This window comes from Oryx dammah, unplaced genomic scaffold (assembly GCF_014754425.2).
Source record: "Oryx dammah isolate SB20612 unplaced genomic scaffold, SCBI_Odam_1.1 HiC_scaffold_10, whole genome shotgun sequence".
NCBI classification, from domain to species: domain Eukaryota; kingdom Metazoa; phylum Chordata; class Mammalia; order Artiodactyla; family Bovidae; genus Oryx; species Oryx dammah.
Genome location: NW_024070194.1, coordinates 70,260,022 through 70,532,932, shown reverse-complemented (window position 1 = coordinate 70,532,932; position 272,911 = coordinate 70,260,022). Strand labels below are relative to the sequence as shown.

At 43.8% G+C, this 272,911-nt stretch overlaps 5 protein-coding genes, 2 long non-coding RNA genes and 1 other non-coding gene across 13 annotated transcripts; 5 read left to right on the top strand and 3 right to left on the bottom strand.

The window, feature by feature from the left end:
- Positions 1-13,119: 13,119 nt before the first annotated feature.
- Positions 13,120-44,716, top strand: ITIH2 (inter-alpha-trypsin inhibitor heavy chain 2). Its single transcript, XM_040248243.1, has 21 exons — positions 13,120-13,323; positions 15,633-15,707; positions 17,569-17,601; positions 19,720-19,889; positions 21,642-21,746; positions 22,606-22,768; positions 24,138-24,245; positions 24,886-25,014; positions 25,320-25,436; positions 28,038-28,206; positions 29,182-29,307; positions 29,971-30,152; positions 31,138-31,323; positions 31,682-31,821; positions 34,193-34,362; positions 34,828-34,965; positions 39,854-39,967; positions 40,624-40,822; positions 41,815-41,987; positions 43,453-43,564; positions 44,508-44,716. The coding sequence occupies exons 1-21, from the start codon at positions 13,240-13,242 to the stop codon at positions 44,653-44,655; spliced, it is 2,841 nt and encodes a 946-aa protein (XP_040104177.1). The 5' UTR covers positions 13,120-13,239; the 3' UTR covers positions 44,656-44,716.
- On the bottom strand, positions 35,879-37,935 carry LOC120869137. The gene is made up of 3 exons (XR_005722444.1): positions 37,895-37,935; positions 37,498-37,660; positions 35,879-35,967 (listed from the first exon to the last, which is right to left on the bottom strand). It is a non-coding gene; the product is annotated as an uncharacterized LOC120869137 (long non-coding RNA).
- Positions 44,717-50,809: 6,093 nt separating the features above from the next.
- KIN (Kin17 DNA and RNA binding protein) lies at positions 50,810-74,689 on the bottom strand. The gene is made up of 13 exons (XM_040248242.1): positions 74,500-74,689; positions 70,335-70,429; positions 68,540-68,583; positions 68,332-68,454; positions 65,284-65,465; positions 63,879-63,927; positions 62,911-62,968; positions 59,601-59,730; positions 57,662-57,712; positions 56,514-56,582; positions 55,654-55,753; positions 54,082-54,182; positions 50,810-51,252 (listed from the first exon to the last, which is right to left on the bottom strand). The coding sequence occupies exons 1-13, from the start codon at positions 74,611-74,613 to the stop codon at positions 51,190-51,192; spliced, it is 1,179 nt and encodes a 392-aa protein (XP_040104176.1). The 5' UTR covers positions 74,614-74,689; the 3' UTR covers positions 50,810-51,189.
- A 55-nt stretch (positions 74,690-74,744) lies between these two features.
- On the top strand, positions 74,745-88,145 carry ATP5F1C (ATP synthase F1 subunit gamma). 3 transcript variants are annotated; one of them, XM_040248238.1, is made up of 10 exons: positions 74,745-74,937; positions 79,565-79,599; positions 80,106-80,237; positions 82,283-82,487; positions 83,069-83,212; positions 83,334-83,398; positions 84,386-84,541; positions 84,942-85,038; positions 87,330-87,366; positions 88,003-88,145. In XM_040248238.1, exons 1-9 carry the CDS (start codon positions 74,882-74,884, stop codon positions 87,334-87,336), a joined length of 897 nt encoding a protein of 298 aa, XP_040104172.1. In that variant the 5' UTR covers positions 74,745-74,881; the 3' UTR covers positions 87,337-87,366; positions 88,003-88,145. The 3 variants fall into 3 exon arrangements, with proteins under 3 accessions (XP_040104172.1, XP_040104173.1, XP_040104175.1); XM_040248239.1 differs by lacking the exon at positions 87,330-87,366 and having other exon boundaries at positions 74,752-74,937; XM_040248241.1 differs by lacking the exons at positions 87,330-87,366; positions 88,003-88,145 and having other exon boundaries at positions 74,752-74,937; positions 84,942-85,044.
- A 5,544-nt stretch (positions 88,146-93,689) lies between these two features.
- LOC120869134 lies at positions 93,690-94,778 on the bottom strand. Its single transcript, XR_005722443.1, has 2 exons — positions 94,738-94,778; positions 93,690-93,909 (listed from the first exon to the last, which is right to left on the bottom strand). It is a non-coding gene; the product is annotated as an uncharacterized LOC120869134 (long non-coding RNA).
- A 95-nt stretch (positions 94,779-94,873) lies between these two features.
- On the top strand, positions 94,874-213,961 carry TAF3 (TATA-box binding protein associated factor 3). 2 transcript variants are annotated; one of them, XM_040248236.1, is made up of 7 exons: positions 94,874-95,256; positions 99,955-100,197; positions 179,310-181,132; positions 188,666-188,748; positions 207,799-208,054; positions 211,029-211,135; positions 212,052-213,961. In XM_040248236.1, exons 1-7 carry the CDS (start codon positions 95,091-95,093, stop codon positions 212,164-212,166), a joined length of 2,793 nt encoding a protein of 930 aa, XP_040104170.1. In that variant the 5' UTR covers positions 94,874-95,090; the 3' UTR covers positions 212,167-213,961. The 2 variants fall into 2 exon arrangements, with proteins under 2 accessions (XP_040104170.1, XP_040104171.1); XM_040248237.1 differs by lacking the exons at positions 94,874-95,256; positions 99,955-100,197 and adding an exon at positions 169,142-169,434.
- On the top strand, positions 210,669-210,740 carry TRNAG-UCC. The gene has a single exon. It is a non-coding gene; the product is annotated as a tRNA-Gly (tRNA).
- Positions 213,962-240,500: 26,539 nt separating the features above from the next.
- GATA3 (GATA binding protein 3) lies at positions 240,501-270,328 on the top strand. 3 transcript variants are annotated; one of them, XM_040248234.1, is made up of 6 exons: positions 240,501-240,725; positions 250,503-251,128; positions 253,429-253,965; positions 258,952-259,097; positions 263,381-263,506; positions 268,177-270,328. In XM_040248234.1, the coding sequence occupies exons 2-6, from the start codon at positions 250,888-250,890 to the stop codon at positions 268,459-268,461; spliced, it is 1,335 nt and encodes a 444-aa protein (XP_040104168.1). In that variant the 5' UTR covers positions 240,501-240,725; positions 250,503-250,887; the 3' UTR covers positions 268,462-270,328. The 3 variants fall into 3 exon arrangements, with proteins under 3 accessions (XP_040104168.1, XP_040104169.1, XP_040104167.1); XM_040248235.1 differs by lacking the exon at positions 240,501-240,725 and adding an exon at positions 245,525-250,079 and having other exon boundaries at positions 258,955-259,097; XM_040248233.1 differs by lacking the exon at positions 240,501-240,725 and adding an exon at positions 245,525-250,079.
- The last annotated feature ends 2,583 nt before the right edge of the window (positions 270,329-272,911 follow it).

Here is a 272,911-nt window from a genome sequence, read left to right as displayed (position 1 = left end):
AGATGACACCACCCTTATGGCAGAAAGTGAAGAACTCTTGATGAAAGTGAAAAAGTTGGCTTAAAGCTCAACATTCAGAAAACTAAGATCTTGGCATCCGGTCCCATCACTTCATGGCAAATAGATGCGTAAACAGTGGAAACAGTGAGAGACTTTATTTTGGGAGGCTCGAAAATCACTGCAGATGGTGACTGCAGCCATGAAATTAAAAGACACTTGCTCCTTGGAAGTAAAGCTATGACCAACCTAGACAGCATATTAAAAAGCAGAGATTATTATTTTGCCAACAAAGGTCTGTCTAGTCGAAGTTATGGTTTTTCCAGTAGTCATGTATGGATATGAGAGTTGGACTATAAAGAAAGCTGAATGCTGAAGAATTGATGCTTTTGAACTGTGGTGTTGAAGAAGACTCTTGAGAGTCCCTTGAACTGCAAGGAGATCCATCCAGTCAATCCTAAAGGAAATCAGTCCTGAATATATTCGTTGGAAGGACTGATGCTGAAGCTGAAACTCCCAGCATCAGGGTCTTTTCTTATAAGTCAGCACTTCACATCAGGTGGCCAAAGTATTGGAGCTTCAGCTTCAGCATCAGTCCTTCTGATGAATATTCAGGATCGATTTCCTTTAGGGTTGACTGGTTTGATCTCCTTGCAGTCCAAGGGAATCTCAAGAGTCTTCTCCAAGGATGGGTGTATCAGCTCAAAATAGGTGAGCACCTTGCGCCATCTAGTGGAGTTACACAAAAAAACATATCCAGTGATTTGTTCACTCGCTTAGCCGCGTCTGACTCCTTAGGACCCCATGGACTGCAGCATTGCAGCCTTCCCTGTCCTCCACTATCTCCTGGAGTTTGATCAAATTCATGTCCATTGAGTCGGTGATGCTCTCTAACCATCTAATCCTCTGCTGCTCCCTTCTCCTTTTGCCTTCAATCGTTCCAGCAGCAGGGGCTTTTCCAGTGATTTACTGACCTGGAATTGCAGACCCACACCATCTAAAAGCCACTTTGGATAGACTTCAGTCAGTTCAGTTCAGTCACTCAGTCGTGTCCGACTCTTTGTGACCCCATGAATCGCAGCACGCCAGGCCTCCCTCTCCATCACCAACTCCCGGAGTTCACTCAGATTCACGTCCATCGAGTCCATGATGCCATCCAGCCATCTCATCCTCTGTCGTCCCCTTCTCCTCCTGCCCCCAATCCCTCCCAGCATCAAAGTCTTTTCCAATGAGTCAACTCTTCGCATGAGGTGGCCAAAGTACTGGAGCTTCAGCTTTAGCATCATTCCTTCCAAAGAAATCCCAGGGCTGATCTTCGGAATGGACTGGTTGGATCTCCTTGCAGTCCAAGGGACTCTCAAGAGTCTTCTCCAACACCACAGTTCAAACTCATCAATTCTTCAGCGCTCAGCCTTCTTCACAGTCCAACTCTCACATCCATACATGACCGCAGGAAAAACCATAGCCTTGACTAGACGGACCTTAGTCGGCAAAGTAGTCTCTGCTTTTGAATATGCTATCTAGGTTGATCATAGCTTTCCTTCCAAGGAGTAAGCGTCTTTTAATTTCATGGCTGCAGTCACCATCTGCAGTGATTTTGGAGCCCCCCAAAATAAAGTCTGCCACTGTTTCCACTGTTTCCCCATCTATTTCCCATGAAGTGATGGGACCAGATGCCATGATCTTCGTTTTCTGAATGTTGAGCTTTAAGCCAACTTTTTCACTCTCCTCTTTCACTTTCATCAAGAGGCTTTTTAGTTCCTCTTCACTTTCTGCCATAAGGGTGGTGTCATCTGCATAGACAGGAGTTACAGTAAAGGCAGAAACTTTGAATAAAACCAGAATCTTTCCCCCTCTAAGCAATGGCTCTAAAGTCATTCTTCCAGACTCTCCCAGCCGGTGCCCCCCTTTCTTGATTTTGCACAGCAGCTTTGTATTGAAAATACCATACCCCCACCACGTGTCCAGGAAGAGATCACCCTGCTTATCATAGGATCTCAGAGATTTCCTTCCTTCATTATGTGATGCAGCGGATGCTGGCAAAGTCAGCAGTGCTGCTGGGTGCCTAAGGGCAGCTGCAGGGCATGATGGAAAATGCAGACTCCTGATGCCTGCTCACCTCTTGTCAGCTGTGCACCTTTGCTGTTGACGTAAATGCCGTTTAAATGTGCTGTTCCACGCACGCATGGTACAAGGGCCTCCGCAAATTTCTGCAAATTCTATGTCTTATTCTATGGTAGCATCTACTTTTCATCTTGCTGAACTCCCAGTCTCGGTTCTACGTTTCCTCTGCTGTTTTTTTGGTACCAAAACGCAGCTTCCTCCTAATTCCTGGCATAGAAAGTGAAAGTGAAAGTATCAGTCACTCAGTGGTGCCCAGATCCCTGTGACCCTATGGACTGGGGTCCGCTAGGCTCCTCTGTCCGGGGAATTTTCCAGGCAAGAATACTGGAGTGGGTAGCCATTCCCTTCTCCAGGGGATCTCCCCAACCCAGGGACTGAACCCAGATCTCCTGCACTGCAGGCAGATTCTTCACCATCTGCGCCCTGAGAAAGACTGCCTTTCCCAGCCCCACTGAAATGAAGCCTGGCTGTGTTGCCTTCCTCTGGCCAGTGAACTGTGGACGGAAATGACATATTTCATTTCCAGACATGAACATCTAAATAATGTAGTCTCCCTCACTTTTCCAGTATCTCCACCACAGCCTCCCAGCAGGGCTGGTCTTGTTCATTTTCCTGCCACAGAGATTGGCGGCCTGCCCAGCTCCATGCAGCTTACATATTCTTTGCCTGGCTTCTGAATTTTCCCTCTGTTCTGCTTTGGTATCTGCATAGAACTATAACCCCATAATGAACCTCCTCTTTGGCCAGGGGGCTTCAAACTTGGATGCTGTCATACCCATTCCATTTTCCCATTTTTGTGCAGCTCTTTTCCTAAATTACATATAGCATTATGCTCTCATATGACCCAGTTTTCAAATCTCTAACAATCCTGACTACCGTCTAGTGGTTTATCTCTAATTTCTTAGAGTCCCTCACACTATTTCGTTCAGAATTGAAGGCAGTTTTCCAGGTAGAGTCTACACTGGAGAATGCCCTGACCCTTTACTGCAATTTACTTTTGCCTATCAAGATGTCTTTGAATTCTCAACCTGTCTTCCAAATATTAGTCCCCCTTTCCAACAACTTGTCTGAAATTTTTTCCAGCATTTCATTCAAGTCTACTTCAAGTATATATTTGTTTGTTTCATTTTTTCAATCAGCATTATTACTGAGGTATAGCATATATACAGGAGAAGGAAATGGCAACCCACTCCAGTGTTCTTGCCTGGGAACTCTCATGGATGAAGGAGCCTGTTGGGCTACAGTCCATGGGGTTGCAAAGAGTCGAAAATGACAGAGAAACTAAAGAACAACAATGTGTATACAATACAATTCACCAATTTTAAGTGTGTAGTTGGATAAATTTTGACAAATATATAGAGTTGTATAATCATGCCATGGTCATGATATAGTCATGATATTTCTATTATGTCGTAAAGTTAGCACCCCCTTTGCTGCTAATCCCCTTCTACGTCAAGTTTCTTTTATTTGAACAGGCTCCATAAGTTTTACAATTCTTTTTCTCACCACAAAATCTATTCCTTCATGTTAACATGAATCTACTCATCAGAGCTTTTCTTCTTGGGTTTGTTCAAACAACAGATGAAGGCTTGGAAAGTTCATTCATTTTCATTTTCCACCTTGTCCATGTTAGAATCCATTTGTGCTTATAAGAATTCTGGGTCTCCAGTGTAGAAACACTGGGATAAAAAGAACTGAAGTTAGTTTGATCAAGCATTGTATTATCAGCGATCCTTTAGGTAGGGCAGGAAATGGCCTTTTGCCTTCCCCAAAGTCACAAATCAAGGGGGAGAGTTAGGCTGTGATACATGATTGTGTTAATGGATTGTGTATGTGTTACCAGCCCCTGGCTCTGGTGACAGGTGAGATGGCCCTTCAGTGCCTGGCCAGGCTCGGGCCCTCGCCTCTGGTTTGGCCGTCAGCCAACGCCAGCACTGCCCTGAAGGTGGCTTGGTCTCTCCTGCTTCCTGACCCTTGAGAAGGTCTTTCAGTTCAGTTCAGTTCAGTCGCTCAGTCGTGTCCGACTCTTTGCGACCCCATGAATTGCAGCACGCCAGGCCTCCCTGTCCATCACCATCTCCCGGAGTTCACTCAGACTCACGTCCATCAAGTCGGTGATGCCATCCAGCCATCTCATCCTCGGTTGTACCCTTCTCCTCCTGCCCCCAGTCCCTCCCAGCATCAGAGTCTTTTCCAGTGAGTCAGCTCTTCGCACGAGGTGGCCAGAGTCCTGGTCTCTACAGCACTCATAACTTCCCGTGGTCTTCAGATCCCCTTTCTGCCTCCTGTGCACCCACCTTCTAGGACTTCAGACCTCAGGCTGGCCTGCTTTGCCTTCTCCCCTGAATGCCATTCACCCCCTGAATCCCATTCTGATTCATCACCCCGTGTGCCTCCCACCCTATTCCTGTCCTGCAGAATCTAGGGAGCCTTAGTCATCAAACCGTTTCCACACAAATAGAACCTTGTCAGACTGCTCCCTTTTCTAGTTATTAAACCCTCTTTTGAATTGTTTCTTTCTAGTTATTAAACTCTCTTTTGAATTGTTTCATTCACTCAGGCTTTTTTTTTTTAATTTTAATTTTTTCAAAATAAAATTAACCTAAGGGGCTTCCCTGGTGGTCCAGTGGTTGAGACTGCATCTTCCAATCCTGGGGCTGCAGGTTCGATCCCTGGCCAGGGAACTAAGATCCCACATACCTCAAAAAACCAAAACATAAAACAGAAAGAGTATTGTAACAAATTCAGTAAAGACATTGAAAATCATCCACTCTGAAAAAAACTTTAATAAAATAAATAACTAAAAATAAAATCAACCTCAAGCTCCGAAACCTATAAAGCATAATAACATCTAAATGTCTTTTTTGGAAATGGAGGGAACCCAGTGGGAATCATTTACAAGCTGTTTCTCTGAAACTTCTTTTGGTTCCCTCGGCCCTTAGTGTGGGCCAAGACATGGTTAATTTAAATTAGTGCAGTGCAGCCTTATTACCACCACATTCCTCCCGGCTTTATTTCGCTCTTAATCCATTGCTCATGCTCCTCCTTCTGGCTGATGGTCCCATTCTAAGGAAAAGCCAAAGTAAATAAACGCCTAGTTGACATTACCCAGCTTTCCCTGGCTGCAGGCCTAGTATTCTTTGCTTTTTCCCATGTGCTCCAGACATAGTTTTATTTTTATTTCATTTTATTTTTTAAACAAAGACTAATTTTTAGGGGGGTGGGGAGTGCAGCCTGTGGGATCTTAGTTCAGTAACCAAGGATTGAACCCAAGCCTCCTGCACTGGAAGCACAGAGTCTTAACCAGTGAACCACTAGCAAAGTCCCTCAGACATAGTTTTAAAGGTGCATTTTGGTGTTGGGATCTCTTGATTTATTCCTACTGTATAGCACAGGGAACTCTACTCAGTACTCTGTAATAACTTTATGGGAAAAGAATCTGAAAAAGAATCAGATAACTGAATCATTCTGCTGTGTACCTCCAACTAACACAACATCATTGTGTGAGAGTTGGACCATAAAGAAGGTTGAGCACCAAAGAACTGATGCTTTCGAACTGTGGTGTTGGAGAAGACTCGAGAAATCCTTGGCCTGCAAGGAGATCAAACCAGTCCGTCCTAAAGGAAATCAACTCTGAATGTTCATTGGAAGGACTTATGCTGAAGCTAAAGCTCCAATACTTTGGCCACCTGATGCCAAACTGGCTCATTGCAAAAGACCCTGATGCTGAGAAAGAAAGAAGGCAGGAGGAGAATGGGACGACGGAGGATGAGATGGTTGGATGGCATCACTGACTCAATGGACGTGAGTTTGAGCAAACTCCAGGAGATGGTGAAGGACAGGGAAACCTGGTGTGCTGCAGTCTATGGGGTTGCAAAGAGTTGGACATGACTGAGCAACTGAACAACACAACATTGTAAATCAACTATACTCCAATATAAAATTGAAAAAAAAATTTGAAGTATGATGCGTCACACACTCTAACTTTGTATTTTTGGCTCATGCAAGCTCTATCCAATTTCTAACATTTTTCTTCTGAAATTTATGTTCTGTCCCCAAATTACAGTAACCCACACTCATGCTTGTTGTTGTTCAGTCGCTCAGTCGTGTATGACTCTTTGTGACCCCAGGGACTGCAGCAATCTTGATTCCAGCTTGTGCTTCATTCAGCCTGGCATTTCACATGATGTATTCTTCATATAAGTTAAATAAGCAGGATGACAGTATACAGCCTTGACATAGTCCTTTCTCAATTTAGAACCTGTCTGTTATTCCAAGTCCAGTTCTAACTGTTGCTTCTTGACCTGGATACAGGTTTCTCAGGAGGCAGGTAAGGAGGTCTGGTATTCCCATCTCTAAGAATTTTTCACAGTTGTTGTGATACACACAATCAAAGGCTTTAGCATAGTCAATAAAGAAGCAATAGATGTTCTTCTGGAATTCTCTTGCTTTTTTTATGATCCAGTGGATATTGGCAATTTGATGTCTGGTTCCTCTGCCTTTTCTAAATCCAGGTTGAACATCCGAAAGTTCTCAGTTCACGTACTGTTGAAGCCTTGCTTGGAGAATTTTGAGCATTATTTTGCTAGTGTGTGAGATGAGTGCAATTGTGTGGTAGTTTGAACATTCTTTGGCATTGCCTTTCCTTTGGGATTGGAATGGAAACTGACCTTTTCCAGTCCTGTGACCACTGCTGAGTTTTCCAAATTTGCTGGCATATTGAGTGCGGCACTTTCCAAGCATCATCTTTTAGGATCTGAAAAAGCTCAACTGGAATTCCATCACCTCCACTAGCTTTGTTATGCTTAGTGATGCTTCTTAAGGCTGACCTGACTTCGCACTCCAGGATGTCTGGCTCTAGGTGAGTGTTCACGCCATAGTGGTTATCTGGGCCATTAAGATCTTTTTTGTATAGTTCTTCTGTGTATTCTTGCCACCTCTTCTTAATATCTTCTGCTTCTGTCCTTTATTGTGCCCATCTTTGCATAAAATGTTCCCTTGGTATCTCTAATTTTCTTGAAGAGATCTCTAGGCTTTCCCATTCTATTGTTTTCCTCTATTCTTTGCATTATTCACTTAGAAAGGCTTTCTTATCTCTCCTTGCTGTTCTTTGAACTCTGCATTCAGATGGGTGTATCTTTTGAGAAGAAAAAAGCCATGACAGAATGATAGAGTAGCATCTTGAGAAGTTAAAAAAAAAAATCCTTGAAGAACCTAATGCAAAATATCTTAACCTGATTATGATAAAGAAGGCATCTAAGTTCAAATACGTGTAGAAAGCAGGCCTGGTCCATATCACACCCCATCTGAACAAGCAGGTAAGGGTCAGATACAGCTATTTGTAAGTTATATCACCTTTTGACTTTAGACTTTTAAAAGTATTCTCTTTCACAACAGTAGAACTAAAACTGGATTTTGTAATTGTGTGATAATTATCACGACACCGTTATCTAAGCCGCCAAAACTTACACTCAGAGCCACAAACCCAAGTGTATTGATATTCCTGAGAATTCTCACTGGGCAATAAATGAGTTATTCTTTTATTTAAACATTATGAAATGTACTGAAATTTTTTTCTCTTAGATTTCCTACCGATTCGCACATCTATGGAAGTGAATATTCCTGCAGCATTTGTGGTAGTGATTTCCATGATATAAATCCAGACTGTGTAAATACCAATGGAAGGTGCCAATGGATACCTTCCATTCACCAGTGACAGCCACCCAGGCCCAAGACTAGTAGAAGGAGCCCAGGTGCAGAACCCCATGACCTACATACACACCTGCCCTGGTAGGGAACCTGGCACTTCTGGATGGCAAGAGAGATCAAACGTGGTGGGGTTTTTTTTTCATGACCTTGGAATTTGGAGACAGGTCATCAGCATAAAAAGAGAAGCCTGGCTCAGGCTGCTCTTAGCTTGACTTGTCCTAATGTCATTCCAAATACCAGATTATAGTCATCAAGAGGAACTGATCAATGGAAAGGGCCAGAATTTTGGAACTCAAACTTATGTTTGCAAAACATGCAGTAAGGTCTGAATAGTCATTATCTCAGTGGAGGATGCAAAGCTGTGATGGCACTTTTCCGTGAGGGCCGGGTTGAGGCACCCACTTGGCTGGGAGCTCCCCCAGCCCCAGCCTGCACACAAGGGAGGGAAGGAGTGGTTTTCTCACTTCCAGCGTCCAGAAGATACATCTTCCCAGAAAGTATAGCACCATGCAATTTCTAAGGCCGAAGGGAAAACCTGGGCAGAAAAACACAGGCAACTCTCAGTAACATGCTCTGTGATTGTATTTTACGTTCCAGGCGGGTTTTCTTTTGCTGTTTAGAACAGTAGCAATAGTGACGCAAGCACAGGACAGCCACTCGCTCTGTGCCAGCACCTAACCTCGTTCTCTTGGTGTACTCTTCCTCCCTGCTGCACTATGACATGATGGTATAGCCCCATTTTCCCGGTGAAGAAACTGATTTACAGAGAGAGGAAATCTCCTGCTATAGTCACTAATCTAGTAAGAGATAGACTCTAGATTTTGAAGATGGTGTCATGTCCCATTGGGGCTTCCCATGTGGCTCAGCTTAAGAAGCTAATGGAGGAGACTTGGGTTTGAGACCTGAGTCGGGAAAAATCCCCTCGAGGAGGAAATGGCAACCCACTCCAGTATTCCTGCCTGGGAAATCTCATGGACAGAGGAGCCTGGTGGGCTTCAGTCCTTGGTGTCACCAAGAGTCGGACATGACTGAGCACATCATGTTCCATTATTGGAAACTAAATAGCTTGATGCAAAAATATTTTGAAAGGGACAACGTATGAAAGGAAAGAGTTATTACTTTTGGGGCAGATCACCTTCCAAGAGTGGTTCAAGTCAGTGTTGATACTTCAGGGTCAGTTATGTTCAAAGGCACTGTGGTGACTGTTGTACACAGTGCCAGGCATAGAGTAGGCTATCTATAAAGACTGGGATTTTTAGTTTAGTTTATTGAAATATAGTTGATTTACAGCATTGGGTTAGTTTCTGCTGTATAGCAAGGTGATTCAGTTATACATATACATATATATATTCTTTTTCCTATTCTTTTCCATTATGACTTATCACAGGATATTGAATATAGCTCCCTGTGCTCTACATAGGACCTTGATGTTTATCCATTCCATAGGCAAGAGTTTGCATCTGCTGATCCCAAGCTCCCAACCCATCCCTCCCCCTCCTTTTCCCCTTGGTAACCACAGGTCTGTTTTCTGCGTCTCTGAGTCAGTTTCTGTTTCGTAGACAAGTTCATTTGCGTCACAGTTTAGATTCCACATATAAGTGATATCGTATGGTATTTGTCTTTCTCCGTAAAGAGCAGTGGATGAAGGTGTGTGTCGTCTCTGCGCTTGAGGACATGTAGCAGGGCATGGAGCTGTGTGCTGCAGATATGCCCCCAATGACACGAGTTATGAATGTCAGCCAGAGGAATCCGCAGCATGTTGGTGACAGAAGTCGCAGTGAAGATGACCTTTGAAAGGGGATGTGATGCTGATAGATGGACATTGGAGGAGAAGGTGGGAATTGCAGGCAAGGGAGCTATGTCGGGGAAGCCCTTGGATGAACGGTTTGGAGCTGAGCAAATCGTCTGGCTTTGTTGGGTGTAGGGCTTCCCTGGTAGCTCAGCTGGTAAAGAATCCACCTGCAATGCAGGAGACCCCAGTTCAATTCCTGGGTCAGGAATATCTGCTGGAGAAGGGATGGGCTACCCTCTGCAGTGTTCCTGGGCTTCCCTTATGGCTCAGCTGGTAAAGAATCTGCCTGCACTGCTGGAGATCTGGGTTCAGTCCCTGGGTTGGGAAAATCCCCTGGAGAAGGGAACAGCTACCCACTCCAGTATTCTGGCCCAGAGAATTCCATGGACTATATATATATATATATTCCATGGACTATATATATATATAGTCCATGGGGTCGAAAAGAGTTGAACACGACTGAGTGACTTTCACTTTGTGGTGTGTAGGTCACCTGGAGATCAGGCTGAAGGTAGTGGGTTGACCACTGTGAAATCACTCTTGGCTGGATCTTCTATAGGAAGAGAGTGGAGACTCTGGAGCAGGGAGTAACTGCTTCAGAGCGGCACCTGGGTGCTGCGTTCAGCCATGGTGTGAGGGTGATGGATTCAGAAACTGTAGCCAAGACATCCTCTAGAAAACACTGCTAGCATTCCAGAAAATTAATGAATGTAATGACAGTGGGAATGGAGAGGAAGTGGAATCCAGACCAACTGGTATGTTCCCAGAAATGCTTACCACATTCACTCTTAGCTGAGACCAAGCATTTGAGGGGGTGGGGGAGCGGGGTGTGTGTGTAAATTCACTACCGAAGTCATGCAGTACACGTTTAACGAAACCAAATCAGTACTATCCGGGGTCCGGCCCCACATCATCTTCACTCATCGCAAACGCTGCTCTGTCTTCAACTAATAGATTTATCTGCCTAGCTTAGACCTCTATTTTACTTAAACAAAATTAGGCGGTGTGTAAAACAAGTGATTTTCTTTGTTCTGCCAAGGTTACCTGTATTCCTTGCTGAAAATATTTTTAACTGATTTGGAATCAGTTTTCTTTGCTCTTTAAATTGTTTTTTAAATGTTTAATTGTGAAATATTACAGAGGAAAATTTAAAACATACTTGTTTAATGGAAGCAAGCCAAGTGTTCATGGCAGGATGAATGGATAAAGAAAATGTGATATATACATAAGTAGATGATTATATTCAGCCTTTTTTTATGTGGACCATTTTTTTAATGTCTTTATTGAATTTGTTACAATATTGCTTCTGTTTGATGTTTTGTCTTTTTTTTGGATCTTAGGCCCCTGACCAGGGATCGAACCCACTTTGGAAGGCAAAGTCTTAACCACTTAGACTGCCAGGGACGTCTGATAAATAAAGAAGGAAATCTTGACGTAAATGACAACATGAATACATCTTGAGGACGTTATGCTAAGTTAAATAAGCCAGTCACAAAAGGACAAATATTGGATGATTCCACTTACACGAGGTATGTAAGGTAATCGTACTCATAGAAAAAAACAAGTCGAATGGTGGTTGCCAGGAGCTGGGGGAAGGCGGAATGGAGAATTATTGTTTACTGGGGACAGGGTTTTAGTTTTGCTAGATGAACAGTTTCTAGAGAGAGGCACTTCACAACGATGTGCACAGTTACTAATCTTAGATTTAATTCTCCTCTTTCATTATTAGTTGCTATAATGTCTGTCTTAACCCGATACCATCTTTGTAACCCCTATTTTAAAGTATTTAGAAAAAATAAGATAGATTTTAATGCAATCTCAACTTTCAGTCTGCATTTGTCCCTTGGAGATAAAATGTAAATCTTAGAGACAGCATACAGTTGAACATTTAAAAAAAAATCAGTAACCCTTCATAATCTCACAGATAAATTTAATCCATTTGCATTTATAGTACATTTGAAGCAACACTCCCAGTTATCTTGGGCACGTGCTTGGATTTCACAAATTTGTAGTTTTTTCAAGGTCATCTTACGTTATTTGAATGTCAATTTATCTTCTTTGGCATGGTTATTTTCTCTTTCCACTTGCCTTGTTTTTGAAATAAACTTTAAGCCATGTCCCTTTAAAGTAAACCAGAAGACAATCTCAGAAAAGTGATCTGTTTGTCCTGGGTTCACTGCAATCCACATGGTGAGTGTCGGGTCCATGGAAAGCAGCCGAGTCTGGTCGGAACCGATCTAGTAGAAACAGCCCTATACATCGCAGGTCACACGGGTCATCACAGACTTCCTGTTTTCATGGGGTGCAAGTTCCCTTGCGTTAGTGAACTTTTAGAGAAATTATTTCAGCAGCAGCTCTCTGACCAGGTGCTGGATCAAACAACTTTGGACAGAAAGGCGGTAGTTCCATCCTGGTAAAGGAAACTGCCAGAAAAGACATGGGAGCTGGGCAGACTGACGTCCACAGCCTGGCTGTGTGAAAGCAGATGTCTGGAGTAGAGGCTCAAGAAAAAGTTTCATCAAATAGACTGGTCACCCAGCTTGGGGACCACAGGTAAACTTTAGTCTAAATTCACACCCGGAACCCCGATCCCAGGGAGGGAACCCAGGGTGCCTCTCCTGGCACCTACTGAACCTTGATTCTCAACCTTGAATCAAGTCGCTACTTGCTGACCATGAGATGAGGAATCAATTACCGAATCTTCTTTTCCTCCATTGTGAATGAAGATAAACGTAGTACGCACCTGATATGGCTCTTTCATAGCTGAAAAGTAAAGGGCTAAAGTTAATGCAAGTAAAAGAGACCGATACCACAGAGAACTTCATGAATCCTAGTCATCAATGTCACTAGGATTCCTGACCGTGAGCAGGAAGGGATTCCAGGCTGGGCTGTCCCTGGTTCTGGGACTAGGGGGAGCTGACTTTCCACCGACCTGAGTGAGGCTGACCGGAAGCAGTGGGAACAGACTCTGTTCTCTTCATCAAAGATGTTCCCGAAGCTTCCTCGCTGCAGGGCGTGGCTCCCACACTGCTTCTCACCCAGTTCTTTCAAGAAATAGATTCTCGGTAATCAAAGGGAGAGGGGAAAAAGCACTGCTCATGAATGCTTTGCTCAGAAACTCTAGGGTTTCTTCTTCTCCTTTCCCTAAATTCCTCCTGCTTTCACTTACACCAAAGGATTTTGTTTCCAGAAACTTTTTAACTTTAGGTTTTTCCTATCTGACTCAGTTGCTCGGGAAAGTTCCTCACCTGGTCTTTCAAAGAGGATGACACTGACCTTTAGATCTCTTTGATTTTAAGATGAACAGAAATCAGCAGAAAGGGAAAAAAAAATACCACACATTCATCTGACCCTGACATACTCTCACAGCCCAGGGACTGCCTCTGGCTTAGCTGTTTGAATAACCTCTGGGCATCTGATCCACCCCCAGAGCTTAAGTTTGAACTCCAGAACAAATATTTGTCCTGTTTGGAGCAAAGTTTGAGAGCTCTCTTCTCTTTTCTTCTTTTTAAAGCCCAACTGTACTGCTCTGCTTTCCCTGTCTGATCGTGGTTCAGGGGACACTGGGCTCCTCCCCGGAGCCCCCGCCTGAGAGCTGGGCAGAGGCACCCTGAGCGATGAAGGGGCTCACGTGCTTTTTCCTCTGCTTCTTCCTTTCTGAATCGAGAGGCTTTGAAATCCCCACCAATGGACTTTCAGAAGTAAGTACTTCCAGAAGACTCCTTGCTGTAGGCCCCCTGTGTTAGTTTGGTAAATAGAGTGTCGCTCAGTCGTGTCTGACTCTTTGCGACCCCATGGACCGTGGCCCATCAGCCTCCTGTGTCCATGGGATTCTCCAGGCAAGAATCCTGGAGTGGGTAGCCATTCCCTTCTCCAGGGGATTTTCCAGACCCAGGGATTGAACCTGGGTCTCCTGCATTGCAGGTGAATTCTTTACCATCTGAGCCACCAGGGAAGCCTGTTACCTGTTGCTGTTCAAGGACTGTATCCTGCGAGGGTTAGAAATTTATGATAAAGTTCATCTGAGTAGAAGTGTTCGCTGTTGAAATTACTCAAATGTGTATTTACCCTTTAAAGCATTAATGGGCTTTTCATGAGAATTGAGTTCATGGGCTGGCCCCATAGTGTAGCATTTATGGAGTACAGCTGCCCCTCCCTATCTCAGAAACTGGGGATATTAATTGATCCGATTCAAAGGATGGTTATAAGGTTTAAGTGACATTTGTAAACTACCCAGCACAGTGCGAACCTGAGCAAGAACTTGATAATTATTAGCTCTCATAACTATTATTATAAAATACCATTGTTATTCTTTTATGTAAGAGTATAAGAAGTCATTTTCAAAGCACTCTGGTTGAGGGACTTCCCCGACTCACTGGAAAAGACCCTGATTCTGGGAAAGACTGAAGGCAAAAGGAGAGAGGGGCAGCAGAGGATGAGATGGTTGGATGTCACGACTGACGCAATGGACATAAATCTGAGCAAACGCTAGGAGATAGTAAAAGACAGGGAAGCCTGGTGTGCTGCAGTCCATGCAGTTGCAAAGAGTCGGACATGACTTAGTGACTGAACAACAACAAACAGCTGATGACCCAGTGGCTAAGATTCCAAGCGCCCAATGCATGGGCCCTGGGTTCAATCCCTGGTCAGGGAACTAGATCTTGCATGCTGCAACTAAGACCCAAAACAGCCAACTGTTGTTTGTCATACCTAAGTGAGCAGTGATTTCCAAGTTAAGGGCATTTAATGTTCCTGTTAAAGGGGAAGATGGATGACACAGCAGAGTATAGGAATTATTTCCAAAGAGGTTAAGGTTTTCCCTTCAGACCCTTGATCATCCTCAGCATGATGAAAGTCTTGGACTGAAAGGCATAGAAGAGCTATTCTGATACTAGAAAAGCCACATATATTCTGGGAATATCCTGGAAGATGCAGTGGCTTGTGATACTTACAGGGTGGATTATGTACACAAATGCCAAAGAACAAGATGGTATATGTGCAAGAAAAAAAAAATCACTGTCTGCCTAGAAATTATCATATTTTCCAACACTTTAGAAACCACCAGAGTGTGTTGGAAGCCTCACTGATGGAGCCAGGAGTTGGAGGCAAGATTTCCAAAGGTGCTTGTCCTTTTTCAGTCACTTACTGGTATTCCTTTCATATCGACATTTCTAACATCTTATTAGACACTTCTGGCTACGCAACTCTTCTCCCAGGTACCTCCCTGTCATCTTCAGGCAAAGCAAAAAATGAATTCCTGTATCCACCAAGTTTGGAGATATTAACTCCTAGTTACTCACCTCCGAGATATAACCAGCAAACAAACAGATTAAAGAAATCATTGTACCAGACAGAGAAAACAACTTTTGGTTACCAGAAGGAAAAGGGGAGAGGGATAAATTAGGGGTTGGGGATTAACAGATACACAATATGTATAAAATACACAACAAGGACCTACTGTATAGCATAAGAACTATATTCAATACTTGTAATATTCAACCTATAATTGGAGAAGGCAATGGCACCCCACTCCAGTACTCTTGCCTAGAAGATCCCATGGATGGAGGAGCCTGGTAGGGTGCAGTCCATGGGGTCACGAAGAGTCGGACACGACTGAGCGACTTCTTTCACTTTTCATTTTCATGCATTGGAGAAGGAAATTTTAACCCACTCCAGTGTTCTTGCCTGGAGAATCCCAGGGATGGGGGAGCCTGGTGGGCTGCCGTCTATGGGGTTGCACAGAGTCGGACATAACTGAACCAACTTAGCAGCAGCAGCAACCTATAATGGAAAAGAATCTGAAAAAGAGTAGATATATGTGTGGATATATAACTGCATCACTGTTACACACCAGAAACATTGCAAATCAGCTATTAATTAAAAAAAAAAGACATTAAAAAATGAGATTGCACAGAAATATAGAAAACAAGACAAAATAATATATTAAATACTTTTTGCCTGTCACCAGCTGCCTTTTTTTCACTGATGGAAATAAATATCCTGATTTAAGTTTGCAGACTATGGAGACCAAGTGGAGTCGGCTCCAGGCAAATTCCAGTTTGTGCCAGAGAATCGGAGGTATCAGGTACAGTAAACCTCAGTTCCGAAAGGGAAAATAAGTGCAAGAGATTATGAATGAAAAAATAAGAAAAGGACTGAGATGCTTTTTGCTACATTTTCTCAAGAGCTTGTTTTTCTTAGCAGCAAAGAGTCCAGTAGTATTATACTCGGGAGAAACACAGTTCAGCTGAAATGAAGGGAAACCTCTGCACGACTATCCATCTCTGAACGCAGTGGTCATGTTGTTCGCTTAAACCATACGTGGCTACGTGTTTTCTTCAAAGCTTAAGATTAGGGGATGGTTTTACTGTCATATATGGAAGAATTTCCTCCTAGGAGGACATTTTTTGTGGCTTCCTCATGGGGCCACACATGCTCCCCCACTGGTCACGGTCATGACTGTCTTGGGGAGCCACTCAGAGAGCACAGGGAACCTAGCCACTCTGCAGGCCGTCTCCAGTTGTTAAGACTGCACCTTCCAATGCAGGGGGCGTGGGCTCAATCCCTGGTCCAGGAGCTAAGACCCCACATGGCTTGTGGCCAAAAAACCAAAACATAATACAGAAGAACATTATAACAAATTCAATAAAGACTTTAAAAGTGGTCCACATCAAAAAGATTTAAGAGAAAAACAAAGAAACCCCATAGGTAAATCCTCATGTCAGGGTCTTCATCTAAAAGACAAAACTTAAAGAGCTGTTGAGAATTGCATTCAAAGATCTGAAAAAGACCATGGACACAGAAAACAAACTCATAGTTACCAAAGAGAAAAGGGGGAGAGGGATAAGTTAGGAGGTTGGGATTGACAGATACACACTACTGTATATAAAATAGATGGCCAGGAATTCCCTGGCTGTCTGCTGGTTAGGACTCTGTTCTTCCACTGCAGAGGGCACAGGTTCAATCCCTTGTTGGGGAACTAAGATCCTGGAAGTGATGCAGCATGGCCAAAAAAGAAAATAGATAACCAGCAAAGACTTATATAGCACAGAGAAATATACTCAGTGTTTTGTAATAACCTAGAAGGGAAAATAATCTGACAAAAAATAGATACGTAGAAATAACTGAATCACTTTGCTGTACATCTGAAACTAACACAACACTGTAAATCAACCTTGCTTCAATTAAAAAAAAAAAAGTCTAAAAGAAGGCAACCGTTGGCCTTACTATGTCATATAACACTCCTGAAAATTTCAGCTCACCCCAAAGCAGGCAAGCTAAGCTCTACTAACCCACATCTGAATTATTACTTTAAAATCCATCTGACATTAAACGCTCACCCATCACTCTAAAGCCAGCCCGCTTTCCATGCCACAGGACAGTCATTCATGTGGATAAATCTGTAGCATGGCAGTTAGAATACAGGATTTTCCATCTGCCAATTACCATGTTTAAGTCAGGGGCTGCGCCAAGGAGAAGATGCATGCATTTCAGCTCCCGTGTTGCTGAGTCTAATGGAAGAGACAGACATGCTTTCCCACTGTCTGGGTTTGAAGGAAGGAATTTTGCTGCTATGAAAACACTCAGACAAACAAATGTTTTTATTTGAATTAATGAGGTGGTTTTTACAGGATAAAGGTGATCTGTGCTACCCAGCATGAGCTCAGTTGAATATTTTCATTTAAAAACATTGGTTTTAACATTGTATCAGAGAATGATGGGCATGCCACCAAAAGACAGCCGAGAGACTGAGACACTTACGGTAGCACCCCAGGGGGAAACCAGCATTTAAGAATATTTGATAGTTCTGTCTCGGTTCCTGTGAATGAATCAGAGTTCAGTATGGAAGGAGAAAATATTTCTTGACTGAGAGAAAACAGTTTTTGCCCTCAAGGTAGTAAGCAACACACTTCTGAAGAATGATTTTATCCAACTTCCTTTCACAGAGAAGTATTTCTGGAGAATCTGGAGAAAGGATGGTAAGTGTACTTTGATTTTGTTAAAAATTGATGTCTGAATGACTTTTCTGTTACCTATTATCGAGAAATCAATACGGCTGCCTTTTTTTCTTCTGCACCAAGAGCGTTTACCTGACTTTCGAAATACCTGTTTGCCCAATTCTGTTTGGAAGTGTGTCTAAAATTCAGCATGAGAGGGTGGAGTGTGTAAGCAACCAGGAGAGATGTCCCCAGGAGCTGAACATGTTCCTTCTCTTTACTTTAGCAAGTTTTGCCAACAGCACAGGTGTTTTGTTTTTTTGTTTGTTTGTTTGTTTGTTTGGAATATAAACTGTATATTGATTCCAATATAATGGCTTTGATTTAAAATAGGACACCTAACAGCTTTAGTGAGTGTGGAAAAGGCACTCTTAAACACAAAATGGCCTGATTCCCTGAGCCATTTGGTGTATCATAAGTCCCCTACATACAAACAAGTCTCATTCCAAGAGTGAGTTTGTACGTCCAAAAGTTAACCTAAGTACACAACCGACACAATCAGCTATATGTGGCTGTACTGTCGTAGGTTTAGAATACCTTTCATACAAATAATACATAAAAAAAAAACTGACACAAAAAAATAAAGACCATTTTTAATCGGACAGTACAGTACCTTGAGAAGTACAGTAGTCCAGTGCAACTGCTGGCATACAGGGACCGGCATGGAGTGAACAGAACAGAGGAGTTACTGATGGAGGAGGGAGAGGGGGTGGCAGACGGTAGGGCTTAAGGGTCGTCAGCAGTAAGAGACAGAGGGCAAGCTGCAGTTTCACTCATGTCTGATGTTGATGGCGCACACTCCAGTTCCTTGCTGGAACCAGATGCTCATTTGCATCTTTGAAAATTTGCAGCTGCACCTCGATGGTCCATATGTATGTAGGGGCTTACTGTGGCTCCTCCTGTGGCAGGAAGACATCAAAAGGAAAGTTGTTTCCTTGGCTTCATGGTCTGAACGGACAGCAGCTGTGAGAAGCTCTGGGTTAAGGGGGAGGAAGGACAAACAGCTTAGCCTGGGTTTTATCTTTGCTTGAGGTGAGCTGGATGTTAACAAGTTGAAAGATTTAATCTTGCATGACGAAGCTTGGGGAAAATGACACCTAGTATTGAAATAAGTAAAACGCTTTGAAAAACAAAGCAGAAACCAGTGGGTTCCATCACTGCCACAATCCTGGCAATTTAGAGGCACCTCCTAAAAGATGCATGTTTTCAGTGCTTTATCTTTGAGCATATGGATACTGGAACTGCCTTAAATCAACAGAGAAGGGTTGGGAACCAGGTCCAGAGTGCTGGACCAGTCACCGCATCAAAATGCTCCCTGCAAGATGTTCTGTTCTTCACTTATACCCATCAGTATTCTCATGTGTGCGTGCTAAGTTGCTTCAGTTGTGTCCAACTCTTTGTGACCCTATGGACTGTAGCCCATCAGGCTCCTCTGTTCACAGGATTCTCCAGGCAAGAATACTGGAGTGCGTAGCCATTCTCTTCTCCAGGACATTTTCCCGACCCAGATTGAAACTGAGTCTCCCACATTGCAGGCAGGTTCTTTACCATCTGAGCCACCAGGGAAGCCTAGCTCTCCTGTTCAAACTATATCTCATAGTTTGTTTTGATTTGGGAAACAACAGGAGGACTGGGAAAAGGTGAAATTGCAATAGATGAGGTTCAAGAAGGTAAGTAGCAGTGTGGGGCTTTGGGGACCACCTGTGTGTTCCACCCCACTGTACCCCAGGAAGTGCCTGGGTCCCCTTTCTACACTGCACACCCGCATCCTTTCCTGCCCTCTGGCCCTGTATTCAGAGTTATTTCCTGCACTTTCATAATCCAATCTTGCTTCCCCACAACCATTTCCTCCTCATAGTCTAACTTTCAGAATTAGTGTTAATAGACTCACAGCGCTGGAGAGGCATCTTAAGATTTCTTAAAACAAGAGTGACCTAGCTTCTGCCTGCAGGATATCCCAAGAATTTAGGAGAATGCTTAGTAAAAGCTGAGTTATATACTTAATGATGCCTTAGAATTTTTTGCATTGTTATCATCAAATATGCACTGAAGTTCTGTCACTTTTCTCCAAGTACAGTTGTCTTTTCTTGCTGATTTCAGGAAGATGTTGATCAAGTGACTCTTTATAGTTATAAAGTCCAGTCTACTATTACTTCTCGAGTGGCCAACACTGTTATCCAGACCAAAGTGGTGAACCACTCTCCACAGCCTCAAAATGTTGTGTTTGACGTGCAGATTCCCAAAGGAGCCTTCATCTCCAACTTCTCCATGTGAGTAACTCCCAGTCAGAACCAGAAACTGGATATGCTCTGCTCACAGGACCAAACCCCTCTCAGAGTGGACCTTTAGTGCCTCAACTCTTCATGGCTCTATACCCAGCATCTTTGTTGTTGTTGTTGAATTGCTAAGTTTTATCTGACTCTCTGCTACCCTCTGGACTGTAGCCCACCAGGCTTCTTTGTCCATGGGATTTCCCAGGCAAGAATACTGGAGCAGGTCTGCCATCTCCTCCTCCAGGGGATCTTCCTGAACTAAGGACTGAACTCTAGTCTCCTGCATTGGCAGGTGAATTCTTTACCACGTAAATCACCAGGGAAGCCCAGAGTGGACCCTGGTGGTCAGCAATTCCAGGAGTTCTCGCTTTCAGAGTTGTGGACCCACTGGACATTGAGTCATCTTGGGGTGGGACCCAATAATTTGCTTCTGTTCAGAGTAACAGAATTTGCAAAGGATTTGTTTTTCTTTTCTAATGAGTGAAAACATCCTTAAGCCTGTCTCTATGGCAGTAATCTCCCACTTCCTTAGGGAGAGGCCATATGTTCTATTTTGCTTCAAAAACTCTAATCAGACTGTTCTGACTAATCATTGTTCGGACAGATTAGGTGACAGCAAGTGAAGAGGAATGTAGGTAGAGACAGAGATGACAAGAGAGGACACAGTTCCCCCGGGGAGATGTTAGAAACAGAAACACAAACTTGGCAGGAATCGAGCAGCACTTTTCTGTCTTTCTTTGCTCTTTTCCACCCTTGAAGGGTGGAAGGATCTTGAAGGATCCTTAATACATGGAAGAATGATCCTATAAATCACATGTCAGCCAGATAGCTAGTTTACCAATCACAGCCCTAGGCACGTTTGTCATTCCAAAGGGATGCACAGGAGAACAACCCTTAATCCAAAGGTGAACCTGGAAAATGAAGACACATTTTTTGAAATTTTGCCCTGGAATATAGTTGACTTACAATGTTGTGTTAGTTTCAGGTGTACAGCAAAGTGATCCAGTTATACAACTATATATGTCCATCCTTTTGCAGATCCTTCCCCATATAGGTTATTACAGAATATTGAGTAAAGTTCCCTGTGCTATACAGTAGGTCACTGTTACTTATTTTATACATAGTGGTATGTGCGTGTTAATCCCAAACTCCTAATTTATCACTTCCAGTTCACATTTCCCCTTTGGTAACCATATGTTTGTTTTCAAAGTTTGTTTCTGTTTTGTAAATAAGTTTATTTGTATCAATCTGGGGGGGGGATTCCACATATAAGTAATATTATGTGATGTTTGTGTTTCTCTGACTAACTTCACTTAGTTTGATGATTTCTGAGTCCATCCATATTGCTGCAAATGGCATTATTTCATTCTTTTTTATGGCTGAGGACTATTCCAGTGTGTATATGTACCACATCTTTATCCAGTCCTCTGTTGGTGGACGCTTAGGTTGCTTCCATGTCTTGGCTGTTGTAAATAGTGCTGCTTTGAACACTGGGGAAGAAGCATCTTAAACACAAGTAACGATATGGGAGAGAAAGCTTCTAGTACAGGAGCCTACCTCATCTATCTTAAATCACACTACCAGATAAAGAAACTCCTTTTATGAAACCTGCAAATGTCTCTCTACTTGAAGTTTCCTTCCAGGTGCAAAATGATAAACAATTCATTAAGTCCACCCAGTTGGGTTGTTGGCTTGTTTGTTCATTGTGCTTCTATTCAGACCAACTGTGGGCCTTCTGTCATTTTTTAGGACTGTGGATGGCACAACTTTTACTAGTTCTATTAAGGAGAAAACCGTGGGCCGAGCCCTCTACGCACAGGCGAGAGCGAAAGGCAAGACGGCAGGACTGGTGAGGTAAGGGCAGGGTCCCCATCCGTTGCTGCCTGTGCTCAAGCCCATTCCCTGCACGGCAAGCCAGCCCCCAGGCAGGCAGAGAAGCTCGTCATCTGCTAGGTCGCTTCTTTGTGGTACTTCCCTGATCCCACACGATCCGATTACCCACAATCTCACCTTGCTTGTTTACCATTTAAATTTTTTTAAAAATGGCTGTTTCTCCTCAAATCACCCTCATTTGACAACTCTGCTGTTTTCTCTTTAAAACCATAAACACTTCAAGATGAGTGATCACATTGGACGTGGTGCGTACGGGAGTAAATAAGGCATTAGTGCTGGAAATACATATTCAATTTGAAATAATAGATGTCTTCTTTATGAAGGCTTTTAAAAATGTAAAGAATCCCTAGAATGAGTCTCACCAGCAGTAGGGGAAAGGTGTGCTGTCCTTCGGATCATCTAAACTGAGATTGAGTTCTGACCCTACAACTGACGCGCGTGTGATCGCAAGAGGGTTACTTACCGTTTATGAACCTCATTTGTCATCACTTGCTAAATGAAGGTCTTGGTGTCCATCTTTTAGAGCAGCTATAATAGCAGTGATATGTGTCAAGCTCCTGGCAGGTAATAGGGGATCAATAACCAGTAGCTCTTTGCAGCTGACACTCAGATCTATAAGAAGCTCTGCAAGAAAAAGATCAGGTAGGAGAGGGGAGGGGAATTCCAGGCTAGTGGAAGGAATCAATCTAGAAGCTGCCGTTATCTCTACTGGACGTTTGTTCTCCTAAGCAATGAGCAGGTGGCTAGCCCAGGGCAGCCTGGATGCCCTCTGTGTAGGTTCTACATGTGATGACTTATGTGGGCGGGCTCGCATCTTTAGGAGCAGAGCTCTGGATATGGAGGACTTCAAAACCGAAGTGAGCATCGCCCCTGGAGCAAAGGTGCAGTTTGAACTTCATTACCAGGAAGTGAAGTGGAGGAAGCTGGGGTCCTACGAGCACAGACTCCACCTGAAGCCAGGACGACTGGCCAAGCACCTGGAGGTGAGCCCTTCCTCCTCGAGCTGGGTCCCCATCGGTGCCTTCTGTTCATCTTCCCTTCGTGGTGTTCCATGCCACTTCAGGACAGGGTGGTCTATGGAAATTGACTCTGGGTTTGGGGTAAGGAAGTGCCGCTTCCTAACACATCTCAAGGCTAGCTCATCTCCTTATTTGCTGTGTCAATTTCCTGTGGCCGCTGTAGCAAATGATTGCACACAGGGGGCTTATGACAACAGAGATGTCTTCTTACACAGTTCTGGGGGTGTGGACTGAAGTCAAGGTATTGGCAGGGCTCTTGGGGAGGGTCTGTTCCTTGCTTCTGTGGTCTGGAAGCAGCTGGCACTCCTTGACTTATGGCCTTGTGGCCCATCATTCTGACCTATGTCTCCCTGATTATATCACCTCCTCCTCTGAATGTCTCAAATCTCCCTCTGCTCTTGTGAGAATATTTGTCATTGGATTTCGGGCCCACTGGGTAGTTCAGGATGATCACATCTCAAGATCCTTTATCCGTAAAGATCCTTTTTCCAAATCAGGTAGCAGTTTCAGCTTCCAAAGATTTAATGTAGACATGCCTTTGGTGGGGGGGTGGGGGTGGGGGTGGGGGGACCATTCAACCCTCTACACTGACCTTCCAACTAATGCTGATCCTCTATTTTCTCGTCTGTGAAGAGTACCATCTTAGATTCCTTGGTTCTGAGTGCGATGAACTTATGGAAATAGGTGGCTAATAATAGGAGGTCAGCGAATGTTGAGTTTGTTGTCTTTGCTCCAGGTTCCCCACGTTGCACCTCAACTCTCGTCACCTAGAGAGCAGTGCCTGTGCAGGGCAACTTGAACTCGCTTCTGCTGTAGTCTTCACCTCTTGCCTTGAGAACTGAGTTGCTCTTTTCTTGGCTCTAAGCTTGTAAACATCATGTGAACATTTGTGTAAGAGGCAGAAGAGGGCTGGCTGGAAGAAACCCAGGGAAGAACACAATTCACCTGGTCTCTGTTTGACACAGATGAGGGTGAAGCAGACAGATTGTAAACTGTCCGTAGACGAAGAAGATTCAAAGGGATGAATGGATCATGTAAAATTTTCTTATAAATAAGAATGGGATGGAGTAGAAGAATTAAATTCCAGAGAAATGAAGCAATAGAAAGGGAGCACTGAGTTACCCAGAGGGTCTTTCAGCCTCCCTGGTGAGATGCATCATATCACACAGGATTTAAAGAACTTGCAGAAGGGATGGTGGAGCCATGCTTGGTCATCTTTGGGAGATCCTGGAGAGGAAAAGAGAAGCAGAGGACTTAGAACTGATAATCGTACTTCTTGCTCAAAAAGTCTTGAAAGATGTTTTAATGCTTTAAGTAACTTTCCCACTTCTAGGTAGATGTGTGGATTATTGAACCTCAAGGACTAAGATCTCTTCATGTTCTGGACACATTTGATGGGCATTTTGATGGCGTTCCCGTTATATCTAAAGGACACCAGAAGGTACCACAGGCAGTGATGTGACAGAGTCTGAGTGGCCACTGGTTCGCGGGTTTTCCTCTCCCTCTCTGCTCTAGGGGATGAAGAGTTGTCAGGTGCTGAGCTCAGGGAACTTAGGGACTGTGATCCTTGAGCAAAGTCTCAGGCCTCCCACAGGACATACAGAATGAAACCAACTGTTTCATTGCATTGTGACCAGTGTCTGTCCATTTTGAAGCCCATTCCCCCAAGTCACCCACTGGACTGGTAAAAGCTAAAAGACAGTCTTCACATAATATGTAGAGAATTTTCCTTAATTGTTGCAAGAGATACTCAGCTTAATTCTCTGTGCCTTAATGGCCAATAGTAACCACCTTTGGAGGGGGTCAAATCCTCTAAGAACTTTTTGCCAACTCTTTCTAGAGCTGGTGGCCATTTCTTCCATGGAGTGGGGGTAAGGGGGAGGGAGGAATTTTTCGAATCTCTTATAAAGGACTGAAGCCTGGCCAACAGCACTGAAGGCTGCTAGATGCGCCTCTGATAGGACCACTGATGCTGCTTGGGTGCAGAGTGGCCCTGGACCTTCCCCTGTGTGCATGAGAAGGTGTTCCCCCCGGACAGGGAGAGGGAAGAGGCCGGGGTCTGACACCATTGCTCTTTCCAGGCACACATTGCCTTCAAGCCCACGGTGGCACAACAGAGAAAATGCCTCAACTGCTCAGAGACGACGGTGGACGGCGAGCTGGTGGTGATGTATGATGTGAACAGAGAGGAGAAGGTTGGGGAACTTCAGGTGGGTACAAACAATTCTCAGAGGCCAGCACTGCCTGAGCCGAAGATCTGATTCTTGTTGAATAAACCCCCAGGGAAATGCCCTGGGAGGATAACTGCGGAGAGGCTGGGCCCTTTCAGAAAAGGATGGAGCAGGTGCAGGAAGAAGGGAGAGATGGACGTAGCCAAGCCTCTGTTCTCTTCTTTACGACCATCATGCCTCCTGCCCACCGTGGTCTCCTCTCCCCTCTCAGTCCCCAGACCCTCATCCTCCTCCATGCCAAACACTGGTAATGGTTTGGATCACAAATATGTCCTGTTTTTCAGGTATTTAATGGATATTTTGTCCACTTCTTTGCTCCTGAGAACATGGACCCAATTCCCAAAAACATCCTGTTTGTCATCGACGTTAGTGGCTCAATGTGGGGAATTAAAATGAAACAGGTGAGTAGCCCTGGGTTGCAGTGGCACCCAGGACTCCATGCCTTCTCTGATCCCCTTGTGATGGTGCAGCTGTTTGAGACCCCTTCCCCCTAGAGCTAGTCTTAGTTCAGGCTGCTCACAAAGGAACAGAGGCTGGGTGACTTCTGAACAGGAGAAATTTATCTCAAAACTCACCTTTTAGAAAAATTTTGCCCGCATATAACCTCTTCTCACTCTGCTCAGGCTTCTGCTTCACATTCCTTTTGTTCTCCTGCGTGACATTTTAGACTAATATCTTGCCATTGTGCATGAATAAGTTTGAAAACGTTTAATGCACAGTTTTTCTAATTATGTTGTAATTTCTTGAGGGTGATCATTCCATCTCATGTCTTCCCAGTTGTGAGTTCCGCATAGGCTCCTTCAGCGTTAATGGTGTAGGTGCAGTTGTGAACAAGGACATTCCTAGTCCACCCATTCAACTAGTGTGAAGCAACCAGTGAATCTCTGTTCATTCAACAATCACTTATGACCACCTTAGTGTTCACTGCTGTTCTAGGATCCAAAAGACGGAAAAGACTTGGCCCTGCCCACCTCTATCACCAGGTTCTCAGCAGTGCACTTGTGACAGTTGGGGCTGATGAACCCGTGTCGTGGGGACCACACTGTACGCTGTAGGATGTTTAGCAACATCGATTCACTAGATGCCGTGGAACTCACCCTCCTGGTCATGACAGTCAAAGATGTCCACAGAGGGCTTCCCTGGTGGCCCAGTGGCTAAGAATGGCTAAGAATCGGCCTTGCAGTGCAGGAGACATGGGTTCGATCCCTGATCTGGGAAGATCCCACGTGCCGCGAGGCAACTAAGCCTGCGAACTGCAACTAGAGAAAGCCTGCGCACATCAACGTAGGCACAGCATGGCCAAAAATAAATAAATAGAATTCAAAGTAAAAAAAAAGGAATGAGAAGGTGGTCTTCTCCCCGTCCACACTTACAAAAGTGTCTTCAGACATTGTCAAATGTCCCTTGGGGAGAAAATTATCCTCATTTGAGAACCACTGCCCTAATACAACAGTTTATTTCTTCCTTCCTTCCCTCATTTAACAAGTATTTATTAAGCACCTGTCTTGTGTCAGGCACTTAGTTCATCACTGAAGTGTGAGATAACTGTTATACACCCAGTGGACATGAAACATCAAGCAGGCTATTGGCTCTCCAAGTCTGTGTTCAGAAGTGAGGTACTGAGTGAGATATGCACTTAGGAGCCACCAGTGTGTAGAAGGTACTCATAACAATGAGACCAGGTGAGAACACCAAGGAGGAAGTCTAGATAAGAGAGGAAAACAGAGAGTGAACCTTACACTATCCCAGTAACTAGAACACTTTGGGGAGAAGAGGAGGAATCAGCCAAGAAGACCACGCCAGCAACTCTCCTTGTGGCCCAGGGGCTAAGACTCCATGCTCCCAGGGCAGGTGGCTGCGCTTTGATCCCTGGTCAGGGAACTATATCCTGCACGCTGCAACTAAAGATCCCACATGCTGCAACGAAGACCTAAGGTCTCACGTGCTGCAACTAATACTCAGTGCAGTACATTTAAAAAGAAAAGAAAAAGCAGCCAATGAAAGGAGGAGAAAATCAAGAGCGGCCGAGGCTCTGGAAGAAGATGAGGAAGTTGTATGAGGACAGTGATGTGACCGGTTGGTCCAAATGCTGCTCAGATTGGGTCTGATGAGATGAGAAGAGTCCACTGGATTTAGCAACAGCCTTGAGGAGCATAGTTTCAGTGGAGGGATGATGGTGAAAACCTGAATGGAGCAGGCTTCGGAGAGAACAGGAAAAGAAGATTTGGGGACAGTGTGCTTATAATTCTTTTGAGGAATTTTATTGCAAAGGGAAACTGAGAAATGGGGGAAACGGGTACGTTCAAGGTTTCTAAAGGCATGAGAAATGACAGCGTTATTATATGTATGGAGATGTTCCAATGGAGTGAAATGTATGATGCAGGAGAGGCAGAGGACAGACGCCAGTAGCCGAGAGAGCGCCCAACCTAGGTCACCAGCGGATGGATTTGCATTAGGCAGAAATGTTTCTCCTAGTTCTGCATTACCAGGCATCAGGGGAAAGTGTATGGGCACAAATCCTGGCAGGGGGGAGGTTTATGGTGGCAGGGATTGTAGAAATCTTCTTCTGATGACTTCCATTTCTCAGTGAAGTAGGATTCCAGGTCATCAGCTGAGACAGGAAGAGGGAGGTGGTGGTGGTTTGAAGATGAGAAGCAGGAATTAATGCATGAGAAGGCTGAGTAGAGGGACTTGAGAAATAAATTTGATTTTCAGGCACCACAAATGGGACATCTGAGGCTCAGGATTCTCAGTGTAAAGTCAGGCTGGTGATACTGGTCATGCATGACAAAACAAGACAGTAAAACTTTCAGTATCAAAATGCAGAATTCGGACGGAATTGGAGAGTGTTAGATCTGTGTTGACAGAGGTGGGTTTATGAGGTTTGTGGGAGAACTATAGCTCGAGACAGTGCTTAAAATGATGAATGATTGAGCTTCCTCATTTCTTCTTAGGTTTAGAGAGTATGTAGTAAGACCCTTCTCCATTCTCTCTCGAAACAGACGGTGGAAGCAATGAAGACCATTTTGGATGACCTGAGAACTGAAGATCATTTCTCCGTGGTTGATTTCAACCACAATGTTCGAACCTGGAGAAATGATTTAGTCTCAGCTACTAAAACACAGGTTGTAGATGCCAAGAATTACATTGAGAAAGTCCAGCCTAGTGGAGGTGAGTGGGTTTAGCCTAAAGCCCAGTGAGAAACTCCCACAGGATTCAGCAGAGTCCTGAGAAATATGAGAATCACTTGAGAAATATGATTCCTTACCCCAGTGGTCTTTGCTTTAATAATACATTTATTATTAAACAGTGCATACTAAGTTCGTGGTGAAAGCATAATGCATACCCCATCCCACACACATTTTTAACCATTCTGTCCTCAGAAAACGGTGTCAATAAGTGACACTAGCTTTCTTATGACTCACACAGTAAGAGAAAGACAAATACCGTGTGATATCACTAAAATATGACATAAATGAACTTATCTATGAAACGGACTCAGACACAGAGAGGAGACTTGTGATTGCCAAGGGGAAGCAGGCGGGGGGTGGGGGGTGGTGGGGGCAGGGATGGATTGAGAGTTTGGCATTAACAGATGCAAACTGTTATCTACAGAATGGATAAACAACAAGGCCTGTTGTATAGCACAGGGGACTATATTCAGTATCCTGTGATAAGCCGTAATGGAAAAGAACACAAAAAAGAATGTATATTATATATATATATAACTGAATTACTTTGCTCTACAGCAGAAATTAACACAACATTGTATGTCAACTAAACTTCAATTTGAAAAAGGGGAAAAAACACATAAAATAACACACAACTGTCTGCAGAACAGTATCCAAGTATATCAGCAAGGCTGAATAGGCAACTTCAAGTTGGTGGTTAACAAAATGACTAGTGCTTTGAAAGGGTTACTTCATCTCTAAGGGAACTATTCACTATTAATACAAAGTGAATATTTTACCCCACGGGGGGATCTGGACCAGCCTGGGTAAAATTTAGAAAACAGTCGAATGATTTGGATACTGAATGAACTACACGTGAGTCATCATCAGACAGAGGAACCTGGGCTCAAGACGTGGTTGTTTCTATGGAAAATCAGAGTATATAACAGAACGGCATGTTCTCTGGCTTTCCCAGGCACAAATATCAACGAAGCCCTGCTGCGAGCCATCTTTATTTTGAATGAAGCCAATAACTTGGGAATGTTGGACCCCAACTCTGTCTCACTGATCATCTTGGTGTCTGATGGGGATCCAACAGTAGGTAAGCACTCCTTCCATTTTTAGTGATACATAGTTTTCCTGTTGTTTCTTGGGAATGTGATTGGCTTAAAATGGGAATTTGAATGGCATTTGCCTGAGTGTCTAAACCAGCTTGGACTTCCCAAGTGGCACAGTGGTATAGAATCCGCCTGTCAATTCAGGAGATGCAAGAGACACAAGTTCAATCCCTGGGTAGGGAAGATCCCCTGGACCAGGAAATGGCAAACCCACTCTGCTATTCTTGCCTGGGAAATCCCATGGGCAGAGGAGGCTGGCGGGCTACAGTCCGGGGGCTTGCAAGGAGTCGGATGCAACTTAGCAACTGAGCATACAGACAGCACTAAACCAGTTTAAGCCCATGCTTCCTAAAAGAAGAGTTTGTTTGACCCTGAAACACTCACTGCACTTAAAACAGCCTCTAGATGTTTGGGAGGGGGATGCTGAAAGCCTCAGCTTCACCTCCACAATTTGGGAGCTTGCATTTGAATTTGAGTCTATGCTATGAGGATTGCTGATACATACTAGTGCAGTGTCTTAACTCCCCAATGTTGAAGCATAAGTGCATTTTTAACTGGGACGAATTTTGCCAAACCACCTTTCGGATGTTCCCAAAACTTTGTGCCATTGCCTCCTCATTCCTTTCCTTCCTGGACATCAACTTTAGGTGAACTGAAATTGTCAAAAATCCAGAAGAATGTGAAGCAGAACATACGAGACAACATCTCCTTGTTCAGTTTGGGGATAGGATTTGATGTGGACTATGACTTTTTGAAGAGACTCTCCAATGACAACCGTGGGATTGCACAAAGGATTTACGGAAACCAGGACACTTCCGTCCAACTCAAGGTGACTTTGTTTTCTGTGCCTTTTTTGGTCATTGTTCACTCGAAATCATTCAGCTAGCAGTATCTGATGCCTAAAAGAAGATGGCTGAATTCAAGTAAAAATTGTCATTGTTTCAGCTATGTTAGTGTTCAGTCCCTTTCTCATGCACCCCTCCCCCACTTGTATATCTGCAGTAACCGTGAGATGAGAGGCAGTAGTTGATGGGTACAAACGTCCCTAGTCCCTGAACAGGTCTTGGGAAGCACCATCAAAGTTTCTTGAATCTCTCCAGTCCCACTACTTGTCATGGGAACTATTCTTCCTTGAAAGTACATCGACATTGGGACTTCCCTGGTAGTCCAGGGCTTAAGACTCTGTGCTTTCAATGAAAGGGGTGCAAGTTCAGCCCCTAGTTGGGGAAATAACCTACATGCCAAGAAAATTTTTTTAAAAAAAGGAAAAGTATATTGGCATTTTGAAAATCAACTTTTTTAATGCAACACAAAGCAGACTATAGCCTCTTTGTTTCCTTAAATATAAAGGATATGTATGCATCATTTATTTGACTAAATGGACCAAGAAAAGATTAAGGAGAAGAAGAATGTATTTTACCCTACCCTCTGTTGGTACCAAGTACCATGTATCAATAGGAGCTACTGTATATAAACCTGGGGACAGGTAAGAGACAGGTTCTAATTTAGGGATATCCACCCAGATGACTTATTATGAGAGTCCATGAGCTTTTCATGCTTGTCCTAACAGAAAGAAAAAGTGCTAGGCTCTTGAACTTGAGCTCTTGAACTCTTGTAATCTTCTTCACAAGCCCTGGTTGTCTCTATTTCAGTTCATGTAATAACTATGAGAATTTTCCATAGCTTTCCACAGAGATCTTTAAAGAATACTAAGCACTTGAAGAATCTCAGAGAAAAATGCTTCGGATTTGTAATGTGGTGTGAAAGTAATGATTTCTCTGTTTCTTTCTTTTTCTTTTTTTAATGAATTGCAGAAATTCTACAACCAGGTCTCAACTCCCTTGCTCCGGAATGTTCAGTTTAACTATCCCCAAACGTCAGTCACAGACGTCACTCAGAACAGTTTCCATAACTATTTTGGAGGCTCAGAGATCGTGGTGGCTGGAAAAGTGGACCCTGAGAAATTGGGGCAGTTACAGAGCATTATCACTGCAACTTCGGTACTTTTGCTTTAATTCGAAAAATATTAATTGTCTCCTGGGTACATCTTGTATATTAACAGGCTGATAGCAGAATTCCGAGAATCACATAGGTAGAATAAAAGCAAAAAGTAAAAGGGAAGTTCCTGAGAACACCTGTGCCATCTTCCCAACTATGGTGTAAATCCTTACGTTTTTCTTCTGAAACCGAAGCCCAGACCCCAGAGGTTGGCACTTACTTCCTCTTGTGTGTTCTTTTGGATTATTTTGCATCCCCCTGCAAGTTGCCTGCTACCCTGACTCACTCACAGTAGGTCCTTTAAAAAATGTGAACTGCTTAACTACAGTTCCACTCCCCTGGTGTCCTTCCATCATCCAGGCCAACGCAGAGTTAGTCTTGGAAACCCTGGCCGAGGTGGATGGCTTGGAGGATTTTCTATCCAAGGACAAGCATGCAGACCCTGATTTCACCAAGAAATTGTGGGCCTATTTGACCATCAACCAACTTCTAGCTGAACGGTAAGAAGACCACATGCCACAGGGACTTGCAAAAGGTTTGCTGAGGTTACTTGATGTCACAGACAGAAAGAGTTTGGAACCAAGAAAGGCAGCAAATTATTTCAGGGTTTGGAGTATTCATTTCCACTGGTTTCAAGCACTTTTGGGGCTTCCCAGATGGCACTAGTGGTAAAGAACTCATGTGCAAATGCAGGAGACATAAGAGATGTGGGTTCGATCTCTGGGTTGGCAGCCCACTCCAGTATTTTTGCCTGGAGAATCCCATGGACAGAGGAGCCTGGCAGGCTACAGTCCACAGGGTCACAAAGAGTCGGACACGACTAAAGTAACTTGGCATGCATGCGGGCGAGCACTTGTAACTAAAGCTGGGTTCACTCTTTTCTTCTTGATGGATAACAAGCATACAGTAGAGCGTGTGATGTGCGTGCATTTTAAATGTACAGTTTAATGAATTTTAACTACGTCACCCATGTCATCAGTACTGGATCCAGCTCCAGAGCACTTCTTTCATCTCTGAAGTCGCCTTCATTCTTCTTCACGCTCAACACCTACCTCTCGCCTTGAGTAGAAATCACTCTTCTGGCATGTCACTATTAGTTGTCTATGACAAAATTTCTTATAATGATACAAACTGTATTCTTTTGTTTCTGGCTTCTTGCACTGCATATGATGTCTGTGAGGTTCATCCATCTCACTGCAGTGGGTATCATGAATTCATCTGCATTCACTCCTGAAAATAGTTAATGTCCAAAGAGAAATTTAAGGTTATGCAATTCTGATATCACCTAAGGACTTCCTATAGATACTGTTTCATCTCTGTCTTCTCAGCTGACTGGTGTTTAAATGCCCAATACAAAAACTATGTTTCTAGAGCAATATATGATTCTTTGACCACCATCAGGATTATGGGGTGGAGGTGGGGCCAGTCTTTGGAGAGGAACGTGACTGCTCCTTAGTCCCTGGGAAGGGGGAGCAGACTGGTCTGAATGGAGTTGGGAAAAAATGAAATACAGTCGTATAACCATACTCAGAAAATCCGTGATGTCAGTAAGATTACAAAACAGACAAAAGATTGTAAGCTGTGGCTTTAGAGTGAATGAGCAATGTCTCCTCCCCTTTACAAAGGCAACTGGGTAATTTAAAGATATATAGCAAATTGGTGCTGAAGTTAAATATTGATTTTTTTAAAGAACAATCCTTTAAACAAATCAGTGGTTGTCAGCATGTGGGGAACAGGAAGGTTGCATGGGGGTTGGGAGGGTTAGGACAGTGAAACTACTCTGCTCGACACTGTAGTGATGGATACCTGTTGTTATACATTTGTCCAAATCCACAGAATGTACAGCACAAGCATGAACCCTAATGTCAACAGTGGACTTTGGGCGATGATGACGTGTAGATGTATCCATCTGACACATGTACCACTTCTAATGGGAGATGCTGAGAAGGGGGAGGCTGTCAGGTGGGGGAGGGGCAGGGAGTGAATATAAAATCTCTACGTTCTGCTCAGTTTCACTGTGAGTATAAAACTGCTCTGAAAAAGTCTGTTTGGATGTGTGGTTACCAAGGGGGGTTCGGGGGGTGGGGACGGAGGAGGAGTTTGGGAGGTGGGGGCTAGCAGATATAACCTGTCCCATATAGAATGGATAAACAACAAGGTCCTACTGTATGGTGCAGAGAACTATATTCAAGATCCTATAATAAACCATCATGGAAAAGAATATTAAAAAAATAAATGTATACATATATATGTATATTTTTATGTATAACTGAATCACTTTGCTGTACAGCAGAAACACAACATTGTAAAGCAATTATACACCAGTTAAAAACTACATTAAAAAAGAATAAAAATAAAGAATTTCCAGGAAACTAAAAAAACAAAAAACAATGACTGTCATAAGGACAAGTCTTGTTAATTAAAAAAAAACATATATTTTTGTTGTAATTGCTAATTTAATGAGGAACACTCATAAAAATAAATTTGAGATCCATCAAACAAAAGAAATAACAATGTAAATCAACTGTACTTCAGTAAAAAATATAATAATCATCATAATCTGTTTAAAAAATTCCAAGAGGCAGGCTCAAAAGGAAAGGGAGATATATATATATATTAATATCATTATGACTCATTCTTATTGCTGTATGTAGTAACAAACACAGCATAGTAAAGCAATTTTTCACCAATTAAAAAATAAAAGAAGAAATAAAAAATAAAATTCCTTTAGGCTACATAACTAGGTAAAATACTAAGCTTCATGAAACCAGCTTCTGTTTTCCCTTGTGGCCTCCAGAGTCCCGGTTGACCCCAGAAGTGGCAGAGTTCGGTCTTGTGATGCTGTCCAATGTCTCTGTTTCCTGAACACAGGAGCCTGGCTCCTACAGCTGCCCAGAAAAGGAAAATTACAAAGACGATCCTGCAGATGTCTCTGGATCACCATATAGTGACCCCCCTCACGGCGATGGTGATTGAGAATGAGGCCGGGGACGAACGCATGCTGGCAGACTCCCCTCCGCAGGACCATTCCTGCTGTTCAGGTGAGTCTCCCTACCTGGAGAAGAAGTATTCCGGCCGGTTTTCTTATCCTGCAGCAAGGTCCTCCATCCCCTCCTCTCTCCATGGCTAGCCCGTCTCCTCTTCCCAGTCCTGTGTCCCCAGCTGACCTTCCTGCCAGTTGACTTCGGTGACAGTTTATCGCTGCCATCATCGAATATGTTTGCTCACTTGTCTTCCAAAGGAATTCTGAAAATCTGTGTACTCCCCTCACACATTGTTTAAATCAACATTAAAAAATTCTCACCTTCTTTAAATAGTTACAACAAATTTCATTCATGATGACACATGGAGCTGAAAGAGAGAGAACTCAGGAATAAAAATAATTCTAGAAAAACCTAGCTGAGAACCACTGGCGTTGGTCTGCATAAACCCGATTCTTAAAATTATAAGCAGCTTCTACGGAAAAGTAAACCCAGCAACTAATGGATACAGTGTTCTCCACGCAGGCGCCCTGTATCATGGCAGCAAAGTGAGCCCAAGTTCAGTCCCATCTTGGGTCAACCCTTCGCCAACGCCAGTGCCCCCATTGCCTGCTGTCGGTGCTCAGGTGCTTGAGTCAACCCCTCCTCCACATGTGATGAGAGGTAAGAGGATGAACCCTCTGGGATGGAAGAGACGCACCTCTCATGTGGGGAGGACTGACGGGTATCTGTGGGAAGGACATTCTCTTTGGAGATTGTCCTCAACACTCACGTGAACGTGCATTACTTAACAGTCTGCGCTTCACTTCCTTTATTGTGAAAACAGGCATCATGATTCTATTCATGACTGGGCTGTTGGTGAAATGTGAAACCATCTTTAAAGAGCTAGCATGTAATAGCCACTCAATAAGCAGGTGTTATTATCAAAGACGAGAAGCTATCCATCTTAGGATCAAAAATACTTGAATGTTATTTCCTGTAGAACTGCACTGTTGTTACTGTTTAGTGGCTAAATCATGTCCCACTGTTTGCAACCCCATGGAGTATAGCCCGCCAGGCCCCTCTGTCTATGGGATTTCCCAGGCAGGAATGCTGGACTGGGCTGCTTTTTCCTTCTCCAGGGGATCTTCTTGCCCGTGAGATGAAAGCTGCACCTCCTGCCTCTCCTCCACTGGTAGGCACATTCTTTACCACTGAGCCACCTGTTCCGTTCTGTTCAGTTGCTCAGTCATGTCCGACTCTTTCTGACCCCATGGACCACAGCACGCCAGGCCTCCCTGTCCATCACCAACTCCCAGAGTTTACCCAAACTCATGTCCATCGAGTTGGTGATGCCATCCAACCATCTCATCCTCTGTCGTCCCCTTCTCCTCCTGCCTTCAATCTTTCCCAGCATCAGAGTCTTTTCAAATGAGTCAGCTCTTCGCATCAGGTGGCCAAAGTATTGGAGTTTCAGCTTCAACATTCACATCCTTCCAGTGAATATTCAGGACTGATCTCCTTTAGGATTGACTGGTTGGATCTTCTTGCAATCCAAGGGACTCGCAAGAGTCTTCTCCAACACCACAGTTCAAAAGCATCAATTCTTCGGTGCTCAGCTTTCTTTATAGTCCAACTCTCACATCCATACATGACTACTAGAAGCCACCTGAGGAGCCTGTAAAACTGCATTATCATCACATTATTTGTAGGACAGTTTGTTAATTTGCTTGCTCGATTTTAAGTGTATTTGAAAATCCTAGTTTTGCTCAGTGTTTAAAAATCTAGAGCTAGGGACCTTGCTTCTGTGTTTTAATGATGCCCTCTTGTGCCCAGCTCCTACACAAAATAAATTAACCAAGTATTTACTGACGACAGAGCAAGGGCTTGATAGTGTGAGGAGTGCAGAGCAGGCCAAGACTCTGTCTGTGCTCTGCTTGAGTTGACCCTGCACGTCTTGCTCCCACACACACTTGAAGGAGCACATCAGGATGGCTGGGAGAATCAGTTTGTAATCAGACAGTGTGCCTTTAAGTCATAGCTGTGCCACTTACTAACTCTGTGATGTGACCTTGGGCAAGTCACTTGTCCTCTGCAGGACCACAGTGAGACTTAGTGACTATGTGCAGAGAGCTTTGTGACTATCTGGAAAACAGTGGCCTTTCGCTGGATGGTACCCTGCTCTTTCGATTTTATTCTGGAGAACACAAACAATGCTACTGCTGCTGCTGCTGTTGCTGCTGCTGCTAAGTCGCTTCAGTCGTGTCCGACTCTGTGCCACCCCACAGATGGCAGCCCACCAGGCTCCCCCGTCCCTGGGATTCTCCAGGCAAGAGTACTGAAGTGGGTTGCCATTGCCTTCTCCGAACACAACCGCTGCAGCTCCTAATTCAGACCTTCCTCTTCAATCCCTTCAGTTCTGAGGCTCAAAGCCTGACAGTATGAAATTACTTCTCTCCACTCGGTCACCAGACACTGTGGCTTCTACCAGATGTCTCTTGAATTTCTCCCCCCATCCCTCCCCAAACCAATTCACCATGTTAGTTTCTGCATTTAACATTTCTTGCTCGAATGACTGCTGTCTTAGCTAGTAAATGATCTTCCTGTGTGTACTTTCTGATACTTAATTCATAGTGAGACCAGTAATTGTAATATTGGGTCGGCCAAAAAGTTCGTTTGGGTTTTCCTGTAATATCGTACAAAAAACCTGAATGAATGTTTTGGCCAACCCACTGAAATGGGGTCAAATCATATTACATTTATTCTCCAAAACCTTTAAAAGCTCCCCAACAGAATAAAGGTCTGTTCTGTAGCATGGCGGTTCATGGTCTCTATGACCTACATTCTTGGTCTTATCAAAAACCCATTCTCCAGGTAACTTGAGTTACTATCCAAACAAATCATCAACTTCTCTCCCTTCATACCTTTCCCCATTCTGTCCACTCAAGGATAAAATCTCTCTCTCTCTTGTGTCTTTTACCTACCAGTCTTCCCCTACCTTCAAGACTTAGCTCAAAAGCCAACTCTTTCAATTGTTTTCTCTTTTTGGCCACACCATGGCCAAAAAGAGGATCTTAGTACCAAATGCAGGATCCTGCCAAATGCAGGATCTTAGTACCCTCTGCCCCCTGCCACCAACCAGGGATCAAACCCACGCCCCCTGCAGTGGAAGCGCAGACTCTCAACCACTCACCCACCAGGGAAGTCTCCGCCCACCCTTTCATAAGGTCCTTCTCCACTTGCCTGAGTGGAATTGCTCATCCTTTCATCTTCATTCCCAGAGTGTTGAGTGTTGTGCTTGGGTCATTTTTCTATCATTTACTTTAGTCCATCTCATATGAGTGCTTGGTTGTGCCTTCATGAAAGGAAAACTGATATTCTGTTAAAGGAAAGATATTAATGACATTTGTGAAAGCATGGTAAGGAAGATTTTATTCAAGGGGATGTAGGTACCACTACATTGGGGTATTGCAGTGGGGTACGGAGATTTGACTCAACTCTGAACACACTGCGGGAAACTGGGCATTTATAGACAAAAACAGGCTAGGGTCAGAGGATGGAAGATTAATAAGAGGAAGCATCAGTGGGAAAGGGGAGGTCTGGTTAAACTGACCTAACAGGGCTTCCCTGATAGCTCAGTTGGTAAAGAATCCGCCTGCAATGCGGAAGATGCCGGTTCAATTTCCTGGGTCGGAAAGATCCTTTGGAGAAGGGATAGGCTACCCACTCCAGTATTCTTGGGCTTCCCTTGTGGCTCAGCTGGTAAAGAATCTGCCTGCAATACGGGAGACCTGGGTTCGATCCCTGGGTTGGGAAGATACCCTGGAGAAGGGAAAGGCTACCCACTCCAGTATTCTGGCCTAGAGAATTCCATGGACTGTATAGTCCATGGGGTTGCAAAGAGTCGGACATGACTGAGCAACTTTCACTTCACTTCAACAGAATTCTTGCTGAAGGTAGGCTGAGTGATCAGACCTCACCTAGTTGGGGGACAGAGGAGGGGAGGAACCTGATTAAGATACAAAGGTGATCAGATTTGGAAGGTGGAGGATTCTAGCTAAACCTCCTTAGTAGGATTTCTGCTAAAATTGGACAATGCAGAAATGAACACAGAGGTCCAGAATTTGAGGTTGAACTTGAAGAGTTCAGGGAAACCTGAGTTTATTCAAAGAGAGAATCTTTGTCACGCCATTAAATTGTCCCTCTCTTGAAGGTAGGGACCATGACTTTCATAGCTACACCAAACATTGCCTAATTCAAAGCTTTGCACATAATTTGTTTTTTTCTCACTAAATATTTGTTGAGTGGTTAAACAAACAAACAAAAAAGATCAGCCAAAATAATGGTGTCTGGTAACAAAGGATTACTTTCTTGGGAATAGCTTGATCCTTGATTGCTCTTGGAATTGATCGACACTAATCTGTATGCCAACAGGTAATATGTCTTTTTTATTTTATGCACCGTGTGTTGCTGCCACTGCTGCTAAGTCGCTTCAGTCGTGTCCGACTCTGTGCGACCCCGTAGATGGCAGCCCACCAGGCTCCCCTGTCCCTGGCATTCTCCAGGCAAGCACACTGGAGTGGGTTGCCATTTCCTTCTCCAATGCATGAAAGTGAAAAGTGAAAGGGAAGTCGCTCAGTCGTGTCCTACTCTTAGCGACCCCATGGACTGCAGCCCACCAGGCTCCTCCATCCATGGGATTTTCCAGGCAAGAGTATTGGAGTGGGGTGCCATTGCCTTCTCCGTATGCACTGTGTATAACCATTTAAAAACACAGGCACTTTAGCTATATAAACATTCACTCTATACACACATATGTTGCTCTTCAGTTGCTAAGTCATGTCCAACTCTTTGTGGCCCCACGGACTATAGCCTGCCAGGCTCCTCTGTCTTTCACTATCTCCTGGAGCTTGCTCAAATTCATGTCTGTTGAGTCGGTGATGCTATCTAACCATCTCATCCTCTGCCGCCTCCTTCTCCTATGTATATATATGTAGTATATATATAATGTATATATAGTGTATATGTGTGTGCTTGTGTTTCTTCTTCCTTATGTCTTTCTTTTTTAAAATATTTTATTATTTATTTGGCTGTATAGGGTCTCAGGTGCAGCATGTGTATGTGTGTGTGCTTGTGTTTCTTCTTCCTTATGCCATTTTATTTATTATTTATTTGGCTGTACAGGGTCTCAGTCGCAGCATGTGGAATCTAGTTTCCTGACCAAGGATACAAACTGGGTCCCCTGCATTGGGAGGGCAGAGTCTTAGTCACTGGATCACCAGGAAAAGTCCCCCTTATGTCTTTCTTATTCATTTTTCTCTCTAGTCAAAAGCATATGGCGTGGCTACAGAATGAGTATCCACTCTGTACATAACCTAAAACTTGATGGCAGCTCCACGAGGAGGGGACAGTGCTTGGACCCTGGGTCCCTGGTGCCTGGAAGAGTACCTGGCATATAATAGGAGCCCAATACACATTTGTTCTTGTGAGATGTTCAGCAATAAAATACTGTCCAAAATAATCTTCTTTTCTATGATTTTGCTTAGTTTCATTTTCTTTGTATATTTTCCAGTTGAAAATGACCCACACTTCATCATCTACCTGCCAAAAAGCCAAAAGAATATTTGTTTCAATATTGACTCAGAACCTGGAAAAATCCTCAACCTTGTTTCTGATCCAGAATTAGGTAAGATGAAAATATACCAAAAAAAAAAAAAAAAAGAAAATATACCATATTTGAATTCGACTACTAGGTCACAGTCATTCTTCCCTATTGTTTTTATCTGGATTTCTTTCCTTCCCACCTTAATAAAAGTGTTTTATATATTATATATACGACTTCCTAGGTGGTGCAGTGGTAAAGAACCCCCCTGCCAATGCAGGAGACTTGGGTTCGATCCCTGGGTCAGGGAGATCCCCTGGAGGAGGAAATGGCAACCCACTCCAGTATTCTTGCCTGGAAAATTCCACGGACAGAGGATCCTGGAGTTCTATAATCCATAGGGATGCAGAGAGTTGGACATGACTGAGAACAGCACAGCATATTTTTCAAGCTCTGATAGTAAAAAGTTATAAATATATTATTTTTTGAACTATTATAGATACAATACTCTGAGTATAAACTAGCAGAACTTGTTGTGATATAATTCATTTAAACCATAAAAAATTATAAAATGAAAATTACAAAGGAAAAAATGGTGTGTAAATCCTGAAGCAAAATAAAACAATAATTTCCCATGTTGTCACGTTTTATAAGTTTGAGTTATCGTGCCCACATGTGCCAAAAACAAAACCAAAAAAATAGCACATGGGACAGAAAAAAACTTGTTTCTTTTCCTGCAGGGATTTTGGTCAATGGACAACTCATTGGTGCCAAGAAGCCCAAGAATAAAAAACTCAGCACCTATTTTGGGAAACTGGGATTTTATTTCCAACGTCAAGATGTGAAGGTAGAAATCAGCACGGAGACCATCTCCCTGAGCGGGGGCTCCCGAACATCTGTCTTATCCTGGTCTGACACGGTCCACATGCTTAATCAGAGGCAAGTACTGTTACATCCGGACTCAGATGTGACCTCGACCCACGATCCCATCAACAAACCCAGACGTCCGTGACACAGAGAACTCAAAACCATCATTTTAAATGTGAGGAAGTCGAGGTTCAGAAAAAATTGTGTTCCTTCCTGCCCCTGCTCCTGGCAGTAGAGTCTGTGAGTTTTGGTCACGGTGTGTCTCAGTGCTAGCGTAGCACCTGGTGCACAGTAAGGACTCAATAAGGATGTGTCGGACAAGTGAATGAAGCCGTCAGCTGAAAGCCAGTCAGCCGTGTCAGAGCATGCTCAGAAATACTGGGACGTTGTCTTAGAGTAATATCTTCCCATGAGTATCTGTTCATTGTTGATACAGAAACGTATACACTGACAGAATTCCAGTGCTAGGAGATACATCAACATTCTGTGATGAAAACGTTTTAAGGCTCTTAGAAAACTGTGGTGGGGTTGAGGGGGGTTGTACTGACAGAATGAAGTCATGTTAGGGGTGGGAGAGGAATGATTTGCTAAATGAGTCAGTTCTAGGGACCTCACACTCCCAACGCAGGGGGCGTGAGTTCGACCCCTGGTCTGGGAACTAGAGGCTACACACTGCAACTGAGAGATTCCACACATTGCAATGGAGATCTCAGATCCTGCAATCTGTAACTAAGACCCAGTGCAGCCAAATAAATATTAAATTAGTGTTTTTTTTTTAAAAAAAAAAACAATAAAAAATAAAGCAAGTCAGTTCTAGAAACAATCATTCCTTTTTTAAAATTTTTGAGTGAAGTGAAAGTCGCTTAGTTGTGTCTGACTCTTTGTGACCGCACGGACTGTAGCCCGCCAGGGTCCTCTGTCCCTGGAATTTCCCAGGCAAGAATACTGGAGTGGGTGGCCATTTCCTCCTCCAGGGGATCGTCCCGACCCAGGATGGAACCAGGGATTGGAGGATAATTGTTTTACAATGTTGTGTCATTAATTCCTTTCTGCCTTCCCACTAGGGTGCTTGTCTCTGTGAAAAAAGAGAAAACTGTAACTATCACCCTGGATAAAGAGATGTTCTTCTCTGTTTTACTTCATCGCGTTTGGAAGAAGCACCCGGTCAATGTCGACTTTTTGGGGATCTACATCCCCCCCACAAACAAGTTTTCTCCTAACGTGCATGGGCTGATAGGTAAAGTGTCCTTGGACTGTCTGGCTGGTGTGGGACCGACCATCCTAGGTCTTAAGCAACTTTGCCTCAAGGTTAGGACGTTTGGGTAGAATGTGGAAAAGTGACAGGTGTGGAGTGGAGGCTTCAGGAGGACCCACACTCTGCACCTGGGTCTTAATTTATGAAGGTGCCTGAGCGACACAGAAAGAGTTCAGTGTCATTGAGAGAGTGTAATGTTTGTCACTATTCACAGTTTCCATAGAAACACGAAGTACATCTTGCCATGCAGGCCCATGGGGAGAAAGCCAGATTTGGGTCAGGAACCAGAAGCCGAAACAAGGTCTGGGCTAGGACCTTTACTCTGTGGCAGAGACAAGACAGAGCAGGTAGTGTGGGGTTGGTTGGCTTGGTAATTGCAGCAGGTGTTAAGCTACAGGATGTCTTTCCTTGCATGGTACCTTGCCCAGGAATGATTCCTCTGGGTCTCACAGGCCAGAGAGAAGAGGTCTGGCTTGGTTCATGTGAAGATTCCAGCTGGGCTCCTGGCTGAGTCCTTTGTTATCTTTCATAGCTGGCTTTCCCAGGGAGGGTAGATGGAGTGTTTAAGGTATCAAACATCATAAGATACAGAGTATAAAACACACGATTCCTCTAACAAAGCAGTGTAGGGCGACTTAGTCATGCTATAGCCAGGACTGTTTGCTGCTCCAGACAAGGTTTTACCAGGGCTGGGCTTTCATCACCAACTGGGCAGATAAAGAGAACAGATGAACACACTTTAAATTTTATGCTGAAGATTTTTTTCTCACTAAAGAGAAGTGAACTGGCTTAGGAAGTCTGTGATAATGAACAGGGCGTCCAGGTAAACCTTCCCTACTTTGTAAAGAACTACGGAAATTTAAGCGTATAGTAGCACCGCTACTATGGTCACCTGATGCGAGCTGACTCATTGGAAAAGACCCTGATGCCGGGAAGGACTGAAGGCAAGAGGAGAAGGAGAGCATCAGAGGAGGACTGAAGGCAAGGGGAGAAGGAGAGCATCAGAGGAGATGGTTGGATGGCATCACCGGCTCCATGGACATGAGCAAACTCCAGGAGATAGTGAGGGACAGGGAGGCCTGGCGTGCTGCAGTCCACGGGGTCGCAGAGTCAGACATGACTGAGCAACTGAACAACAAATAGCATCGCAAACCAACTTTGTTTTTTCAGTTTGAGCAGTGCTCTCAGGTGCTGACCTTCAGGGCATTCGCATTTACTTAGGGTATGGGTGATCAGCCTCATTGTCTAATGACAGCAAGGTGAGCAGCATGGGTCTGCCCTCAGGAAGGACCCACCCCTTTCTATCTGAATCTTTTTCCTCTCAACACATCTTTCTATCCCAGAAAGTCTGAGAGGGACCCAAATTCAGCTCGGATCACGTGACCAGCTTGCCCTTTTGTCGCCCCTTGAGTTGCATGTAAATAAACATCTAGACCTTGTCTCATAGGCCAGTTCATGAATGAGCCAAAGATCCATGTCTTCAACGAGCGACCAGGAAAGGACCCTGAGAAGCCAGAAGCAAGCATGGAGGTGAAGGGACAAAAGCTGGTTGTCACCAGGTAGGTCTCAGATGAGTAAGACAGAATCAGAAGGGGCTTCTGTGAGGATTGGACTCACAGGGCAAAATAGAAGAGGTAAACACATTAGCTGTGTTTATTTGAAGTTCAAATTTAACTGGCATCCTGTTTTTATTTATCCCCCTTTTTTTTGGCCACGCCCCATGGCAGGTGGGGTCTTAGTTCCCTCACCAGGGATGGAAACGGCACCCGCTGCATGAGGGCGCGAGGGAAGTCCGACATCCTGGGTTCTTAGTTGCTAAATCTGGCAGCTTCTTCCTTGCTTTGAGCTACTCTGGAGACTATACCAGCCATAACTGATCTTGAGAACACAGCCACCAGCCAGTTCTCACTGCTTCCTTGCCCTTTGGGTGCCCCATGACCAGAAAGAAGACTGGCCCTGAATCCTTGGGCCTCCCCTCTGCAGAGGTAGAAGTGAAAAACAAGGGAAAAAAGTGAATTTGCACTCCTTACCTTCCTGGGACTATACTGGTCGATCTCTATACAGGTTATTTGAATTTCTAAGGACACACTGCTTATTCTCTTTCTAAACCAAGTCCCAGACTCTTATTCTGTACGACTTGGGGAACGGGGATGGGACGGGTGTTAGCAGATGCAGTGCTGCGTGGGTACTCAGGTGTGTCCGACTCTTTGCGACCTCATAGACGTAGCCAGCCAGGCTCCTCTGTCCATGGAATTTTCCAGGCATGGATATTGGAGTGGTTGCCATTTCCTTGGGATCTTCCTGACCCAGGGATGGAACTTGATTGAGTCTCCAGTATCTCCTGCACTGGCAGGTGGGTTCTTTACCACCAAGCCAACTGGGAAGCCCAGAGATGGTGTAGAAGGGGGCAGAAAACAGAGAGGGAGAGCGTGTCTCTTTTCTGGACGTGCAGGCTGGCCCGACCCTGGTCTGTTTCCTAACCATGCTCACGCTCTCTTGTAGGGGCCTGCAAAAGGATTACCGGACAGACAGAGTGTTTGGAACGGATGTTCCCTGTTGGTTTGTGCACAACAGCGGGAAAGGCTTCATCGACGGGGATTACAAGGATTACTTTGTGCCTCAACTCTATAGCTTCCTCAGACGGCCTTAAAAAGTTTATAGCTGGGGAAATTCTCGGTAAAAAAATAAAGTTTTTTTTTTTTTTCCTGCCACCTTTGTAGTCATTCTTGAGTTTGAATAATCAAAACCTAACCAGACACCAAGGTGGTTGATAAAACCTATTAACACAGCTGAAGAAAATAAATAACTTTGCCAAGAAGTTTTAGGATGTTGTTGTTTGCAGATGCGAAGTTGTGTTAATTGAGGCACAGAGGAAAGCTGCTTTGGTGAGTCAAGCCACCATCTGGACAGAGTCCTGGGTTCAGCATTTACTGGGAGGACGTCACGATGGTTGAGTGTCCTCGGCTTTACAACTGAATATATTTTTAGGTGGTCAGTTACACAGGAAGTTCAATTATGAGGTTATCTGGGGAACTTTGAACAAGAAGTCACTCACCTTAATTGTTTTGTAGTTATAAATATAAATAAATAAATAAATAAATAAATATATATATATAAAAATCTGTCACCCAACCTTGCTAAGATATCTATGATGGTCCATCATGCTTAATCAAAATTCCCTCCTTAGTACTGGCCTCAGAGACCCTTTTTAGTCCAGGAAGACTGTATTAGTCAGGGTTCTGCTGAGAAAGAGAACTGGTGGGATGGCTATATCATATATACATATATATACACACTATACACACACATACATATACAGTTGGCCCTTGAACAACGTGGGGCTTGGGGCTGCCAAAATAAAAAACCTACAAACTTTTATCTCTGTCTCAAAAACAAAGGAATTGACATCCGATGACTCACCCAAGGGCAGGAGATGGAAACAGTCTGGAATGAACCAGGACTCAAACACTAATTCTTTTGATTCCATGTAGTGTGATCTCTAATCTGACACAAACTTCTCCCCACACTTAGTTCATTTAAAGATCTGTAAATTGAAAATGTAAGTACTATATTTGGATTTTAAAAAATCCATGCAGTTCATACCCGTGTTGCTCAAGGCTCAACTTGAAGAGCTCTGTTATTAGGAATTGGCTCATGTGATTATGGAGGCTGGTCCAAGTCTGATCTATTGTCATTCTGTACTTTCCTTTGCTTATAATCTTCCTTTAAATCTATTCTGAAAATGGGTATGTGTTCAAAGGCCAAGTGATAAAATTGCACTTCAGAAAAAAATTTAAATCTACATTTTTATGAAGCTTTCTCTGCATAATTTGACAAAAACCAGTTTTCATTTTAGAAAGCAGACAAAGCTACCTTTTTGGAGCTACTCAACCAGTATTTGAGAAAGCAGGTGATAATCTTTGGACATAATTGCAAAATATGAAATGTACGTGATTATTTCTGTAACCTAAAGATAACCTCAGTGCTGAAGAGGTAAACAGCATTGCCTTTTAGTTTCATTCATCTATAAAAACTGGTCACCTATGCCATCTATGATTAAAAAAAAAAAATCTACATCTTTTCCATTCCATTTCAAAAATATGAATCTTAAAATGCTAATATTCAACACAAATTTCAAAGTGGGTTCTTATCATGGCTACTTTGTAAAGAATTTTTGCTCTAAAACCACTACTTTAGCTATATAAGATTACTTCTAGCCCTAGTATTTTACATGTGCTCAGTAGTTTTACAAATAATTATGAAAATCTTGGGGTGTAAATTTACATGCAGTGTATTTAGCAACACAGTCCTAGCAAAAGAAACTAGATTTAAAATTGAACCCATGTTATTAAAAACTTAAAAGTTATCAAAACTTCTATTAATAGCTGGTATTTTAAAATTAATTGCCTATAATCTTATTAATACTATTCATGTGACCCTCTTGAGACTAGAAAAATGCCTTCTCTATATAATTAACTTTGAATTATAATAATCAGTTTTGAATTTCAAATGAAGAAACCAAATAAAGGAGAATCGTTGGAAAGAAAGGAACTATGCCACTACCTCTTGACTGGTCTCTGAAAGTATACTGTGCTCTCAGCGATGAAGAAAAACAACTTGGTAATTCTCTATGTTTGTTTATTCACTGAAGCACCTTGGAACCCATTGGTAACTGGTCAATATTTAATTTTGTATGTGGCTTGGTGGCAAAGAATCTTCCTGCCAATACAGGTGATCCAGAAGATACAGGTTTGATCCCTAGGTCAGGAAGATTCCCTGGAGGAGAGCATGGCAGGCCGCTCCAGAAATCTTGCCTGGGAAATCCCATGGACAGAGGAGCCTGACGGGCTACAGCCTATGGGGTCACAAAAGAGTCGGACACAACTTAGCAACTAAACCACCACCACAACAGAGCTAGGGTATGACAGGGCTCTGTGTGTGCATGCTAAGTTGCTTGTCATGTCCACCTCTTTGTGACCTCATGAAATGCAGCCCACCAGGCTCCTCTGTCCATGAGATTCTCCAGGCAAGAATACTGGAGTGGGTTGCCATGCCCTCCTCCAGGGGATCTTCCCGACCCAGGGATTGAACCCATGTCTCTTACATCTCCTGCAGTGGTAGGCAGGTTCTTTACCACTAGTGCCACCTGAGAAGCCCAATACAGGGATAGTATTTGTCAGATATATTCATCTTTCAGACAAAGGTAGCCTGTCTTCAATGCTCTTCCTACATATCAACCTAGTTACCATTAAACCAATTAGATACCTATGTCTTATTGTCAGAACTGAAACCCTTTGAGAAAAAGTGGACACTGGGTTCATATCATACCTGTCACAAATTTGTGTTGTTCAATTACTGAAAATTAAACAAGGTTTCTTAGAGTTGGAATATTGATAATCCAAAGAAACAACTTTTTAAAAGGGGGGAGGGGAATTAAAGTGTCTCAGTGTATAGTAAAAATGAACAATGAATCAAAAGTTATTGTAGTACCTAAGGGTATGAAGTCTTATGCAAATCCTTCTATTTCCTTTAAAGGATCACTTAATACTATAAGAGGCATCTTCTCTTCAGCCTTATCCCAACTGAAAGACATATAAATGACCCCAAAGACCCCCGTAAGAGCGAAGTAGAAGTTCACCTGGCTGCCTAGATACATAAAAATGCCTATATGCTGTAATAGTATTTCTTTATTCTTTCCTTAACACTTTTTCAGGGAATTCCATGGTGGTCCAGTGATTTAGACTTGGCTCCTGGGGCCTGGGTTTGATTCCTGGTCAGGGAAACAAAAGAACACCACAAACAAACAAACATTTTTTCACACTGGCAAAGTCTACATGGGTGACTGTTTCTGAAATAACCACTGTAAGAGGAAGGAAAATCAGGGATGCTTCCTTTAGTGGCATGATTCAATTACTCAGTTAACATTTCGGGGGCACTTCAGTCTACCTAATGGTGACCTCACAATGAAAGCTGCTCCATATTTGAATCCTGGGACCCCATTTTACCAGAGTAGGAACCGAGGTGTATGCTGGCAGGGGTTATAGGTTTCTCACTGAGGGACAGCAAAGTCAGGGTGGGTTTTTAAGCAGCTATTCCAGATTAGCTCATTCCTATCAGCCAATCATTTCATTTGAGTATCAACTCATTGAACGTGGTCAGTTCCTACGCTACACCCACCTTGGGCCTATACCTGCTTCTCACCCTTTTATCTCCAGCACTTATGGCAATGGTTTACTTCTAGAGGCACTTAGTAAATGTTCGTTGAATAAATTTACTCAAAGATATCAGCAAAAACTGATAGGCAGTTAGAAGCACATAAGGGGAGGAAACTTCCTTAGCAGTTAGGACTCAGCTCTTCCAATGCAGGGGGCCCGGGTTCCATCTCTGGTTGGGGAACTAAGATCCCACAAGCCACGGGACACAGCCAAAAAAGCAAAGTAAATAAGTAATAAAATAAAAGAAGTACGTAAGGGGAAAATGAGCAAATAGAGCAATGGGACTCAATGGCATTCCTAATGAAGAAACCTCAAGGAATTAGGTTTCCTAAGATACGTAAGATTGTGAAAAAGAATAGCTTTCCAAAAACTGAGAGAAAGTACTTTCAAAAGACATATCTGGTATAAGACTATCACCCAAAATATACAAAGAACTCTTGAAATTCAACAGTAGGGAAGTGAATGACCCAATTTAAAAGTGGCAGAAGACTTGACTAGACAACACACCAAAGGAGACATACAGATGGCAAATAAAACACACAGAAAGATGCTCAACATCCTATGTCATTAGAGACTGCAAATTAAAACAATGACATACTACTACACACCTATTACAATGGCCAAAATCAAGACAATACCAAATGAGGGTAAGGCTGTGGAGCAAAAGGAACTCTCATTCATTGCCTGTAGGAATGCAGACTGGAATAGAGGCTTTGGAAGTCACTCTTACCATTCAATCCAGTAACCACGCTCCTTGGTATTTACCCAAATGAGCTGAAACCTTGTGTTTACACAAAAATCTACACGTGGAAGTTTACAGCATCTTTATTCATAGTTGACAAAACTTGGAAGCAACCTAGATGTCCTTCAGACTAAGTAAATGAATGGCTAAGTAAACTGTGGTGCATCCAGATAATGTGATATTATTCAGCACTAAAAAGAAATGAGCCGTCATGTAGTGAGAAGATGCGTAGAGGAAACTTAAACACATGTTACCAAGTAAAAGAAGCCAGCCTGCAAAGGCTTACACACTGTATGAGCCCAACCATGGCATGAACTATGCAGACAGTGCAAAGATCAGTGACTGACGGAGGGAAGGGAGGGAGGGAAGCGAGGAGGTGGATTTGTAGACAATGAAACCATTTCGTACGATCCAATAATGGTGGATACATGTCATCACAAACTTGTCCAAGCCGACAGAATGTACAACACCAAGAGGGAACCCTAATGGAAACCACGGACTTTCAGTGTTGATGACTGGTCAGGGGAGGTTCATCAATTCTGCTGCGAACCTGAAACTGCTCTAAAAAATAAAGTCTGTTTTTTAAAAAAGGATAATAGCTTACAATGTTTTAAAAAGAGAAGTCAGGGAATTCCCTGGTGGTCCAGTGGTCAGGACTCTGTACTTCCACTGCAGGGGGGCTGGGGATCAATTTCTGGTCGGGGAACTAAGATTTTGCAAGCTGTCTGGTGCAGCCAAAAAAAAAAAAAAAAGAAAGAAAAAAGGTCAATATAAGACTTGGGGCTGGTACTCGGGGATGACCCAGAGAGATGTTGTGGGGAGGGGGGTGGGAGGGGGGTTCAGGTTTGGGAACGCATGTACACCCGTGGTGGATTCATGTCAATGTATGGCAAAACCAATACAGAATTGTAAAGTAAAATAAAAAAAAAAAAAAAAGACTTGATTTTAGGTGTCTGCAGTTACTCTTCTTGGTATAACCATATTGGCCTCTAAAACCTTATAGGGAAAACAATTCTATAGTATAGAATCATATTTTTATGCTTGATTTTTAAAAAATTAAATGTAATCTCAATAACACTACTTTATTTTGCGATAATTTCAGGAAGATGTTGGAGAAAAGAATGTGAGAGGTAGGGATGAAACTTTTTTTGTGAAGAAAACTACTGAGCTGATTCCAAACTTACAGATTTGGTGGAGGCCTGTGGAAAGCATCAGGTTTTATTCCTGCACCATAATCAGGGAGAGCCATGCCTTATGGAAATGGCTCTTCAAACGTTAGACACAGTATAACGTGACTGAGCTACAGTGTGACACAGGGGCTCAAACCCCAGAACTGGAAAAGGCATGGCCACAAAAAGTCTCGGGCATGCATGCGCACTGCAGCGCTTATTCATCACAGCCACAAAGCAGAAGCAATCCAGTTCCAGCAACTCATGAACAGTTTTTTAAAACTGTGTTATATATCCATACAAAAGATTACCGTTGAACGAAAATGAGGTAGTAACCTATGCTACAACATGGACAACCCTTGAAAACACTACGCTTGGTTTAAGAAGCTGGTCAGAAAAGACCATATACCGTATGATTCCACTTCCATGAAATGTCCACAGCAGGCAAATTCACAGATATGGGAAAGCAGATTACTAGTTGCCAATAGTCTGGAGTGACTATAGATCCAGGGTTACTTTTGGGGAGATGAAAATTCTCGAATTAGACAATGGTGATTTTCAAACAACTTTGTAAATATTCTAAAAAGCACTGAAAGTCCACTTTAAATGGGTGAAATTGTATGGTATGTGAATTACATCTCAATAAAGCTATTCTATTTATAGTTTGACTCTTAAAAATGTAATTATATTACATCCAACTTTACTACTTTACTGATGAAAATATAAATTTAGAGTATACGAAGGATTTGCTCTACAATAGTTCTATATTGTCCTATATACAACACTTTACAATAATATTCTTTTAATGTAGATTCAAAAATCTAGGAAGTATTACAAAGGCAACAAAAACAACAAGGACAAAATTACATAATTTTGATACTTCATGAGACATAATTAGATTTTTCTATAAGTTAGACTAAACCACTACAGTAATATTTAAATAAATCCATTTGTTTTATACAAAAGAAACACCCTACCACAGTAGAGTCTTGTAATGTCTTGGTGAACACCAATTTGATGCTTTAAGATTTTAATGTGATGCTAACAAATTTTCAAACTCAGGCAAGTTTAGAAATGTCTTCGTATTGAATTCCTTCAACTCTGCGTCCTTTTAAAGGGCCCTACAAATTAAAATAATTGAAGAAGTGGTTAAAAACACACATGCACTTACAAGACAAGAAAAGGACATATGCTTCTGGATGCCAACGTGCCCTCTTCACATCCGTAAGACACCATTAAGGTGGCTAACGTTCTTCATGACTCTGAATTTTAAAAAAATACCCTATAGCGTCCTCGTCAGGAACTGATCATGTTTTCTTCATGCTGGGTGGGATGCGTTACCACTAGATGCTGTGCCGGAGACCTGCTGGCTGGTCAGTACCTCCTATCCCCCTCCCGCTCCCCTGGTCAGGCGTGGTGTGAGACGGCGCTCCGGCCCATGGAACGGACAGGGGTGGCATGGGGCTTAGCCAGGCCATGCACCCTCCACACGCAGCCCATGGACAGGGGTGACATGGAGCTCACCCAGGCCACGCACCTTCCACACGCAGCCTCCACACACAGCCCAAGGACAGGGGTGGCACGGGGCTCGCCCAGGCCACACACTCTCCACAGGCAGCCTTCCACACGCACCCTCCACACGCAGCCCATGGGACAGGAGTGGCACAGGGCTTGCCCAGGCCACGCAACCCCCACGACAAGGGTGGCACAGGGCTCGCCCAGGCCACGCACCCCCCACGACAGGGGTGGCATGGGGCTCGCCCAGGCCATGCACCCTCCACATGCACCCTCTACATGCAGCCCACGGGACAGGAGTGGCTCGGGGCTCGCCCAGGCCACGCACCCCCCATGACAGGGGTGGCACGGGGCTCGCCGAGGCCCAGGCCATGCACCTTCCACACACAGCCCGTCACGCTGCCCATGATAACGATGACACGGTGCAGCAGTGCGAGGATCTGAACTCCATCTCAGATCTTTCCTTTGAAGACAGGTCAGGTCTCACTCTTGTGAGCAGAACTGTCAGTGGACCAACTCTAAATGAATCAGCAATTTTACTTAAATGTCAGATTCCTGTAAATGAATTACTTTATTGATCTCGCCTGCCTTAAACTCTTTATGAAAGAAGGAAGAACACTGAAAAATTATTGATTTCTGTGGCTTTCCTCCATTAATCATGACTATACATTCCTCACTAATTACACTCTGGCAGATTAAGTTTATATTAGATATGAGGGGGAAAAAACTGGGATACAAAACTATACATATTATACACAATTTTATAAAATACAAAGATGGGGGAAAAAACAGACTAAAATATTAATGGAGATTACTATTTGCCTGAAGGCTTATGGGCAATTTTTAAAAAGTATTTATATTAAATTGTAATTTTCAGCTTTTATACAAGAGTATTGCTCCAGACTGAATGTTTGTGTCCTGCCCAAAACTGATTCAATACATTAAAATGTGATGGTATTAGGAGGTGATGAGGTCACAAGGACAGAGCCCTTGAGGATGGGATTAGTGCCCCTAAAAAGGGACCCTAGAGAGCTCCCTGCCCCTTCTAGCACGTGAGAGAACACAAACCAGGACACAGACCCTCAGCAGACACCCAGCTCTGTCTGCACCTTGGTGTTAAACTTCTGGCCTCCAGAATGTAAGCAATAAATTTGTTGTTTCTAAAGTCACCCTGGTCTATGGTATTTTGTTATAGGAGCATGAACACATAAAGACAAGCATGTATGGTATTTCTTTTGTAATCAGAAGATAAACTGCTTCAGCAATGTCAGTTATTAAAGCAAACAGGCTTATACAGGGACTTCCCTGGTGGCCCAGTGGTTAAGAAACCCTCTTCCAAGGCGGTGGCTGTGGGTTCGATCCCTGGTTTGGGAGCTAAGACCTCACGTGAAGTGAAATTCATTCATTTCTGACTCTTTGAGACCCCATGGACTAGTCCATGGAATTCTCCAGGCCAGAATACTGGAATGGCTAGCCTTTCCCTTCTCCAGGGGATCTTCTCAACTCAGGGATCAAACTCAGGTCTCTGACACTGCAGGCGGATTCTTTACCAGCTGAGCCACAAGGGAAGCCCAAGAATACTGGAGTGAATACTGGAGTGAATACTGGAGTGAATACTGGAGTGAATACTGGAGTGGGTAGTGTTGGTTGCTCAGTTATGTCTGACTCTTTGCAATCCCATGAACTGTAGCCCAACAGGCTCTTCTGTCCCTGCGATTCTCCAGGAAAGAATACTGGAGTGGACTGCCATTCCCTTCTAAAGAGGATCTTCCCGACCCAGGGATCGAACCCAGGTCTCCTGCATTTAGGGCAGCTTCTTCACCATTTGAGCTGGAGTGGGCTGCCTATCCCTTCTCTAGGGGGTCTTCCCGACCCAGGGGTTGACCTGGGGCCTCCTGCACTGCCACCAGGACCTCCCTGGTGGCTCAGACGGTGAAGCGTCTGCCTGCAATGTGGGAGACCTGGGTTCAGTCCCTGGGTCGGGAAGATCTCCTGCAGAAGGAAATGGCACGCCACTCCAGTATTCTTGCCTGGAGAATCCCAGGGACGAAGGAGCCTGGTAGGCTACTGTCCATGGGGTTGCAAAGAGTCGGACATGACTGAGCGACTTCACTTTCACTCCTGCATTGCAGGTGGATTCTTTACCAACTGAGCTATCGGGGAAGCCCAGATCCCACATGCCTTGTAGCCAAAAAACCCAAAACGTAAAACAGAAGCAACAGTGCAACAAATTAAGTAAACATTTAAAAACATGTTCCACTTCAAAAAAACTCTTAAAAATAAGGGGCAGGGCAGCAGGGGTGGAACCTTACAGATTTCCAAATAGGAGAGAATACAAACAGAACACCCAAAATCATAAAACACCAAATCAATGACAGAAACCATGGCACATTTTAAAAGCATTTTGAAATCTGTCTTTCTGTAAACATACTTACAGTTTCAATGACTATAGTAGCAGAAAAAGTCTTCTCATTGATGGATTCTAGGGTGCCTTCATTTCCTCTGTAGCCTCCATTTAAAACAAGGATTCTTTTTCCTGCAACAGAAAAAGAGTTAACACTTAATACAAAGAAAATGCCACTTTCTTCTACTTTCTTACAGCCAAATATAACTGCACTGCATCAACACAATGCAAGTTCTTAATCATTTATTATCTGTATGATTCTATAGTACAGTTTGTAGATACTTTGATCACCATCACATTATAAGACTCCTCATTTTCCCCACTTATTTGTTAAGGGATGTTTTAATTTAAGACCAAAGAGCATAAGGTTCTTGGAGGGAATGCCCAGAGCCCATAAGTAACCAGAAAAAATTCAGCTTACTTTGTTTCTTTTTAAAATCACAAGATGGTTGTTAGTTTCATAAAAATGTAAACATATGCCTACTGAACCATTCTATCTCTAAGAATTTTCTCAGAAAAGAAATCTTATATTTATATAAAGATCTGTACATGAATGTTCATATAACAGTTTTATTTATAATGGCAAAGAACTTTAAACAACCCCAGTGTCCATCAGTAGGTGACTGGATAGAGGCTGGCATGTCCACATAATGAAATACTCAGCAGTAAAAAGGAACAGAGTACAGATGCACACAACATTATTCTGGATTCATTATTCCAGAATAATGTGGATGAATCTGGAATAATGGATGAATGTGCTTAGTGAGAGAAGCCAGACAGAAACACAGGACACATGATAAGATTTTATTTACATAAAATTCTAGGAAAATAGGAGCTAATCTATATGATGGAATGCAGACTAGAGGCTGCCTGGGGGAGAGGGGAGACAGAGCAGGGAGCAAAGGGTTAGAAAGGAAATGGGGAAACTTTGCGGGGGGGTGGTGGTAGCGATGGTTTTCATGGGAATAGGTATGTGATGTAACTTATCAAATTATATACCTTATACACGGATGCAGTTTATGTCAGTTACACCTCACTAAAGCTTTTGAAAAAAAAAGTCCACAATTCCTAATCCATAAAATGAATTTTGTTTTAGGGAGAAAGAATAACAGGATCTGATCTGATAAACCCAAGTTTGAGAGACTAACATTATCACTGTGCCAGCAATGAAAATACCATGAAGGGTTTTGGGTCAGAGGCAGACAACCTAACCACAGTGGCATTTACACTAGAAATGTGTAAGATGGTTAAGGAACAGAAAAAGCAAAATACTAACTTTTACTATACTATCTCAAATGGCTAAACAAAGGCATTAATAATCATCCTAACACAATTGATTTTATCCAGATATGTCTATGATTTGCTTTTCGGGGAAAAAAAAAAATAGATTCTAGGAAGGGAAAATTTATTCATGCCACAAAACAGCTTCCTCAAAGGACTGGTAAGCATCCACATCACCAAGTCAAACAGGAGCTGGTTATAATAGGCAATTACATTTTTCTAAAGAGGAAACTCATATCTGGAACTATTGAGTAATGTCCAGTAGGAATGGAATCACTTATTTCCATGGTATATGTATTAAAGGGTCTGCAGAGTGATTTACCTGGTGCTGGAATGACTGTCTCTAAATGAGTCTGGTCAAGTTTCAGCTTGTCTCCAGAGTCAATCATCTTTACGACAGCTGTATATTTGTCAATTACTTCCTGTCATGTAAAACCAACACTTTTATAACAGAAAAGAGATGCCAATATGAAGTCCAGGGACAGAAATAAATAAATGAAAACAAATGAAATTCTAATCAAAGAGTAAGAGCAACTTGTTTTAAGAGTAACTCCTTCTATTAATATCAATGGAGTTTATTTTCTAGAAGCCATATTTGATCAGGCTATGATCCTTAAACAGTTCAATTCAAAGTTTAGTTGAGGTTTTCACTTGGAAGGAAAAGGCTGGCCATCTTAGAATGAGTCTTTAACACATATAGCGAGAGGAACAATTCTGCCTTGTTTAAATACATCAGGAAGGCAATTTATGTAGGCACAAGGGCTGGCTGCTAGCATGAAACTATACTTAGGAAAATCAGAAGAAAGGAAAAGAGTTGAGAGCTGATTTTTAAATTTTAAAATTCTAGGGCAATCAAGATAAGCCTCTCAGGTTTAACACAAGAAAGTCCTTCTTAGAACTCTGAGGCATCATTTCATTGCCTGTCAACAACAATGGGAATGCATAAGGTGTACTCGCTGAAGTTTTTTAAGACATGGCCATGGGCATCTACACTATTTGCTCCAGTAAGAAAGCAAACCACAGTTTATACTATGGGTGGAAACATTGTGCAGTCAGCCATCAAAAACCTTAGACACACTGCTTCTGCTGCTAGGACTTGGTTTTTGAGGAGTATCAAGATGGCTTTACTCAGCCCCCCAGCAGCTCCTTTCCCAAATTTCATCCCTAACTTCACAGTCCTACCTTTACGATCCCCTTCTTCTTATGATACTTCTCTCCAAGTTTTTTGGTTATAATTTTCACTATGATTTCCTATGAGGAAAAAAAAAAAAAGATGGAAGGAACAATATAAATTACCTTTCCTCTTTTGATCCTACATTTTCAACCATTTTCACCAAAAAATCATAGCAAAATGTTAAGTGAAAGTAAAAGTGAAGTCACTCAGTCGAGTCCAACTCTTTGCGACCCCGTGGACTGTAGCCCACCAGGCTCCTCCGTCCACGGGATTCTCTAGGCAAGAATCCTGGAGTGGGTTGCCATTTCCTTCTCCAGGGGATCTTCCCAACCCAGGGATCGAACCCAGGTCTCCCGCACTGCACGCAGACGCTTTAACCTCTGAGCCACCAGGGAAGTTAAGACCCTTTGGAGTTGGAAGCTTTCCCAGCACAATGGCAAGACATTTTCTTAGTAATCTTTCATTTCTTCTTTCTCTTTTTAACTCAACACAATTGGTTACCAAGAGAAAAAATGCATATCTCATGGCTGATTTCCACAGGGAAGGTTCCCTGAAATCTAGCACTTCTACCTACCAATCTCAATTAGTCTAGGTCTTTCAGATAGCAAAAACGGAAAATAATTCTAGGCTTAAATTCAAGGGGTCCTTACAAAAATTTGGCATTAAATTCAAGGCACATTACTGGTTAAAGAACAGGAAGCCACCATCCAACAAAGGTACAACCAGGACTTTACAGAGCAGATGCACAGACGAGTCATTGAAGTTATAAATGTATCTCCAGAAGTGACAGATATTTAAGAAATTTAGCCATTTATATCAAAGACCATTTAAATAATTCATGTAAAAGGAGCCCTGAACACACACACACGCACACAAAAAAAATAAATCATTCACGTAAGAGCACTAGGCTCAGTGGTAAAGAATCCACCTGCAATTCAGGAGACACAGGAGATGTGGGTTTGATCCCTGGGTCAGGAAGATCCCCTGGAGGAGGGCATGGTAGCCCACTCCAGTATCCTTGCCTAGAGAATCCCACAGGGAGAGGAGCCTGGCAGGCTACCATCCATGGGGTCGCAAAGAGTTGGACACAACTGTATCAACTTAGCACACACGCAAGCACACACTTAGAGGTTAGAAGGCCCAGTGGGAAACGTACAGGCTGCAGCCAGTAATCTGTCCGCGCAGTTCTCTTCTTCTCCTCTTCAATCTGAAGGATGCATGAGACATTCAAACAATTACCTCTTTAAAATATTCAGTTTATTTCTAATAACATTCTGTTTAGCAAAAGAACTCCATAAAACACACTTCACAGAAGATTGATATAATGTGCAAACTCTGATAAACATTTTCGGCAATTTATTTTTGATTGAAAAAAGCAACTCTAAGAAAATAAGGAACAGGCAAATCAACTGACCAAGAAGATAAACAGCCTCTATCAAGTCAAACTTCGAGGCTGCCTGCCAACATCACACAGTCCCACCCCTCCTTCCTCCCCCAGACCGTCATGAGACAGAAAACAGGTGATGTGTTCAGGGGTAAAAATGTAACTCTTATGGACCAATCTAGCACAGTGTGCTTGGGTATACAGTTTGATGGCAAAAAGGAGCTTCCCTGTTTGACAAGGATGATAAAGCTGTCAAATGAAGGAGAAGGAAAACACATCCAGGAGAGATGTAAACAAAAGGGTGACCAAAAGGAAACATGCTGACCATGAGCAGAACTGCATCTCACACCTTTTTCTTTCTCAACTGCTTAGTTAACCCTAAGTACCAACTGTCAAAGGGAATGAACAATGCCATTGTTTGGTTGATCTGAAATTTCATTTTAATTCTGCTGACTTCCCAATGTGAACAAAGAATACTCTATAAACTTGGCATGTTATATTCTAAGCAGGTAGATCCAGCTTTCTGTTTCACTTAATTAAATTCAAAATGGGCTCTAAGACTTCTGCGGGGCTGCCTCTTTTCTCTCTAACGTCAGATGCCACCACTCCCGTGCTCACTGGGCTCCAGCCACGTGGATCTTCCCTTCAGAGGCTGAAGTAGCGATCTTCCCTGCCTCAGCTAGGGAACAAACTATTTCCCCACTCCCTGCCTTCACGCCTCCTCAGGGCTTCACCTTTTGTGATTCCTCGTCCACTGGTTCACTTTGTCTGGAATATCTCTTTTGCTAGAGCAAAAGTTCCATGACACGCAGGGTCCATGTTTTTCTCCCTACTCCACACACGTAGGACCTTGCATGATGCCCAGCACATAAGAGCAACTCTGCATGGGTTGAATGCTAGAATGAACACATCTCACAGTGTACACGCAATATGTTATACTTTAGGCTGTTCTGACTGCCCTGCATTTTCTGTTTTTCCAATAATAGGGAAGACCAGTTTCTTCCTATCCCTTTGCAAATGAAGGAAAAAGGTTGAGGAGCCCAGGGGAAATGATGTTAGGAGGGAAAATAATCAGTCTCTTGTACCCATTTATTCTTTCTCTTCATAAGTAACTTGAAAATTTCATAAATTTATTGATCAGGGAAAGTGGTGGGGTGAAAGGGAGAAATGTGTATTTAAGGATATATTAAGAACCTTCTGCAGAATGACTCCAGAATTTCAGGTAAATTTAAAGCAGAAATATAGCTCTAAGTCAGATAATCACAGGTTTTCAATGATGTCACATAAATTTGGCTATCTGGTTTAATCAAATTAAAAATATGTCTAAATGTTCTCTTCCCAGCTAGGAGGTGTTAAGTGGAAGTTAAGAGGCCACAGAAGAGATCCCTGGAGGATGCCAATTTTCTGAGCCACCAAAGGTGAGCAGAGCTTTTATTTCTGGCATCAATCACCACGATGGTCCTTCTAAATGAAATCTACTGACCACAATTTCAGGAAGAGTTCTGCAGACAGCAGTTGAGGCAACTATCTAGGGAGGTTCCAGCTCCACTCAGATGGAACTGCATCTGGGCTCTTCACCCCTAATCTGGCCTGAGCACATTTTCCTCCCTTTGTATTAATCTCATAATTGGTGAAACTGTTTAACTCTCCTCGGTTGGAATCACATCGTTCACCGAATAGCTAGAGTGGACAAGCAGTTCATAAAGCTCACCTCCATGATTTCATCGAGGGCAGACTTCTTCTTCTTCTTCTCCTTTGACAGAGCCGAGCTCTGGGAGGACTCCTTCCGCTTCACTGAAGCCGCGGTCCCAATCGTTTTCAGGGCACTTGGTCCCAAAGAACTGAGGGGAAGAGGAATGTGCTGATAAAAACTGTGCAAACGTGCAGGCTTTATAATGGGTGAAAGGAACAACACAGATCCTTCTACTACAGATTAGTCAAAACAATGACGGGCATGTCCCTCACATATAGGACTGGGAGCACAGAGCCCTTCCAGTCCCCACCCCAAGTCAGCGCCACTCTACCTGTGTGACCCAGCCATGGACAACAGCATCAGCCTCAGGGCTGGGGCCACGAGGGTTTCTTTCCACTTCTGCTAGGACCCTCAGCAATTTTCCCTACGCCCCAGTTCCCCAGCTATAAACGGGGATTGTAATGTGGCCCAACTCTAGTTGGACCGCAAGGATCAACCAGGTGAGAGGTTTGTAAAACAGCCAGCGAAGTCCAGCACAGTGCTGTGGGTTCCACTTCCTTAAAACAAAGATTTCAACATTCAGTATGATTTTTCTTTATTACTCCTGATTGCCTGAGGTCTTCACAGCACACATTCTCAACTTTTGAGTGCTACTATACAACCGTCACCACTGGCCCCAGAATACCATCCCCGATTTACTATGTATACTTGTCATTCTGAACAATTTGCTATTGATTGAGCCATGCCTGTCCAAGCCTCTGTAATTCTGCACGTCTCTTTGTACCTAAAATAGTCTCTCCATTTATTTCCATTTGTCAAAATTTTTTAAGATCCATTCTTCATGAGACTTCATGGATAATGTCCTTTTTTGAACTGCCAGAGCACTTTGGGGCAGGCACCCCACTCCACCTCATATAAAACCCTTTGTATATATGACTCCTCTCTCACAGGAGGGGAGAGACTACATATATCCATATATATATATATTCCCCCCTGCCCCGTAAAGTAGCAGTAACTATCTTGTGACTCAAATACATGTTCCATTAATATTTGCTGACTCACTGAACTCTACCAGTCTAATTAATTATTTTGTCATATTTACAAAATATGAAACTGAGTTGTACTAAAGCAGTTACTTTTTCTTAAAACTAAGCTGAATAGGGATTTCCCTGGTGGTCCAGTGGCTAAGACTCTGAGCTCCCAGTGCAGGGGCCCGGGTTCAATTCCTGGTCAGGGAACTAGATCCCACATGCCACAGTGAAGATCGAAGATCCTGTGTGCCGTAACCCAGGGAAGCCAAATAAATAAAGAAATAAAATAAAAAAAAAAAACAACAAAAAACTAAGCTGAATAATAAACAAACCGAGTTAAAAAATGGGCAATAAGTGATTCTCCAAAGATTATAAATGGCCAAAAGCACATGAAAAGATCCTTACCATCACTAACCATTAGGGAAATGCAAATCAAAACCAAAATGAAACACATTCATTAGTCTGCTACTATTAAAAAAAACATAGAAAATAACAAGTATTCGCAAGGATGTGGAGAAACTTGAGCCCTTTGTGCAAATGCTGGTGAGAATGTAAAATGGTACAGCTCTTGTGGAAAACCTTTTAAAAATTAAACCCAGAATGACCATATAATCCAGCAAATCCACTTCTGGATAAACACCCAAAGGAACTGAAAGCAGGAATGTGAACAGATATTTGTACACTGATGTTCAGAAGAGCATTAACCACAAGCACCAAAAGACGAAAACAACTTAAACGCTCACGATGGATGACTGGATAAACAAAATGTGGTCTGCATGTACAAGGGGACATTCCCATCGAGACTACAGAAGAAAGAAATGCTGATCCAAGCCAAGACATGGATATACCTTGAAGATGTTGTGCTAAGTGAAAGAAGCCAGACACAAACGGACAGATATCTACTCAGATTCACAAAGACAGATAAGCAGAACAAAGGTAACCAGGGACTGAGGGGAGGGGCAGTGGGGAGTTATTTTTTAGAGTGAGTCATGGAGATGGATGGTGGTGATGGTTGTACCACAGTGTGAATCTACTTAATGCCACTGAATTATATACCATTGTGATTAACCAACCAACCAACCAACCAAACAACAACAAAAAACCCTCTTCCCAAACAAAAAATTGAGTTAGGTTAAATAAGCATTGGGCTTCCCTGGTGATTTAGCTGGGAAAGAATCTGCCTGCTATGAGGGAAACCTGAGTTTGATCCCTGGGTTGGGAAGATCTCCTGGAGAAGGAAATGGCAACCCACTGCAGTATTCTTATCTGGAGAATCCCCATGGACAGAGGAGCCTGGGGGCTACAGTCAATGGGGTTGCAAAGAATCAGACACGATTGAGTGACTAAGCACAGCACAGAAATAAGCATCATGTAGAATATGAAGGAAAAGAGCAAACACGACTCAGCTCAAAAGATAAATTCCACCAGATACCCGTGTCCTCCTGAATACCTATCCGTGTTTAAAGCTCCATGACTAAAACTGAGTGCACAGCACACGACAAGCAGCACGTGCGTATCTGATGGAAGAATACGAGACCCTCGAGAAAAGAGAACACGAAGGGCAGACACAAATACCCGGCCACGGGCCATCCCAGGGCTTGACACACTGCAGCCTGAGGGCCAGACCTAGTCTACTGCCTGCCTTCATAAATGAGATGGAACTGGAACACAGCCGGGCTCATTCGCTTACGTATTGTCTGTGGCTGCTTCCTCAGTCCAACAGCACAGTTAAGTGAAGTGGTGACCAGCACATGGCCAACAAAGTCTAAAACACTCACTATGTGGCCCTTTACAGAAAAGGCTGGTCAGCACCAGCTCAGTACCACACCCTTTAGAAGGGAAGGCAATTGCTACTGAAAGTCTACTAACGTATTTATACTGTAGCAGGTGCTAAGGAGACAGCTGGAGAAGTTAAGTCTCTATTCTCAGAAAATCATAATAGAGCAGGTAAAACAAAAAGTGTATACCCCAGATAACACAGTGGGCTATGATAGAAAAATAAATACTGCCATAGCATAGAAAGAACCATTGAGTGAAGGAGTCAGGGTGTAGTAAATGTTTACCATGTGAAGCATTTTAATAAAAAATGAGCTTTCCTCAAAAAACAGAATCTGCTCATCACAGACAGATAAGAAAAAAACAGTTTCTAAGAAAAAAATGAATCAACCATTAAACAAAACAAAAAGAGATGAAAATGACAACTAGACAAAATAACTCACAATCCTGCACCTTTTAAGACAGTCATCAACGTTCCACCCAAACTCTTAAGTTCTAAGATACCTGTCCACGTGGCTCACCTTGATTTGGAAGATGCTGCTCCTGAACTACAGGCTCCTTTATTCAGATTAAACGTAACTGGAAGAAAAGAACTGGTATTTGATATATATTTGGGGAAAATTCTAGCAAAACATCAGGTAAGCCACAAAGAAGCCACATAGAAATTCATGGACATTTTGAATAAATGAGAGCTGGAATGCTGCTACCCAGAGATCATAAACTCCTGTAAAATATACTGAAATGGTGCTTACAGAGCAGGGAGAGACCTTCACTGGATAGAGCATGTGGCCTTGACCCTTCCCCACTCCGCCTCCCCTCTCCCTTTGGTAACAGGAATCCCGTTTTGTTTGGGTGTCTGTAGGCCTCACACATGGCTTGGAGGATGCTATGGTCTGAAGGGGTGTGTCCCCTCCCAAATCCAAACACCCAAGGGGATGGGACTAGGAGGTGGGACCTGTGGGAGGGGTAAGTATGGTTCTTTGGTCTAAACCAATAAAAATCATTCCATTTCCTTTCCCAGTGACTGTTTATGAGGGGGACATGAGATACAGTCTGACCAATGACATTCAAAAGGAAGTCTGCTGTGAGGAAGAAGGTCTTCTAGGAAAAGCTTACTTGCTCATAGGGGACTCCAGAAGAGAAACAGGCTCTCTGTTTTCCTCTGGACAGGCTGGGTCTGCATATGATGGCTGGAGTGCTGGCAGCCACCTCGTGTCCAGCTGCTGACAGTGTGACATCCGGAACCACCCTATCTCTGGGAGTCGGAGTCTTGGTATGGCAAAGTATTTCCTTACCGTTTAGGCTAATTTTACTCAGTCTGGTTATTTGTTGCTGAAGGCATTCCATCTAATTCACTGTTATCACCTTTTCATTTTACTAATGAGAATAAAGCAGTCCAGGTAGCTAATATGTTCTGTTCCCAAACATGTTGCTAGTTTTGGGCAGGGCCAATATAAAAGCATCCATTTTCAAACATGAAGAAAAGTACCTTTTTCTTCGTCATTTTCTCTGCTTAATTCCGTAAAAACAGGGACTTCCTTAAAAAAAAAAAAAGTTTGAAGGTTTGGTTCACAGTGCATTTACTAACAATATTCAAGAGCTCTAAATTATAACTCATTATCTAAAACAGTTAAGGTATTAAATAAGAGATTACATGTATCTTCCAATAAGACATCCTATGGGGGGGTGTGGAAGGAGTTGGAAACAAGCCACATGGTTCTCAACAGGAGAATGGATAAACACTGTTATATTCATAAAGTGAAAGGTTATACATCAATCAAAAAGAGAAAGAAGCACTAGTGGGAAAGGACATGGTGAACGACACACAGAGAACGTTATGTTGAGCTAAGGAAGCCAGACACAAAGAGAACATACCATCAATAAAAATAAATGAATGCATGAATACATAAATAAAAAAGACAGCATACTGGATGATTCCATTCTTACAGAGTTCAGAGACAGGTTAAACTAACCAATAATTAATAATAGTGTGTTGGTCAGTGCTTCCTTCTCTGGGGATAAGGGGTACTGGTTAGGAATGGGCATGAGGGAACCTTCTAGGATACTGGAAATGTTTAATATGTTCATCTGGGTGGTAGCCACATGGACTATCTACTTATCTATAGTTCGATCAACCCATCCATTCCTCTAAAGACACATACATACGTCAAAGTTGATGGAAGTGTCGCCGCAAGATTCGCGCATGCCATGCACTTTATGCATGCTACGTCACAAGCAGCTTTTAACACTATTCAACGGCTAGCAGTTCCACATACACACTAGGCTGTATTTTCCTGCTCTCACACACGTCTAGTATACAAGCTCCTCGAAGGCAGGGATCTTCATCTTCTCTCCACTACTGGATCCCCAGTGCCTATAAGAACGCCTGGCACACAGAGGTGACCAATAACTATCTGCTGAAATAAGTGCCTTGATCTAGTTATTCTATCGGCTGAAACAATTTTATCATGCCTCCCTCCCCGTTCCCCTGGGTTTGGCCCAGTGACTCCTCAGGACTCCTCAGCCTGGGGGCTGTATCTGCCTTTAAATATTCTTGCGCCACCCCAGGCTGGAGAAGGCGCTGGCCCTCTGTGTTCCCACACCCTGTGGTCTTCCCCAGCACTGCATTAGCTACAGCTAGTTGAACTGACCTGTTCACGTCTTCACCTTTAGGTACTGACTCTATTTTAGGGATGAGGAAAAAGGTTTAGAAGATTACACAGTTACATAAGCATGTGAAGTCAGGAAGTGACCCAGCTTTGTCTCCACTCCACAACCTGGGCTTTTATACCACGCCACGAGCTTTCTCCTACAAAATGCGGTTCAAGGCGTAAACAAATAAGTGATTGTGCTTCTTCAGACCTTTGTCTGTTGCATCTCTGGATGATGCCCACCTGCTCTTTTCCTTCCAGACCTCTTCTCACTTGTTCTTGAATAAATTTGGCGGTTTTTTCTTCATCATCGAGGTCCTGCTTCTTCTTTTTCTCTAGTTCCAGCTGCCGGCGGATTGTTTCAGGGTCTCTATCTATATACTGAATATACCAGCCTTTTGGTGTCTCATCCACTTTGCACAAACCTTTAAGAAAGTAACCGATACTATTAATTTTGTACACAAAGCTGAAAGCAAATATAAATGTGATCTCTCTGAAGTAATTACTCATTCATTCAAGTACACTCATTCAAACAAGTTCAAATACACAAATTCACACAGCTACTGACATTTAGATTTTAATTGGAATACTTTCTCTCTAATGTTTTTGACTAGGTTGCGATAACACATATAAACAAGGGAAATATTAAAAAACGGATTATCCTGCTTAGTAATTATTCAACTGTCTAAGCATTTAACATCCACTGAGTACATGATTATACAGTGGAAGTGAGAAATAGATTTAAGGGACTAGATCTGATAGATAGAGTGCCTGATGAACTATGGACGGAGGTTCATGACATTGTACAGGAGACAGGGATCAAGACCATCCCCATGGAAAAGAAATGCAAAAAAGCAAAATGGCTGTCTGGGGAGGCCTTACAAATAGCTATCAAAAAAAAAGAAGCGAAAAGCAAAGGAGAAAAGGGAAGATATAAGCATCTGAATGCAGAGTTCCAAAGAATAGCAGGAAGAGATAAGAAAGCCTTCTTCAGCAATCAATGCAAAGAAATAGAGGAAAACAACAGAATGGGAAAGACTAGAGATCTCTTCAAGAAAATTAGAGATACCAAGGGAACATTTCACGCAAAGATGGGCTCGATAAAGGACAGAAATGGTATGGACCTAACAGAAGCAGAAGATATTAAGAAGAGGTGGCAAGAATACACAGAAGAACTGTACAAAAAAGATCTTCATGACCCAGATAATCACAATGGTGTGATCACTCACCTAGAGCCAGAAATCCTGGAAAGTGAAGTCAAGTGGGCCTTAGAAAGCATCACTACGAACAAAGCTAGTGGAGGTGACGGAATTCCAGTTGAGCTATTTCAAATCCTGAAAGATGATGCTGTGAAAGTGCTGCACTCAATATGCCAGCAAATCTGGAAAACTCAGCAGTGGCCACAGGACTGGAAAAAGTCCGTTTTCATTCCAATCCCAAAGAAAGGCAATGCCAAAGAATGCTCAAACTACCGCACAATTGCACTCGTCTCACATGCTAGTAAAGTAAAGCTCAAAATTCTCCAAGCCAGGCTTCAACAATATGTGAACTGTGAACTTCCAGATGTTCAAGCTGGTTTTAGAAAAGGCAGAGGAACCAGAGATCAAATTGCCAACATCCGCTGGATCATGGAAAAAGCAAGAGAGTTCCAGAAAAACATCTATTTCTGCTTTCTTGACTATGCCAAAGCCTTTGACTGTGTGGATCACAATAAACTGTGGAAAATTCTGAAATGGGAATACCAGACCACCTGATCTGCCTCTTGAGAAACCTATATGCAGGTCAGGAAGCAACAGTTAGAACTGGACATGGAACAACAGACTGGTTCCATATAGGAAAAGGAGTATGTCAAGGCTGTGTATACTCTCACCCTGCTTATTTAACTTATATGCAGAGTACATTATGAGAAATGCTGGGCCGGAAGAAGCACAAGCTGGAATCAAGATTGCTGAGAGAAATATCAATAACCTCAGATATGCAGATGACACCACCCTTATGGCAGAAAGTGAAGAGGAACTAAAAAGCCTCTTGATGAAAGTGAAAGAGGAGAGTGAAAAAGTTGGCTTAAAGCTCAACATTCAGAAAACGAAGATCATGGCATCTGGTCCCATCACTCCATGGGAAATAGATGGGGAAACAGTGGAAACAGTGGCAGACTTTATTTTGGGGGGGTCCAAAATTACTGCAGATGGTGACTGCAGCCATGAAATTAAAAGACACTTACTCCTTGGAAGGAAAGTTATGACCCACCTAGATAGCATATTCAAAAGCAGAGACATTACTTTGCCGACTAAGGTCCATCTAGTCAAGGCTATGGTTTTTCTAGCAGTCATGTATGGATGTGAGAGTTGGACTGTGAAGAAAGCTGAGTGCCGAAGAACTGATGCTTTTGAACTGTGGTGTTGGAGAAGACTCTTCAGAGTCCCTTGGACTGCAAGGAGATCCAACCAGTCCATTCTAAAGGAGATCAGCCCTGGGGGTTCTTTGGAAGGAATGATGCTAAAGCTGAAACTCCAGTACTTTGGCCACCTCATGTGAAGAGTTGACTCATTGGAAAAACTCTGATGATGAGAGGGATTGGGGGCAAGAGCAGAAGGGGACGACAGAGGATTAGATGGCTAGATGGGATCACTGACTCGATGCACGTAAGTTTGAGTGAACTCCGGGAGTTGGTGATGGACAGGGAGGCCTGGCGTGCTGTGATTCTTGGGGTCGCAACAAGTCGGATACGACTGAGTGACTGAACTGAACTGAACTGAGTACATGATATTCCTGCTGACTTCACTAGCAGAAAACTTCCCCCAAAAATGGAATAAAGAAACACACTGAATAAGTAATACAACAATAAAAAAAATTTCTTCATCTTTTTATTCCCTGAACTTTTTATCCCATTTGAAATGGGAAAAGAGGCAGCAAATTTAAAAATTGCATTAACAAGAGTTTGTGAAAGTGAAATGAATGTGGGGGAAAAAAACTGGGACAGGTACCTCTTAGTTGATATTTAACCTAACAATTCGATGCTTCAGTGATAAACCTTGGCATCATCAAGAGAATGGCTGCAGACGCCCTTACACACCCGCAGTACGCAAAAGCAACCCTGCAGGAGGGACTCCTCTCCACCAGTTTCTAACTGTCCTACTCAACCTCTTTTCCATAAATTTACACAGAAAGTGGACAGAGGAGTCTGGCGGGCTACCATCCACAGGGTCACAAGAGTCAGACACAACTGAGCGACTGGCACGTAGAATACAGGACCATCTTCTTGCCGCCCACATCACGTCTTGTTCTCACCTTCTCTGCCCAGCCACTTGGTGAAGTCTGTCAGTGTCTCCCACTGTGTGGCATTCATGTGGATGTGCTCCCGGTGGCTGATGTACTCATTGTAAACAATGTTGTTGTGAACCCTCTTGGTGCCTGAGAACAAAATGCAACAAATGCAGACCCTGAGCAGATTATAAGATTACAAAGTCACTGTGTGCACAAGACTTAAGGTGCTTACCAAAGCGTCTCCTGAGAAGTTCTAGGAAGTCATTTCGGAATTCCCTAATAAAGCAAGAAGGGAAAGCATTAAGGTAATTTCTACAAATATACAGCATCATCTTCCTGAAATTTAAGCCATCATACAGTTTGCAGGAGCAAATGATATATGAAATATCTACGTGAACATCTGTTGTGAACTTTTAAACATTGAAAAATGGAAGAATCCTGAAAGATTATAACCTTCAACAATTAAAGTTAAAAGTTGGTTTGGAGTTGACACTTTGTCTTGGTAAAGTAGGCACAAGGTGACCATGGGTCTCTGGAGAGGGTTCTTCATGAAGTTTCACGCTTCATGAAGTCTCAGTAAATGTGGTGTAATAACCCCATTCTATCAATAACAAAACTGCCTTTTCCATGTGAAGCTGGCACTTAATGTGTCCCTCTGAGCTAAGCACAATGTTAAGTGCCAGATAAACATAGGTGAGTAAGATATAAATCCTCACCAAGGTCACAACCTAGCAGAACCATCATAACCATAACAGAAGCTGAACTGTTGCTTGGCTAAGCTAACCTGAAAAAGAGATGTAATAAGATATCACGTGAAGCCTTGAGGGAGATGCCAGGAGGCAGAGGCAATCTTTAATCTGGGTGTTGAAGTACAAATAGAATTTTTACAGATGAAAAGGAAAAGAAGGCTGCTCCCAACCCCAACCAGCACAGAAGCATGAAAGCATCATTTGGTATTTGAGAAATGACAGGTAGACAACAATTATTTCAAATTAAATATTCAGTACATATTCTTTTCAAAAATAAACAAATAAGCCTGTTATATCAAGGAAAACAACTGACAATATTTGTTGTCAATATAAAATCTGAGCTTCCAAGGAAAAATGGAAATTTGGTAAACTAGTATCCACCACTATGATTTGACACACTTCCTAATACTTTAAGGTGTTTCTGAAGCACTGACTGGCATTAATGAGTATGATGTTATGACACTGTATAGTAAAACGTATCACTGTTCAGAATACCTCTGTACTGAAATAATAATAATAATAATTAACAGATAATATTAATCAAGTACTGGGCACTCTTCTAAATACTTACAAAATATTAACTCATTTAATCTTCACCTATGTGAGATTTGGACCATAAAGAAAGCTGAACATCGAAGAATTAATGCTTTTGAAAAAGACCCTGATGCTGGAAAGACTGAAGGCAGGTGGAGAAGGGGACGACAGAGGATGAGATGGTTGGATGGCATCACCGACTCGATGGACATGAGTTTGAGCAAGCTCCGGGAGTTGGTGAAGGACAGGGAAGCCTGGCGTGCTGCAAGCCGTGGGGTCGCAAAGAGTCGGACACAACTGAGTGACTGATCTGAACTGACTCTTCACATAAACCCTATGAAGGAAAGACAATACTTGAGAAGATACAATATCTATAGATAAACTCTGGAAGTTCAGTCAGTCACTCAGCTCCTGAGTGGAGAGCCCAGGTTTGAAGGACTTAAAAGTCAGGCAGTCTGATTCCAGAGCTGTGCTCTCAGCCACAGCTGTTTTAGCATGAAAGACAGTTTTTCATTATGTTTGATGTAGAAGGAAGGAAAGACTGAATCATGAGAAGTACTTTTTTAACAATTCCACACAATGATAAGTTGTCAAAAGAAGACAAAAATCGAGCACAAAGTTAATACAGCTATCACATTAATTTGTAAGGAATAAACAGAGCCTCCAATATATAAAATATTAAGCATCTCTTAAATGTCCAACTGAATAAAGCTTATGAGAGAAAGATGGTGTTGAGTTACTTACTCTGAAAAATAATCCATAAACTGCTGAGGATTTTCTGAAGCCAGCAACAGCTGTCTCTGATGAGATTCAGACATACAATGACACTTAAAGCCATTCTATAAAAATGCAAAGGCAGTAGTTAAATTCTGATTTAGGTCATTAAAAGTATTTAATTAAATTAATAATAAATAACAATAATTTAATAAATAGAAAACAATTTAATAAGTAACATTAATAACACATATTAATACATTAATAAGCAATTAAACAATAAATAACTGCTCTTTGATGATAAATTATAAAAAATAATCAAGTCACTGACTGTAGCATCTTTTTTTTTTTTTAAAGAAAAAACTTTATAAAACTGAGTTTTGCAACCTTGCTAATCAAAGAAGAACCCCTGAAGATTAAAGAGACAGAAAAATGGCGCTTTAGAAAACAGACATTAGCAAGAAACATTACAGGGCACAGTAACAAAGAGTGATTTCATGTTTTGACTCTTAACAAATTGCTATTGGGCACCTACTTCATACAAAGTATTAAGCAAGCATTTCGAGATAGAATGAAGTAAAATGGGTCATTAGTGAATTTCCACTAGGGAAACTATTATATTTTCACTCACTTTCCTATACTTTACTCCTATACTTTAGCTCATTACCCAAAAGACACTACTTCGTATTATACATAATCTTTATCATACTAAATCTGTATATTCTTCAGATGATTAAAAAAAAAAAATACAAGTTTTGGCTTCGTATCTACGCTGCTTAGCATCTGAACCTAACTCTTCACTAGTAAGAGACATGAGAAAGTGCCTCTCCTCTGTCTCCCCATCTCGGGAATGGCGCCGTCCTGGCCCTGCACCCAGTCCAGGATGCAGGACGCTGCACCTCAGAGGCCTCCACCTCCACAGCACTCTGTCTGCTCAGCCCTCCTTATGACTCACCCGGTCCCTCTGCTGAACCCCCTTCCCACTGTCCTGAGTCCAACCTCAATCTTGCTTAGAGCAGCTTCCTAATCTTTAGTCATCCAGACGCCTACACAATTTTTGCCAGGACCCAGTTTATAGAAACTACAAGGGTTAGAGAACGAGGACAAAAGACAACCACAAGCAAAAGTAATAGTTAAAAGGGAATCCTCCAGGATCACTACTGGCCTAGTCTCTTCAAGTCAATGTCAAGAAAAACAAATAGGGGGAAGGAAAGGTGTTCCATCTCAAATTTAAAACTGAGAGAGAATGAAAAGTCCTAGTACACGACAGCACTGAGACTTTTAGGGCAGCGAAACTATTCTGCCACTAGTATGACACTATAATGGTGGATATTAGTCACTATACATTTGTCCAAACCCACAGCATGCTCCACACCAAGAGTGAGCTCTAATACAAACTATGCGCTTCGGTGCTAATAATGCACGAATCGCCTCACTGATTGTCACAAAAGCACTATCCTGTTGCACCACGCTGACGGTCTGGAAGGCTGTACATACTGAGGCAGGGTGGGTAAGACAGATAGATCTCTGTCACCTTTCAAAAAATGGACTTCTTTTTTGCTGTGAACCTGAAACTGCTCTAAAAATTAGTCTTTTTAAAAAAAGTTCTAATAACTAAATCCAATGTACTGGTTTTGACTGGATCTTGGTTTAAAAAAATAACTGTTTTTTTTTTTTTGCTTTTATTTTTATTTTACTGAGGTATAGTTGATTTACAATGTGTTAATTGCTACTGTGTAGCAAAGTGATTCAATTATACATACACTTACATTCTTTTCCATTATGGTTTATCACAGGATACTGAATACAGTTCCTTATGCCCCCCCAAAAAAGTTTTATACAGCATTCATGGGAATAATTGAGAAAATGTGACTATGCAATATATACCAGGTGATACAAAGAAATTATTTACTTGACTGCACTGAGTCTTAGAGTTGCAGCATATGGGATATATTTTTCCATGTGGCTTATGGACTCTCTAATCACAGGCATGTGGACTCCAGGGCTTGGGGGCTCAGTGATTGTGGTACATGGGTTTAGCTGCTCTGTGGCACATGGGATGTTAGTCCCCCAACTAGGGACTGAACCTGTGTCCCCTGCACTGAAAAGAGGATTCCCTACCGCTGGGCTACCAAAGAAGTCTCTAAGAAATGTTTATTAATTTGGTTATATGTCATGACATACATTGTGACTACGTAGAAAAATATCCTAAGATTTTAGAGTAGCATATTTAAACATTTTTGGAGTTTAAATGGATGAAGCACAAACTGGAATCAAGACTGTGGGGAGAAATATCAATAACCTCAGATATGCAGATGACACCACCCTTATGCAGATGACATCACCCTTCGCACAAAGCGAAGAACTAAAGAGCCCTTTGATGAAAGTGAAAGAGAGTGAAAAAGCTGACTTAAAAACTCAACATTCAAAAAACGAAGATCATGGCATCTGGGCCCTTCACTTCATGGCAAATAGATGGGCAAACAGTGGAAACAGTGGCTGACTTTATTTTGGGGGGCTCCAAAATCACTGCAGATGGTGACTGCAGCCATGAAATTAAAAGATGCTACTCCTTGGAAGGAAAGTTATGACCAACCTAGACAGCATATTAAAAAGCAGAGACATTACTTTGCCAACAAAGGTCTGTCTAGTCAAAGCTATTCTTTTTCCAGTAGTCGTGTATGGATGTGAGAGTTGGACTATAAAGAAAGCCAAAGAATTGATGCTTTTGAACTGTGGAGTTGGAGAAGAGTCTTGAGAGTCCCTTGGACTGCAAGGAGATCCAACCAGTCCATCCTAAAGGAAATCAGTCCTGAATATTCATTGGAAGGACTGATGCTGAAGTTGAAACGCCAATACTTTGGCCACCTGATGGGAAGATCTGACTCATTGGAAAAGACCCTGATGCTGGGAGGGATTGGGGGCAGGAGGAGAAGGGGACGACAGAGGATGAGATGGTTGGATGGCATCACCGACTCAATGGACATGAGTTTGAGTATATTTTGGGAGTTGGCGATGGACAGGGAGGCCTGGCGTGCTGCAGTCCATGGGGCCGTGAAGAGTTGGACTAAGGGACTGAACTGAACTGATTTAAACATTTAGAAGTTAAATATCCTGATGTTTGTAATTTACTTTAAAATATTTCAGGGAAAAGGACACAGCAAAATACTTCAAATGTTAAATCTGTGTAAAGGGTATATGGATTTCCCTGTACTAGTTTTCTGTGTGAGAATTTTACCGTGAGTAGTAGTAAAGAGAACCAAAGAGAAATGAAAGAGAAATGACATCAGTGTCATTCAACGTGAGTCCCATCTAAAGTATCTCATCCCTCACTTGCAGAAACACTGGATTACATTATTCCAAGTGTCCACTGTTCTTCCTTTACTACCCAATTCAACATCCAGAGAAAAATAGGATCCCGTCACTAGCCTGCTGTCAATTTTTCCAGGTGTTTTTATCATCCACCTAAATAATGGGAAAAAAGTGCTCCACAGCACAGTCTACAAAGCTTCTCAATATCTGCCCCTCAGCCACTTTGCACATAATTTACTCATTTAAAACTCAAACAGTCTCACAAGAATGGACAATTACTAGTCTCACTTTTCAGATAAGTAAACAGGTGGAGAGAAAGCAAGTAACTTGTAAGGGAACACAGCTCCGCCTCCTGTTCTGACTCCAGAGTCCATATCTCACCCGCAGAACACATCCCAGACCTGGCACGTCGCAGGCGCTAGACAAAGCTTTGTTAAGTGATTAGCTTGCAAGGGCTTGGTTCTGGTCTGTACCCTGATTATGTCTAAGAGCCAAGCCAAGTCTGAGACGGGTGTTATTCAGGGCGTCCAGCGCCGCACGGCTCATCCCGCATTTCGTGACAGCCTGACTGACGTCGCTTCTCAAGGGGTCTGCAAAACCTTTTCATTCTTTATTCCTTTTGGGGTTATAACCTTTTCATTCTTTATTCCTTTGGGGGTGATCAGACTGGGGAGGAAGGAAGTGTCCAAAGCCGGCTTCTCCGCCAGGACGGGGGGTTGAAGGGAAGGACAGCCCTACTGAGTGGAGTCTCGGGCTTGCCCTGCGCAGCCCCCACGCCTTGGGGCGGGAGACCCAGGCGGTCGCCGCGGCGTCTGGCACCTCAGCCTGCATCCCCAGTGGGGTCCCGTCGGAGAGGCGCGGGGCTGGCCCCGCGCCCGCTTACCTCGTCCCGGCACTGCTTCTGGCACATCTGGCAATACCAGCGCAGCTTCTGAAGCCCCTTGGACTTGATCCTGTTGGCGATAGCCTTCGGGGTGAGAAAATCTGACTTCCCCATCGCGACCACCACAACAACCTTCCAGGGCCAGCGCCTAGACGACCGGAAGCGGAACAGGGCAAGCGGGAGTGGGCGGGACAAATAACACCGGCCAGTCGGAAGGAGGCGGGGCCTCGGGAAGCTGGCCGCCAGACGCTCGCGAGGTTTCCTTCAGTCCGGCGGGAAGAAGCGAGACTCAAGGAGGCGGGGTGGGCGGGGCGCATAACGCAGTTTCCGCGCACGCGCAGTGAGGCCTGTCTGACCGACCTTCAGCGGGGCCGGCGCCACCATGTTCTCTCGGGCGGGCGTCGCTGGCCTCTCGGCCTGGACCGTGCAGCCACAATGGTAATGGCAGGTGGCAGCGGGGACGAAAGGAATGGGAGGGCTCGGGTAGGGGAAGCGAGTGGGGAGGCGAGTGGGACGGAACCGGGGTCTCAGGGCTGGCCAGGTCCCGGTCCCGCGGAGGCCCGGGCAGCCCGGCTGCAAGAGGCGCTCGGAACAGAGAAGGGCGCGCGAGGGCAGCGGAGATGGCGAAGTCGCGCGACGGGCCGGGGCGGGGTGAGGGCCGAGAGGAGTGGTCGTCAGGGACCTCGGTAGTGGACCTTGGACCCAGTCAATTGTAGAGCGGCCTTGGATCTTCTTAGCGACTAGTAAGACGCTTCGGAAGCCTCTGCTGCTCGCCAGGCGACCGGCCTCGGGGAGGCCTTTGGAGGGCGGGGGCTGGGAAGGGCCCCAGGGAAGGTCCAGCGGAAGGTTAAGGTGTGCTTTTGTCCTTGACGCCGTTTGAAACCCTGCGGTGCAGAGGGCAGTGACTCCCAGCCCGTGTTGAGCACCGATTCTGCAGCAGGCGCCGTGCTGGGCCCTGGTGAATGAAATAAGTGCCCTCGTGGGCTGCAAAAGGGACCTTAAAAATATTCAGGCGAGGAAGGGAAAGATACTTTAACTATCTCGAAACCGTTGTGCTGAAACAGTAGCCCTGCAAGGTTATGACATCATCATAAGGTCCCAAGGAGGAGGAGATAGACGGACTTAGCGTCGCCTGTTCATTGCTATGCAAGTTTTAAGGATTTTAATAAACATTGGTTTCTCCTCCATCCCCAGAAAAAGACATGTTAGAAGGCCTGGCAATAGGCAGATAAAATGTTGATTTGTGGTGGTTCTCTGTAATAGGATGAAATGTTTTGAAGCTAGGCAGTCTGAAAGGATTGCAGATAGGGTGCTAAGGGGATTGTTAGCTGTCGACTGTGTTTTAGCAATTACTTGGTTTTACAGTATAGGAGAATTCTAAGAAGCCACAGCACTAGATGTATGTATCCTAATTTATGAGAAGGGACTCTAATGCGTTAATTAAAATAGGTATGTTTTCATTAAGCAAATAACTGATAAAAGATTTTCAGGGTCATGAAGTAATTAAATTTGATGTGAAAAACCTACACACAGATGTTAGTGGGTTTGCCGTGGAAGTCAAATTTTCTTTCCCCTAATGTTGAAGAGTATTCATGGGGATTAAGGAGTCAGCTTAGTTGGAGTCTCACTCATAGGTTGCCCCATTTCTTCATCACTTGGGACACATTTGTTGGGTGCTTGCCCAGCACCGAGTTGACACTGGGCAAAGTGCTAAGATGTGAAAAACAGACAGACGTGGTCCTGATGAAGTTTGTAAGACAGTGTGTCTGACATGCAGCAGTGGTCTGCAAATGTCAACTCTCCTTCCTTCCTTCCCATCTTGCTGTGCATGAATGTAACCTGTAAATATTTTTAGAATTTTAAGTCAGCCAAATTGATCTTTTAAAAATGGACAGTTTCTGAAATGAGTACAAAATATTTTACCTTTAACTGTACAAAATCACTTTTTAAAAACCTGTAAGATCATTTGAGGATCCTTTAGTAAAGGATCATTTGAGTGTGCTCTCTGTCTGAGATGGAGAAGGAAATGGCAACCCATTCCAGTACTCTTGCCTGGAAAATCCCATGGATGGAGGAGCGTGGTAGATCCGTGGGGTCGCAAACAGTCAGTTGTGATTGAGCGACTTCACTTTCACTTTCTGTCTGAGATACCTACTGTGGGGGGCAGGGAGCTTAAACTGGAACTCCAGTCAGCAAATACATGTGGAAGTCCTGACCTTCATCAAATTGATAGGTTGTGAATATTCATCAGACATCAGTGTTCCACCTTGGAGAGCAGACTCTGTCCTCTTCCTTTTTTTGGATGGACATATTCCATCACTCTGGGTGCCTGGTGTCTGTTTGCTCCTGCCATTTCCTAGTCACTGTAATCGCCTTTTGAATTCAGCAAGTATAGCCATCTTAATGTTTCGTACTCCACAGAATTAATCTGAAAAGGAAGGACACCTTTGCCTTCATAGAACCAGGAAGAGGCATGTCCTTGGTTCTGTTTTGGTTAATGTGCAGTTTGTCATTGTTCCAGAGACGTTAGCATACTAATATTAACTGAATGGTAAGTTAAAATTATTTTAATTGTTAGGGTGTCAGTAAAATAACAACTACATTTTTGAAAATTAAACCTTTTTTTAAAAGCTCATTTAAGAAAATGGAAATAAGAAATTTGGTTGAGGAGGGAGTTTCTGATTTTTCTGTGTCAGAGGGAAGATATGTTTCTATTTCTCAATGTTCCGCCTTCTCTAAGATGGAGGAACTATTTTATATTAGGAAACCAGTGGCCATAAGTGGAGATGTAGATGTTGAAAAGGAAGGGAGAAGGTGTTTCAGGGGAGAGAAGGCAGGCCTTCATCTGAAACTGATAGCAGATACTTCCTTTTAAATGTAAAAAGCATGAGGCAGCAGTGTGTAGTATGCCAGATGGCGTGGTGCCAAGCTGCCCGGGTTGGGATCTTGACTCCCCTCAGGTCTGAGTCCTGACTGCCTTGCTGTGTGGCCTTGTGCAGGCGCCTCAGTGTCTACCATTCCCTCATCTGTTAGATGGGGCTCATGTAGTGCCCCATTGGTTGGATTGGTGTGAGGATTAAATGAGTATTTGTAAAGAAGTGAGGGTAGGGGGAGAACTGCTTGTGAGGACCCAGATGTATCCGCTGAAAAATGAAAATGAATTTGTACATGCATGTTTTATCTATATAAACTAATGTGAGAAGGTAGAAGCCTAATGATGATGGATCATGGATGCTAGTAAAGTTCTGGAAGTCTTTTGGTGGAGGTTGGACTTTCACCCTGGCGTTCAGTATTCAAATTGCAGATACTTCATAATTTTCTTTTCCTGAGGAATTGGTGGATGCCGCTTCTTCCTTAATTTTTATGTTAGTCAGCATTATACGCTCCTTAAAATTCTTCCAAGCTGTCTGCAGTGAATCTCGCAGACCCCATCCTGGACTGGCTCCTTCGGTTTTTCTCACACTGCCATGTGATCATAGGAGATCATGGCAGTCCACTGTCTGTGCAATTTGCCCTCCATGGTACTGGATAAGTGTCCGGTTTCTTGGATAATCTCCCGACAATTTCTCAGGACATGAGACAATTTTCTGGGACACACAGCTGATTCAGAACTTCCTTTATCTTCTCATTTGCAAAAACTATAGTCAGTAGAGCAAGCTCTTCCTAAAGAGAGTTCAGATCAGCTCTTTTTATTTTGTTTTTCTTTTTTTTTTTTTTGGCATCAACCATCATGTCTGTTGATAGTTACAAATCTGTCTCTAATCTCAAAATACCTCATATTTTCCACAGACCCGGAGCACATTTCCAACTGGTCCCATAGTATTTTGTACAATATTGCATTCAAAACTCATTATCACAAGTGAGAATCCCCCCTGCCTAGCTTTTCTGTCTTGGTTAAATGACAACACTGTCCACTCAGGTATTAAGTTAGAAACCTTTGGGTCCACTTGCTCTCAGATCTAGGCTCCCATTGCTTTGCCAGCCTCTCGGTCCAGGTTCTTGCCTTCTCTTGTTTGGAAACTGCAAGCAGCTGCCCCTGTGGTCTCTGTGTCATCAAGATTCAGTATCATTCTGTGCTTTTCCTTGCCATCTGAGGAACTTTACTGAACAATTAAAGTTTCATCATTTCCCCACTACCTATAAAATAATATTTAAACTTACCAATGCAAGCCGTGTCTCCAGCCTCAAAACTGCATACAGTTCCCTGGAATGCCCCAAGGCCCTCCTTTATGCACAGTGTATAGACCCTCAGTCCCTTGGTGCTTTCCAGGCCAACAGGTGCTTGATGGATTGAAGAGTTGAAAGATGGTGTATGTTCGATAACATGTTGTCTTCACCAGTAAGGGGAAGAGCCTCTCATATTTATCTTTAACTGTTACTCTTTTTGACTTTTATGTGTTAGCGCTTTAAAGACTAGAAAAATATTTAATGTAAAATTTATGTAAATCTTGTTTGCATGAATCTTGTTTATGAGATAATAGTATGCTTCTTGTGGTCAGAGACCAAGTCCTGGAGCAGAGTATCTGCTCCATAAAAGCTCACTGGATTGAGTTGGAACAGTTAAGAATTGGTTTTTAAATTCTGCTTTGACACATGTGGTCATGTTAGAATGTATGATTGACCCTAAAGTGTTATGTTATTTATTGGTGAAATGAGGAAGTCAGGAACTTGCTTGGGAACTGAGCAGTCGTTTTTAGAAGTGGCTGACCTTGAGTTTTAAGAATAACTGGATAGCCTGACAAGGGGAAGGACTTGTCTGTCGTGGAAACAATATAGGCTAAGACATGGAGTGGGAAATAGAGCCTGTGTGAATGCCATGTGGCCTCAGTGGAAGCTTTATGTTAGGGCAACTAGAATGAGACCTTTGAAACAGGGCTTGATATCTGTATTGGGGGGTTATGCTGCTGCTAAGTCGCTTCAGTCGTATATCCATATATATTCAGACTCTTATATTTGATAGATTGTTTCTTTATGGGCCACTCTTTAAGTCCATATATTAACTTTGGAAGTTTCTGGAGCTTTTTCCCAAAAAACTAAAAAAAAATTTTGCCATCTTTATTTTCAGGATCCAAGTTCGAAATATGGCAACTTTGAAAGATAGTAAGTACTTTTATCTCAATATGTGAATTAAGAAAAACTAAATTTTGCCAAATAATACTTTTGAAAGTGTGCTGCTTTAGCCCATTTACGTACTTGGTTAAAACGGACAATGAATCTATGTCATGTGTCTGTGGCGTTGAAAAAACCGGTGTGAGGGAACACATGGTTGTTGTGCTTCTGTTGTCTGTAGAATGATGATAATTAGAAAAAACTACTCTGTGTGTTGTGTAAAATGTTATGGGACTTGTTTTTTGGTTGAAAGCCATTTTCAATACCATTTAATGCTTTCAATGCATAATTTACTGTTACATTGCTGTTTTTGCTTGCTGTCCAGATAACGCAAGGTCTGACTTACTGGTACTCTACTATTAACTCTAATATTAAGGCTAGTTTGCCAGATGGTCTAACTGCTAGTTATTCTACCTTGCAGTTTAGGAAAATATTTCCATAAATTCACAAATGAAATCATAATTCCTTTATCTTAACACAGCCCTTCTGTTTTTCAGTTACCAGGCGACTAAAATCAATCAAAAACATCCAGAAAATTACCAAGTCTATGAAAATGGTAGCAGCAGCGAAATACGCCCGAGCTGAGAGGGAGCTGAAACCGGCCCGAGTGTATGGAGTGGGGTCCTTGGGTAAGAGGGGTGTGCAGTCAGATTACAAAGACTTTTTAAGCTAGAGATCATGGCCCTGAGCTCCTACAAGCACTCATGATCATGGCAGCCCTGTGCGGGCGGGCACTGTTGGAGCCCCAGCTTTGCAGAGGAGAAAACCCAAGTCCAGTACAGTCATGACTTTACCTGCATGGCTTGGCCTCCAAGCCTGTCTCTATTCATCACTGTATGTGTTCACCTCCCTTTTAAAGTACTCTGAAAGATTGTTCCTAGATTATTAAATATGCCATCAAAAGAACGTGGGGTTTAGTGCCTCAGACTCAGATGCTTGATTTTATCCTGTTACAATATGATGTGATCTTTTAGGCTGCAGGTTGGGGTGGGGGAACCCTGCAGTGGAATTTGACTGAACAGTCATGGGTATGACTGAGTATATGGACAGAGTGTTGAAAGATCAGCTGTAAAGGAGGAAAAAAGATATATCTGTATTATCTGTGTTAATCTGTTAGATAGAAATTACTTTCTGCAGGAGTTTTCTTGTGTTCATATTTCTTGAGCATGCATTCATACTGCTAACGAAAGTTTTGTATGAGAAAATGATAGCGTTCCATGCTTCAGTTGAAATGACTCCTTGCTTTGAAAATGCCATATTGGGACCTCCCTGGCAGTTCAGTGGTTAAGACTTCACCTTCTGTGCAAGGGGTGCATGTTCAGTCCCTGGTCAGAGAGCTTAGATCCCAATGCCTCATGGCCAAGAAACCAAAACATCGGACAGAAACAATATTGTAACAAAATCAATAACGACTTTTTTAAGAATAAAAATACTGTGTTTAGTTTCACTTAGCAGTATAGCAGAGACTTGTTCCGTTAGGTTTTAGCCATTTTTAACAACACCAGCTGTTTGCTCTTATGAGTCCTGTTCTCTGCCGGGCTTAATGAAGAAATTGACTTGAATATCTGATTAGAATATTTGTGGTATAATATTAAAAATTCAAGTCAAGGCTGCCAGTCAACTTCTGAGTCCTTCAAACTGAAAAAATACTAACTGCTGGATATTAAATGGCTAATCTTTAAAATATTTAAGAACTTTAAATAGGAATTTTATTTTTTATGCTGTACAATATAAAAGATAAAAAGAGACTTAAAAGGAATATTCTCTTCACTTCCCTGAACTTTAGAGTTGAGTATGTACCTTTCTCTGCCTTTTATGGAGGGTTCTCAGGTATTGAAATTTGAGAGTCCTACTCTAACTGAAGAAGGGTAATAGGAATTTCTTTGAAGTGGGGGCATGTGGCAGCCATGAGGATGCAGTTTGCAACTAGAGAGATAGCTGCTGAAACCATCCTGTGTTTGCACCCGATACATGCTTCCCATGAGCTCTTCCTAACAGGTGGGGTGCTCAGGCTGCATGTTCTGTGGAGACCTGGGGCTCCCTGGCAGCCTTGCTGACCTTGCCCTCAACTGCTCTGCAGGCCAGGAAGCTGCCTCCTCACCTTTCTTCCCACTGGTCAGACAGGCATCGCGGTGTGATGGCTCTTCTGATCTCCTTCCCATGTCTTCTCTCAGGCATTTTCCCAGTAAAATTCATGTGTATTGAACCCTATTTGAATCCCTCTTGGCTTCTGCTTCTTCGAAGATCAGGCCAACAAAGTGAGGCTGTTAAAAGTAACACCCAAAATAAAATGGCATCCATTATTTTAATGTCAATAATTTTCATAAAAGCTCGCTGTGCCGATTATATGAACAGTTCAGTAAATATTTACTCTTTGCTTTCTTGGTTGTACTCTGAAGATTTTAATTATTTAAAAATTTGGTAAGTCTAGATAAGTTGTCGCTTCTCTAAGTCTGGCCTCTTTACAAGCTGTTTGTTGTACTAGTGAATTCTTTTAGTCAGTACTTAAGATAACTTGGTGTTTAGAGACCTCTTAACAGAGATTTAGACCTTTATGGTTTTCAGCCTCTTTGTAAATAAGTGCAAAGATACTTGATAAGTAAAGGCATCATTTTGTGAATTAGGGGTTATTGCTGTATTTAGTGTAATTAACACCTTTTTTTTTTTTTTTAAGCTCTGTATGAAAAGGCTGATATTAAGACTCCTGAAGACAAGAAGAAGCACCTCATCATCGGTGTGTCCTCAGACCGAGGGCTCTGTGGTGCTATTCACTCCTCGGTTGCTAAACAGATGAAAAGCGAGGCAGCCAACCTTGCAGCAGCCGGGAAAGAGGTTAAGATTATTGGAGTTGGTGATAAAATCAGGAGTATACTTCACAGGTAATATAAATATATATTGTTTATGTAGAAGGCTACAGGCGTGAGTAAAGGGCAGTTTCTTTGATAGTTTATTTACGCAAGGTGTCTTTTTGGTTGCCATTTTATACACATGGAGAAGCTTTGTTTTGTTTCAAGTTTTGTTCCAGGATATCTTAGAATGTGTAGATTTTCCCTTGTTTTTTACTTGTCATTTGCTTCTCCTTCTTCCAAACCATAAATGGAATATAGTAGGAGTGTCAGAAGCTCAGGGCTTTTTTTTTTTTTAATGAGGACTCTGAGGAGTTGTCGTGGCCTGGAAATGCCAGAAGTGAATAACAGTTAATTAGAATTGTCAGGAGAGGGCTAAAGGCAGAGAGATAAGGCGAGAAAGGCTGATTGTGAGTCCTCAGCTTTGGGCAGGCGCTGAAGGACAGGTGATCATAATAAGGTAGGGGGCACCTTAATTCAGTGAACACTGCTGAAAAAACACTCAAAAATATCTCCACTCAAAAAACACTTGATTCATAGAGTATTTTTGTCTTGTTCCCTGTGCAGAAGTATTTTGCTCAGCTGTTAAATGTGATCTCTTCGTTTTCTCACAGGACTCATTCTGACCAGTTTCTGGTGACATTCAAAGAAGTGGGGAGGAGACCCCCTACCTTTGGGGATGCATCAGTCATTGCCCTTGAGCTGTTAAATTCTGGATATGAATTTGATGAAGGGTCTATCATCTTTAACCGATTCAGGCAAGAAAAATGTTGAAATCCAGGCTTTTTTATGTTCAGATTTTTTTCAGTTGAGTAAATGTCTCCTTAATAGTGTGAAATTATAAGCTTGGAATTTACATTAGTTTTATGCCATTTCTAGGTCTGTCATCTCCTACAAGACAGAAGAAAAGCCCATCTTTTCCCTTGACACCATTTCAAGTGCTGGTAAGTATATTTTGTATGACAAGTATTTTTCCTGTGAAACGAGAGATTTGCAGATTGAGGAAAACAGTATTTGTCAGGGTGGCTTTTTTTCAGCAGTAACAAAAATGTTGAGCTGTTTCTATCACCATCTATTAGCAGCTTCCATGAAACCATAAAACATTCATTGTATAAATAAATATCCATTGGGGGCCAACATTATATATATGAAAGTCATCATTGCTCAGTGAAGCATTCTAGAAATAATACTCAGGAACCAATTTCATTTTCCTCTCCTATATATTATATTTCTTCTATTCTAAGAGGTACACTTTATAATGTCTCTAAAATTGAGGTGCTTCTACCAGTCAGTAGCACATCATTTTTAATTGGCTGGGTTACTTTATTTCTTCATGGTTTATAAAATAGGAGTTACATGATCCTCTGCATCTTAAGTCAATGGAATGCAGCCCTGTCTCACTTTACCCTAATGAAGACTTTGAATGCGCTGCTAAATTTCTGCTGCCTAATTGCTGAAATGCACAGCAGACTCTAGCTCTTCTACTCATATTCTCAGAAAAACTTTCCCTCTCTCATTGTCCTGACACTGTCAGATTTCTCCAATAACCACATGGTTGAGTTGGGATTTTTATATCACCCTATACAAGTCTCATTTCTCTCATTAATTTTTCTATTGAAAAACATGGTCCCAGACTGTCTGCTGGCTTAGTCCAGGGCACTCTCCAGAGGCTTTATACCCGTGAAATGTAGGGCTGTTACTTTCAATGTCAGCCTCTTGGGTTTTATGAAGTTAAGCATTTCAAGTAGAATACCAAGTGCTTTGTTTACACATCATGTTTTACTGAAAATCTGCTATAATCTATAGTGTGAAAATAGATGAAGCTTTTAGAACTGTGTCTTTTAACCAGTCTCACATTGACTTCTCTGTGATTATAAAGGATTTTTGCACCAGGAAGCTTCTTGATTAAATCAGTCTTTGCATTTCAACAGAGAGCATGAGTATCTACGATGACATTGATGCTGATGTGCTGCGGAATTACCAGGAATACAGCCTGGCCAACATCATCTACTACTCCCTGAAGGAGTCCACCACTAGTGAGCAGAGCGCCAGGATGACAGCCATGGACAACGCCAGCAAGAATGCTTGTAAGCGCCCGGCAGGCTGAGTGCATTCCTTTGCTGAGGCTGCGTGGAGGCCCTCGCTCATGTCAAAGGGTGTTAGCAGTTCTGGAAGAGGAGCAGGAGACCTGGGGTCTGGTCCTGGGCTCTGCCACTGGTCCTGTGAGGATAGAAAAATTATATTCTTCTCCTTAAAGGAAGTAACGTCTTACTTGGTAGGAAGTAAGTGTGCCAGTACTTTAATTCTTGGAAGATACAAAAATATATATATCTCCATAACGTTTTTCAAGAGGCCAGTTCTAGTACCTCAAAGGAGACAGAATCTTATTTTTGAATTAAACAACTTAGATCTCATGAATGAGTTAGAGAGCAAGGTATTCTTTTCTGGTTTTAGATATTGTTGTCTAATCTTCTGTTTTGTTTGTAGCCGAAATGATTGACAAATTGACTCTGACATTCAATCGCACCCGCCAAGCTGTCATCACCAAGGAGCTGATAGAAATCATCTCTGGTGCTGCGGCTCTGTAAGTAACTGAGCGTTGGCTTCAGCATTCTCGTCTCACAGTGCCTGCTCATTTATCCTTGGCACGTTTATGTCCCCTCCTCCCCTCCCATTTTTTGGTCTGTTACAGAAAAAAAATGATCCATTGCTTATTAATCTTGTTTCCTTGATCTTAGAATATAAAGATTTGATGAAAATGAGATCTCTGGAGTATTTTTGATTGTTTTCAGCTAAAACATTCAGGCTTAGTTTATCAATTACTTATTGGTTTTCAGTTTGTTTTTTTATAAATCTGTAAATTATTGAATGGTGGTAGGGTCAGGAAGTTTTTAAGTTTTCTGTATCAGTACTGTCCTTTGATAGTTCTTAAAATACTGCTTTTCTCAAGAAAATGTCTAGGTTGTTTAGCTAGATATGTTAATGTTTGTAACCAGGGTTACAGTAATGGGAAATCTATAAAAAATGATTACATTGAACACCCATTACATGCCTCATATAGTGCTAAAGGGTGGGATCCTTTGTCCCAAGGCGTTTACATTCTAATAGGATAAGAAAACCTAGACAATTTGTGCCAAGAGATAAAATGTGTATTAAGTTATCTTTGACTCATTCTCTCACCTCCTGCTAGTTGGTCACCAAGTTCTCTAAATCTTACCTTCTCCTAAATATCCCTTGACTTTTTCCCCTTTATGCCCTCTGAACGCATCTTTGTCATTTCTCTCCCAAATTAGAAAATATACTTTTTAAGTGGCACATGCTTTTTCCTGAAATGTCATTCTTTTTTTCCCCTGCACCCTGAATCCTCCACCTGACTGACTGACTGTCCTTCATAACGGAGCTGGGGGACTCCTTTGCCCCAGTAAACCCTCCTTTGTGGTGTGAGTGGGGCTATTTGCCGCATTTCCCTCCATCACAGCACTTACACCATGTTATTAGGAACTGCCCTTAGGTTTGTCTGTGTCCTGTGGCTTGGGAGGGGCCTTGTCTCGTTCACTTGTAGCTTCATCACCTGGCATGCACTTCCTTAGTAAATATTTGTGGAGTGAATGAATGATGAGCCATGAGTGTATTGAGAACTGGAATTTTAGAAGAGACAGAAATAACACTTTGCTGAATATATGAATACGTGGGTCCAGGTTTAAGACTCGGGGAAAGGTTCATTGCTAAGGTGACATAGAGGTTGGTCCTTTTTGTCTCTGGAGGATGGAAATGGGCAGGATTCTAGAGACACACACAAACTGGTTGAGACCCTTCTGTCAGTGTTGGTTGGCTCCATCAGCTCTGCTGTCCTAAACAGCCTGCCTTCTCTTATTTTGCTTTCAAGCCTGCGTATAAGCCGTCTGTCCTCCTGGTCACTACTGCTCTGTAAGCATCAGCGTCCAGGCAGTGATGAGTGGTCTTGCCACTTAGCAGCTTGACAGACACGGTTAAGATGCTTTCCCTGCAACACAGTTGTTTTCTACGACAGGCGAGCTGGGATGGGGCTAAGCAGGTGTATTATTCCTGTTCTTGCTGTACATCTGCTGCTTCTACGGTGGCGAGTGTGCTGAGGCCTGGGGGAAAGAACTGCACTTTGAAGGTCTGGGGGCTGTGAGACGCAGAGAGCCAGGGGAAAGAGCAGTGGATGTTCAGAATAAATGGAGGCTACCGGCTCTGCGGAGTGGAGGACCCAGCTCTTGATTAGGAATGTGGGGACTTGACTGAAAGTAGCAAATGCAGAGAAATGAGAAGGACATTGGGACACAAAGAATGAGAATTTTAATAACAGTTAAAATAACTGGAAATTGACTATTCAGTTTTCACTTTTTAGAAAGGCAGGCTAAATCCTTTATTAAAGGTTAGCTGTGCAGACCTTAATAATCCTCATGATGGATTATTTATATGAAATGAACTTGCATGCTCTGTAACCTATCAGCTCTTCTGCTTAAAGACTAGTATTTAATACAAACACATTTGGCTATTTGGTAATAAAAGGCATGAGTAAACCATATTTGAGGTGCCAAGTGTTAGTTGCTAGCTTAAATTAAAAAAAAATTATATACTATTTATAGCAAAGTTGTGGTTTAAAGTATGCTTTCATAGTCCTGCCTACTTGCATGAACATGGTTTTATTACTTTAGCCAGATTCAGGTCTGTTTCGTAACAATTAGTGACTCTGTTTTAAGGAACTCTTGGTAAGTATTTATGTGATACAAGGTAGTGAATGAGGAGATGGGCTTTCCTAGTTGGAAATTGTACATGATTAACCCGCATGGATTGCTTCCTGACCTGCTTGTTTTCTGTTTGTGTTTTTCTTCTAATATAATAACCCAGGGAGTAATGAAAATCAAGTTTCATCCTCAGACAAGAGGTAAAGTGGTAATATTTCACACCCTCCCCCCCATCCCATTAGAAAAGAAACCCAGTCAGAGAGAATTGAAACTAATTCAGCAACAGGGAAACTGATTTCTTGGGAAATGAGACTGGCTGGCCATTAGGGCAGCAGTCAGATCGTGGGATCACATGGCTGATGCTAGGGGTCTTTTTTTTTCCTTCTTAAAATATATTAAATAAACTACAAGGATAAAGAATCAGCATTCCTTTGCAGTACTAAAAACAGGCTGATGAAGAACAGTGGTTCTCAGACTTCCTGGTCTCAGAACCCCTTGATTTCTGACTCCACAGAAGACAGATCAGTCCTCTCCATTTCTCTATTCATTCTGTTCTGACATTGCACGTCATGTAGGTTCTGGAAAACTCCACCATGTACTCTTGAGAATAAGAATAAAACAGGCAAGCAGCATTGTTATAGAAATTACTTTTGCCCTCACAGACCCCATGGAAAGGTCCCTAGACCAAAACTTGAGAACCACCAGTGTAGAGTAACAGTTTATTATGTAGAGGCAGTTCAAGTCCCACTTTAGATACATATTATCTCTTGATATGTTTAATTTCAAAAAAAAAAAAATTGTTTGATTTTTATTTGTTGTATACTTTTATTTTTCAGGTAAAGAAGAATTCAGCAAGCTGATTTTGTTTTTAGCTTACTGCTGTCCTTGTCAGAAGAATTTGTTGGTCCATTGTTCAGATTACTAAAGACAGCAAGATATTTGTAAATTATCTTACAATAAATGACTCAACATAAAATCACTGCTTTTATTATTATTATTATAGAACAACCATTTTCAAAATGAGATCTTACAACACTTCAAAATATTAACATAGTTGTATTAAAATTTCTTAGTAAAAAGCTAGTTGAAGAGGCTCTTGGAATTTTTGATTTCCTAACAGACATGGAAAGCCTGGCTTCTGAGGGGTCACAGAGTGGAAGGAAGAGGTGCCAGCCACACCCCCAACCCAGGCCTCCCTGCCTATCACCCTCAGAGGACCACCAGCGCAAGGCAACAGTGCCATGTCTGAGTCATTCACTATTTCTTGTATAGAGAGTGGAGAATTCCAGGGACATACTGACTCTAAATAAATGTTTAAATCTTTTCCAAGGACTGAGAAACATTTCAGTAGGATATTCACTTCACATTCACATTTAGATAGCCATTAACTTTGGGCACCTGAGCTATTCTACAGAACGAGCTGGCCCTGCCAAAATGTTGGGATTTTTTTTCCTCTTTAAGAGGATTTAGGGCTACAGTCCATGGGGTTGCAGAGTCAGACACGACTGAGCGACTAACACTAACTTTTTTAGGGTTTTTTTTAATTGCAAAAGTAATACAGGAATTACAAGAGACTACATAACTATAAAAAATATACATAAAGCCCATCGACAACACTTTATATTACTCTTTTAAAACCATTAAGAAGGTTAGAAGGGGAAGATAAACTGAACAGAATCTCAGTGTCATTTTCTAGCTTCCCTGAAATGATTTGAGCCATTTTGATTTCTGAGTTTTTGTGACACTTGTTTTCCTCTGAAAACTTAGGTCTCTACCTGTGTTGCTCTGAAATGTTGCCATGATTGTTAATAAGCATCTTTGGGCAAGTCTCTGCACATTTGGATGAGTACTTGTGTGTACTTAATTGGAAGTGGGATGATCAGTGACTCAGACTGTGTATTGGGTTGCCAAAAAAGTTCATTTGGGTTTTTCCATAAGCTTTTCCATGTTGAGCAGGGAGCATAAACTTTGGGGCAAATTGGGTTAGAATCCTAGTTCAGCCCTTACCAGCTGTGTGACCTTGGGTGAGTTAATCTTTCAGTTTTACCATCTGTAAAATAATTAAAATAGGACTTACCGTATAGGGTTATGAGGACTACATGAATCAATATTTGCAAAATACTTAGAATCTGACATGGGATGAGTGCTGCGACTTTAAACGTTACCTGATACACTTAAGTGATCATCATGTTTACTGATCTGTGTGTTAGCACTCAAATTCTGAAGATATGATAATTATACTCCTCTATAGGAGCTTACAGGTCTGGTGCAAAGACATAATGAAAAAAAAAAAAGTAAGGCTTTTGGGTATAGTGAAAGTGTTTGTCGCTCAGTCATGTCCAACTCTCTGCGACCCCATGGACTATAGCCCGCCAGGCTCCTCTGTCCATGGAATTCTCCAGGCAAGAATACTGGAGTGGGTTGCCATTCCCTTCTCCAGGGGATCTTCCTGACCCAGGGATCGAACCCAGGTCTCCTTCATTGCAGGCAGATTCTTTACCATCTGAGGCACCAGGTAACAAAATCCCCCAACGAGGAGGACTTGTCTGGTGATCCAGAAGTTAAGACCTACATGGTTCCACTGCAGGGGATCAGGGTTCCATCACTGGTTGGGAACTAAGATCCCATATGTCCCGTGGCAAAAAAAAAAAAAAATATATATATATATATATATATATGTAATTTTTTAAAGTCTTGACAATCAGGCTTTATTAACAATTATCAAAATACTGAGGGAAGACATTTGCAATACAAATAAAATTTGAATATAGTTGTATTTTTTTAAACATCCATAAATCAGACAAAACCCACTTTTAAAAAAATGAGTTGAAAAAGCTCAGTTTACAATAACTTTAGATGAATGTCCAGGGAATTATGGTGAGAATTCTGAAAGATTATATGACAAAACTTTAGAAGAGGAGAATAGTGGTTGTCAGAGATTAGAGATGGGAGCAATAGGAAGGCTGGGATGGGTAACAAAGGGCAGTGAGGAAGATCCTTGTATTAGACAAATAAAAGACTGGGACATCCTATTAAGATAACTGTCCTGGACTTTGCAAAAAAGTAAATGTTATGAAAGACCAAACAAAAAACCAACAAGCAAAAGAAACAACTGGTGGGATTGGCCTTACCAAGAGGAAAACGAATTTCCTGGTGGTCCAGTGGTTAGGACTCCAGGGGCTTTCACTGCCTTGGAACTGGGTTTGATCCCTGGTTGGGACTAACCTGTAAGGCGCTTGGCATGACCGAAAAAAAAAAAAAAAAGTGCAATGAATGAGTCTTGAATAGGTCAGAGATTAAAAAAAAAAAAAAAGGCTATAAAAGACTTGGGAACAATGGTAAAATTTAAGTATACTACTTCACATTGGGTCAGGTTACTGTATCTTGTGTGTGTTTTATGTGATAGTTTGGATGGTGGGGTGATGGAAGTTGAGATACACTTCAAGGATCCTCCCTTCAGCTGGACTGAAGAAAGTATTTTTCCGAGAGTTCTGGCAGCACACAGCCCTCAGCTGTCAAAGCTCATTGGAACTGCCTCAGCTGGAGACCACCTTGCCCACGGTCATGGCCCCACTCCTGGGCAGCCCACACCCATGGCCTGATCACCATGGGAGTAAAGCCATGCCCCCTTGCCTGAGCTCCGGACAGTTTTAAAGCTCTCTGTGGGGTTTGCTGAGGTCTTTCCTGAGGATGGGCTGCAGCTCAGCATCTCCCTCCCCAGCTGGACTCTTTCCCTTCATCCAGGCAGTGATCTCAAGAGCATCCCTACGCTAGTCTCCATCTCAGACCCTGCTTCTGAGATCTGTCTCCGGACACACTTCGGGAGTGGGGGCGGGTCTGACTTGGGACTGTGCTCACAGGAAGGGTTTGAGGGAGCGGATGCTAGGATAGGACTTGGGAGCTGGCTCAGCCCCTCAGCCACCTCAAAGACTGCCTTGGGAGTGGTAGATGGAACACAAAGAGGCCCAGGCACAAGGTGGATCCCGAAAGTGCAGATTGGTACAACCCCCACGCTGGTTCCCTGGCTTCTGGGTAAGAACTATGGCAGTGGGAAGGCAGAGGACAAATTTTTCAGACTGGTTAAACTGATGTAACAGGGCTTCCCTGATAGCTCAGTTGGTAAAGAATCTGCCTGCATTGCAGGAGACTCCAGTTTGATTCCTGGGTTGAGAAGATCTGCTGGAGAAGGGATAGGCTACCCACTCCAGTATTCTTGGGCTTCCCTTGTGGTTCAGCTGGTAAAAGAATCAGGCTGCAATGTGGGAGACCTGGGTTTGATCCCTGGGTTGGGAAGATCCCCTGGAGAAAGGAAAGGCTACCCACTCCAGTATTCTGGCTTGGAGAATTCATGGACTATACAGTCCATGGGGTTGCTAAGAGTCAGACATGACTGAACTTTCACTTCCTTTGGGGGTCAGGGGAGGCAGAAGTCAGTGGTACACTTAAAGACTTAAAGGAGTTGGTGTGTGTGCACACTCAGTCCTAGTAGCTCAGTTGTGTCCAACTCTGCCATTGCTTGGACAGTAGCCTGCCAGGATCCTCTGTCCATGGCATTTCCTAGGCAAGAATACAGAAATGGGTTGCCATTTCCTTCTCCAGGAAGGAAATTCAATCCCAACCCAGGGATTGAATCTGTGTGTCCTTTATTGGCAGGTGGGTTCTTTATCACTGAGTCACCCGGGAAGCCCAGGGGTTGGGGGAGGGGCAAAATAGGGGAAAGGGATTCAGGGGGACAAACTGCCAAGTATGAAATAAAACACAAAGATGTAATACAAAGCACAGAGAATGCAGCCAATATTTTTCAATAACTGATGCCCAATGTGGTGGTGTTATAAGGTGGGGATTTTGGGAAGGTCAGGAGAGTGTAGCCCTCATTAATGAGATTAATGCTGTAATAAAAGAGATCCAACAGAGCTCCCCGGCTCCTCCCACCTTGTGAGGATACAGCTGAGAATTCTGTGCCCCAGGAGAGGGCTCTCACCCGACAATGCTGCACCCTGATCTCAGATTTCCAGCCTCCAGAACTGTGAGAAATAATGTTGATAAAATGACCCAGTCTGAGTTATGGCAGCCAGAAGGGACTAATACAGTACAGGCTATCTTAATGCACTGCCCACTCCCCTGAAGGACTGAAGGCTTCCATGTTCCCTGGAATTGTCTCATATCATATGCTCTCCTCAGGTAACGATTTGCCAAAATGGGAATATAAAGGTCCAGCCCCTTTGTTCCAACTCAGGACAGAGGTGAAGGGTCGGTCCCAAGTTAGAGCTCCCTATGGGATTGCCTGAGGTCCCTCTGAAAAGTACATTGGAAACCCCTTTCCCTGTACAGATGTAGACTCTAGGAGCACTCAGGAAATGGGCAGGTCAATCTCCACCTCAGAACTGGAGAACTGAATCCATGATACACGGTTACGGAGGGGAATGTCCTTCTCTGAGGAGATACATGCTGGAGTATTTCTGGATTAAATGTCAAGATGTTTGCAATTTATTTTCAAACTATTTTGAAAAAAAAAAAGAGTCCTGTATGTATGGATGTGTATAGTAAATGTGGCAAAATATTTACAATTGGTGTATCTAGGTGATGTGTGTACCTGTGTTTGTACTTCTGTTTCAATGTTTCTGTAGGTTTGAAAATCTCCAAAATAAAAGATTAAGGGGTTGAAACACACAGAGAGGCGATATAAGAGATGTAAAAGGAATTTCCAGAAGTATTAACAGAACAGAAGAGAGTAGGGTGTCATGAGATCCAATAGTTTCAAAATTAAGATAGTGCCAACATTATCAAATTGCTACAAAATGGTCAAGCAAGAATAGGACTGACGTGTCCCAGAGATTTAGCATCCAGAAGGTCCTTGATAATCTTGGGGACAGGACTGTCAGTGGAGAAAAACAAAGGCACACTGCCGCCTACTAAATTGCTCATTGTCTGCAGGTTGTCATTTAGCTGCAGCATATTTTCCATCCTGTTGGTTTACTGGGACTTAAAGTTCTGGAATGGTCCCTAAAAGGAGAAGGTAGAGTCATGGAGCAACACACAATTTACTGAAGAGGCACATTAACTCAAATACTAAATGTACTGTGATAGGTTCAAGAACAGAGGAACATAGCATAGAGGAGGGGAGGGGAGGAAGGAACACTCCAGAAGCTTTTAGAAGAAAAAAGCAAAAACGGGTAAAGTCTGAGTAGGTGAGTCAATACAGCCTGGCTTCCTATAGGCTGAATCTAGCTTAAATGTGGGATTAGTTTGGCTTGCAAATGTATTCCCAGGACTTCCCTGGTGGCATGTACAGTGAATAAGAATTTGCCTGCCAATGCAGGGGACAGGGGTTTGATCCCTGGTTCAGGAACATTCCAGGTACCAAAAAGCAATTGAGCCCATGAGCACAACTACTGAGCCCACTCTCTGGAGCCTTAAAGTCACAACTACAGAAGCCTAGAGCCTGTGCTCTGCAACAAGAGAAGCCACCTCAACGAGAAGCCCACACACCACAATCAAGACCCAGCTTAGCCAAATAAATAAATAGAATAAAAAAATTTTTAATGTATCTCAATAGTTAAAAATATTGATCGAGCTACTGATCACAAAACCTCAATTTCCTGCAGCTCCTTAAGATCTGGTAGCCCTTACCTGGAGCGGGGAATCTAGGGCAGGCAACAGTTCTTCATACACCCAGCTGGATTTAAGGACTTTGACCTCCGTAGGCAACTGAGTCCTCTCTTCCTTTTGACAGATCCTAGACACTGGTGAGAAGGCAATGGCACCCCACTCCAATACTCTTGCCTGGAAAATGCCATGGACGGAGGAGCCTGGTGGGCTGCAGTCCATGGGGTCGCTAAGAGTAGGACACGACTGAGCGACTTCCCTTTCACTTTTCACTTTCATGCATTGGAGAAGGAAATGGCAACCCACTCCAGTGTGCTTGCCTGGAGGATCCCAGGGATGGGGGGAGCCTGGTGGGCTGCCATCTATGAGGTCGCACAGAGTCGGACACGACTGAAGCGACTTAGCAGCAGCAGCAGACGCTGGTGAAGGGAACACTGGCAAACTGTCGCCCACCAGCATGCCACCCGTTTTTGTAAATAAAATTTTATTGGAACCAGGGCTGCGATCTGAAAGAGGTGCCCCGAGACAGGAAAGGGGCAGGGTAGTAGCTCCGATTTTTAAATAACTGTGTAAAAATACTAGTAATTTTCATTGTTTTCTGCTGTCCCCTTAAATTGTGGTGGTCAGCGCCACACAGGCTACACCTTACACCCTACCCTACTGTGAAGGGTTTCGAATGACATGATTAACAGCTTGGACCTGATTTAATCTATACAATCGTAAACAGATCTTTTTTTTTTTTTTTTTTTCTTTAGCAGAGGCGTGATTAGATTCGCGACTGGAAGTTTCCACGCCCCTAAATCCCACCCTTGCACTCAGAGCCTCTCGGGTCCTCACTTCTCTCTAACACCCACATCCTGGCTCCTTCTTCGGGCCCTGAACCACCGACGGTGCCCTCCCCGGTCCCCTCCGAGAGAGTACCCCAGGAGGCCCCAGGCACCTGCCTCCTCAGGCGCACCCCTCACCTGCGCCCCGCGCCGCCGTTTCCTGCATCCTTCTAGGCCCGAGAGTCAACACCGGGACCATCGCTCTGCTACAACGGGGCGGAGCTTCCGCATCGGCCCGCTCCGCACTCGGCTAGTGCTGCCTCGCCCCGGCGACCATCCAGCGGGAGGCGGAGCAAGCCCAAAATGGCGGCTCTCAGGCTGGCGCGCTCCGTGCTGCTGAGGCTTTGAGGTGGTCGCCGGGGGTCGGGGGCGGGGGGGACGATTTCCCCGCCGCGGAGGCCCTGGAGGATGAATCGGGGCCCCTGCTAAGGCTAGGCGGCGGAGGTGGAGAGAAGTGGCGGCACGGACTGCGGTGGAGTCCACGGAGCGGGATGTGCGAGAGTTACTCCAGGTCGTTGTTGAGGGTCTCGGTGGCGCAGATCTGCCAGGCGCTGGGCTGGGACTCAGTGCAACTGAGCGCCTGCCACCTTCTCACGGACGTGCTGCAACGCTACCTGCAGCAGCTGGGACGGGGCTGCCACCGGTACTCGGAGCTGTGTGAGTACCGGGCTGGGGACGGGAGGCTATCTGGCCGGTCACGAGTGACACCTCCGCGCTCCCCTGTGCTCTCCCGGCGTCCGGGAGGTGTTGGTCCTTCGCCCTCACCCCGTGATCGGGTGTCTTCTCGTCCCCTGACGTTCCTCCGCTCCCACTGCCCCTGGAAACTCGAGTCATCCCTCTGCTGCCTCTTCGCCAGCCTCTAACTTATCCCGCGTGCAGCAGGAGCCGGGTCCCCGCTCCCAGCTCCACACCCTCTGCCCTCCTGTCTGATCTGAACATCGGCCTTAATCATCGTCTCCTTTGGCAGCGTGCAGAACCCCCTCCAGAACGCCTTACAGCCTCTGTTAGTTTGGTCCTTTCCCTCCCCTTGCCCGCAAACTACTACAACTAGTTGTCACAGGCGCTCCGTCTACCGGCCGTTTCTTACAAGCCTGGCCGTTCTTCAGCTCCTGACAACACAGACTCGTTGACAGCTCTGCTCCGTTAGGGACACTGCCTCTTCTTTCTGTTTCTGTTCGTTTCACGGGCAGCATCTCTACCAACTTGGTCAGTTTCACTTATGTTCACTTTCAGTTACGTCTCAATTGATTTCCTCCTCGTTTGTATTTTTATGTCAGTGGTTATCAGAGTGTGGTAGAGAGATCATAGGCAGTTTACAAGGTTCCCCAGGTAGTCTGGGCTACAGCAGATGGTTTTTAAGTGAATATCTGGTAGTACCTGTTCTTTAGTGGCTAAGTCGTGTCTGACTCTTTTGTGACTCCGTGGGCTGGATCCCGCCAAACTCCCCTGTCCATGGGGTTTCCCAGGCAAGAAGACTGAAGTGGTTTGCCTTTTCCTTCTCCAGGGGGTCTTCCCCGGCCCAGTGACCAAACTGGCAGTCTCCTGCCTTAGCTGGTGGATTCTTTACCACGGGGCCACCAGGGAATCCCCAGGAGTATCTATAGCTGGTGGCATTTACAAAGTTGGAATCTTTAATAGGTGCAACACATCATCTCATTGATGAGAAGTTTGTGTGTGGAGAGGGAACTGACTGACCCTCATTGAAGTTTCAGGGCATTCTTTTTCAGGTGGTAAGCTGGAGAACTGGGTGAAGCGTTTCATGGGACATTTTGTTTTGTTAAGGTGGTTACTCCACTGAAAAATTGACACCCGTGGATACACTTTACTTCTTAGGTCCCAATTTCCATTACAACTTCCATCGTGCTATCAGAATAACCTGTCAGTCATGCCATAACACAAACCTGTCTGTGTCATTCTTAAAAATATTCCACTTAGTTACAGGCTGGGAATCCGAGCTCTCTAGCAGCACGCGCTTGCCTTTGTGAGCTCACATTTTCTTACCTTCTGCTCTCCTGTCGTCCTCAGGCTGCAGCCATGCTACTTGGTTTTCCTGAAACACTTTAAGCCCACCATTCCTGCCTTCGTGCTGTTTTATAGCATGTCCTTCACCCACTGTCCACGGATAGCATGACTTCTGTTTTGAGATTCACTTATCATTTTGCTTTAGGAAACTCATCATATCTCTCCTCATAATTCTGTGCATATTTCTGCCATGTTAACTGAACATCTTGTTTGTTTTTTAAATATATTTATTTGGCTGTGCTGAGTCTTGGTGGCGGCATGCGGGATCTTGGGTCTTCATTGAGGCTTTTGGGACCTAGTTCCCTAATCAAGGATGGAACCTGAGCCCCCTGCATTAGGAGCTCGGAGTCTTAGTCACTGAACACCAGGGAAGTCCCTGAATACCTTATTTTGTAATCATCTGTGTATATCTCTCACCCTCTCCTCTTCCCTCCCCAGGAGACAAATTTGTTATATTGGTATTCAGTAACCTAGTACAGTGGCATAATAGAATAAGCAGCCAGGAGATACTTGTTGAATAACTGAACTGATAAGCCACTACCATAATAATTATTTAGTCCTTTGACTTTTTGAGTTTTAAAAATGTGTAGTTTTGGACCGCTTGATTTCACAGCTGTGTCAAATCTGAATTTGAAGCTGCCGAGTGGCTCTCACTCACTGTTGTCTTGCACGTGCACCACCAGCACACTGCTCTCTGCTTTTGCTTCATTTTCCTCCCTCCTCCCTTCCTGGCCCTTGTGTGAGTTTACTGTTACGGTATGCATGGTCCCGGTGATATTTTTTGCTCCCAATTTCCCTAAATGAGGATGGCTGTTCTGTACCTTTAGGTCAAAATATCCCCAGAACACATAGTTACCTTTCCTGACTCACAGAACCAGATGGGTGCTGGCACTGCAAGCAGCCAGGTTCTAGAGTCATGGGGCGAGCCTTGTTTTGCCTGCATGTGAACCTCGTGGATAATTGCCCAGTCTCTAATGATTATCTTACTTTCAGTGAGAATAGGATGATCCGGTTCATTACTCCTCATTGTGATCTGGTGACTTTTCAAAAATGCTACTTCCTGGTATACTTAACTGGTTACAGACTTCTTTAGGTTCTTTTTTCTCCACTATTCTTATTTCAGACTGGAATTAAGTCCCCACTATGCAGTCTTGTCTTCTGTTTCTTTATTTCCTTTGTCTTTCTAACACAACGTTTATTGAGCACCACTTATATATTTGCTACCTGATGGAGACGTAGGATTACTTAGGCAAAAATCCCTGTCCATAAGGTGTGTACAAGGGTGTCGAAATGTCAGTAAAAACAGAATGATGGTATTTGTTCCTTTTTAAAAAGATGCTCTTTCAGTAAAGCAGGTATCGGAAGTTACTATTAATTCAACAAATATTACATTTAAAAATTTCCCAAAGGTAACGATTTACCAAAGCACTCAGGAGCAGAAGTTTCCGTATGCACTCTATTATACATTAAACAACGTGTGTATACACTGAAAGTAGTGCACGGTATCGATAGTGACTGCAGAAGTAATACAGAGACGGAGAGACGCATGCGCACTCTGGGTTCCAGGGCCGGCTTCACAGGGAAGACGAGATTTGAGTTGAAGCGTGGCGCACAGTGGTGCGAGGTGGGGAGGCCGCCAGGTAGAAGAAAAGCATAACCTGAGATAACAAAGTGGGATTCAGTGAGGCGGCCAACGTGGAATACGTAACCAGTTCATTTGGAAGGTGCTAGAGAGAAGTGCTGGAGAAGGCAACGGCACCCCACTCCAGTACTCTTGCCTGGAAAATCCCATGGACGGAGGAGCCTGGTAGGCTGCAGTCCATGGGGTCGCTAAGAGTCGGACACGACTGAAGCGACTTAGCAGCAGCAGCAACAGCAGAGAGAAGTGTTAAATGGAGAAAAATCAGGTGAGGGAGGGACTTCACAGATAGAGGCAGGAGACACTGCACACTTTTGTGCAGGGGGGAGGGTGCTGAAAGTGATACTTGAAGACAGTTGCGCTGTCGGTGAAATGCACTAGAGATGCACTGGGGAGGGCTTGAAATTGTGATGAGACGGAGATGGTGGGAACGGAGCGAAAGGAGAAGTGCTGAGAGCCAGGGCCAGCAAGGATGGAAAGGACTGGAAGGTCTAGGGCTGAAACTGCTCAAATGTGGAGGAATTCAAGAGGATCACATTTTTTTAGAGTGAGAAAAGAATAATGCTTTTAATAAGGATCAAAGAGTTGAAAATGCCTGCCTGTCATTAAGGGGAAGAACAGGTATTCATTTTATGTATTCTGTCTCTTTTATACATCATAGAAGTAACCTGTACTTGTACGGAAATTCAGACTACAACATTCCTGAAGTTAGATGCGAGTCTCATGGTTCAGTTCTCCCCTTCCCTGTCTGCTGTGATCAGCCCTGTAACCTGTTAGAGTTGAATGTGTATCTTTCCAGAAGTTTTCTGAATAGGTGTTAGCAAGCAGGTCTAGTTTTTGCAAACTGTGTATTATTCTTTTCCATTTTACATCATGATTTAATTTCAGGCAAACTGAATTTGATATGATTATAGGAGATTACAGTAAAAAAAAAAAGAAAAAGAAAGAAGACTATTTTACGGAAATCTGGAACTGGAATTTTCATAGAAGTTTTAAAAGATGCAGAGACCTTAAGTTCTATTAAGGGCAGGCAGAGAAGGAACCTCCTTTTCTAAAGAGAATCTCACTATATCTAATGCTTTATTGGTTTATCTCTACCCATTTTATATAGTATCTTCTAAATACCTTTAAAGTCTATATTTAAATTGCCTGTATGATCTAAGTCCTGTCAACACATTTTCTTAGATTTAAAAAAATTTGATTTAGTGGTAAAATCATTCAGCAGATGTTTATGGAGTGCCAGGTGTATGCCAACCACTATTGTACTTTCCAGCATTGTATCACTAACAGAAAATGGAATGGACATTTACCTAGCTCAGCATTCTACATATTTGATAAAAAATAATAACAAACATTTACTTTGTGTCAGCCAATGTCCCAGGTGCCCTTGACCATCCTTGAGTTACTTTTGACATTAGTTCTGTACTGGCTGGTTGTTAGCGTGAATTGTCTGTGGTGTTCTGGCTGGTCATCAGGTTGTATTTAAAATGACTTTCAGAGTCAGCTTTCTAATATTTAAACAATATGATGTTCTGTTGAAACTTTATTCAACTCTTTCCAATAACTGAGTCCTAAGTATATAGTATATTTGTTTCTGAGCTGCATATTTACCTAATACTTTTTATCTTAATGCCTTAAAAGATATTCATGGAATTTTCTTAGAATAATTTGCTCTGCTTTTGACTCTGTTTCAGATGGCCGGACAGACCCAATTTTGGATGATGTTGGTGAAGCTTTCCAACTCATGGGGGTTAGTCTTCACGAACTGGAAGACTATATCCACAATATTGAACCCGTCACTTTCCCACATCAGATCCCTTCATTTCCTGTCAGCAAGAACAACGTTCTTCAGTTTCCTCAACCCGGAAGTAAAGATGCGGAGGAAAGAAAAGAGTACATCCCCGATTACATGCCACCCATTGTGTCTTCTCAAGAAGGTTTGTGGCGGTTTTTGTTTCTTGCTCATGTATTTGTAACTATTTTAATGGATTTTTAATCTGCTTAGATTTTCTAACTGAATTATATAAAATGTTATGCTAACATATAAATTCTGGAAATGCAACAGAAATATTTTAATATTACTCACAAATTGTTCTAACCTTTAAGGCAACAAAGTTGCAGTGGGCCTCAGCATGCAGAGCCCTGGAATCATCAAGGCATTAATTTCCTTTGTAAATTTTAAGTAGGGGAGAACCGAAGGTGACCTCAGAGAGAAGCCTGTCAGGAGACATAGTAAATGAAAATGGGATGTTCAGTAAATGAGAAAAGCTTTGAAGCATAAAATTGGGGTGGTTCTCCTCATTTACTGTAGACGTGAGTTAGATGATACTGGAAACAGTGGGTGAACATTCACTAATATTATGTAGATTTATCTGTATCTTTATGATAAGTAGAAATATTTATGTTTGGTCATACAGAATTTTTATTGCAAACTAATACCCACTCAGGCTTAGTCAATCCTTGAAGAGTTCCTTTTTTCCTGCATGATTTTACACGGTGATCTTCTAGGATCACTAAGATTCTAAAGAGATACATATGTAATTTGTGGTCTGTAATGCAGGTACAAAACATTTTTTCTTGTTAAAAAATGGGAAAGTTGCAATTTCTTTTCTAAAATTCTAAAACCATAGATGTGCTTCAGGGTAACGCAAATGATGGCAGAAATAGCTGTAGCGCTTTGTTTGTTCATGTGCAGTCCAGTGGCTTTACGCGCATCGACACTGTCGTGCTACCAGCGCCACTGTTCATCTCCAGCACATTTTCGTCTCTAACTCTGTAACCGTTGAACAGTAACTCCTCATTGCCCCCTCCCCTCAGCCCCTGGCAGCCATCATTCTGTTTTCTGTCTACAAATTTCACTGCTCTAGGTATTTCATGTAAGTGGAATTTCCCATATCTGTTTATCTGCCTTGCTTCACTTGGCATAATGTCTTCAAGATTCATCCATGTTGTAGCAAGTGTCAAAATTTCCCTCCTTTTAAGGGCTGAACTATACCTCATTGTGCATATTAAGCCACATTTTGTTTTCCATCCATTTTTGGATGGCTGCTTGGGTTGTTTCTGCCTTTTGGCTGTTGTGCATCTGCTATGAACATTGCAAATACTTGATGTTCTGCTTTTCAGTTCTTTGGGGTCTATACTCAGAAGAGGAGTTGCTAGATCATATGGTAATTCTATATTGTTTGAGGAACAGTTCAGACATGGAAAACTATCATAGCTTTCTGGTTTGAGTCCCTTGGAAAAAGACTCTACTTGACAGCTTAGCCCTTTTCTACTGCATGTATTTGTAACTATTAGAGATTTAATCCTGACTGAAGGCAGCAGTCAGTTTTCACCAGTAAATGTGATACAAAGCATGCCTTCAGTAGGTGTTCTTGCTGCTAAGTCACTTCAGTCGTGTCCGACTCTGTGTGACCCCATAGATGGCAGCCCACCAGGCTCCCCCGTCCCTGGGATTCTCCAGGCAAGAACACTGGAGTGGGTTGCCATTTCCTTCTCCAATGCATGAAAGTGAAAAGTGAAAGTGAAGTTACTTGGTCATGTCCAACTTAGCGACCCCATGGACTGCAGCCTACCAGGCTCCTCCGTCCATGGGATTTTCCAGGCAAGAGTACTGGAGTGGGTTGCCATTGCCTTCTCCAAGGTGTTCTTGAACCGAGTTCAATTAAGTGTTGTTTGTAGGGTCTTGCCTGTAGAAGTTCCCTGTTTGTCCTCCTTTCCTGACTAATGGTACATTAACAGCACGGCTTGGAAATCTTCACACTTGCAAATCACTCATTCCCAGTGTTCCTCAGTAGCTGCTAAGAATCTGTCTCCTCCACACCTTTGAGTTGATTTGTATCTGTAACCTTTATTACCTTGGAGGATGTCTTACTGTTTGTAACCCCCTGTGTAAAGGCGTTCTGTTTAAACCACTCATTCCCTAATGTCTGTGTTCTTGATCTTAGAAACGTATTTGTTACAGCTTCTCTAAGCACGTATTACTTTAATAACAGATGAATTTCAGTATTAACATCATCAAAAGAGGGTTTCTTAGGCTGAGGCCTGGTACTAACTGTTGAAAAGAACTCCTCTTCATGAAAGTAGCATCAAGTTAGTCTGTGATGTGTCCTCTTGTACTTTAAGAATAGCCTTTGTATGGCTCTGGAATAGTTTTTAGATGAATTGCCACTTAGAAGTATACAAGTATGCTTAAAATGCTACTTAGAAGTACACAAAATTTGAAATTGTGCTAAGAAAACATGAATGGTCATCAAATGCTGGGAGGAAATGGAAGGCATTACATAGGAGGAAACTGAAGGGAAGACATTGTTGTGAGTAAGTGGCACATTAGTGATTCTCAGAGTGATACAAGTATCATTTCAGCGAGTTAGACACTGGTAAAGTGTAACAGCAAGACTGTGTGTGTTACCAATTGGCATGTGTTTGAGCTGGAACTACTGTCTTCTCTGTATAAACAGTTATATAGTCCATTTTCTCTGTGTACTTTGGAGCTTTCTAAATCTATTTTCATATCATTATGCCTCCCGTTCAGCCTCCTGTTTAGTAGTTAGATTGTTTAAATTTTTTTCTGTTTTTTTTTTTTTTTAATTTGAATTCAGGTTCAATTAATCTCACTTCCTGGTTCACACACAGGTTCCTCATTGGTCATTGCATGGCCTGCATTTATTAATTTGGAGAGTTAATTATTTTTAATATTGTAATAAACCCTGATGAGCTCACTACTCAGAACCAAAGCTAGGACTTTGATTATAGTCTGTGCTTACCTTCTTGTTTTGTTTTTATGGCACGCAAATTATACACAATGATGTTCTCTCAAAGTGATATGGTTATCATGTTTAAATACTGCCAAGGAAATGTAGCTAAGATAGCAGATTTGTACTGGGTAGTGAAGGAGAGTGAAAAATGATTCAGTGATTTTAGCTACTGACTGCTCTCTGAAATTATGATAGTAAATTTTTGAGTTTCTCTTCTGGATTATTTGAAGCAAAAGAATCTTATGTTATTTGAAGTTTCTGCAATAGAAATTATAAACATTCTAGGAGGAAAATAATGTGAGCCTTGACCACTTCTTTTTCCAGCTAACACTTGTGGATTTTCTAAGGAGCAGAAATATTGCTGATTCATATAATGTGCATATTGTTCATAAGGATATAGTAATGATAGGCAGTACAATAAGATGTTTATTAAAACCTTTTATTCAGGGAAAAGAACATAAAATACAGTCCTGTGGTTACCCAGTTTTTAATACAGCCATACAAGTCAACTTAGTAAGTCATTTACAACCTGAAGTCTTTTTTTCCACCAGCACAGCACGTTAGAAGGTATCTAGCATTCTGGTTAGTGGTGCACAGCGTGGTACAGATGTGAAGAACCTTGATGATAACATCTGTTCACCAAGTTTTTTGTTTTATTTTCCTAAGAGTCATAGGCATGGTCAGACTTTGGTCGTAAAATCCTACTAGCAAAGTTCTGTCATGGGGCTACCCTCTTATCAATCTTTCAACCTGATTTACGTCAAAAAAAGCATGTGGGTACTCCCTCTGGTGGTCCAGTGGTTAAGACTTTGCCTTCCAATGCAGAGGGTGTGGGTTTGGTCCCTGGTTGGGGAACTGTAGAAGAAGCCTGGGCTTCATGGAGCCGTTCGCCTGTGACTCAGTTAGTTACTGAGTTTACAGTCTTACAAAGTCGCTTTACCTGTCCCAATGTCATTTCCATCGTCTGTAAGGCAGGTATATAACACCTGCCACGAGAGTGACGGTGAGGACTGAGGGAGAGATTCTGTAAGACATCTACATAAAATAGGACAGTGCATAACGCGTAATAACGCATGTTGGTCCCCTTCCCTTCTTGCTGCTTCACTCTTGAGGAATTTCCTTTTCCCTTGAAGGACAATATACATTTGAGGAAGTGACTCAACAATAAGAATAATCTAAAACAGTGTTAATCACATGCTTAGGGGATAAGGAGACACAGACTTAATACCTGGGTTGGGTGTGTGCTTGATGGAGGAGCTCTCTGACTGCCAGCTGTGTGAAGATGGGCTGGGAGAAGATGCGAGACGAATTCCTACCTGTTATAACTGATTATGTGTTTACAAGTGAAACCTCTTTGAAAGGATATTATAAATGCACATCTGCACAGACTGTTACAGTTCTGATGGCCAGTACCCAGTGTGTTTTACCCAAGAACACTACCCGCCTGCCAGCCCACCATATGTATTTTCACATTCACAACAATAACATATTTTTCTTTCCTGTTTTGTTTGCCAAGGAATGCATGAAAAATAGCATTCTCTTCCAGAGTCATTGTTCAGTTCTCAAAAGTACGGTCAGTAGATCACTGGTCTTTTAGGTGATCTGTTGATTGGCCCGTAATATTTGAGAAGGAAAAAAGAAATAGAAACCATTTACTCTGCTTTACTTATTGCAGGAAACTGAACAACCTCAAACTAGGAAACTTGGTCAAGATACTGTGATGTTGCTACTTTTAGGGCTTTAAAATTTTTTTTAAGTTAACTTTCTTTGAATAGATTTAGATTTATGGGAAAATCCTATACCCAGTTTCATGTAATATTAATATATTACTATGGAATGTTTGTTATGGTTAATGAACCAGCGTTGATATATTACTGTCATGCATTGTTAATGTCCACTATCTTTAGTTTTTGCCTAATGCCCTTCTTCTGGTCCATCCGTATCGTATGCCCATGACTTTAGTTGTCGTGTCTTCTTGGGCTCTTGTTGACTCTGACAGTTTCCAAACTTTCCATCTCTGATGACCGTGACAGTTTTGAGGAGTGTTGGTCAGAGGCATATAGATGCCCCTCTGTTGGAACTTGTCAGGCTTTTCTCATGATTGCACTGGAGTGACAGGTTTTGGGGGAGGAAGACCACAGTTGTGAAGTGCCATTTTCATCGTGTCTTATTAAAGGTATATCCTGTCAACACGATTGATCACTGTTGATGCTGACCTTGGTCATGTGGCAGAGTAGTATTTCTCGGTATGTCCATTCTGAAGGTACCCTCTTTTCCCTCTTCACACACTGTCACCTTTGGAAAGAATCCCCTATGTGTAGACCACTGTTAAGGAGTAGGGAGTTGTACTGCCCCCCTCTTTAAAGGTGGAGTATTTCCACAAATTAAACTCTTCTGCAGAAATTATTTGAAATTCTTCTCCATTTGTCTCTTCTCTCCCAGGGCTTATTTTATGAAGCACTTTCAAAAATAAACATTTATAGGTTCAAAATAATTTTTAAAAGTAACACAAGCATGTTGGAAGAAAAAAAAAAACAACTGTCCAAGTATATTCAGTATGAAACGAAAGGTCTTCCTCGTTTTCTTCATACTCTCATTTGCCAAGAGTAATGTGTTTCAGGTGTGAATCCTTCTAGGTCTCTTAATAGGAAATGTTTTGACTCAAGGATGTGTGTCCACTTCAGTTCCTACCATTTGTCTCTCAAGCTGCTGCTGTCTGACTTCCTCCACCCTCTTGAAGTTGCTCTCATTGAGATCACCAAGTACTACCTGACTGGTTGACTTAAAGGCAGTGTTTCTCCTTATTTACTGATCTATTTTTTTGGAGGAGTGGGTATAGCTTAGTGAATTATTACAAAGGAATTACCTTTATAAAGGGCTTCCCTGGTAAAGAATCTGCCTGCCAGTTCAGGAGATGCAGGTTCGATTGCTGGGTTGGGAAGATCCCCTGGAGAAGGGAATGGCTACCCACTCTAGTATTCTTGCTTGGAGAATCCCATGGACAGAGGAGCCTGGTGGGCTACAGTCCATGGGGTTGCAAAGAGTCGGCTTCGTCAGCTTAGCAACTAAACAACAAGCAAATACCTTTAACCACCTCCCATTTCAGTACCCAGAACTTTACCAATCACTCCAGAGCCCCGCCGTGTGCCTACCCCTCTCTTTTCCACTCTTCTCACTTTATTGTAGGGAATACTGCTTTGTTTTTCTTAATAGTTTTATCAGTCAAATGTGCATCCCTAGATACTTTAATTTCTTTTCACATCCACCACATTTTTTTTCCCCCTACTTCTCGTATCTTTTAAGTTTCTTTTAGTCTACAGGCCCCACTTCTGATTCCCTGCCCCTGCCTACTGCCTTTTCCCCCTTACAGTGCACTGTATTTGCTGAGGAGCCTGGAGTGTTGGACTTTCAGGATTGCCCACAGTCTAGATTGGCTATGTACTCTGTACTGTCAATGGTGCAGTGCGGTGTGCTGCTTTGAAATTGACAGCAAGGATCTATAAGGACTGGTAAGGCTTCGTTTCCCTGCCTCTGGCAAGACAGATGTGGGTTTGTACCTATAGTGTAAGGTTTTGAGTTAGAGTTTTAAAATATATGGGTGTCTCCAGCTTTGCCTTCAGCCCTTAAGTAGAGGCGCACGTATTTCACAGCGGAGACGGAGGTTCCAGCACACACAGCTATGATGGACTCCACTTTATAGTGGACCAGGCCAGAATTCTCTTCCTGGTTGAAATGTTTTTCCTTTAATCTTTCTGGATTTATGAAAATAAGAGCACAGTTGCAATGCTAAAATAGTTTGTATGCTTCTAAATAAGCAAAGTACCTAATGCCTTAGAAAAGTGAAGCATTTATTTGGTATTTTACATACTTTAACCACCACATTTGTCTGTTTCTCCCTTCCATGATAGAAAAAATATTTTGTTGATTTTAATAAAATTTTAGAAATTTCCAAAGTTTCTAATATCCACAGTTAGATTTCTTGGAAAATTTCCCATGCGTAGCAGAGGGAGAGCTTGGGAGGTGAATAGGGCAATAGATGTTACATGGCTGACTTGGACTAAGACCCCAGTGTGAGTGCTTTTGTCGTAAATTAGGATTTATTCTCTCTTGGTTTGTTGAATTTGAATCTTATCTGGGACAGTGCAGTAATTGCATTTTATTTAGCTAATTAGCTGCTATGGCTGCATGGAGCTTTTCTGCTTCAGATAGAATAATACCAAGTTATTTGCTTCACTTACAATGGTGGTATATCGCTCTTGTACCGTTGGTGCTAAAGAAAATTCAGAATCGTATTTTCATTTATTTATCAAATAGCTATGAAGAGCCTACTGTCTGCCAGGCACACGGGTTATTTCGGGAGATACAGGGGTGTGTCTCCAGAAAGGGCCAACTTTGCCTTCCTAGAGTTCCTAATCTAAGAGGGGGTGGGAGAAAGACTAGACTAGTATTTATGTTTGATTTCAAATTCTCAAGGAATGAAGGACTTGATGACTCTGTTTTAAGTGGCCAGGATACGGTGATGGTGAGGGTGGAGGGTGGCTTTGAGAGAGAAGAGTCTGGGTGGAACTTGGTCATCCAAGGGGGAGGTGATGGGGCCTGGATTCTGACTGGTGACGCCATCAGAGGAAGGACCATTTTATTTCTGGTGGAGACTTTAAACTCTGCAGTTTAAATAAGAATATTGATTTCTTTTTTTCCTTTGAAAGGGATTACAATTCAGTAGGTGGCACTCTTTCTTTTTCTGTAAGTGTTTGATATCCAATTAAATGCCCCCCAAAGTTTTTAAAGTCTTAAGAAAAAGCATATAACTTAAACCATAGGTGGCTTGCTTTAGAAAGAAAGACAATAGCATTGTTAATAATTTATTGTCTCTGGAACTTTGTTAGAGCAGTTACACATGAATATATTTACTATTTGTTTTCTTTAAGGAAACTTTTGTATTTGGCCAAGATTCCTTTTTATCATTTAGCAAAGACCTATATTATCCTTCCTGAAACTCCAGCTTTTCTTTTCAAAAATTTTAAACTATCTGTATCTACCTTTCCCTCTGTTTTGATTTTTAAACATCTTCAAAGTCCCATTAGACACTTTTAATGTGGGCATATTTTCCCCATTTTCGCTTTCCCCTTATGTGTCCAGCCATTTTTCATTTGTGAAGAGAAGTTTTGGTTAGTTGATATAGTTAATTCAATTTGTATTCTACTATGGTTTTAAAATTATATAAATCTTAATTATGTTGAATTGGTTCACAGTGCTTTTCAGGTTTGCTGTATCCTTCTACTTCTCTATATATTCATTCTGTTAATTTTTGAAAGTTCAATATTAAAACTCCAACGAAAAATCGCAATTTATCTACTTAAAAATAATTGTAATATAGAGTGGAACTATATGTACCTTGTTCTGTATGGCATAAAATATGCCCACATTAAAACGATAGATTCAGAGGATTTGGTGTGGGTTTCATTCTGTGGTGTGTTAGTAGGATGGGGGTGTGGAGATGCTGCAGGTTTGTTAGAGATTTTGATTTGTGGTGCTTACTTAATGAATATCTTTGAATATCTGCCCCATAGCAGTTAGCTGTTCAACTATAGGAGTGATTGATGGTTGAGAGGCCTCGTCTGAGATGAAAGATGAAGAGTGTTATTTATTCCATGTTGCTGGCTAGTCTTTATAACCATCATCTTATTTTATTTATAAATTTTTTTGGCTGTACCATAGGCTTGTGGGATTTTTAGTTCCCCAACCAGAGATCGAACCCAGGGCCTACTCGGTAAGGGCGTGAAGCCCTAACCACTGGACCACCCGAGAATTCCCTTTAACTGTCATTTTAAGTGACTGTGTGATGGGACAGCCCTTAGTCTTGAAGATTTAGGCCTCTTCTAAGTTTTAGCTTACATGAATATCACTGTAATACATGCATTTATTCGTACAATTTTCTCAGTATTTCAGATTATTTCTGATTGACTTTTGAAAATTTGATTACTGAGTTAAGACTATGAAGTTAAAAATTTTGGTGAAATTCCTCTAAAAATATTGTATTAATTTACAGTACTACTAGTAATATGAAATGTCCATTTTATTCCATATTTCATTTAAAACAGTGTTTCTAACTTAATAGGTGATATTATTTACATTTAAAATTTTAAATTATTCTGGTATTAACATTTAACACAATCTGAGAAAAAGTGTTCTTAACCTTCGGGGTATTGTTAGAATTGATTAGCTCCAATTTTTGGTTTTGAGTTTTGAGCAGTTTTTTTTTATTTGGAAGGATTGGCATTTCATGGTTTTTATTCTTTCTTAGAGATTGTCAAAAGCACAAAGAGAAAATGTATTTAATTTTTTAGTTGAATAAAACCCCTTCTGCTTTGCTGTTACCATATGGGTCCATTGCACCCTTATATAAATTTAAGTTACAAAATGGGATCTTATGGATCATGTTTTCTGTATCTTGAAACATCTTGCTATTTAAACATCAGAGGTATTATTTTATTATGACTCATTGTTACTCATCAGTTGTTCCCAAATATGCTTAAAAATGGAAGAATATGAAATGCAAATATGAGAGTAAAATGGAAGAATGATGAAATCATCTAGATAAGGATGATCCAGTAGTGAAATAAATTGTCACCTTTCGTTTTTCTAATTTTGGGGCCATTTTCTAATTCTGTATTCTGTTTCAAGAATGTAATTAAGAAGACTGGAAGCATCGTTCTAGCCAACTTTTAGGTTTAATTGAACACAGTTGAAAGTGCAAAATTTTTCATTTTCTACTTGGAAAAGGGAAAAAACTAACAGTTCATAATTATTAGACAAATCAGAAATAAACGCAGAGCTAGCAACATTTTTTGCCTTGTTTTCCCTCTCCTTTTACTTATATTTCTGTAAATTATGTATAAAATGGCTTAAAAATATGAAGGTTCCACTGAGCCAAGATGTCAAATGGTAATAGTTATTTTTCCTGCTATCCTGAGGGTGAAAGTAAGAAACATTTGTCGGATCTAATGGCGCTATTACATTGAACACTTCTCTTTAGTGTGCAGCCCTAATTATGTCTTGACAGACACAATTGGGAATAGTTAGAAGGAAGCAGTAGATCTGGGCCAATGAGCAATGGAAAGGAAAGCTCAGGAAGTCCCAGGGCCACTGTAGAGGAGAAAAACTCACTTTTCATTTCCTCTCCTGTACAGCGTGTTCAGATTAACTTTAAAGAAGCCTGAGCTGAAGGTGGGAAGATTCTGTCCACAGTCGAGTGTTACTTGTGTGTTGGGGCCCCTCTCAGCAGGCATCGAGTCGTCAGTGCACAGACCTTGCCAGGTCCCCTGAGAACTGCTTCATATCTTATTGCCCATTCAGTATGAAATAGGGATACACTTAGTTTTGCATTTAAAGGGTTTCTGAATGTTCAGCCTCCAGTGAAGGCTGGCAGTGAATTCATTATTATTAAAGCTGCTTTGTTGGGAAGAAAAGGATTGTTTAGAACTGTCCTCTTTGGTGTTACCAAAAATGCTCTGGGAAATTTTTTTTTTTAATGGCGAAGAATTCTGTGTCTTTACATGTCTATATGGTACACATCATATGTCTTCTTACAAATACTGTGCAACTGTTGCACCCGCCAAAGTGGTGTTTAACCCACATGGCCACGGAACCTATCAGTATACACGTGTTTATAGTTTAACAGGTGTTCAAGGTTTCCAGAGACGTTCATGGCACGGTTTGTTTTTTCTTGAGGCCTTTTTTTTCAACCTTATCTTTCTAAATTTTAGTAGCAAGAAGGTGAAACACATGGTGAGTTTATGTCAGACTTTGAGGGACAAGGGCCTGAATGCTGGATTTGATGGAACTTGGTGAGAAACAGCAGCACTTAGATACCCTGAGAGAGGTGCCACATACTCTTCCGAGGGTCTTCCACTTACTGCCTTACTTCATCCTCATCATAGCCCTGCCTGAGGATTAAGAGCCGGTGTTGGTCTTTCTTCTGTAGATGAGCAAACTGAGGTGTAGGGTGGTAGGGAACTTTTAAGATCACACACTAGTAACTGACTCCAAAGGACTAGTTTTTTTGTTTGTTTCTTTAAGTTACTTGAGCTCATTTTTTTATGTTTAAATTGTATTACAGTGATGCTCCCATTTATAAGGTTCAAATATCCATAATGAAGCTTTTGGTTACTTTATGCCACTGATTTAACCCTGTTGATTGTGGACTTCTGGGAAGACTTGAGATTATTGCCTGAGTTGCCTGAAGGATCCTATGTAGACTAAGTAAAAGAACTTATACGAACATATAATGTAACTCTATTTTTAGTGTGTAGAACAGTTGTTGTGGTTAATAACATACAATTTCATTTAGTTCATAGTCTTTTGTTATTACGTATTTCCCTAAGTGGGCTCTCTAGGTGGCTCAGTGGTTTAGAATCCACCTGCAGTGCAGGAGATACAGGAGATGTAAGTTCAGTCCCTCGATTGGGAAGATGCCCTGGAGTAGGAATGGCAACCTGCTCCAGTATTCCTGCCTGGAGAATCCCATGGACAGAGGAGCCTGGAGGGCTACAATCCATGGGGTCGCAGAGAGGCTGACACGACTGAGCATGAGTGCATGCATTTCCCTAATTAGTGTATGCTAACATTACAGCTATGTTGTTGTGGGCATTGATGATACCTTTTGTTGTTAAAAAGGAGGGCATTATTTAAAAATGAGTGGGAACCATCAAGTGATTGCCTTCAGGATCTGCATCTCCTGATGAGTCTTGTCTGGGCCAGGGTGAATTCCTCAGCTGACAGTGAAACCCGGTGTTATTTTCTGTTTGCAGGGATGTACCTGTAGATTAAATCTTTACAATGTTTTAGTTGAGAAGCACACTTGATGGTTACTACTCCTTTCATTGATTTGCTCTCATGAATGAGAGCATTCATTATATTTGGGAATTGTAGGCCAACTCATGCTATTAATTTAGGGAAGTCACGTTGGAGGCAATATCCATACCAGACATTAATTTAAAGTTAAAAATGGATACTATTTAAAATATTGACCTTGTAATATGTATGCACTTATTGAATTCATTCAGCATGTACTTAGTGATTGTGTGTGCCAGTGAACACAGAAAATACATATGAGCAGAACAGACAGTAGTTTTTGTCCTTGTGGATTTTATACTTTCAGTTCAGTTCAGTCGGTCAGTCGTGTCCAACTCTTTGCGACCTCATGGACTGCAGCACTCCAGGCCTCCTTGTCCATCACCAACTCCCGGAGTTCACCCAAACTCATGTCCATTGAGTCGGTGATGCCATCCAGCCATCTCATCCTCTGTCATCCCCTTCTCCCACCTTCACTCTTTCCCGGCATCAGGGTATTTTCAAATGAGTCAGTTCTTCGCATCGGGTTTCAGCTTCAACATCAGTCCTTCCAGTGAACACCCAGGACTGATCTCCTATAGGATTGACTGCTTTGATCTTCTTGCAGTCCAAGGGACTCTCAAGAGTCTTCTCTAACACCACAGTTCAAAAGCATCAATCATTCAGCACTCAGCTTTCTTTATAGTCCAACTCTCACATCCATACATGACTACTGGAAAAACCATAGCCTTAACTACATGGACCTTTGTTGGCAAAGTAATGTCTCTGCTTTTGAATATGCTGTCTAGGTTGGTCGTAACTTTTCTCCCAAGGAGCAAGTGTCTTTTAATTTCATGGCTGCATGGGTTCATGTCAGTGTATGGCAAAACCAATACAGAATTGTAAAGTAAAAAAAAAAAAAAAATAAATAAAAAATAAATAAAATGTTTCTCTCTATGTAATAATAATAATAATAATAATTTCATGGCTGCAGTCACCATCAGCAGTGATTTTGGAGCCCCCCAAATAAAGTCTGTCACTGTTTCCACCGTTTCCCCATCTATTTGCCATGAAGTGATGGGACCAGATACTATGATCTTAGTTTTCTAAATGTTAAGCTTTAAGCCAACTTTTTTACTCTTCCTCTTTTACTTGCATCAAGAGGCTCTTTAGTTCTTTGCTTTCTGCCATGAGGTAGTGTCATCTGCACATCTGAAGTTACTGATATTTCTTCCAGCAATCTTGATTCCAGCTTGTGCTTCCTCCAGCCCAGCATTTCTCATGAGGTACTCTGTATATAAGTTAAATAAGCATGGTGACCATATACAGCCTTGATGTACTCCTTTCCTGATTTGGAGCCAGTCTGTTGTTCCATGACTTGTTCTAACTGTTGCTTCCTGACCTACATACAGGTTTCTCAGGAGGCAGGTCAGGTGGTCTGGTATTCCCATCTCTTGAAGAATTTTCCAGTTTGTTGTGATTCACACAGTCAGAGTCTTTGGCATAGTCAATAAAGCAGAAATAGATGTTTTTCCGGAACTCTCTTGGATTTTCAGTGATCCAATGGATGTTGGCAATTTGATCCCTAGTTCCTCAGCCTTTCTAAATCCAGCTTGAACATCGGGAAGTTCATAGTTCACGTATTGTTGAAGCCTGGCTTGGAGAATTTTGAGCTTTACTTTACTAGCATTTGAGAAGAGTGCAATTGTGTGGTAGTTTGAGCATTTTTTGGCATTGCCTTTCTTTGGGATTGGAATGAAAACTGACCTTTTCCAGTCCTGTGGCCACTGCTGAGTTTTCCAAATTTGCTGGCATATTGAGTGCAGCACTTTCACAGAATCATCTTTTAGGATTTGAAATAGCTCAACTGGAATTCCATCACCTCCACTAGCTTTGTTCGTAGTGATGCTTCCAAAGGCCCACTTGACTTCGCATTCCAGGATGTCTGGCTCTAGGTGAGTGATCACACCATCATGATTATCTGGATCATCAAGGTCTGTTTTGTATAGTTCTTCGGTGTATTCTTGCCATCTCTTCTTAATATCTTCTGCTTCTGTTAGGTCCATACCATTTCTGTCCTTTATTGAGCCCATCTTTGCCTGAAGTGTTCCCTTGGTATCTCTAATTTTCTTGAAGAGATCTCTAGTCTTTCCCATTCTATTGTTTTCCTCTATTTCTTTGTACTGATCACTGAGGAAGGCTTTCTTATCTCTCCTTGCTATTCTTTGTAACTCTGCATTCAAATGGGTATATCTTTCCTTTTCTTCTTTGCCTTTTGCTTGTCTTCTATTCACAGCTATTTGTAAGGCCTCCTCAGACAGCCATTTTGCTTTCTTGCATTTCTTTTTCTTGGGGATGGTCTAGATCCCTGTCTCCTGTACAATGTCACGAACCTCTCTGTCCATAGTTCATCAGGCACTCTATCAGAGCTAATCCCTTGAATCTATTTCTCACTTCCATGGTATCATCGTAAGGGATTTGATTTTATACTTTAGTCGGTAGAATATAGAAGAAATAAGAAAAACAAATTATATAGTATTCTTGAAAGGGGATAAGTACTATGAGAAAAAGATAGGGCATTATGAGGAGTAATGAAAATGCTAGGGCTGGAAAGACAGTTGCAGTTAAAACTGTGGTAGCCAGGTAGACATCACTGAGAAAGGGACATCGGAGCAAAGATGTTAAGGAAGGAAGTGAGGGAGGTTGCTGTGCAGGACATCTGGGGAAAGAGCCTTCAGCAGAGAAATAGTGCAAAGGCCTCCAAGGGGTGCATATCTGGTGGGTTTGCCCTGGTGGTGAGTATGACTGGTACAGAGTGGTGATGGAGGGCTGGAGGCAGGGAGAGGAGGTTGGGTAGGGAACTCTGGAAAGGAGCATCCTGGGAGTCTTCTGGTGGAGTCTCTGAAAGCCAGGGTGCTTCAGACAAATGGGTATTTCCGAGTCTGGGGCAGTAAGTCTACAGAGCAGCCTAGAACATTATACAGTTGGCAACGAGTTCTCAAAGATGGCTAGTATCAGAAGGGCTCAGAGGCCAGCTTAGAGACGGTCCCGTCCACTGGTGTTCTGGTAGATGTTTCATAACCTTTTCCCAGAAAAGGAAGGAAGGAAGAGGAAAAGATAAGAGAAGAATGCATATATATGCATTCACAGATTTATCATACATTTTCCTAACATGAAAATGTATAGTACACCATTTGCAAATAATAATAAAAAATAAGACTCTTAGTTGTAAGTTCTGTATAGTCATCTAGTTTTACAGAATGCTCTTGATTTTTGCTAAACTTTTATATCCATAACCAAACTGCAGGTGAAGCTGCCCAGTGGTTATGGTTCCAACATGCATGGTTGATGTTTTCCCTTATATTAAGAAGGAAGACAAAAGTGAAGCAAATAATATGTGTTGAAACTTGGCTCATTTGTTAGTAACAAGAAAGACTCCTTTGCTGAGTTGGATACTGGTTTTTAAATGCTGGAAGAATATTTTCCCATTTGTTTGTGCTAATCTGCATTTTTGGCACTTTCTCCATCATCTTCCTAAGTCTAGAGAGTAACAAAAATCCTTCTGTGTTTTATGATGTTTACCCACTTCCATGATGGAGACCTGGGTTTGATCCCTGGTTTAGAAAGATCCCCTGGAGACGGGAACGGCTACCCACTCCAGTATTCTTGCCAGGAGAGTTCCATGGACAGAGGAGGGTTGCAAAGAGTCAGACACGACTGAGCAACTTTCACTTTCACACCTGATGTAAATACTCCCACCTGGTTGAGTGGGTAGCACTCATTGGTTTCAAGCACTAAAGTGATGTGATGTTGGGGAAGAGAGCTAGTGACTGATGTTATTAATAATGTTTTCATCATGCAGGTGAAGTAGATACAAATAACTCAAAGAACAATGTGATTTGGAGTGATGAATTTTAAGTCATTCAATACTTTTGTTTTTTATATAATTTAATCAGTCACAAGTTTATACGATCTGATTTTAATTTTTGAACCCAGGTCTCCCACATGGTAGGCATTGTAGGTAGACGCTTTACCATCTGAGCCACCAGGGAAGATCCTGATTTTAATTTAATTAATTTAGTTTTCTCCCTTTTCCCAAGAGGTGTATATCTGGAAAAAAATGTCACTCAAATTTTTAAAAATAGAATTTAAAATAAAGCCAGAATTTTCCCTACTTAAAGGATACTTGTCCCTAATCCTTTGTAAAGTGATAAATCCTTCTGAAAACCAAGTGGCCATCTCACTTTCAGACTGAGGGACATTGATCTATACGTATATATATGCTGCTGCTGCTACTGCTGCTGCTAAGTTGCTTCAGTCGTGTCCGAGTCTGTGTGACCCCATAGACGGCAGCCCACCAGGCTCCCCCGTCCCTGGGATTCTCCAGGCAAGAACACTGGAGTGGGTTGCCATTTCCTTCTTCAATACATGAAAGTGAAAAGTGAAAGTGAAGTCGCTCAGCCGTGTCTGACTCTTTGAGACCCCATGGACTGCAGCCCACCAGGTTCCTCCATCCATGGGATCTTCCAGGCAAGAGTACTAGAGTGGGGTGCCATCGCCTTCTCCATATATATGTGTATATATTTATATAAAATTATGGCCCTAAAACCCAAAAGAACTCTTTGGAACTCTTAGCTCCCTGGAAAGAAGATAGATCCTACTTTGTATTTAGCATATTACGGTAACGATATTACAGTTCCATCCCAAAAGGACTATGAGAACTAGAAATTCCCCTGTTAATGTTCTAAAATTTCTTTTGAATTTACTTCTTAATGGAATCAGATCTGCTCCTCTTTCTGTTTGAGTAACAATCAGAGCAAGTAGGCACTTTGTTTCTAAGGTGGTATTATTTGAGTGGTCATGCTGGTGTCTAAAATAAGTAAATGTGGAAGAAAGTAAGGAAGATAAAGGAAAGAAAAAAAATAAGGATTAATGAAAATGCAGGCTCTTCAGCACGCCGCCTAAACTCCCTTCTGAAATGGTGTCTCTCCTATCATGGGTACATCGTTTTATCCCATTAGCAGACTTGAGCTGCTTCTCACCACTGTTCTCACAGGCAGTGTATCAGGGAGCAAGTTCTGTGGAATCGGAGGAGAAGCTGGCAGGGTGCCTGCGGGGCAGCGCCGAGTACTCCCAGAGAGTCAGCGCCTTGGTGCCGGCTAGTCTTTGGGACGTCGAAGTGGACACTGGATAGGGTATCATTTGGGAGACTGTCACAGGACTCCGCTCAGACTAGTTCTAGAGTTTTAAAAGGCGTTTTGATTTTATGTCGGTTGAATTCTTCATCCTATTTGCGAGTTATTTCATGAAAGGGGAATTGTATTTTGATTTGAGGAGAATAATGACTTTTTTTTCTTTCACACGGGTATAAATATCATCCAAGGAAAGCTCTGAGCTTTCTCATAGCTTTTTTACATGACTGTTTATCTCAGCACCTTAAGCCATGTTTTGTTAAGGGTAAGAAAGAAAACCTAGGCGAAAATGAGAGAAATTACAAAACGACTATTAGTTTTCTAAATTCATTAGGGGAATACTCTGATTTTAGGCATACCACACCCCCGTGGCCTTTTCAGCATTTCTGAAATATGTGGGGTTTTTTTTCCTACCAACCTTAGGGATTTTTTAGAAACTTTATTTACTTGTCAGTTGAATTATTTGGAGGGGGAGGTGGGAGTAGGGAAGAGTGGAATTTGAGGATTTATGGGGTTGACATGTTGTGAAGAGGTTTAAATGGCCTCACCAGCATATTAACGGTTGAGCTCTATTTTATTACAAACGGGGATGTGAGATTATATAACTGCCTTATATCCTGTCGCCTCATAGAAGAACTTCTCTTTCGATAGTAACTGACCTGGCTGTTAAAAACAGTCTTTTCCCCAAAGAATTTTAATGGTAGAATCATGAACTCTTTATCCTAAAGGTGCTGGTTTACAAATCATCAAAAGAAATGAGCAATATTACTAGAGATTTCCAGTGATTTTGTATAATTTGGACTTGGATTCTAGTTCTTTCACTGAATTTACATTCAGTTTTTCTTCCTGGCACTTGGTACCTTAGAACCTCCCACATGACCTAATCATTTATGTCAGATTTTCTGAGGACTTAAACCCAGAAAACAGCTTCTCAGGTTGCTCTGAGCAACCTTTCCTAAGAGGTAAGGGAGAATCCAAGATATTGTAGGTAGTGCGAACATCAAAAGATGTCAATTAAAACCAGACATCTCAAGTTAATGCATTTAGTGCTTTTCTGCCTATGGGAAGATGCGAGAGCCTGGGCTCCTTGAAATCATTCCTTTGAAGGTGCGCCTTGACTGTCTAGGGCCAGCATCCTGCTTTTCTCCATCCTGAAGGATCACCTCGAGGTGCACAGTCAGGCCGCCACCGTGGCTGATGGCTTGACAGCCGCAGCGTCCTTGTTTTGCTGTTATGGCAGGTGACATTTTCTCTCCCACCTCAGCTGGGCTACAGTTAACATCATTAACAACATTGATTTGTTCTTGGGTTTATACTTAACTAGTTTTCCACAAGCTCTGGTCATTCCTGACTATTTAGGAAGACTCCAGACTTTCTTTTTCCAGTGTCTTGCAGACTGGAACATGGAACTAGGAGTCCGAAGGTTCTCACATGGGCTCCTTAATTCCTCACTGTTATGTTGAAAAGTCTTAGCTTCTTAACTGAGTTCTTTTTGTTTCTTTTGACCCTAGATACATCTTTTGTTAACAGAAGTTACTGTAGGGTTATTGTGAGTTGAATGCACGTAACATAATCAGAATAGCGCCTAGAACCTAGTCAAGTACCCAGCTCTTTAGTTGTTTTAATATCAACTGCAGCATCCTCCTCCTCCTCCTGAGATGCGCTGATACATTACAGCATTTCTTCTTCATTTTTGTCTGTTGGCTTGATTAGATCATCCAATATACAGCTTTGCTTGTAGGACAAAAAGTGGGAAAGCGCATGCAGAGTTACGAGCCTGGCTCTGCTGCTTGTCTGGAAGCAGTTCTCTTCAGGATGGAGAGAGGTGGAAAGTTGGGTGTCCTCAGATAGAAAGAGGTGAGCCCTGAGCAGCCTCTTCTCTGCGTCTGCAAACGGTGAAAACAGGCTGCAGTTACTGACTTCACAGAGAAGCAGATTTACGCCCTCCCTTCCTTGTGTCTTCTACTGAAAATACTGTCTGACCGACAGTGGCCGAAGCCTTCCAGCCTGCTTGTTTCAAGGATGACAGCAGAGCGCCAGCCCCCGCGCAGACCTCACGCAGTCGCTTGTGGTTTGCTGTAGTAAGTCTCTGCCCTGCTGGGCCTTCAGGCCCTTGATCGTGAGGTGTGGTCTCTTGGGTTTCCCACTGAGGCGGCATCACCTCGTTGCTGCAGCACTTTGCATGTCTGCTTTGTGAGCGGAGCTGGAAGTCGAGTTTCTGTTGGACAGTTAGGAACCAGCCAGCTTGTTCTGAGCATCCGCCGTGTGTTCACGGCGCTTATCCCCTCAAATACAGCTTCTATTTAATCCTCAGAGCCTCACTCTAAGGTAGGTCTTCAGTCCTCATTTTAGATGGAAAACTGAGGCCCAGGGAAGTTAGATCCTTTCTCAAGTGACAGAGCCACGTTTGAAAGCTGGGCTTATGGGACTCACCATGTATCTGTTTTTAATCATCTCTTAATTAATCTCGTATCAAACAAGTGCACATAGATTAGTCAGGGATGCATAGGGATTCTGAAAGTCTGAAATTTGCCGTGCTTTCGCTCCTGTTTAAGGTCAGTGACCTGAGGCTTGTCGGTGGGGATGATGCCAGAGCCTTTGCTACGTGTGTGTATGTGAGTGTGTGTGACCGTGTGTGTATACGCGACCGTGTGTGTGTGTGTGTGTGTCCCACTTGCGTCCTCACCTTCTTCAGGTCTTCATTCGCACGTCACCTCCTCTAGACTTTCTGGAACACCTCGTCGAAAGTCAGGGCCCTTTTCCATCCACACACATCCTGTCTTCAGGTCCTGCCGTGTGGTTTCTGGGTTCCGGAAGGGCAGCCGTGATTGTGGGCTTTTCCTGCAGCCCATCCCAGATTGGGCTGTGAGAATGACAGGACCCATATTCTGACTTACCCACTTCCTGATTGCATGTCTGTGGTGAGACTGCCTGCTGTCCACCTCATTCATTCACTCATTCATTCACTCATTCATTCACTCATTTATTCCTCCTGCCATGCCTTTGCCCTTGAGAGAGATAGAAACTTGAGGCCGTCCTCAGTTGAGAATGAGGTAAGGAGACAGAAGGAAATTCGTTTGCCACTTGTGTTTCATTCCATTTTTAAAATTTTTCTTGGTTGAAAGTAGAGTAACATTTCAGATGCTTTATAGTACTTGACACTAGACTCTTTTGCTTTCCCATATGAAATGTAGGACCAACCTATAAATTTCTACATGAAACACTGCTGGAATTTGTGTTGGGACTGCATCAGATCTGTAGACCAGTTTGGAGACGATTGAAACCTTAACCCTGTTGAGCTTTCTGATCAATGGACATGGGTTAGCTCTCCTTTTATTTAGACCTTCTTTAGTTTTTCTCAGTGGTGTTTTGTAGTTTTCAGTGTACAGCTGTTACACATATTTTGTAAACTTGTGTTTATAAAAGTGAATAAGTATTTCACATATTTGATGCTGTTTTACACGGCATTAAAAAAAAAAAGTCTTTGTTTTTTAAAACAGTTTTAGGTTTGCAGTGAAATTGAGCAGAAAATAGAGTCCCCAGTTGTTACCTGGGGAAGTCTTGTCTGGCTCATGCTGTTCTGCCATTCCTGGAAGTTGAACTTCCAGGAGTTTTTCTCTTTGGAAATGATATTTCAGAACTGCATTCTGTGCTCTGGAGTGCTCCTTGCTCTTGGGTTAGCCTGTCAATTCTGGTCTTGTATTTTCCTTTTTAAAAATATTTTGTTCTTTTTACTTAGACACTCAAAGGATTTTTTTTTTTTTTCATTTTTCTAAGAAGTCTCCCGATTTTATCAGAATATCTTGGCATTGGTTGTTCTGGTTGGTGTTCTCAGGTACATCTTGTCCTCTTTTAATATGTAGTCAAAATCTTCAGGGAATTTTTCTTTCTGTTGGTTCTATTCCTTTAGTTTGGTTTTCTTTTTCAGGACTTACTGTTAGCTGTATGTTGGGGCTTTTTTGCCTTTCACCATTATTTGTTTTTTCTTGTTAATTCTTTCTAACTTTTTAACTACTTGATTTTAGAATTTTCCTTTTCACTTTCTATTTCTTTTCAGACATTAGAGTTTATTTGCTCTTTTTTTTTTTTTTTGGTCTTTATTTCTAAAATTTTTTTTTTTTAATTTTGAAGTATCTTGCTTCTATCATCTGTTTTTGAATTTCTCTAATTCTCCTTGTTTTCATAGCTTATATAATTTTCCAAACATTCCTTGGCTTGTTTTTAAATAGTATGTTTCAGTGCTGAACCGGAGAAGGCAATGGCACCCCACTCCAGTACTCTTGCCTGGAAGATCCCGTGGCGGGAGGAGCCTGGTGGGCTGCAGTCCATGGGGTCGCTAAGAGTCAGACACGGCTGAGCGACTTCACTTTCACTTTTCACTTTCATGCATTGGAGAAGGAAATGGCAACCCACTCCAGTGTTCTTGCCTGGAGAATCCCAGGGACGGGGGAGCCTGGTGGGCTGCCGTCTATGGGGTTGCACGGAGTCGGACACGACTGAAGCAACTTCCAGCAGCAGCAGCAGTGCTGAACTGTTTGTCTTTTTTCCATATGTTTTCCAGTTTTTCTTTCATTTTCAGTGGAGTGTTAATCTGTTTCTCCCTTTTCTGCCATAGTAGCTTTGCGTGGGTTTTGACCTTGGTACTTCTTGGATGCTCGTTTTTGTTGAGGTTCGTTTTCTTAGGCGAGGGCTTGGTGCAGATGGCTTTTCTACCTTCCCAGGGCGCCCTCTTGTGGCCTCTGCGTGTAGTGCTCAGAGATACTGCCGCTGGACCTCTGAGCTCCCCTTGCTGCTTCTCCTTGCCCACTTTGTCTGACCGTCTTTCTTTCATCTCTGTTGTCCTTGTTCTGTTCCAGTTCTGGTACCAGCCCCAGGAGGTTCTCCTGATTTCAGGGCTCTGTGCTGGGAGAGTGCCCTGCCCTTCCCCAGCCCCCGCGGGCTTCACCGCAGGGCTCGGGGACTGGTCTGGTCTGGAGTGACCAGCAGCCCTGCAGTTTTAGCCGCTGTTAGCGTGGCCCTGGTGTGTGTTGGTTATTTCTCAGGTTAAGTCCAAGGCTCTGTTGCTTGCTTCTACTTTTTCCATAACATGCTGATGATAAATAGGTCTTGTGTTTCTTGTATTCTTGTCCACATCTGCTTGTATTTTGGAATTGTTGGGGATGCCCCTTAGTTTTCTTGTAAATATTATTCATGGGTTTCTGATTTTGCTATCTCATGGTTTTGCTGTTTTCATGTGGAGGTTCAGAGAGATCCCAAAATTATGCTGCTACTGCGTACGACCATTTTCCCAGAATTTTCAATATAATTTTTTAAAAAAATGCAAATCATCCCAGTAAGTTTCTCATATCGCTTTGTAATTTCCTCCCTTCCTTCCAAACCCCACCCTGGCATCCCTCCCTATCATCACTGCCCTGTGTTCTAGTCCTGTGATTTTTCCTTTTCTAGAACATGGATTAGTGCACTGCGTAACCTTTTGGGTCTGTCTTTTACTTGGCATAAGGCTGATGTGATTCATCCCTTTCATATTTACCAGTAGACATATTTTTATTGCTGAGTTGTATTCCTTATAATGAATATGCCACCATTTATTTATCCATTCACTAACTGACGACCCTTTAGAAAAGGTTTTGGTAAGTATGAACAGAGCTGTTATGAACATCCGTGTGTAGGTTTTTGTGTAGGGACATGAACATTTTGGAGGGCAAATATTTTCTCTCAGCCTCTGTTTTGTCTTTATTTTACTAACCACGTCTGTCAGGGAGCAGGCATTTCAAATTTTGATGAAGTCCATCTTATCTTTTTTTGAAAAATGATTTGTACTTTTTCTGTCTTGTGAAGTCCTTGCGTATCTCAAGATCTCAAAGACTTTTTCGTGTTTCCTTCTACAGGTTTTATAGATTTAGGTTTTACTTTTAGGTTTATGATCCATTTTGAGTTAATTTTTGTGTGTAGAGTGAAAATAGGTTGAGAGAGTTTGGTTTTGTTTTGTGGGGTTTTTTCCCCTGGGGCATATGGATATCCTATTTTATTGCATCAGTTGTTGAAAAGTAACCCATTCTTTATTGAATTGCCTGGAGTGCTTTGTTGAAAATCAGCTGACCATGGATGTTTGGAGATAAGACCTTTGATAAGACTTCCCTCCCCTGTTACAGGAGGGTCTGGTAGAAACGCAAGGAGATTCCTAGGTTTGGAGAGGGGTTGGGGGGGGGTCCCCAGTCAGGAACTTCCGCATGATGAGCAGAGACTGGAGGGTCGGGCGCGAGAGTTGGAAGGCAGAGCAGGGTGGAGGAGTGTGACCAGTGGTTCAGAGAGAAGGAAAGCGGGCCGGCCAGAAGGCACGGCTGGGCGGCTGAGCTGGCGCCAGGCCTGGTTGGAGACTGGCGGTGGGGCAGGCCTGCCTGCGCTGTCTCACTTTCGCTGTGCCTCACAGTTCGGTTGCAAGCCCGTGGAAAGTGGCCACGTGGTTCACCTAGACTGAGGGCTTTTCACAGGCAGGAGTGAAAAACGAATAGAAAGGTTAACAAAGGTGTTTGTCTTGACCAGGCGAGCCTCTCAGTTAGCTCAAAAATCAGAACAACATAAGACAGCACACCCTGAGTAGGGCTCTCGGCTGGCTTCCTCTCTCCATTTCATTCCCTTCTGCTCGCCGTAGGGCCTCACCTTTCTGTCTCTCTTCACAGCGCTTGTTTATGCAGATAAAAGCAACTGTGACACTATTTTACCATCCCCCCGTTTCCTGCACAGGTGCTGCGTTCAGCGCCCACCACCCCGCGCCCTGCCTCGACTTTCCTTCTCAGCACAGCCTCTCGCTCCTTCCCAGTTACTAGCTCAGAACTCCTGAGTCCACCTGGTGAAGGACATGCCAAAATAGCAGTAGCAGTTGTGTTTGGAGTCATTCTTAAAATGTTCCTCTGTGTTTTCTGAGTTCTGCAGTGTGCATGCTGCTGCTGCTTAGTCACTCAGTCGTGCCCAACTCTGTGCCACCCTGTGGACTGCAGCCTGCCAGGCTCCTCTGTCCATGGGATCCTCAGGCGAGAGAGCTTCCAGGGGACCCTTCTGACCCAGGGACCGAGCCCCGGTCTCCTGCACTGCAGGCAGACTATCACTGAGCCACCAGAGAAGCCCGCAGTGTGTAGATGTCACGTTTATGATTAGTGAACTTGGAAAACTAAACATAGTTTTTTCACCAGACATCTCCTCCACGCCATCACCATGCTGAACACTAGGCATGTGGCAGCAAATAGAACAGGCGGAGGGTCCCACGTCCTGGGGCTGGGGTTCCACCTCGTGTGTGCTGACAGGACAGGAAACAAGAGTGCAACGCACATGCTCCCTGTGCAGAGATTTAAAGGAAGAGGTGTGACTGAGGCGCCCGGGGGTGTCGGGCGGCTTCCTCCAAGTGCGGCGCGTCGTGGCTGATGGCTCCCTGCTGATGGTTAGGGAAGAAGGTGCAGGTAGGAGCGAGCTGCTGCCAAAGGGCGGAAGGAAGACTGGGGTTGTTTTCCAGACCCAGGAATGAGGCCAGTGCCTCTGAGAGGGAACAGGCTAGAACATGCGGCCAGGGTCAGCCCCGATGTGGTATGTGTGGAGAAGAAACAGGACTTTAAGTGCAGTGGGAACCCATCGAAGAGTTCCAAATTATTAGAAAGAAAGCAGAGCTATAGAGAAGGCTGGAGTTGACAGATGAGTCGGAGGAGAACCTGGAAAGCCCATTTGGAAGCGATTTTGAAGAAAACCCTGCAGCATTCAAGGCAGCAGGCTGATGCCGAGGAGGAGGGCCAGAAAGAGTTATTAATTGTGCACTCTAAGATGTAATCTGCCCAAGATAGGAATTCCAGATCTCAGAGATAAATTCGGGTTTAGATAAATATGCAGTCTAAATCCCAAAGACAGGAATGCAGATTAGAGATATGATTTCAAGTGTGCATTTAAAAGCTATTTTATATTTTAGAGTAAGGAACTAGTTCTTAGTCCCTTCTTCGAGAATTATTCTGCTGATGCTAAGGATGAAATCCAGTGTTTAAATTTGAGCTTAAAAAAACAAGTATTTCCTGACTCATTTAAAAATCACACGCTTGTTCTGAATCAGCCGAGAAATGGGTTTACTGTTACCAGATCCATGGTGTTTGAGAATATATAGAGAATTTGAAGAACATGCTCATTCCACTTGGAGGAGGAAGGGTGGCTACTGGAAGTTTAAAGGTCAGGGGTACGGTCTTGCACAGTGGGGAAGTTGGGTGTGTTAGTCACAACAGAGAGTTGGATTTTTATTATATTGTTTGACAAGTGAAATATTGTGAAATAAAATAATAGAAAATGTCAGTTCAGCAGAAGGAGTGAAACCAGCAGTAGCACAGCCCGCGTGACCGGGGAGGAGTGGCGGCGCGCAGTGCGGTGCTGGGAACCGCAGGCCTCATAGGCGCAGCCCTGGGCTCCGATTCTAGAGCAGACCTTCACAGCCGTTTCACTGGGTGAGCTGCTTTAATGTTCCAGGTCTCGTTTCCTCACAGCACAGTGCTGGGAACCACAGGCCTCGTAGGCGCAGCCCTGGGCTCCGATTCTAGAGCAGACCTTCACAGCCGTTTCACTGGGTGAGCTGCTTTAATGCTCCAGGTCTCATTTCCTCACATGTGAAATACACATCAAGTGTATGAGTTCCTACCTCACGGGAAGTGGAGAAGATGAAATGCTGTAGTCTGTGTAAAGGTCTTAGTGCCCCGTCTTCTGGGCCCTAGACAGTACTGAGTAATCAACAATAATGTAGTTAGTAATCATTATAATTTTGTTATCTGTTTACTCATAATCCATAGTGTTAGTTGCTCAGTCGTGTCCAGCTCTATGTGATCCCATAGACTATAGTCCGCCAGGCTCCTCTGTCCATGGAATTCTCTAGGTGAGAATACTGGAGCGGGTAGCCATTCCCTTTTCCTGGGGATCTTCCCAACTCAGGGGTCAAATCCAGGTTTCCTGCATCTCAGGCAGATTCTTTACCTTTTGAACTAGCAGGGAAGCCATAATAATAAAATCCATAGGCAAGTATTAATATTATTTTTCAGATGAAAAATCAACTTTGAGAACCTTAAGAAATTGTCCTAAGATCACACAGTTAGGAAATGCAGAGGTAGGATTTAAATCGAAGATCTGACTTCAGAATTCATACGTTTCAATCTTAACCCCGTATCATCTTCTATAAAGATGCTTCCAAGATTAGAATTCAGAGCACTGGTTTTAGAGTTCAGAGTATAAACCAGCACATCGTGGAATGACTCCCCTATTTTGTTTGTTAATCTGAAGATTTCACACACTATCTAATGTCCTACTTGTATTTTAAAAATAAAAACTTTATTATATAAGAAAGACACTAATTTTAGAAAAAATTTAAAATCCATGTAAGAAACAGAGGCATCACTTATAATTACATTTCGTGATGAGACCTGCGTACCTTTTCCCCCTGGGTGTGTGTATGTGTGTGCAGTCCTTCCTGGTTCCTTTTTTCCCAGAGTAAGATCACACCATGTGTCCTGAGTTCTGATTTGGTTTCCCTCCGACTCTCTTACTTTATTAAGCATGTCTTTCCGTGTCTGTAGCTGTATTCTGGTGGCAGCTGGCATTATTGCAGTATTGCCCTATATAGATGTGCCATCAGTCCTTGTGGTAACCCTTAGGTTGTTTAGGCTTTTTCACCATCTTAACAGTGCTTTCAGGAACATCTTTGGTCACATATCTTATCTGCACTTTCTAATAACTTCCTGAAGAGAAATTTCTAGAGCAGCATCCCTGGATCAATTAAAGGATTGCCACACTTTTAAGGAGACATGTTCCGAATTGCCCTCCAGCGAGGTAATCCCACTGTCTTCTCCTCTTAGCATGGGTCCACTTCTTCCCTGTCACTTGGCCTCCGTCGTGGGAGTTACTTTTGCTCTTTGCCAGAGTGGTGAAAAATGGCTATATCTTACATGCCTTTGATTAACAGTGGCTGTGTTTATGACCTGTTTGTCTTCATCGTAAATTGCCTCTTCTTATCCATGACTAACTTGTGAGTTTTGGTCAGCCCAAAGAAATAATTTTCAGGAATTTAAATTCTTGGGTAGACGATGTTTGACTCCACTTTACAAATGTTTGATTTCATATGCACATCCTTTTTTCTTTTTTAAAGATCATGGGGGAAAATGGTCGATGGTCTGTAGTATTATACACATAGTAATACAGGTATCAGAAAAGGGCAACTTGCTCTTTTCTCTTGCATGTTAAATGAGGCATAACTTTGAACTCAGGAGTAGGAACTGTAAAACTCTGACCCCAAGAATGATCGACTGGGTCCTTTCCTTTTTGTAATCCATAACTCTTTCTTTAATTGTGAAGGTCTTAATAGTCATCATTGTACTGCTGTGCTTTAAGGGTATACCAGTTCTGACTCTTTCAGGAAGTATATCCTTTAAAAAAATCCTCAGATCCTTCAGGATATACTCCCTCTATTTTCACATCTAATGTAAGTCTCTGCTGCTTTCATAATTATTTCTGTTTCTTCTTTTCCAGTGGTCAGTTTGAATACAGTTTCTTTCCTAATTGAACATACTTTCTGGTAGTTGATTATAAAAGCGATGCTTATAAAGTAAGTTGTGTTTTTTCTGTTGATGACCATTATAAAATTCAAAATTAACTGCTGCTGAGACCTGCGGGTCTTTTGTTGAAGAGTCAGGATGGTAACTAGTTAAACCACCAACCAAACCCTTTTTGCTTATGAGTTTTAACCCCTGTCCAGCAGCAGAACTTGACACATTTCTGCCTTTTCCTCCTTTCCTCCAAGTCTGTTTCGTGGACTTCTCAACAGCCCTCCCTGCTGCCCCCACCAAAAGCTTTACCCGCCACCTGCCAGTTTCCTGAGTGTAGCTGCCTCGTTCTGACCCTTCCTGTGTCCTGTCCCCACTGCTGGGCGAATTTAAGTTGCTGAAAGACTGTATCCTGGGCATCACCTTTCTTGAAGCTCGGAGTTTCATGTTATGTAAAACAAGTCAGTTTCCTATACAGTTAGAAGTTCTTGAACTGCTTTTTAAAGTACAGTTTCCACAACTTAGATTGTATGTGTCTGTGATGGAAATAAGCTGTTTAAAAGGAAAGACAACAGGAAAGCTTCTTCAGTTCTAGACACAAGGGATAGTTTATTTCTGCTAGAGATTAAAGTTGTAATATTAATACACTGAGGCAAGTTGAATGTGCTTGTCCTTAAACTTTATTTTTTAAGGTTTTCTGTCTTCCAAATGTAAGATTTATGAAATCTTACATCTTGTAAAATCTAAGATTCAGAATTTTTAAAGAACCGTGTAACTTTAAGTCTCATAATGTGGTTTCTTGGAAATCAGATTTCATACATGGTTGAGTTTTTACTTCAAACACAAGGACTGTAATAATAACGATATTTTGTTACTGAGAGCCATGGGCTGAGTAAACATAGATTGTTGCTGAAACCAAGGGTATTCTTACAGAAACAGTAGCTGGTTAAAAGAAATAAGTACAAGAAATAAATATTCTCTGACTACAAGTTGATTACAAATAAGTGTTACAAATAACTACTGCTATCTTGATATTATGACTTTTATTTTTGATGGACAATTAGGTAAAATTTATACAGTTAATGAGTGAAAATTTAGTTTCTTTTATTAAATATACAAGTTTTACGTTAAGAAATATTATTTATGAATGATCCAAATATTTTGTTTTGTTTTTTACTTTTATTTGGCTATGCTGGGTCTTACTTCCCTGGCATATGGAATCTAGCTCCCTGACCAGGGGTTGAACCCAGGCCCCCTACACTGGGAGAGCAGTCTTAACCACTGGATCAACAGGGAAGTCCCCACATATTTTTAATATTTATTCATCATTTTTTTAAAAAACCTGTCTTTTACTCAGATGGTATCGTTGTAAACCATACTTCTTAACTTTAGTTATTTTAAAACTCTAAATTTCATTAAGAAGCTTTTAAAATATAAAGTTAAATATTGATGTGGCACAAATAGAACTTATTTATGTTAAAGCAGCAAAATTTTCAGGAATCAGTCTGTTCTGTTCTCCTATGGCTTTAGTTTCTGGAGTAAAATGTTTTTTCTTTGCAAAGTTCAGCACATACCAGTAGAGGGCACTGTTGTACTGCAGTAGACGTGTTCTGTTGCTTCACCAACTCCCCCATCTGCTTTTGCAGTTTGGAAAGTGTTTTTAAAAGCAATGTCCTCTGTGTAATTAAAATCAGTTCCCTGTATAATTAGCAATGGAGCCTTATTCTTTGTGGCAGAGTTTGTGGATGGTGGTTTTTTGTTTTTTTTTTTTTTTTTTTTAAGTCTGTACTGTTCTATAAGCCAGTGCCAAAAACTGCCGCCTATTAAAACACAGAAAGTTGTATTGTGGTTTATCAGCACCAGGCAATATTGTAGATGGAAATATATAAAATCACAGTGTTGTGTTTAGGTGCTCGGAGCAAACTGTTCGATAGGGAACGTTTAAAATTCCTGGTTCTGTCTCGAGAAATAGCAGAGTTAATGTGCCATAGTAATGATGTCTTAGGTTCAGGTGCTCTGAATAATAATAGAGGACAAGGAATTCTTGCAGGGTTTTAAAAAATGTATCAGCATTATTGTACTGCTTTAAGAAACCACTGATCTACTTAGCCAATTCTCTACGTAATTTCTTTTTCGTTCCTCGTTAAAATTAAACACTATTGATGTAGATATTTAGCTGGTAAAATAGTGAATATTAAAGCACAATTAAAGTTACTCCTCTCTTTCTTAAAGGAACATAAATGTTACATAAAATGACAGTAAGTGTGTACTTGCTGCCTGGCTGCCTATGCGGGTAGAGAGGTTAGGGGAAAGCCAAGACTGAATTTGAAATTGTGTCAGGGAGAAGGAAATGGCAACCCACTCCAGTGTTCTTGCCTGGAGAATCCCAGGGATGGGGGAGCCTGGTGGGCTGCTGTCTCTGGGGTCGCACAGAGTCGGACACGACTAAAGCGACTTAGCAGCAGCAGCAGGGCTATGATTCATGAAATCATAATTTATCCATAAATTCTAAAGTTGCTTAAAACAAACAGGGACCTTATTTGAAATCAAATTGTAGATTACTAGTGGTATATTTTTCAGGAACTTTAAAAAGTAGTAAAAATTTCATGTGCTTGAAATTAATTTCATTCTATACTTTAATATTTGTAAAAGGAAAGTATTTGAGAATTAGAAATCTTAACGGTTTAGTTTATTTTTAAGTCTCTAACTGGCAGCCATGTGATATTCTGGAATTAACTAGCATTTTCTTTAAGAAGTTTTTTTGTATTTTTTAGAGCTTTATGTAATACTCTAGTTAAGGGTGTAATCGACTGTTGAAATTGTGTTTAATCTCAAAACAGGCCTCTATTTTAAAAGGCAAAAAAGGACTTGCATTGGCTTACTTTGTGTATCACAGACTTTGAAAATCTGAATAGGTGATTTAATGTTGACTTAGCCATTCACCCTGACAGTAAAATTGCAGGGATAAAATTTGAGAGAGGAGGAAGATGGTTGAGGGGAGCTACCATGTAATTAAAGAAAAATTAGAAATACGTTTTATTCATTGGTCACTGCATTAGAATTTTAGAATATTTTGGTGGAATTGGAGTCAAGTGTAAGCTGAAAATTGAAATGCACCTTGAGCAGGCTCTTGGTCATTTCCCCTAAATTTCTCTGACATTATAGAAGTCGGCAGAGGAGGACTTTGTAGTTTTCTCCCTCCCTCCCATCAGTCCCGAGCTCTGTGCTTCAGGTGCGACGTGAGGCAGACTAGACCGGGCATTTTGAAAAAGCAGTCACATGGCAGAAGAATATGTAGAGACTGTACTGGATTCTTGCTAGGAAACTAAAATATGTCAAGTCAGGTAAAGAAAGTAACTCAGTGCTCAGTTATTCGTAGATACAGAGCTATTGTTTTCTCATTTCTTATGACTACAGTGAGAGTAAAGCAAGTTTGCATTTTGTGGAAGCGTTTGTATGGCGTGCTCACAGTTCCTGTATCCTCTCGGTAATGATTATCGCTGTGTTTTCCCCCAGAGAGGCCATCACAGGTTTTAGTCGAGGCTATGTGTATTCAGCAAGGTCAAGATAAGTTTTATCTCTCCAGATAAGTCAAGTGCATTAGGATCGATATGTAATAGTAAAATGCTCTGAAAATATTATTGCCAAGCTCTTGATGAATTTTTAAAGCTTGTGAGCGTGTCATATAAAATATACCTCTCACTATTTTTATTTATTTGTATGGAGCTCAGGAGTGCAATTAATTTTATAGGCATTTTAAAGAAAAGAATCTGAGAACAGATTAATGTTTTTAGAAATCCTTAATTGCCCTACATTTAAACCTGTACTGATGAAGTTTTAGAAGCTAATTTTTTTTAAGAAATGCAAAATCCATTTATAAACTATGAGTATTAATTGGGTTTACCTGTTAAGATAATCATTTTTATGAAGTTATGTGTTACCCCTGGGCTTTCCTAAATACATCAGATGTCTGGTTGCTTGGTGGTAGGGAAAAAAAAAACCTTACCTTATCAAGAGGTGATGGTATTTCATGATTTTGACACTTCTTTTCACACCTAGATATGAGCTTATATGTTGAGAAACAAAAAAGTATTTTTTTGTTTTCTGTGTTACTCAAAGGAATAGTTTTATGACATGTGTTCATTGAATATATTAGAAAATGTAGGCTCTAAAAGGATATGTTTTGTCTTGATGCTTTTTTCAATTAACTGTCTGTGGAAACAGCACCACAGTGTTAGGAGAAATGCTGATTGAGGTCATTTTCTCCAAAGGTGCAGATTTCTCAAAAAATTTCCCTAGATTGCTTGCCTACAAATGCCTGATAACTGCTGAGGCCACGCATGCCAAAGAAGCTATATAGACCGGACTCTAGTTCCTCTTCCTCTTCAGTAACTGCTTGGGTTTCATAGGCTGGAATTACGCCGTCCCTGCTCCTGTTTACATTTCTTAATTCTCCAAAATGCACTGTTTTTCCTTTAGCCCTCAATTAAAGGTACTGATTTGTAAGTATTCCTTGTTTTAAATGACGCTTGCTTATCTGAGCCGTTAATTGAAATAAGGAGACTGAAAACAGTCTTCCGGCTGGTTTTAGGTATTATTTATCCATCGGTATTTACACGGTAGTAAATAAAACACGCTACTGCTGTCATAATCGGCCCCTCTTACCTTTTCCCCCTTCTCCGTACTTCACACACTGTTTATTTATTTAACCATTTAAATTGAAGGTAATATAAACATCTGGCACCGTTTCTGGAAACTGTAACCGTTTTCTTTGAAAGTTCCTATAAATGATGGTCTTAGAGCTTCACGTGTATTAATCTTTCTAATATGGGTCTACATTTCCACCTATTTAGCCATTTCTCTTTCTGGCTGAAGAATGACATGTATCCATCAATGGTAGGTCGATTTATTTTATTGCTGGCTGATGCAGATTGTGTTATAACAGAGAGAAGACCCAGCCGAGTGGAGGAAGCTTTGGCCATCTCCACCGAGGGCAGACGGGCTCGGTTGGAGGCTCAGGGTGGGGGTGGGGGTGGGGGTAGCCGTGTGAAATAGAAGTTGCCGGTCTCTTCAACAGTTACCTTTGTAGGGTGGTCCGAATGCATTATTAACAAAGTCAGAGCCTTAAGAAATAGAACAATGGTCCTTTTTAAATATATCTAATTTAGTGAATTTGCCCATTCTCCCCCCACCTCTGGTGTCTAATTACTCCAAACAGAAGAGAGAAAAGAAGAAATCCTTATCTACCGGCAGAAAAGTGCACTGCAAAAAGCACAGGTTTTTACTTCTGTTCGTGGAGAACCCTGTGTGAATTCTGCTTTAATCAGGAGGCAGTAAAAGCAAACTTGGTTTCAAAAGCAAATAAATTCCCCTCCCCCATATTACTGTTTTATGGACAGAATATAATCAAACTCCAAACAACCAATAGTAATCTCCTATTCCTCTTAAACTTTCAAATCTGTGTTTGCAAAAAGAAATTGTTCTTTCTTTTCCTTCCTTCTTATTTATGGTTTGTGTCTTCTGTATCACAAGGGAGACCCCTAATGACTAAAAGGTAAATGTTACACGTGTATACGTTAGTTGCTGAAATGACTGATAGTTTTCTTTTCTTTGTTCCCTTATAATCAGAACATAGAAAATTTCAACAAAAGAAAGAGGAGACTATTGCTCAGGGTTAATTTTCCAAAATAATGTAAAGTGCTTTATTTCTAATTCAAAAAGATTATTACCAAAAAAATGTGCCTTACCTGCAGTGTTCAGGGGTCTTCATATTCCTGACCGTGGACTTTGTTGTCTCTAAAATTAATCATGAACTGTCATCTAGAGGTATTTCACTTTTGAATGAAATGGGCATTTTAAAGTGCAGATCACTTTGGGAAAGTTTTCCTGTTGGTTTCGTAAGGATTGTGTTTGAAGGAACAGCTTGCTTACGGTCACGGTAGCTTCTGAAATGCTGTTGTCAGAAGTGCGTTAATTGTGCCCATGGGGGAGAGAAGCCAGTGAGGTCTCACAGGTCCCTGGTGTGCGGGGGCTGGGCACGAGGTCATGGGCATTATTACCTGTTACCTCAGGTTCTGTGCAGTTAGTTTTAATTAGCTCATTTGTAAATATCAACGTATTGTCTTAAAAGTCATAGAGCCTGTTGGTTACTTTCTTTACCTTTGAAATATAGAGCCAAAATCAGTTATTTTATTGAAATCTTTATCTGCGTTTTAACTTTTCTGCCACCTGTTAAAACTGTTTTTCTCACCTCCCTCATAGATGCTTAAACTTCAGAGTGTGTGTACCCAGTTCTTCCTCCAGACTGTTTCTGGTGCTAGAAATAGGACAGTGTGGCTCACCGATCACTTCTGCTTCGGCTTGCTTCCTTTATCTTTAGCAAATCTAAATAAAACTGTCACCCTGATTTTCAAATCTCTCTTTGAACTTCCTTTACCCAAATTGCTCACTTTCCTATCTGCTCACTATGTTTTTGTTTGTTTTTTTTCAATGGAGACTCCACATCTGATGTTTATTTTCTCCTCTTTTGCTGTTTTTTTTTCTTTTTTACAATTTACTGCTTGTTATTCCCTTTTTGTAACTGCAAACTTCGTTGAGAATCTTGTAGAAAAATGAGAAAATTGTCAGTCTTGAAGAGTCTTTAGGAGTAATTAATACTGAATTTATAAATTTTTTAAAGATACCTAAATTTGTAACTTTAGAATTCATCAGTAGAGACTGAGTGGGTAGTAAGGGTATAGATACCTAGGAGGTCTTTTTCTTTTTTTTCCACCTTGGAATGTTTTTTACATGATTGATTTTTTGGTTTAAAAAAGTTTCAGTACGGTCGGTAGACACACTTACTAGACCAGAATTGTCAGCAAAAGTTTTTAGGTTAGAATTTCTTGCTCCGTTCTTTAGACACATAGAAAAAAATTAAACTACTTGTTTACTTAATTCCTAAATATTCAGAATATGAATGAGAATACAATATTATACCATAATGTGTTATTCAGTTCAGTTCAGTCACTCAGTTGTATTCGACTCTTTGCGACCCCATGAACCGCAGTACGCCAGGCCCCTCCCTGTCCATCACCAACTCCTGGTTGAGTCGGTGATGCCATCCAACCATCTCATCCTCTGTCGTCCCCTTCTCCTCAATCTTTATTAGAATTTTCAAATACTCTTTTAATAAAAAATAGAAATATATTTCATTTATTCTTATTATCTTACAGGGAGAGTGTCTAAGAATCATAGAGCTGAAGAGACTCTGAGATTATAGTCCTTCAGTGTAAAAAAATAAGGTGGTTCAGGCCCATAGTAATCAAGTCTTAAAAGCTAGTGACAAATAGAGATAATAGAATTAGGTTTCTTGGTTCTCATTTCACTTTTTAAAACTATATGATAAATTCAGTGTCCCTCTCTCTCCTTCAGATGCCTCTTATACACCGGGCATGTTGTTTGAGAAGGGACTGGCGAGAGAGGTAGTTCCCATAGTGTGACGACAATTCAAATATGAAATATATCTGAGCTGATGTTTCTTGTTATCTTGTCACAGTTTCCCTGCAGTGACTTTTACTGTACTTTCCAATGTGGCGTTTATTCAGTAGACATGAGTGCATACTACGTGCCACTGTACTGCAAAATGGCAGGTCCCAGGTATCGTGCTTCTGACTTTGCCAGGCTATCTGTTATGTTAAAACATTCCTTTTAAAAAGAATGTAAGACATTTCATCCTGTGGATGTACCCAGGGGCAGATCTTGGTTTTGTGAAGCATAGAGCTTCTACAACTGTAGGAGTCTTCTATAAGAAAGTAATATGAAATAACAAATAGCAAAAAAGCAGATTCAAAGTCCTACTGGCAGTGGAATGAGTAAATATAGTGAGGAATGGAATATCATATAGCAATGAAAACTATCTCTAACTACCCACAGTGTAGAAAGCTCTCTCAAACAGAGAGGCAGTGAAAGAAGCCAGACCAAACACAGCACTGCTTCAGCTCTTAGAAGAGTGTGTGGTGGTGCCTCGTGGAGGCTGGGAGGGACTGCAGCGTAGAATGCTGGTGATGCCCTTCTCTTGATCTGAGTGTTGTGAAAATCCATCAAGCCATACGCTATGATATATGTGTCTTGTGTATACTTATTATATTTTAATAAAAAGGTTTAAAAATTAGATATAGAAGCCTTAAAGTGAAAGTGCAGTCTGACTCTGTGACCCCATGGATTGTAGCCTACCGGGGTCCTCCGTCCATGGGATTTTCCAGGCAGGAATACTGGAGTGGGCTGCCATTTCCTTCTCCAGGGGATCTTCGCGACCCAGGGATCGAACCCATTGAGGGCAGATTCTTTACCATCTGAGCCACTGGGGAAGCCCATAGAAGCCTTAGAGGAACCCCAAATGTTTTTATATACAGATTGATTAGAAAATACTGATTTAGTGATAAAGCTTGAACTTTACATCTTTTATATCAGGTATTTGTCTGTATATTTTATAAATAAAAAGAGCAAGACAACGCCCAGTTTCTAGAGAGGTCCTTCAAAGCATTATAGACTAACAGCTGGGTGTTTAAATGTAAATGAAAAACTTATCCTCAAGGAAGCATTCCAGGGTCAAGTTGGCAGAGAGATGAGATACAGATGAGATATGGCAGAAGGAACCCTGAGGTGGGCGCCTTAGGCTTGAGTTCTAGTTTGGGCTTTAAATCTAATTCACTGTGTAACTCCTCTGCTCTAGTTGACTATTTTTGTTGTTGTTTTTAATTACAGAACAGCATTTTGTGATTCTTAAGCAGAAAAACCATTGCTAGGGACTGTATATATTAGATGTTGATCGTCTTTCCTGTGGGCTGTTCCTGTAACTTAACAGGTGTGCCATAGGTTGAATAATGGAAAGAAATAGTGAGGTCAGTTGAACAGCCATCGATTGGGTAATTACATTGTGCTCAAAACTGGAAATCAAGCAGGTTGATTAATCCACAAGTTTTCACAGACACAGCTGTTTCCTAAAGCGGTTGTTTTTCAGTGGCTAAGTCGTGTCCAACTGTTGTGACCCCATGGACTGCAGCGCGTCAGGCTTCCCTGTCCTTCACTGTCTCCTGGAGTTTGCTCAAACTCATTAAGTCGGTCCATTGAGTCGGCAGTGCTCTCCAACCATCTCATCCTCTGTTGCCCCCTTCTCTTGCCCTCAGTTTCTCCCAGCAGATCCTGAAGTGGTGGGTGCATTATATATTTTACTGGGTTTCAGGGAAGCAATTAAACATTTAAAGCTGTTTTAGTATTCAGCTTTTGGAAAATTAGATACAGTTGGCATTGTGCAGAGATCTCCTTACCGGAGCTCGTCAGCCAACCACTGGTCTCAGCATGTTGGGCTTGATGGTTTGCCTGGTCCAACACGCGCGTCACACTTCCCACATGTCAGTGCGAGGCACACTGCACAGCCATTGCTCTCAGAAATTCACAGTCTTGTGATAGGATCTGACCGGCCATCGAGTCCATCTACTTCGTTTTGTAGTAGAAGAAATAATATTATTAAGAGACTGAGGAAAAAATCTTCAGAAGCAAGAAAATGAGAGCAAGAAGTTTGGTCTTTAGAAAAGAACACGGTACCATTAAAGATGGTGCCTGAAGATGGTAGAAAGCCTTTGAAATGATTTAGGGGAAAAAGATTGTAAGCACAGGGAAAGGCACGTAGGTTTGAGGGGTGAAAAATACCCGGGGCATAGACTGTGCCTCAGTGTAAGGAGGAATTGTCTAACGGGTACAGTTGTCTGAAGAGATAGTGGTTCATATCCCAGGCTGGTAGGAGGAGCAGGGGGCCACTGGTGGGTCCAGGAACTGCCCAAGAAAGGACCTGAGGTTCTTGCAAAAATATTAAGCAGCAGCTGGTTCAATATGCGAGATGATTTTGTTTTACTTTCTACTTGTAGATCATTTCAGACTTACAGAAACTTGTAAGAACAGCACAAAGAACCCCCTGTGTTCTTCATTCACATTCCCAAAACATTAACATCTTAGCTCATTTACTCTATCATTCTATTTGTTTATACACACACACACACACACACACACACACATTTTCTTTTGTCTTTTCCTGAACCATTTGAAAGTAAGGTGCCAACAAGATCCCCTTTTACCATTAAATATTTTGGTGTGTATTTCCTAAAAAAAGAGGGGGTTTCTGATATGTAACCACAATACAGTCATCAGAATCAGGAAGTTAACATTGATATGATATCATCTGATTTATAGGCCATATTCAAATTATATCACTTGTCCCAACAGTATCCTTTGTAGCAAAAGGAAAGGAGAATGTCTGGTCCCGCATCCAGTCAGGAATCACGGTTTCCTTATGAGGCTCCAGTGATGTGTTTTTGTCCGGAGTCCCATGGAAGTGGTGCTGTGTTCTTCTTGGGGGCCGTTTGAAGAGCCCAGCAGTGTTGATTCCGTTTTGATTTTCCTTGATTTTCCAGGTCTCTCCACTGTCAAGTTACTAGTTTTTTCTCTGTTGTTGCTAACACTCTTGTGGGGAGATGCTTTGAGATGATGCAGACATTCTATCCACCACTTTTAGTGCCCACTGATGATTTTCACCCGGACCAGTTATTACCGTCAGAGTTGCTAGATGGTAAATCCTCTACATGCCAATGCATCCTATGCTAAGGGAGATTTTTCCTTCTTTCCTACTTATTTATTCATGTATTTATATCAGTGTACACTTGTGAATTTCTATTTTAGTCAGTGGTTATTTATTTTGGTGCTTAAATCTTCCCTGGTTTGGCCCATGCAAGCCCCTCAAGCTGCCTTGGTGTTCTTTAGTATGTTCCCATCATTCTCGGAGGACTTTCCTCATAGCTCAGTTGGTAAAGAATCTGCCTGCAGTGCAGGAGACCTGGGTTCAATTCTTGGGTCAGGAAGATCCCCTGGAGGAGGAAATGGCAACCCTCTCCAGTATTCTTGCATGGAAAATCCATGGACAGAGGAGCCTGGCAGGCTAAAGTCCATGGGATCGCAAGAGTCAGACACAACTTAGTGACTAAACCAACACCGTCACCGTCATTCTTGGAGCACTTCCTTACTCTCTAGCCATCTCTGGCCATCATCCATCTCTTCTTGTATTTCCCAGCTCTAGCTCAGGAGCCAGCTGTTTCTCTAGAGTCCTGCACACACATCTGTATCTGGTTCCTATAATTCTCTCTTCATAGCTAGTAAGAGCAAAAGTTTATACTCCCAACTCCAAGTCAGCTCCAAAACCGAGTTTATTCTCTTATTTGTTTAACTCTGGAGTATGCAATATGGGCCTCCCAGGTGGCTCAGTGGAAGAATCCACTTGCCAATGCAGTCGACAAGACTTCGATCCCTGGCTCAGGAAAATCCTCTGGAGGAGAAAGTGGCCACCCATTCCAGTATTCTTGCCTGGAAAATCCCATGGACAGAGGAGCCTGGCGGGCTGCAGTCCATGGGGTGGCGAAGAGTCAGATGTGACTTAGCACAGCTATATGAAAAACAGTCCTCCTAACTAGATTTCAATTTTTATTCACAATTACTTCACTTGTTTAATATTTTGTTTGAAGGTATATAGTCAAGAGTTTGTGTTCAGAAGTTCTTTGGAGGGGCTGGAGGGTTGTTGCTTAACAGCCATGGGGAGGCTCTTTGAGCTGAGCACCTTCATGGGCGCTGCCCCTGGTGGCTCTATTTGATGACCTGTCATCGTGGTTTTAGCTTTGAAGAATCCCTTCTAGGCCAGATCTTCTGTGTGTTGGGTGCTTTGGGACAAGTCGGCCACTTTCCATGTGACCAACCGTCCTTCCCACCCGACGCTGTCCGCTTCCCTCCCCGGATCCTGGGGTCTTGGCGTCACCTGGAGCTCTGGTCCCTCCTCTGTTTCTCAACTGGATTCTTTTCTTTCTCCTGCCTCTTTCCTTTATCACACCCTTCCATAGAATCCTGTTCTTTTTTTTTTTTTTATCCTGAAAATAAATATTTCCTCACCATATGTCATAACCAAAGAAAAGTGTGGAATGGCACTTGGAGAGGTCTACAAGAGTCCTGACCTGGCCCCTCAGTAGCTGGATGACTCTCTCAACCCCTGTGAACTCGTTTCCTTATCAGCAAGATGAGGGTCATCGGGTCTCACGGGGTGGTCATAAAAGCGAAGCGAGGCCTCACGTATCCACCAAAACACACAGCAGACAGCCAGTAAGTGTTCATCCCCATCTTACCCCCAGTATTCTCTGTGCTTCCAACACTTAACAGCCTGCTCTCTGCTCTCGGGTAACTTGTGTCAATCTTAATCAGGAAGCGAAATTTACATTCCTGACATGAATTGGAAAATAATATACAGACCGGAGTCATCTCACATTGAAATTATTTTAAATACCTTCTTTAAGAGTATCTTTAAATTTTGCCTGAAACGTTCTCTTTTGTGTCAGGAAGATAAGCTGGTGGAGGAAATGGTTAGGGGAACGGGATCTAAAGCCGTTTCTGGACAGCTCCCGCTGTGAAGGGGGTGCTTGAAAAATGAAGGTCCCCTGGGACGTGCCGTCCTGTGTCAGGCAGTGCCGCTCCGAGGCCGGCGTGGAACTGCGCTTACAAATTGTGGCGGGTGTGGAGAGAACTTTTTGTGATCGCGCAGTGTCAAGAAAGGCTTTCTCCTCACGGTGAAAAGACTATGTGTATAGCTCTTCTTCTTCTTCCCGTCTCTCTCTTTTCTTTTTTCTTTCCCCACTTCTGCTGCTCATAGGGAAAGGAAGCAGGAGGATCAGAGAGCAGAGCAGATGAAAATGCAACCTAAGACTTTTCCCGGCGATGACTGTGAACTGTTTAGGAAGATGAATTGACTGCCTGGGACTGAAACAGATAAGAACCCCGGGAGTGTTTTGATGCTGAATCATCTGAAGTCTGAGAACAAACCTCAAGAAAGGCTTTTCAGTCCACGCTAGAATTGGGGGTGTTAAACGCAGAGTTAAGGATTAGAGAGGAAGATACCTGATTGTACCTTTAGGTTATTAAGATTCTTTATAATTTTAATTGGCCATTTAAAACAGAACGACAGAGGAAATGATCGAGTTGAAAACAGAGCGTTGAAGTCTTTCATGCAAGCTCTTGGCCAGCTGCATTCCACAGAGCAACGATAGAATAACTTGGGGAGCTTTTTAAACTAGAGGTTTCTAGGCACCCGAGTCCATATTGTAGAATGCCCTTGCCGTCACGGGGAACTGGCCCACCCGGCCAGCGTTGGGTCCGTTGCTCTGTACCTCATCACCTCGTGTTTCCAGCTCCTTCTCACCCCGCTTCCCCTGCCTGCAGGCACGCTCAGATCTCTCCCATTTTAAGACAGACATTTAAAGCCCTTCTTTAACTTCCTTCAGGCCAAGGAGCGACCCCTACTTTCTGGGTCTCCCCACAGGTCCATGCTTCAGGGGCCACCAGCTTCTGTCTCATTCCCCTGGTAGATGCCTGTGGGCTCTCATCACCTCTCTCTCTTGAATTCTTATCAGTTCTGCCTCCTCAACATTAAGTCCACTTTCTTCTCTGACCCCAAGGGCCCAGTTCTGATTTCGCAGTTACCCTTCCTGCTTCCTCTGTCCACCATTCTGGGCCCGAGCAGTATTTCTGTAACAGAGATCTAGTTACTGCTCTTCTCACAGTTCTTCAAATTATTTTGCCTTCCTGATAAAAATCACAGGCTTGTCCACGGCAGGTAGGACCAGCCTTGCTCTCCGCACCCCTCCTCTGCCCTTTACTTGCCAGCCTGCAATGCTCCGGGGGTCTCTCACCTGCCCGCCTTGGTTTCCTCTGCTTCAGAGACCTCCTCCTCTGCCTATCTGCCTGCTGAACTTCTACATCCTTTTTAGGATTTAACCCCTTTCAAGTTCTCTTTGACCTCTCCTTGCTGGCCAGGCCTGGCTGGGAGCTGGGAGCATCCTGTCCCCGTGTCTGTGCTGGTCCCTTATCGCTTGCAAGCGAGCTTTTGCGTCTGCACTCCTGGTCCCAGCTGAGCCTAGAGAAGCTCTTATCAGACCTCAGTTGGTCAGTTCATCACAGAAAAAAAGTCAAAGCAGAGAATTGTTTAAAAGACAAGATTGACATGTGAGAACCTTAGCACTCGATACTCAGCTGAGACATATAAATGTCCCTCCACCTGTCTCTCTCAGTGGGGGTCAAGGCTCATCGACTGTTGGTTTTCTGTTTGGAATTTAACATGTCTTTTTGTGCATCAAACCCCCTCTGGTACATCATCTGTGATCTCCACTGTCACTTTCTTTAAACTGAATTTAGAACTTTAAAAACTTACAAAGTAATCATTGTAGAATCTGTCTAGATTTTTAACTTCTAATCCTTCTAGTTTATTTTTTAAATCCCTGCCCACACTTAGATCAACAGACATTTCCCCTCCAGTGATGAGTCTATATTGAGTCTTTCTGAACCATTTTGATTTAATTTTCATTATAAACAAGTTACTTTTTTGCATTCATATCTCCTTGGTTAATATTTAATTAAGTAACCTAGCTGCAATAACAAGTATAACTGGCAGGCACTAGTTTGAGAACAGCACAACTGATTTTGATAAACACATAGGTCAACTAGTGGGGGCTGACATTTGTAAATATTGTAAGTGACTGGTGGAGGGTAGCTCCAGGCTTTACTCCCTGCGTGCTCTCTGCAGACTGGGAGTATCAGCGGATACGGTTTAGAGAAAAAATGAAGAGCATTAGTTAGTCTAGTGAGTCACTTAAATGAAGGTTGCAGACTTTTGATATAGATGGAGTGATCTTTCTTTGGTTGGTTGCTGGTCATAATTTGTGTTTTATTAGCTGCTTTTATGGTTTTGCCTATTTTGATACATGGGAGTAATTTTTTGAATTAATTTTAAGCTTTCCTCATTTATTTATTTATTATTTGTACCACAAGTTACTTTCAGCAAAGATTGGAAGATGCTTATTGTAAAAGATACAGATACAGAACCATTGAAAAATCAGCAAATTATGTCAATTTCAAAAAACTTAGTATAAGTTTACTTATTTCTGATTATCTATGAGCTAACTGCCCCATGCTGTCAACTAACCAGTAAATGTATTGAAAGGCATTGTTGATTCTTATGGTATACTACTTACAGAAGAAGTTAGAAAAACAGTTTTTTCCCCTGAAAATAGCAGTAAGCTTTAAAAAATATTTTCTTCCCCTCTTTTTTGTCTCTTCACCCTCTTCTCTGTATTTTTGTTAGAAACTTTTCTCCTTAAGATATTTGATTATGGTATATAGCAGCTAATTCAAGCATCTGTTTATCACTGCCTGGCTAGACTGAATGTAAAATTTCAATTGAATTACCTCCCAAGAGGGCTTTGAGCTCTTAGGGTAAAACACATCATTTTCTCTTTTCTCCCTGGGGACTGTCAGCAGAAAGAATTCATCTAAATAGTTTACATGCATTTTGAAAATGTTGTATCTACTGGACTTAGCTCTGTTGTTTGTGGAACATTGCCAATATAAATGGAATAGCTACTTTGCTTGTTAACTCAAGCACAGTGGTGTTATGTGGTCTTACAGTGTGCATATAAATTGTAACAGTGAATAACTTTTGCTGATAGTTAACTTATGACCAATTTTCATATTAACAAAGAAGAGATTTTCATCTTTTAACAATTTAGTTTCAAAACCTGGATATTTAATCATTCAGTCATTAAATATTTATTAAGCAATTTCCATGTATACAACTTTATTTATTACAAAATTCAGATATACATTGTAAATGCTTATTTTGTCCCTTTTCTCTGGAAGAGTTTTGGGTTTTCTGTGGACCTTAATCTATTTTGTAAGGGCTTGCTTGGCTAAGAACTAATTAATTGAGCTGAACTAAATACATCTATAATCAAATTCAGCATATTCTGTCTGTGTAAGCATCTGTAGTACAGACAGTGTGTATCAGCTCCTGAGTTTTCAACTTGGGGGACTTTTCATTCATTTTTCAGATACCATTTTTATAGGAAAACACCATTAATTTTCTTTTCTTTATTCTACTTGATTGCAAAAAATTTACAAATATAAAATCAGATGAAAAAAGCAGAAGAAAACTTAATTGTTTTAGTTTTTCTTCAGCTACAATAAAAAGTGATGTTTTTAAAAAGCAGCACAAAATATTTCATAAATTTTAAAACTATGTTAAAATATTAAATCTTAACATGGTAAAATAGAATATATTGTCAGATTATTAAACAAAAAATATTTTCACCTGTAATTATCAGTTCTGCTATAAAATTTAGGTTCTTTTGAGAAGAATCCCAACAGCCTATGTGTCTGTTGGGTGATCCTTCAGTTGGTCAGTTACCCATCTTTTCTTTGAAATGTCTAAGAAGCTAAAATGGAAATAATTCTTCATTATATTATTTCAATATATTAAATTTTCTTTTATGAATAGGCTTTAAAATACAGTCTTGGAGCACTTGAGATGTATATTGAGAAAGTTGCTAATTACTTTTAGAGAAAACCATCAAGGCCTAAATTACAGAAAGAAAGCTTTGTTGCTTAACGCTGAAGGTTTCTCAGATGGTAAAGAATCTGCCTGCAATGCAGGAGACCCGACCCCTGGGCCAGGAAGATTCCCCTGGAGAAGGAAATGACAACTCACTCCAGTGTTCTTGCCTGGAGAATCCCATGGACAGAGGAGCCTGGTGGACTACAGGCCATAGGGTCGCAAAGAGTCAGACACGACTGAGCGATTAACACTTGACTTCCATGGGGAGAAGTGTTTTATCTATAGCTTTGAATTTATCACTTGAATCAGATCTGTGCTCTTTAAGACCCGATAAACGTGAGAAGTAGGGAGGAGCCACACGATCTGTGGGTTGCTGCAGGTTGTCCTGTGAGGTGCCCCTTCAGAACCCCTACAGAGGCAGGAGCTGGCTTCACTAGACCGACCTTTGCCTTCTCAGGTGCCTTCCTCTGAGCTTTGGTATCTCACTTGGCTTTTGTGCCTCAGCTGCTTGTTTCCCTTCCTGTCACTGATTGCATTTGTCACTTCTTTCTCACTCCTGTGGCCACCTCTTTCCTGGTTATCTTCTGTTCTAGTTGCTGCCATTTCCTCTTCACTGATGCCCTGACTTCCAGCACCGTCCTAGTCTATCTGATGTGTGTATACACGGTTGTCTCCACCTCCTCCTCGTCCAGCTTCAGCTTCCTACCTCTCTTGCCCAGGTCAACTTTTTTATCAGATATTGTTACTCCTTAATAGGAGTTTTCTTATATAAATTCATTCTGATAATTAAAATATCACCTATTTTAATATTTCTGTATACACCATATCTCTTTAATCATCCTTCTCAAAGGAACCCTTGAAGAAAAACAGAAGGAAGCAAGGGTTAGTCATCTTCTATCTGTAACTGAATGCTATTGCCAGCAGAGTAGGTACTAAGCTCGAAATACATATCTTCTCTGCAGCCATAATCTCCTGCCCTGTATTACCAAAGGAATCGCACATTTAATTTTACTAGGCCTAAAATCATCCTTTCCCTTTTCATTTTTATGTTGTCTTGTAAACTCTCAATTGATGATTACTGTTCTAATGAAGGCAGTGGAATACAGTCCACAGCTGTGATTACTCTCGATATTTGACTTGGGAATGTTGCATATTTCACAAACTTCTTCTTCACCTAACCAGTGTACACTGTTCAGTGTTATAAAGACTGTTCCTACTGTCCTTAGAAGGCTTTAGCCCTCATGAATGTATTTGATCATAAGAGCAAAGAAGAAAACGGCCACAGAGGTAGAAAAAGGTAGAGAGGTAGAAAATGACAAGGCAGAAAAACAAAAACAACCAGGTCTTGTCGTTGTTGCCTGTGTGTTGCATCTCAGGGCTGCCTGGTGTTGGATGTGGGAGAAGAGGTGTGCCGTCTCCCGAGCAAGAGTGGTGTGCTGGTCCCTGGATGGTCAGTGAGCACTGGACTGGTGGGCATGGAGACACGGTTTGCTGTTGGTCAGTGTTTTACATTGGAGTTCGTTTCCTGGAAACCTGTTTTCTATTCATTTATTCAGTCAGTTAATGTTTATTGAGCCTAATGAGCGTCCCTTGGACAGCAAGGAGATCAAACCAATCAATCCTGAAGGAAATCAACCCTGAATATTCACTGGAAGGACTGGTGCTGAAGCTCTAACACTTTGGCCACCTGATGCAAAGAATCGACTCTCTGGAAAAGACCCTGAAGCTGGGAAAGATTGAGGGCAGGAAGAGGAGGGGACAGGGTTGGATAGCATCACCGACTCGATGGACAGGAGTTTGAACAAACTCTGGGAGATAGCGGAGGACAGAGGAGCCTGGTGTACTACAGTCCATGGGGTTGGAAAGAGTCAGACACAACTCAGCAGCTGAACAACAGCAACAATTAGTATAAATATGTCAAATTCATCTATGGTTTTAATACCTTTGGTGGGGGCAGGAGAATTGGATATGGACAGAAATGAATCCCTCTTTAATTTTTCCATCTTGATTCAGAGATTCTGCCTTTGATTGTTCAATCATGAGTGTTGATCTTGCTTCCACTATAAAGCTCAGTTTTTCATCACAGAGGATCAGGTTACAGGGTGGTTCCTTTCTAAGCCAACAAACGTAAATGTCTGTTGCATGTGCAGTAGTGTGCTAATGCTGGGGAGCCAGACTGGAGGGGCAGTCTGTGGCCTCAGGACGCTCCCCAGTTCTGTTGATGTTGAACACTAAGAAACAGAGAGAAAAAATGGAGGGAAAACTAAACATCCAGTGGTAGGAACATGCTCTGGGCTGTAATGTTAAGTAAAAATAGTGTGCAAACTCTTTACTATGATTTCAGTTAAATTTGTCTAGAAAATAGTAAAAGAAAATGAAAACCCTACTTATATTAACATTGATTCCCCCCGTGCCGGCAGATTGTGAAATTTTTGTTATTTTGTTTTTAACTTTTTATTTTGTATAGGAGTGTAGCTGTTTAACAATATTGTGATAGTTTCACGTGGACAGCTAAGGCACCGAGCCATATATATTCGTATATCCATTCTCCCCTAAGCTCCCCTCCCACCCAGGCTGCCACATAAATAACACTGAGCAGAGCTCCATGTGCTGCACAAGAGGTCCTTGTTGGTTATCCTTTTTAAAGATAGGAGTGTGTGCATGTCCATCCCAAACTCCTACCTATCCTTTCCCTCCATCCCTTCCCACTCCCCAGCAACCGTAAGCTCATTCTCATAAGTCTGATTCTGTTTCTGTGTGTAGGTAAGGTCATTTGTATCATGTCTTTTTAGGTGGAGTTTTGGTAATCGTAGAAGAAAAGTACCTATAATCCGGTTTGCCTTTTCCATTCATTTTCTTCAATTGACATAAAAACTAGCATCTACTTACATCACTGCTCCTTTGTCTGCTTCCCCATTAATTGTCTGTGGGAATGTTTTGGAGAGGAGTAGATAGTGTTTGCATAATGTTGTTAAGTTTGTTGCTGTTTGGTCACTAAGTCGTTCCAACTCTTTGCGACCCTATGGCCTGTAGCCCACCAGGCTCCACTGTCCATGGGGATTCTCCAGGCAAGAATATTGGGGTGGGTTGCCATTTCCTTCTCAGGGGATCTTCCCAACCCAGGAATCTGACCCACATCTCCTGCTTTCGCAGAGAGATTCTTTACTTCTGAGCCACTGAGGATGCCAGAGTGAAAATCCACTGATGGGGTAATTTGGCTAATCATCTCTGCACTCTTGCCTTTACCTAAGGGTTTTAATTTAGCCACTGCTTCCCATTCCCCCCATTATTTCTAATGGCTAAAGTAAGCCTTCTAATCTTTAAAAGAAAAAAATAAGCCCAGAAAACATGAAAAGTCCAATAGCTTAATATACAGGTATTGATGGGTTACACTTTTAATAGAGGTTTTTGTCTCACAGTCATGTGAGTGACGAAATACCTAGAATACTGCATCATTTCTAAGGATTTTAATTGATTTGGGGAGCTAGGGTGTTACAGATAAGATGGATGACTGTTTTATATGCAACCACCCGGATGGCTGAACAGTGAGGTGGTCAGCCAGCTGCTCTTGTGTGACTCTTAAGAGGAACCAGGAAACAGGCACAAACATTACAGCGCTGGCACCATGAAAACGTGTGCTGTGTCGGCTGAGATTCCGTCTCAGAAAATAGAAAGTTATGAAATGGCTCAGGTTCTTTGAGTTACTGTAACAGAAAAACGTTTCTGTAGAAATGGTCACACATAGGATGTATTTAAGAAGCAGTGACCCCAATTTTGGGGGAGATTTCATAGGGAAGTTACACCTACTTGTCGTAGGGTCTTATTTGTTTTTAAATTGTTCTGTTTTACAGAAGTTCTTTTTCTCTTCAGAATTAATATTAACAAAATAAAGATTTTGATTGGGAGCATGTGAATTTTATCCTCAGGAAGAAATCATAATTTTTTAAATCATAGCAAATTCATCACAAAATAATTCACATTTAGGATGCCCTGTTAATCTTTAAAATGATTTCTTAAAGTCACGCTTCATAAAGTAGTAGTGTATATAAATATTTATAATTTCTTTCAGCAGGCTTACGGAAACTTTCCAGATGTTGAGATTTTTTTTTTTTTTAAGACCCAGGCCAGTCATCCCCAAATGAATTTTTGGCTTGCACATTTAAAGTTACTAAGATCGTTACATTTGATTATAATTTACCTAAGAATGCCTCATATTCTAAAACCATTTTCTTTATGGGGATTTACTTAGGCGTGTACTGTCAGTGATATTATTAAAGCTATTTGGAATGGAGTCTGAACACTACACTAAATGTATAGCCTGTAAAGGTAAAGGAGACAGAATACTAGAAGACGCAAAATTTTGAAACAAAACCGTCCTTGGAGTGTTTCCACACTGAGGCATAGCCCATGCCACACAAGTGAGAAGTCTGTCTGAGTGAAGTTAATTACCCACGGGGTGCATGTTGGTCACTCTTTAAAATTCTTATAAAAACAAAGAAATTAATTATCCAGCATAAAAAACGAGCCATACTCTTTCTGGCAAACATTCAATTAACTTTTTAGTGCTTGCTACTTAATGTTGTTTTTGACCAGCCAACCATTGAGAACGACTTTCCTTTGAAATCGGGCTTGAGTGGAAAACAGCGTTGCATGTAGCTGTTCAGATGGCGGGTATCATTGGATCGTCAGCTTCTTTCCCATAATCTGTGCATTCAGGGGCTAAGGTTATATGTTAGACTCACTGTGCCGTGTGCCTGGAGCCCAGTTATTTTGAGTGTTTAGTGTTTAACAGAGTTAACCTGTCAGATCTATTGGGAATAATCAGAAAAATTCCTAAATGAGTATTTCATATTAGAACATTCCAAACATGTCATAGCATGAAAAATTTTTCTACCTGATCAACGAAGGCTGGTAACAGTTACATTAATTTTTTTTTTGAAAGTAAGTACTTGCATTGCCTTTCTTCTTTTGTCTAATTCCTCCTTCCACTCAACTCTCCTTTAACTTTTCCTTCTGGAGTTACTGTCTCACAGTGTCTTGCCTTTAATTTGAATGTCGGGTGGTAACATTGCGCTCTGTCCCGGGCACATAAGCCAGAGGTAGAACACACAGAACACCCGATAATGCCCACTTGTAAAGAGAGCAGGCCTGGTTCAGTCGACGTCCTTTCTGACAGAGCCGTCAGGGACAGGCTTAACCACAGCTGCACGATTCCTGGTCAACGGGAGAACTTGATGTTCGCCCATTACAATGACCACTCTGAAGCTCCCTTCTCCTTTCAGAGGTAAACTTTGAAAAGACCAGTAAAGTGTTGAAGGATTTAGGAAGGTGGCTGTTTTGGGAAAACCTGAAGATTTCTGCTGCGCTGCTGTTTCTTTGCCGTGTGGAACCAGGGTGGCACCGACAAGGACATCGTATTCTTTCGTTGATCTCTTGTAGCGGTTTGCACCCCTAGCCTGACAGCACGCTTCATATCTGACACTGCTCATGTGCGGTCCAGCCTTTCTGTGACTCTGGGCTTTTCTCCCACGCATCTTGGGCTAGAATTTAGGTGACTGTCTCTGGGCAGAAAAGTGCTCCTTGGGCCAACCCGCTTAGCCTTCTGTAGACTTGAATAGCTTGAATAGCTGTTCACAGTCTTTGTGCTCCGAACCCAGGCTCTGGCACACGCGGGTACCAGCGCACGTGAAAGCTCAGGGGATAAAGCGGAGGGAGGCGCGTCCACATCTCTGGCTGTTGTGTTGTCGCCTTAGTGCTCGGGACACTAGGAGGCTCGGGGTCCTTCCAGGGTCTTGTGCTGGGACCCCACTCAGAGGACAGTTACCATGCTCCTGAGAGTGTCTGAATCCAGTGCTTCAGAGTGTGTGTGTACATCCCTGCTGGCAAGCGAGGTGATGTCAGGTGACAAATGAATGTTTGGGTTTATTTTTTGTATTTTAACGTATACTACAAAAGAATAATTAACACAGGATTGGGTGATTTCACAGGTGCTATTGTTTATAACAAGGATAAAATGGGTACATAAGTTCGGGCACTGCTGGTGAAGAACCCGCCTGCCAGTGCAGGAGACACGAGAGACGCAGTTTCCACCCCGGGTCAGGAAGGGAATGACAGCCCACTCACTCCAGTATTCTTGCCTGGAGAACCCCGCGGGCACAAGAGCCTGGTAGGTTACAGTCCGCGGGGTCACAAAGAGTCGGACACAACTGAGCACACACACAAGTCAAAAATTAGCCAGATTTTGAGAGAAATAAAAGGGATGGTAATTCACGTGTCATACCTGTACTATAGAAAAATTATAAAGGTAATGTACAAGTACCAGAAGTTTGGGAAATACTGACTCAGCTGAACCACAGGTAAAAAGAAAAAGTGAAATGGTTTCCTCAAGTTAGGTGGACAGTTTGTAGTATAACCCTGTAGTGTCTTATCCGGTGTCTTGCCTCTATGAACTGATTCCACCTCGGGGCGGTGCGGGGTGGGGGTGGGGGGGAGGAATGCAGTGAGCTCCTGGAGCTGAGCTCTCTTCCAGAGGTGCTGTTTCAGGCAGCCTCCAGGTCTCCCTCTGCAGGCAGGGATCCTGCTCTTCTGTTCCCCACACTTGCTCCACGTTGTTGGATTCTGCTTTGCTTTGCATTTTAAATTAGAAAATAAGTCGCAGTCAGCCTAACTCCTAGCTGGGAAGGAAACCCTGTGAGTATCTTTCTTCTACCAACTCCTTTTCTTTTTCCAAAATACTCAGCAGGTTAATTATTTTTTTGAGTTTGGGTATACTGATGGGTTGTATTAGTGTTTTCTAACTTTGGAGATCATAGAATATTTTTTTAGAACCTAGGACCTTGAGTTTATTATTGACTTGTTTTCTAAAAGGGTTGAAAGTCTACATTAGAAAAAAAACGCATATCAAATTGTGTTCATTAAGGTTAAGCTGCAGTCATAAAAAGGCCAAATAAACAGTGGCTTAAATAAGACAGGAGTTCAGCCCTACCGCTCCCAGCGTGGCTGGTCTAGACCCACAGGACAGCTGTCTTCCCCAAAGTCCTTGGGGAGCTTGGGTTCTTGCCACCGTGTCACTGGGCCATCTCCTAGGAGAAGTGCCCCAGTCCACAGGGAGGGGGAAGCTGGGTCACTGCCAGCTGGGTGTCCCCGAGTCCAGCGGGGCTGCTTTGACTCAGCAGTGACCCTGACGGTACCACTCTGCCATTCACACCGCTCAGACCTCCCCTCCACCCGGCTTCCCTGGAGACTGAGAGGTGGCCTTTCCGGCTGGACCACTACAGGTGCCCGGGAAGAAGGTGAGAATGAAGTTGTAAGGGACGATTAGAGCTGTTCCACGTGCATCCTTTTAATACATTTATCTCCCCAGTATACTTTCTCATCACAGAGACGGTTCCGTGTCTTAGTGTGAAAGCGGATGTTATAACAATGTGGAGCCATGAAGGGTTTTGGACAAGAAGGCAAAATGATGAGATTGTGTTTTAGAAAGAGTGCTCTGAAGGCAGAGTGGAGGTTGGATTGAAGCTGGAAAAGATTGCAGGGAGGGAGCCGGTGAGGTGAGCTCTGTGGTAATCAAAAGTTGGGGGAGGAGCTGCTAGAAGGCGAGGGCTTAGCAGATAGTTGGGGCTTAGCAATGCCAGTGAGCCATGGCATCAGGATTTGCCCCGTGCCTGCACGTGTAGTTGAGTCCCTGTCAAAGCCTTTTCCCATTTCCAGCCTTAATTCCACTTTTCCCTCTGCTTTGCCATCCCAGTCCCCTCTACATAGCAATATACTTTTTTTTTCCCCAAAGCAGGTGCCACAGACTCCTGCCTTTCCGGACCAGGAGTTGAGGACTTGGGGAAGGAGCTCATGGGTGGGGGGCAGGACCTTTGAACCCGAGGGTGCCTTTCCTGTCAAAGGGAGCGGGCGGCCACTGCTCAGCCCAGCTGATTATCCTCAGGCAGGAATGCAAGCCCTGCATCACCAAGTTTTCCAGTTTTAAAAAACAGAAACCAGAAATGTCCTGGTTTTTAAGTGTCGGTCACTTTCAATACTCTAAATTCTCACAATAGCTATTTCATGGGGTGGCCATGAAGATTAAATGGGTTCAAAAATGAAAAGGTCTTTTGGAGTAGTACCTGATAAATGTCATCTGTACACCACCATCGTCTTCATTCCCAAATTCACGTCGACCTTCTTTTCTACTTCTGCATTGCCAAGAGCTACCGAAGCATCCAGGCCTCCCTGTGCTTCCAGAGTCATGGAGCACAGAACGAGACAGAAGCGAATATCAAACATTGTTCAAATCACAGGACCCTTTCTTCAGTAGACTCTGACATGGAAACCTGAAATGTAAGAAGGATGAACTTGGAAGTATTCTGTTGGAAGTGGTTATGAGGAACTGAATAGAGCAGGGGTTCTTCTACTTTAACTTAGGTCAGAATCACTTAGAAGGCCTATTAAAGCTCAGATTTCTGGGGGCTAACCCCAGAGTTTATGAGTGAGTGGCTCTGGGATGGGCCAAGAAGTTTTGTTTCTAACAAGTTCACAAGTGCTACTGGTGATGGGGTTGGGGAACCACAGCTGAGACCTGTGCTTCGAGGTTACATTTTTATATCACTTGCCTTGCCTTGAAAAGAATCTGAGCAGATGTGTTACCGTTTAGCCATGGCTGTGGCCTCCCCTCTTCCTCAGATGCCTGGTGTCTGGAATGTCCGGTGGTCTAGACAAAGCCTGGTCCACCTGCCAGCAGTAGCAACATCACCTGGAGCTTAGAAGTTAAGTTCAAGGGCCTCCTTCCAGACCTACTGAACCAGAATCTCTTGGGAGCCCAGGATCTGTGCTTTTTAAAAGCGTTCTGATTACATGCCGAGGTTTGAGAACTGCTGGTCCTACTCAGGAGTTGAAGGTAGCTTACAAAAAGCCTGTGGGTAGAACTGTGTTCTCCACTTTCAGGACTTGGTCCCCCCATTACTTCCCACCCCTTGGAGCCACAAATGAACAGCTGCAAATGGTAAATGAAAAGCTCTGGTTCCACCAGGAGCTTCCCTGGCCTTCAATGTTCTGTGTCATTGGATAAACTGCTGCATAGGCTAACAAATGAATTTTTTAAATGATTAACTTATGGGAAACGAGATGGGATGACAGTCCAGTTATATAGAAAGGGTGATGAATTAAATTTTAGAAATATTTGTGGTTGATGACTGCAAATTTAGGGCAAAAGGAAACTAGTATGGTTTAATACTCTGACATATGCCGGGTGCTTAATTGGGTCACAGTTAATTCTCTTAACAGTGAAGAGAATTACCACTGCAAAGCAGGCGAAGATGTCCTCCTTTGAGAAGAGGAATCAACTGGGAATCGGCAGAGGCAGGATTTGAATCCAGGTCTTTATGACACTGGGCTTCCCTGGTGGCCCTGTGGTAAAGAATCCGCCTGCCAGTGCAGGAGACCGGGTTTCATCCTTGAATCAGAAAGATCCCCTGGAGAAGGAAATGGCAGCTCACTCCAGTGTTCTTGCCTGGGAAAGCCCATGGACAGATGAGCACGGCGGGCTACAGTCCATGGGGTCTCGGGCGTCGGACACGGCTGAGCAACTAAATCACAGCGCCTTTAGGACACGAGAGCCTATGCCCATTGCACTCTGTGATGGTAATCATTCCATTGAGCCCCCAGGGCCCTCATCTCCTGATGCTGAGCATTTAGTTTGTACCCACTGAATTTCTTCTGCTTTACTTGGCAGAATGTATCTAATAAAAAATATATATTGCATAGTATGACGTGTTGCAAATAGGTAGTAGTAACTACTGCAGCATAAAAATTCCTAAATATCAGGAATTTTGAAATTACTGCCATACCTTGTGAATTTTAAGCATGTTTCTGAGTATAATAACTCTGAGTATTAAGTTAGAATGACTTTTCAGGAACATTAACCTAACTACTAACCAAGAGCTAGGAATGATTTGGTGGATTCTGACCTGAATTTAAATATCTGTTTGTATGTGGAATCATGAGGCAGGTCAGAATTTAAAAAATATACTATCTGTAAGTTCAAACCAGGAATAATGCATACTTTCTTAGGTGGGGCATAATTTTCATTCATCCCGCAGATGTGTTTAGGTGGACTTACATGTATGTTTAAAAAATGTCTAAAAGTTCTTTTCTTTTGTTGCCAACATCTTTAAATTGGATAATTTTTTCCACACCACGTAACTTTTTTTTAGCTCTTCCCTTGAAGACTGGAAGGTCAGAGCACATTGAGCTCCTGTCCCAGGAAAGGCCACAGTTGCTCGCACTGTCACCTGTGAATTCCGGTGAGGGTTTAGGATGACGACTTTTTAGGCTCCCAAAGTTCGGTGTCACCCTGAGTTTATGAATGCGGCGTAGCTTTTAAAGCCCCGGTCTCGTTGAGTGTCTGAGCGGTCCTCTGTGTCTGCTGTGTCAGAGTGAGTGAGTGACTGGTTTGTAAATCGTCCCAGTGTAGTCCTTTCACTTAACCCCAAAGTGTTTGGTTTGGACACTCCCCAATAGTTACTTGTTAAAGCACCACACGAAAGAGAAACCTGGCTCTCAGTCACCTAGCTATTAAAGTTTCCTTTGTTGATGGAGTATTCCATGATGTCTTTTTCTTCAGGTAATTAAAGTAGATATTCCAGTCTTGACCATGTTTTTCAGTTGCATACACACAGAAACTAAGTGTGGAATATTCAAAAACTTTAAAAAGGTTTTCGTTATGGGAAGTTTCAAGTAGAATAGTGTAGTTAATTAACTTCATGGAACCATCACTCAGCTTCAGCCCATCAGTTTCATACGTGGACCATAGCTATAAAATGTAATAAGAAGACATTGATTAATTTTAAGAATATAAGAACTGGATTCATTCTGAAAATCTAAGTATATCTGTTGATGTATCCACATGTATCTCAGTTTAGGTAGTTTGTTTTAATAATGAACACCACGTCTGTTACATAATTTTCTATTTAAAGTAACCTGCAAGCCAGCTGAGCAGCTGGTGAAAGGCATGTCTTTCATATCAGGTGAGATTTTGCAGTATGCTAATTTGTGAATCTAAGTTTAACTGCAGTTAAAGGAATCTTTTAAAAATTCAGTTTTACTCTTATGTTTATACATTCGAACTGTCATGTATCTCGTAGCTTGAAAGCAACTCCCAAGTTTGTGTAGTTCTCTTTTTCTCAAAACTCCTGCTTTTCTATTTTGTTTACTATTTGAGACATATCCTATATCTTAAAATACATAATTTTGAAGTAAGTTGATTGACAAAAAGTAAGTGAATTGGGTTTATACTTATTTGTCTAATTTTCTTGAGAAATACAGGCACTATGTTGTATCCTAGAAAACTCTTAGGCTTCCGAATGATAGGAGCCTGGGCTCTCAGCCCCCGCCGCTGCTGACCAAGTGCACCGACTCAGTGGGTGCGTGCTGCGTCCCCACTGTGTGCTCCATGCGCAGAGAAGTGCACCAGCAAACAGAACATACCAGGTTCATGCACTGGTTCTGCCGGTGTTTTAGTTGCCGAGACGGACTATACTAAAGTAACTAAAGAGACATTTGACAGAATTTCAGATAGTAGTATGGAGAAGGAAAATGGCAACCCTCTCCAGTATTCTTGCCTGGGAAATCTCATGGACGGAGGAGCCTGGCGGGCTACAGTCCGTGGGGTTGCAAAGAGTCGGACACGACTGAGGGACTAAACACTACCAGATAGGAGAAGTACTGTGAAAAGAATGAAGCAAGGAAGGAAAGAGGGTAGGACGGGGAATCCGGAGAGGCGGCACTTTGAATGGCGCCGTCAGGGTGGCATCAGAGCAGACCTGAGCAGACAGTCCCGGTGGGTGTCCCCCTCCCACTGCGTGTGCATTTGAGGCATAACAGTTCAAGCAGAGGGTGCAGCACGGGTGCTTGCTGTGGCCTCACGGTCGACGGGCTTCACGCCTTCTAGAATAATGCGGTAGCCTGTGGCAGCGCAGGGCCTGCAGCAGGTGGTAGGAGCTGAGGGTGGAGGCGGGAGTGGAGAGGCTGGTAAGCCGCCATCTAGAAGGGTTTACCCACGTGCTGAGTTGCATCTGGCTCTGCAGCCCCGTGGACTGTGGCCCACCAGACTCCTCTGTCCATGGGGTTTTCCAAACAAGAATACAGGGGTGAGTCGCCATTTCCTCCTCCAAGGGAGCTACCTGGCGCGGGGGTCAAAACCTCACCTCCCGAGTCTAGGTGCAGGGACAGGTGGGCTCTTCACCAGTGAGCCACCTGGGACGCTCGCTGAGTAGCATACTTATATGATTTACATCTGTTACCTTCTAATACAGTTTTCCCCACATGAGACAGCTTTCTAGTAAAACTCAAAATGTAATTGCATATATTCCAAATACATTGACATGTATTATTATACAGAAATATTGAGAATGGGAACCTTGAAGTCTAGCTCCTTCCTATCCTTTGTGTGTGTGCTCAGTTCTGTCTGACTCTTTGCGACCTCGTGGACTGTAGCCCGCCAGGCTCCTCTGTCCATGGGATTCTCCAGACAAGAATAAGGAGTAGGTTGCCATGCCCTCCTGTAGAGCGTCTTCCTGACCCAGGATCGAACCCGAGTCTCCTGCGGTTCCTTCATCGCAGCTGAATTCTCTCCCACTGAGCCACTGGGGAAGCCCATGGAAGAGTCAATCTCTTCTAATCTTAAGGCAGTTTGATCAAGGGAGGGGCATCATCTCACTTGTGCTTTGGTGAGATCACTCTGGCTGCTGTTAGGAGACTAGCAGGTGGGGTCAGATGAGGAGGCTGTTAGCAGGCCACGGGGGAGAAGGCAATGGCACCCCACTCCAGGACTCTTGCCTGGAAAATCCCATGGATGCAGGAGCCTGGTAGGCTGCGGTCCATGGGGTCACTAAGAGTCGGACATGGCTGAGTGACTTCCCTTTCACTTTTCACTTTCATGCATTGGAGAAAGAAATGGCAACCCATTCCAGTGTTCTTGCCTGGAGAATCCCAGGGATGGGGGAGCCTGGTGGGCTGCCGTCTACGGGGTCACACAGAGTCGGACATGACTGAAGCGACTTAGCAGCAGCAGCAGCAGGCCACGGGAGAAGCAGTTGGAGGTGGTGGAGTGGCCCACTCACAGACTGGGTGAGGGTGTGAGGAGAAGACTCGGACGCCAATGAGGAAGAAAGCATTAGGAAAGGAAATACTTCTGAGAAATTACCTAAGATGAAAACTGGAAGTGGATCATTGGATTTGGTAGAACAGAGGCCATTGTTGGCATTGACTAGAGTGGTTTGGGGGTGGGGGATGAAAGTCTGATTGGAGGAGCTTGAAGAGCAGATGGAAGGTGAGTAGTAGAGACAGCCAGCAGGAGGGTGGAAAGGGCGTAGACAGGACAGCAAACACATGGGAGGCGGCAGGCCCAAGGAAGGTCCTTCTGCTAGTTTTATTTTGTGTTTCCGATTGGAGGTGGCATAGTGTTTGCTCCTAGGAAAGATCTCCTGGAGAGAAGTCAGTTGGTGGTGGCAAGGGAGTGTAAGTGGAGGAGTGGAGTCCTGGAACAAACCAGCTGGCTGGGGAAGAGGAGGTGCTGGTTGCTCCCCTGGTGACACAGCAGAATGAGAGGCAGTGAGAGCCGGGGAGGGAGAAGGGGGACGGGGCAGTGCGAAGAAACAGGCGAAGGCCTGGCGTGCTCTCCAAGGTGGATGAGAGAGGGGAAGAGCCGGAGGAGTGCAGCAATGCCAGGCAGTGCTGGGGGCCCATTTGCCACAAATGGGTCCATGTCCAGAGAGAGTCCAGATGGAGCCGGCTGGGTAGAGGCTGGGGTGAGTGAGGAGCTGGATGTAAGCGAGGAGCGGGATGTAAGCAGGGATGGGGTTTGGCCAGGAGAGTGTGATGATGGCAACAGCGAGCAGGGGAGTCAAGAGCCTGCAAGTGCGGTTCAGGTGTGATCTGAGGAGGCCGGCCTGGGAAGGGGGGATGGAGAATGTAGGTGGGGGTTACTAGTGACTCACTAGTGGGTCAGACTCCACCATCGTCCTCCGGTTACAGACGAGGCTCCACGCAGTCAGGCAACAGCCCACCAGGATGGGGTGCACTGGGTGCCGCTCTTGTCATTCAGCCGTTGAAACCATTACATGGATGTTGCTTGGGTCACTTGAATAGAGGTGGAGATAATAAAGTGGGGATGAGAATCTCCCCCAGATGAGGAGGACTAACTCCTTGGGCCAGAGATGAGCTCTAGAAAGCAGTCGTGATGCTGCCTGATGATGTTGCTCCACAGGAAGCATAGCAGAGGGGGAGGATGGTGGGCAGGCAAGATGAGGAGAAGGGACCCAGCTCACCGGGGACAGCTGGCATGCGGTCCATGGAGAGAAGACGGCACCAGTTGAAATGGCCGTCATGGGCGCGGTGTCCCCTGAGATTCCACAGAAAGCTCGGCGAAGCCTTGGCAGAGGACCCTGGTCCCACAGGGGACTCTGCTCATGCTGGGGTGTGAGCCTCAGAGGCACAGAGTCCGGGCAGATGGGGCTGGAGAGCCGCATGGGAGCGAGCGGCCAGGTGATGATGGACGGACATCGGGGAGGCTCAGCTTCAGGGGTGAAGGGAGGTTGAGGTAATGGGGGTGTCCTGTGAGGTGTCAGCCGTGCTTCCATCTGGTGCTGGGGAGCCGATTGTCTTGCTTTATGATGGGTTTCTTGTGGGGTTTGTCTCTTCTGTGTGCGGCCCCAGCGAGGTGGATGGTATTGAGCCTGGGGGAGGGGGGTGGCCCCACCAGGAACTCCACCAGGAACTCAGTGGTCCTGCTTCCGTCCTGCAGAGTACGTGGACCTGCTGTTTCTTGGATTAACTGTACACATGAGCAAGTGATGGGGCCTTCTGCAGCCTCAGTGTTTTCACCTGTAAAATGGGGATATGGCCAGGCTTGCCTGTACTTAAGATTTAGAGAGGATGCGTATATAGAACCCAGCGGGGTTTGGAGTTAGAGCAGTGCTGCATGACATTTCCCCTACGTGTACAGAGAAAGGCGTTTTAAGCATTGCTAGTCCTTGCTTGTACTTGATGGTTTGTTCATTTATTAACATTATCCTAAATATATATACATATTTAAATCATGTATATGCTTATATTCATAAATATATATACACACATATATATCTATGTAAAACTTGGGTCATTTGTTGGATTTGCTCCCCCACCAGAAGAATGCTGTGGGAATTGCATGATCCCAATCTCTGTTTACAATGTTGAGGTTTTCATGTTGTCCATTTTGTTCCAAGATATAAATGATAAAATGCATTCCTAGCCATCTTATCCCCAATAAAGTCATATTGATTTTTGTGTAGCATATAATGAAATAGAAAATAATCTCTTGGTGTCTACTCTGTATTATTCACAGAAACAATTTCTAAAGAACAAGTCTGCATTTGTACAATATAAATGCCTTATCTTGTTTACTTGACATAAACTGGCATTTTTGAAGGCAGAAAGGAGATAAAAATCACAGTTAATTGTTGTCCTTCTTTAGCATAATATGGCTCAACCTGAAAAGCCTTTTGATTTGCAGGTAAAACATTTTTGAAATAAAGCTTATCTTTTCGCCATATATTTTAAGGAAACATGGTGGCACTGAATTAGAGTGCAACTGTTTTTGTCAATTTAGAAACTTAATAATTTTGTTAGCAGTGATTTATACTGTAGCTAAAAAGCTCTTGGTGGTTTCCCAAATCTTAAAGCTAACTGACCTTGCATTTGAACCCAGCTGTAATGTAAACATTTTCTTGAGATGGCAAGGGCTTGGGCCAGACAATCTGGAGGATATTAGTGGTATTCTGTTTGAGGGAAGTTGGAATCCCCAGATAATTCTCAGGAGCTCTTTTTTAGGTCAGAAGCTATCTTGGACATTGTGCATTTCTTCATTCTTTCTTGGTCTTGTTAGTAATGCACACTGTTCCTCTTGGAAATCTAATAAAAGACATACCTTACTGAAGCAGGACAGTAAGTGTAGTTTTATTTATAAGGTAGTTTTTCTATCCTTTCCACATTATTTAGTTGCTAAAAGTTAAGAGTATTCAGACTACCGCGCTTGAGGTACTGCCCTACTGCCTTTAAAAATTCCTACTTAGTATTCTGTTACTTATCCAAAATATTCTTTTCAAAGCTAAAACCTACATCAATTCCCTTAGACACCTCCCCCCTTTTAAAAAACCTTTCTGAGACGAACTGAGCAGTTTTTCCAGCTTCAGGTCATGACTCATTAATGATTGTTAAGTCAGTTTAGTGGGTTGAAAATGCATTAAAATTTTTTGTAGAATTCTGCACCCAGAGTGAGGGCAGGTATTGTCTCACGACACTTTTGCTGTACTTATACATAGATGTGTGTGTATAATTGTGAAAATATAGAATATTTTTTACTGTGGCTTGCCATCAAAGCTTGGAAACTTACTACCAAGAAGATTTCAGGTAAAGGTTTCACAGTTCTTTTTTTCTTTTTTTTTGTAAGTTTACATTTCAAGATGAAAACATCTTGAGTTTTCAGCTCTATGGCCAATACTATTGTTTGTTGAATATTTTAGAAGTTTAAATGACAGAGAAATTTTCTGTTTTTTGAAAGTGATTTTTATTTTCTAATTTGGACATTATCCTATGGATCAAGAACTGAAATGCCAGAGCTAAGCAAAGACCATGCTTCTCTTAATTCCAGAAACATTTAAAGATCTCATGCCAGGTGATAGACGTACTGAACTGTATAAGGTATAGTTTTCCATCTCCCAGGAAATCACAGTCAAATTTTCGTCAAGCCTATGTTGAAATATATTTGTGTTCATATATGTTTTATTTTTTCTCTTTAAAAATAGTGATCTGTTTACTTAGTAAGTTCAACTCTTCATTCAAACTCAAAGGAATTTTTACAAGGAATATTTGTCCCTGGAACCTTGTCAGATTTCTCCAGGCTATAATTGAGTATTGATACTTCTTCCTGCTTGAATTTTTGTTCTGCTTATTAAATATACTGTCATTGAACTAAAGTTATTGGTGAATGGTTTTGAACTAGATTTGAATTGGGCTCCCATTATGGTGGATATATTTACTGCTTTTTCTGGAATCAAGTAAGGACCGATTTGTGAGTTTTAAACTTGTACAATTTTTCAAGTGTGATAATTGTACTATTTAATCTCATCCCTTAATTTCTCCATATGTCTCTTCTCTTTAGGAGACCGTAGATGATAATCAAGTAGTATTCCAGATATCAAACAGATGCCTCAGTGTCCAATTTAAAATAATATAATATGCAAATCACCATTATAAATAATAGTGTAGTAGTTAGTAATAGCTGGCTTGGTGCTTTTATGTCACGTCCTTTTTGGATAAAAGTACAGCATAACTGAGATAATGACTGTGCCAGGCAAGTAAGACTTGTTGATTCAAAGCAATTGTTCTCTATCCTCACTTAAATAATCGCTTTTTAAAGCAGATAACTAGCAATCCCCTGATCGTGGTTTATTACTTAGTTATTCCTGATTCAGTGTCTATTTTGCTTACTTAGTGTCCATAGTGAAGGACAGGGAAGGCTGGTGTGCTGCAGTCCATGGGGTCGCAGAGTCGGACATGGCCTAGTGACCAAACAGCTGCCAGTTTTATATACTGGTACATAAGGAACGCTCTATTTTAAAGCAGTATTCTGGAGTAATGCTACTACTCCTTGAAACATTAGGAAACCAGTTCATTTTATCTCACCCATATATCACTTGAGAGAAAACAAAAGCAGATTAAAATTCCTAATTGGAGCAGTGTATTGTTCTGTCATAAATAATAGGCTTATTAGGAAACTTGTATCTCCTAGCATATACATTTAAACCACTTAGTAACATTAGGTTCTTTTAATATGTGTAAATCTTCCATATAAGATTTCTGGTCAGCCTATCCAACAGTTATTTCCTCATACTACCTTTATTAAAAGTTTTTTCTTTCTAGGTGAGTAAACCCAAATCATTAAAATGAGCGTCTTTGTCTAAATCCTATTATGATTATGACAGAAATCTCCAACAGCAAGACAGTTCAGGTTGAAGGCTGACATTTTATATCCTTGATTCACGCTGTATGAACCAAAATAAAGAGTCTGCAGGAGCAGAGTATCAGATGTAATTGAAAATTGCTTTGTGTCACATCTTAAGTAATAATATATGGTTTATGTGTCTGTTTATTAACCTCTTTGTCATGGGTTCTGTGTGTGTATGTCATGAAAATGGACTCCTGTGTACTTTGGAGGAGGGCTTTGTTTATTACTGTAATCTGTAATATTACTTGCATGAAAACTAATTTAATTTTTCTCGTGTTTACCAAATCTTTATGTTTAAAGCAGTCTGAATGAGCTTCATTCATTATTTTCTTCTTTCTTCTTATTTTTGGAGTTAGTATTACTGTGTTTTCTGTGTAGTAAGAACAAATCTTGTCTTTTCCTTCCACCTCTAGTTGTCACATTAGTCCCTTGTTGACTTAATGTTCATCCTGAATTAAATACAGTAGTTGATGCATGATAATATATATTTTTAAGGAATACCTTCCTACTTTAAATAAAAATAAAATGTGGACCCTCTTCCCCAGTTTTTTGGATTCACTATACAAATACTACTATAGTTGATAGTTCATTGTATTTGAATAATTGGGAGGAGAATTAAATTTTTGCACATGTGATTGGTTCTTTATACAAAAGCCAAGGTTAGATATCTCAAACAAGAAATCTATAAAGTTGACATTTGATGTGATGTGATAACAAACTGTTTATTTTCATTTTAAAAATAAAGGACCACTCCAAGGTATAAAGTATATTTCATACTTAAAGTTTATGAAATTTGATAGAAACGTTAAAACTAGGACAGTTGAATTATGCAGTTCACAATATTTAGCTATAATTTTATTTTAAAAATTCCTTTCTCTGTCAGTGTGAGGAAGTTTGAGTAGCTCATGCTTAGCGTTTATTAATTACTATTTTGTACTTCGTGCAAGGGTGTTTGAGAGGCGAGGAGGGATGCAGAAGCCAAAGCTGGTTTTCTTGTACATGAAGTTTGTTTCATTTTGTGCTGACTTGATGAGAAAATATATTGGTATAAAAACACTGAAGAAAGTGACACTTATCTGCTAGCATGTTCTGATTTTAAAGTACATCCAAGCAGTCTTATGCACTTTGCCCTGTCAGGAAACTGGTCTGCCCTAGTGTCTGTGCTTCGTTTATCATTCAGGAATTTGAAATTCCCTTCTAGCCTTGGTCGTTAAGCCCACTGACCTGCCTATCAAACCATAACAAACACAGAAGTCAGGCGTGTGGGTCATTCACACAGCTTCACGGGACTATGTCTACTTCCTTTCTCGTTAACCTTTTTCAACACCAAAGTCATTTGTTTTGGGACAAGTGGAGAGTATACTCTCTTGGTGGTGACCCTGTAAGCGATGAAGTATTCTTTAAAACTCTATTCAGGTTATTTTTTTCTTTTTGAAAATGCACAGCATTAAAGAAAGATTGGAAAGTATAAAAGAAAAACACCCATAACCTGTACCCCAGTGCAACTGTCTATTCTTTTGGGGGGCAAAGGGTGAAGAGGAGGGAAATCCGAATTAAAACTTTGAGGAGAAATCCTAGTTTTCTAGTTGTCTTGTTACTTTCATTCTATCAAAGGACATGAGTATGTCCAAATCTCACTGAAAAGGTAAGTTTGCTGAAGAGTCTGCTTTTTGAGTAATCATGTCGATTTAGTTTCCTGCTGCTTATCTTACTACTGTTCCACTCAAACTAGATAAATAATTTTTTCAAAATTAACTTGTTTGAATGTATAGGGCACCCAGTTGTACCCCCGAGGAGGCCACTGAGGTGTGAACTAATACTGGCAACGTAGCAAGCTTCCCGTGAGCCTTGGGGTAAAGCACCTCTTATGTTGATTCATTTTTACTTCTTAAATGTATTATTAATTGCCGAGAATTGTAGTTCTTTATTGATCTTTGGAGGAATTGTGTTCTGCCCTCAAAGTTGAACACAGAAGTTCACGTCTCCTCCTGTGTGTGACCCTGTGGGTCCCTGGCCAGTCAAGACTCCACATGTGTCCTTGACTTCCTCACAGGGTCCCCAACACCTAGAACAGTGCCCGCCCAAGGTACAGGAAGCACTCAGTAGCAGTCAAATGAGCTAATTAAAATATTTATACACAACAGAATTACCCTTGACCTGAATCTTAGGTATTGGGGGGTGGGGTTCCATAAATGGATTTTCCATGAAATCTTACTTTTGTGTCAGAAATGCCATTAGAATGCATCATGGACATTTCCAAATTGTATTATGCATTGTATTAATTTCTTAATACTGGAGTACTCCATCCAAACATACTTCACCTGCTGACTCAAGGATGTCATTATAAATAATAACTGGTGTAATTCCTATGTGGGCAAGCAAAGCTTGTGGGACTGCCTTTGTGTTAATAACTGTGACTTAGAACAGATAAAAACTAATATTCTAATGGCTTTTGAAGACCTGTCTACCCACAGTTATCTGGGTAACAACCCAAGACTGGCTCCCTTTCTCTTACCAGGAAATGCAAATGATCTTGTTTGGCAGGTAGTTATTATTTAGTAGCTTTTGTTTTCAGTTTCATAGAACTGTCTGAAAAATCTAGAAAATCAGGATTTTTCTTTCTTTCTTTCTTTCTTTTGGATGCTTGACCTCTAGCGAAGTAGGCATAAAATAGGTTACACCATGTAGTTGAAGGCGTGTGCTTATGATAATATTTTCATCTCCAAAGGAGAATTGTTGATAATATTTTCATCTCCAAAGGAGAATTGTTTTTTAGAGTTTCCCATTTGTTTGCACTGTTTGCAATGTTTAGTTATCATAAGCAGTCTTTAGTAACCATAAGCAAAATTCTCATAAACTTGAATTTAATGTAATAAAACTACATTTGTTCTGCAGTGCATAGTTAAGGAAGGCTTTTTTTTTTTTTGCCTTTCAGATTTTTCTCTTTCTGCATTTTATTCCACTCAGAAGAAATTTAATTTCTAAACATTAGAAAATGTTTTATACCAAGATAGAATCCAAGGGACGGGGAGCCTTGTGGGCTGCTGTCTGTGGGGTCACACAGAGTCGGACACGACTGAAGTGACTTAGCGGCAGCGGCAGCAGGTCTTCCTGTAACTAGAACTACAGAAATGTCTTCATTTTCATTAATTGAGAGATGTAAATTTTTTTCTCTGTTTTTGACCGCATTCTTCCACAATCTCTTATTGACTGGAAAATGTTTTCTATTGAGACAGGTCTTCCTGTAACTAGAACTACAAGAATCTCTTCATTTTCATTAATTGAGAGATGTAAATTTCTTCTCTATTTTTGATCACGTTCTTCCACAGTCTCTATTATTGTTATCAATTCAGTCCTTTCCAGTTAAGGATGACTGTGTGAATTAAGACCAGCACGAGGAAGTGATTCCTCTGGGATTTAGGATTATGTGTGGCATTTTGTTTTGCTTTGTTTTGTTTTGATGTTCCACATTGCTTATCTGTGTTTTCTACTTTTCTGAGATAATAAGCCTATATTATTTAAACAATACATTACCAATAAATAAGAGTATAGAATACTGTTTATATTCATTGAAGAATTGGGCTTAATTTCATAGTGATCTAAAATAATAAGATGCAAAAAAAAAAGGGGGGGGAGAAATAAACCCAATGTAAAAATATCACCCAACATGAGAAACCCAAGTAAGAAATTAAATTTTTGTGTAAATATAAAGGATATAGCTTAAGAGAAATTCTAAAAGGCTAACAGTTACATAGGCAAGACTTTTAGGTAGGAGTCAGTAGATAGAAAAGGAAAAAGATGGACAAATATATACCTACTTGAATTATGTGTAACTGATTCTTGACCATCAATGAATGGGTTGTGAAGGTCATGTATTCCCTAAGAAACAAAGTTCGTCTAGAAAAGTAATTTTGAATAATTATTTTTATAGTTAATAATACTATAAATATGCATAATGCTAATATCCATTTTCTTAATACTGTACAATTAACATGGGAAAATATGGGAGTTGTATTTTTGTAGCACATGTAATATGTTAATATCTACTGGGGAAACAGGTCTTTATCTTTAGAAATCCCACAACTTTCCCTTTCCAGAACTGTCTACCAAACCTGTGGTAGCACCACAGATATATTAATAACATGGAGAACCTGATGTGTCCATCACCAGCTCATATTAACCGTAGCATCGCCTGGCTCTTCTGGTTATTTTTGGTTTTCTTCTTCTTTTTTTTAATTTAGGTGTTATACTTGATTAATTCACCTAGTAACTCATGTAAGTTAAAATGTATCGAGCATTTATTATGTATCATGCATTTTCTCATTTATTTTGCTTCTCTCAGTAACTCATAGTTGGTTTTATTATCATTCCCACTTTACTGATGACGTACCAGAGCATGAAGAAGTCAGGTGCTGCTGCTAATCCGTGGCAGACTTGGGCCTCGAACCCCAAGAAATCCGTTCTTAATCACTATGCTGTTTATGTTTCTGTTGACTGTAAAGTTCATTTACAACAGAGTCCTCTTTCTCACCCTGGGAGAGACCTTCTGTGGATACTTGAAACTATGATTCACTGTGGACTTGGGTCCAGGGAATTTCAGCTCCCAAGCTAAGTTCTCATAGACCATCAGAGCACACCCTCAATTATTCCACATTTCTAATTACAAGAAGACTTTATAAATAAACAAAACATGGATTATCATGGTGGTTCTAAAACATAAGATGGTAATTATAACTTCAAGTCTTCAGAATGGAATATTAAGAGCCCATGTTTTCAAATCTTAGATGATGACAACATTGTACATCCTGCAGTTTAATTTTGCCAACTGATCCTAGACCCTCAGGCAACAAGTACTGACACTGGATACTTATTTCCTTTGTTAACAAACCTTCACGGGCAGTTCAAGGTACAAGATACAGAGAGATTACTAGATAGTCTCCACCTTCTCAAAGAGGCTGCCAGATATAAATTAGTATCTGTTAAACTGAAGTTGAACTGAATATAGCAAAAGAGAATTTCAGAAAAAAGGAAGTGTGATCAGCATTTACTCATCTAAAGGGCGGGCAGGAAGAGGAGTCTGTAGTGAGAGGTGAGGAAGTTACAAGGAACCAGCGAAGGGCATTTCAGGCAAGTGGTTGGGGCACTTAGGAAAGAGTTGAAGAGTAAATAAGTGGTGAACTGGAATAATCAGGGAAAAACTCCTTTTTTGGAACGATTTACCAAAGGACTGAGCACCCTCTTCTGTACTCTGATGGTTCCCTAGCTTCCCTGAGTTCTCATTTTCTTGTGTGTCTTCCCTGCTAGACTGAATTTCTTGGGGCTGGAAAATGCCTGTTGTCTGAGTTTTTGAGATCTTGGGTGTTTCGTGTTCGAGGATTGTGAACGTATTTGTAAGGAGTGAAGAAGAAGGACAAGAATATATGAGGAACGTGGCACTGTGTTCCTGCTTTCTTAAATAGCATTTAACTTTAGAGCATTTTTTTGTTTTCATAGGTCCATTTCAATTACTTCTTGTCACTTCCCCCAAAAGTGTCACATCGAGTATAGCTTCAGGGAGTCACGAACATTGGTTCTGAGGTCAGTTTCTTCACAAATGGGGTCATGTCGTATGATTCCTCTTCAGTTATATTTCAAAAAGTGGCAGGTTGACGCTTTTATTAAGCTCTGTAGTGTTCTATTAGTTACATTCTTATAATTCATAATTCTGTTTTGGAAGAAATCCCTTTGAGAGTCAGAGAAAAGGAGTCAGCCTCAGACACCCATGGTGATACATACCTTGCCTTTTATAATTCTCTATGGGGTTTCCCATATACAGTGAGTCAACAAATATTACTTATCTGAAGAGATACTTTAAGGTAAACATTTTATTATCAAATATATTTTTGATCCATTTGCTTTAATTGGATTTTATTGGCATATTTATAAGACTCATCTCTGGGAGTTCAGGATTTTTTTCAGCCTAAAATTATAGCACTTATTTTTCAGCCAGAAACACTTTTTAGTGTCTTTATGTGTTTGTATGATGTTGTATTTATGTGTTTGAATGATAACAGGACCATGCTGATGTGAACAGGATATTCATGTTGATGTGCCTATAAACCCTAAGCTTTGTCTTTCTTTAGTTAAACCAGGTTCTAGAGAAAACTTCAAGGATTCTAACCAAGTCCTAGGTTATGCCAACAGAGACTATCTTGGGGGCCAGTCTGTCCAGGCTTCCCAGTGGGGGCTGCAGGTGGAGATCCTGCGAGGAGCTGGGGATATGGTGACCGTAAAGTGGCCCCATGGGGATGAGGATATAGTGGGTTATAGCCTCCTGGGGATGAGGCTGTAGGGCTCTAAATCTGATGTTTTTGGAAAGGCAGAACATTGAGATCTTTAGGTTTTTATTTTCTTGACATTTCTGGATTCTCAAATCCTGGCAGCTAACTGAAAATATTTAGAAACATTATACACCCCCTTCCGTTTGCTGCCCCCTCAAAAGACACTTCTAGAATCTTCTTCTCTCAACAGGACTGTGACCACCAGTCATGGTCTCCATCACCTGACTCAGGCCCCAGTCATTCCCCCACCCCTGGGACACCCACCATGATTGCCACCCAGCTTTTCTCTGTGCCCCTGACTCCCCCTGTCCCCACCAAGTCTGTTCTCAACACAGTGGCTCTTGGGGTTCTGCTGAGACCACGTGTCAGTTAGGTTTTGTTCTTTTTGACCCATGAGCCTGCTAAGTACTGTGCCCAGGCTCTGGACTGTGGCTTTTCTAGGCTCCTGGAGCCAAAAACCAAATGTCAGGCTCGCCTCCTGGTTCTTCTTCTGGATCGCAATCTGACAAATAAAGGCTTGCAAGTATCTCTCTGATGGCCTCAGAGAGATGGAGAGAGTAGGAGGTTGGAGAGGTGGGGCTGGCAGGCAGGTCTTCTCTGCACGGGCTCACCGGCTGCAGCCTCGGGGGCCACTGCCGGAAGCAGACCACCTCCCCTGGATTCGCTCACATTTACTTTGTGTTGGCCGGTGCTGCTCTTCCTGTTTGTTTCCGAGAGCCTTGGCATGCTGCTTATTTTTTATTGTTGCAAACTGTCTTATTTTAAATGATACACGTGTTTCTCAACTTGTAACTTTCCCATAGGTGAACATTTGGAAGGTCTTTTGCTTCAGTCCTTAGGGCCCGGTGCCCAGTGTATAGTAGGTGCACAGCAGACTGGTGAATGGAAGCCCCCCTTTTGCTGCCAAACTCAGACACTTCCCAGTTTTCCCTGAGCTCAAAGCTTGCAGATGGTAGGTGCTTGATAAATCAGAAGCATGATTTGTGCCTCTTGGGTTTTTTGTTTGTTTTCCTGGTGCCTACGAGAGTTCTAGAAGAAACGAAAGGTAAGCAAACACGAGCTCTTTGGGTTTTCCACTTTCTTCAGGATGCATTCCAAAGCAGTTTCTAGTGAATTTGGAATCACTGTCTCTATCATTCCCATCTGTTAGTAAGGGGTAATCAAGAGCTGACATAACTGATGTGCTTTATTTGGAGGATAAGCAATGAAAAAAGACACATTCCCCCTTTGTAGACAATGTTTGAGTCTGTTGACCATCCTCGGGTTCTTTGTACTTTAAAAATTGGGTGGATTTTCTTGTTCTGTCTGCATTTGATACTAACTAGAGAACACAAGACTGTGAATCCATTCATGAAATATGCTTTTAAGTTACCCACTTTTTTTTTTTTATGTTGGTGTGTGTGAGAGAAAACAGAGGTAAAGAGAGAAACTAACTTATTTAGACATGATTGTTTTCTTTTTATTTTCTGTCTACTTATTGCTTTGGATAAATATATTGGACTACTGCCAAAAATTCAGGTGGCTGAATACGAATTTTGCTGAAATTAGATGGAACAGCCATCCTCTGCCAATTTTCTGTCTAAATTATGCAGAAATCTGACTCTTGCAAGACAGAAATCTGGTCAAAGATAGAGTCCTAATTTTCTGTTTAGTCAGTAAGACCTTCAGCAGACTAATTGTTGTTGTTTCAGCTTTTCTTTTTCAGGTAGCGAAAGAAATCCAAGAAAAAGGAAATCCAGTACAAGTTACTAGCCATTTTTCTCCTGTGACCCAAATGTAGATTTGTGGGGTTAAAGAACACGGCATTCACAATTTGTCTGGTGCAGAGCAGCAGTGAGCCTCAGAAAACAATTAGTGCATCTTTCAGACGCATGGAAGTTACTGAATAATTACTCAAATAATGGTCAGTAATGGAATACAAAGGGTTATCTCTTAGCTAATCCTCGAGTAATGGAATTGGTGTATCTCTGATTTTTCTCTTGGCCTTCCAGGGTTCAGAAGAATGAGACAAAAGTGATTATGGGAGCTAGAGGGAGCCACTGGAGGCCGCGACGAAAAGGAGACCTTATCTGAAGCAATTAATCAAGAAACTCATATTGTGGGACAATTATTCAGAGCTAATTCTGAAATAGCTTCAGAGCCCCAGGTCTTGGGATATTTCTTCCAGAATTTTGTCAAGGTCATTTAGAGCACAGGGACAACCCTGCGTTAGAATAAAGGTTTGGTTAAAAGCATGTATACTGCCTACCTTGAAGCCTGTGCAATGTAAAAGCATAGCATCAATCATCAACTACTTAAATGTAGTTCTTATTTTTTACTTTATTTTTATGGTAGCAAACTGTGCAAAACAGAATGAGGTACCATCCCAGGGATAAACATCCTTTCTTGATCCACTTTCATTAAGTACGTTGGCCTCTGGCATGCGTCTGTTTGCTTCACCGTGTAAACTGGGAAAGCAGTGCTGATGTGCAAGCTCAGTGACTTTCTACATGTGTGTAATTTCATATAATAATTGATTTTCTATTGAGTGTGGTTGTGTTAAATCTGACTAGTCCTTTAGCATTTTTCCCCCTGAGTGGGCTAGAAAACTGTTATTTTCTCAGGAATCTGGTCTCAGCCAATATGTCACTTCCTCAGTGAATGTTCTGTCTAAAATAGCCCTTTCCCTCCCCGGACCTGTGACCCTGTTTCATGAACTTCTGAGCACTTAATCACTATGAAATATTGTTTACACGTATTGGTTGCCTGTCCACTCTACCGACATGTGAAGTCTCTGGGAAGGGAAACCTTGTCTTTTGTTTACTTGGGTTCGTGTGGGCTGCTGTGTATTGATCATAATAAACATTTGCTGGGTGAAGGAAGGAAGGAAGGAAGGAAATGGTCTTTACCTTGTGACACTCCTTACCCTCCTGCCCTCCCGCTTTCACCTCCACCACCACTGTTTTTGGTCATTCGTGGGCAGGTGCATGGCTGGCAGGACATTGGGCTGTGCATGTTTCTAACTGAGTCCCACATGGTGACACCCTGCCTTCTTATTTCAGCTCAGACTGTTGACAGGCGTGCTTTCTCAGTGTATTTGTTGCCATGCTTCTTGCATTTTTGGCTTGTTGTCGGTGACTTTGCTCTCCAAAGTGGCCCCCAGGCAGGATGCTGGCTGGCGTTCCCAAATGCAAGAGGGCTGTGCTGTGCTACATGGTGAGAACAGAGCAGCTCCATGCAGTCGTGGTTACAGAGCCATTGGCAGTGAGCTCCCTGTGAGTGAATCCACACATATATTAAATGAGATGCCTTTAGACAGAAACACACATGAAACAAGATTATGTATTGATCTGCTGTCAGAAGTGTGACCAGAGCCTCTGAGGAACCTAGCCTTGTCTTTCCTCTGGGAAGAGCGGTTCAGTTTTCACTAATTTAGTATTTGCAGCCCCTTTGTAGAATATAACCACCACATCACACAAATCTACTGTTCGTGTGAACACATAGTTAACATGTTGCTAAGTGGCAAGCTACCTCAGAGACTAGTGGCTTGAAATTACAACTGTTTACTCACTCATAATCCTGCGAGTTGGCATTTGGGGTTGGCTCAGCAGTGCGGTTCTTCTGCTGGGCATGGATATACTTTTGCCATCAGCTGGTGATCGATGGCCTCCCTTGTATGTCTGACAGGTGTGACCAGGGCTCTGAGCGATGTGTTTCTCAACTCCCAGAGTCTAACCCAGGCTCATTCGCACTAGGGGTTTGCAGGTCTCCCAGGAGCAGCAGGAGGGCAAGCCCCAGTCTGCAAGTGGTTTTCAGTCCTCTGCTCGCGTCACTGTTGCCAACACTGATTCATCAGCCAGAGCAAGTCACGCAGCCATCCAGATCAAGTAGGCTCCACATCCTGGCGAGACCCAAAGTCACCCATAGAAAGGGCATTGGGGCGGGGAGGAAGGGGTCCCTCTGATACTCAGAAGCCAAAGAGGCAGTGCTGACTGTTGTGTGGAGTGGACAAGAAAGGAAAAGAAATTCAGAAAGACTAAGCAACCACACCAGCAATGACTGGCAAAGGCAAGTCACATACATCTGCATGATGGCAGAAATTCTAGTCTCTGTCTTCCCTTCTGATAGACCACTGGCTGATTTGCCTTGTTTGACTAGCTCTGGGGATGGAGAATCAGCAGTAAGATTAGCCTCATTGCTACAGGAGAGCAACAGCTGCTGTCATCTGTCTCAGAAAGGATTTCATACCCTGTGCATAGTCTTACTGTCGTGAGTATAAGAATGTCCTGGTGGGAGTGGCTTGTGAATGTGTGGGGCTCGATCTTGGATTTGATCTGCACGAAAGGCTTACATCTTGGGATATGGAATCTTAGTTGTAATAGAATTTATTCTGAAAGACTTAAAGGCAGATGATTAAAATATTAGAGATATTGACGTTGTCTGAAGAGATCTCCTTGTATTTATTTCTTTCAAAAAAAAATCCGCAATATTGCCATAGCTAGGCCCTATTACACTGTTGTAATCATAGTTGCACCAAGAAGGGTGATTAACGATAGCAATTTATTGTATCTGAGGAGGAGAGAAAATAGGAGATGTTGTCGTTATCATAAATCATATCATAAATAACCCAGAAGAAGCACTCAGAGCACCCGTGTGGTGTCAGCAGCCAGCCCTTTTAGGCGCGCTTGCCCAGGATGTAGCCATAGAAACCCCAAAGTCATACTGTTATCTTGGCCTGGCTGCAGTTATGTGATACAACACTATTAACATATAGATTAGGCCATTTATAATACCAGGTGTCATTTCAGGTTGGCCTGCTTATATAGCATTTTAGTTTTTTATTGTGCCAAATGTTAGTGAAAAAAGTGCTTTTCTGCAGGTCAGTGTATATATAGGTATTGTAATGCATCACCTTCACTCTACTATTAATTTATTGTGTTATTGATTGGTTGTACTATATGAATTGTCATGGCCTAATTGTCTTGTCTTTGCTAGTAATTTCATTTCTTTTTCAGGTAAATAGCTTGGTTTTAAAATACCTATCCACTCATACATGTTGAGCTGTGTTTTAAAGGGTCTAATTTCAGTCACGTTATAGACAGGACAATTTTTAAAGTATCTTATGAAGAGACAGATGGGATGCAAAAAATTTTTTTGGCCTCATTTGGAACTAAGAGAAAATGTTGGCTGGACTGGGTGGTTTTAATGCTGCTGCTCTTCCTGCATTTCCAAGGTGTCCCATGTCTGCCTGTCATTCTCCAGCTGCCCAAGTTCTTTGTCCTAGCCCCATAGCATCGCACTAAAGCCTGGCCCTCCTCAGAGCACCCAGGGTACCAGATCCTCTCCATCCTCAGCATTCCATCAAATTGCTTCACTGAAGTTTCACTTACTCAGAGTCTCCTTACCTCAAAAAGTAGGGTAGACTCAATCATTTGTCAGGTTTACACTCTTAAAAACATTTTGGCAGCAGCATTTTTAAAAATAAAGCCCTTATCCAAGACATGAATCAAGTGGTCAGAAGGCCAAGCTCTGAGGCGTGTGATCAGAGAGATATTTAGGGGCAGAAAGGGCTCTGTCCTGCCCTGTAGAGCACCCCCTGCATGTAGAGATGGCCCTAATATTAGAAATCTTCAGTTCTTTGAAGCAGGAGTCAGATGTCAGTCTCATATTTTGCAGATGGGGAGACTCAGGTCTGAGAAAGTCAGTGGGCTCTGCTAGGTCAAGTTGTGGCTCTGGAAACAGGCCCCAGAGGCAGTTTCCATCGAGCTTCCTCTCTGGTTACCTCAGGGTTTCTGTTCCCATGTCCCTGGATGTGACAGCTTGTGTGCCGTATGCCGGTGCCTGCCACAGCACTTGACTTGATAGCCACGCCGTGTGGTGGCTTCTTCAGGATGGGAAGTCATGTCTCATTTGACTCTGTGTTCCTAGAACCTAACATGGTGCTTGTTCTGCTGGTGTTTACAAGGCAATTGGAAGGTGAACGAATAAATGAGTGATGAGTAAGGAGTAGATGAATGAATGTCAGTAGTTTTGAGTCACTCCAACTGGTTGTAATAAACATAATATATAGAAAGATGTTTTCTGAAAAGCGTCCATTTAAAATCTTTTCATATCTATTATGAAAACAGTATGCATAATCTAATTAGACAGTGGGAAAGTTTGTGTCATTGTTGCTAGAATTTAATTTCTGCATGTACGTTTCTGAAAAATTACAAGAAATCTAGTTTTAAGTACAGGTAGCATTTTATTGTCCTTATAAAGTTCAGAAGCACAAGTATATTTTCTGATAGTTCATGAGATAAAAATCTTTCATGCCCACGCAAACAATTTCCTAACATCCATCAGCTTTTAGATTATAGTATTTCTTTAAAGGCATATATTATTCTGGTTTAAAAGATTTTTCTTTTAAAAAAAAAGATATTCTGAATCAATATTTTTAATAACTTAGAAGTGTGTTAATCATTCAGTTGGGTCAGGCTCTTGTGATTCTGTGGACTGTAACCTGCCAGCCTCCTCTGTCCATGGAATTTCCCAGGCAAGCATACTGAAGTGGGTAACCATCTGCTACTCCAGGGCATCTTCCCAAGCCAGGGACTGAACCCTGGTCTCCTGCATTGCCAGACGGGCTCTTTACCACTGAGCCAGCTGGGGAGCAGGTACCCTTGCACGTGTTAGAGCAGAAAGGAGGCCGCAGAGGAGTTTGGTGGAGAGGCATGTTTTGCTCGTCACTCCCCTGGGAAATGTAGGAAGTGTGGGTTATTTGTTTGTGTCGTCAGCGAAGGGAGTGGGAGTGGCGTTTGTAGTGTCTCCCCGACTCCTCTTAATATCTGTAGAATTTTTAAAACAATGGACATCAATGTAGATCCATTTGTTTTCTTGCATATCATTAAAAGAATCTGACAATTGTTCTGCATTAGCAAAATATTGATTTGGTAAATATGGGTATAAGCTATTTGTGAGTAATTTGTAGCACTTAGAACTTTTCTATCGGTTTGAAATTATTTCAAGTTGAAAAATTTTCACAATCAAACGTTGACTTGAGATCATTGATTGTTTAAAGAGAGATTATCTCTAACTCTGTCTTTTTCTGCATGTTTTAATATTCTGCTACCAATTAAATATATTTTAACTGATATTTCTGACTGTGCAGATAAATTTGTGCCGAATCATTCATATATTGCCTATTGTTCCCTTTTTGACAAATGAAAAAGTATTGTTATATATGGACAACGTTTGACAGAATGAGAAGTTACTTCTTAATATGTCAGGCTTTTATTTAGATTGGATTATAGTGTTCACACATTTTAGTGAATTTATATGAAGAGTAAGAGTAGACATGAATCTCTCCCAGTAATTTAACATTAAAGAAAAAAATACGGGTTCCTACCCTGGTTTCCATGTTGTTCTTCATGTGTCTTTTTTTTTTAATGGCCTTTTTTTCTTCTTAGAAGTGTAGGACTTACATCATAATTTATGGTAGTCTTTGATGAATGACAGTGCTAGTAGTCAATTATAACACATATCAGCATTTTGAGTAAACCCTCTCACAAAGAATAATCAGATCAAATGTCATCATTGTTAAGCAGGAAGGGAAACACCAGTTTTGTAAATAATTCCTAACCCTACCTTTGGCAGCATGACCGTAACACTTCCGCAGAACTAGCCTCCTTGAGTAAAATTTCTGTTATCCTTCCAGAGTCTCCCCAACAGCTCCAGACCGCTCTCACTGCAGGATAGAGTTATTAGGGCAGATGACTGCAGTGATTGTCCACTTGACCTGTAGATGCTAGCTCCGGAGTTGCCCTGTTATGTAGTCTTAGAGAGATTATAGTGAGGAGAGTTGGGTTTGTTTTTTTTTAATCTTCTCAAAAAGGATTGTAAAGTCAATTTTAAAAGGTATATCTCTATTATTGTTCATTGTTATTATTTAGTGGTTTGAATACTTACCCAACTCTCATTAGCAATTACTTTTCACTGTCCTCACAAGATAAGCAATACTAGGGTGTCCCCATCTTCTGGATCAAGGACCTGAAGCACTGAGAAGTCAAAAAGAACTTATTTTAAATGTCACAGTAGTTTTCCTTGAACTATTTTTTCCCCCCAATATTTGTTTGTCACATGGATATGGAAGAGTCTTTCCCTCTAGTTTAAACATTTTTAAACAGTAGAAAGTGAGTTCTTAGTTGTCTGGAAATAAAAAAATCTTTAAAATACTTCTCATATCAAGTAACATCACCTGTTTGACTTTGGAGCACAGCTTCTGTTCTTGTATCTATATTTGTGTTAAATTAGAAAGATTTGTGACTAAAATTGTTTATACTATTTTTTATACCTTTGTGTAGTAACATGTCAAAAGATCAGGTATCTTGTAATATTAAACTTCTGTTAACCGAATTATCTGCTATTTTATAATAAAGCTGTTTTCATGTATAAGTATAGGAAAATGCTAAAAACCACTTTTAGGGTATTTTCAAGATTTTTTGTGAATTGTGCTCATTATATACATACACACAATGAGTACTTCATTGCCATTCACCTGTAATCAAGCTGAAATTAACCTGCAAGAGGGGGGTTGGGTGACAGTAGAGAATAAACCGGAGAAGGCAGTGGCACCCCACTCCAGTCCTCTTGCCTGGAAAATCCCATGGGCGGAGGAGCCTGGTGGGCTGTAGTCCATGGGGTCACTAAGAGTCGGACATGACTGAGCGACTTCACTTTCACTTTTCACTTTCATGCATTGGAGAAGGAAATGGCAACCCACTCCAGTGTTCTTGCCTGGAGAATCCCAAGGATGGAGGAGTCTGGTGGGCTGCCGCCTCTGGGATCTCACAGAGTCAGACAGGACTGAAGTGACTGAGCAGCAGCAACAGCAGAGAATAAACCATTCAGTAGCAATTGCATATTTATCTTATTCCAAACTCTTAGGCCACAGAATTAAACTAACTCATGTAATAGAAAACCAGACACTTATTATGCAGAATCATCAATTAAGTCTGTGTTTGAACAAGCATAAGCTAGATCAGTTATATTCATTTGTTCGCACATTGTAATATTTTAAAAATAAAATATATTTGCTCAAGTGGAAAACTTTCAATACCAGGAGAATGGATAAATAAGCATGGTACATTTTTACAACAGTGAAAATGAACTGACTACAGCTACCTGCATGGACATAGGAGATGCCCAGAAACATGTTAGGGGGGAAAAAAAGCTGAAAGATATTACAGTATGATACCACTTATATAAAGTTCAAAAACAAGTTACTGCATACAAATGTAGTAAAACTGTACAGGAAACAAGGGAAGGATAGTAAGAAGAAGAGGAGTTAACTGGAATAGGGTGGAGTGGAGAGGGGAGAGCATCCATCAGAAAGTAACCAAGGGGTGTCTCGATGGCGCTGCTAGGGGTGAGGGTTTTGCAGGTATTCATTCATTGTTATGCTTTATGCCTTGCATGCAGTCACACTCTCTGTTATGTATCTGTTTCTAATTCAGAAAACTGTTATAAATATTTTCACACTTTTCCTCTTCTTATTAAAGCTTAAGTCTTTCTCTTCCAGCAAAATGCCCTCTTCCATTTTGATTAATTTTGATGCCACCATTGACACTTTCTTACAAAATCTTTAAGCATAAAATATTTGTAAATTAATATAAAGAAGCATTTGTGTTTTTAAGTATTTTTGTAATTCATTTATATTCCTCTAAACCACATAAAGCTTCTAGATGCATACAAGTTATTAGGGACTTGAAATAAAAAAATCAAAGTTAAACATTAAAAATAAAATAACAGAACTGGAATGATCCTCTCTAGCTTGTGGAGACCCACTTTGAATCAAGCATTATGTTAAAAATTGTTTTTCACTTAAATGTAAGCAGCCGTCATAAATTTTTCTAATACTTTCTGAGGTTCTTATACAGTTTCCTTGTGGCCCCCTCCATCTCTGTGTCATCTGTTCCTTCATCCTGTACTTCTCCATTCCCAGTCTCCAAATACCCAAAACGCTGCCTCATTCGTCAGGTCTTTCCCAGGTGTTTGGCACGGAGGTAGTCTGTTTCTCACTTGAGCTGCTGTGAGGCTTTGTCTTAGGGTCCTGATCACTTTCTACATGCCATCCCCCGACACGGTGTCTCCTGCTGAGCTCTCAGGTCTTTTAGGTCGCGGTTTATTCCTGACCCTCCAGCAGCCCTTTCAGCCTTCGTCATCGTGCATGGTAGGTGCTTAGTTAATACGTGCAGAAGGAAAGAATCTGAGCCCACAACAACTTGGTCAGGTTGGCAGGGCAGGTAACATTAGCCCCTGTTGAGAGGTCAGAAAACAGCCTCCAGGAGGTTGAGAGACTGCCTCGGGCCTGTTGCTCTGCGATGCCTGAACGCCTGTGGAAACACCGCATCTCTAAGGCCAAGCCAAGTGTCTTCCATGTCACCACACTACTTCTCAAAGTGGCTGTCCTCAAGTCAGCAGACGGGAGGAAGAAGTAGCATATGAACTATTAAAAAGTATTCTTTTCTGTCATTTCTGAGGTTGGTAGTTTACATGCTAACCTATCTCTTGGTTTTTAGAAGGGTGTGTGTGTGTGCGCGCATGTACACAAGAGGAAGAGAAAAAGAGAAAGGCAGAATTTAGTCAAGTTAGGAAAAGAATTAAGGAAGCAGAGAGCAAACAAGAAATCTTTAGCAGACTTCAGATCCTGCATTTAGGGCCATGTTGCTCAAAGGGAAAACAGTTTGTGTGTCTCCTGTCGCTGGTTGCCATTCCTCAAACAAAGACGGCATGCGTGTTTGGAAGGTCCTAGAAAACTTAACCGCTCTACTCTCTAACAACTGTCAATAATTTCCTTTCTTTCTTAGAAATCATGTTTGAAGCATTGTTTTTCTTTTTCCCCTTAGGGTATTTTTTTAATATATATATTCTAATAACACTTCTTTTTTCTTCCTTCCCCAGAAGAAGAAGAAGAGCAGGTGCCCACAGATGGAGGCACGTCAGCAGAAGCCATGCAGGTTCCCCTGGAAGAAGACGACGAGCTGGAGGAGGAGGAGATTATTAATGATGAGAACTTCTTGGGTAAGAGACCTCTGGACAGTCCAGAAGCTGAAGAAATGCCTGCGATGAAGCGGCCACGCCTGCTGAGCACCAAGGGGGACGCCCTGGACGTGGTGTTACTGGAGGCTCGAGAGCCGCTCAGCTCGCTGAACCCCCAGAAGATCCCTCCCATGCTGTCCCCCGTCCACACCCAGGACAGCACGGACCCAGCTCCTCCATCACCGGAGCCGCCAATGTTAGCTCCAGTGGCAAAATCACAGATGCCAACCGCAAAACCATTGGAAGCAAAGTCGTTTACACCCAAAACAAAGACTAAAACCAGTTCTCCAGGACAGAAGACGAAATCACCCAAAATGATTCCGTCACCAGCCATGGTCGGAAGTCCTATTCGGTCTCCAAAAACCATATCCAAAGAAAAGAAATCTCCTGGACGTTCCAAGAGCCCCAAGAGCCCCAAGAGCCCCAAGGTCATGACTCACATTCCCCAAGTACCTGTCAGACCTGACACACCCAACAGGACTCCTTCAGCCACAGTAAGTGAGAGAATCAGTAAAGAGACTGGTCAGATGAGACAGGTACCGACACTGCCTGATGCTGGGAGACTGAACAGTGAGAGTCAGCTCAGAAAGGCTGTCGTCACCGACAAGACCATCGACGACTCCATTGATGCTGTGATCGCACGGGCGTGTGCGGAACGCGAACCCGATCCTTTCGAGTTCTCTTCTGGGTCCGAATCAGAAGGAGACATTTTTACCAGCCCTAAGAGAATTTCAGGTTCAGAATCTGCTACCCCCAAAGCCTCCACCTCCTCCAATAATTTCCCCAAGTCCGGCTCCACCCCTCTGCCTCTGTCAGGCGGAACTTCAAGTTCGGACACTTCGTGGACAATGGACGCATCCATCGACGAGGTGGTTCGGAAGGCCAAGATGGGGGCCCCTCCCAGCATGCCCCCCAGCTTCCCTTACATTTCCTCCCCTTCGGTCTCTCCTCCCACCCCCGAGCCCTCGCACAAGGTGTATGAAGAGAAACCCAAACCGCCGGCCTCCTTGGACGTCAAAAAGAAGTTGAAGAAGGAGCTGAAGACGAAGATGAAGAAGAAAGAGAAGCAGCGAGACAAGGAGAGGGACCGGGACAGAAGCAAGGAGAAGAGCAAGGAGAAGGCGAAGGAGAAGGAGAGAGACCGGGAGGCCAGCAAGGAGGCCAAGTGTCCCTGGAGGGACCTCCTCAGAGACGGAGAGGCCGATCCCCACAGGCTCAAGATAAAAGAGCCTGAAGATGTGGATCCAAAAGCCAGGTTGAAAGATGGGGTTGTGAGAAAGGAGAAGGAGAAGCACAAAGACAAGAGAAAAGACCGAGAAAAGGGCAAAAAGGACAAAGAGAAGCGGGACAAAGAGAGAGTGAAAGAGAAGGGCCGCGAGGAGAAGCTGAAGGCCGCCCCGGCCCCGCTGGTCCTGCCCACCAAGGACGTGGCGCTGCCCCTGCTCAGCCCCACGGCCACCATGCGCATCACGGCCGTGCTGCCCTCCCTGACGCCCGTGCTCCCCGAGAAGCTCTTTGAGGAGAAGGAGAAGCCCAAGGAGAAAGAGAGGAAGAAGGACAAAAAGGAGAAGAAGAAAAAGAAAGAGAAGGAAAAGGAGAAGGAGAAGAAGGAAAAGGAGAGGGAGAAAGAGAAGCGCGAGCGAGAGAAGAGGGAGAAGGAGAAGGAGAGACACAAGCATGAGAAAGTAAGCACTCTGCCTCTGGGGCCCCGTCTGAACCCTGTCCTGGTGGAAAGCGCAGGTAGAGCCAGCAGCGGTCGGTGCGTTCCAGATGTAAATCACCCATGGCTTAACTGGAAGCTGGTCTGTAATGTGTTTATAAAATTTAATTTTAATTCTCAAACCCATAAACCTGTCATCAGCCCCCCCCCTCCCCTGCCCTGCCCCTGCATACACCAGAAAACATTCAAAATTCATAGCCTGAGAGGAATCCAATCCACAGGCCATCATATCTCTGTTAGCCACACTAATCTCTGGCTAGTTTAAAAAGATCCGTGATCTTTTCAATTGTAAATAGTATTTTTTTTTTTTGTAATTATCAAGTCTGCTGCATACCAATCTGTACCCAAATAGTAGATACCTGGAAAAAGTAGGACCTAGTTTTCTCAGAGCAGGCGAAACTATGGCCCCTGCCCTCCTAAGAGGACAGCAAGGCCCACGGGTCCTCGCTCCCTGATGCGGCTCTCTGGTTGGTGAGCCGTTTTGCAAGTATTTAAGGTCATGCCTGTCTTCTACTTTCTGTAACATGTCTTATCCTTCTGTTTTCTGCTTTAATAAGATGAGGACACGTCTCTTGAGTATCTAGCTCATCTGACAGCCTGGTTAGTGGGGAGAAACTAATGCTGAATATTTTCCATTTAAGTAGCTCAGGCTTCCATAGAACACAGTCTAAGAAACCGATGTGTCCATACATCCTGCAGTTTGTAGCGGGAAGGGCCTCGAGCCCTGTGGCACGAGTGTGACCTCTGCCTTGATAGCTTTGCTCTTGTCCCACCATTCTTTGGATTACAGTGGTTGACTGGTTGATCAGACAATTTCTTTTAAACTTTCTTAAAAAGTGTCCAAGTATTCCTGCTGCCATACATGCAGACCCTCAGAGATCCTCTCCCTACCCTCTGGGAGCATCCCTCTTTGAGGCTGGCTACAAAATCGTACCCAGTAATATTCCCCGCATGGTAAAGTATACTGTATTTGACCTACAGCAGCTCCATAATCCATACTTTTGCACTGATTTTCATTTCAGACTTGACTGGGAAAATTAGTTTAGCTGATGAGCTAACCAGGATAATCTCACATTTTCCTGCCTAACTTTATTCTTTCTCTGTTCCCCTTGGCTATTATTCTAAAATAGAAAGAAGTAGAGTGAAAATTCTAAAATTAATAACTGAACATCAGCAGGTTAACAAGACACAGAAATCCAACTCTTCTTTTTGTCTATTTTTGAAATGGACGATAAATCGCTTTATTATTACATTATTTTCCCGTGGTACCTGGAAGATTTTAAAACACTTCCACGTGCCTTAGTTTCTCCCCTGACACCCCTGTGACATGGGTCTGGTGGGTATTGTTATCAATATTTATGGATGAGACATAAACATGTCTCATGTTTATGGATGTTTATGTTTATGGATGAGAAACAGCCTGAGTGACTTGTCCAGGATTGAGGTCACAGCCAGCAAGAACCAGGTCCTTTACACACAAACTTGACTTCCCATGTTGAAATGTTTACAGCAGTTAGCCGCTTGTCCATTAGGTACGTGGTAACTTGGCAGAGGAGCCCTTAGCAAATCAAGAGTACAGTTGCTTTCATCACCATCTCAGGCCTGGAAAGTCCATATTAGGGGTTTCAGTGGCCACTGTGACTTGAGTAAAGTGCATCAGGTTAGCTGATAAAACGACCCCTGCCTTTGGGAAGGACCGGTCCCTCAGACCATCATGGTTGGAGGCTCAGATACAAGCCACACAGATTTCACCTAACGGAGGTAATCCGGTCCTTGTATCAGTTTTGATGGTTATGGAGCAGTTTTTAAAGATAAAAACTTATCAAAATCAGCCCATCAGGGCTTTAAAATTAATAAACGTTGCTGTCTTTGGAGGTAAGCCTGAGTTCCCACCCTGGCCTTTCCAGCCTGTGAGCTTGGGTGCCTGGGCACCTTGGGTGGCAGTCACTCTCCTCACCACGTTCCCTTGGGGCAGCCTGCTGTGCCTCGCTTTACTCTGGTCATCTTACTTCTGCACACACCCAAGACTAAGTGGGGTTGAAGAGTGGTCTCCCCGGCTCGCGCCTCTTGACAAAAGCTCCCCGGTGTCTTTCCTTTCTGTTGTAAGTATACTGTTGACTCATTTCCATCATGTTCTCATCAGCTTTCATGATGAACTAGTGAAATGAGGGGCTTTCAGTAAATAAAATCTAACCTCAGTAAGAAGGGGGGGATATTCCCTTCCTGTTTCTTATAACTGTCTGTTCCACGAAGAAACTAGTAACTTCATGTTAAATGAGTTTGTTTGAGTTTATAGACACTTCCTCAAGCCCATGCCCAAGGCTATGGAGGCACGAACTGAACTCTTACTGAGAGCCCGAATCCTGTTTCATTGTCCCCACTGGATCCCACTTGTTATATACCTGACCACAACCGTAAATCTTCTGACCATCTGTTTAATATTTTAAACAGTTTATCAGTGTTAGCTAGACTAGGTTTCTGAATGGAAATAATGTAAAGACCTTCATTGTTAAGAAAGACAGCAGAGTGGTTACCAGTTGACATAATTGAGCATCTAAAGTTTAACGTTATTAAATTCAGCTTTCCACCAATACTATTTCGGGGTGTTTTTCTGATATATTAGCATAGATAGATATCTGAACCAGTGCTGGCTGAACTTGCTGCCAGTGGCATACATATATAGGTGTGTGTGTGTGTGTTTAATGAAAGAAGTTTAACATTAAAAAAATAGAAAGTAAAAACTTGGCCAGATTATATTGACAAAGCTGCCCATTACCTTTGCAGAAAGTCCCTGTCAGAAGATAAACTTTAAAGCTGGAATGCATGAAAGAGTTCCAAGATAGAATTTAAATTTAAACTGATTCTTTATAGATAAGCTTTTTAAAAATCCACCTCTTTGCTTCAAGTCAGGATTTTAAAAATAAATTTCCCCTTTAAATCTCTTGAGCGATTTTCATTTTTTGCAAGGCCGCACTGCTGGTGTCCTGGAAAAATGGAGAGTTAGAGCTTTATCAGTTGGTGCCCTGAGGTATGTGGCAAAGAAGCTAAATCCTTGAAGATTAGCAAAAAAAATGCAGCACATGGCAATAAGGGGCTTATATGACTACTAGTATTAGTTCAGGTGAAAGAAGTATTGCTTATACATAAAACTGGACAAATCCACTGACAATGTATTTTTAGTTAGCTACAAAGGAGTCTTATATTACTGGACTTTGCTTCTTTAGTGAATTGGGAAGCTTAGTAATCCACTGTAAATGCTCTTCCACGCGCCCCAATTCTCAGCATCACTCTAAAGTACTCTTCTTTTATTTTAACCCTTACAAGCTCCTCTTTCCCCTGGATTTTGGCTTCGTGCCATTAAAAGATGGTGTCAGTCTTACTGTTCAAGAAATCGAAGCCATTGTCATCCAGTGTGTTGATTGCCATGGGATGGGCACATGAGAAGTCACTGCATGATTGTAGGAAACGTCCCTGTGTTTTTATCTGGGCGGCTGGCTCAGATAAAGTCAGTGTGAACAAAAGTCTGGAGAGAAATTTTTATTTAGAAAGTGTGCTTTCCCTATCGACATTGTTAGCATCCTTACTAGTCTTTTTCTATGCTTGCTTGAATTTTATCTTTCAGTTAAATCTGCTTTAAGAATGAAATGAAAGTATTTAACAGTTTTTCAGTAGGGTTGCCATATGTCCTGGCTTGCCTGGGACAATCCAGTTTACACCTGTTACATGGTGTAAATAACAGCTCCTGCTTTCACTGTCAAAGCTCTTTCTAGATGGGGTAGTCACTCTAATTACAGGGAAAACTTTGAGCTGAGGTAACAGGTTGTGAGTCGTTCATTAATTCAGCAATTTTACTAAATATCTCTTGTCCTCAGGGCACATTTATACCATTTTTAATCTCACTCTTAAAATAGTGCTGCATTTTTGTTTCCTTTTGCTTTTACATATTGTATCATTTAACTTTTTAAAATAGTAGGTTGTAAAAAGACCATGCCTTGATTCTTTTTGTCCTGCCAAGTCATTGCAGACAGCCTCAAAAAGCCAGCAAGTTCAGTTGAATGGAGGTGAGGCCAACATTCCTCTCAGTTTCCATATAAGCTAGTTTGTTTTCCGTAGGAGAAAAAACTGTATTTTATAGTCTCTCCTAGCCATCTCACAAGTATGTGTCACTCATCATAAAAGACATTGACAAAGAAACTGAATAGTTCTGTGTAGGATATCAGCATTGCCAGAAAAAAAAGACTCAAACTATGTGGCAAAGAGTCACAAATAGTGTGGTGGGACAGAAGATGAATTTGGGGGCAGAGAACTGAATTTCAGTCATTTGCTTACTAACTTTGTAACTCTGGCCAAACCACTCAATCTTTCTGAGCCGTCAGTTACATGTGAGTAGTAATTCCTTCCACACTTACCTTAGAGAGTTATGGAGATCACGTGGGATTGTGTGTATGGGACACACTTGGTGAAGTGCTGTGCAAGTTAAGTTGGAATTATTGTGAGTGTGGTAATAGGAATGGACCCGAGTAAAGTGAGAAGCATAATGATACTAAAGAAGATTTTTTAAAAGATAGGGCAGACAGCTTTATTTTCTTAATAAAGCTTAAGGTGTTTCAATAATAGTATTGTGGGTTGAAGGAATATGGAATATTACTTCTAAGACTAGCATCACTTCTGAGTGTATGTGTGAGACCCTAAAATATTTTAGAATTGAAGAAATTTAGGAACTTTATATAATTTTTCATTCTCTGAATTAAAAAAAGATGTTTTGCCATTTTTGTGACCTTAAAGCAGAAAAGGAAAAGGAAACAGAAAGAAAGGGAAAGTGGTTGCTTCACGTGTGATCATTCTGTCTGTAAAATGGAAACCATGACACCTACCCCACCTGTTTGTTAGAGAACCTGAATGAGAATATCTGAAAAAGAACCAGATGTAATGCCTGGCAAGCATTAAGTGTTTTAAAACTGTTTGTTTGCTTGGGACATACTTATTTTCCCAGGGGTAACAGAATGGTGAGAAAAATATAGAAACTTTAGTAGTTTACAAAAGAGGCTAGACCATTGGTTCTTAGGTTTGTGTCAGATATAGACCTCTGTGTTCAAAGAATCAGAGAAAGTGAATTCAGAGGTTTTCTGTGGGTCTCTCTCTGCCCCCACCCCGGTGACCCTTGGTCCCCGAAGCCTCGAGGAAACTACTGGATTAAGAATCGGGCAAAAGTGAGACCATTTAGCGGAGCAGGTTTTTGTAGGGAAACTGATAAGATTTAGATGTGGTGAAATCTTTATAGAGTATTTAGTTGAAAATGTCCAGCAGACAGCATTATATTCTGGTTTTACTTCCAGTCAGTGCTGGTATAGAGAGGGTGATTTTGAACAGATGACTTATTGAAAACTTCTACGACTGAATCCATGAATGTAGGTGAAGTCTGTGTTGGGTGACAAGAGGAGAGGACCCAGTGAGCAAAGAAGAGGACTTTGTTAGGGTCAGGGAAGGAGCATGATGAAGATCTCAGTGGAGGAATAGACAGGAACATCAGGGAAGAGTGAGTGTCTAGAAAGAGTGGCTTTCATTGGGCCAGAAAGTAGAGTGATGTTGGGTGAGGAGTAAATTTATGGAGATGATGAAGTAAAGACTAGAACGTGTGAGAGGTCATCAGCGGGAGGGTAAAGGGGAGGTAAGTTTTTTAAATGAGAGTTGAGTGCATTAGAAAGCTGGAGGAAAATGATGGAACTGAGAAGGTGGAGATGCCACAAATGAGGAAGTTTCTTTCATAGACTGGAGGAGACAGACTCTAGTGTAATTGTGGGTGCAGACATTTGTAGGGAATGGAAGGAGCTGTGCCCAGTGGTTTCAGCATTTTTTCCTGTGGGGTTTGATGAGCAGAAGGGGAAGGAAATCATGGGATGGGTCTTAAATGCTGTAAATGTTTGAAATCATTGCTTCCAATCGATTCTTAAAATATATCTTAGGCACTTACATGTCAGACCCTACAACAGGCACTGGGAAATAGCAATGCACAGAGCAGGCACGGTCTCCACTCTTACCTAGTTTAGCAGAGAGTCCAAATAGGCAGACAGTCTTAAAGGCACAGATGAAATTGGAGTTTTGATGGCAGAAGCTGGAGCAGTTTAAAATTTTTTCTTGGGAATTAATGCTCTGGGGAATGATTTCAGATTGGTCCTGGACAAATGGTGAAATGACTGAGAGGCAAGCAGTTGAGGATGCTTGCAGGATAAGTGGTTCATTCAACAGAGGTTGGTTGAGTACCTCCTGTGTGTCATGCACTGCTCAAGAGAATGAACAAAGTCACAGATCTTGATGGAACCATGGATTTACAGAAAACAAACAAAACTCAAGAAAGGGACAGGTTAAAACATACGAAAAATGGTAGATTTGACGAATGTGCAACATATTGTTTCTGTCAGTACTGTTGGGTTGACCCAGAAGTTCCTTTGGGTTTTTCCTTAATATCGTAGGGAAAAAAACCATGATGGACTTTTTGGCCAATGGCAATATATTGAGCACTGTGTTATAAACTCCTTCCCCTTTAGAACCACTGCACAATTTCTTTTCTTAATTTCTCTTGAGCTTGAAATACATAAATCGGAGGTTTGGACCAGTTGTCACAGTGACTAGCAGCGTCCTCCTGCCGAGCCAGGGATGTTGACGCCTGGCAGTGCCTGAGACATCTGCTCAACAACAAACTACTCCATCGAGAATGCCAGTGAAAACCCTGTTGAAAAACTGTGGTGTAGGTGATAATTTGAACTGCAGAGCTTTTTCTCATTTTGTTCATTTAAAATACTGATTTTACTATAGAGGATCTTCAAGTCAGAAATTGTGAGAAGCACTTTCATTACCATAGTTAATTTGTATGTTCCCTTTCTGATTATTAGTTCAACCATTTGAGCTGGTATCTTCAACTTACTCAGCAGTCACTGCCTTCACTATGAATCCTTCCTAAATAAATATGTTTTGTCTCTTATAGTATTTTAGATCACTTTTCTACTAGCAGCTAAAAAATGAAGCAGTTCAGTGCTGTAATTACACTGGGTGTGTCAGTTTTCTTATAGGCATGATAAACATAAGATGAGTTTAATATTTTTCAAGACCCATAAATTTTATCTTATAATGAAGCTCTTTCTGCAGTTTTTTCATATTATATATTAAGTCTGGCAGTCACATAAATTTTCCACTGAATGACCGAGGCAACAATTCTTGTTTAAAAATTCTGACAATAAAATCTGAGAAATTAATCAAAACTAAGCAAATACAGAAATAGCTCTCACATTTAAAGTGTTTAAAATTGGGGGAATTTCTCATGATCCTGAGTCTTTGAGAAATGAGAACTAAAGAGCCCCAGGTTAGCTTTACCTCTAGCACCTCAGCCATGTTTGAAACTCAAAAGCCTATCAAGTTTGTGGGGATGAGGAAGTAGGAGAAAAGGGAGGTGGTACTTCTGTTGAGAAATGTGTAGTTGACTCTAATGTACTGTCTTCAACAGATCAAAGTGGAGCCTGTGGTCCCAGCCCCAAGCCCCGTTATCCCCAGACTGACTCTCAGAGTTGGAGCTGGCCAAGACAAGATGTAAGTACTGACGTTTCGGTGTAGAGGGCAAGAGATTGAACTTAACTTTCATTCCTCTTCCCTAATGGACTAGAACTCTACGGATCTTTCCAATGTGAACATGTACAATCAGGCTTTATTTTGAGAAGTTTTCATTCTCAAATATTTATTGCTTTCTTTCTCAGAGTAAATGCTTACTGCTTTATTTAACATATAGGAGCCTTTCTGCCCAACCCCCTCGCCCCAGTTCTTCTCTTCTTTTAAAGACTAATGCAGGACATTGTTTCTGCTTAGTTTGTGAGGCCCCGATTATCTGAAAAATAAGAAACTATTGAATGGACTGACTGTCCACATTACATCCAGGTGGATGTAGTATTAAACCTTCTCAAACGTGTGTTCTCTGTCACCAGGACGAAGAATGAAGATTATCTTCCTGCTCAGATGGCACATGGTTTTATTCTGTGTGTGCATATAAAACAAGGATAATGCCAAAAGCTTGGTCAAGCACTATATCAGTGACAACTGAAGTCTGAATTATCCACCTTTTTTTTTTTTAAAGAGAGAACTGGAAATGTAGACCTGGTGTTTACTGTTTTTTTCTTAATTTCATGGAATCATCACATCGGCCTATCCTTCTTCAAAGTAAATTGGTTGGCTGTGTTTCTTTTATTCGTTTTTGTGATATGAATTAAGGCTTACAATGCTCTTATGTGATCCTCCTAAGGTGATGAACATTGATCTTTTTTTTTGCAAATCACGTTGAAAATCATTCATCTAAAAATCATACTATGCATCATTTCAGTGAATTTTACAAGCTCAGAGTACAAATTTACAACCGTATTTTTTACCAGAAAGGCTAAAGATGGATTAGTTTACATCACAAGCAATCAAATGTTATATAGAAGATAGGTTTACAAGGCATTTAACTTTCATTCAGTTTTTAACCATAAAGATCAAAGTGGGAGCCATGAGCTTATGTATTTAGTAGGCAGAGTAGACAGCAGCAAGTTTGCTTTGCATTCTCATCATCCGTTCCATCTTAGAGTTTGTGTGTAGCGTGTATTTTATGCAGCCACTACTTCTGTTAATTCCAAATGTAATACTGAGAAAAAGTCCAGCGTCATTCCGATGAAAGATGGTGTGGGGGCAAACATGGCCTTCTAGGAGAGTGTGTATTCTTCTGAAGATTGAAAGAAGAAAATCTGGTCAGTGCTTTTCTTGGCCTAAATTATCTACATAATTTCCACATTGCTTGTTCTGGCTGTGCCAGCAGAGACCCAGACAGTAGGCTGTAGTATTACTGACAAGCTTAGAAAATGGAACAAAAGTACCATAGACTGAACTCTTTTTAAACCAAATACAGTGCTGGTGCCCTTCTATCTTCCCTACAAAAATTTTAATCATGTCCTTAGCCCTCAGCCATTAGAGAGCAGAGGGCTAGTTAGCACAGTGACCCAACCAAAGCACCTGTACCTGCCATCTCCTTAGAAATCCTGTCCTTGGGTTCATTTCTCTGAAGGAAAGATACTCTTACCTATCTCTGGACTAATACTTTTCTCCTACCCATTCATATTTTATTCCCAGTTTTGTCCTAAATCACCATTACTTCACCTTTCCTTACACATACAAGTTTGGCTTGCTTATTCCTTCAGAGGAATAAGGTTTTTAGAAAGGCATTGATAGTAGTATTCATCACATCTGCCTTTAAGCATCTTTCAGTTATTTGGTTGACTGATTCCTTTTCCTCTCAATAAATCACTCATATACCTAAGATATTGGAAGTTGTGAGAAATAGATCCTATGAACAGAATGTCCAGTATTAGGGAAATTATAGTACCCAGTCTAGACAAATTGTCCTTGAAAGTATAACATGTAACGTGAACTTTCTGATATTTAAGGAAATAAGTCCCATATCATATGAATAATCAATCATTTGACCAAAGTCAGACCCAAGTAAATATATACTTATAATGAACAAAGAAATAAATTAAGTGAAATATATTACATTTTAAACTTGAAAGAAAAAGAGGCCCAAGTCACATGTTGTTGTTCAGTTGCTAAGTCCTCTCTGACTCTCTGCGACCCCATGGACTGCAACACACCAGACTCCTCTCTTCTCCACTGTCTCCTGGAGTTTGCTCAAGTTCTTGTCCATTGAGTCGATACAATCCAGCCATCTCATCCTTTGCTTACCCCTTCTCCTTTTGCCTTCAATTTTTCTCAGCATCAGGGTCTTCCAGAGGGTTGATTCTACCCATCAGATGGCCAAAGTATTGGAGCTCAGCTTCGGCATCAGTCCTCCCAGTGAATATTCAGGGTTGATCTCCTTGCAGTCCAAGGGACTCTCAACTCTTCTCCAGCACTGCAATTCGAAAGCATCAGTTCTTCAGCACTCAGCCTTCTTTGTGGTCCAGCTCTCACATCCATACATGACTACAGGAAAAACCGTGCCTTTGACTCTATGGACCTTTGTCAGCAAAGTGAGGTTTCTGCTTCTAAATATGCTGTCTAGGTTTGTCACATCTTTCCTTTCAAGGAGCAAGTGTCTTTTAATTTTATGGCTGCAGTGACCATCCGCGGTGATTTCGGAGCCCAAGAAAAGAAAATCTGTCACTGCTTCTATTTTTTCCCCTTCTATTTGCCCTGCAGTGATGGGATCGGATGCCATGATCTTAGTTTTTTGAATGTTGAGTTTCAAGCCATCTTTTCACTTTCCTCTTTCACCCTCATTAAGAGGCTCTTTAGTTCCTCTTCGCTTTCTGCCATTAGAGTGGTATTATTGCATATCTGAGGTTATTGATATTTCTGCCGGTAGTCTCAATTCCAGCTTGTGATTCATCCAGCCCAGTATTTCGTATGATGTACTCTGCATAGAAGTTAAATAAGCAGGGTGACAATATACAGCCTTGATGTACTCCTTTCCCAATTTTGAACTAGTCCATTGTTCCATGTAAGGTTCTAACTATTGTTTCCTGACCTACATACAAGTTTCTCATGAGACTGGTAAGGTTTTCTGGTATTTTCTTTTCTTTAAGAATTTCTACGGTTTTTTTGTGATCCACACAAAGACTTTAGCAGAGTCAGTGAAGTATAGTCAGTTAAGAGTAGATGTTTTCCTGGAATCCCCTTGCTTTCTCCATGATCCAAAGAATGTTAACAATTTGCTCTCTGGTTCCTCTGCCTTTCCTTTTTTTTTTTTTTCATTTTTGGCATTTAGTTCAGAAGACATTCAAAGAATCAAGTGTCCCTACTATAACAAATCACTTTTCATTTCTGTTTGCTTATTTATGTGAACAAGATTTCTCAGTGTTTCCATTCATCAGTATTAGAAATAGAAATTGATATTGAAAACACAACATTGTACATCAGCTATACCCTAATACAAAAATTTGGGGGGGTGGATTTTATCTTTTTTAAATTAATTTATTTATTTTACTTGGAGGCTAATTACTTTACAATATTGTAGTGGTTTTTGCCATACATTGACATGAGTCAGCCATGGGTGTACATGTGTCCACCATCCTGAACCCACCTCCCATCCCATCCCTCAGGGTCATCCCAGTGCACCGGCCCTGAGCACCCTGTCTCATGCATCGAACCTGGACTGATGATCTGTTTCACATATGATAATAGACACGTTTCAATCCTGTTCTCTCAAATCATCCCACCGTTGCCTTCTCCCACAGAGTCCAAAAGTCTGTTCTTTATCTCTATGTCTCTTTTGCTGTCTGGCATATAGCGTCATCATTACCATCTTTCTAAATTCCATATATATGCGTTAATATATTGTATTGGCGTTCTTCTTTCTGATTTGCTTCACTCTGTATAATAGGCTCCAGTTTCATCCACCTCATTAGAACTGATTCAAATGCATTCTTTTTAATAGCTGAGTTAATATTCCATTGTGTATATGTACCACAGCTTTCTTATCCATTTGTCTGCCGATGGACATCTAGGTTGCTTCCGTGTCCTGCTGCTGCTGCTGCTAAGTCACTTCAGTCATGTCCGACTCTGTGTGACCCCATAGACGGCAGCCCACCAGGCTCTGCCATCCTTGGGATTCTCTAGGCAAGAACACTGGATTAGCTATTGTAAATAGTGCTTCGATGAACACTGGGGTACGTGTGTCTCTTTCATTTCCGGTTTCCTCCGTGTGTATGCCCAGCAGTGGGATTGCTGGGTCGTATGGCAGTTCTATTTCCAGTTTTTTAAGGAATCTCCACACTGTTCTCCATAGTAGCTGTACTAGTTTGCATTCCCATCAACAGTGTAAGAGGGTTCCTTTTTCTCCGCACCCTCTCCAGCATTTATTGTTTGTAGACTTTTTGATAGCAGCCATTCTGACCAGCGTGAGATGGTACCTCATTATGGTTTTGATTTGCATTTCTCTGATAATGAGTGATATTGAGCATCTTTTCATGTGTTTGATAGCCATCTGTATGTTTCTTTGGAGAAATGTCTGTTTAGTTCTTTGGCCCATTTTTTGAATGAGTTGTTTGTTTTTCTGGTATTGAGCTGCTTGAGCTGCTTATATATATATATATTTTTTTTTTTTTTGCATATATATTTTTGAGATTAATTCTTTGTCAGTTGCTTTGCTTGCTTCTTCTGCCTTTTCTAAACCCAGCTTGTACATCTGGAGGGTCTCAGTTCACATACTGCTGAAGCATAGGCATAGCTTGAAGGATTTTGAGCATTACCTTATGAAATGTGAAATTAGCATGTGAAATGAGTGCAGTCGTATGGTAGTTTGTACATTCTTTGGCATTGCCCTTCTTTGGGATTGGAATGAAAACTGACCTTTTCCAGGCTTGTGAGCACTGCTGAGTTTTCCAAATTTGCTCACATATTGAGGGCAACACCTTAACAACTTCAGCTTTTAGGATGTGAAATAGCTCATCTGGAATTCCATCACCTCCATTAACTTTGTTTGTAGTAATGCTTCCTAAGGCCCACTTGACTTCACACTCCAGGATGTCTGGCTCTAGGTGAGTGACCATACAATCTTAGTTATCCTGGTCATTAAGATATATTTTTTGTATAGTTCTTCTGTATATTCTTGCCACCTCTTCTTAATCTCTTCTGCTTCTTGAAGAGATCTCTAATCTTTTCCATTTTATTGATTTCCTCTATTTCTATGCAGTGTCCATTGAAGAAGGCCTCTTACCTCTCCTTGCTGTTCTCTGGAACTGTGTATCCAGTGGTTAGCTCTTTCCCTTTCTCCCTTGCTTTTCACTTCTCTTCTTTCCTCAGCTATTTGTGAGGCTTCCTCAGTCAATCACTTTGCCTTCTTGCATTTCTTTTTCTTTGGGATGGTTTTGATCACTGCCTCCTGTACAGTGTTACAAATCTCTGTCCATAGTTCTATAGGCACTCTCTTTACCAGATCTAATCTCTTGAATCTATTTGTCACCCTCACTATATACCCTCACTATATAATCATAAGGGATTTGATTTAGGTCGTACCTGAATGGCCTAGTGGTTTTCCCTGCATTCTTCAATTTAAGGCTGAATTTTGCAATAAGGAGCTCGTGATCTGAGCCACAGTCAGCCCCAGGTCTTACTTTTGCTAACTGTATAGAGCTTCCCCATCTTTGGCTGCAAAGATGCAAAATAATCCAGGAGTTGGTGGTGGACAGGGAAGCCTGGTGTGCTGCAGTCCATGGGGTTGCAAAGTCGGACACAACTGAGTGACTGGACTGAACTGACTGCTGATGCAGAATGATCAATCTGCTTTCAGTATTGACCGTCTGATGATGTCCATGTGTAAAGTAGTCTCTTGTGTTGTTGGAAGTTGTTTGCTGTGACCAGGGTGTTCTCTTGGCAAAATTGTTAGCCTTCACTCTTCTTCATTTTGTACTCCAGTGCCAAACTTGCCTGTTATTCCAGTTATCTCTTAACTTCCTACTTTTGCATTCCAGTCCCCTATGATGAAAAGGACATCTTTTTTTTTTTGGTGTTAGTTCTAGAAGATCTTGTAGGTCTTCAGAGAACCGGTTTACTTGAGGTTCTTCAGCATCAGAGGTTGGGGCACAGACTTGGATTACTGTGTTGAATGGTTTGCCCTGGAAACAAACCAAGATCGTTCTGTCACTATTGAAATTGCACCCAGATACTATATTTTGGACTCTTTGATTGACTATGAGGGCTACTCCATTTCTTTTAAGGGATTCTTGCCCACAGTATTAGATATAATGGTCATCTGAATTAAACTCGCCCATTCTCATCCATTTTAGTTCACAGATTCCTAAGATATGGATGTTCACTCTTGCCATCTCTTGCTTGACCATATCCAGCTTACCTTGATTCATGGACCTAACATTCCAGGTTCCTCTGCAATATTGTTCTTTACAGCATCGGACTTTACTTTTACCACCAGGCACATCCACAACTGGGAGTCTCTTCTGCTTTGGCCCAGCCTCTGCATTCTTTCTGGAGCTATTAGTAATTGCCCTCCACTCTTCCCCATAGCATATTGAATGCCTTCCCACCTGGTGGGAAAGCGTTCCCATCTTCCGGTGTCATATTTTTTTGCCTTTTTATGCTGTCCACGGGACCTTCGAGGCAAGAATACTGGAGCAGTTTGCCATTCCCTCCTCCAGTGGACCACGTTTTGTCAGAACTCTCCACTATGACCTGTTTTGTGTGGCCCTACATGGCATGGCTCATAGCTTCATTGAGTTATGCAAGCCCCATTGCTATAAGCAATAGAATTTTATATAAAATACAACATAATCAGTAAAGAGGCGTCTTTTTGTTTTTTGTTTTTTTTAAATCTAAATCAGTGGTCAACAAGCTACGGCCATGGGCCAGTCCATCCCACTGTGTGTTTTTTATGGCTCGGCTGAAAGAAATTAAAAGAAGGATAACACTTTATGACACTTGAAAATGATATGAAATTAAAAGTAATCTTTTATTGTTGTAGTATAGGGATCATGGCTTATTCCTTGGCAGTAATGATGGAAAAGAGACGGTAGATTCATAAAACATGCCTTTATGTAGTTTGTATTCACCTGGGGCTGTAATGATGCTCTTTTGAAGTGGAATTAATGAGTAGACTAGAACTCAAAGGGGGGTTTGAATAGTCTAGGGGGAGGAGTTGTTTATTTCTGAAGAACAGGCAGCGAGTAGAGTCTTTTGAAGCCATAGGAAAAAAAGAAACACTTTACAGGGTTCAAATTATACCCTCTTGTTGGAAGATCTCTAGGACAATATTTAGTTTCTAAATCTTATATAAAGAAATGATGCCTCTGACCCGTGATCCAGGAAAGTGCTTTGAGGTTAGACTGTTTCCTCTCTTCTCTGTTATTGTTCCTGGAAGCCAGACAGAGGGCCCTTGTCCCCCTTGGTTGAACACTTCTGCCGAGTGTGGTTTAAAGGGTCTGTGGGGATCCAATGCCACCTCCTAATTGTGTTAAAGTTCAAGGTGACTCTCCAAGCACCTCAGATTCCTTTAACAAGTATCCCAGGAATGAGGACCCAGAGTTCCCCTTAGTCTATATTGAAGAGGAAACTAAAATACTGATCCTGAAGTTACAGACTCAGCATCTGTAGCTTGCAGGGGTGGTGTGAACGGGAAGAAAGAATGCACTCAAGTAAATCGACGAATAACTGAGTCTGGCCTAACGGCCAAGCTTTGCCGTGATGCCGAGAGAGCAGGTAGGTTTAGCTGGCCTGGGAGCAGCGCCTAACATCAGATTGGTCAGGTTAGTATGGATGCTGTTGAGGTCCCCCTGGACTTGGTGCTGGAAGGGACGGTGAGTGTCCCTTGGGATCAGAGGCGCTGTGGGCTGGCCAAGTGGCAGCACAGTCGCCATGTTATTTGTTGTCCCAGTCTTGTCATTACTGAGTCAGTTTATTTTCAGTAAGCCTAGGAGAATTGGGCTGACTTTTGGTGTCCGTGCATTTAGCCATTTCTGTGAAGGATATGAACAGAACACAGTGTTGTAAGCGAGGGAGCATCTGAGGGGCGGGGCTGCTTAGACAGGATTGTCAGAAGAGACATGTGGAGCATTAATGTGTGGTTATATTTATAAAGCGCAAAATTCTATTAAAGGAGCATCTCATTTAAAAAGGCAGCTTAAAGTATTGGTAGAGTATTAAGAGGAAAGGCCCTCATATGTAAAGATTTGAGGGTAACAATGGTGGTTGGGGGTTACGCGGTCTTCCCCTCCTCACATTTCTCCATGTCTCTTTAGGCTCTCCTCTCACTGGCACCGGGGAGGTGGGTCTGTCCTTTCCTCCATCTGTCCTGTGGCTCTTTTGGGGGCACGGGCTGAGTGGCTGTCCTGCCAGCAGTATAATTTGGCCTGGTTGGTGGGGCTGCTGTACTGGAGAAGTTTGGAGCTGGTCCTGCTCTCAGGGCACTGCTGCCCTGGCTCAGAGAGTTCACCAGAGATGGGTAATGGGTTGGGCCCCTCCACACATCAGCCGGCTTCCCAAGTGGCGCTGGTGGTAAAGAACCAATGCAGAAGACATAAGAGACACAGGGTCAGTCCCTGGGTCAGGAAGATCCCTTGCAGGAGGAAACGGCAACCCACTCTAGTAGTCTTGCCTAGAGAATCCCAAGGACAGAGGAGCCTGGTGGGCTACAGTCCAAAGGGTCGCAAGGCATCGGACACGACTGAGTGGCTTAGCGTACACACATCCAGGCATGCTCAGTCATTGTTCCAGGTAATACCCGATACTGTGTTTGGTCAAGTGACCCAGAATCGTTCTGTGTCACTTTCATGAAAACAGTATCATTACCATTAATAATTCTAAATTTTCTTTTGGCTGAGAGGACATAATAGATACTCTCTGTTACAAGTTTAATCCTTTTCCCAAAATGCACACAATTTGCCAAAGTATTTTTCATTGACGACTTTACTGCTGGCAACTAACCTTTTCCTTCTGCTAACACTTTGTCACCATAGCCATGAGTATTATCAGATTTCTTACAATTCAGGAAATTCTTTCATTAATCAGAGCTCTCTTAGCAGAGGTGCTAAAAATTGGATGCTTTCCTTTTCCTGTAAGTAATTCAGTTTTATGTTGCAGTTTATAGAGTATAGTTTATGCCTGGGAGGAGGCTTCTTTTTTAAAAAATTTATTTATTTTCAATTAAAGGATGATTGCTTTACAATATTGTGTTGGTTTCTGCCGTACATTTACATGAATCAGCCAAAGATACATATGTCCCCTTCCTCTTGAACCGAGACTGCTCAATAGTTGTAATTTCTAAATTATCTATATATACCATAATAATGGATGCTAAAACTTTTTGCTCATTAATCCTGAAAAATAAATGGTTAACTTTTAAAAATGTAAAGTAAGTATAGATATTTGGTGTCTTTTCTGTGATCCAAACTTTTCTGATTAACTCTTTTTGACAATACAACCAGAAATAGAAGATAACTATGCACAATTACATAAATAACCATTTAAAATATTTTTAAAGAAGGTAAGCATTTTATGTTCTTATGTAACCAGATTTAACTGAAAGACATTTAATAGGTAAAATGTGTATAGTGGTATTTTAGTGGCAAGTTCTTTAGAAAAATAATAGCAAATTATTTTTATTTCACTTCTGCATATTTTCCTACACTTAAAATGTTGTTTATTCATGTGTAGCTTTTTTCTAGTTTAAATAAATTTAAGAGTGACTTAGAGAACATAAAATAAAGATACTGGAAAGTACTAGGAAACCAAGAGCAAGGTGAGGAAAAAAGAAAATTTATACTTCAGATATGATCACGACTTCCTAGCAATAAGGGCAGAGTGAGATACATTTTTTAAAAAAGAAAGTACCCCTTAGTTTCTCAGGAGAGACTTTTTCAAGATGCTAAATTTGAAGCTTTATTTCCATAGGAACCTGATGGCAAAATAGCTGTCTTCCATAGCAGCTTTTATGGCAGATGAAAGGCATTGTTTTCTTTGACTGTTTCTTAGACCAGCCCCTAGTCCAAGGGTGTAGCCTCGAAGCCACGCAGTGCAGGTGCTTTATAGAGAGCCCTCCCTTCTCCAGCTGAAACACTCCTGCTTTCTATTAGTCAGGACTCTGGGCTCAAGTAACAGAAACCCTAATCAAACTAGCTCAAACCACGGGTAAAGCAGTTTATTTGACTCTAGGCAAGGTGACTTTAACCAAGGTTCAAAAAGTGTCATTGAGACTCTGCCCACTTTCTTTTTCTCTGTCTGGCCTCTGTGTGGAGGCAGAGATGGTCCCAGTTGCTCTTGGCCGGCGTGGTTCTTTCTGTGCTCATAGGCTGAACCCCTCACTTGACAGCACCCCTTGTGGGCTCCCATCCTGGAGCCAGCCAGCCCCAGTGGGAGGGCATGGAGCCCTGTTGGAGAGGGCTGGTAGGTTCCAGAAGCAGAGAAGGGCGCTCCCACTGGGATAAGGGGGAGGGGCAGGCAGAAACGATTGATATGCTTTTCTTTTATGTAGAGAAAGGCAGTCAAGTTCATGTTTTAATAAAAGCATGTTGAAGAGGCAGAGCAAGGGAGCTTGTTGTTTAAAAAAAAAAAAAAGATGATCCTTTAGAAATAAAGTTCAAGAACATTTCAGACCATCATCCTGTCAGACTTGGAAAGCCTTTTGTTCTTCTATTTTTAATTTGTTTCCCTTGCAGTAAAACTGTCTGCTTTGATTTAAAAAAAGAAAAAAAAATAGATTGAAAAGCGTTGATAGTTTTCTTTGTTTTGCCGTGGTTAACTTGCCGCTGACACAGAAACATTTCATAGGTATTTTGCCTGTATGAGAAGCTATCTAAAAGAACAGTGACCCCTCAAAAAATTAATAAATAAGAATAAAAAACTTAAGAATGACTGTATTTAAAATCTATGGCAAATAACTTATTTTTAATGCTAGTGAAATATGGTACCATGACAAATGAAATTTCCTAGCCGCTAAACAATGAGAACACAAATTGTGGGTGGTAGCCATTATTCTTGCTACTTTTTGTACTTATATTGATAAATTCAACAGACCTAAACCCATATATCTCAGTTATAATTCCAAGAGGAAGCAGGTCGTTAACATTTTTCTTGCTCGGGTCTTCAGCCCTTTTCTGATATTTTCCAGACTGGGAGGATCTTGACCTTCTTAGAGCACTCTCTCTTTTTTACCCTGCTAAAGTTTAGATGAAATCCCTAAGTTTGATTTCTTCCCCTGATGCATGGTAATTTGTTGACTATCGCCAAAGATACAGTGTATCCAAGAGAAAAAAAAATAGTATGCTGTCAGAAAAACTGGCTTCAGGTTTGGGGAAATGTTTTTACTACCCAGTAAAACAAGTGGAAAGATTATAATCAAAGCATTTCCATCTTACTTGTAAACAATTACAGCAGTCCTTACACGGATGCCACATTAGAAGACTGGGGAAAATTTACTGGATTCCATTCTAATGCAATTAGAGCTAATTTTGTTCTTTAAATGAATAAAAGGTCAGCTAGTAAATCTAGCTTATCTTGCGTCCAGACTTCAATAAATTGTTTTATTTAATTTGTTGTAAAAGATCTTATCCTTAATGGGCCTAGGTCTTATTTAGTTCACTTAGGTTTTAAAATATTTATGACCACCTTTTTAGATATGATTTGAATGATAGTTGGAAAGTTCCTCTCTGCTGTGTTATCAAGGCCCAGGATCACTAATTGAGTGAATATAGGAAGGTACTTAAGATTTGTTATCTAGAAAAAGCTGATGTGAACTTCCAGAATTTAAATGTTCTTTAACCTGTGACAGGCAGAGGTAATTTAGCTATATCATGGTAACCTTTTGGATACTGTCTTACTTATAATTTCCCCTAAAGATCAAACTACTTGCACTTCCAGTGTTTAAAGAGAGTGTAGAGCTCCTAATGAGAACATTCTTATTATTACTGACAACAACACAGATAATTTAAATCCTTCGCATCCTATCCTTCCCATCATTTTATAGGGCTGGCTCAGATGGTAAAAAAATCTGCCTCCTATGCAGAATAGTTTTGATCTGGGTTTGATCCCTGGGTTGGGAAAATCCCCCTGGAGAAGGGAATGGCAACCCACTCCACAATTCTTGCCTGAAGAATCCTATGGACAGAGGATCCTGGCAGGCTACAGTCGTGGAGTTGCAGAGTCGGACATGACTGAGCGACTAACACTTTCATTTCAATATTAAAATATTTCCGCAGGGACTTTAGAGGCACAGTGTGATGTTTCTTCCTCTTTGTCCCCGCCCTGGCCTCCTTGTGAGATGAACACTCGCATCTCAGCCTGACCTCTGTGACGGAGAACCCACACGGGTTGGGTTCAGGGACTTGTCACTGCGGGGACTGACTGGCCGTATCACCCCTGTTTGGATTCACTCTTCCAGGTTCCAGAGCTGCACCTGTCCTCACACCTTGTCCTTCAGCCTGGTCCAGGAAGGAGCCCAGCATCCCTCCTGACCTTCAGGACCCGTTCCTTCTCCATCCCGACCTTTACTGGCCCTGCCCTTCCCACCCAGCCCCCACCCCCCGCCTCCTTTGTTACCTCTTCCCATCTGTATCTTCTTCTCTTCCCTTCTCCAGTCTTCCCTTGGGTTCTGCCATCCTGACCCTCACACACATGCCTACCAGCCTCCCCTCCAGGTGAGGGAAAGGTCACATAGATGCCTCTTCTCATTTTCACTTTTCAAAACGTATTCTGGACTTTGTTCTAATTCCTGCCCACCCCCCACCCCAATTTTATTCCTCAACTCACCACATCCTGGTTTCTGCTCTGGAAACTTTCCTGAAGCTTCTTATTAAGATGATTAAATGCATCCTGAGACAATGCCACAGCCCTGAGACTTCATCCTTCCTGTTCTTCCAATACCTTCTTCCCCCCAAGCCTTTTTGAAAACCTCTCGTCCTTGTTTTTCATGACACAGTGCTCTCTCTCCATCACTGCTTCTGTTTTTCTTTGATCACTTTCTCTTCTTGCCCTTGATCCACCACTCTGTTCTTTCTCCCTAAATTTTCTTTTTTGTTCTTTTCAAAGTTAGGCAATGATGATTCCCAAATCTTTCCTTCCAGCTCAGATTTCTCCCCAAGATGTGGCCTAATCTGCCCAATTACCTGCTAGAAAGCCCAAGTGGGAGGACCAGAGAGGCATTTCAAACATGTGCTTAGAATTTTAATCAGTTATTTCTGCTTCTTTAGCCCACAAAGGTGGAAGTATATATATATGTGTGTGTGTGTGTGTGTGTATTTATCTCTCTGGGCTTCCCTGCTGGCTCAGGGTAAAGAATCTGCCTGCCAAGCAAGAGATCCAGGTTTGATCCCTGGGTCAGGATGATCCCCTGGAGGAGGAAATGGCAACCCACTCCAGTATTCTTACCGGGATAGTCCCACGGAGAGAGGAGCCTGGTGGGCTACAGTCCATGGAGTCACAGAAGAGACATGACTTAGTGACTAAAACAACAGCAGCAGCAACATACATCTACATATGTAGCACAGGCTATAAATATGTTTTTTTTTTCATGCTATTTACAGAGGAAGGTAAAAGTTCATGTAAAGCATGATCATTTTGGATAAAGACACAATAGCTATTACCAAATTTTAATATATTTTAAAGTAGTATCGTTGGGCTTTCCAAGCACGACCTCAGTCATAACTGAATATTACAACACTACAGTGAGACACAGATCTTAATCACAATCTTGTTCATTTTTCTAGTTCACTGAATATCATCTCCTGCTTTAAATGTTTTCATATAACTGGAATGTTATTTAACCCTACAATGGATGAATGAATGAATGAATGAATGATGCTTGCTCATCTTTTACAGTTAACTTGCATACTTTCATGTATAAGCATCTTATCCTCCTCTGTAGACTCCTGGCCCAGAAAGTATTAAAAGTGAGGTTTCATCAGTCCCGACCATTCAGTTTCATTTGGTTTGGCTTTTTCTTATTGAAGGCACCCTTTCTTTGCTGGAGAGAAGCAGAAGCTTTTCTAACATCACAAAATCTTTTACAAGTTCTGACTGCGAGGAATTTGTTTTTTTTTTTTTTCCAAAAGAACCCTGACCTTTGTTCTGGAAAACAGCTTCATGGTCTTACGTGTTTTAAAAATTATTTTGCATTTGAAAATACTAATTTGATTATATACATAGTAAAACTGTCAGAAATACACTTGTGCAAGCGGCAAATTTGGATCAGATGTTGTGTCTTCTCTCAGGAACATAGATATAAACAATCATAACAGAAAATAGAAAGTGTGAAAGTCTGTAAGAGATACATCTCAACTGATCCAGATGTTCAAGTTGATTACTTCCAGCCCAGAAGGATCAGAAAAGACTTGGGTGGAGCTGAATTTGAGGAGTCACCTGAAGTCACTGTGTGTGAGTGTGTATGTATGTATGTGTGGCTAGTTGTGTCACCAACAAGAAATACATTGAGGTTCATTCTTTTCTGTTTATTTTTTACTTGTAGGCAGTTTTATAACTTAAAATTTCTGGATATGTAAGACATTTCCTTGCCTCCAAAGTTGAGAATGTATAATAAGATGTATTCAGAGAAGTCTTGCTCTCCATCCTATCCCTCTGCTTTTATCCTCATGGCTTTACATCTTACCATTTTTGTTTCTTTTTTAAATTATCTTTTTGTCTATCTTTCTGAAAATACTGTGAAGAAATATACATTTTTATTTATCTAAGCACTCTTGTCCTTCTAGGCCATTTTACAGATTTTGAACATCTGACAATAGAAGTCTAATCACTTGGGGACCTCCTTTAGAAAGGAACACTCTACAGTGGCTATATTTTCCTTTAATTACTTCATGCAATCTGTTTCATTTTTCAAATAGGTCATGCCTGAATTAAAAGATAAAATGTTTGCCACTTGGTATGTACTTGGGTTATGACAAGATAAGATGATGTAAATATTCAAGAGGCAAGCCATGAGCTTGAGGAATTAACTCCATTTACAGTTATGTACTAATTATATGAACACTCAGAGTTGAGCTGCAAGGATCAAGAAGAAGAAGGATAATGAATGATTTGAAGAATCAACATAACACCAATTCTCATAATTGTGTTTGGGTATTTGTTCCTTTTGATCACATGTGAAATATGGAAATGACTGTGTTACCGTTCACTGTTTTAAGTTCTGATGCTCTCAAATATAATTTCTCCTAAATTCTAGGTATTTATTTTTGTTTCTAATTGAGATGAATTAAATACTAATTAAATACTTGGTATATTAATTTTCTATTTCTGCGTAACTAATGACCCCAAAACTTAACAGCTAAAGCCACAAACCTGTATTACTTCCCAGTTTCACGTGGATCAGGAATTTGGGGTGGTTTTGACTCCAGTCTCCATCAAGCCACTGCCCTGGGCCTTGGTCACTGGAAGGCCTCCCCAGGGCTGGAGAATGGCTTGTGGGCTCACACGTGGCTGTGGGCAGGAGGCCCCACTGACCAGTCATGTGGGCCTCTTCCTAAGGCAGATTCAGCATCGTCATGACTTAGCCCCTGGCTTCCCCAGAGCTCTTGATCCGAAAGAGAGCAAGACAGGCGCCGCAGTGTCTCTCATGACCTAGCTGGACGTCACGTGTAGTTATTTCACAATAGCCTGTTAGCAGCCGTCCAAGTCAGAGCCCACCCAGGCTGTGAGGAGACTACCCCAGGGCGGGAGGGGCTGCTGGAGGCAGCCTACCACTCTTGGGCCTAGTACCTCTGGGACTTTTAAAAGAAAAGTAAGAATGCAAAACTGTGATGTCTTATAACCACTGATGCAACAATGCTAGTACGACAACCACACTAATACATAGTGAAAACTCAGCGGTCTCCTTTTGGTAAGGAGGTGTTAGTTTACAGTACACCATGGGAATCTGTTTCATGTGTGTCTCAAAAGATGCACAGAATTGCTGAGATTGATCAGAGGTTTAAATATGAAGAAGAAAAGCAAGTTAGGATGCCAGGGACAGGGGAGCCTGGTGGGCTGCAGTCTATGGGGTCACGCAGAGTCGGACACGACTGAAGCGACCCAGCAGCAGCAGCAGCTTTATCAAAGTGAGTTTTTTCTCCAAAACATCAAACAACTTCCCTGTTGAAAAATTGATGTAAAATTCATGGAGGCACTTAGACAGTAGATTTTACCGATGGCATCATTTTGTTGCCATTTAAAAATGGCTCTTGGCTTCTAAGGGCGAGTAAATGAGCCATTGTGAGGGAACTTGTGAACTTCGAGCGGTGAGTAGCCTGCCATTGGACTTCGATGATTCTGATGGCTGGCCTCACAGTGTTTGTGCACAATTGCTGACTGGTGAGGATCTTTAAACTCCCCCTGGTAGAGTTCCGGGATGGGGAGAACAGAAGGCAATGTCTGAATGTAGGAAACAACAAAGGTTGATGGTGAAGACCAGTGGGAACCCAAAATTATTTTTATGATGATCAGATTAGGTTGAGGGATGGCAGTTTGTGTTACAGCTGAGGAGAATTTATGTGATACCGTTATCTATTTTTTCGATAATGTTCAAAATTAAAGCGATAATAAAAAAGTTGTTCTTAAAACTCTGCCTCCAGTTACCTCAAAAGTAATGGAGCAGCTGGAATCAACGATAGCTTTCAAATTGTCATCAGTTTTCTTGTGGATTTCAAGAGTTGGGAAAGGCAGGTCACTTTAGAGCCTACATAACACCAGTCTGTATGCAGGTCAGGAAGCAACAGTTAGAACTGGACATGAAACAACAGACTGATTTAAAATAGGGAAAGGAATACATCAAGGCTGTATATTGTCACCCTGCTTATTTAACTTATATGCAGAGTACATCATGAGAAACGCTGGGCTGGGTGAAGTATTCCAAGCTGGAATCAAGGTTGCCAGGAGAAATATCAATAACCTCACGTACGCAGATGACACCACCCTTATGGCAGAAAACGAAGAAGAACTAAAGAGCCTCTTGATGAAAGTGAAAGAGGAGAGTGAAAAAGTTGGCTTAAAACTCAGCTCAACATTCAGAAAACTAAGATCATAGTATCTGGTCCCAACACTTCATGGCAAATAGATAGGGAAACTATGGAAAAAGTGAGAGACTTTATTTTCTTGGGCTGTAAAATCACTGCAGATGGTGACTGCAGCCATGAAATTAAAAGATGCTTGCTCCTTGGAAGAAAGGTTATGACTAACCTAGACAGCATATTAAAAAGCAGAGACATTACTTTGCCGACAAACATCTGTCTACTCAAAGCTATGGTTTTTCCAGTAGTCATGCATGGATGTGAGAGTTGGACTATAAAGAAAGCTGAGTGGCGAAGAATTGATGCTTTTGAACTGTGGTGTTGGAGAAGACTCTTGAGAGTCCCTTGGACTGCAAGGAGATCCAACCAATCCATCCTAAAGGAAATCAGTCCTGAATATTCATTGGAAGGACTGATGCTGAAGCTGAAACACCAATACTTTGGCCACCTGATGCGAAGAACCTACTCATTTGAAAAGACCCTGATGCTGGGAAAGATAGAAGGGGATGACAGAGGATGAGATGGTTGGATGGCATCACTGACTCAATGGACATGAGTTTGAGTAAATTCTGGGAGTTGGTGATGGATAAGGAGGCCTAGCGTGCTGTAGTTCATGGGGCCGCAAAGAGTTGGACACGACTGAGCGCCTGAACTGAACTCCAGTCTGATCTCCTGGAAGCAAAAAATTAGTACATATTTTGTCTCATCAACACTGAGTACCCACTTTAGTGTTTTTACTTTTGCTACTCAGAAAATTTGAATGAGAAATATATATGTAAATATATATATCAATATCAATATGTACCATATTTAAAGGAATAATTAATTGAACTAGAGTAATTCAATTGAATTGGAGGAATAAGCATTTGGAAGGATTATCTTTATTAGTTATTTTCATGAAAGTGCCATTTCTCTAAATTGGAAAATAAGCAGATTTGTTCTGGTAGGTATTTTGAGACCTCAGGTATTGCCCCATAAACTGATCAGCAGTCTGTTTACATCCATTGGCTTCACTGCTAACGCTAAACCATTTTCATGGGTACCATTCATAAGCCTTGAAGGTAAGGGAGACCCTAGATCCAAACTGTCCTATTCAGAAAAAAAGAAATGATAATTACACAACATGACGTGTTAAAGGTATTAGCTGAGCCACGGCAGTAATCAGATTGGAGTATACGAATGTGTCAAACCGACGCATTGTGCAGTCAGACTTACACGAGGTTACCTGTTGGTTAGATCTCAGTTACAAAAAACTACGTGAGGAAAGCTTGTTACCAATGATAAATAGAATGTGAATTGTTTATATACTCGAAATGCCTAAAACAGCAGTGGGATGCACTGTTTATGGGTATCTGAAGAAAAAATTCAAAGAACAGAAATGTGGAAACACCTGCTAGCTGGGGGACAGTGGACCCTTCTGGAGGAGAGAAGGAGAGAGACCAGAAATAAATACATTTTGTCTATACTTGAAATGATATATACTGCCCCCTGCCAAATAAAGGAACTTTGTATAAAAAAAGAAGAAGAAATAGTTTGAGGACCAAATGGGCAGGCCTCAGTTCAAAGCCTGCCACTCATTTACCCAAACTCCTTTCTCTCTCTACTCCTGTTTTCTTGTTTATAAAACAAGGGTCACTGCAGCTTTTTTGAAGTTGCCCTGAGGACTGAATGGGGTAATGTGTGGGAAGTACCTAGTATAACATCTGACTGCTTAGAGGTGCTCAGCAACTAGTGCTTTTAAGTGACTTGCGTAAGGTCACACCCCAGCCTGTGGAAGACGTAGGGTTAGACCTCGGACCTCCTGGTCCTGAGTCTAGTTCTTCTTCCCCGGCGTGGGTTCTATGAAGAAGGCAGTGTTGATGCAGAAACAGAACAGCAGGCAGCTCTGACCATGGAAAGGAGCTGGAGCCCCTGCCTATTTCCCGCTGCCCAGCCTGTCTTCCCTGCCCTGATCGTGGAGAAGCAGCTTGGGCAAGAGCCTTGCAGCCTGCGCTCTGTCTCTCTCTGCACTCTCCGAAGTCTTTCGCTGCTAGAAGAACCGAGTGATTGTGCCATTGTGTTTGTAGCTACCTGGCTTGACTCAACTGTGTGTTTTGATTTTTCCTTTTCTCTCTTTTGTTGACAGTGTCATCAGCAAAGTGGTTCCAGCCCCCGAGGCTAAGCCGTTGCCTTCTCTGAACAGACCCAAGACGCCGCCACCTGCCCCAGCCCCCACCCCGGCCCCCATGCACGTCACCCCTGCCCCGGTGCCTTTGCCCCTCCTGGCCCCGGCCAGCGCGCCCCTCGCCGGGATGCCCGCCCCAGCGCCTGCTGCTTCGGGAGCCGCCAGCTCCAAAGCCCCCGTCCGCAGTGTGGTCACGGAGACGGTCAGCACTTACGTGGTGAGCTGCTTTCTGTTTTGGGGAGTATTTAAGAGAAAGGCACTTAAGAGCTCACTCTTTGCTCATGAAAGTGTTTCCAATTAAAAAAGCAGTGTCAGACGTATCATCATTGAATTTCAGAAGCAATTCTTCATGACTGGAAAGGCACGTTCATTGCATTTTCAAGCCTTTGGCTGAAAGTATTGTGTTAGGATGTTTGCATAGTCTCCATAAATAATGTCAGAGCATTGTTTTTGTTATTCGTCATTGTTTTGGAATATAACTATACACACACACACACATACACACACATAAACATATATACAGCACAATCCGTGTATAAATATAGAGGTGAATAGTGACAGTCAAACTCCTCATTGACTTTCTTGATCAAGCAGTGATTCACTTCAGAGAATAATTAGCATGGCATGCACATATCTCATGGGCCAGCTGCTCTTTCTGAGCAGGAACACTAATTATAGTATCTCACTGGCTGAGGTTCAGAACTTATCAGGGCCTGCAGAATGAACGGAGATGAATCTGTCAACCACAGAATTTCCTGAGTCCCAGCCTGTCTTCAGGTGGAAAAACTCACCTTGACAAATGCATTCACACGGTTGTCATGAGGCCGTTTTCTCATGTTTCATCCCTGCTCGGTACTATCAGATCTAGCTCAAGCCCTGCATTCTGTTGAGTATTAAATCGGCTCTTTGGGCTCCGTAGTGTTTCACACAAGCACATGACAAAAAGATTTCAGGCACGTGGCGGTCCTCAGGGAGCCGACACTGTGAGACCACTGAGCATGTAGCCTGAGGTGTGTCCGCCTGGTGGTGGCGTGAATCTTTCAGAGTAGATGTGCCTGGGAGGCGACAGGCTCGGACTCCTGCCGTTGCCGTTAAAAATCGTGCAAGTATTACGTTTCTATACGTAAATACGGGCATTTTGAAAGGAAATTTCAATGGATCGTTAAGTGTTTGAGGCACCATCATGATACAGAGGATAAGAAGAAAGTCTCAGAAGTCTTCAGAGAGGATATAAAGACATGAAATATTAATGAGAAAATATTAAATTGGCAATTCAAGACAACAATGGAAGACATGGTACAAACATCTGTGGTCATTAAATCAGTGCATTCAAGGACCAGTTGCCACAGGTGTTTAATTGAGGCCACATCACCCCAAGATGGGTAAATCGGGGAGGACTTTATGCTTGATCTCCTTGACCTCCATTTCTTCAGCTGTAACCAGGGATTGTTAGGCTAGGTGATCCCTGTGGTGTGTTCTAGCTCTAAAATCTGATTCTCCAGTGGATTTTTGAGTCAGCTCCCTGGAGATAGATCAGACTTGCATAAATAGCGTAGACAAAAAGCCTCTGGCCCCTCAGAGACACTTTGTAGACAGAAGACAAAGTGTGTGATTTGAAGGAAGGACACAGGCCAATATTGTTGCTGCCCAATCTGTTATGACGCTGGAACTGGCACTGACATGCCTTCAGCCCCAGTCTCGCCACTTCCCACCTACCCAAGCATTGTTTTAGGAGGGTGGAACCAAGTCAGGTGTTTTTGAAAGAGCCTAGTAAACTGCGAGGGGCTGGGCGCTGTAGCAGATTTCTCATGTCACAGGGTCATGGCCTCCTAATTTCAAGAATCAGCAGCAGGACAGGGCATGCATGGCAGCTTCAGGGCACAGGGTACTGGGCTGGCCTTCACCCCAGACAGCTGGCACAGGCCGACTGGTGGTCTCTCTGCTTAAAACTGGAGACTAGGCCCGAGTCAGGGATGTGGCTGCCCACACAGTTGTTCAGGAAACCTTTACAGCCTTGTCTGCTCTTGCAGAGACTTTCCAGAATGGCAGACCTTAAAATAGTTAGAATTCCGTGAGTTAGAATGAACCATCTCTGCCCCCAATACACCCATCACACAAACACAAAAAAACTGTTTTTCTTCTGCACATCCAGTCAGTGTTGTATCTGAACGTACCAGGAGAGACTACAGCTTTCAAAATCAGCTGAATGAAATTATATGCTGTGTGATCAGCAAAACTTTAAAAAATTAACTCTTAGTTATTGCTGGCTTTGAAAGCCTGTCATAGAATTGTCTCTTCCAGATTGGTCTTGTTCATGTGGAATTTGAGGAGGTGGTTCAGTTGGGAATGCTTCTTATTTGGAACTGCTAAGTCAAGTCCAGAGCACAGCATGTTTGTTGCAAAATAACATGAAAATGTGTGGCTCTTTGGCCTCCTGCGTCCCTTATTTCATTTGCCCTTTAGTTGATTGTACTTTGCTGAAAATGTCATAAAGGGAATGGAAAGTTACTTAGTAACAACTCTTTTATATCCTTGATCTTATCAGCCAGTTCAGGAGGAGGGTTTGGCTAATAAGTAATAAGGCGATATATGCACATAGGCCGTATTTATTAATTCCAGACCTGTGAATGCAATGGAGGGAACAACACAGAGTTGAGCTAGGTAGCTTTTAGAAGTATCAGGCATCAGAAGTCATTCAGAACCTGTGTTTCAGTATTTTTTTAGATAAAGGTGACTGTAGGTCACATGGCTCACAGAAATGATTATCAAATGTTTGTTTTTATGACTTTCAAAAGACAGTTTAAAATAGCCATTAGAAATGTCTTGGGAGTTCCCTGATGGCCTAGTGATTAGGACTCGGCACTTCCATTGCCAGGGCCCAGGTTCAATCCCTGGTCAGGGAACTAAGATTTTGCAAGCCATGCAACGTGGCCAAAAAAAAAAAAAAAGTGGAAGAAAGATCTTATCATTGAACTCTTAGTAGCATTTTTTTTTTTCCCCATATGATGCCAGGATAGTGAGGCCATGATCACAGCTTTAATGAATTGTTAGCTCCTGGGTTTTTCTGTCTGTTCGTTTAGTCTGTCAGTCTATTAGCTCCACAGGGTGTAGGTAATCCTTATAATGCCCTTTTGGGGATTTCTTTTTTCTCAATGCCTCTCTGGTTTCCCTCCCTGCATCCCCCACCCCAGATCCGAGATGAGTGGGGAAACCAGATCTGGATCTGTCCCGGCTGCAACAAGCCCGACGATGGGAGCCCCATGATCGGCTGTGACGAATGTGACGACTGGTACCACTGGTGAGTCCCCTGCGGGACACGGGGGGAGAGGCTCAGCACACGCGTGGCCTCGGCCCATGCAGGCTCTTCTCCCAGGGCAGCTGTCTCCCGGGAACAGCATCTGGAGCAGAATCGCTGTGCCAAGAGAATGGCGTTCATATTGTTTGCAAAAATTAGTCTTTAGACTGTGGCTCTCCAGCCTAAATTCAATGTGTCTCTTGGCGCACGTATTCTTTAGAAAGGGAAAAGGAGAGACAAGGGGTTGGTTCCCTTCCCTTTCTTGTCAGTCATTTTCTGTAGCAGCTGCAGAAACACAGAGGGACCCCATAAACAGTGCCATAAAGTGCAGGAGTACAGGGGCAGCTTGGGTGGCTTCCCCGGCTCCTCAGCGCCCTCCCCAAACTGAAGGCGCAGCATCAGGACACATGCAGACCGCCTTGCTGTGTTATCTTGAAAATATCAGATATGAAAAGATAGGCATCCACTTAATCACATGCTATACAATGTCTCTGAGATAAAAACAAAGCTGTGGCTCAGAAGAATTAGACTATTTCTGGCTGAAAGGATGAATGAGCTAATTAATGTCTCCAGCAGGGCCTGGGGAAGGGGCTCGTGGAAGGTGATCTCCCACACGCCCAGCGGGAGTACAGCAGCGTCTGTCCGCCAGAGCTGGTGACTTGGGTGTCCAGTAAATGCACCTTGAAAGTGAAAGTCACTCAGTCGTGTCCGACTCTTTGTGACCCCATGGACTACACTGTCCGTGGAATTCTCCAGGCCAGAATACTGGAGTGGGTAGCCTTTCCCTCTTCCAGGGGCTCTCCCCAACCCAGGGCTCAAAGCCATGAGGCTAACAGGTTATTGGACGATGTGAAATCGCTGGGAAGCGCAGGGTGAGCAGCCGTGTGTCTGAAGCGCCCTTTGCTCGGTCCCCGCGTAGGCCCTGCGTGGGGATCGCGGCCGCGCCCCCGGAAGAGATGCAGTGGTTCTGCCCCAAGTGCTCCAGCAGGAAGAAGGACAAGAAGCACAAGAAGCGGAAGCACCGCGCGCACTGATGCCTGGGGCGGGGCGGGGCCCGGACGCTGAGCCCCGCCAGACTGAGGACAGGACGCGTGCCCCCCCACCCCCGGGGGCTTCGGAGGGCCCCCGGCCGAGGGCCACGGGGTCGCCCCTGGAGAAAGACGCTCATGCACGGGGCGGGGAAGTGGGGGAGGCCTCGCCTCCGTTTCCTATTACCAGTGACAAGTATTATTAATAAAAAGACTATAATCTTTCCTTTCGATCTTCCTCAATTCTCTCCAGGGCCTTTTCCGTAAGGTGTTAGCTGAGAAGATGGCATGTGGCCCGCCCTGACCGTGCCCAAGGGTGACGTGGGTCGGCTGTATGTGTCTCCAGCCTCCTCCCCTCTGTAGTCAGATAATCGTAATCACATGAAAGAAAACTCCAGGGGGAGTGTCAGTAAATATTTTTGTGATGAAAAATATATGAAGCTTCCCCCACCCCACCCCTTGTTTTTAGTACTAACATGTAAAATGTTCAGGCTTTTTGTGAAATACCTTATATTTTTTAAGAAAAAGGTTTCTATCATGTCCTGTTGGCTCTTCTACAATTTGTTTTTGTTGACTCTCTCACCTGTCCTCTCTCTCTGTCGTCCCCCAGCTTTGCCCTTTCCTCCAAACTGCTGGTGGTCTTCTCATGGGTTACCCATCTCATCAGCTTGTATGAAAACTCTGCACACCAGGAGATCTCCCCTAATGTAAATAATAAATATTTATGAAGTAGTTATTTTTAAAAAAATTTTTATCGTGTTTAATTCTGGCTTTCTGTGAAACGCACTGCGGTGTCAGCCACGTCTGTAATTACTGCTGTACATAAGCAAAGAAGGCTGGAAAAAAAAGAGCCATACGTAAGTTCAAAGTTACCTACCTTGAGCTGAACCCTGGCAGAACACCGGGGGGAGGACCTGAGCAGTTGGAAGGAAAACAAGGCAATTTAAGTCTATGGCTTGTGATTTGAAATTGTTTTGTTATCTCTTCTATTTCTGTAAATTTCTTTGACTTCCTTTTGTTTCAAAGGACATGTAGATTCCCCGAAAGTAAAAAAAAAAAAAAAAAAAAAATACTGTAGCATTTTGTGTTTATATTGTTTTATTTCTGCAAATCTGTTCATTGATATTATGGTTTAAGGCTGAAATGAAGTATATTATGCAATTTTTTTTAAAGAAAACTCATCAAATTTCAGGGTATCACAAAACTTTATTATATTACTATACTGCCCACTATTTATTATATGTTAATAGATGTCTGAGAGATAAACCAAATATTTTATTTTTAATGTAAAACATCAAATTTAATTTTATTAGCATATTTTAGCAACTTTGGAATAAATATGGACTTTTACTTGATTTTGAAATAATCCCAACTTGGGCCAGTGTAATGGATATCTTGAATGCTAGAATATGGGCTTTGAACCTAATACAAATATATTAATAGAATTGTGATTTTTTTTAAATGCCAAGTAAATTGATATTAGTGTATGAATTAATCATATTTTAAAACATATTATGTGGTTAGAGAAATGAGGTTTTCTGCTGTGAATGTTAAATTGCAGATCAGTGTCACCCTCTCAAGTACAGTATTTCATTGCCCTCCTTGTTCTAGAAGCCAACATTTTTCTATGCCTACAAAGAAAGCATCTATGTTGAGATACGTGGTTTTGTTCTATTAATTTGAGATCATCCTAAATACTTTATACAATATTTTCACATGCACAGAATCTACCCCATTAGTGCTTTTTGGAGAGGAATGAGGGTGGGGAAGTGCAAAATAAAGGATTATTGGCTATTTCATAGTTTGCTTTTCCATTTTCTTTACTTAGGATTTAGTTCCTCAAGGCATGGTCAGTGGATCTGACCTTGCCACATCTAAGTGAGCTGGTCACGCCACTGAAATCAGAACGCAGTGCCGATATAGAACTTTCCCCCAGTCCCGCTGTCTGAGAGACCTCAGCCCACAGGACACTGAAGGAATTTCAATCAGTTCGTTGTCTTTTGCTATTTCATGGTTGCTTTCCTAAATCCAGTTCATGATTTTATAAATGGCCTTTGCAATAATAAAACCAAAGAGTCACTTTCAGGGGGCCGAAGAGCTCGGGGGATTAGTAATGGAATACAGAGCCTTTCACCTCTGGGTCAGTGAGCTGAATCCAGTCCAGGCCACCAGAGACTCGGAGTTGTTACCGTCTTCTGACTGTGCAGCGGCCTGTGTGAAATGGGCTGGTGGTCTCTGTCTCTACCCGATGGCTAGCCATACACCAACCAAAAGTGGTCCAAGAGACTGCAAAAGGAAATGTGGATTAGAGAATAAAACCCTGGTGTTCTGAAGCAGAGTTAGAGAGCTGGGCTGAATCACCCCGCATAAAGCTGCACTGAAGAAAAAGAGTTTTACAGACGTCACGAAGAGGATGGAGATGAATTCACTCACCCTAAAGCAGTCGAACTAAATAGGGAAATGAAAAGCCTGTGTTGGATGAGAGGAGGAAGGGTTATGTTGGGAAAGATGCGGTTTTAATCAGGAGAAAACCTTGAGGGGACCCATGCAATAGAGAGTGGGTTTTGGGGGGTTTTTTGACTGGAAAATTCAAGGCATTTTGGGGGTCTTTTTAAAAAAAACTTTTAATTTTGTATTGGGGCATAGCTGATCAACAACGTTGTGGTAGTTTCAGGTGTACAGCAAAGGGACTCAGCCATACATACACATGTATCCATTCTCCCCCAAGCTTCCTCCCATCTGGGCTGCCACATAGCACTGAGCAGAGTCCCCCGTGCTTTACAGTAAGTCCTTGTTGGTTATTCACTTTCAGCTCAGCAGTGTGTGCATGTCCATCCCAAACTCCCTGACTGGCCCTTTTCCCCCCACCCTCTACAACCATAAGCTCATTCTCTAAGTCTGTGAGTCTCTGTTTTGTAAGTTCATCTGTATCATTTCTTTTTAGAGTCCACATATAGGGGATGTCATATGATATTTCTGCCTCTCTGTTTGACTTACTTGACTCAGTATGACACTCTCTAGGTCCATGCATGTTGCTGCAAATGACATTATTTCATTCTTTTTAATGGCTGAGTAGTATTCCATTTCCATATATACATGAAATATATAAATATATACACCGCGTCTTCTTTATCCATTCATCTATTGATGGACGTTTAGGTTGCTTCCATGTCTTGGCTGTTGTAAACAGTGCTGCACTGAACATTGGGGTACACGTTTCGGGTCACGTTTTCCTCTGGATGTGTGCCCAGGAGTGGGATTGCAGGGTCATATGGTGGCTCTATTTTTAGTGTTTTAAGGAACCTCCCTACTGTTCTCCACAGTGGCTGTGCCAATTTACATTTCCACCCACAGTGGAGGAGGGTTGAAAGAGAGTGGGTTTCGACTTTTGAGGGAGAAGAAGGTCACAGAGCAGCAAGCATTGGAAAATTGCCAGGACTGAGCAAAAGTGATGCAAAGGCACAGAGGGTGTTTCCTGTGGGAGTGGGACACGTTCCCCTCCCCCACGGGGGTCAAGAAGCTCATTTCTCTGACTGGCAAGCTGCTTGTCTTCTGAAGGTGTCTGCACCAAAGCGCAGCGAGGAGCCCTACCCTCCAGATGATTTGCGGCTCCAAATGTCCTGCAGAAAATCAGAGGGCATTGGAGCACTCTGGCCCCATAGGGCTTTTCGCAAAGATAAAACATAGTGCCTCACCTCAACCGCCTTTGTTCTCCCTTGAATAGGACGATTCAACAAAGACCCTGGTAACCAAATTAAAGTATAAAATGAACACTGAGAGATGGAAACCCGCCGGTGAGAATGCTAATGAATGAAGTCCACTAAAGGCACACGGGCTAAGTTTTCAATACAAATAGTTTTATGGCCAATCTCTCCGGATCATAGCAGTCTTCTTTGAAGTCCAAGTCTAGAAGTAGACAGTCATCCCAACTGAAGAATGAAGCAGATAATGCTCCGAATAACGTCTCTCCACAATAGTATCTGTCATTCTCTTAGGAAACTCTTTCTTTGAGAATCCTGCATTTGTCGTGGCCCAAAATATCTAAAGAAACTATTAATCCCCAAGTGCCGGCCAGGAGGTGACACTGGGAATCAGATATTCCGGCGGATAGCTGAACCTTTTCTTCTTCCTATCAGGGAAACACAACATTTAGTTTACATGTGAGGTAGTCAAACAACCACTGGTTACCTTTTCTCATTCCAGACCACTCAGCTTGTAGGTTAGTTTCTAGGACAGTTGGAAACACCTGGATTTGTTTGTTCAGCATTAGCTGGACATACTTCATGGAAATGGCAAACGTGCAGAAAGTGGCAAATGTGTGTTAAACCCAAGGTCAGTTTTCCTCCACCATCGGGCCTCCACCATTTTATACTTGTTCCCACAATATTCTATGTATTAACTTGCATTTCACTGACTCCCGAAGCCCCTTCTGTACTAGTTCTTTCTCCACACCACCTTGCTATCATCTTAGACCGCAGTGGCTTTCCATATGGATATGCTTTGAAATGGTTATATTTAAATTTATACTTTGAAATGTTTATATTTAGAACAAAATATTGAAAAGCTTAGCAAACAGTTAACTATTCTGGGAACTAGCAGAGTTGACAATATATGAAAAAACGCATTTCTTTGTAAAGAGATGGATGCCACAAGACATAAAGGTGTGGGGTTTTCAACTGAATCATTTTAGATATTTTCCCCTTAGCAATTATCTCCTACTCAATCCTTGGAACCTAGTCAAAATTTTGTTAACCTTTTGAAGTTTTGAGGGAGTTTTGGTTTTTTTTTTAGCTTGGTCTTATTTTTGATTAGTGAAATGTTTAGAATGGAACCATCTTAAGCAAAACTCCATGAAACTGAAGACTCATTGGCCTTAATTAGTTAACTACTGCCAAATTCAATGGTTTGAAGAAAATGTTTGTGCTGATTCTAGGGCCTCATTTAGATCTATAATAAAAGTAATCAGTAGTCATTCAGTTACAGATCTAAAGGTAATTTGAAAAAAGACACATAAGAAGATATAAATTTAATGCATGCAACTCATCAACCAGCCTGTAAGCGCTCCAGTGGGGGGCCATGGATTTGGCCAATTCTATTCAATTTCTAAATTCAATTCCGTTTCTAAACACTGGTAAGAATATGGTAAGTGAGATATATTGTTATCATACTTCCAACAAAATTTGACTTGGGTTGTTCTTCCTGGAAGTGAGCTTGATTCCTAGGAGCCAGGGAAGTAACCTGCCCGTGTCACAAGGAAGATCACCATGTGGTCCACCTAAACGTTTTCAGATTCAGATTTTTACAGCTCTGTGCTGTGCTCTGCCCAAAGTGAAAACAAAATACTAATAACCTCACCCATGGCCTGTTTCCACGTGAGGTGTTTGTGGAGAGTGACATCGGAGAGGTTGTTAGCTGAGCTTCAGGAAAGTCGTGTTCTACACGTTCTGCGGCAGCTTCCTTGGGAAGCTCTGATTGCCTCCCTGTGTTCAAAGTTCAGGAAAAAAAGTTTTTCCTCATACTTTTAAAAAAACTATACAGGTGTTTATAAATGTTTTTTCCTCTCTTATCATACTTCCTTGGTGAGACCATGTTGCTGCTGCTGCAGCTGCTGCTGCTAAGTCGCTTCAGTCGTGTCCGACTCTGTGTGACCCCATAGACGGCAGCCCACCAGGCTCCCCCGTCCCTGGGATTCTCCAGGCAAGAACACTGGAGTGGGTTGCCATTTCCTTCTCCAATGCATGAAAGTGAAAAGTGAAAGTGAAGTCGCTCAGTCATGTCTGACTCTTTGTGACTCCATGGACTGCAGCCCACCAGGCTCCTCCATCCATGGGATATTCCAGGCAAGAGTACTGGAGTGGGAGACCACGTTAGTACTCATTTAAGCAAAACTCTCCTCTGGGCATTTAGCATGACAGGATGAACAAAAAGTTGATCTGCACATATTATATCAGGAATATATTTATATTCATTCTAATATATTCATTAGATTGATTTTTCTCGAAAGGTTCCATCGTTTGAGTTTATTCAATTTTAGATTCAATCTTCGTTCCTGCTGGGGCTGCTAAGTCTCGTCAGTCGTGTCTGACTCTGTGCGACCTCATAGACGGCAGCCCACCAGGCTCCCCTGTCCCTGGGACTCTCCAGGCAAGAACACTGGAGTGGGTTGCCATTTCCTTCTCCAATGCATCAGAGTTCCTGGGAAGGTTGTAATTTTGTCAACATTGCTTTTTTTTTTTTTTCCAATTCAGATTTTTTTTTTATTCTAGAGAGGAACAAGCACAAAAATAGTTAAAACTTATGTAGAGTTTTAACAAATGACTATAAAGTGATGTCAGGATGGCTACCTCTCAGATCAGGAATAAGGCTTTTACAGAGATTCAGGAGATGAGGGTTCGATCCCTGGGTTGGGAGGGTCCCCTGGAGGAGGAAATGGCAACCCACTCTAGTGTTCTCGCCTGGAGAATCCCATGGACAGAGGAGCCTCCGTGGGGTCACAAAGAGTCGGCGTGACTGAGGGACTAAACATCAGCTGCAGTGCTTGGAAGCAGCCTGAGTCTACGCTGTCGCTCCCACATCCACACCCCTCTCTCCTGACAGAGGCGCCACCGTCCTTGGGTTTTTCCGGGTCTCTCCTGACGGTCCCACCTTTGTGTTCATCCCATTTATTCGATGCTATTTTTCCTTTTTGAGGATTTTATATACAAGGACTCATGCTATACATAGTCCGACGTCTGTGTTGGTTTACAGCGTCTTATGGTATGATGTTCCTTGGTCTCGTGGACCTGAAATTGAAACTCGGTCAAACAGGAGTCAGGACTGGCCATCTTTCTGTGCACTGTGGCTTGGATCCATTTCTGAGGTGTGGAGCACGTCTCTAATGTAATTCTCTGTTGTCTCTCTCTGCAATGCTGGGGACACGTCTCAGGGCATCTCTGTATTCCCGCAACATGGGGAGATGCCTACTGGTGTTTGGGGGGATGTGTGTGGGTGTGGCTATATGCAGGACATTCTGGGCCCCTTCTTTGTTTTTGTGAATGTTGACATCTGTTGTTGTTCAGTTGCTAAGTTGTGTTCGACTCTTTGCAACCCCATGGACTGTATAGCCCCTCAGGCTCCTCCATCCATGGTATTTCCCAGGCAAGAATACTGGAGTGAGTTGCCATTCCCTTCTCCAGGGGATCTTCCTGACCCAGGGATTGCCTGCACTGGCAGGCAGGTTCTCTACCACTGAGCCACCAGGGAAGCCTGGATGTGGTAAATAGCCATGTCAGAAGTAACAGAATGAAGGAGAGAAGAGGAATTGGTCATTCAGAAACCTCCTTCTAGAGAATTCACTTTCTAAAAGCTAAAAAAAAAAACTTAGTCAACATTCTAAACAGTATATGAAGAGAAATAATCAAAATATAACCTGATGAAATTTTTGGATGATTTGAACTCCTTCCACACGGTGAACTTCCTTGTGATACGGGCAGGTTACTTCCCTGACTCCTAGGAATCAAGCTCGCTTCCAGGAAGAACAATCCAAGTCAAATATTGTTGGAAATATGATAACAGTATTTTTGACTTACTGTATTTTTACCAATGTTTAGAAACAAAATTGAATTTAGAAATTGAATAGAATTGGCCAGACCTATGGCCCCCCATTGGAGTGCTTAATATAGGATGGCTGATGAGCTGCAGGCATTAAATTCATATTTTCTGCTTTATGTGTCTTTTTTCAAATTGTGTTTAGACCTTTAACTGAATTTTAAGGAATCTAGGCAACATGATGGTAGCCAAGAGCACACTTTTTTTTTTTTTTTTTGGTCAGAACCTGGATTTGAATCCTGGCTGTGTTGCTCAACTGCTAAATGAACTAGAATAAAATATTTAATTTCTCTAAATCTCAGCTTCCTTCTCTGTCAAAGGAGAATGAGAATGTTTTCTTTTGATAATTGCAAAAATTGAACGAGATCTGATGCAAAGCATTTAACACATGGAAAGAGCTCAATAAATGGGAGCCATCGTATCTATTGTAGGAATATTCTTTTTTTAATCTGTTAGTAGATATTATCTTGCTCTTCGAATAATTTTTCAGTAAATTCTGGATTTACTATGAGACTCAGATTCTGGATTTTGATATCCCATTAAAGCATGATCTTGGCCAGCAACCGCACTCCTGGGCGTGTAACCTGAAAACATGAAGGCTTTAATTCAAAAAGATAATACACACCCCTGCGTTCACAGGAGCACTGTTCACAACAGCCCAGACACAGAAGCAACCTAGACACCCATCAAGAGAGGAATGGATAAAGAGACCTGGTACACATGTATCAGTTCAGTTCAGTTGCTCAGTCGTGTCCAACTCTTTGGGACTCCACGGACTGCAGTACACCAGGCCTCCTTGTCCTTCACCATCTCCTGGAGCTTGCTCAAAGTTACGTCCATTGAGTCGATGATGCCATCCACCCATCTCATCCTCTGTCATCTCCTTCTCCTCCCGCCTTCAATCTTTCCCAGCTTCAGGGTCTTTTCCAGTAAGTCAGTTCTTCGCATCAGGTGGCCAAAGTGTTGGAGCTTCAGTTTCAGCATCAGTCCTTCCAAGGAATATTCAGGACTGATCTCCTTTAGAATGGACTGGTTGGATCTCCTTCCAGTCCAAGGGACTCTCAAGAGTCTTCTCCAACACCACAGTTCAAAAGCGTCAGTTCTTTAGAGCTCAGCTTTCTTTATGGTTCAATTCTCACATCCATACATGACTACTGGAAAAACCATAGCTTTGACTAGATGGACCTTTGTTGACAAAGTAATGACTCTGCTTTTGAATATGCTATCTACGTTGGTCATAGCTTTTTTTCCAAAGAGCAAGCGTCTTTTAATTTCATGGCTGCACTCACCATCTGCAGTGATTTTGGAGCCCCAAAATATAGTCTCTCACTGTTTCCATTGTTTCCTCATCTATTTGCCATGAAATAATGGGATCGGATGCCTTGATCTTCGTTTTTTGAATGTTTAGTTTTAAGCTAACTTTTTCACTCTCTTCTTTCACTTTCAGCATGAGGCTCTTTAGTTCTTCTTCACTTTCTGCCATAAGGGTGGTGTCACCTGCATATACAATGCAATATTACTCATCCATAAAAGAAAGAATGAATAATGTCATTTCCAGCAACATGGTTGGACCCCGAGATGATCATACTAAGTGAAGTAAGTCAGAGAAAGACAAGTATTATATGATATCACTTATATGTGGAATCTAAAAATAGTACAAATGAACTTGTTTACAAAACAGAATCAGATTCACAGATAGAAAACAAACTTATGGTTACCAAAGGGGAAGGAAGGGGAAGACTAAAATAAGAATTTGGAATTAACATGTACACACAGTACTATATAAAAATAGATAAACAGTAAGAACCTATACTACACCAAAGCCTTTGACTGTGTGGATCACAATAAACTGTGGAAAATTCTTCAAGAGAAGGGAATACCAGATCACCTGACCTGACTCCTGAGAAATCTGTATGCAGGTCAGGAAGCAACAGTTAGAACTGGACATGGAACAGACTGGTTCCAAATTGGGAAGGGAGTACGTCAAGGCTGTATATTGTCACCCTGCTTATTTAACTTATATGCAGAGAACATCAAGAGAAACACTGGGCTGAATGAAGCACAAGCTGGGAATCAAGATGCCAGGAGAAATACCAATAACTTCAGATACACAAATGACACAACCCTTATGGCAGAAAGTAAAGAAGAACTAAAGAGCCTGTTGATGAAAGTGAAAGAGGAGAGTGAAAAAAGCTGGCTTAAAAATTCAACATTCAAAAAACGAAGATCATGGCATCTGGTCCCATCACATCATGGCAAATAGATGGGGAAACAATGAGAACAGTGCCAGTCTTTATATTTTGGAGCTCCAAAATCACTGCAGATGGTGACAGCAGCCATGAAATTAAAAGACACTTGCTCCTTGGAAGAGAAGCTATGACCAACCTAGACAGCATATTAAAAAGTAGAGACATTACTTTACCAACAAAGGTCCATCTAGTCAAAGCCATGGTTTTTCCAGTGGTCATGGTTGGATGTGAGAGTTGAACAATAAAACTGCTCTGAAGAATTGATGTTTTTGAACTGTGGTGTTGGAGAAGACTCTTGAGAGTCCCTTGAACTGCAAGGAAATCCAACCAGTCCATTCTAAAGATCAGTCCTGGGTGTTCATTGGAAGGACCGATGCTAAAGCTGAAGCTCCAACACTTTGGCCACCTGATTCGAGGAACTGACTCATTGGAAAAGACCCTGATGCTGGGAAAGATTGAAGGCGAGAGGAGAAGGGGATGACAGAGGATGAGATGGGTGGATGGCATCACTAACTCAATGGACATGAGTTTGAGTAAGCTCGGGGAGTTGGTGATGGACAGGGAAGCCTGGCTTGCTGCAGTACATGGGGTCGCAAAGAATCGGACAGGACTGAGCGACTGAACTGAACTGAAAGGAAGGAAACCCAACTTTCTCTTAACCAAGAGGAGTTTCTCAGCACCCTCTGAATGTGATCCAGCAGGAAGGGTGCGCTGGTGTCTAGAGCCCCCTCTAGTGGACGATCTGCCATTGCACCCTTTCCCCATGTGGTTAGGAATCTCTCAGGCACACAAGCATTTCTGTCCTAGAGTCAGTGCATTCATCTCCCGGCTCAAACCGTGAAGATGGATACGTCTTTCTTTTCACTTCTGCTCTGTCCAATATAGAGGCCACTGCCACATGGGTTGTGGAGCATTTGAGGCACAGCTACTGCAGCTAATAAACTGAATGTTTAATTTTGCTTAATTTTAAAATAATATTTATTTAGTAAAATTTTTATTTGTCCGAGCCGAGTCTTAGTTGTGGTGTGTGGGATTTTTCGTTGAGGCACGGCACTTGGGATCTAGTTCCCCAACCAGGGATCGAACCCAGGCCCCCTGCTCTGAGAAGACAAAGTCTTAGCCACTGGACCACCAGGGAATCCCTAGTTTTGTTTAATTCTAACTAATTGAAATTAAAAAGATATATTAATTTTAACAAAAAATGTTACAGTACTTTTTAAAGTAACATTTAAATTTTCAAGTAATTTTAACCAGTTGAAATGTAGATGAGCGCAGGCTGCCAGTCACTAGCTCATCACTTCAGCTTTGGGACACACATGACTGTGGGCACTTTGTTCCTTCGACAGAGCTCTGACCGTCTACACAGCCAGGAAGCTCTGACATCATAGCCTCATTTTCTGAGCGCGTGCCCAGCTCTCCCCAGGGCCTCAGCCCCGTCAATTTGAAACTAAGAGGTCCCATGAGATCTCTCACATTGGGCTCGAGACTTGAAATATTATAAATAAATTAGTTCCGTCTCAGAGTGTAATGACACATCACATCTATCCACTGTCTGTTACAATGTCACGTCCACGGGTGAAGTAGTATATGTGTTGTATGCAAGGAACCCCATCAGAAATGCTGACTTGCCCTCAGCATTAAAAAAAATATATATATTTATTTATTTATTTGACTGCACTGGCTGTTAGTTGCGGCATGTGGGATCCAGTACCCTCAGCATTTTAAAGGTGTGGATTTATTTTTAAAAACATGGGCTTACAGTTAAAAAATTGAAATAAAACCAGGATACAAAAAATAAGCACTGTCTTCCAATTAAAAATAAATTTTAAAAAAGCAAAGCAGTGATCCTCCAGTTAAAACAAATAGGCACATCGTTTTCAGGCTGTTTACCTCTCACAAGAGCACATTTTTAGGAAGAACAGCAGAAGAACATGTCTTTAGCAGGGACAATGGCTGTACAGCGATGGGGTGGCCGAGAGCTACTGCCCGGGTGGGTATATTCCCTAACATTTCCTGCACTGGAGGATATTCTTAAAGGTATAGAGGCATTTGTGTAGCTTTACTGTCAATAGACAAAAAAAGGCAAGAAAACATAAAGAGTTTAATATTTTCAACTTAGTAACAATTTCTCATTAAGTCCATACTTTATGTATCCAGGAGTCTTCTCCTGTGTACAAAATACCAGTTCTCAGTGGTTTGTGTAAGACTGTAGTGAACTTTTTCTACCACACTGACTCCACCATTAACAGGAACACAGTTGTTCACACGTGTACACTGGACCCAGGGGTATGTGAACTGCTTCCATGCTGCTCCTAGCATCTTGAGGATAATACAGACCCTTTCAACACTTACTTCATTTGTTGGACGGTTAGTTATTTGTTGGAATGTTTTTACACACAAACTACTGTCACTGAATTTTGTTTCAAATCACTAAAAACAACAGAGCAGTTTTGCTTATCAATTACAAAATACTCAGCCCTCTTGGAGGGCTTCAAATTACCCAGACTGCCCAAACCAAGCTAGTCCATGTTTCACTTCGTGGCCACAGACAATACAGCAATTTAATGCAGCAGAAATCCTGACTGAATTCAAAAGACAGTATTTCTGCCATAAGAAGTTTATTCACCTCCTTTCCCAAAGAACTGGCTAATGCTGAGAGCAGCCCACGTTTTCTCTCAGAGGTCTGTGGATACAGACTCATCTGAAGGATGTTTATATAAAGATATATGGTGCGATTACAACCTACAGCTCACAACACTTCCTACATCAACTTTCACGTGTAATTTTCAAAATTGTGCAGTTTACAGGCACAGAAGTCACATCACGTGGCCATCGTTTTGAATATGCATCATGCAGTTGGAAATAAGAATCTGGCTTCATTAAGCTGTTACTCATGTTTTGTTGCTCACACGTCAGAAGGAAAAGCAGTAATTTGGGGAAATAATAAGCGAAGGTCGAGGAGAGCTGTCTGGTCCAGTCACTGCTCAGGTGCAATGACAGCTCAGGTCACTAAAGCAAACCTCAGCCCAACCATTTGATGGTCTTGGCTGGCACTGTCTGAATTTTTTTTTTTTTCCCCACAAGGAAAGCTGGTCTTTCATATTAAGTAGAGTCGTGTCAGAAACTGGGCAAACAATCGATTCAAAGCTCAAGTGGAGACGGTGCCCCTTAGGTAAAGAAGTGGCAGAAGTTTAAAAACGTGTGCCATGGCTTCAGTAACTTGACTGTTGAAACTCAGGTGAGGGTAGCATCACTTTGAGCCAGAAAGAAAGGAAGAAAGATTAATCATGTTGTACCTAAGCCAACCCACTAATCACGAAAACAAAATAGAATGCTAAGATATGAAGGCGCTATAGACCTGCCACTGAAAGCTGGATGTAACGGCAAACATTCAGAATTCCCTCCCCCTGTCTCACACCTAATCTGATGGAGCCACCCAATGGCTCTACACCAGGGTAAAGGGAGCCAGCTGCCTCGGAGTCTAGGCAGGCTTTGAAACCCACGAGAAGTATCTCCTGGGATCGCTGGGGTGCTTAGTTGCTTCGGGACGGCTGCTTACAGCCACCCTTCAGTGAACCCCACGGTAATGGAAAGCACCACGTGACCGCTCAGGTCCACCCCGTCTCTGTTTTCAAGGTCTTTCCTGAAAGTTGGCCACACAGATAACCTGGTTTCCATGCTATTTATTGCCCAGGAAGGAGGAAGGGTTGAGCCCAAGCCCTTGGGGATGTGAACTCATGGTTCCAGGGAGTCTAGGGCATCAAATCTGATGCTTTCAGGACCGAGCTGCCCCAGAGAGTGAGCCCAACCCAAGCTTTCTCTTAGAACCAAAAACGGACCTGAATTACAATAGCTCTTTCTTATTTGTGACACATCAGGGGAAAAAAAAGACAGACAGAAAGCTTTCCCTAGTATCTTAGGACATATTTAACCTATGGCTTTTGCAGTCATTTTTCTACATTAGAACAAATTCCACTTCATATTCTTTTTATTAAAAGAAACATCATTTCATCTGAGATCTCCATTTACTGGTGGCAAATTTGGGTCACTTTAGAGACCCAGAGTCACTTGTTCCATCAAATTTGTTTAGTCTGCAGGTTACAGAAGATTATTCGATCAGGTCAGACGCCTCACTCCTCCTAGCATTTTGGCAAAGATAAAATTCAAATGATGCTTTTAGTAAAAAAAAAAAAAGATTTCAAGAAAGGTAACAGTGGGATGATCATTTTTTCCAATAGCACCCAAGTTCGGTCTCTTTGGAAGCAGGTTTATGAAATAGCTGCCTTCCACGCACTTGCAGCCTGACTTGGGGACCCATCGATCTCTGGATCAGGAAGATCCCCTGGAGGAGGGCATGGCAACCCACTGCAGTATTCTTGCCTGGAGAATCCCCGGGACAGAGGAGCTTGGTGGGCTACAGTCCATGGCGTCGCAAAGTGTCGGACACCAGGGAAAACATGATGTATCAAGACATTGTTTAAGACAGTGAGAAACTTACCTCTTTAGCTTTGAAAAATAAATCTTTATGCAGCCATCAGTTTTGGATAAGACTTTGCCACTTCCAATATGTTGACTGCCATCTCTGGCCAGCATATTCCTAACAAATACTGAGGAATATTTTTGAAAATATTGAAGCATTTTCACCTGTTTGTAGCTGCTCCAAATACATTTGTGTTGATTTCCCAAGGTTCTGCCACTTTTTTGGACTAGATTTCATTCTGTAAAATCCAGTTCCTCCCTCAGACCTGCTTCACTTCCGTGAGGTTGAAACACAGCAAACCCTGAAAAAGTATCAAAGGTCAACTTGGTTCAGGGGTTCAGCCGATGATTTAAATTATTTAGTGAAAATTGGGCATGGATGTACTATCACATAGGTGTGCTCACACTCAGAAAATGCTTCCTCTTCATTCAAAAGAGCTAAAAATGTAGGTCCCATTTCTGGCACTTTAAATAAAGTTCCCCGTCGCAGGATTATTTATCATGGTTAGCGGTTGCCATCAGTCATGAAAAGTTAACGAAGACCTATTGGGTTTATCTATAGGCAGCTAAACAAACATATCTTGCTCTCCTGTTATCTTCTTGTTAACAAAGCCCTATCAGGGTGTTCTCAACATCAGCATTTACTGCACAGGGGCCCTTTATCTAGGATGATATATAGGGAGCCCATCAATTAGCGTGAGGGTTTGCAGATACCTGCCATATATTCATGAGGGCAGCGGCTTCCCCATCTCTCGCCATCACAGTCACGGCGCAGCATGGTGCTCTAGGTGGTCACCGCTTGCCTTCTGGGCTTTGGTTGATTTCTGTCGCGGCCATGAAACTGTCAGAGTGCATTTGGTCCAGGCAGGGATGTGCCTGCATCATAGCCAGCGACCAGAGCTGCTGCTCTGAACACACTCACAAGAGCCCAGGGGACCAGGGTCCCTAGCAGCCATCGTGAGAAAACACACAGAGACACAGGAGCTTCGGTGTAAGTGTTGCTTTTGCCTAAGCATTTGCCGGGGGTGGCAGGGGAGTCGGGGTGGGGATACAAGTTGCAGTATACAATTTGAAATTATTGAGGCAAACACTTTAGTTCTGGGCATGTGGCTGGGTGGGGGGTGGGGGGTGGGGGGGCGGGCAGGGGGAGACCTGTCATCAGAATGGCACATGGAATCTCTAACTTCATTCATTCTGATGCTGCTGTTTCTCTGCGTGAACCATCACTGGTTCCCCAGTACCCACCAGATAAAGCCACTTAGCTGGACTCCACAGTTCACTGCCCTGAGTTTTGACCCCTCCCACTCCTCCCCTGCTCACGTGTGTTAAGCTGATTCAGTTGTGTCTGGCTCTTTGTAACCCTATGGACTGTAGTCTGCCAGGCCTCTCTGTCCATGGGATTCTCCAGGCAAGAATACTGGAGTAGGTTGCCATGCCCTTCTCCAGGGGATCTTCCCGATCCCGGAATCAAACCCGATCTCTTACATCTCCTGCATTGACAGGCAGGTTCTTTACAGCAAGCGTTACCTGGGAACCCCCCTCCCAACACCTTTCTCATCCTTTCTCCAACCCTCCAGGCCCTTCCCCTCCCCCTACCCCCATCCCAGTGCTATTGAACTTGCCTGTTAACTTCTGGAAAATCTCTTCCTTGACTGCCCTGCACTGTGAGCACCCCAAGAACCAGATCCAGCTTCCCAACTGGGTGAACATTAGGGGACACGCCCAAGCTTTCTGTCCTCTGTTCTCACACAGCAGACTGCTTTTTACAGACTGCTTATTGCATCTCAAGTGATCCATTTGCTTGTCCTTCCACCCAACTCTACCTGGGCACAGGGACAGTTTCCTCTGTCTCAGAGCTTAGCAGGGTGCCCATCAGGCAAACACAAGGTTACAGGAAGGAAGGATGACACAGAAATACTCCAGTAACCCCATGGACATTCCCCAGCATACACTGAGGTCTCCTGGAAGAAATGAAGCCCCAGGAGCAACAATGAGGGCTGGCACCATGACCAGACAGGCTGGGTCACCTGTGAAAGGGGGATAAACCTATCTTACAGGGGGTTTAGAGCTTAATAAGCATTATTTCATAACCGATGTATTTTACGATGGATGCAGATGCTGTCGTAACATCTCCAGATTGCTGTGGCCTTTAGTGTAAGTGGCCCGGCTTCCTATAACCTGGAGGGCCCTTTCCTTAGAACAGAGTTTTGTCAGTTTGGTTTTCCCCTAGATAAACTCAGGTGGGTGATGAGTCTGTGTGACGTGCGGTGCCTTCCAACTCGAAGAGATCAGGTGGCCAGACCTAAAGCCAACCCTCAGCTAAGACCCCCAGGGCCCCCGAGTGTGCTAGGACTATCGTCCCCTCCACAACCAGCCTGAGTGCACTGGGGTCTGGCCCCTGAGGCCCGAGCGCCTGCAGTCCTTCTCCTCCCCTTCCTCATGTGCCTCGAATCCAAGCCGACCCTCACCCAGACTCAGGCTTCTGCCACCCTCCCGCCAACACCAGGCACAGTTCAGAGGGGGGATGTGTGACCTGGCTGTGGCCAGGACAGGAATTCTTTCTGCTTCCTCCTGGTTCCGTTCCCAGCCCCCCGAAATATACTTTCCATGGCTGAGATCTCCTTGTAAAAAGTGAGACCAGCTGCCTACACACAGCCCACTTCTTGCAGGCTCCCCTGGGCCACTGCCGCCCACCCAGCCGTGTCCCAATTCAGTTCCCCAGCCTGGCACCCTCTGCCGGGGGCTCTAGATTCCGGGACTCCCACACCCCCTGGGAAGGCTGTGGCTGGAGGTTCCCCTGTCCAGATGCCTTTACTGGGGAGGTCTGACCCAGGATGAGCCAGCTGACCCCCGGGGAAGGGTCCTTCCTCGCCCCTTCCCCAGCACCCTGGCCCCGCCAGATCACAGGCTCTTCGGGCGCCCCCCACCCCAGCCAGGTGCATTCCCCACGGGACAGGTGATGTCACCTCTGAGGCTGAACAAAGCAGCCCCTCTCTCTGGGGACAGAATTGGGGGGGCACCCATGCAGATGGCATCCCCTCCAGCCTTCAGCATCACCTGTGGGACCTTGACAGAAGGTGGGCAACGCCGGGCTTGGGGAGGGAGGTTGGCCCTTGCAGCCCTCTGGAGGACCTGCTGCGTGCTGAGCTGGGAGCCGATTCCCCACACCTTTGCCTGCCTCCAGGTCTGTGCTCCCTGCTGGCGCCTTCAGTGCAGGGAGCCATCGCCCAGCCAGCCGGTCCTGGCGGGGGAGAAGGGTAAGGACAGGCTCCAGGGGACAGCCCTGGCTGTGGGTGAGGCAGGTGAATCCTCTGGGGGACCTCAGGGAGCTGGGATTCAGGTGGGGAAGGCAGTGAGGGGGCCTGGGGCTGGTGGAGGCCCGTTTCCTCCCATCAGGTAGAGACACACTCCCTAGGGCCCCTGTGGGTCTACCCCCATAAAAAACAAAGACAGGGAGGGGCCAAAGGGAAGCAAAATAAAGGGAGGGAGGAAGTGAGAGAAGATGCAAGTAGTGGCGGAGGGTCCAGGGCCCTCTCAGCTGCCCTGTGGCTCTGGGGAGCTCCTGCACCAGGACAGGTGTTTGCTGTGTTTGCCTTAACCCAGACGGGTCTGGGGTAATAATGCTCTTGACTGACCGCCCCAGACTGTCCGGTCTTCCGCTCCCCTCCCGCCAGCCCCAACCCCCGGCCAGAAGCCTGGGGTCCCAACCTCTCCGGTTCCCGGCTCCCCCGACGTGCGGGGCCAGGCCGGAGACTGGGCGCCTCGCCTGCCCTTTTCGTGGCCAGAATGGGAACAGAAACCCACGATCCGAGCACTCCGGGCAGGGAGCTTTGGCGCCCGGCAAGCCCAGGTCCCCAGGCGGGGAGGAAAAAGGGGATGTCGGCGAGGGGGGACTCCGAGAAAGGGGGGCGCCTGCCTAGGAAGGTGAAGTCCCGGCCTCCCGGGGGAGGTCGTGCGGCCGGAGAGGCCGGTTCCCGGCTGCACTGAGATGCTGCCCCCGCCTCTTCTTATCCCCGAGGTCCCAGAAGTGGCGTCAGAGAAGACTCAAAGGGCAGATGGGGAAGTGGGGGGACCTTTGACCCTCGCGCGGCGGTGGAGGGTGCTGAGTGTCGCGAGGGGTCCGCGCCCTCGAGAGCAGTGGCTGCCAACGCGGGGCCGGACGATGATGCCTCACTCCCCCGTACAAGGGCAAACTAGTTTCTGTGTTGGGGGGAAAAAGAGAATAAAAGTTTAATAAACGTGTCTGCTGTGTTGTGAATGACTTTGCGACGACCTCTGTTGCAAATGGCCTATGCATGCGGAATAATGGTCTCCTTGCAGAGAGGGAAATAGCTTAGCGCTATCGTGGTTGCCTCGGTAACCATCAGAGTCCCCATCTAGCAAGAGAGAAATGAGTTATGAAAAGGCTTGAGTGAAGAAGGGATTAACACATGATCCCAGGGACAGTGTGTCAATCAAAATCAACTGAGAAATTACACTGCTCTATTGGAGAATTTCTCTCCACAACCCGAACACTGGTGGAGTTGGGTGCGCATTTCTCTCTCTCTCTCTCTCTTTTTTTAATTTGAGAAAGAAGGGGGAAAGTAGCATCGCGATTAGTCTTCATGACTATCGCTGAGAATTACACCGAGGAGAGGGACTCACCAAGAGAAGCGTTATTTAAGTAGACAGCGCCACCCCTCCCCCGCCAGTCTACCCGGCACGTCCGGGCACCTCGCTCGTGGTTAGCCACCCCCTCTCCCCCGCGCACAGACCCCCACCCCTCAGGCACCGTACTGGACGGCCACGGTCCAGGCGCTCGGCCTCGGACAGACCCCGCACTGCGCCCGCGGGGTGGAAGGTGGGGGTCTAGGGGAGTTGATGGGGGCGGGGGCGAGGCCGAAATGATAGTGGAGACCTGGGTGCCAGTCCTGAAGCCTGAGCAGCCTCCGAAGCAACGTCTTGCCGCCTGCCTACTGCCTCCACCCGAGATTCCACTCAGGGTTCGGGGAAGTAAATCATCAAATCATCAAGTCTGGTGCCCATAACTCCCCACCCCACCCCACACCGGCCACGGTCTCCTCCCCGTCCCCCCTTCCCAGCCCCGGAGCACAGGCTGCGACGCCCGCGCACGCAGATCGGCGCACGTGCAAACGTCCCCCATCCCCCGCTTGCGCACTGAAACTCGGGTTTCAAAACTAAAGGGGGAAAAAAAAAAGACACCGTGAAATCCTAAGGAGCGGGTTTGGGTTAATCGATTACTAACCCGGCGCGTGGTGCAGCTGAAGACTGCGTCCGCTTGGACCTCCGCTCTGGCTCTGGAGTTGGGAACTTTGAAAGAAACCTCAGTCCGCAACCACCGCTCCCCCCACAACTCCGCCTTTCCTCCCCCAAAGAGGATGCTCTCTTGCAAACACTTAACAGGCGCAAGACTGCGCAGAGCGCGCCTAAGGAGTCTTGGTGGGCGGAGGAGGGACGAGCCGGACTTCTCTAGACGCAGAGCCCGAGAATAATCGTATAATCGAGAATAAGTGCTGTTGCTCCAGGCGGCCGAGCTCGGGGTGGGAGTGGGGTGGAGGGGGGCACCCTGCAGTTGCACTGAGCGAGTTTGAAGCTCTCGCTGCTGGAAGTCTGTCTGGTCAGCGCCTGTGGCCCAGACTGGGTGTGTGGGGGGGTGGGCAGTGCTGGGGTCTCCAGGGCACATTGGAGTTGCGGACCTGATCTCCTTTCCCCGTCACCCCCCGCCCCCGTCCCCACCATTAACCTCCCTGGGCCCGCGCGGCCTGCTTTTTCAAAGCAGGAAGAAGGGACCTTGGCCATCCTCTGGTCTTGCCCCATCAGTTTGGCAGATGGCGACCCTGAGGCCTTGAGGCAATACAGTGATAAAAGGTACACGTTGAAGGGCCAGACAAGAGCCCAGTGGCTTGGCTTCGCTTTAGAAAATTGGCCTCATTACACAAAAAAATTAAAGTTTTTTAAAGGAACTTTTCTCCAACCGAGAGCGTTGCATTTTGCCCTGCGGCGGAGAGGAAGTGCGTGGAGGCGCTCTCAGCCCCACGAGTGCCTGCGTGTCCTTTCCACTAAGTCTTCATTCACTCATCATCATTCATTCGCTCACCAGCTCGCCCTCCGCCTGTCTTATTCCCTCTGGAGTCCCACACAAGTTTCAAGTCCCGAGCGCCCCGCGCGGTTAACTAAATCGCCTTGACCCCGGCGCTATTTGATATTCGCCTCCTTGACACTCATTTGGGGGCTCGGAGCAGCGACGCAGACATTGGACAAGTCCAGCCTGAAACCGAAGCCTCACGGAAGGGGGGACGGGGAGAACCTGAGAGCTGGAAACTCGTTTTCTCCAAAGGCTTTAGGGACATTTTAGCTCGGCTCCAGGTCCTCGGAGCGCCAGGGCGCCGCCAGTGCGGGTGTAAACGTTAAATGTTAGCTATTTGTTCCGATGATTGGCATGGAAATCGACTCTTTCTTGTCTTCTTTTCCGCCCCCCCCCCCCTCCTTCTGCCTCTTTCCTTTCCTTTCTCCCTCTCCCCTCCGGATTCCCACAAATACTAATTCAACCAGTGGCTCCTCTAATCCTCCCGCCCTCCCACCCTGCCGCCACCCAAGTCAGAAGACTCCTGGTTTGGGGGAAAAGAACACAATGACAACCCAGGCCAGGGGCCACTTTTCTGGTTTCGCTCCACTTCTGGAGTCGACGCTATTCAGTGCGACCGACTGCCCCTCTCCTTATACTTAGTCCCTTGTATCTTTTTTCCCCTTTTCTTAATTAATTAATTTATTTTTTGGCTGGGCTTCCTTTTAAACAGCGCTGGAGGGAATGAAGTGTCAGTGGTGTGTTAGAAATTCAGGAGTGCCCTGGTCTCTGTTAACAGAGACAAACAGAAGAGCAGATAAAGGTGTCGCCTGGTTTCAAAAGCTCCAGTTTCTGCTTGAAGGGAGCAACCCCCCAGAGCGTCCTACTCGGACCCTGGATGGGCAGTGACTGGTTTCCCAGAAAGGGAGGAAGGGCCGTACCCTTTGAGGCTTGATGCCAGCCGCACTCCCCTACCTATGTTCCAGATCGCAGCCCAGCCCCCAAACCGCACTCTCGCATTCTCTAAATAAACCTATTCATTCCAGACTCCTCCGTTTCCAGAGGCTCATCCTGACCCTCCCACATAGTTCTCCATTTCTTTCATTTGTTCTGTCTCTACCTATACCTTCTACCACCATCACCTTTTCCAACTGTGATTAGTGAGGCTTCATTTGCCCCACTCAGCCTTCTCCCTACACCCTCCCTCTGCACCCCCCCACCCCCGCCATCCTTCTTAAAAGATTTTGGAGCCCAGGAGATAAGATATGCAGTCCTCTATCGGGAATCCTATAATATTAAAGATCAAACGTAGCATCAATGGAAGACCAAATGCAGAGAGAAACAAAAGGAAGAGGCTAGGAGATGCTCATCAGCTAATTACAGCTGCAAATATTATGCAAATTTATCTTGGCACAGAAACGGAGAAAGCGAGTTTAAGTGCAGAGATAATGCCGGAAAATTGAATGTTCATCTGGCCATGGGAATCGGCCCAGCAGGCTCCACTGGTCTGTTTCATCTAGGGGAGCACCGTTTTTATACTCCTATCAGATCATCTGCTCTTCACTGGTTGGGGTCGAGAAATTAATATTACTTATAATTGATACTTGAAATTCTTGGAGTGATGTGTCCTAAAGAGAGGGAAAAGAGAGCAAAAGGAAGAGGGGGGAGGGCTGAAGAGGGGGTCGGGAAGGAGAGAGAGGGGGGAAGGAGAGGCAATCCCAAAGTATTGGATACAGAATCGGACCTAGAGGTCTAGGTCCACCGAACTAAGGCTGAGGTGAAGGGAAAGAGAAAATATCAGAAAGTCAGGTCTCTCTCTGGGACCACCTGCCTAAAACCTGAAATATCTTTATAATCAAACTTCAAGCTTTTAATGATTTGAGTGTGTGGGGTCACGGTCAGGAATGGAGACTTGACTTCAGAGCTGAGAACCTAGCCTGATGTGACAAAGTGACAGAGTGGGACACTTTGCAGATCCGAGCAGAGAAAGAGAAGTGGTTCTGGCTCCACAGACACTCACCCCTGCTTCTGCCCCAACTGTATCCCCATTTCCTCCATGTTTACCAGCCTGTCTTCAACTTTCTTCAGTCTACCCAAGAACTGCCTAGGGAATGATATTCCTAAGAAACAACCTCCCATATCCTCACACTTCATAAGCAAATATTCTTAAGTGTAGGGAAGGAAGGGAGACTGCAGGAACTTCAGTGCACAGAAAAGAATTCTTAAAAAAAAAAAAAAATTCCTCCTCCCTGCCCCCTGACTCCCAGTACAAAATCTAGTACAACCCAGAGCAAACGTGGAGAATGTCAGATGTGCATTATTCGGGTGCAAGCCATCCAATTACCAAGAAATTATGATCTGACGTCAGGAGGAACAATTGGAGAGCGAATATGTATGAATTGCCTTTCACTGGTTTGCATATTTGCAACAATTGTTTAATCCAAGCAACCAGAAAGTAATCAACAGGCACAAAAAGCTTAAAGAGCAAATTACTAGTGACTCCTGCCCCTTCTTACTTCCTGAAGCCAGGAGGTGGCTAGTGCGTCTAGGGTAGGGAGGGGACCAGGGTGTAGCCTTGGATTCTTAAATCGGTCCTGAAAGAAGCACAGAGGAAAGCCTGTTGCGTTCAGATGGCTTTTGTTCCTTGGGCTAGGGCAAAAGACAAAAGAAACAGAAATGCCAATTATTGTAACTAATTAACCATTAAATGAGATGTGTGTCCTCCTCTCTCTAACTCTAAAATGGAAGGAAGATGATGAGGGTAGGTGGAAGAGAGACCAGGGATCCACCCAGCCCACTGCTCTGAGGAGGGAAGGAAACCTGTAAAATTCTGCATGTGTTAACAGACAAAGCCAGAGGAGCTGACACTATGTAAAAATATATACCCTTAAAAGAAAGATCAGTGAATACCAAAGAGGAATCTGGAGTTGATTTTTTTTTTTTTTCTTGTTTGCTAGGAATGGGGCTGGAGTGGCCAGCGGTCAGGGTGGGAGCTGAGTAGGGGCAGGAGATGGCAAGGAGTGAAGAAATCTCTGGAAAATTAACATTATTGGTATCTTTCTATATAAAGATGCAAATGGCATTTTATCTCAACTTGGCTCTGTGCTCTCCTCAGTGTTTATGATTAATTATCTCCTTTTTCATAAAAATAAATCATGTTAAAAATTAGGATCTAGGTGCTGGCGAGAAACTAAGCCCGGGTTTCAGGTCGATCTTGTTAATTTCAGCCTGAAATTGACACACTAATTAAAGAGCAGCGTGGTAAAGCCGGAGCAGGCAAGATTATACCCAGCTCTTTTTTTTTTTTATTATCAGATCTACCTTATATTTTCCCAATTAAAAACTGCAAAAAGCAGTTTCATTGCCCCGGGATAAAAAATAAGGGCCCCCTTTCACTACGTCGGCCATCACTTTCTACCATCAGATTCATTGTGATGTATTAGATGCAATAAATTATCCCATGTAACAAAACATTGGGAGCTGAAAGGCAGATAATCTGGAAAGCAGAGATAAGGATTCATTATTCCAAATCATTATGAATCCAACGTTGCCTCTGACTTCTTTCTTAATCAGCTCCTCTGATCCTGGATATGTGAGCAGTACAGATAAGGAAAGAGTCGTTTATAATTCTCCACCTCGTCTAATATTTTAAAATAAAGTCAGAGGCAAGAAAACGCCATAAAACACTGGTGAGCAGGCAAGCGCCGAATGAAAAATCACTTGCATGTTATTATATCCACAGTAAGATTTAATTAAAATTCTCCACGTTCACGTGCTTTATTTTCAGATAGGATTTTTTCCCATCACGTAATAATTGATAGGAATTTGCAAACGGGGCTATTTATTTAGGGCGCCTGGGTGGAATAGGTTTTTTTTTTTGCTTTGTGAAACTTTCATTTGAGACATCCATGGTTCTACACCATCCAGGCCCCCATCACCCACTCACCCCCCAACCAGGCTGAGTTTTGGTCAAAGAACATAGGCAAAGTACCAGACCAGAAAGTTGGGTTTAATAAAAATGTTCTGTTGAAAAAGAAAAATGAAAGAACTGACTGTCCCCACGCTAGACATCTGTTTACTCCCTCCCAACACCCCACCGTACACTATAATAAAATAAATCTCAATGAATGGGCTTGGAGTGGAACTTTTAAACCAAGGCTAATATAGAGTGTGTGTTTTCATCTGGCAGAGAGTGAACTTAGGTGAACTAAGCCAATCTAAGGGTGTACACAGGAAGGTAGACTAATGGAGAAGGGGAATGATGCTGTAGGCTGATAGGCAGGAGGAGAAAAGATTTCCTGTGCTTTAGGGAAAAGAAATGGGATGTGGGAAACCTGGAAGAATAAATATATGGTTCCCCCAGCCCTGCTTGGAACAACTCTAAGTGGCGGCACGTTCTTAGAAAGACTGGAGATTCCGCCAGCGATTATTTCTTCCTACGGGGTCTCCTTTTTCTTCATCCAACAGGTGAAGTTCCTATCTGTGCGGCCATCGCTGAGATCGGGGACACAGTGTTTCCATTATCTGTTAGTCATTTACTGATCCATCTTCTACTGCCACATGCCCAGCGACTTCCCTTTATGTTTAAAATCCAATCAAATGCCTTAGCTTGTGGGGTTGTGGTGCAACCCACCACGGAATTGAAAGCAGTCGATGCTGGTGCCAATTAGAATGGCATGGTTGCCTCCAGGAAGAACCCCAGACCCAGCGCAGTCCCCAGGCCCTGGAGCCACACAGAACACTTCTCCTAGTTCAGCCTCTGAATCCAACTCCAGGAAGGAGGATCACCTGCCCTGGGTTAAGGGGCTAAAAGGCCCATGGTATATGCTGGGGGTGGGTTGGGGTGGCGAAGAGACAGGGGTGCAGGCACAGATGAGCTGCCCCTGAGTGCCCTCTGTATGTGCCAGGGAGCTGGGTTCCTGCCTTCCCGGTCCTGGGTACTCACCAAGCAAGGACACGTCAATAAAAAGGCTCACTTTTGAGTTCTGAAACCTTGGGAGAGAAGTCACCCTCTCCCCTTGGACTTGTTAAGGTGGAGCCTCTCCCAAGCACCTGGGGATCCGAGGCCCCTCAGCTTTTAACACTGGCCGTTGCCCCCTGAATAAGGGAGGGTCTTTTTTTTTCTGTCTCTCATGGGCAGAAGTACACACACACACACACGCACGCACGCACACGTACACACACACGCACAAGCACAGAGACCTGAACCACAAATCAGCAAGCCAGGGTGGCAGCTTTTAAAATTCAGAAAGTGACTTGTAGCTTCATTAAAGTCACATCTTTACCGTGTGCATGGGCCAGCGTCCTCGAATCCCAAATTAATCTTTAGCCCCTCTGGATAAGTGACCAGGGTCTTTCCTTCACTTTGTTTACTTCTCAGGATAAATTCTATCCTTTCTTCACCTCGGTGCCCACTCCTCCGAACATCAAATCTTCCCCCAACATCAAATCTCCCCCAACCATCCTGGAATAATTCTCTCCTGGATTCCTGTTTAGCAGCACTTTCCACTGCTAAGTCCATCCAGATGACAAGAAATGCCCACATTTCTTCTCAGAATCTTGCCCCTTACTGGACATTGAATTCAAAATCGGTTATATTTTAATTAAGTCCTTTTTTTTTTTGTTTGTTTTTAAAGCCCCAGTGTCTTTGGCAGTCGACTGTCCTTAAATTAAACCTTCCTTTGCTAAAGGTAGAATTGGGGCGATGGGGGTGCTGTGTGCAAGCGATCAGATTTCCTAGTCCCTTAACCAGAGAGTCACTTTAGACCGGAGACAAGCAAGTGCCCGCGTCAGCAGAAAAGGAACGCGGGCAGGGGCCGTCAGACCGGCTGGAACCGGGCGGAGGGTCGCAGGCGCGCCCCGGGGACAGGGTGAGGAGGGTGTGGGTGCTAGGGGTGACGGGGAGAGCGCGAGCCTGGGGTCGGGACGCGGGTGCAGGGCGGGGATTCAGATGCCAAAGGTAAAAGGCTGGCAGGCTGGAGGTGACTGTGATGGGGAAGGAAGGAGATGGAGGGAGGAGACCCTCGAAAGGGCGCAGAAGTTAGAGGGGGGGATGCAGAAACCGGCGAGTAGCCCCTGGTGGACGGCGAGATGGGGGGCACAGCTGACATCCAAGTTGAGGAGACAGATGTCGCCATCTGGGTGGCCGATGACCCTCCCAGGCCGGGGGGTCTTGTTGCCCACAAGGCAGGAGTGAGGAGGAGCGAGTGGCCGGGGAACCCTGAAGGGCTCCACCCTCCCTCGGCCGCCCTCCGGGCACAGCCCGCGCGGCTCCTTGACTCGCGCCGGGGCAACAGGTTGGGGGAAGGAGTGACCTCTCCCTGACGCCCTCGAAAGGCGCAGCCGTGCCGACTCCGCGCCTCGGCGCCAGAGAACGTGGCTCTGCCGCTGGGTGGCGGCAGGCAGGAGGGCCAGGGCCGCCGGCGGGGGAGGGGCTGAGCCGTGACGCGAGGTGGACCTCGGAGCTTCCTCGGGGGCAGGGGGGCTCCCGGCTCGTCTCCTGGCCATCTGGGCAAACGATAAGATACCCCGCGCCCATCCCTCATGTGGCTTAAACCTGGACCCCGGAGGATGCTGAGCGAGGCGCAAAGCGGGGCGTGCTGTGTCCAGGTCCGGGGGCCTTGAGCGGCTGCAGGCAGGCTAGGATCCGCAGCGCAGGCAGCTGCCCTTCCCGGATCCGGCCGCCGGCCGCCGGGACAGCGCTGGGCACCTGCCCGCCTCGGCGCCGCCCCACCTCTGCCCACTCATTCTGGCCCCGCTGACCAATGGCCTTGTCCTCGCCGCGGGGGCACAGCCACCCATGAACACTTGGAACCGTCAGATCATGCCACTCCCTCCTACCGAACTGGTTCCAGCCCAAGAAACTGCTTGACTTCCTGGCCCAGCGGTGGACACATTTTCTTTTTTATTTCTCCCCAAAGATTGATTTATTTTTAAAGTCAGTCTCCATATTCCTATTGTATAAATATTGTGAAGGGAAAACTCTACCTGTCAAAACAAATGGACGCTGACCTTTCTACCCCAATGTTTATGGAGTTTCGTTTTACTCTTGCAGAAATTTTATTCATGGCAGACTCCCTCTGTGGATTATTTTGATCTCCACCCCCCCCTCCCTGCAGAAGTAGGGATGGTACAGGCGGGGGTTGGGGAGGGCAGGCTTCTGAGGCTGAGGGCGAGAGTTTGTTCCCTCTGGTGGGTAGACGAATAAGATCATTTTCCTTCTAACATTTTATCTTCAGAGTGACCTCTGATTCTTGCTCCTTTATCTCACTTTTAGAAGGTTAATTTCTCCCAGAAGTCTTTTTGGAAAGAGTTGGGACCCCTCGGGAGACTCTCCCCAATCTTCTACTTAGTGGGTACACGAGTGTCGCTACTTCACATGTTTTTATGGCCTCCATGAAGAGCTAAGTTGTAGCCAGCAAGCCCAGAGTGAAGTCACTGACCTTCCTGCTTTTCCTAACTTTCACTGGCCAGCTGTGGCTAGAGGTACTGGACAGTGGATTGTATTCATTTTTGAATCGTCAGCCTATACAGAGCCTGGTGGAACAGTCAGATGGAGGGGTGGCGGGTAGGATCTGGGAGGCTGAGACCATGGCCTAAATGTGGCCATGAGGTTTACCTCTAGATGCTTTCACCGGGTCTCCACTTCCAAAGTGGGAGGGAAACTCTTCTAAAGCTTTTCCATCTATGGTTGCTGGTGACCCACTCAACACTACTAGTGACATTTACAGTGTTAATTCCAGCCCCGCCAGAGACAGTGGACTTTGTAGGCACCAGGGGGCTGGTCACATTTCAAACAGTCTTTCCTCATTCCCCCAACTCTGCTGGTGTCACTTACTCCTGATGTGCGGCGTGCCTGTTTGCAGAAGGGGGGTGAAATTCATTCCTCCCTCAGCCTTCCTCTCTCCCTCCCTCCCTCCCTTTCCCTCTTCGCAACCCGGAAGAGCTCTGCTCTCTACAGTGAGCAGGAGGCGGGGGAGGGGGGTTCCTAGGAAGGATGCACATCCACCCTGGTTTTAGTTCTCGCTGGAAGCCTTCGTGAGATGCCGTAAGCAGCTGGGGCGGCGAGGACCGCGGCAGCGACAACAGTGGTCAGGTCTGCCTGTCATTTCTGCCTTCAGATCTCTAGCAAGTCAGGAAAAATAAAAAAATAAAAAACAGCTGGCCGCCGAGAGCAAGCTACCCAGGTTAGTGAATATCATTATCTTCTGTCTCTCGCTCTGCATGGGCTTTCCCTGATCCACGTGGAGAGAATTAACAGGCGGTCTCCCCTCCAGAAGGACAGCTGCCCCTGGAAGAAAATGAACTAGACCCCAGTCCTTGTTGTTCTTTCTGGTCCCTGGAAATCTTTGACTTTCTGCAATGACCTTGGGAGAGTGTGGGGTGTACATGTGTGCCTGTCCATGTTTGGAGGAAAGAGCCAGTAGAACTAGGCATGTGGAGAAAAAATTAAACAGAAAAATAGGAGAGGATGGTAAGGCTCGGGAAGGGCTGAATAGGTTTTCCTCTTCAGGGAGGGCAGAGGGTTGAGGAAAGAACCAGTCTGAATGAGCAGCTCAGCCTTCTCCCCAAGGTGGCTGCGGAGTGTCAACTTCATGTGTATTTCCCTCTGCCCACAAGTGCCTGATTAGGCTCATTGTCTCTGAATACAATTAAAGAAACAGCTGTGGCTGTGGGTTGAAAGTTGGAGCCCAGATGTGTGAGCATCTGACATCGCCTGGGGAGCTAGTGACTGGCAGGCACCTTTGATTCCAGAAGCACTCTAAGGCGGGTGAGAAAACCGTTCCCCTGGGTGCTAGGGAACTGGGGAATGGCAGGGGCAGAGGGAACTAGGATTCTACTTTCTCCAGGGACATTGGACCAGCAGACCTCCAAGAAGTCACTCGTTGGGAAACAGTTCCCAATGAAGACAGATAACGTTAAAATGCAAGACAAGTTGCATTCTTAGAAAGTATCTGAACAGGAGAGTGAGCACAAGAGTTGCTTTTATTCACCTCTCCTTCCTCTCAGACACTGTGGGGTGCTTGGGAAGTGGACATGGGTAAGTCTGTCCCGAGCAGGGATGGAAAGCAGTCTAACCTTCAGGATCTCCGCTCCGCTGGGTTCCCAGTTCCCCTGTGCTTTTTGTCTTGCGTCACCCACATTCACTCGAGTGCTGGGGTTCTGGGTGGGGGTTGAGAAACTTTAAAGGGACAAATAATAATAAAGTAACATTTGTAGCCCTTTCATCCCTTAGTGCTTGTGGCAGAAAAGATGTGGGGAGGGCGGCTGTCGTTGTATGACAGGCTTGAGGTATGGGGGTACCAGCCAGGCTGATAGAGTCAGCCCAGGAAGGGTCCTGGTTAGGAGATGCTTGCAGGACCAAATGGCTGGTCGTGGGGAGTAGGCTCACCATTAAACCTTTAAAATGTGTGATCCTAAGGAAATGAATTGTTTGCTGCCCATCTGAATCTGGGGTGGGATTCTGTGCCCAGGGCAGACAAATCAAGACCCAGGTGGGAGTAGGGTCTTAGGGGCCCCCATACCAATTTCCTGGGACCAGGCAGGAGGCCCAGCCCTCAGCGTTGTCCTGCCAGGCCTAAGGTTCCTAGCTGGAGAAGTCAGCTGGGGTCTGAGAATCTGGCTGAATGGCTCTCTGGACACAAGCCCCGCACCCCACCCTGCCCTCCATGTGCATCCTCCCGTCTACACTAGAATCTCCACCAGTCCTGGAGAATCAGAATTGGGGTTGGTCTTTTGCTGCCAAAAGCCGGAGACTGGGAAGCTGCCTTTTTGCTTTATTTGATGTGGCCATCCTGCCTTTTGCCAACGATATATGAGGTGTGGGTGAGTCCGGGGGTGCAGTGAAGAAAGGGGAGTGGGTGCCTCTAGGGCACATCAGCAGAGCCTCTATAAGGCGACGCCCAGCAGCGCAGGGCCACCCAGAGAGGTCGGGAATGCGGCAGGTACGCAGGCAGCCGGGTGGCTGAGAGCGCTTTCTCGGAGGTTAAGGCAGTACCTGCCGGAAACCGCAGGAGGTCCTGAGAAGGCCATGGGGCTGAGTCCGAAGGCCCAGCACTGTCCCGCAGCCGGCTATTCTAACCATTTCTGGGCTGCGTTCAGGTGTGATCTCCTAGTCCGAAGTCTTTCGCGCAGAAAAGGGCATTCCTTTCGTGGTACGTCTTTGTGTGCGGACCAAATATTTCTGATCAACTCTTTTTCTTAACGGTGGGAGTAACTAGAGATTGCTTTACCCACCACAGGGAGTGGGCCAAGGAAGCCCCAGATTTGAAGTCCAAGCCTCCCTTTTTGCTTCGGGCAGCTGGGACTAGAGGTGGTGGTGGGGATGCGGCTGTTGGAAGGACCAGAAAGAAACGTGGCCCAAGGCGCTGGAGCAGAGTTCTCCCTGGGTGTCCGTCGCTGCGGGTGTGCTGGTACACGTGTGCGGTTGCTGTTTTGTTTTATATAACAAATTGCTTGGGGTCCTCGAGGTGACAGGCAGCGGAGAGCCGAGCGCAAGCCGGCTTGGAGGGGAGAGGCGGCAGCTGGGCGAAGTGTGAACCCCTGAGAGCCAGGAGGCCCCCGAGATTTTACCCGAAGGTCTCCAGTGTGTCCAAGGAAGACGCGGACACTTGGTGCATTTAGAAGCTCGCCTCTGCTGTCTCCTGGTCGGCACAGGTTACCTTTCTCCATTTCCCTGTCCGGGTCATGACTTCCCTGGCCCTCAAAGCGAACTGTCATTGTTCAGCAATCGACACCCCAGTTTTCTGGCTACTCGAGAAAAGTGAAAAACACAGTAGCCCCAAGAGAAAGCCCTTCTCTTCCTGAAAAGTCAAAATGAAGTGGTCAGAGGAGAGTTGGCCCCGGCTAGCGCTGGGTTCGGGGCTGGCCCGGGGCTTCTAAAGGTGCAGGGTGGTGAGGCAGCTGCGGCAAAGCAGGGACACTGGGAAGTGAGGGGAGATGGAGCCGGCGCCCCCACAAATGTGAGGGCCTGGAGCTGATGTGAGTGCACCCCTCACCGCTGACTCCTTCCTCGCCTGCGGTGGCTGCTCCCTTCCCTGGGTGTCTCGAAGGCTTCAGCCATGACCCGGGGACGCCACATCGTGAGAGCTTGGGTTTAGGCGCTGCGGGCTGCTTTAGGAAGTCGACGGTGTTGCTGGGTTGCACGCGGCCTGTGTCCGCGGACACAACGCGGGGACCTGCAGGAGCAGTCCCCACCCTTTCCCTTCTCTCTTGGTTCCACCTGTCTCCTAGGCCCCCATGGCCGGGAGGGAGGGAGAGGTCGGAGGTGCCCCCTTCCTGCAGGGTGACTCGCAGTCCTTTCGATCCAGCCCATCAAGGGGAAATCTTTCTCACTCATCCAGCCCCCGGGGGCTCCCCCTGTGGCCAACCCCTCTGACAAGTGCATTGGTAAACTCGAAAAGAGAAATCCCCTCTCCTCTCCCTCCCCACCCTTTCCTCTACACCCTTACCCACCCAATTTTTATCTAGCTACCATCTGGGGTTTTTCTCAACCGAGGAGAAAAGGGTAGCTGCACATGGAGGGCCAGGATCCCTCGAAGCTGGAGGGTCCGGCCTGGCTCTGGGGGCGGATTCTGGGGTGGCGAGGGGGTAATCTCCTGGCATATCTCCTCTCCGACTTCTCTGGTTGCCCGTCCTGGCCCAGGAGGGTTTCCTTCGAGTTTTAAACGGTGATAGATGAATAAGCGAGAAAAAAACAAAATCAAACCACATACCATCCCCAAAGCGCTGGCTCATTTTCCAGGGCTTCCTGGGCCTGGGCGGGTGGGCGTGGGAGCCGGGAGGAGCAGTGCGCGAGCAGCGAGCGCTTTTCGCCTGTGTTCTCGCGGGTTTCCCCCTTGCTGCTTCTACTTCGAGCGTCTTTCCTTTGCCAGTTTGTTTTGGGATCCCCTTTATCCTGCGTCCCTGCTAACTAGCTGTATTTCATTTGAGCAGCACCGTCAGCACTGCCCACCGCCTGCTTCTCTCCATCATCCTGTGATCCCACTGTCCACTTTCTGCATTTCAGTTCATGCGGGAAAGACAAAGGGGGCTTGAGAGGCGGGGGAGCTGCAGAGATGTAGTGTAATATGTGTTTAGCCTGCGCTGTCTCGGACGCGGCGCCCGAGCGGGCTCCCCCGCCGTTTCGCTCGCGCAGCCGGGCCTGGCGGTGGCGCCTTGAGCCGTGTCCCCCGCGTAACCCTCTCGCCCGGCAGCCGGCGAGCTGTTTATACAGCTTTACCTGTGCTATTCTCGTATCCAGTAGAAATCCTCGCTCGGCCACGGTAACCTAATCCGAGGGCCGAGGCAGGGAAGGGGGTGGCGAGGCGTGCTCGGTGAAGAGCGAGGTGCGTACGCGCAAGAAGGGGGTTCTCTCCTTTGCCCCTCCTCCCCCGATGGGGAAGGAAACTGGGATGGTTCGGGTGATCGAGAGGGGGGTCCGAGGGCTAAGAAGAAAGGAGGCCGTTTTCCACGTCCCTGTCCTGTTTGCTTTTCTCCAACAGGCAATCTGGGACCCAAGCCGGACGCGTGCAGCTTGTGGGCGCGGCGGTTCCGGGGGCGCCCCGCGGGGCTAGCGAGACCCGGAACGGGATTCTCCCAGTCCAGGACTAGGGTGAAAGCTCTCACTCCGCTTTCAACTTGCCCCTGGAGAACTCCCACATCTAAGACTAGACTGGCAAGGCAGGGAGCCGGCACTTAACCAGATCTTCCCTCCAGGGCCAGCCACTTCTTCCAAAGCGCCGCAGCCAGCGCATGGAATCGAATTAAACGCCTCTTGGCGCTTATTGTCTCTCGCTAATTGCTCCAACAATGGCCACTATAAAAATGGAGACACCCAATTAAAGGCCTTGCCGGACTGCGCTGGGCTCCCGGCGACGAACTGGCCACCGGCCTGGGGCTTGCAGACCGCCTGGACGCGAACGGGACTGGTGCAGGGCGCTGGCGCCAGCCTCGGCACCTCTGGCCTCCACTTCCTCCCCAGACGCACAACGATCGCGGTCGGTTCACACCATTTTTATTGACCGATCGCAGCCCAGGAAGATTGATCGAGCTATAAGGGACTTCTCCTCCCCCAGCCCCAGCTCGCCAGGGCCTAGGGGCCGCCCTGCAGTTTTTGGCCTTTGCTGTGGCTCTGCGCCCTCCCTGCCCCCCAGCCCCGCAGGTTCCCGGCTTCATTTCTGTCTTCAACGGCGCGGCCGGGTCCGCCCAAGCCGGCGCCGCGGCTCCGGGGGGAGGGACGCGGCGGCGCAGCCGGGCTCCGCTTCTTTCTCTCGCTTGCAAATATTTGCTGCCTCACTGGAAATCCGACTATTTCGCGCGCGCTCCGCTTGCAAAGTCCTTAAGTAAACACGCTCAAATGACCGCCCCAGGCGGCCCGAGGCACGCTCACTCCCCCTGCACGGGATTAGTAACTTTATGACTTCGACCCCAAGGCTCGGCTTTCCTGGTTACCCTCGGCGGTCCGCGCGCGGGCACCCGGGGCCGCTCTCCAGACACCTCGGCCCCGCGGAGCTCGCCTGGACGCGCCTGTCGCCAGGCTCGGGTGGGTGACGCTGGCCACGTGGATCTCCGCTCTCTGGGTCCTGCGACCCCAGGGGTGAGCCTGGGGAGGCGGGGGCACGCTCCTCCTCTCTACGCCGTGGGCTCTGGCTCCTTTGCGGGGTTGGGTTCCCCACTTGCATCGGATGAGAGCGTCTGAGCTCCCGGGAGGGCGGGTGGGAGGGACCTCAGCTGGGGGGCATGTGTTTGGGAGTGTATGTGCGTGTGTGTGGGTCCCCGCTTACGCCGACCGAGGAGAGAAAGGAAGGCTCCATTTCTTACCCTTTCCCCAAGAGGGCACACACACCCCGCTCAACTTGACGCCTGAAACAGCCACCTCGAGGCCTGGCGTTTCAGATAGGCCAACCGGCTCCCGCCGCCCCACGCTCAGCCCGGGTACCGGTTCCGGGCGACCGGGGATGGACGGTAGCCGCGCCGACGCCGTCTCGGCTCCGGGATGCTCGCCCCAGGGGTCCCAGGCATCCAGACCTCGGCCAGCCCCTAGCCCTGGAGAGGGAGGCCTAGCGCTCTGCAGGAGCCCAGGGCCCTGTTGCGGCGGCGGCGGCGGCGGCGGCGGCGGCGGCAGCAGCATCCTTTTAGGTCTCCACCTCGCTTCCCTGACCGGAGCTCCGCCGGCCGCTCCAGGAGAGGAGAGGAGGGACGGGGCTCTCTAGACCGGTCCGGGCCGGGGTCCTGGATAGGAGCCCGGGAGGGGGAGCAGGGGGCGATTCAGATCTGCAGGAGGGCGCCGAGGCGTTTCCGCAGGAGGCTGCGATTAGCTTTGCGGGCTAGGGCAGAGGGGGGCTCAGTACCACCTTTTCTTTCCTTCACCGGGCCTCGAGCCCCCACGCTCCCCCCTCCCGCCTTCAGAGGAGGAAGCCCGGCCTGCATTTGCCCGCGAGGCAGGTCAGGCAGGCGCCGGGCCTGGCCTAGACTCCCGCAGCCCGGCTCTCCGCCTCAGGCCACGCGCCGCAGCCTCTCTCCGGCATGGCTCCCTTCCCCCTTCCTTCCGCGTGGGTCCCGGGGCCGACCTCGGCCCTCCCTGCTCGGGAGACCCCTCCTCTCCTTTTCCCTCCCCCCAGCTCTGTGCTCCTGGCTCTGGGGTTGGGCCCGTGACGTCAAACCCAGTGTGGCGTCGGCGAGACTGGCCGGCGCGGGCCATCAAAAGAGCAACGTCCTCTTTCCCAATTACCCACTGTCAGTCCGGGAACAGGGGCGGACCGGCTGGGAATTAAATGTTAAATACCCCCTACAGGCTGGCTCCATTACACCGGGCACCCAGCCGCAGGCCCCCACCCCTCTCTGCCAGCTCCAAACCACCCAGACCAAGAAGGGGGCCTTCGAGATCTTTTATTTTTCCAAGGGGTTGGGGGTGGCTCTTCAGGTCAGTGCAGCCAGATTTGGTGCACGTGATTTAATTAAAAGGAATAATACCTCCCCCCAAAGTTTGAGCATTATCAGAGGCGCCACTACACCGGAAGGCCTCCTTCTCAGGGATATTTTCTCTTTGTCTTTTAAAATCGGCTTTAGCCTCTGAAGTTAACGTTTTCAAGTCCTGGCGTCAGCAGCGTCTCTTTCCGAGGATGGTTCCCTTTTATTTCCTGGACTTTCAGGTCTCGGCGCAGAGGACCAAAGAGCTCCGTTTGGTATTTTCCGCGTCGCTTTGAACTGGGGTCCGGCTAGTGTCAGCGGGTCCTAGATCAACGCGCAAAGATGCGCTTTTCTTTCTTCCTTTCTTTTTTTTTCCGCCTCTGCAGCCATCCTTAAGCTGAATCTCGGGACTTTTAGCAACAATGTGTATGAGTCCGTTGTCCTTGTTTATGGAGCGGTTTCCGGTGAATGTTAGACAGAAACTAAATAATTAAAAGGTTTGGAGAGCGCGGTGAGCAGGAGAGGCTGGCAGCTTGACTGGCGCTAGAGAGACGTGGTCAGAATGAAGGAAAATCGATGCTCCTTTACTGGGCCGCCCTAATAAGCAGGGACTAAGTGGGCTCAGGAGAAACATGGGGAGTGGGGTTAATTTAGGGACTTTCTTACCGTTCCGTGTCTAGAAACTCAAGCTGATGTTTCTAACAAACATCAGCTTTAAGAAAACGGAGACTCAAGAAAACTTCCACATCAGGAAGAGCCACGTTTCCACTATTTCTTCCAAATGAAATTTGTTCGTCTTTCTACGAGGATTGTATATTAAAGCAGGACCCCCCCCCCCCACACACACAGAGTTAAGGTTGAATATGGATGGTTTTCTTTCACCGCAAGGAAGGAATCCTCTAGCACTTACTTTCAGGGACGGTCTCTTCTATGTTGACTTTTTTTAGGTGTATTTGTAGGGAACTGTTACGGGGTGGGGTAGAGAAGCGAAGAGGGAATAATGCCTTCCAATTGAACCCCAAATCAAACTGTCAGTACCGTCCGTGGGAAAGCCTGCGGGAGAACCCACGCTCTCTCCTTGCACACATTGCCCTGAGGAGAGCCGCGGGTGGAACCTTGAGACTTCGCTTCCCGCCCGACTCTAGCACACGCGGGCCGCGTTCTGGGGCCGGACGGCTGCAGCAGCCTGAGCGCCGCTAGGGGATGCAGTGGCTCAAAGCACGGAGACCCGCCGGGGAGGTTGCAGCCGCGGGGCCGGCCAATCGCGGCCCCGCCGCAGCCTCGCGCGCTGACTGGCCCCTCCCCGGCCCCGCCCCGGGAGACCCGCCCCTTCGCCGGGCTGTCTCTGATCTCTGCTGCCTCCGCCCGAGGCTGCGAGGCCGGACCCAGCGAGTCCCGCGAGCTGCGGGGCCCCGGGGAGGTCGCCGCAGTCCTGCCCGGCGGCCCGGGTGGGGGCCGCAGGGCGGGGGGGGGGGGGTGCTGGGGAAAAACGCCGGGAGCGGGAGTAAATAGGGCTCTGGGCGGGGAAGAGGGAACAAGTTGGGCAACCGGAGCAAAGACCCGACTGCTTGGGGAGCCAGAGATTCTCGCCTCCCCTCCCCTTTTCATCCATCACTATTGTCACTCTGGTCAAAAGCACGCATTGATTACGAATATTAGGTCTGGAAGGGACAGCTGCAACAGCTGAGACATTCATGCCAGGGGCTTATGAACGCCAGAGGCTGGGAGAATGTTGACCACGACCACCAAAAAGTTGCTACCGACATTTCAATCAAAGTCACATTCCGCTGCCCCGACCCTCCCTCTCCCCACCTCCCTCTCCGCCCCCAATTCTCCCCCGCCCCCCCCCCAGTTCCTCAATTTCTTAGGCAGTTCTCAAGAGACGCATATCTCCATGTACTCTGACATTACATTTTTTTTCCCTGACCACTTTTACTTGCAGAGACCCCACATCAATAAACGACCCAATACCTTGGAATGAATGCAAAAAAAAAAAAAGTTTGCTCATTTAAAAAGTCTGAAAAAGAAAGGCAGTCTGTAGAAATAAACTTCATGAATGGGGCAGACCGGTGTCCCCGGTACGGAATAATCCATCGAGCCGGAATGAATCGGCAGGGGCCTGAGCCACATTTAAAGGGCCAGAGCGCGTATTCCCTCCTGCCCGCCCCCTCCGCCCCGAACCCCCTGGCGCGCCTAGCCCACCATCTCCGCGGCCCCTCCGCCCGGGCCGCCCTCCGCGGCGCCCCTTTCCGGTCAGTGGAGGGGCGGGAGGAGAGGTGGGGGCTGGGGGTGGGGGGTGAAGTCCTGAGCGGGTTTGGGTTGCAGTTTCCTTGTGCTGGGATCCTGTCCCCTCCTCACCAGCGCCAGGCTCCTCCCCCGGCGGCGCGGATGACACTAGAACCTCCTTAAGTTCCGTCGCGCCACAGCTGTCTGCGAACACTGAGCTGCCTGGCGCCGTCTTGATACTTTCAGAAAGAATGCATTCCCTGTAAAAAAAAAAAAAAAAAAAAAATAGAGAGAGAGAGAGAGGAAAAGAGAGAGAGAGGGACGGCGAGCGCGCGAGGCAGAGCGAGCCACGCAATCTGACCGGGCAGTTTCTGCTCTCCCGGTCGCACGCCTCCTTCTCTTCCTCTCTGCTCCTTGCTACCCAGGTTGGTACTGGCGACTTTTTTTTTTTTTTTTAACTTTGATTTGTTTTGTCTCTCCGTTTGGGAGGACTTTAAAACACGGAAAACTCAACCCTCCTCTTTCGGAGAGTTTCTGGAGGCTGGAAAGTCGGTCCTGGGACCTGGGTCCCCGGAGGGAGGGAGCTGTCGTTCAAGTGGGAACCGCTCAGTCAGTCCCGGGATCCGGGAGACCCAGGCAGCTGGGGATGCGCTTGGGAGTCATCGGGTCCTTCGCTGCCTCCGGGTTTCCCGAGCTCCGGAGGGGGCGTGCGCGAGTGCGCGCGTGTTAGCGTGTCCCGGGGGCGCGGGCGCGGGGCAGGACAGCTCGGGGGGAGGAGATGCCACTTCATAAACTCAGGTGCTAAGTACTTAGGATCTCATCCAGGTCTCCCCTTCTCTCCTTTGCAGGTGGCCCAGGAAAGACTCAGTCTTGGAGCCGCCGAGGAGCCCCCGGTGCACAGGAGCCTCACTTGCAGAATTCTAGCCAGCCCTCGCTCCTCTTTTACAATTTGGCCCTTTTTCGTCCTCCCGTACCTAATTTTGGGAATTTTTTTTTTTTCCTCTTCTACCCTTTGCTAAACTACCCCGCAAAGATTTATTAAAAAAAAAAAAAAAACTCACTTGCTCACCTTTCCTTCCCAGCTTTCTTATTCCCCCACTGAAAACAAATCCTTAAACGACCCCCGCCCCTCCGACGGCAGGAGCACCTGCGGAGCCTCGGAGCCTCCGACCGCCCTCTCTCTCCGCGCGCGGGTTCCGGGCCCGGCGAGAGGGAGCGAGCGCAGCCGAGGCCATGGAGGTGACGGCGGACCAGCCTCGCTGGGTGAGCCATCACCACCCCGCGGTCCTCAACGGGCAGCACCCGGACACTCACCACCCGGGCCTCGGCCACTCCTACATGGACCCGGCGCAGTACTCTCTGCCCGAGGAGGTGGATGTACTTTTTAACATCGACGGTCAAGGCAACCACGTCCCGTCGTACTACGGAAACTCGGTGAGGGCCACCGTGCAGAGGTATCCTCCGACCCACCACGGTGAGTGCTCCCCGGGTGCGAGGACCACCCCTCCCCCGACCGGCTGTCCCGGCTCCCCGGGTTGGGGAGGCAGGGAGGGACCAGGGGGTGGGGAGATCCGGCCAAAGCCCCCCACAAGTGCCGCTGCTGCTCCATTTAAAAAGCTGGGGCCCGGAAATGGGCGAGGAAGGCGTCTCGATCGTCTCTAGAGTCTGTTTTTCAAAACAGTCGCAGCAGGCGCCTTTACGCGGCTACGGCCCGGGGGCCTGGCGCTCACCTGGCGGGCGCCGCGCGGCAGCCCTCTCTCCCCGCGCGGTCGCGGCTTCGGGGACCTTGGAGGTCCGGGGCGCCTGGAGAGTCGAACCTCCGCCGGTCACACTCCCCACGCCGGGCATCCGGCGCGGGCCAAACTTGGCTGGGGCTTAGTTCTTTCTAGGGGCTTCGCTCCCCCATTTATCCCGTGGTTCTCTCTCTGGGGCTTCTGCCTCGGTGTGTTTCTCCAGCACATTTCCAGAAGGGCCCAAGGAATGTATTTATTCCCCTCGCTGTGTTTCGGCCTTTCTCTAAAACTAGTGCATTTGGTTTTTAGGCATATCTCCTAACTCCTAGGTTCCGAGGAAGGGAATTCTGATGCTTGACCAGGTTTTGGTGGAAAGACTATCATTTTAATTTTGAGACATTTGGGGTTTCCTAGATTCCCGCCTGCACAGAATTTTCCTGCGTCTATGCTTTTTGGTTGCCTCCTTGCCTGCTCCCGGCAACTCTTGCCTTTCTCTCTCCTCCTGCCTGCAGCTGACCCATAGGGTCCCAAAGAAGATTTAGAATCTATCAGGGTTTCCTTCTATGAATGCGATCCCAGTATTTACTTTTTTCTTTCTCTTTTCATCTTGAGAAGTTCGGGGGAATTCTGAAATGGTAAAGAGAAACCCAGCCCTATGTAGCTGAGGGGGAAAGCTCTCAAACTTTCCATCTGTAAGTGGGCTCCCAAAGAAAAGGCAGGAGCAACATTTTCAGTGGAGGAACTGTGCATTGCTCTTCTGGAGATCTGCCCTGGTTCCCCTGCTTAGGTCGCAGGGCTGGGGCTGATGACAGAACCCCTGCGGGAGCTGGCGTTCTCACCCTGCTGTCACCAGGCTTTAAACAATTGTTTCTGCAGAGGGGGTGCTCTTTGCCCTCGTTCTGTGCACATCAGCAGTTAAGTGGAAATGAGGTAAATGCAGCCTTAATATTATTTACTATAGGACTTCCTGCATAATGTGAAGCGTGACCCTCCGTGTTCAGAGAACTCTCCTTCCCCCTCGTCTCCCCTCCCCTTCCTCTCTCTGAAGATTTTAGTTTCAGTATTGTTCTTAATGGTTAAACAGAATGTCAAACACTGAGACAGGTACTGGATTAAAAGATCAATAAGTGTGTGGATTTGCACTTGCCGTTTACACTTACCCCTCTCAGAGTGTCTTTTGGTCTGAGTTAGGGCTGCCTTACGGCTCTGTATTTTAAAGGAGGACTCAGTTTACTGTGAAATAGACACAGAAACTGGAATTTTCTGTCCCTGGGGCTCAGGTGAAAATTCTTATATTACACTGGTGGAATCACAACCTTGGGGTTGAGATGGGCCTGTTTTTTTTCTCAGTAGGATTTGGGAAATGACAAAGGCAGACAAAAGTGCCATCCCACGGTCTAGCCTTGGAAACTTTCTCCATAAGCCTGAGCAATTAATTTTCCTGCAAATCTCGTTTCAGGCCTGGTCATTTATAAGCCAGCAGTGAAGTAGGGGTACATGGAAGTCACCCTAAAATGGTCCTTCCCCTCTCTTCCAAGCCTTATCCTTCCTGCTCTGGGCCTGGGCCGCTGGGTCCGTGTGTTCTTCTGGTTTTGAGCGGTCCTGCAGCCGGGCACACCCCTTTAGGCCTCATCCTTCACAGCCCACCCTCTTATCAGGCTGCCTGGGATTAGGTCTGGGCTGGGGGCCGCTGGGTCATTGAAGGAAACCAATAAATCAAGTCAGGTTCCAGAGAGGGACCTCGGGGCTGTGATTTAAAAAGTGTATCTGGAGAAGCCAAGAAAGCCAGGGCCCCTTCTTGCTCCATCCCAGCTGGTCTTGAGGGTCAGACGCAGGCCCTTGATTCCTTGGATCTGGTGGGACCTTGGTGTGGGAGACAGGGGTGGAGGGGGTGTGCTGGCCCAGGTACTGCTGGGGCCAGTCTGTGTTGAGGTTGTCCTGCTGCAGGGGAGGCAGTGGTGGAGGGCGTGAATGCCCCCGTGCCTTTGGGGGCTGCTCTCACCTGCCTGTGTCTCTCTCTGGCCCCTTCCCTTCCCTACAGGGAGCCAGGTATGCCGGCCACCTCTGCTGCATGGATCCCTGCCCTGGCTGGATGGTGGCAAGGCCCTGGGCAGCCATCACACCGCTTCGCCCTGGAACCTCAGCCCTTTCTCCAAGACGTCCATCCACCACGGCTCCCCAGGGCCCCTGTCGGTCTACCCGCCGGCCTCCTCCTCCTCCCTGTCGGCGGGGCACTCCAGCCCGCACCTCTTCACTTTCCCGCCCACCCCGCCGAAGGATGTCTCCCCAGACCCATCCCTGTCTACCCCGGGCTCGGCCGGCTCGGGCCGCCAGGACGAGAAGGAGTGCGTCAAGTACCAGGTGCCGCTGCCCGACAGCATGAAGCTGGAGTCGGCGCACCCCCGCGGCAGCATGGCCACCCTGGGAGGGGCGGCGGCCTCGGCCCACCACCCCATCACCACCTACCCGCCCTACGTCCCCGAGTACAGCTCTGGACTCTTCCCGCCCAGCAGCCTCCTTGGGGGCTCCCCCACTGGCTTCGGATGCAAGTCGAGGCCCAAGGCGAGATCCAGCACAGGTAGGAACCTTCTCTCCCCCAGAGACCCTTCTCCCTCGCCCCCCAGTCCCCTCCACAATCTGAAATCTCAGGCAGGGATGAGAGAGCCCGCCTTCCCAGTTCTTCCATGGGGAGAGAAGGAGGTGTGTCTTGTCTCGGTCCTGTCTTCAGAGCAGAGGGCAAGTGGGATCTGGTTGAAAAGGCCCCCTAAGAGCTGGAGAAGCAAAAAGATAAACAAAAACAAACCCCCATCTCCTGCTTGCCCTGCAGGGGTGCTGGTGGGTGCTGGCGGTAACCTTTAGTCAGTTTGCAAGCCCAAGTGGAAGGCGAGGGAATAAATCTTTAGTGTTTAATGCTAAAACGAAACCTCCTGAAACCCAAACAAAACAGGTCCCTCCTCTGACCCCCTTGGCCTCTGTGTCCTGGCTCTCTCTCTCTGCTCAGCTCAGAGGGGGTCAGGCAGTCACCGAAGGACAGCCCTTGACACAGACATGTATAAATAAAGTATGTGTATATTTTTCGTCGGGGGCGGGACCCTGGCAAAATCAGGACACACATTCTCTGCGTGGCAAAGGGGGCTCGAATCCTGACTTCTGGGTAGAGAGGGGAGCTCCGCTCTGGGGAAGCAGTTCAGTGAAGATCAGAAGGGCTTGTTACCTGCAGTATCTTCGGGTACTGGGAGCCCATTACTAGGCAGGGGCAGGAAGGCGTCTGACGACCTACTCCCCGATTGATCTGAAGCCAGAGAGGTTAGGAAGGACGGAAAAAGATTCCCCAGGTGCCTGTCTCTGCTTCCTCTGCTCATCTGCTTACAGAAGAGCACCCTGCCCACCCCCCACCCCCCAAATTGAGCTGCATGTGTATTCTCTTGGTGTAGAGGCTGGCATGAAAGGAAATGCAAAGCCCACACAAAATATTTTTTTATGTTTTAAAAATAAAATAATCCACTACCCATGTTGAAGCGGCTGAGTCAGAGTCGGGGGTTCTTTGAGATGCCTTTTCACTGTATTCTTTTTTTTTCCAAGATGGTTTTGGGAAGATTGGCGGGTCTCCTTGGGAAATATCCATTTCAGGGTGGGTGTCTGTCCTGGTCTGTCCTAACTGGCTACTTCCCCAGCCAGTCTCTCTACAGACTCTGTAGACACTGAAGTGGTGGAAATCGCTTGTCTTTTCTGGATGAGACAACCAGTCTTGAAACAGAGCTTGTAAAACCCGGGTTTAGAAAACTTCCGAGAGAAGGCTCTGGCCGCCCCAGTGACCATGAGATCAGTTTCCAGGGTTTTTTTCCAGGGTGACATTCACTCCGACTGCCTGGGCAGGACTGTCTCTATTTAGTTGATATGTTTCAGCTAATCCAATTATTTTCAGACTGCTGCACGCGACAGTTGCATTGTTTATCCCGAGCCAGGAACTTCACTAGAGCCCGGATGCGGTTAGGCTGACAGAAAAACTCAGACCTGCATGTTCAGTACATGAAAGTCGGCCGAGGGAGAGGGAGGCGGCGGGAGGAAGGGAGGACAGGCAGGAAAGCGGGGAGCGGAGGGTCCCCTGAAGCGGGGAGGGGGAGGTTGTTGATCAAGGCTGGACGGCTGCTGGCAATAAGAGCCAAACCTGTGCAGTTTTGAGGTCAGAGTGGGATTTTTTTTTTTTTAAGTTCTCTTTTCTGGTAGGGCTGAAAAGTTGGGGGGAAGATCGTGGTCTCTGAGGCTGGGGTGGTGGTTTGTGTGGGGGGAGAGGACAGAGTGACTTTTCCAAATGCCTTTGGTCCTCTGCCCTCATTTCAGAGTTTGATTCCCCCCAACCCCCACTCTGTCCTGTGCACCTCCTGCCTGTCTTTGTCACTTACCTGGAGACTCGGGACATTGGGGAGGGGAGGGGGAGGGTTGTGGTTTCCCTAAACCAGAACCAGGGGCACCTATATACCTATTTTCTTTTTTTGGATTGGGGAGAGAGGAGAGGAGCCGATTTAAATTTGGCTTTTGACTTCCTCCTCCCTATTCCTTTCTCACAGTTTGAAAAAAAAAAAATCCTGGGCCGCACACCTGGGCAGCGAGGGAGTTGGGACTTTTGGGAGTGTGGAGTGTGCAGGGGAAGTTTCCAGACTCCTAAAGAGGGTGGAAGGGGTGGGAATTCCTGAGAAGGGGACTCTCTTGGTTTTAGTGGTTGCTTTTTTTTTTTTTTTAATTTAACCTCTTCACGATTGCCTGAAGGAGGAGCCCAGAGAAGAGAGGGTTGTCGCATTTTGGAGAAACGGTTGAGCTGTGGTTTAGAGCACCTATTGCTTTTCTAACGCCCAGGCTGTCGGGCTGGGATGTGTCTTTGCAAACAAGAGACTATAAGCTGTTTTTCTTCAGCAGGGGCAGGGGGGGCACCAATTCTTAGCTCTCCCCGGCTCCCTTCCATCGTGGGGCATGCCACTCCCCCCTTTTTCCTCTGCAATTTCCGTACCCCTTTCCATCTAACTCCAGGCTCAGGCTTATAGTCAGAGGCAGAGGGGTGTCTGAAAATGGCTGTTGAATGCTAAGAGGCCTGCGGTTGTCACCTTAGCGAGAGGTGTCTGTCTGAGCAGCTCACACCAGGCAGTGAGCGTGGAGAAAGAGCAGGGGACAGTCAGGGCCTCCCTAAGGAAAACTGGTTGTTTGCTGAAGTCACAGATTAGAGGCAACAAGGAAAGAAGGGGGAAAAAAAGAATAAGAGAAAACCAACGCGAGGCAATCGCGAACTTGCCGAGTGAATCAAGACAGAAAATTGCTCTAGTGTGCAGAGCCTCGCTGGAGAGGCAACCGTTGCTGGCTTTCAAAGTCCCTCAGAAAAGGAAGCTGTCATCCTCCCCGCCGCCTGACAAAGGAAAGGAAATCAGACTGATGGTGTCAGGCGGGGACATCCCCGGCCCAGGTGGCCCGGGTGCCCGGGAGCGGGGCAGTCCAGCCCAAGCTGCATGTGATGGAGGAGGCTTGGGGTCCAGGAGACACCCCCAAAGGTCTGGGGGCTGAGACAACGGGGAGCCCGAGGCCCCTGTCTCTGAAGGTGGGGGAGTAGGTGTGGGCTGGACAGTGGGCACGGCTGCCCCCAGGAGAGGCTGGGCCCGCCCCGCAGCGGGCAGAAGGGCTGGGGGGCCCCTGGCTGCCTGTGGCCGCTCCTCGCCCACTTGCCCTTCCCTCCTTCCTCTGCGCCTCCGCACCTTCAGTGGCCGCATCCCTCCGGCTTTTGACCCCAGAGCAGAGGCTTGTGACTCAGCCCAGAGCCTGCTGGGTGCCTTGTAAGCCCTCCTGGCCCGCTTAGGGCCACGCTCGCTCGTGTGGATCATTGCGGGGCTGCGTGGAAGGCTGTCTGTAGACCCCGGGTTAAGAACCTTTTTGGAAGGGGGAACAAGGAAAGTGAAATCTCATAACTCCTTCACATTTTTTTTTTTTGAGAAAAGCAAAGTGGACGAAACTCCGCAGAGTACTTCCAGCTTGTAAAAGGAGGCCACAGCCACTTTCATTTCCAAAAGTCTGTTTCCTTCCCCAGAGCCTGTTCCTGGAGAAGAGCCCAGGCTCTGGGGGTGTCCATTCCCTGCCACCCTCATGCTGGGTCTGGGGCTTTCCTAAACCTGAGCAGGGCCCGGGCCCTGGGCTGGCCTTCCCTACCCCACCCCACCCCGTCTTCCTGGTAGTTTGGGGTCAGCTGATTAATCTTTAAAAGCAACTGTTAGGGGCTCATCTTGCCCACCATCCCCAAGCCTCCCCCCAGCACCTAGGAGATCATCCTGTTCTTGAAGGGACCGGCTAGGCTGGCTCGGTCTGGGAGGGTTGTGAAGCTGGTGTGTCTTCCTCAGAGCAGTGAGCCCCCCAGGAGATGGGCAAGTTCTCCCAGAAACCTTCCTCCTCTTCCTCCCCCTGCAGAAGTTCAGAAGAGCTGGCAGGCAGTTCCTACAATAGCATCTGGAGGGCTTCCCCCTGGGGGCTTCCCCTCCAATGGTGGGCCTGGTCACTCTCCAGCCCCTAGAGCCTTGTTCCAACCTGGCCTGGCCGGTTTTTTTGTTGATTTTGTTTGTTTGTTTTTTTGGAAAAAGAGCAACTGCAGGCAGGCCTTGGTTAATGAGCCGACCCAAGGGCCTCCCTTCCCCCTCCCCAAACTGGCCCATCCTCCTGATCCACTCCTCACCTGTTAACACTTCCCTTGGTTCTGTCTCCCTCCCCCCCGTCTCCAGCTCCTTGGCCTTCAAGAAGCCTCTGTGTGTCTCTCCAGCCCTTCAGACTGGAGTCTCAGGGGCTGGGAACCCGCAGAAAACCTGGGCCTTTTCTAGAAAGAGAGATGGTGGGGAAGGAGTGGGCCCTGTGGGGTCTTCATCTTTTCCTTGCTGGCCAGGGACGTTTACAATTTTATTGGAAGTAAAACCTAAAGTCCTCCCTGCTAAAAATCAGTTAGCCAATTGATCTATCTGTTCATCTGTTTATTATCTGTTTTCTCAATCTAGCCATTGATGAATCTTTCCTTTGGCCTCATCCTGATGGTCATCATTTAATCAATCTGTATAGACAGACCTGGTGTTGAGAATGGATCCTCTTTGTTTTCCTCTGAGGGAAATGAAAGGGGTGTTTAGCTTTTGCCATTGTCTGGGGCTCACGATTTTCCCAGGGAACTGTTTCAAGTTGAAATCCGCCTTCCTCCTGGGCTCTGCTTCATCTTCCCCATCGAGTGGGGCCGGCCCTGGACAGGTGTCTGTTGCTTCTGATTCCTGTGTCACTTCTTGGGCCAGGGAGCTGTGTGTGTGTGTGTACGTGTGTGTACATGTGTGTGCCTGTGCGTACGTACATGCATGTATGTGTACATGGGAATGGTCAGGCCGTGAGAGGGCTGTACAGTCATTCTTTTTCAAGGGAGCTGGAGGGGAGAAAGTTCCGCAAAAGAAGAAAAAGAGAGGAAAAAAAGAGTTGTCTATTTAGCTTTCATTCCCTAATTCTGCTGGCAGCTTTTTCGTGTGTCTGCCTTCCATAAGTGACTTATGTGTGATATTGTTTTCAGAAGGCCGGGAGTGTGTGAACTGCGGGGCGACATCCACCCCTCTCTGGCGACGAGATGGAACCGGGCATTACCTGTGTAATGCCTGCGGGCTCTACCACAAGATGAACGGACAGAACCGGCCCCTCATCAAGCCCAAGCGAAGGCTGGTGAGTTGTCCCTGGGGCAGCCCTGACCTGACACTCTCCATTTTGTGTCTTTAATTTCCCCTCTTCAGGAAGGAGCGCTTTCTGCAGGAAATTGGCAGGACAGCTCAAAATCGTGTCAGCTGGCTTGGGGTAGCTTTCCCCTTGTCTTTGTTTTTTCTTTTTTTTCAAATTAGATATACAGGAGAGTGTTCTCTCTATCGCCCCCTCCATGGTTCTTAAGTCACTTACCACATTTTTAAGGATGCTGACTTCTGATTTATCCAATCTTAAATATCTTCGATGATAGAATGATTGCTTTAACGGGACCGGGGTGACTGATTGGAAGTGTGTTGATAGCCACAGTTTCACAGAGAAGGTTAGTAGGGGGGTGGAGGCTCGCAGGTGCCACCCAGAACTTGTTTCTGGAGTCGTAGAAGGGGTCTCCCAGGAAGTGATGATGGTCTCGGTGCTGCCTTGGTGCCCCCAATGAGATCTCATGTGGCCAGGGCTGTAAGATGAATGAGGCCCATTAACTGCATTGCCCAAGCAGCAGCCGGTGGCCTTTGTGGAGTTTTTCTTCTTCCGTGGTCTGTAGAATTGAGGAATTGCCACAGGTAAACACGGGGGAAAACTGATTTCTGTCCTGCTCCCTGGTCTCTCCTAGCGTCTAGTCTGATTTTCCCTTTGAACTCCCGCCAGCCCGGTGGCCGTTTCCTCTCTCCCCCTCTTTTCTCCCTTTCTTAAACCTCTTGACCCCTAGGAATACTTGAGAAAACCTGGCACAAGCAAGCACATATAAGGAAAACTAGCCGGAGAGGTTCGTTTGCAAACTTGTCTTTGGAACCTCAGGCCAGATTGAATAGCAAGTGTATGTAACAGACAAATAAAAGCAGGCTTGGCAAATGATAACTCTAACCACAGTCAAGAGATCAGAATGCTTTTTGTGGTGATGACATTCACCAGGTGGAGAGGGGAGGAGGGAAATTTCCCCGTGCCGATGAATGGATGAAGTAGCATCCCCTCAGATTGTAAGGTGGACCCCTCCAAATCCTCTGCATCCTTTTTAAAGAATAATTTGTTTTCCTCATCAGATTTTAGTGCAAATCAACACCTTTCACATCCTTTTCAGAAGAAGGAAAATCTTTCTAGGGATGGCCATGCCCACGTGACTTTAATTTTTGGCTATCCTAGGTCTCCAGGCTTTATTCTTTCTGATCTTTGCCCCCGTCTCCAGCTTTCTCAACCTTCCCCCGGCTTGTCCCCATGCTCTTTGGTACTTTTTTTTTTTCCTTTCTCTCATGTGCAAAGCTAACTTCCTAGGAAAAAGCTGCCGGATATCTGAGCTCTGGAGATAACTCATAAACAACAACTCAGCTTCCCCAACCTAAACATCAAGATGTTTGAACGTATCAGAACAAGACGTTGTTTGAAAAAAAAAAAAAAATGACTGGAGGTGTTAGTGCAGAATGAATATGATCACACCACAAAAGAATGTTCTGAATCACTCCAAACCTGGCCTTAGGAAAAAAAGAGAAGGGGGGAAAAAAGAAAAGAAAAAAAAGAAAGAAAACTAACAACAAAAACTTTCTTTTTAAAATAAATCATGATATCATGATAATCAGGCTCTTTTTAAAAGGTAAAGAAGAACTAGAGAGCAGTAAAGTCTCAGACCCCGTGGTTGTTTGGTTGATGAGCAAGAATGCATTTGACATTTTCTCGAGGTTTCTTCTGTCTGGGGCAGATTGCCTAGGAGGGCTAGACTTGCATTTTATATAGTTTTGTCCGCATTCATCTTTCGTAAGAAATCTCTAGAACTCTGAGTAATAATCGCTTATAATTGTAGAGTTCCTTTGCTGTCACATGTGAAGCTGTCTTTTCTTTCTTACTCATCTCTTCTGGGTGGTTTTATATTTTTAGTTCCATAGAATTCATATGCTCCAGAGAGACACTGGGGGCCCATTCAGGATATATATGCATATATTTTTAGCACTTAGATGTATTTGACTTCTGAGTATCTAGAACTTCTTTTTTTCTTTCCCATATTTCCCTGTCTCTCCTTCCGGCTCTGTCTCTCCAATTTGCAGTTTCTGCTTTGCACTGAAGACCACTCCACCCCTTGGTAGATGCATATCTAACACCAAATAAACTCAGGCCATGCGGAAATAGGAGAAAGGAAGACCCATAGAAATTTTTATTCCTAGTGGTGGAGGATTTTCATAAATCTCTAGCTTGCTTTATTAATATACTTTGTCTTCTGCTAGTGAACCAAACAGTGTGACTTTCAGAGCTTCTGTATAAGTTCACTGAAAATGTGAGCTTGCTTAGATTCATGATACCGTCAAGACACTGCAAAGGGCTATACCACGAGCCTCGTTACTCGGAATTCTTATTTTGTTGGCTGGTGTTTTGTGCTTGAACCATCCCTTTCCAGTTGTTGGGCTGAGAAATCCAGTGCTTGAGTAGATATTAGTCTGTTATATCCAAGTATTTCTTTTAAAGTGTAGAAAACCAGTCCAGGATGATAATAATCATCGCATGGTAATGTAATTGTCAAAATCCTTAAGCATCAATTTCATAACTTCATTTTCTTCCCAAAAGTGTACAAGAACACCAGTTAAGTCTTAAACGATCATGTTTCATAAAGGCAGGTGGACAGAGGCTTGTGAAATGAGAGACAGCACTCTTGGACTGTGGTGAATTATTTTCCAAATGGACTACTCAAAAGTAGAAACTTCTCAGTTATGAGGGAGAAGGGCTATGTTTCCTTTCTAGTTCCACAGAACACAGAAACTAAGAATTACTAGGGGAAAAAAAAAAAAAAGCAAAAAAAAAGTGCCATAGCTCTGCTTTTTAAACCTGTAGAAAAGGGGAGCGTCTTTGGGGCAATTTAGTAGCTTTGAAAGGAAAGGAATCACCCTGGTTCATTTGGAATTGCCTCTGGGTTTTCCATATCTGGCCACTTTGAGTGTTTGGCTCAAGTTCTTGCCGGATAAAATATTGATGGAAAATCTCACCCTGATCCCTGTCATTTTGTTCCTTGCTCTCATAACCATGCCAGAATTTTCTTGATCACAGATAAAGAGCAGCTAAATTCTTTCTCTTTCTCTTGCCTTTGATAATGCTTTTGAGTCCAGGGACAGAAATAATTTTGCAGTTGAAAATTTCTTTTTATGTTACAGGGGGTAGTGAGGAGATGAGAGGGGTTACCAGGGACCCACCTTCATTTTCTTTCAAAAGTTTTTGAGCTTAAGTTTATTTTTTTTCTGAGTATGGATGCAGGGAATAGTCCCCTGATGCATTTAAGTACATCAAAAAGTGAAAGAAATATCTCCCTTTTAAAGGAAATGAAGGCCGTGACACAATCAAATAATTAAAATTCAGCTTGGGACTGACATCTGACCTGGGACCATTTGGCTCTGTGGAGAGCGTGTAGGAAACTTTCCAGGGAGTCAGATGAATTGAAGGCAGAAGTGGGGCCCGTGTTCCTGGTGGATTTTAGAAGTCCTTGTTCTTCTTAGTTTGTTTCATTAACCGGAAACCACTTAAAGAGGATGGAGATGGCTGTCACCACGAGCTGACTGAATCTGAAAGCCTGGGCTGTGCACATTTAGGATAGCTGCAGATGGGCTGGGTTTGGCTCACTTAGGATGTTCTGGTTTGGCGCTTTCTCTGTGGCCCACCCCGTGTGAGTCAGTCACATATGCACAGACATTCTCACACTGTCAGCACCCTGCTCTCCTTATCATCCAGCAGTTCTTTATTTGGGATCTAGAAGGCACTTCTGATGCTTGGGTTTCCTCTTCCATGGCTGTTAGTCTGTTGTGATGACCAGTATCCTTGTTGAAAGCTGTTTTTCTGGGGAGTAGCTCTTAAAAAGGACCTCCTGGAGGCCTGGTGAAGAAAGCTACAGAGAGCTTGGTACCCAAACATGTCTGGTTAATTCCAAAAATTATTGCAACTCATAAAAATGAAACATCCGGTAGACTTTGTAGGAGGGGGGAATAGCTTGTGACTTAGAGAGGTAGGGTCAGCTTTCTGATCCTCCCAAATTCTTCACCCTGGGGGACAGCGGGCTACCTACTGACCACTGGACCATGGTCTGATCTACTCCTAGGCCAGTGGGTCAGCTGTAATTTTCTTCTTGACACAGCTTTTGGGAATCTTTATTACTTTCATGTGGGCCACTTGCTAGTTTTGATTCCAGTGATAAGTTTTTTCTTTTTTTTAAGTTGGTCTCCGTGGTTCTGCAAACCCATTTAACATCTGTTTTGATTTTTATCCTCCCCTGTCTACCTCCTCTCCAGTCGGCAGCAAGAAGGGCAGGTACGTCCTGTGCAAACTGTCAAACCACAACTACGACTCTGTGGAGAAGAAATGCCAATGGAGACCCTGTCTGCAATGCCTGCGGGCTCTACTATAAGCTGCACAATGTAAGTGTCTGGGGGTCCCATCCCCCCAGACGGTCTCCCTCGGTTGACACACAGTGCATGGCATTCCCCTTCCCTGGTTCCCTTCTTGATTTTTTTTTTTTTTAATTTTATTGGCATATAGTTGATGTGCAATCTTGTGTTAGTCTCAGGTATTCTGGAAAGTGATTCAGTTATACGGATACATGTATCTGTTCTTTTTCAGTTTCTTTACCTGTATAGGTTATTACAGAGTATTGAGTGGAGTTCCCTGTGCTCTACAGTAGGTCCTTGTTGATTATCCATCTGAATCACACAGTGAGGAGCCTCAGAAAAATCACTGCAGTAGGATCCAGTGTGGGAAAGGACTGGGTACAGCGAAGCCTTGTCAAGACTGGAGGGTTTAAAATAGATTGATCCAACCTCTTAGTTTGTATTGGAAACAGAATGTATGGTGGACCTCGTCTGGGTTTTTAAGGGGAAAAAAAAAAATCTTCCCCTTAGCAAACCAAAAAGAAGTTGCCAGATATTTTGATGTTTTCTTGCATTTTAAACTTTTTGCAAAAAAAAAAGAGAGTGTGCCAGAGAGTGGAAGAGAAAGGTAAATAGGATTGTGAGGCACGATGCAGGAGCTCAGGGCGATTCAGTTACTGTGGGATAGAGAGCTTGGCATAACCTGTGCTGTGAATTTTAAACGGATTCTCTGTATAAAAGATACGAGATGAAATGGCTGAGATATTTCATCTGCTGAGTTTGTCCTCCCCGGGAGAACTCCTGTGAGGCAGCCTGCAGAGGTTATCCTTTCCAGGGAAAAGAATGCCTTTTTCCTTATAGATCATATTAGCAGAATGATAATTGCCAGTCAGTCACGTGGGTTTGGCCGTGTCAGTTTTGATCTTTCAATTTGGGGATCCTCCCATTTTGTAATATCTCTACCTTTAAAAAAAATTCAGCTATTTTTTTTTTTTTTCCCCTTGTACAACTCTGGCTGACAGGCTGTGACCCTAATGACGCCTGATGTTTATGTTAATCCCAGAGAAAGAATTTGTTCTCTCTCTCTGTCTTTGTCTGTCTCTCCCTGTCTCTCTCACATCATCCCTATGGTTCCGTCTGGTTTTCCTGAAGTCTCTTGGCCAGTCTGACTGGTCGAGTCTGGGAGTGAACTGAGGACAGGCGGAGGGGTTTGCTCAGAGCCATCCTGGCAGTCAGTGAGTCTTATCCAGAGGCACTTGTGAATTGTGGAGGAAGATTTCCTGGTTCGAGTTTTTGAATCACAGGAGAACTTCCCAGGATACTACCTTAGCAATCTAGTCCTTTGGTACCTCTTGGGAATGAGTTGATTCCTGGGGACCCTGTAATACACCTCCCTGCCAGCGTGTCATCTCTGCTTGATACTCAAGGCTTGGAGCTGATGGAACGAGGGTCTTATTACAATCCATCATTTCTCTCTCTTGCATCCCTAGATTGTGGTCTGTGTACATTTATCAGTGATGAAACCCCAGGCCTGTTTTCGCTTTGGGGAATTTCCTTGCTCACTGCCATGGAGAGAAGCAGATTTGTGATTAGAATCTGGAAGGTTTGGGGCTGTAGAGTTCTTGTGCTCACCCAACGGTAGTCAACAAAATGATTTTTGGGGGTGTGGTGTATGGTTTGCAAAGAACTTTCCTGTTGTTTGACAACATTTGAGCCTCAAAGAGTCCCATGATGTAGACAGGGCAGAAATTATTCTGATTTTGTTTTCCTTGAAAAAATGATGACTCAGAGAAACAAAGATGAGGCTGATGAATTAGAAGGGCCCGGATGGATTTCTGAATAGCAACAGACCTTCCAGGGAGATTAGGAGCTTAGGACTATTGGGGACCAGGGAAGAGTGAGCCCCTTCTTATTGTAGAATATACCAGAGATCTGTTCGGAGTAATGGATTGTGTGTGTGTATATACTTCTTTCTGATTTCCGCAGAAGTAAGGAATTATGAGAAATGAACCAGCTATAAATTTCTTTGACTGCTCATCCACAGTGAGATGTGATCTCAGTTGTATCCAATTGGAAAGCCATCTATTTCTGAAAGATATGCTTTTCTCATTAAATCCAAGAGAAGTCAAGGGCCCTTCTTCACTGCTTACTCCCACTCTATTCTTTTTCTTTTTAAAATATTTATTCATTTATGTGGCTGTGTTGGGTCTTAGTTGCATCGTGGGAGATCCATCTCCCATTGCGGCTCACAGGCTTAGTCAGTTAGTTCTCCAACCAGGGCTCGAACCTGTATCCCCTGCGTTGCAAGGTGGATTCTTAGCCACTGGACTACTATGGAAGTGCCTTCCCCCTGTCCTGGGCCCCAGTGTCTGGGAGATAGACGCGTGCTCATCCTCCAGAGTGGTTTTTCTGCCTTCTCTGGTTTAGTAAGAATTCACAGAAGGAGGCGGATTTGTTGTGTATTTAACAATAAGAGATACTAATCTATGAACATTCTCATCTTGTTGTGTTTTGTTCTGCCCATCGAGATACCAGGCATGCCCTAAGTTAGTTCCTGTCTCCTTATCTAGGTGTGTAGATAACTACCTATCTCAGTATCAGTGCTGGGACTAGTTATCTGGCTTTGTGTGGCTATCTGTGTAACTAGATATTATATTTAGATACCTGGCCCTGTATATCTAGATATCATCATGAAGAGCATGTGTCTAGGTGATATCTCGTGGGAGATTTGATGTGATAGTAGATTCCTGTCGCCTCTGTAGGCTGTGTCTTTATCTTGGTTATAACTTTGAGGAAGAAACCCTGAGATGTTCTCTGCCGTCACTCACTCGGCCTTCCTTTGTGAGGGGCAGACCTGGGGTCAGCACCCCAACCAAGCAGCTCTGCACTCCTGTACAGGTGACCAGCTCAGCCCCTAGAAGCCGTGTGTTCACTGCTCCCAGAAGTGTTGTCAGCAGCCTGGCCCTCTTGACTCCTGGGTTCTCACTTCCTTCACTATCTCTTTCTAGCTTTTGGAGCAAACAGGCAGATCTTTGAGTCATGCAATCTTCCCTTCCTCCACCCTTGAGGACCCTGGAGGACGGAGTGGTTTCTGCTCCAAGGAGTCAGGAATTCTAAGACCCTGACCTTCCCCCCTTGAGTCCCTTTGCCCATTTCCCTGGAAATGGGACTGAATGTGTGGTTGGTTTGCTGTGTGGGGCAGGTGGCTGCTGTTGAGGTCAATCTGATTCTGACTCCTCGAGGGGAATGATCTTAGTTTGCTTTGTCAAGTTCCCCCACCCCCACCTTAAGCAAATATGTATTTGAACCAAAACACGTGGGGCTTATCAGGAAGAGAGTGATGCTATGCTGCCCTGAAGACGAGAGCAATGATCATGAGAGTAGGTGCTTGCCTTGGTCTTTTTCCTCAACTTCATGCTTGGTCTTTTTTTTTTCTAAATCTTTTGTTTACCCTGGAATTGTATTTGTTTTTTTTTTTTTTTTTGCCACTTGGAGTATGGGATATTAGCTCCCTGCCCAGGGATCTAACTCTTGCCCCCTGAATTGGAAGCTCAGAATCCTAACCACTGGACTGCCAGGGAAATCCTTCATGCCTAGGCTTTTCTTTTTAGCAGGAGACTGCTTTCAGGCTAGCACAGGGCTTTGTACCCACTAAGTGAATATTAAATTCTTGTGGATTGGTTGTTTTGCTGCTCATCTAGTTAGAAGTGAGTCGTCAGGACCAGGTAGAAATTGCAACTTCATCATCACAGTTGCTATGGCAGGGGCAAGAGGTTACATTTTTGCAGAGACGCATTATATTAAATTCCGACCCCAGAATGTACAAATTTCAGGGGAAGATTTTTTTTTTTCCCTGTGTTTAAAATGACTTAAAAAATGTTTTTAGTTCTAATGGGAGGATAATTGCTTTACAGTGTGGTGTTGGTTTCTGCCATATAACACCCTGAATCAGCCATAAATACATATGTGTGTCCCCTCCCTCTTGAACCACCCTCCCACCTTCCGTCCCAGCCCCGGGGTGGCCACAGAGTGCTGGCTTGAGCTCCTTGTGTTATGCAGCAGCTTCCCACTAGCTGTCTATTTAGGGGGAGATTTTACAGTACCTCTTGTTTCAGAAGGCCGTTAGAAGAGAGGCAAGCAAAAATTACTTTGAAGCAGTCTGGGCCTCTCAAGGCAGAGAGACAAAACCCTTAAGACCGATTGCCTAGTGGTGCCAAAGTTCTAAGTCAGATTTTGGACCAGTAGACCAGATATATTTCCCTCTTGAAAATCCCTCCCTTGCCTCTCTTCTCCTGAAATCGTGTAAGGTAATTCTAGGAGGAAGACAAGTTATTAGGTTTTAGTGAAGCAGAGAAATACAGCTGTCTTGGGTGGCTCAAGAGTATGCTCCTTGGGGACAGAAAGTTCCCTGAGACCAACTTTCCCCCCAGTGATTGGTGCAAATGAACAAAACGAATAAGCCCTGCTAGGAACATCTTACCTGGGGCCTCTTGGCTTTTGAAATTGATAGAGGCCGAGACCCTCCCATTGCAGAACCCTCACTTGCAGAACTCTGGGTCTCTGGGAAGGAGTCAGGGGGTGTGGGGAGGAAGGGGCCCCCTGAAAGCAGATCCCTGATCTGGGGTGGTCAGAGGAACCTGTGCCTAGGTGTGGAAGTCTGCCCCCTCTCAGAGCCAGCCAAAAAAAAGTAAAAAAAAAAAAAAAAATTGATCTCTGTTTAGATTAACAGACCCCTGACTATGAAGAAGGAAGGGATCCAGACCAGAAACCGAAAAATGTCTAGCAAATCCAAAAAGTGCAAAAAGGTGCACGACGCGCTGGAGGACTTCCCCAAGAGCAGCTCGTTCAACCCCGCTGCCCTCTCCAGACACATGTCTTCGCTCAGTCACATCTCGCCCTTCAGCCACTCCAGCCACATGCTGACCACGCCCACGCCGATGCACCCGCCGTCCAGCCTCTCCTTCGGACCTCACCACCCTTCCAGTATGGTCACCGCCATGGGCTAGGGTCCCTGCTCGAGCGATGCTCACAGGGCTCCAGGCGAGAGTCCCTCCAGCCCCCTTCTACGTGCATTTTCGCAGGAGCAGTATCATGAAACCGAAACCCGATGGATCTGTGTGTTTTTGCAGGCATCAAGCAACCTGATGTTGTGGCCACTTGGACAACGCAGCCTACCGTGGTGTCTGTTTTCTCACTCCCCGGATCTGGATCCCATTTGTGAATAAGCCATTCAGACTCACATTCCCTATTGAACAGGGTCTCTCTAGTGCTGTGAAAAAAAAAAAAAAAAGTCACCGAACATTGCATATAACTTATGTTGTAAGAAATACTGTACATTGAAAGAAGACTTGATTGCCTCTCGGTCGCTGTCAGGAAGGCACGGAGGACGCCATGCCTTTGAAGGACAATGGGGGGAAAATAAAGAGTGGCGATTAAGAAGAAACTAGGTCTGATATCCAGATGGACAAACTGCCAGTTTTGTTTCCTTTTCCTGGTTACAGTCGTTTGATGCATTACAAGGAAAAAAAAAAAAAAAGGAAAAAAAAAAAGAAAAAATTTGTAGGCAAATCATTCATTCAAAGCTGTGGGCCTCTGTGTAGGAAATTCTGTTACTCCGGGCAACGTGTTCCACTCTCAGGTTGCCCTGGAGGGTTCAACTAGACTTTCCCGGGCCTTCATGCTTTGTGAACATGTCCCTGTAATTGTTGTTTGTATGTATAATTCAAAGCACCAAAATAAGAAAAGTTGTAGATTTATTTCATCATATTATACAGACTGAATTGTTGTATAAATTTATTTCCTGCTAGTGTTAAGTACTGCTTTTTTTTTTGGTTTTTGTTTGTTTCTATTTTAATATTTTCTTTCTCTCTCCATTTTTGGTTGAAAAAACTGGGTGACATTCAGTTGACCTAAGGTGGTTGTGCTCCACAGGGCTGATTTTTTTTTTTTTCCATTTTGTTTCTCAATGATATTTATTAAATAGCTTCTAAGGGTACAAGAGCATATGTCCTTTGTCACTTCTCCCGCAGCCTGTGCTATGAGGGTAGCAGTGTATGAGCTACCTGTGTGCATGTCAGCGGCTCAGGCCCGCCAGCCCTGGGTCCTGAGAGCAGCCTGGCTGAATGTTAGCGCCTGTTGTGTTCTGTGTTAGTGATCACTGCCTTTCATGCAGTCTGTTGGAATAATAATATAAAGAAATAATAAAGTTAAAATATTTAAGAAACAACCAAATAACATCGTATTAAGAGTGGTGGCCAAGCTCTTCTAGAATCTGGTAGCTCTAGGTAATCGAAGCAAAAGGAGTTTAAACAAGATAACAGAGCCCACTTGTGTTCAGCTACACACTGGGAGAGAATGCAAACCCTAGACAGGAACATCGATGTGTTTGGGAAACTGGGCATCTTGGGAGCTCGCGATGCAGCCCAGAGGAAGGCATCCCCGGGGCTGGAGGAAGTTCTGTGGTCCGCTCTGAGTTGCTCTTCCCTCCTCCTGGTCTGGCCTCAAGGAGATCTTCTCGCCAGAGAAATGGGAGGATTTCCTTGTTGAGATTCTCAGGTGGGCAGGTTGCAGCTGAGATTCCTCATGATTCTCTGCAAGATGGAAAGGAGCTGGGCTGGGTCTTGAGATTATGTCTGTTTTGCTTTTCTACTGTTGAATCACACCACAGTGAAGGGTGGATTGGAATGTTTGCGAAACATGAAATAACCGTTTTGTAACTTACGCTGTATAGTTTCCTTTGACTCTGTTGACAGAATGTGTAACCCTGGCACACATTTGAAAAATCTTTGTTAATTGCCTCTCTGCTTTCTTAGCAAATATTTCAAAGCTAAAGCTCAATGTTGAAATAAAGAAGTAGAGAATTACTGACATGCACGTGAGGATCTGCCTGGCTCCTAATTCGGACGTGGTTTCCAGTGACTCCTGAAGCACCCAAGGCCATGGGCCGTGGCTGTCTGTTGCTGTCGTAAACTTGGGAGCAGTTGCGGCTGGAGAGTTCCAGTGTCTCAGGGTTTGCCACTTTTTCCCTCCGTACAGATTTGAGCTGATGCCCTTTCACCTTAAGAACAGGGAGTTCAAATTCTTGACATTCTTGGGGGTGGGAGAAGGGCAGGCAGGAGTGGGGGGCACACACAGAAAATTCCCAAACTCAACAATCAAGTTACATTTTGTCTTAGGTGCTGTAGCCATAAAGGCACCTTGGATCCTATTCCTTCTTCAGAGAAACGTCATTTTATCATTCAATACCTGGATTTAACATTCTAAGATATTTCTGGAAGACGATGCAGAAGATTTTAAAAAAACTCTATTCTCCAGTTTCTTGATCAGAATGCTATCATATGTTTTCATAGTTTTTAATTATTTTGCTCTTTCTTTTCTTCACTTAAAAAAGACATACTAGAACAGTGACCCTGAGATGGGGTTTCCTCTAGAAAAACAGAACAAGATTGTAGATCTAAAGCGCTGCTCCAATATTCTTGAGTAAACTGTGCCCCTAATTAATTTTCCATCTCTTTCTCCCTCTCTTTTGAAATAGTTGTGCTTAGCTCATCCATGGGAATATATGGGCATGTTTGGATTAATTCTTGAAAACATTTTCATAGCCAACACAGTACAAAAAAGACAAACTGTGTAGTTATTGAAAGATTTTGCTATGTGTGAACTCTTCAAACACTGGACGTTCATGATGTAAACATTTTGAATGGAAGTACTTCTTTCACTGATTCAGCAAATACCTATTGAAGATCTAGGTTGAAGTCCATTTAAGAGCTATTAAAAAAAAAAAAAAAGCAGTGTAGGAAACAGAGAAACCAAGGCTCCAGTGTCTCAGTCTTATGACATTTACAGGTTATTACCCTTTGAAATGAACAACGTGCGCTGTGGTGAGGTTCCTGGTTGGGCCTCGGTGTTGGTCGCTAGGCACAGTCTGCCTGCTGAGAGCAGTGTCTGTTTTCTAAACCTTTGAAATTGGAATTATTTTTAGTTTAAAAATATTTTTAAAGCTAACTCCTCATCAGGGGACATCATTTTAGGATTTCTTAAGTCTAGAAACAGTTTGAAAGCAGCCAGTTCTCCCCAGGTAGAAATGGACATCGGACTCAAATTCAGGAAAACACCTGTTCCTTAAACTGAAACTCAGAAACACCAGTGCCATCCATTCCCGGCTGTGATATCTTCCTCAGTGGTGAAACTGTCCTGTTTACCTTCCAAAGATTTAGAAACATCAAGACTCCACATTCTCCTGCATTCCATCCTCCGTCCTCGACCCCGAATCCATCCCGAAATCCTCGAACCATTTTTGTGATCCTTCCCAGACAAGCAGACATTACTAATACCCCTTCCATTTCCAAGCTGAGCAGAGATTAAAGTCTTTTTTTTTTTAATTAAAAATTTTAAAATCACAGAAAGGTGCAAAGAAAATGTCTGCGCAAGAGCATTTTGTATTAGAGTTTTATCTGGAGAGTAGAAATGTTAACCAGGATCCAGAATAGCTGAGTAATAATACACCAACCCCTTCCTGCACTTTCAGATGAAATGAGCTTCTGAAAAACATTTTCATTTTCGCTTATTCCAGCTTACTCAACCGGTGTGAACACACCCTCAGATTGGGACTCGTCTGCTCTTCTTTGCAAAAACCCAGTAAAAGGAAAACCTCAGAATTCAGAGAAATTCATTGATTGTTTGAGATGTGTGACCACCACAGTCTTAGGAGTCTGGGAACTTGAGTTTCATTCCTGGCTGTGCCACTAACGATCAGGGTGACCTGAGGCTCTTTGTTTGATTTTCTTGAAGCTGGACTGTTTCTCTGCATCATTAGAAGAGATGCTAAGACTCATATGAGAAGAAAAATGCCACAATTCCATTGGATTTTTAAAATATTTTGGAGAACATCCTTTACTAGGAAAGACATCCTCACACCCCCCAGTTAAAATCTTGAGCAGACTATCCTAAGAGCCTGCAGCGGTACTGGTTTGTAAAAGTCCAGTTGGGTTGGGAGTCATTCCATTCCCATCTGTCCTTACTACTATCTTGCGAAACACAAATTAACTTGTATTTTGTGACTGTCACCCTGGGACAGGAGTTAGCATCCCAGCCTGCAGACTCCGGGCTCTTTCTGAAATGTGTCCTGGCCCCTCTTGAGCGGAATACACAGGACTTGCTTGTCCAGCTGATGTTGGCAGCATGGTTCAGATTTCAGCCAATCCATTGTGTAAAGAAATTCTGCCTGAATAGCTTACAGCCTATTCTAGGGAGATAGCCAGCGCCTAGCCTTTCTTCTTCCTTGTGTTCTCTCTCCATCTCTCTCTCTCTTTCTCTTTGGAGAAGAGGATCAGCAGAGGAGATAGGTCAATATTCCCCTAAAGCTGCTCCTTTGGGGGTGCTCCATCCAGCTTCTGCTTTCTCTGAGCGGTTCCTCTCTCACCCTTGACCTTCTTTGCAGGGGATCCTGGTACATTA

Bases quoted from the DNA above. Each gene is read 5' to 3' on its own strand.
- ITIH2 (XM_040248243.1), top strand. From the start codon at position 13,240: ATGAAGGGGCTCACGTGCTTTTTCCTCTGCTTCTTCCTTTCTGAATCG. The intron at 19,890-21,641 runs GTGAGTAACTCC...GTCATTTTTTAG, and splicing joins TTCATCTCCAACTTCTCCAT to GACTGTGGATGGCACAACTT. The intron at 28,207-29,181 runs GTGAGTGGGTTT...TGGCTTTCCCAG, and splicing joins GAAAGTCCAGCCTAGTGGAG to GCACAAATATCAACGAAGCC.
- KIN (XM_040248242.1), bottom strand. From the start codon at position 74,613: ATGGGGAAGTCAGATTTTCTCACCCCGAAGGCTATCGCCAACAGGATC. The intron at 68,584-70,334 runs GTAAGTAACTCA...TTGCTTTATTAG, and splicing joins TTTATGGATTATTTTTCAGA to GGAATTCCGAAATGACTTCC. The intron at 59,731-62,910 runs GTGAGCCACGTG...TCTTCCCCTCAG, and splicing joins GCAGCATCTTCCAAATCAAG to TTCTTTGGGACCAAGTGCCC.
- ATP5F1C (XM_040248238.1), top strand. From the start codon at position 74,882: ATGTTCTCTCGGGCGGGCGTCGCTGGCCTCTCGGCCTGGACCGTGCAG. The intron at 82,488-83,068 runs GTAATATAAATA...GTTTTCTCACAG, and splicing joins ATCAGGAGTATACTTCACAG to GACTCATTCTGACCAGTTTC. The intron at 84,542-84,941 runs GTAAGCGCCCGG...TTTTGTTTGTAG, and splicing joins CAACGCCAGCAAGAATGCTT to CCGAAATGATTGACAAATTG.
- TAF3 (XM_040248236.1), top strand. From the start codon at position 95,091: ATGTGCGAGAGTTACTCCAGGTCGTTGTTGAGGGTCTCGGTGGCGCAG. The intron at 95,257-99,954 runs GTGAGTACCGGG...ACTCTGTTTCAG, and splicing joins CCACCGGTACTCGGAGCTGT to ATGGCCGGACAGACCCAATT. The intron at 100,198-179,309 runs GTTTGTGGCGGT...TTCCTTCCCCAG, and splicing joins CATTGTGTCTTCTCAAGAAG to AAGAAGAAGAAGAGCAGGTG.
- GATA3 (XM_040248234.1), top strand. From the start codon at position 250,888: ATGGAGGTGACGGCGGACCAGCCTCGCTGGGTGAGCCATCACCACCCC. The intron at 259,098-263,380 runs GTGAGTTGTCCC...CCTCCTCTCCAG, and splicing joins TCAAGCCCAAGCGAAGGCTG to TCGGCAGCAAGAAGGGCAGG. The intron at 263,507-268,176 runs GTAAGTGTCTGG...ATCTCTGTTTAG, and splicing joins TCTACTATAAGCTGCACAAT to ATTAACAGACCCCTGACTAT.